General features: G+C 42.6%; 1 protein-coding gene and 2 long non-coding RNA genes across 7 annotated transcripts; 2 read left to right on the forward strand and 1 right to left on the reverse strand.

The window, feature by feature from the left end:
• Positions 1-2,851: 2,851 nt before the first annotated feature.
• Positions 2,852-136,015, reverse strand: LOC129713381 (electrogenic aspartate/glutamate antiporter SLC25A13, mitochondrial). Of its 5 annotated transcripts, none has more exons than XM_055662401.1 (18): positions 135,861-136,013; positions 133,548-133,601; positions 127,695-127,837; positions 109,267-109,382; positions 102,047-102,186; positions 72,741-72,887; positions 70,651-70,789; positions 70,068-70,161; positions 62,342-62,420; positions 55,720-55,798; positions 49,491-49,649; positions 39,908-39,960; positions 39,012-39,092; positions 21,362-21,502; positions 13,604-13,742; positions 9,531-9,689; positions 9,368-9,455; positions 2,855-3,865 (listed from the first exon to the last, which is right to left on the reverse strand). In XM_055662401.1, exons 1-18 carry the CDS (start codon positions 135,870-135,872, stop codon positions 3,712-3,714), a joined length of 1,977 nt encoding a protein of 658 aa, XP_055518376.1. In that variant the 5' UTR covers positions 135,873-136,013; the 3' UTR covers positions 2,855-3,711. The 5 variants fall into 5 exon arrangements, with proteins under 5 accessions (XP_055518392.1, XP_055518376.1, XP_055518396.1 ...); XM_055662410.1 differs by having other exon boundaries at positions 2,904-3,865; positions 72,774-72,887; positions 135,861-136,010; XM_055662417.1 differs by lacking the exon at positions 133,548-133,601 and having other exon boundaries at positions 2,852-3,865; positions 135,861-136,015.
• LOC129713404 (uncharacterized) lies at positions 76,655-78,527 on the forward strand. Its single transcript, XR_008726234.1, has 2 exons — positions 76,655-76,974; positions 78,272-78,527. It is a non-coding gene; the product is annotated as an uncharacterized LOC129713404 (long non-coding RNA).
• An 82,529-nt stretch (positions 136,016-218,544) lies between the features above and the next one.
• Positions 218,545-243,233, forward strand: LOC129713407 (uncharacterized). The gene is made up of 3 exons (XR_008726236.1): positions 218,545-218,736; positions 226,713-226,792; positions 242,731-243,233. It is a non-coding gene; the product is annotated as an uncharacterized LOC129713407 (long non-coding RNA).
• Positions 243,234-288,358: the final 45,125 nt, after the last annotated feature.

Raw genomic sequence — 288,358 nt, forward strand, 5'->3', positions numbered from 1 at the left:
AGATCCAGCTCGAGGCTTTCCAGACGAGTGCCCTTGAGCTTGAAGGTCAAAAACACTCGTCTTAACTCGTGGATTAGGTCGCCCAAGTGGGACAGCCCCTTAAATCCCACCATCCCCGGAATTAACCTGGTGAACCTATGCTCCACTCCCTCAATAGCAATAATGTCCTCCCTCAAATTAGGTGACCAAAATTGCATGCAATACTCCAGGTGCAGTCTCAACAGGGTCCTGTACAACTGCAGTAGCCCCTTGCTCATAAACTCAAATCCTCGCAATGAAGGCCAACAAGAAACAAAAATGGAAGAAACAAAACACCCCCTAAACTAAAGAAAAAAAACAGAATCTGAGCTGAGAATTTCAACAATTTAAGTCTGTTTGTCGTCAAGTCCGTTCCACCATTTAGAGGTAAAATAATTTTTATAACGGTTGGAGAGGGAGCAATTTATGTTGTGTGAAAATGTTGAATAAATTTCCCCAATTTGTTTTTGTTTTTTTCCTTTTATCTTTGTTTTTTTCTACATATATAAGTTTTCTTTTAAACATTTAATTATATTTACATAGAGGTCTATATTCAATGTGTATTTTGACACTGGACTCATATTTAGGTTATACCTGTTATTAATTTAATCCTGATCCCTATGTATCAATATCATTGTTATGTTTATCATTATTCTTTTTGTTTTGTTTTTGGAAAAAAACTAATAAAAAGATTTAAAAAGAAAGAAGGCTCTCGTAATGATGGCCAATATGCCATTTGATGGACAAGGACACAAGTTGCACCTCACCTTCTCCTAATCTGACACCATTCAGATAATAATCTGCCTTCCTGTTCTTGCCACCAAAGTGGATAACCTCACATTTATCCACAATACACTGCATCTGTCATGCTTCTGCCTACTCACCCAACCTATCCAAGTCACCCTGCAACATCATAGCATCCTCCTCACAGCTCACACTGCCACCCATCTTAGTGTCATCTGCAAACAGAGACGTTACATTTAATTCCCTTGTCTAAATTGTTAATATATATTGTGAACAACTGTGGTCCCAGCACCGTGCCGTGCAGCACCCTACTGCCTGCCATTCTGAAAAGGACCAGTGAATTCCTACGTTGTTTAAGAAGGAACTGCAGATGCTGGAGAATCGAGTTCTGGACCCCGTCTCTGAATTAACCGTGTCACTCACCATCCCAATGCAGAATTCCACCATATTATGGTCATTGTTGCCCAAGGGAATTTGCATAACAAGATCGCTAACTAATCCTTCCTCATTACCCAATAGCCAGTCTAGGATGACCTGCCCTCTAGTCGGCTCCTCTACATATTGGTTTAAAAACCCATCCGTATACATTCCAGGAAATCCTCGTCCTCAACACTGTTACCAATTTGGTTGGCGTAATCTATATGTAGATTAAAGTCACCCATGATAATCGCTGTACCTTTGCTACATGCATCCCTAATTTCCTGCTTGATCCCCAACCCTACTGCTGTTTGGTGGTCTGTATACAACTCCAACAAGTGTTTTCTGCCCTTGGCTATTTCATAATTCTACCCATGCCGAACCTACAGCATCCAAGCTAATGTGTCCTTGCGATTGCATTAAACTTCTCTTTAACCAGCAATGCCACCCCACCTTTCTGTCATTCGCTCTGGAATATCAAATACCCCTGCATGTTTAGCTCCCAGCCTTGGTAACCCTGGAGCCATGTCTCTGTAATTAAACCTATATCATATCCCTTAACTACTAATTGCACACAGATTTGCATAGTTAAAAAGAAAAAGCTCAAAGATCTGGTTGTGTATTTCACTACTTTACAAAAGGAGCAGTGCCTAAAGGAACCAGACCCATCCAATTTTTGGTCAAAACAGTGAAGAGGTTTTATTAGTTATGTATTATGAGGCCCAAATTTGATTTTGTAGTTCTTCTGATGGCCACCCAATTTATGTTACACTCAGAATGTATCAGAGAATATTCAGACTGTGTGCTGTCTCAGAGTTCTAAATTCAGACTGATTCCTCAGCTGGTGCATCTACGATGTGAGGAGAAATTAAGTTAGATAAGTTTGTACTTGTAAAGCTAAGAAAGACAGGGGATCCAATCAAAACATACAAAATTATGACACAGACTAGCAATATGGAGGATGTCACCTCTAACTAGGTGACCATAGAGTAATACATCGTCTTCGACAAATAAAACTTCCCCATGCTGACCAACATGTCCCATGTACACTAGTCCCACCTGCCCACGCCTGGCCCATATCCCTCTAAACCTATCCTACTATCCATGTACCTGACCAAATGTCTCTTAAATGTTATGATAGTACCTGCCTCAACTCCTCCGGTAGCTCGTACCATACACCCACCACCCTTGGTGAAAAAAAGTTACCCCCCCCCCCCCCCACCTTAAGCTATGTCCCCTGGTTCTCGATTCCCCTACTCTGGGGAAATGAGTGTGCATTTATCTGATTTATTTCTCTCATGATCTTCCACACCTCATTCTCCTGCACTCTAAATTGCCAATTTGTATCTAAGATAAATGGGCACAGGTTACAGGGACAGAGGTTTAGAGCTAGAGTTGAGGAGAAACTTACCTTTAGAAGTGGATCTGTGGAATCAGCAAATGGTTGCAGAGGCCATTGTTTACTATTTTGAAGTAGCAGATACATTTTGATGCAAAAGGAAAGGGACGTGAAAAATGTGGAAATATGTTTTAAAATGCTAGAAAAACTCATCTGGTCTGAATATTAGTGGAAAGAGAAATAGTTAATGTTTCAGGTCTGGGACCCTTCATCAGAACTGAAAGAAATATGTTAATCTAGGTAGCAGCGAAAGTGGATGGTGGCAGTGGGTGGAACAAAGAGAATTTCTCTGAGAGGGCGAAATAATGGTGTCGCCCATCATCTGCAGGTATGCTCATACACAGCTGAATAATTCTGAGAAAAAGTACTCTAACAAGCTAGGGAGGTGGTCAGTAGTAATACTTGTGCAATTAAAGCATATTGAAGTTTGCACATTCCTTTCAAATCTCATTCATCAAGCACTTCATCCACAACTAGCCATAAGAAGAAGATACCATGTAGAGGAGAAGTATGCTGCAATCAGACATACTAATCAATATCAGCAATCTCTGCAATGTTTATCTGGTTGCAGTCCATCACAATTCTCACAAATGGCTTCAACAACATTATTGTCAATTCAACATGAACATAAAATATGTAAACAATTACAGTAACTGCTGTATTTGGTGTTACAGCTATTCAAACTCAAGTAATCACCTTGCAAGTTGCACAACTCATCAATGTTTAACAACTCACCAATATGGTTCAATTTTGGAACAACTTGTTTCAATAGATATCAAATCATTTTGACATGCAAAATTCCAGTTTCCACTAATTAAATGGATCATTAACTGGATCACCATAATTTCCTTTAATCAAATATTACATCAAGTAATGCAAATCTCACCAGTATGTTGAATCAGCATATTTTTTGAAATATTTACAATCTGCATAACATCACAGTATATAACTAGTTTCAATAAATGAAAAACAATTAATGTAAAGAATGCATTCTATGCTAATAACATATTTTCATTTTTAATTGTGTAAATAAGAAGCAAATTGATAGATTTTTTTTAAAATGGCAAATGTTTCCTCATTCTCTTATGAATCATTCCACAAAGTCCTTTTTGTTCTGCCCTTGGATTCCATGATCATGCATCAGTTGAAAAACGTGGAAGATAAAGCCCAAATTTGCGTTCGATTCCAGCAAATGTGGCAACGACTAATTTATAGCCACCAATGTAATCTGGATTAGGAGCAGGTAAACTAAATCTTGAATGTGGGAATGAAGTTGGTCCAGATTTCCTGTTATTCCAATCCAGAAGAAAATAAAATGTAATAATTAGTTAATAAAATATAACTGTCATAGCAAAGGAGCTTCACATGCTCTACAAGTGTTTTACTTCAAGTACAATAAATAAATGGAAAGAAAGCAAAGAATCATCCTTAATTCCTAACTGTACTTTCTATTCTCAGTGAAGTAACTACATTGAATTTGGTTCATTTGAAAAGAGAAACTGTTTACAAAGAACAATGGCTTCATCCAAAAGTTGAAGTGTACAAGAATTCCCACATTAGAATGCGTTCACCACCATATGGCAGCTAGGTGATCCATTTATAAACAAAATAACTTGCATTCCTCTTACCCACACTGCCTTTAAATCACAAAATCTTGACTACTTCTTACGCGGTTTTCATTCAGGGTTTTCATCTCCAATATCTTAGCTGCACCACCATGCAATCGCTGACCACAATTGTACAAATGTTTTCCATGGGATCTCTCTCCTTCACTTCCATTTATCAGTTTACGGACATTAATTTATTTTGATTAAGTCAACATAAAAAGACCTTGCATATTTTGTCTTACATGGACTAATCTATAAAATTGTAACCTGAAAGGTCAGGGCAGTAGACATTGTGCGCATGCAGCAGCAGCAGACCATCTGATGAAGGAACTTATTATGCACTGTGCATTGAGCAGCATCTGTGGATGGAAAGGAATGGTTGGCGTTTGGGTTGAAACCCTGCAATAGGGTATGGGTTGTCCACTTATCTACGTGGACATTAGCAATATATTTGACAAGAGCCCATGTAGCAGGGTGGGCTGAAGGATTGATCACGTGGGATCCAGGTTGAGCTAGTCATTTCATACTGCATTGGTTTGGTGGTAGAAGTCATAGGTTAGTAGTGGAGGCTGTTTTTCAGATTGGAGGCCTGTGACCAATGGTGTGCAAAAGGGGTTAGTGCTGGGTCCACTCTTGTTAGTGATTTATATTAACTATTTGGATAAGAGTGTAATTGTCATTGTGAATAAGCTTGCACATAACACCAAAAGTGGTGGCATTGTGGATAGTGAAGATGGGTAACTTAGATTATATCAAAATTTAGATGAATTGGGAAAACGAGTTATGGAGCGGCATATAGAATTTTACTTGGGCGAGTGCGAATGCTGCTACTTCCAGTTAAACCAGGATAGGACAGTAAATGGCAGGGCCCTTGAGAATGTTGTACTGTGGAGAGGCCAAGGGATACGTACATAGTTCCCAAGTACATAATCCTGGAGTATTGTGTGCAGTTGCCTTGCTAGAGGAAGGATGATATTTAGCTGGAAAGAGTGCAGAAAAGATTCACAAAGATGTTACTTGGATTGGAGGTCTATGAGTTATAAGCTTAGGCTTTAGACAAAAAAAGACACAAGGTAACAAGGTCAGGCAGAATCTCTGGAGAACATAGGTGACCTTTTGGGTTGTGAAGTTTCTTCAGACTGATTTGTGTGTGCGACGACCTGGAAGAGAACGGGGCCCAAAGTCTAACAAGTGGTAAGAGGATATGTGAAGGAGGTTTGATTGACCAATCAAGTGTTTCTCCTATTTGGATATGACCTCTCATTGACAAATGGAGGAGGCATAATGATCACCGTGAATTTTTCAACATGTTGAAAAATTAGCGCCGACCAGAATGAAGCCGCCATGGAGTTGCGAGAATTCTCGTACCGTAAGTGGGTTGCCAGGAGGTCCTAGTGGGTTGCCAGGAGGTCGAAGATTCGTGTAAGTTGTACCGGTGAATTTCATTGGCTGATTGGGGAAATAAAACTTAAGCAATAGTTTTCAGAACCAAGGATAACCGACCGACAATGTTAATGTCTGCCGAGCTTCACAGCCGTGTATCTCTGGCTTCTTAAAAGTTGTCTCCACTCCTTCTCCCCTCTCTTTAAAAGGACTTACGTGACCCTTCCTGTACACTGTGCTTTCACAGTCTTAATTACAGCGCAAACCTTCCTGTTCAATGCGGCGTGTGTCTGTATTACATTGACTTTGTGCCATGTGAATTTCACTCAGACAGCCCCCCCCCCCCCCCCCGCTTGTCCTGTCCGCTGCCTGCATAATGGGCTGGTGAAAGAAGCGATGCGTGTGCGTGTGTCCGCTCTGACAGTCGCCGGTTTTGCAGGCGCCTGAAAAATCGCCTAAGTGGGACAGGCCTACAAGGAAGACACAAACAATCTCACGGATGTACTAGTGGCCAGACGACCTAGGGTGCCGGAGAAACTGAAGGAAATTCACATTAGGCAGGAAATGGTGTTGGGTAGACTGATGGGACTGAAAGCTGATAAATCCCCAGGGCCTGATGGTCTTAAAGAGGGGGCTCTAGAAATCGTGGACACATTTGTGATGTTCTATAGATTCAGGATCAGTTCCTGTGGATTAGAGGGTAGCTAATGTTATCCCACTTATTTAGAAAGGAGGGAGAGCGAAAACGGGGAATTATAGACCAGTTAGCCTGACATCGGTGGTGGGGAAGATGCTAGAGTCAATTATAAAATATGAAATAGCGGTACATTTGGATAGTGGTAACAGGATCGGTCCGAGTCAGCATGGATTTATGAAGGGGAAATGATGCTTGACACACCTTCTGGAATTTTTTGAGGATGTAATTAGGAAAATGGACAAGGGAGAGCCAGTTGATGTAGTGTACCTGGGCTTTCAGAAAGCCTTTTGGTAAGATCCCACATAGGAAATTAGTGAGCAAAATTAGGGCACATGGTATTAGGGGTACTGACATGGATAGAAAATTGGTTGGCCAAAAGGAAACAAAGATTACGGATTAACGGGCCCCTTTCAGAATGACAGGCAGTGACTAGTGGGGTACCGCAAGGCTTGGTGCTGGGAATGCAGATATTTACAATATACTTTAATGATTTAGATGAAGGGATTAAAAGTAACATTAGAACATTTGCAGATGACACAAAGCTGGGTGGCAGTGGGAACTGTGAGGAGGATGCTATGAGGATGCAGGGTGACTTGGACAGGTTGGGTGAATGGGCAGGTGCATGGCAGATGCAGTTTAATGTGAATAAATGAGAGGTTATCCACTTTGGTGCAAGAACAGGAAGGCAGATTATTATCTGAATGTCGTCAAATTTGGAAAAGGGGAAGTACAATGAGATCTTGTACATCAGTCACTGAAAATAAGCATGCAGGTGTAGTAGCTAATGGCATGTTGTCCTTCATAACAAGAGCTGTTGAGTATAGAAGCAAAGAGGTTCTTCTGCAGTTGTACATGGCCCTGGTGAGAAAAAACGTTTTCACCCAGAGAGTTATGAATCTGTGGAATTCTCTGCCTCAGAAGGCAGTGGAGGCCGATTCTCTGGATGCTTTCAAGAGAGAGTTAGATAGAGCTCTTAAATATAGTGGAGTCAAGGGACATGGGGAGAAGGCAGGAACTGATTGTGGATGATCAGCCATGATCACAGTGAATGGCGGTGCTGGCTCGAAGGGCCAAATGGCCTACTCATGCACTTATTGGCTCTATTGGCTCCAGTCTGAGAATCAAACTTCTACCATCACCCTCAGCTTTCTTCCATGAAGCCAATTTTCTATCCATTCAGTTATCTCTTTGGTTCCCATGCGATCTAACCTTTCAAAAATAATTTGGTTCTAATGGGTTTAATGTATATGGGCAAAAAGATTGGACATGGTGGATTGAAGCGCTCACTTCTGTGCTGTAAGACTCTTATACCAGATCTACATTAGCAGTTGAAGCACAAACAAGAAGGCTAGTTCATCCAACCCTATTGCCTTTGTAAGCCCAGCAAATTGGGACTGGTAAAATAATGCTAACATCATGTATGATATTTACATAATACACAACCAAAGCTCTTGTTTCCACTGAGGTTTGCTCTTTGATGGAACTCAAAACAAACTATAGGTAATATGCCAAGTATATGTAATAAAGCACTTAATATCAACAATAATTTCTAACTTTGAACCCAAGCCTACTAGGTAAGAACACAAGGTGACATTTTGCACTTTCTAAAAATCATTAGAATATGAAGTGCATTAATTAGGAAAACTTACAGAATGTTGTGATATATTGCAAGGGGGATTGAATATAAAAATAGGGCACATTTGGAGTACGTTCTATAAGACTGGTAATAGGCAGGTTGTCTCATGCACAGAGTTTGCTCGCACTAGGCTTGCATTCACTGTAGTTTAGAAGGGTGAAAGACATTTGACTGTTAAGATCCTGAGAGGTCTTGAAAATGTGGATGTGGAGCAGATGCTTCCTCCAGTGAGAAAATCTTGAACTAGGGGCATGTCTTAAAAATTGGGTGCCATCCGTCTAAGATGGATGAGGTAAAAAAAAAATGAGGGTAGTGAGTCTTTGGAACTCTCACAAAGAATGGTAGAAGATTCAATATTTTTAAGGGAGCAGTACATAGATTCCTGGTAAACATATAGGTGGAAAATGATTGGGAATGGTGGGAATGTAGAGTTGAGAGTAATCATGATTTCATTCTATTGTGGAGCAATCTTCAGGGGGCAAGTTGCCTTTTCCTGATCCTGATTCATGTGACTTTGTGCATTGTGTCCCCATAGAATATATTACATATGGAATATGTATTACTCATGGAACAAGTAGCTGATATACTACTTTGATTCAAAAAGGAAATGATCAGGTTTAAAACTAAACTTCCACTATTTTTCTATGCTCTCTTCAAATAATTCAACTTCAGATGTTAATAACAATGAAATGAAGTCTATGGGTGGTATATAATGAGAACAAGGATTGCATACATTGCTGAATAATATACATTGTGTAATAGTGTAAATACAAACTGTAATGACAACATTGCTTCCCATGTAGCTTGTCATGTTCCTGTTGTAATGCAGTTATCACCATGAACTATGTTTGCATTATCCACAGGCATAACCCTCATTTACATAGAAACATAGAAAATAGGTGCAGGAGTAGGCCATTCGGCCCTTCGAGTCTGCGCCGCCATTCAATATGATCATGGCTGATCATCCAAATCAATATCTCATATCTGCCTTCTCTCCATACCCCCTGATCCCTTTAGTCACAAGGGCCACATCTAACTCCCCCTTAAATCTAGCCAATGAACTGGCCTCAACTACCTTCTGTGGCAGAGAATTCCAGAGATTCACCACTCACTGTGTCAAAAATGACTTTCTCATCTCGGTCCTAAAATACTTCCCTCTTATCCTTAAACTGTGTCCCCTTGTTCTGGACTTCCCCAACATCAGGAATAATCTTCCTGCATCTAGCCTGTCCAACCCCTTAAGAATTTTGTACGTTTCTATAAGATCCCCCCTCAATCTTCTAAATTCTAGCGTGTACAAGTCGAATTTTTATTCTAGTACTCAAAACTAAAATAATATAAGTGGATATAGCACAAAATAACTTCAACTTTCCCTGTTTAACAATCCCATTCAGATTAGTCAAAGATCTAGAAAATTAAATCCTCTCCAGGAGAGTTTGGGGGAACAAAATATTAATAATACTTACTTGCCAAAATCAATATGGCACCAATTCTGCAAAAGCTCATAAGTCAACAAAGTAACTCCAAACTGTGGTGAAGATCGGAACACACGTGCTTTGAAGGTAAAAAGAAAATGTTACTAAGATAAAACTATGCCAGGTAAATAAAAGTAAAAATTTATCTGCAAACCTGCTGTTCCTTTCCAGAAAGCATTTTGACCCTCCTGTTGTAGAATCTTCCGAAAACAATCCATCATTCCAGTGTATGTAACTTGACCTTCACGTGCAGAAACCTGTAGCCTTGTTTTGATAACGTCAAAGGGTGTCACCAAAGAAGCTGCAGGCATCGCTAATATGGAAAATTGAAAACACTTAAGAATGAAAGCACATAACAGAAACCATGACAGTTTTAAATTTGGAACAAATAAGAATAACCTACTGAAAACTTAATGATCACTTGGAAAGGCATGCACTAATCAGAGATGGCCATCGTAGCTTTCTCAAGCGCAGATCCTGTCTGACTAATTTGACTGAATTATTTGAAGAGGTAAGAAAGTGTATTAATAAGGTCAATATATACTATTTACTTGGACTTTAGAAAAGTAATTGACAAAGTCCCACATGAGAGACTGGTTCAAAAGGTTAGGGTGCATGAGATCCAGGTAAACTGGATCCAAATATGACTTGGTAATAGGAGACAAATCAAATCCAATTTATTGTTACATGCACAAGAATAGTGAAATACAGGTGTAATGAAAATCTTGCTTGTGGCAGCATGACAGGCACGTGGACACAGCCAATGCACAAAAAGCATAAATTATACAAGATGGTGAAAAAAGACTGCACAAAAAATAAGACATTACTGCAAAACACAATTAAAAAACATTCCATGATAATGCAGAAACAATGTTACTAAAGTAAGATTAGACTTGTCAGGTTGCTTCAAGAACCTGATAGTTTTAGGAAGCGGGGCGGGGCATTCCCTTGCCGGGGGTTGCCAGAGAAGCTCACCGATCACTGACCTGCGGCCTACAACATCTTGAAGCCTCAGTCTGTGGAGCTTCTGGCGGCAGGCATGGAGCGGACCTTCCATCATGGAGCGAGAGATCCCTCGCCAGGGGTCGCTGGAGAAGAGCTCCGACTGCCGGCCTGCGGCCTACAAAATCTTGAAGCAGCGATCTTGAAGGATCTTCAACATCTTGCAGGAGGTGGCCGATTTGGAAGCTCCAGGACGCAGGTTGTCCCGACATCGGCGTCCCGACTATCCCGACCAGAGGGCTTGAACATCGGGCTATCCGTAGCGGCGACTATGGAGGGCCAGGGCCCGGACCATGGGTGAACAAGGAAGGGGGAGGAGGAGGACTGTCTGAACTGTATTGCCTTCCACCACAGTGAAGAATGCTGTGGTGGATGTTGGTGTTGAATTATGTTGTGTATTATGTCCTTTTTTAATTGTAACGCTGCATGGTAAATTCATTTCACTGCCCCTTATGGTGCATGTGACAAATAAATTTGAACCTTTGAACCTCTTCATGATTACATATATGTGCTCGGCCCAGGACAGCACATCCGAGATGTAGCGTCCAGGGAATTGAAGCTGTTAACTATCTTCACCACTGACCCACCAATATAAACTGGCAAGTGGTTTCCCAATTTTCCGTTTTGATGATTAGCTCCTTGGATTCGTTGACGTTGAGCGAGATGTTCATGTTACAGCAGCACTCATCCGGGCGCTCTCTCTCTACTGAACTCTGACTCATCACTGCCCATGATTCGGCCAACAACAGCAAAGTGATCAGCAAATTTATACATGGCTTTGGAGTTGTACCTAGTCACACGATCATGGTTGTAAAGAAGTACAGCAGCAGGCCAAGCATTCATGCAGCCAGTGGTCAGTGAGATGTAGATGCTGTTATATATTTGCAATGATTAAGGTCTTCTGAAGAGAAAGTGAAGAATCCAAAGCGAGATATAGAGGACCAGGATCTCGGAGCTTGATGATGAGTTGGGAGGAGATGATTTTATTGAGCCTCAAGTTGCCATCAATGAACAGCAACGTGACGTATGTGTGGTCGACCTGCTGTGGCAATAGACCAACTGAAGTCTATCAGGTTATTTCTGAGGCAGGAGTTGATTCACACCATTACCAACCTCTTGAGGCATTTCATTAGAGTGGATGCAAATGCTCCCGGACAGTCGACATTGAGGCTGGTTACCTTGCTCTTCATGGGTACCCGTACAATGGATTTCCCCCCCCGATTGGATGCCTGTAACTAATGTGTTCCACATTGTTCAGTGCTGGAACCATTGTTGATTGCAATGTACGTGAATGACTTGAATGTGACACAGGAAGCACGATCAGTTAGTTCACGAATGACATGAACATTTACAAAGTTGGTAAGTAATCTTGAGCGGATATTGATGTTTTGGTGAAATGGACTGAAAAATGACATGAATTTTAATCTAGACAAAGTGAGATGATGCACTTTCAGAGCACTAATGAGACTAGAACATACACCATGTGATAGGATTTTGGGGAGTATTGAGGAAGAGAGCGGCCTTGGAACACAAGCCATAGAGCCTTGATGGTGGTATTGCAAGTGGACAATATGGTTAGGAAGGCATACTGGATACCGGACTTCATTGGTTGGGGTATTTCAATCAGAAGTAGAATGGTAATGCTCCAATTTTATAAAACCTAGGTCAGACTTCAGCTGGAGCACTGCATTGCCGTTCCGGTCACCAAGGTATATGAAGGATGTGATAGCACAGGAGAGGGTGCAGTGCAGATTCACCAAATGTTGCCAATTTCAGAGCAATTCAGTTATGAGGATAAACTGCAAAAACGCAGGGATGGATTCAAAGGGCTGAAACTGGATATCTTAAAGCATTTAAGAGGCGACTTGAATAATATTTTAATCACTTCAGTATAGAGGGCTATGGACCAGCTGCTGATCGATGGGGTTAATACAGAAATATGCCACTAGACTTGGGGAACAGGTTGGGCCTAATGGTTTGTTTCCATGTTACTGATTGTGGATGATCAGCAATGAATGGCGGTGCATGCTCGAAGGGCCAGATGGCCTCCTCCTGCACCTATTTTCTATGTTTCTATGTTGTAAATAAACTGCAGCCATTTAAAATCATCAACGCAAATCTGTTTTAGTTGGGGTAAATGATACAACTATGAGATATAAGTGCAGTAAACTGCCCTCTGCAGCTAAACAGAAACATTTCACAGACATAATATTTCTAATATTTTCAATCATTGAATACTAAAATTTGAACAAACATCTTGTTCCAGAAACTGGATGCCATTTCTGGAATGAACCAAATGAGTCTGCAAAGGTCCTTAACCATTGTGAACTTGTACAACCGTTTCCCAATATTCAAGTAAATCCCAGTCAGGTCTGCAAAATTACAAAATGTATTACAAACTTACGTTATTTGCAGACAGTTGTTTTTAGTCTCAGGCACGGTACAGCTACATTAACAAAGCTAATTGTTCATTTCTGAGAACCTCTACAAGCATAATAATCAGATTAGGCGGCAAAATAATGCAAATACATTACTATTTCCAATGGATACAATTATAATAAAAGTGCATCTAGCTTAATCCAAGAACTCTCACACAGGAAGGAAAGAAAAGCGATTGGGGAATATTCATGCTACTTCACACTGCACTATGGCTAGTGTTACATTTGCAAGAGGTTAATTGGCCCACAAGCTCCACAGATTCATAATATTATCATGTGTGGTAAAATTAGAGGTTAAGGAAATTAAAATAAACAAATTATAAAAAGTAAATGCCAAGGAAGTCATGCACATAGGAGGCATAACACATAAAAATCAGATTTCTTATAATTCAACAAAACTCAAGTAGTTGACCTCTTTGCTGGCGTGATTGGTGTTATCCTTCTGGAAAATTGGTGTTATACTTCTGGAAGATGCTCACTTAATAATTTAATTGTCATGAAATATAATTAAAACTTAAAGCATATTAAATGTGACAAAAACTAGCATTAAAATAACTCACTTGTCTGTTTTTGCCGAAAGGTGCACAGCCTGACTAAAGACATAAATCTCTTGTCACAGTGCTTTAGAGCTTTAATTAATTTTCAGCAGTTTTCCCACAAAGGTGGCCATTTAAAATTATTACTGCGAACACAGATTTTGCCATCGACCAGTGTTACACAGAATTGAGTCAGAGCAACAATTCAATTAAGCAGCCACAATATGTAAAGGCAAAATACAGGTGCTCACCAGCCAAAGATCCAGCAAGCAGCACATTTTTCGAGTTAACCTGCCCAAACTCATCTGCAAAGGCGAGTTTTAAGTTAGAATAACATGGGAAGTAGATAGCAGAGAATGAGATGTCACGTAAAAAACAAGCCTTTGCACCCTGTGGGAAGGAAAATGAAAATTAGTAATTACTATACCTGAGGAAATTAATTAAAACTTGGCTACCACAAAAACGTATACAAATTATAAGGGTTATTACACTGTTATTGGTCTTTGTAACATATCCCAAATTATTCTTGGTAATTATAGTCCAAACAAAACCTTCAGAAAGTTAAACCCTGCTCAGTCTAACACATCCACTTTGTCTACAAACTAAATATTTAGCAGTGCACGTGAGGCACTGGGCTACATCTACAACTTCCTGTAATTTCTTTGGCAGAACTGTTGCCAAACAAAGTTGTAATGCATTCCAATAGGATACTTTGTACAATGCATCCAAGGAAGTTGGACAATAGGTGCATGAGTCGGCCATTCGGCCCCTCGAGCCAGCACCGCCATTCAATGTGATCATGACTGATCATCCACAATCAGTACCCCGTTCCTGCCTTCTCCCCATATCCCTTGACTCAGCTATCTTTAAGAGCTCTGTCTAGCTCTCTCTTGAAAACATCCAGAGAACCAGCCCTCCGAGGCAGAGAATTCCACATACCCACATGGATTTTCCTAATCTCTGTTCTAAATGGCTTACCCCTTAGTCTTAAACTGTGGCCCCTGGTTCTGGACTCCACCAACATCGGGAACATGTTTCCTACCTCTAGCGTGTCCAAACTCTTAATAATCTTATGTTTCAATAAGATTCCCTCTCATCCTTCTAAATTCCAGAGTTCCAGCTGGCCATTCTATCAACATATGACAGTCCCACCATCCCTGGAATTAATCTCGTGAACCTACGCTGCACTCCCTCAATTGAAAGAATGCCCCTCCTCAAAAATGGCACACAATACTCCTGGTGTGGTCTCGCTAGGGCCCTGTACAACTGCCGAAGGACCTCTTTGCTCCTATACTCAACTCCTCTTGTTATGAAGGCCCACATGCCATTTTCTTTCTTCACTGCCTGCTGTACCTGCGTGCTTACTTACTTTTGATGAACAAGGACCCCTCAGATCCCGTTGTACTTCCCCTTTTGTCAACTTGACTCCATTTAGATAATAATCTGCCTTCCTGTTTTTGCCACAAAAGTGGATAACCTCACATTTATCCACATTACACTGCATCTGCCATGCATCCGCCCACTCACCAAACCAGTCCAAGTCACTCTGCATCCTCATAGCATCCTCTTCACAGTTCACACAACCACCCAGCTTTGTGTCATTTGCAAATTTGCTAATGTTACTTCTAATCTAAATCATTAATGTATCCTGGGTGGGCGGCGCGACTCACGTCGCAGCGGCCTCTGCAGTCCATCTGTCTTTTTTTTATTTTTTGTCTCGTTTGAGTGTAGTTTATAATGTTTTTTTAACTGGGTATGTGTGTGGGGGGTGGGGAAACTTTAAAAATATTTTCCCTGTACGGAGGACCCGACCTTTTCCTTGTCGGGTCTCTGTTGTCGTTGGGGCCTAGCACCGTGGAGCCTATGGATTCTTACCATAGCGGAGCTAGCCGAGTTCGGAGTGGGAGGAGCTGTGGTGGCTCGCAGCTGCAGCCCCACCCCGCAGATTTGGAGGCTCCAGCCGCAGGTCTGGTGGACGATAACACCGGGAGCCCGCGGGTCCCTGGTGGGAGACCGCTTTTCGAGGCTTCCGCAATGGCGACTTCTCCCGCCCGAGTTGCGGGGATGAGGATGTCCTGGAGCGGGGCTACATCACCCGGAGCGGCTTTAAATGGCCGCGGGACTTGCTAGCGCCTGCCGGGGGCTCCAACATCAAGTCCCAGAGCGTGGCCTTGCATCGCCCGGCGCGGCTTTAATGGCCGCGGGACTTACTTACCATCGCCCGCCGGGGGCTTTGACTCTGACATCGGGAGGAGAATGGGGATTGCAGGGGAGATATAAGTCTTTGCCTTCCATCACAGCGAGGTGGAGATGTTTGTGTAAATTGTGTTGTGTCTTGGTTCTTCTACTTGTTTGTTTGACTGCAGAAACCAAGTTTCGTTTGAACCTCAATGAGTATTAAATAAATTGTATCATTGTATTGTATCATTGTATATTGTAACTAGCTGCAGTCCCAGCACTGAGCCTTGCGGCACCCCACTAATCACTGCCTGGCATTCTGAAAGGGACCCGTTAATATCGCTACTTTGTTTCCTGTTTGCCAACCAATTTTCTATCCATGTCAGCACCCTACCCCCAATACCATGTGCTCTAATTGTGCCCACTAATCTCCTATGTGGGTGGGAGCTTATCAAATGCTTTCTGAAAGTCCAGGTACACTACATCCACTCGCTCTCCCTTGTCCATTTTCTAGTTACATCCTCAATAAATTCCAGAAGATTAGTCAAGCATGATTTCCCCTTCGTAAATCCATGCTGACTCGGACTGATCCTGTTACTGCTATCCAAATGTGCCTCTATTTCATCTTTTATAATTGACTCCAGCATCGTTCCCACCACCGATATCAGGCTAACTGGTCTATAATTCCCTGTTTTCTCTCTCCCGCCTTTCTTAAAAAGTGGGATAACATTAGCTACCCTCCAATCCACAGGAACTGATCCTGAATCTATAGAACATTGGAAAATGATCACCAATGCGCAAGTCGTTAGAGACATGCTAAACTTCTATCATCTTCTGAGGCATTGGAGAGCTCTTGGCCATAGCTTCAATTTGCTTGGTCCATGACAAATGGTTTGTGATATTTATGCCCAGGAACTCTCAACCATCTGACGTTGGCACTGTTGATACTGACAGGAGTGTACACACCATCTTGTTTTCTGAAATCAATAACTGGCTCCTTCGTATTGTTGACATTGAGGGAGAGGTTATTTTGTTGATACCATGTCACTAAACTTGGATCTCCTACATGTACATTTTCTCATTGTGACAGACTCGATCCACTATGTTAATGTCAGCTGCAAACCTATAGTTAGTGCAGAATTTGGCTGTAGTCATGAGTGTATAGTAAGGTGTTGAGATCACATCCTTCCAGGCACTGGTATTGAGAACTATCATGGAGGATGTTTTGTATACTATCCTATTGTTGTCTATGGATCAGGCAGTCTAAGATCTAGTTGTAGAGGACTACTTACTCCTAGGTCCACTAATAATGTATTGTCTATCTATTTGCTGTGTAGTTGCATTCAAATGCGCCTATAAAGCTGCAACAAGAATGTAATTGTTTAAGAAGGAACTGCAGATGCTGGAAAATCGAAGGTAGACAAAAGTGCTGGAGAAACTCAGCGGGTGCAGCAGCATCTATGGAGCGAAGGAAATAGTAAACGTTTTGGGCTGAAACCCTTCCTCAGACTGATGTAGGGTGGGGGGGTGAGAAGAAAGGAAGAGGAGGAGCCCGAGGGCTGAGGGAGAGCTGAGAAGAGGAGGAGCCCGAGTGCTGAGGGAGAGCTGAGAAGGGGAGGAGACAGCAATGGCTACCGGAAATTGGAGAAATAAATGTTTATGCCGTTAGGGTGCAAACTGCCCAAGCGGAATATGAGGCCCGGTGGGCACAGTGCATGAACAATTAAATGCACTTGATTTTTGATCAAAACGCACCTTGATATGTAGTGGGACAGACTGGAGATTTTGTGGCCATGAGTGGGATTCTAAGGTGGTTGATTGCCTCCTGGGTACCAGGGTCAAGGATTCTCTGAGATGTTGCTAAACACATTTAACTGTGAGACCGCATCGTCTGTGGATCAGTTCGGACGGTATGCAAATTGTAGCGGATCCATGTTGCGAGGGAGGAAGGCGCAGATGTGTTTCTAAACCAGCCTCTCAAAGCATTTCATGACTACTGAGGTGAGGGCCACCGGACGGTAGTCATTCAGACAAGCTGGGGAGGCATTTTTTAGTACAGGTACAATGATGGATTTTATAACAGTCTCAGAATCTGAACAGGAACTTCCATTTTAAGAACTAGAAATCCCTACAATCCTGAACATTCAGAGACAGAATTAGCAGTTTTTCCTCAAAATAATTTTCTGTTAATGCAAGTAAATTTATATGTTGAAAATAGGCTCTTTAATATGGAACACACAGAATTATTCATTATATATTACAATTTGCTTACAAAAATTAATGAAATTCTATTTACAAAGCAACTCAGCTTTAATCGGATAAGACTGCTTTTCAAATATGAACCAATTACTATCCTTTAACCATTTCAACATAACTCTCATCCTAACTTCCAATGAAAATCCCAGTCGTCGCATTCTTTCATCATGTCAGTCCCGCCATCCAGAGAATTAAGCTGGTGACACTGCACTCCCACAATAGCAATAATGTCCTTCCACAAATTAGACCAAAATTGCACACAGGGCCCTGTACAACTGCAGTAGGACCTCATTGTGAGAGGATTTGAGTTTATGAGCAATGAAAGCTAACATGCCATTAGCTTTCTTCACTGCCTGCTGTACCTGCATGGTTACTTTCAGTGACTGATGTACAAGCACACGCAGGTCTCGTTTGACCTCCCCTTTTCCTAATCTGACACCATTCAGAAAATAATCTGCTTTCCTGTGATTGCCACCAAAGTGGATAATCTCACATTTATCCACATTATACTGCATCTGCCCACTCACCCAACTTATTCAAGTCACCCTGCAGCCTCATAGCATCCTTATTGAAACCAACACTGCGACCCAGCTTTGTGTCATCCATAAACTTAGAGATGTCACATTTAATTCCCTCGTCTAATTTGTTAATATATATTGTAAATAACCGGGGTCCTAGCACTGACCCCACTGGCACCCCACTAGACAATGAACAATATGATGGTTGTTCAGTAACTGTTGTCAAGACATCTAAATCTACTATTTCTGAATTTATAAAATTATAAAATTACAGGCTCTCTGTATTGACTGCAATAATAATGAATGTATTATTGTCAAGCGTAATAAGTTCTTTGTGAAACTGAAGTATTGTGATAGGAGAGGTTTTTGATGATTGATCCATCAGCAGGTATGGCTCAGAATCATTGTGCGATAACTGGGCAGAGTTTTGACAGTACTTTTAATTGGTATCATCTCAGATTTTCTCTTATTTTCTCCATTATCAGCTTGCAGCAGATAGAGGGATCTCTTCAGTCAATCATTATATCTTGTGTCCCAGTCAATCATTATATCTTGTGTCCTAGTTTCAACCTGACTGACTTATTGTAAGAAACTGAGATGTCAAATTTTACTCCAGCTCTGTGCTACCTTTTACACACGTAATTTTCCATGATTTTCCATTCTAGAAGTCTGTCTGTCTGTCTGTCAGTCTCATCTTGACCACTGACGTAATTTTGCGCAAAAACGATCCCCCAGAGCGCTACAATTTTTCGCCACCTTACTCACCATTCTCCTCTGCTGCAAGTTAAATAAGTTTTGTTCTGATCGGTGAAATAGTACAAAAGTTATGAAGGTTTAAAAATCGTAAAAACCGTCCCTTCCGGAACCTGCTGTCAGTAACGCAGTGAGGAGAATAAAAAGCTGAAGGGGCTGAGTCTGTTGAGGAGCCCGCGGACCGCTTCTGCGGCGACCAGCATGACCAGCGGAAGCTGCTGAGTTGAACAGGAAGCCTCTGAGTGAATCCGGAGTGGGACCAGGATCTGCGGCGTGAGGCCGAAAGCTGAAGATGCGGGGTGAGCAGAGAGCTGCGTATGCTGCGACCACCCCCCCTTCCCCCACACCCCTTTCTCCCACTCCCCCTTACCCCACACCCTTCCCCCACACCCTCTACCCCAACACACCTTTCCCCACGCCCCCTTTCACCTCCCCCCCCCTTTCACCCTCCCCCCCTTTCACCTCCCCCCTTCCCCCCCCCCCCCCTTCCCCACCGCCCCTTCCCCACCCAGGTTGCGTTGGGGGAACAGGCCTCCCGTGTCACTGGGACCCAACGGGTCCCACTTAGTCTAGTATACTTATAAAACTCTGATCTTTGATGTGTATTTATTCGTGTGTGTGTGTTTGTGTATAATCACATCTTCACTCAAAAACGACGTGCTAATGGTAAAATTTTTTACATATTCCAGTAGAGATTTTTCCATCGCCTTATCTGAAAATGTCGTGCTTTATTTCTCGAGTTATTACTGAAAATGTTAAATACTGAAAAAAAGACTCTTTTGCTGATGACGTCACAATGGGTCTGCACTGTCTTGCTCGCGCTGTGAGTGACGTCACCCCCCGCCTCCCTACTCCTTGGCTGCCCGCCCCGTTCCCCCCTTCTCTCCCTCCTCCCTCCCCCTCCCCTCCTCTCCTCTCCTTCTCACCCCCACCTCCTCTCCCAAGCTCCCCATCCCCTCTCTCAAAACCCCCACCCCTCTCTCTACCCTCCTCACTTCCCCTCCCCCTCCCCCCCTTTTGTCTCTGCCCTCTCTCTACCCCTCTCCCTCTCTAGATGCGCCTGCGAGTTGGGGGCTATGAGTGAGTGGATAGGGTGGAGATGGGATAGTAGTGTGTGTGTGTGTGTGTGTGTGTGTGTGTGTGTGTGTGTGTGTGTGTGTGTGTGTGTGTGTGTGTGTGTGTGTGTGTGTGTGTGTGTGTGTGTGTGTGTGTGTGTGTGTGTGTGTAATCACATCTTCGCAAAAAATCTACGCAGTAACGATAACATTTTTACAAATTCCGGTAGACATTTTTCCCGTGGAGTCTAAAACCACATTATCTGAAAAATTTGTGCTTTATTTCTGAATATATTTTGAGTTATTACTGAAAATATTCAAAAATCTGACAACATTTTGAAATAAAAACAACTGTCTTTTGCTGATGACGTCACAATGGGTCTGCGCGTCTTGCTCGCCCTGTGAGTGACGTCCTTCTCCTCTCCCAAGCCCCCCATCTGCTCTCCCAAGCCCTCCTCCCCTCTCTCTCCCCCTCCTCACTTCCCCTCCCTCTCTCTCTCCCCCTCTCTATCGCCCCTCTCTCCCCCCCTCTGTCTCTGCCCCTCTCTCTGCTCCTCTCTCTGTGTCTCAACCCCTCTCTCTCTCTGTGTGCCCTCTCTCTCACTACCCCTCTCCCTCTCTAGATGCACCTGCGAGTTGGGGGCTATGTGTAAGTGGATAGGGCGGGCATGGGGTAAAAGGAGCGAATGAATAATATTAATATAAAAATAAAGAGGGTGGATAGTGTGTGTGGGGTGGTTAGTGTGTAAGTGACATTGCAGGCCCCTGCAACTGCTCGTTGAAAGGACGGGACCCAATGGGTCCCACTTGGTCTAGTAACTATTAAAAGTCTGATCTTGTATGTGGATTTGTGTGTGTGTGTGTATATAAAATCACATCTTCGCAAAAAATCTACGCGGTAACGATAAAATGTTCACATATTCAGTAGACATTTTTCCCCCGAGTCCAAATTTGCCTATCTGTTATATTCTGAATATTGGTGAATCTAAATTGGTGTTGGCTGTAATCTGATAGTTACAGTTGTATCAACTGTGGGGAAGTATATAGGTGGATATTAGAAAAGTTTAGCAGGAGCATATGCATGGATAGAATGGAGAAATAATCCGTGACAGGGAAAAACCTATTACCTTCACCCAAATTATGGAAATGTTTATGCCTGCTCCTTTATTGCACGTAAAATTATTGAACATATACAACCATGCTAAACACCTGCTTACTTCAAAGACCTAACTAAGAATTCTCACAGTACCTTATATAATCCAGTGAACCCCAAATGCTTGATGACGTTCCATGCGTTGACACGGGAACCCACGGTGATTTCACCTGCCACCTGCAACCGGATCTTGACAATCTCTAGAGGATTAGTGAAGATAACTTGTGAAGCACCAGCCTACAAAAAGAATTAACATATTATCCAGCCACAATTTGATAACTGCACATGAGTACCTACACAAAACATAAGTGTTTTCAAATTGTGTTTGATATACAACCTTGTTTTCAGCATTATGTAACTTTTCATTGCACCTGTGCAAACCATATTTCCAATTCAATAAGATATTTTAACATTCATAAAGTCAGTCCCTAAATCAATACACACCAAAATTGATAGCCATAAATCATTATTCTTTTGAGCAAATTATGCTACTAATAAATATTTCCTTTCTCACCTTAAACCTATGCTGTCTGGTTCTCAATTCCTCTACCCTGTTTAAAAAAAAACCCCAGTGCATTCACCCTATCTATTCTCATGATTTTATACACCTCTACAAGATCACCTTTCAACCTCTGGTATAAGGAATAAAGTCCGGCCTGCAAAACCTATCTCTGTCATACAAGCCCTCGGGTTCTGCTAACATTGTCTGCACCCTTTCCAGCTTAATGGCAACTTTCCTATTGTGGGGTGACGAAGCAGGAACACAATACTCCAAGGGCGGCCTCACCAAAGTCTTGTACAACTGCAAAAATAATATACCAACTTCTATACCCAATTCCTTGAGCGATGAAGGCCAATGCGCCAAACGCCTTGTTCGCCACTCTATTTACATGATGACATTTAGAGTGAACTATGTATCTGCACGTTTAGATCCTTTTGCTCTACAGCACGCCCCAGGGCCCTTTTGTTCACTATTAAGGACATGCCAAGGTTTGACTTCCCAAAATGCAACATTTTACACATCTCTGAATAAAATTCCATTTTTTTCACCGAATTAAAATCTGAATTTTACTACTTTAATTTAAATTCCCTTCTACCAGGATTGGAGAAGAACTTGTACCTCTCAATTAATAGTTCTAGCCTCTGCATATCAAAGGTCAAAGGTATCAGAGGTATTTTATTAGTCACATTCACATACACCAAGGTGTAGTGAAGTGAAATGCTTTTTGCCATTTTGCAGCACACAAAAAAAGAATACAGACATAACACCAATGAGAGTCTTAAACACATAGAACATCCCCCCACAATGGCTCCCACCATGAGGGAAGGCACAAAGTCCAGTCCCCAACCCCAGTTCACCCATAGTCGGACCCATTGAGGCCTCCACAGTTGCCTCTATGGAGGCCCGATGTTCCTGGCCGTTCTCGCCGGGTGATGATGCTCCGACGTCGGGAGAGTCCTCCCAGTGGCCTGGGAACCCTGGAACGGCCGCTTCCGCACTGGAGGCCTCGGCTTCCGAAGCCAACAAGGCTGCGCCGGTTGGAGCTCCACAACTGGCGATCTCATCTAGAGATCCCAGGCTCTCGATGTTAAGTTCAGTGCTGCCGCCCACAGCTGGTTGCTCCACAGTCCCGCAGCTCTGCGATGTTTTACCCGGCGGTCTCAGCTCACCGGAGCTCCAGCGCGGCGACCCAGGCAAGGCATCGCCCGCTCCACGATAGCGCTCCAGCGTTGTGCCGCCGCCGAAGCCGAGGTTCTAGGCGGTTCCCTACAGGAAATGCCGCTCCAGGTAGGCCGCGAGGACAGATCGAAGCTGCAGCCCGGACAAAAGCCACCTCTCCGACCAGGTAGGGACCCTGAAATGTAGTTTCCCCCTCCCCCCCCCACCCCCTACATAAAAAAAGTCTAAGCCTCCAAACAAAACACTTAACTAACTAAAATAAAAAATGATGAGACAGACAGCAGCTGGCTGGGCAGCCGTGCACAGGACAGCGCCCCCCGACGGATACCATATCTGCATTCCTGCACTGGAGTTTCATGTTCCATCTTACAAATTTTTTTTTTCATCAACGCTGTACACTCTTCTGTGAACCAAATTTCTGGATTTGGTTCCCTAGCTTGAATTTGAAACACCCAATCTTTAAGAGTCTCCAAGTTTTACTTTACAGTTTTGGGTTCTATTGATCCGGTCTAGCTGAGTTGTCGTGCCCCCCCTCCCTGATACTTAGCTTTCCACCAATTTATAAATTCCCTTTGGACTCTCTTTGCCCCTCACTATTATTGATCTAAACCTTTATGATCCACTGATCAATATGAAGCATGAGGATCAGACAGGCATGCTCTGGGCCACTTAAACGTTTAAATTCCACTTGGGTAATGCAGTGGGAATGGACACAGGCTTGGTAAAGCATTTCCTCTAATTTCCGAAGAAAGGCAACCAAGTATAGTTATAATCTCCGAGGACATTGCGGGAAACTAGAGTGGAAATTGAGGAAGCCCTGGTTGAAATTTATGAGTCGTCCTTAAATACAGGAAAGATGCCGGAAGACTGGAGGGTGGCAAATGTTGTGCCTCTTTTCAAGAAGGGCTGCAGGGAAAATGCTGGGAACTATAGGCCGGGAGCTTAACATCTGTAGTTGGTAAATTACTGGAGATTATTCTGAGGGATAGGTTATACAGGCATTTGGATGGGCAAAGGCTGATTAGGGATAGTCAGCATGGTTTTGTACGTGGAAGGTCGTATCTCACAAATCAATCAGATTTTTTTGAAGACAGGACCAAAAAAGTTGATGAGGGCAGAGCTGTAGATGTTGTGTACATGGACTTCAGTAAGGCATTCAACAAGGTTCCACATGGTAGGCTGCTCTGGAAGGTTAGATTGCATGGGATCTAAGGAGAGATAGTTGAATGGATAGGAAATTGACTGCGTGGAAGGAAGCAGAGGGTGATGGTGGAGGGTTGCTTCTCGGACTGGAGGCCTGTGACTAATGGTGTGCCTCGGGGTTTGGTGTTGGGCCTGTTACTGTTTGTCATCTACATCAATGAATTGGATGAGAACATATAGAGCAAGATTAGCTGATGATACAAAAGTTAGTGGTTTTGCATATAGTGAAGATGGTTGTGAAAGATTGCAGCAGGATCTGGATAGATTGGCCAGGTGGGCGGAGGAATGGTTGATGGAATTTAATACAGAAAAGTGTGAGGTGCTGCATTTTGGGACGTAGAACAAGGTCAGGACCTACACAGTAAATGGTAGGCCTCTGGGTAGTGTTGTAGAGCAGAGGGATCTAGGAGTACAGTTGCATGGTTCCAAGGTAGTCAAAAAGGCTTTTGGTACTTTGGCCTTCATCAGTCAGAGTAATGAGTATAGAAGTTGGGAGGTCATGTTGCAGTTGTATAAGACGTTGGTGAGACCGCATTTAGAATATTGTGTTCAGTTCTGGGCACCATGGTATAGGAAAGATATTGTCAAGCATGAAAGGGTTCAGAAAAGATTTACAAGGATGTTGCCAGAACTAGAGGGAGTGAGCTATAGGGAGAGGTTGAGTAGACTGGGTCTCTATACCATGGGGCGTAGAAGGATGAGGGGAGATCTTATAGAGGTATACAAAATCATAAGAGGAATAGATTGGGTAAAGGCACAGAGTCTTTTGCCCAGAGTAGGGAAATCGTGGACGAGAAGACATAGGTTCAAGGTGAAGGGGAAAAGATTTAATAGGAATCCAAGGGGTAAATTTTTCACATAAAGTTTGTGTGGAACAAAACTGCCAGAGGAGGTAGTTGAGGCTGGGACTATCCCATTGTTTAAGAAACAGTTAGACGGGTACATGGATAGGACAGGTTTGAAGGGATATGGACCAAGCGCAGGCAAGTGGGACTAGTGTAGCTGGGACATTTTGGTGGTGTGTGTGGGTTGGGTCAAGGGCCTGTTTCCACACTGTATCACTCTACACTAATATCATTTTGTGAAAATTTACTAAAGAGCCCTGCTTGCTGTAAAGACTCTTTCCCCATCTCCCAATTCCTCCGTCTACGCCGCATCTGCCACCACAGGATGAAGCATTCCGTACCAGTGCATCAGAGATGTCCTCAATCTTTAGGGAACAGGGGTTCCCCTCCTCTATTATAGATGAGTTTCTCACCAGGGTCTCTTCTATATCCCGCAGCTCCACTCTTACTCCCCATCACCCTACTCGTGACAAGGATAGAGTCCCCCTTGTCCTCACTTTCCACCCCATCAGCCGATGCATACAACATATAACCCTCCGACATTTTCATCACCTCCAACGAAATCCTACCACTGGCCACATCTTCCCATCTCCTCCACTTTCTGCTTTCCACAGAGACCGTTCCCTCCCTAACCCCCTGGTCAATTTGTTCCTTCCTACCCAAACCACCCCTTCCCCGGGTCCTTTCCCCTGCAACCGCAGGAAATGCTACACTTGCCGCTTTACCTCCGACCGCGAATCCATCCAAGGACCCAATCAGTCTTTCCAGGTGAGGCAGAGATTCACCTGCACCTGCTCCAACCTCATCTACTGCATCCGCTGTTCCAGGTGCCAACTTCTCTACATCGGCGAAACCAAGCGCAGGCTCGGCGATCGCTTTACCCAACACCTCCGCTCAGTTCGTATTAACCAACCTGATCTCCCGGTTGCTCAGCACTTCAACTTCCCCTCCCATTCCAATCTGACCTTTCTGTCCTGGGCCTCCTCCATTGCCAGAGTGAGGCCCAGCGCAAATTGGAGGAACAGCACCTCATATTTCGCTTAGGTAGTTTACACCCGTGGTATGAACATTGACATCTAATTTTAGATAGCCCTTGCTTTCTCCCCTCCCTCCCTTCCACCCCCATGCCTTTCCCCCACTCCCCCCTTCTCTCTCTCTCCCCCCTTCCTCTCTCCCGCCCCCCTCTCTCTCCCTCCTCTCTCTCTCCCCCTCCTCTCTCTCCCCCTCCACTCTCTCCCTCTCCTCACCCCCTTCCTCCTCTTCGCCCACCTCCCCTCTCCCCTTCCCCCACCCCTCTCTACCCCCCTCACCCACCCTTTCCCCCTCTACCACCCCCTCATCGCTCTCCTCCCCCCCCCCCCATCCTCCTCCCCCTCTCTCCCTTCCCCCTCCCCTTCCCCTCTCTCTCCCACTCCCCACTCTCTCCATCGCCCTCTCCCCCCTCCATCTCCTGCCCTTCTGTCTCTCCCCATTCTCTCTCTGCCCTCACTCTCCACCCCCCTGCTAGTTGGGGGCTATGCGTTAGTGGATAGGGCGGTTATGGGGTAAAAGGAGCAAATTAATAATATTAATACAATATCAAGGGGGGTAGTTAGCGTGTTAGCGGGGGGGGGTAGTAGTTAATGTATGTGTGGGGATGGTTAATGTTTGTGACGCCGCATGCCGCCCCCCCTCCCCCCCCCCCCCCCTTCAACCGCACGTTGGGGGAACAGACCCAACAGGTCTGCACTTGGTCTAGTAACAAATAAAAGTATCTTTCCAGAGATCCTATGAATGTTTCATCGACATAGGTATTCTTAGGTATTCTTAGCTGAACTATTCCTTTGAAAGATATGAGAAAAAAGTTAATTGATTCCATATATTATGCGATTCCAAAATATTTCAACATATAAGACATTTCAGTGTCTGCACACAGATACAATTCATCGCTATGGTTTACGCAGCTGAGTAAAAAACAGATATGTTTCTCAAAGGTGCACACATTCTATTTTGCACCTTAGAATAAGCACAATGCGTTTGAAGACATCAAAAGGAGGCTATAAGCAGGACAAAATAGAATCTACACAATAACTGCATAATTAAGCAATGTGATTACCAAATATAAACATATTTCTGTTTCAATTGAATCCTGAAGACATGGCGGTTGAGAACTACAACCTTAAGACTCTTAAAAACATTCACCGAGAGTGGTGAATCTCTGGAATACTCTGTCACAGAATGTAGTTGAGGCCAATTCATTGGCTATATTTAAGAGGGAGTTAGATGTGGCCCTTGTGGCTAAAGGGATCAGGGGGTATGGAGAGAAGGCAGGTACAGGATACTGAGTTGGATGATCAGCCATGATCATATTGAATGGCGGTGCAGGCTCGAAGGGCTGAATGGCCTACTATGCGCCTATTTTCTATGTTTCTTAAAGAGGGAAAAGCATTATGACTTATCTTTTAAATAGCAGCAGCAGTCCAAATGTGTATCAAAATAATTTTAATTGACACGGCAAAACCTCAAGGCATGAATGGGTTTTCAGCTACCATCTTCAGAGTCTGGGATCATATTATTAGGTGGACTTGTGGCAAAAAAAATGTATTTAAAAAAGGCATGAACTATACTAAATAAACTGGGAAGAAATCATCCTAATGACAAGCTGGCAAAGAATCTAACACACATAATCTTTAATAGTTGACGAACAAGCCTAATTCACAGGCATTGGTTTCAAAAGTATAATTAAAAAGTGAATAAGAGAAAAGATAAGAACTGAACTGATAAATGCATTCACCAATATTCTCATATATCATTAAAATAATGTTTTTCCACATTCAATCTCTCCTAGTCAATTCCACTGCTTTCTTTCATAGCCTCTTTCACAAATTTCATTTTGCTTTTCTCTACCCAGGAATTACACTTTTCATGTTCCCCATCCATAGTTCCTCTCTCCCTTTCTCGATGCTCTCTCATTGCCTTCTATTCTTTTCACCCCGCACTGTTCTGTTGATGATCTTTCCAAAACTCTTTCAACCAGAATTAATTGCAACATCTACCACTTAACCCATGGAAATACTTAAGCCTTACTCTTTTGCCCATATATCCCCAACAAATTATTTTTCTGAACCATCCACAACTGGAAAATTCAGACTGTCTGCGACCTCCTGTCAACTCTTATGAAGTTTTGTGCCAAAGACAAATACAGATCAGCAATTACTTTCAGGGGATCAGCAAAGGGCATCCAACAGTGCCATCTGACTTTTTGGAGATGAGATGTGTGGGAAACACTGGATCTGTTATAAAGGAAAAGGTAACAACGCAATTGGGAAGTAATGGGTGACACCAAGGCGAATGGAATTTAATTTGGAAAAACGTGTTCATTCACTTTGATGAAAACAGAGAGATATAAAGTCGTCTTTTTAAAAAAGGATAAGAGATTGAATTTGCTTCAGTATACAGAGGGGCCCGCACAGGTTAAAAATAATTTAGTGAGATTGCAACTGTGTACGGGTCAGATCTTCCTACTCAGGCAATAATTTACTTGTGCTATAAAGAGTGCTGCAAAGGTTGAGCAGGTTAATTCCTTGGAAGGTGTTATACTTGGGAGATTAAGAACACCATGGTTATATTTTGTGTTGAGAAGTATAAAAGGTGATCCTATTAAAACATGCAAAATTAAGATGCTTAGTTTAGATGTGAAGTTTATAATTCTACAATGTTTGGGGTCAAAGTCTCAAAATAAAGGGTCAGCTATTCAGGGATGGAGATGCGAAGACTCTTTCTCACCCTAAAGCAAATAATCTTTAAAATTACCCATGATAGATATTAGTAGGTTTTTTAGATATTAAGGGAACCAAAGGGTAAGTTCATACATCACAGGAGCAGAAGTAAGCCATTCGGTCCATCTAGTCAACTCCGCCGTTCAATTATGGCTATTCTATCTTTCCCTCTCAACTACATTCTCCTGCCTTCTCCCCATAACCATCGACAAGCTTACTAATCAAGAATATGTCAATCTCTGCCTTAAAAATAGCCATAAAAATACCTCTAACAATCTGGGATTAGTGCAGGGATGTGACACTAAGACAAAAGACCAAGCTTCAATTTATTCATTGGCGGATCATGCAAGAGGAGCCAAATGCCCCACTTCCTACTCTGGGTGCTCTGACACAAACCTCATGAATGTTAGGGTGACAGCAAGAACTAGCCAAAAACTCAAAACTGCTAAAGAATCCTGTAATGGAGAAGACAGGTTGTAACTTTCTCCTTGAAATGTAATGGATTTGAACAGTTGTTATATTATAATTTTCAAAATAAATTTTTTAGATACTCAGCATTTTAGTATTTTTAATCTACAAACTTTATACCTTTTAATGTTTTTTGAATGTGTGTCTCAGGGATTTTGTTGAAGGTTTGATTATTCTTGATATGTCAGAAATGTTCGCAATATTTCTGCAAACAAAAATTAAAGTTACAATACTTTTAACCTGAAAATTTGCAAGACGTATGTTCATTGAGAGCACAATTTGGCAACATATTCAGCACAGACATTGTGGGCCAAAGGACCTGATCTCAACCATACTTTTCTATGTTTTATGATAGGGTGATTATATGAAGAAAGGTTGAAAAAGCCTATTCTCAATGGAAATTAAGTGAATTAGTTAAACTTAATAAATTATCTAAGATTCAGTGATAGCTTGACATGGTAGCTGCTGAGAGGATGTTTCCTTTCATTGGAAACTAGGAATTCAGAATAAGATGTTGTTTGCTTAAGACATGGAAGAACTTCTCCTCTCGGTTCTTTAGAATCTTTCAGTCATGATTCTTTAGAATTCTCCTTCCCAGGCAGCTGTGGAGGTTATATCACTGATTTTGTTCAACATTGAGACAGACTGATATAGAAACATAGAAATTAGATGCAGGAGTAGGCCATTCGGCCCTTCGAGCCTGCACCGCCATTCAATATGATCATGACTGATCATCCAACTCAGTGTCCCGTACCTGCCTTCTCTCCATACCCTCTGATCCCCTTAGCCACAAGGGCCACATCTAACTCCCTCTTAAATATAGCCAATGAACTGGCCTCAACTACCCTCTGTGGCAGAGAGTTCCAGAGATTCACCACTCTCTGTGTGAAAAAAGTTTTTCTCATCTCGGTTTTAAAGGATTTCCCCCTTATCCTTAAGCTGTGACCCCTTGTCCTGGACTTCCCCAACATCGGGATCAATCTTCCTGCATCTAGCCTGTCCAACCCCTTAAGAATTTTGTAAGTTTCTATAAGATCCTCTCTCAATCTCCTAAATTCTAGAGAGTATAAACCAAGTCTATCTAGTCTTTCTTCATAAGACAGTCCTGACATCCAAGGAATCAGTCTGGTGAACCTTCTCTGCACTCCCTCTATGGCAATAATGTTCTTCCTCAGATTTGAAGACCAAAACTGTACGCAATACTCCAGGTGTGGTCTCACCAAGACCCTGTACAACTGCAGTAGAACATCCCTGCTCTTATAGTCAAATCCTTTTGCTATGAAAGCTAACATACTATTCGCATTCTTCACTGCCTGCTGCACCTGCATGCCTACTTTCAATGACTGGTGTACCATGACACCCAGGTCTCGCTGCATCTCCCCTTTTCCTCATCGGCCACCATTTAGATAATAGTCTGCTTTCCTGTTTTTGCCACTAAAATGGATAACCTCACATTTATCCACATTATACTGCATCTGCCAAACATTTTCCCACTCACCCAGCCTATCCAAGTCACCTTGCAGTCTCCTAGCATCCTCCTCAGTTAACACTGCCCCCCCAGCTTAGTGTCATCCGCAAACTTGGAGATATTGCCGTCAATTCCCTCATCCAGATCATTAATATATATTGTAAATAGCTGGGGTCCCAGCACTGATCCTTGCGGTACCCCACTAGTCACTGCCCGCCATTGTGAAAAGGACCTGTTTACTCTTTGCTTCCTGTTTGCCAGCCAGTTCTCTATCCACATCAATACTGAACCCCCAATGCCGTGTGCTTTAAGTTTGTATACTAATCTCTTATGTGGGACCTTGTCGAAAGCCTTCTGGAAGTCTAGATACACCACATCCACTGGTTCTCCCCTATCCACGCTACTAGTTACATCCTCGAAAAATTCTATAAGATTCGTCAGACATGATTTACCTTTCGTAAATCCATGCTGACTTTGTCCAATGATTTCACCACTTTCCAAATGTGCTGCTATCCCATCTTTAATAACTGACTCTAGCAGTTTCCCCACTACCGATGTTCGACTAACTGGTCTGTAATTCCCCGTTTTCTCTCTCCCTCCCTTCTTAAAAAGTGGGGTTACGTTTGCTACCCGCCAATCCTCAGGAACTACTCCAGAATCTAAAGAGTTTTGAAAGATTATTACTAATGCATCCACTATTTCTGGAGCTACTTCCTTAAATACTCTGGGATGCAGCCTATCTGGCCCTGGGGATTTATCGGCCTTTAATCCATTCAATTTACCCAACACCACTTCCCGGCTAACCTGGATTTCACTCAATTCCTCCAACTCCTTTGACCCCTGCTATTTCCGGCAGATTATTTATGTCTTTCTTAGTGAAGACGGAACCAAAGTAGTTATTCAATTGGTCCGCCATATCCGTGTTCCCCATGATCAACTCACCTGTTTCTGACTGCAAGGGACCTACATTTGTTTTAACTAATCTCTTTCTTTTCACATATCTATAAAAACCTTTGCAGTCAGTTTATATGTTCCCTGCCAGTTTTCTTTCATAATCTATTTTTCCTTTCCTAATTAAGCCCTATGTCCTCCTCTGCTGGTCTCTGTATTTCTCCCAGTCCTCTGGTATGCTGCTTTTTCTGGCTAATTTGTACGCATCATCCTTCGCTTCGATACTATCCCTGATTTCCCTTGTTATCCACGGATGCACCACCTTCCCTGATTTATTCTTTTGCCAAACTGGGATGAACAATTTTTGTAGTTCATCCATGCAGTCTTTAAATGTCTTCCATTGCATATCCACCGTCAACCCTTTTAGAATTAATTGCCAGTGGGGGCACGTACAAGAAGACTGCTAACTAACCCTTCCTCATTACTCAATACCCAGTCTAAAATAGCCTGCTCTCTTGTTGGTTCCTCTACATGTTGATTTAGATAACTATCCCGCATACATTCCAAGAAATCCTCTTCCTCAGCACCCCTGCCAATTTGATTCACCCAATCTATATGTAGATTGAAGTCACCCATTATAACTGTTTTGCCTTTGTCGCACGCATTTCTAATTTCCCGTTTGATACCATCTCCAACTTCACTACTACTGTTAGGTGGCCTGTACACAACACCCACCAGCGTTTTCTGCCCCTTAGTGTTTCGCAGCTCTACCCATACCGATTCCACATCCTCCAAACTAATGTCCTTCCTTTCCATTGCGTTAATCTCCTCTCTAACCAGCAACGCTACCCCACCTCCTTTTCCTTTCTCTCTATCCCTCCTGAATATTGAATATCCCTGGATGTTCAGCTCCCAGCCTTGGTCACCCTGGAGCCATGTCTCCGTGATCCCAACTATATCATAATCATTAATGGCTATCTGCACGTTCAACTCATCCACCTTATTACGAATACTCTTTGCATTGAGACACAAAGCCTTCAGGCTTGTTTTTACAACGCTCTTACCCCTTATAGAATTATGTTGAAAAGTGGCCCTTTTTGATTTTTGCCCTGGTTTTGTCTGCCTGCCACTTTTACTTTTCACCTGGCTACCTATTGCTTCTACCCCCATTTTACACCCCCTTCCTCTCTGCTCTTGTACCCATCCCCCTGCCACATTAGTTTAAATCCTCCCCGACAGCACTAGCAAACACTCCCCCAAGGACATTGGTTCCATTCCAGCCCAGGTGCAGACCATCCTGTTTGTACTGGTCCCACCTCCCCCAGAACTGGTTCCAATGCCATAAAAATTTGAATCCCTCCCCCTTGCACCATTTTTCAAGCCACGTATTCATCTGCAATATCCTCCTATTTCTACTCTGACTGGCCCGTGGTACTGGTAGTAATCCAGAGATTATTACCTTTGAGGTCCTACTTTTAAGTTTATCTACTAGCTCCCTAAATTCATCTTGTAGGACCTCATCCCTTTTTTTACCTATATCGTTGGTGCCAATATGCACCACGACAACTGGCTGTTCACCCTCCCCCTCCAGAATGTTCTGCAGCTGTTCAGTGACATCCCTGACCCTTGCACCAGGGAGGCAACATACCATCCTGGAGTCTCGTTTGTGGCCGCAGAAACGCCTATCTATTCCCCTGACAATTGAATCCCCTATTACTATTGCCCTTCCACTCTTTTTCCCCCCCTCATGTGCCGCAGAGCCACCCATGGTGCCATGAACTTGGCTGCTGCTGCATTCCCCTGATGAGCCATCTCCCTCAACAGTATCCAAAATGGTATACCTGTTTAGGAGGGAGATGACCGCAGGGGACTCCTGCACTACCTGCCTACTGCTTTGCTGGCTATTGGCCACCCGTTCCCTTTCTGTCCTCTTACCTTTTACCTGCGGTGTGACCAACTCGCTGTACGTGCTATCCACGACTTTCTCAGCATCGTGGATGCTCCAGTATGAATCCAGCCGCAGTTCCAATCGTTCAATGCGGTCTGCCAGGAGCTGCAGCTGTACACACTTCCTGCAAACATAGCCACCAGGGACACGGACCATATCCCTGATCTCCCACATGTTGCAGGCTGAGCAAACCACGGGGCCAATCTCCACTGACATAACTTACTCCCAAATTAACTCCATATTAAATATTAAAAAACACAAAACTTTATCCGTTAAACTTTACTAATAAATACTGTACACTCAACTCCCAGAATCCTTAACTCCCAGAATCCTTAACCTGAAGGCAGAAATGTAAAAATGTAAACTCGGTCCTCTTCCACCAATCAGAGGCTTCTACCAGAATCCATCTCTGGAACGTTGTTGATTTTGGTGTACTTACAGCGCAGGTACTCCTCCCCTCGCACCAACGGCTCCCAGGGCCTCTGTGAAAGCAAGCCCCGCGATGTATTTTATACTTACAGCGCAGGTACTCCTCCCCTCGCACCAACGGCTCCCTGGGCCTCAGGGTTTATACAACAAAAGTATATACATTTTTCTTTAACTGGGGCCATGTCTTATTGAACACCTGAGCAGGCCTGAAGGGCCAAGGGGCTGATACTAACACCTATTTATTCCGAACTTTTGAATCAGTCTGAAGAAGGGCCCCGGCTTGAAATGCCATCTTCCATTCCTTTCCCAGATACTGTCTGACAATGTGTCCTCACTTGGAATAATAATATAAAAACAACTATACCTATAGATAGTATTAAAACATCCATTGTCCATTGTCGTTGGGCTCTGTTGTAGGAATAACTTAACTCGCGTACAGTGATTAAGATCCAAAGACTTTTATTGGCATTACAACATAGATAACTTCATCTTAACACATAACTCTAGACTGGGGAGGAAAGGGAAGAGAGGCTTTCTATCAAACTAGTGGGTGGAGCTACAGTATGACTCATAACATGAGTGACACTGATCTGCATCCTCCCTCTTAAAGAATTAAAAGTCAGTACAAAACCATAAGGCATGCATAGCAATTGATAATAAGTTGGAGGAAAGTCAAATATAGCCCGGGTACTTCACAGTGGGCTTGCAAACACGACCAGCATGTGTGCGATATAAACCATCTCCGTTTTTCACCACCAGGGACAGAGTCGGTGGCATGACTGGTGGCGGAGATTGAAACGGCATTCCCGGTGATGAAACAAGGGACTTTGGCACAGGTGGAGGAGGCGTCGCCATTGGCAGAGCAGCTGTTTCAGAAGTGCGTTGTTGTGTTCGTACAGGTGGAACGATGCCTCTGGACGTGGACGGAAGTATACATGTATGGTCTGTATAATACGGAGGTGGAGCCGGCTCATTCACAGGCAGGATAAGTTGTCTGTTATGTCCTTCGGCACTGACCAAATATGAGCGTGGCTCAGAGGCAGTTCCAGAAATTACACCGATACGGTCACGACCTTTGTCAGTATGCAAACGAACCACCTGCCCCTTTGTGGCAGCAGCCTGCTTGTTTTGTCATACCACTGTTTTTGAATGTTACGCTTTTGCTGCAGCCTGGACTGGACTTCCGATGGTGGGACCACCTGCGGGATCAATGCCTGATCAGCCACAGGCACCGTGGCTCGGGTCTGCCTTGGTAATAATCGTTGAGCAGGTGAACCCAAGATGGGGTTGGGGAGATGTTGCGTAGGTTGAGCAAGTCCAAGTACACATCGGAATTAGCTTTGTGGGGTCGTTCCATGAGGTTTGGAACTTTTGACAGCCCGTTCAGCTAGTCCATTCGACTGTGGATATTCAGGGCTGCTGATGACGTGGCGAAAACCCCAGCATGCAGCAAACTCCTTGAAGTGTTGGCTGGTAAATTGACTGCCATTATAAGATAGCAGATTGCAAGGAGTCCGTGGTCTGCAAAATTGGCTAGTGAGTTTTAAAACTACCCCGCGAGAAGTGGGGCTGCTAAGAAAATCGATGTCAAACCAGACGGAATACTAGTTGACAAGTACCAGGTACTGCTTGCCATGCCACTCAAATAGGTCATTTGCCACTGTAGACCACGGGAAGGCAGGAGCCGGATGTGAGAGAAGTGGTTGCTTTTGTTGATGAGATGCCAAGCTATTACACACTTCACAGGATGCCACATTCTCGAGGATGTATTCAGCCATACCAGGCCAATAAAACATGTTTCTTGCCCGTAGGTCGGTGGATTCGGCGCCTGGTGAGCCGCGTCTATGTAAACGGTGAAATCTTCTTCAAATATGCGCCACCGTTCTGCGAGGTCTTCATCAAACACCAGGACCTCTGGTTTTCTGAGAGCAGAAGCCATGGTATAATACATACCAGAGTGGGGGGAGAAAATCACAAAACTCAACAGTCTCAAGAGTAAAGTCGCAAATTCGTTCCAATATAATTATAGACCAGAGGAGTGAGTCCCCAAAAAGTTTTCTGACACCGTACGTGTCGTTGGGTCTCTGGCTTCGTTGCCTCTCCATGATTATAATTGGTTTAACTCACATAACTGTTGGAATTTGCAGCAAGCAGTCGTGGTCCTGGTAGATTAAGATCAGCCAGGTTAAACTTAGCTGGTTCATAATGAAATCTTGTGGCACACCAACCAGCTTCTGTGCCTGCTAGATTAAGGAGGATTGAGACACGAGCAGCAGCAGGGTGAGCCGCGTCTATGTAAACGGTGAAATCTTCTTCAAATATGCGCCACCGTTCTGCGAGGTCTTCATCAAACACCAGGACCTCTGGTTTTCTGAGAGCAGAAGCCATGGTATAATAGATACCGGAGAAAATCACAAACTAAAGTAAAGCAATATAATTAGGCAAGGAGTGAGTCCAAGTTTTCTGACACCATGTCGTTGGGCTCTGTTGTAGGAATAATTTAACTCACACACGGTGATTAAGATCCAACGGCTTTTATTAGCATTACAGCATAGGTAACTTCATCTTAACACATAACTCTAGACTGGGGAAGAAAGGGAAGAGAGGCTTTCTATTAAACTAGTGGGCAGAGCTACAGTATGCCTCATAACATGAGTGGCACTGATCTACATCCATGAACGACACGATGGGATATTTGTGCCATGTTATAAAGCAGGGGGGGTTGGCAACCTACGGCCCATAGACCATATGCGGCCCGTAACTTGAAATCATCCAGCCCACAGCCGTTTTTTTTTTTTCTGCAATGCATTAGTAATAATCTTTCAAAACTCTTTAGATTCTGGAGTAGTTCCTGAAGATTGGCGGGTAGCAAACGTAACCCCACTTTTTAAGAAGGGAGGGAGAGAGAAAATGGGGAATTACAGACCAGTTAGTCTAACATCGGTAGTGGGGAAACTGCTAGAGTCAGTTATTAAAGATGGGATAGCAGCACATTTGGAAAGTGGTGAAATCATTGGACAAAGTCAGCATGGATTTACGAAAGGTAAATCTTGTCTGACGAATCTTATAGAATTTTTCGAGGATGTAACTAGTAGCATGGATAGGGGAGAACCAGTGGATGTGGTGTATCTGGACTTCCAGAAGGCTTTCGACAAGGTCCCACATAAGAGATTAGTATACAAACTTAAAGCACAAGACATTGGGGGTTCAGTATTGATGTGGATAGAGAACTGGCTGGCAAACAAGAAGCAAAGAGTAGGAGTAAACGGGTCCTTTTCACAATGGCAGGCAGTGACTAGTGGGGTACCGCAAGGCTCAGTGCTGGGACCCCAGCTATTTACAATATATATTAATGATCTGGATGAGGGAATTGAAGACAATATCTCCAAGTTTGCGGATGACACTAAGCTGGGGGACAGTGTTAGCTGTGAGGAGGAAGCTAGGAGACTGCAAGGTGACTTGGATAGGCTGCGTGAGTGGGCAAATGTTTGGCAGATGCAGTATAATGTGGATAAATGTGAGGTTATCCATTTTGGTGGCAAAAACGGGAAAGCAGACTATTATCTAAATGGTGGCCGATTGGGAAAGGGGGAGATGCAGCGAGACCTAGGTGTCATGGTACACCAGTCATTGAAGGTAGGCATGCAGGTGCAGCAGGCAGTAAAGAAAGCGAATGGTATGTTAGCTTTCATTGCAAAAGGATTTGAGTATAGGAGCAGGGAGGTACTACTGCAGTTGGACAGGGTCTTGGTGAGACCACACCTGGAGTATTGCGTACAGTTTTGGTCTCCAAATCTGAGGAAGGACATTATTGCCATAGAGGGAATGCAGAGACGGTTCACCAGACTGATTCCTGGGATGGCAGGACTGTCTTATGAAGAAAGACTGGATAGACTTGGTTTATACTCTCTAGAATTTAGAAGATTGAGAGGGGATCTTATAGAAACTTACAAAATTCTTAAGGGGTTGGACAGGCTAGATGCAGGAAGATTGTTCCCGATGTTAGGGAAGTCCAGGACAAGGGGTCACAGCTTAAGGATAAGGGGGAAATCCTTTAAAACCGAGATGAGATGAACTTTTTTTCACACAGAGTGGTGAATCTCTGGAACTCTCTGCCACAGAGGGTAGTTGAGGCCAGTTCATTGGCTATATAGATGTGGCCCTTGTGGCTAAGGGGATCAGAGGGTATGGAGAGAAGGCAGGTACGGGATACTAAGTTGGATGATCAGCCATGATCATATTGAATGGCGATGCAGGCTCGAAGGGCCGAATGGCCTACTCCTGCACCTAATTTCTATGTTTCTATGTTTCTATCCCACCCACAGTCGTTTTTTTTTCTCTCAGTGCGTCCCGGAACCATTCCGGCCAGCAGGTGTTTTTTTTTCCCATTCCTATCAATCCTGTTTGCTGATACAAAGAAAATGGAACTGATGTAATCCCACGAACAGGGAAAAAGGTGCACCTAGAAGAGTGAGCGCGGCAAAACACATTGGCCGCTATGAGACCAACAAACAGACAGACAGACAGAGATGGGCAAGTCCATAATGGCCGTCTCGCAAGCAGCCTGTCGTGGCCCTTCTCTGTTTTTGTTGTTTTGAGTGTGTGTTAAGGGTATGTTTTGGTGTTTCTTCGTATGTTTTATGTAGGGGAGGGGAGGGGGCGGGGAAGAGGGGAAAACTTCTCTTGTTTTGTTGTAATCCGTCCCGACGCTGGAGTTTCGATCATCCTGATGAGAGGGTCTGAACATTAGGCCGTCATCACAGTGAGGAATGTTGATTCCACTGTAGTGGATGTTAATATTAAACTGTGTTGGTTGTTGTTAAATTGTTGTTTTTGCAATGTTGATTCCACTGTAGTCGATGCTTATGTTAAATTGAGTTAAATGGTTGTGTTAAATTAAATTGTTGTTTTTGCAAAAAAAACGCAAAGTTGATCTTAAGATTCTTGAACTAACTACTATGTTCAGTAGACGTAATATTTTGTTAAATATATAAATGTCAAAGTTTATTAACTAGAACCGGGTTGCCAACTCCTGTTATAAAGACTAATACTTACACATCCACCAGCAAGTATTTCTGCTGCAATTGGGATGGAATCATCTCCCCGAATAAACAGGTCTCTCACAAAATCATTCATCTATAATAAAGTCAAATACTTTGAAATAAGTTTTATAGAATTTATCTTCAAGATACATTTAAGTTAAAATGTCAACAGCATCTTAAAAATGTATATATTCTCAATAGTGATAATCACGTAAAAAGCATGTTGATATTAAACACGCACAGAAAATCTCTCTTGCGTAGGAATTTAGAGTATTATTTTCTAAGAAATTATACTTACAACGAGTTTTATTTCAAGAAATAACATTAAAACCAACTCCAGATGATATGGGGTGATTTCAGTTCAATAGATCTGGGCCGATGGCTTACAAGTATCACATAATACCAGCCTTATACCTGCAGACCTTGTGGATCTCTCGCAGGGCAGAGCACAGATGGTATGGAAGAGAAAAACACGGATATTCTTTACAGGATGTGGATTCAGCATTATATTGGGGTTATGGATTAACATTCTATGAGCTTTAAAGATCAAGCATTCTATTTCGCAATACCATAACAACTTAAGATCTGATACTCTGGGTTCATGAAAAGTCCTATTTGCCAGCACCAACACCACTTGAACAAAGACTCACTAATGACAAAATTAGAAGTGAAATTTGCAAAAAAAAAAGTTATATGGTTTTTATGGTATGTATATAAATTTACTATGTATGGTAATTATATGTATAATTAATATATGGTAATTATATATTGAATTTAAGGGAAAAACCGTTCAATATTTCAGCATTCAGCTGCCAAAATTTCAGATTTTGACCTTGAGCACTGTAAAACATTGTGTATAATCATTTTTTATCCAATATACATCTTTAAATATAAATTTACAACACTCACACTAAGTTTTATGGCTTTCTCAGGTGCCACACCCATCACTTGTGGTAACAGACCTAGATTAATGTCAGACACAAGGATTAGAATTAATGTTTCAGTTAATGCAAATATACTTCCTCTTTTGGGGAAAAGAAAGCTATTTAATTATTATTACTAGCATATCAAGGAGCAGCAGCAGTTTTTATCACTTACAATTAATTGTATTTCTACAAAAATAAATTGCCACGTTAAAGAGAAAACTAACATTTGTGCATGGTTAAATATAAAATAAAAAACTGAAATAGCTGGAAATACAACTGCACAACATTAAAAAGAAAAACATGGGGGCGGCAGATGAGCGCATCTGCAAAATAATACATTTGCATAATGATCGACATTTTTTTTGTAGCTACCGAATCGAAGAGTGCCATAATAGATAATGGGCTGTTTATCCATTAAGTATGCACCAGCATTTCTCGTACACTTGAATTGTCTGGTTTAATATAGCTATCCCATTTATTCCACTACATTTTCAATGTTATTTTCCAATAGCACCACAGATCACCCAACACCAATATCGCTTAACGCTGCTAATTCTCTGAGATTAACATAGAAACATAGAAAATAGGTGCAGGAGTAGGCCATTCGGCCCTTCAAGCCTGCATTGCCATTCAATATGATCATGGCTGATCATCCAACTCAGTATCCTGTACCTGCCTTCTCTCCATACTCCCTGATACCTTTAGCCACAAGGGCCATATCTAACTCCCTCTTAAATGTAGCCAATGAACTGGCCTCAACTACCTTCTGTGGCAGAGAATTCCAGAGATTCACCACTCTCTGTGTGAAAAATGTTTTTCTCATCTCGGTCCTAAAAGATTTCCCCCTTATCCTTAAACTGTGACCCCTTGTTCTGGACTTCCCCAACATCGGGAACAATCTTCATGCATCTAGCCTGTCCAACCCCTTAAGAATTTTGTAAGTTTCTATAAGATCCCCCCCTCAATCTTCTAAATTCTAGCGAATACAAGTCGAGTCTATCCAGTCTTTCTTCATATGAACGTCCTGACATCCCAGGAATCAGTCTGGTGAACCTTCTCTGTGCTCCCTCTATGGCAAGAATGTCTTTCCTCAGATTAGGAGACTAAAACTGTACGCAATACTCCAGGTGTGGTCTCACCAAGACCCTGTACAACTGCAGTAGAACCTCCCTGCCCCTATACTCAAATCCTTTTGCTATGAATGCTAACATACCATTCGCTTTCTTCACTGCCTGCTGCACCTGCATGCCTACTTACAATGACTGGTGTACCATGACACCCAGGTCTCGTTGCATCTCCACTTTTCCAAATTGGCCACCATTCAGATAATAGTCTACTTTCCTGTTTTGCCACCAAAGTGATTAACCTCACATTTATCCACATTATACTGCATCTGCCATGCATTTGCCCACTTACCCAGCCTATCCAAGTCACCTTGCAGCCTCCTAGCATCCTCCTCACAGCTAACACTGCCCCCCAACTTTGTGTCATCCGCAAACGTAGAGATGTTGCATTCAATTCCCTCGTCCAAATCATTGATATATATTGTAAATAGCTGGGGTCCCAGCACTGAGCCTTGCGGTACCCCACTAGTCACTGCCTGCCATTCTGAAAAGGACCCGTTTACTCCTACTCTGTGCTTCCTGTCTGCTAGCCAGTTCTCTATCCACATCAATACTGAACCCCCAATACTGTGTGCTTTAAGTTTGTATACTAATCTCTTATGTGGGACCTTGTGGAAAGCCTTCTGAAAGTCCAGATATAACCATATAACTCTATAACCATATAACAATTTACAGCACGGAAACAGGCCATCTCGACCCTTCTAGTCAGTGCCGAACACGTATTCTTCCCCTAGTCCCATATACCTGCACTCAGACCATAACCCTCCATTCCTTTCCCGTCCATATAACTATCCAATTTATTTTTAAATGATAAAAACAAACCTGCTCCACCACCTTCACTGGAAGCTCATTCCACACAGCCACCACTCTCTGAGTAAAGAAGTTCCCCCTCAATACAATACACAATACAACGGTTTATTTGTCACATTGCACAAAAAGTGCAAGTGAAATGATACGTCAGCAGCGATACAATGATAAAGGGCACACACAAAAACACAATACATTTTTAACATAAACATCCACCACAGCATTCATCACTGTGGTGGAAGGCACACAATTTGGCCAGTCCTCCTCCATTTCCCCCCGTGGTCGGGACCTCAACCCTCCGCAGCCGTTGCTGCGGGCGTCCAGATGGTAAAAGGACAAGGTACAAGTCCAGGTAAGTCCAGAGTCGGCTCCTCCCCACCGGAGACCGCGGCTTTTAGTTGGTGTACGCCGCAGGCCGGCGGCCGAAGATTTAAAGTTCCCTCCACGTCGCAGCCGTAAGCACCGCAGTCTGCAGGGCCAGCGGTCGAAGCTCCCCTCCAGGGGTGATGTTAAGTCCATACCGGACCCGCGGTAGAAGTTGGCCGCGGGCCGGCGGTGGAAGCTTCTTCTTCCCCCCGGGTCCCCCACGAGGGATCCCGGGCTGTAGACGCCACGCCAGCTGGAGCTGTGCAGACCGCGGCTTCAGGCTGCCGTCTGCTGCAGGCCAGCGGAACGGAGCGCTCCCCTCCAGCGAGCCCCAGCTCCGTGCTGACAGTCCACGCTGCACCCGCCGCCGGAGCCCCGAGCCCCGGGCGCGTCTCCGGGAAAGGCCGAGCCGATCCTCGCTGTTAGGCCACGGGGGAGGCGACCTGGAAAAAGTCGCCTCTCCATGGAGGAGGCGGCCGAAACGGTTTCCCCCTTACCCCCACACACCACCCCCCACACAAAACACACTAAGAAACACTAAAAACAGACTTTAAGACATACTAAAAAAATAAAAAAAGTTGAAAAGACTAACACGTTGCTGACAGGGCTGCTGCCAGTGTTACCCCTAAACGTCTGCCCTTAATTCTCAAGTCATATCCCCTTGTTTGAATCTTCCCTACTCTCAGTGGGAAAAGCTTATCCACGTCAACTCTGTCTATCCCTCTCATCATTTTAAAGACCTCTATCAAGTCCCCCCTTAACCATCTGCGCTCCAAAGAATAAAGCCCTAACTTGTTTAACCTTTCTCTGTAACTTAGTTGCTGAAACCCAGGCAACATTCTAGTAAATCTCCTCTGTACTCTCTCTATTTTGTTGACATCCTTCCTATAATTAGGCGACCAAAATTGTACACCATACTCCAGAATTGGCCTCACCAATGCCTTGTACAATTTTAACATTACATCCCAACTTCTATACTCAATGCTCTGATTTATAAAGGCCAGCACACCAAAAGCTTTATTTACCACCCTATCTACATGAGATTCCACTTTCAGGGAACTGCGCACAGTTATTCCCAGATCCCTCTGTTCACCTGCATTCTTCAATTCCCTACCATTTACCATGTACGTCCTATTTTGATTTGTCCTGCCAAGATGTAGCACCTCACACTTATCAGCATTAAACTCCATCTGCCATCTTTCAGCCCACTCTTCCAACTGGCATAAATCTCTCTGTAGACTTTGAAAATCTACTTCATTATCCACAACCCCACCTATCTTAGTATCATCTGCATACTTACTAATCCAATTGACCACACCATCATCCAGATCATTGATGTACATGACAAACAACAGTGGACCCAACACAGATCCCTGTGGCACCCCACTAGTCACTGGCCTCCAACCTGACAAACAACCATCCACCATTACTCTCTGGCATCTCCCATTCAGCCACTGTTGAATCCATCTTGCTACTCCACCATTAATACCCAACCATTGAACCTTCTTAACCAACCTTCCATGAGGAACCTTGTCAGAGGCCTTACTGAGGTCTATATATACAACATCCACTGCTTTACCCTCATCAATTTCCCGGGTAACCTCTTCAAAAAATTCAAGAAGATTAGTCAAACATGACCTTCCAGGCACAAATCCATGTTGACTGTTCCTAATCAGACCCTGTTTATCTAGATGCTTATATATATATTATCTCTAAGTATCCTTTCCATTAATTTGCCCACCACTGACGTCAAACTAACAGGTCTATAATTGCTAGGTTTACTCTTAGTCCCCTTTTTAAACAATGGAACAACATGCGCAGTACGCCAATCCTCCGGTACTATTCCCGTTTCTAATGACATTTGAAATATTTCTGTCATAGCTCCTGCTATTTCTACACTAACTTCCCTCAATCTCCTAGGGAATATCCTGTCCGGACCTGGAGACTTATCCACTTTTATATTTCTCAAAAGTGTCAGTACTTCCTCTTCTTTGAATCTCATAGTTTCCATAGCTACTCTACTTGTTTCCCTTACCTCACATAATTCAATATCCTTCTCCTTGGGGAATACCAAAGAAAAGAAATTGTTCAATATCTCCCCCATTTCTTTTGGCTCTGCAGATAGCTGTTCACTCTGACTCTCTAATGGACCAATTTTATCCCTTGTTATCCTTTTGCTATTAATATAGCTGTAGAAACCCTTTGGATTTACTTTCACCTTACTTGCCAAAGCAACCTTATATCTTCTTTTAGCTTTTCTAATTTATTTCTTAAGATTCTTTTTTCATTCTTTATACTCCTCAAGCACCTCATTTACTCCATGCTACCTATAATTATTGTGGATCTCTCTCTTTTTCCGAACCAAGTGTCCAATTTCCCTTGAAAATCATGGCTCTTTCCAATTTTTACTATTTCCTTTCAACCGAACAGGGACATAAAGATTCTGTACTCTTAAAATTTCACCTTTAAATGTGCTCCATTTCTCTTCCACATCTTTCCCATAAAACAAACTGTCCCAATTTACTCCTTTTAAATCCTTTCGCATCTCCTCAAAGTTAGCCTTTCTCCAATCAAAAATCTCAACCCTAGGTCCAGTTCTGACCCTCTCCATAGTTATATTGAAACTAATGGTATTGTGATCACTGGTCCCGAACTGTTCCCCAACGCATACCTCTGCCACCTGACCGCATAACACATCCACTAGTTCTCCCGTATCCACTCTACTAGTTACATCCACGAAAAATTCTATAAGATTCGTCAGACATGATTTACCTTTCATAAATCCATGCTGACTTTGTCCAATGATTTCACCACTTTCCAAATGTGCTGCTATCCCATCTTTAATATCTGACTCTAGCAGTTTCCCCACTACCGATGTTAGACTAACTGGTCTGTAATTCCCTGTTTTCTCTCTCCCTCCCTTTTTATAAAGTTTCATATTTTAATAATCCAAATAAAAATTTCACCCAACCTACCAAATTCTCAAAAAGTTAAATTAATTTACACTACAACTTTGCACTGGAAATTCAACCCACTTTCAGCACCTTGTATTCACATATTTGTTTCAACTAGGCACGTTAAAGCTTCCCTTAATGTCACACGGTTTAAGTTTCTTGCCTGATGGGCAATACTGGGCAAGAAATGAAAATTGCACAATCACCAAAAAATCTGCCTAACACTAACACATTAATGAGACAACTACCCTCCAACAAGTATGACCAGTGGAGGGTTTTCCCTTCACTTGTCAATGACTGTAAATTTACTAGAGTTCCAAGATGTCACACTCATCAAATACTATCTTCTTGGATATCCACATGGACTCAAGGCTATAATACCTGGATCAAAGGCACTCTAGCAAAACCAAACCACCCAGGTTATTGGTGAGTAAGTGCAGCACCTTCCTCCATGTTGCTGATTAAGAATAGCTTGATGGGGCAATAATAAACTGGATTGGGTTTTTTTGAGGATTTGACACAGTTGGGCAATTTTCCACAATGTTATTTAGGTGCACATTTTGCAAATGCTAGTTTGGCCAGAACTGAAGAGCAGCTCTACAGTCAGGGGGTTATCTGACCTCAGATATTTGTGGTTTCTAATGTTCTCACTGGAATTCTGTTCTTCAAATCACATGTCGCGAATCAAATTAGTTTAAGAATGGCTTCTATGATTGCAAGAACTCCAGTTGGAAGCTGGGTTGGATGAACTTGAACGTCTAGCCTTACCAGAAACATACTTACACTGAAATAAAGGCAATTTTGGGAAGATAATTTGGAGCAGAGGGAAATTGAACCCTAATCATGTATTTGAAATAATCACAGACTTTACAAAAGGGTAGACACAACCTCAAATGAATGAAGATGAACATCTTCGAGAAGGTACATCCAAATTTACACTGGTGCAAAACATAAAAGATTAACTGCCAGCTCTGTAAATATCAATACATTCAAGTGGAAGTTTAATAGGATTTTTGACAAAGAAAGTGACAATGCCACTTGACATTTTGCAGAGTAATTCAATTCCAGAGCATGTTTTTTGAAAAATGCCTCATAACTGATTGAGCATGCAGTTGTTCAAGAATAATAAACAATAATTTGCCAATTCACAAAGATCAATACATTTGGCTCGTTTTTATGGAGGCCAGCAATCTGTCTCTTCCTGCAGACACAGTTCAAGCCACACCAATGATGGGACTGCTCTGCCCGTTGTTGTAAAGGTCACAATGAGGCTCTTGGTTGCTGTGGCAGTTGAAACAATGACACCTTGCTTGGTTGGAGGATCTATTCATAGGATTGAGAGTGTTAGTGGAATCAGTTCTAAAAACAAGTCATAATATCATTATATATGGGCCATCACCGTTAACCTTGTTATTAGAGAGGAATCTCCAGGCTGTCCACACAAAATAGAGTGGGATAGCAGCCCCTATAACATCCAATGTAAGTGACGAAGGAGACCATAGGATCCAGGTTTTCTGTCAAAGCATTGAGCAGCCACGCTCACGATTATGCCAAAGCTGTCAAAGCTATAGCCCAAGCCATGCATTGCAACAGTGATTGGCCATGTGCTCACAGACGCCCTCAATAAATTGTGTAGGAAAGAACTGCAGATGTTGGTTTAAAGCGCAGATGGATACAAAATGCAGGAGTAACCCAACGGGACATGCAGCATCTCTGGAGCGAAGGAACGGATGACGTTTGTGCGAGACCCTTCTTCACACTAGTCAGGGGAGAAGGAAACGAGAGATATAGGCAGTGATGTAGAGAGATATAAAACAAATGAAATATATGCCAAAAAAATTACCAATGACAAAGGAAGCAGGCCGTTGTTAGCCGTTTGCTAGGTGGGAATGGGAACCTGGTGCGACTTGGGTGGAGGAGGGATGGAGAGAGAGGGAGAGCTAATCGCAAATTGGAGGAACAGCATCTCATATTTTGCTTGGGTAGCTTACAACCCAGTGGTATGAATATTGATTTATCTAACTTCAAGTAACACTGACACTCGCCCTTTTGACAAATTCCACCCTGTCTAAGACCTTGGCACTATGCCAGTCCATATTGGGAAAGTCAAAATCACCAACCAGGACAATATTATTAGTCTTGCAGCTGCCTGCAATCTCCCAGCATATTTGTTCTTCTAATTCCTGTTGACTATTTGGGAGTTTACGGTACATTCTCAACAAGGCGATCATCGCCTTTTTTCCCCCCAGGTCCACCCATAGAGCCTCACTGGATGAATCATCAGTAATATCATCTTGGATTGCTGCTGTGACATTCTCCTTAATCAATAAAGCAACATCCCCATCTCTTTTATCCCAACCTCTATCTCGCCTGCAGCACCATTACCCTGGAACAATAAGCTGTCTGTTACAGACCTAACTGTTACTGCTGCTCATCCCTGATGGAGCTCATCCAGCTGCAGCTCTAGTTCCCTAACATAATCGGTAAGAAGCTGCGCCTGGGCACAATTCCCACAGATGTAGTCATCAGGGGTACCAGCAATTTCCCTGAGTTTCCGCATCCTGCAGGAGAAATATTGCACATTTCCACTGCAGTAAAACAAAGAGGAAAAAACAGCACAACAATCACACACAAGAAATGGCGAACTGTACCTTTATCTCCTATCGCTCTCTGCCCAACCTCTCTGCTGAAGCCTCTTGAGCCAAACCCTTACATCTAAGTCTTTTAAACCTCCACACGGCATTTAAGTTTCTTGAGCCAGTCTCACATTTACCCTGCACACAGTAGTTGACCTCAATACAGCGTCTCTCCCAACACAGCCACCGCTAACTGGCAACTTAATTACACCTTGCCTTCATTTTAATGGCCGCTCAATTAGCCCATTTTGATCACTCAACCAATCCAATGGTTGCCTTTTGACATCTCCTGCTGGTGCTCCAATACTGAAATAGATTGACACGGGTGGGGTGCAGGTCCAACCTGCACCCCACCATAACATACCATAACATAAGATACCATAACATCTCATATTATGATCAGCAAAGTCACATTAAAATTGAGTATTTTCACCAGAGATTGTACATCTAATACAAAAAAATCAATAGAGATTAACTGTAAACGAATAACAAAGGAAATACATTTCTGAAATGGAATACAGTAAGCTGTTGTTATAACGGACCATAGGGGGTAGTTAATGGTATCCGTTATTGTCGATTGTCCATTATAACCAAGTAAGGTATTATCATTATGTGTAGTTGAAACAAAGAACTGCTGATTATAGCAGGTTTGGCAGCATTGTGGAGAACGTGGATAGGTGATATTGGGACCTTCGTCAGACTGATTCAGTCGCCTGAATTACGTTAGCACTTTGTGCCATTTCACTTTAAAACAATATAGGCCCTTGGACAGTGCTTTTTTTGGGCTGCTGCCAATGATGAGATACGCTCGGTGACCATGGGACTCCATCCCCTCACCTGCTGTCGCTTCCAAGGTGGAATATGTCCATGACTCTGGGGTAGGAGGAGGAGGTGTAGGCAGTTTGGGGGGGGGGGGGGGGGGGGGGGGGGGAAATAGGAGTGAACAGAGTGTCTGTAGGCACGGTAGTCGAGCGAGTAGCAGAAAAAGCCACCGCCAACATTAAGCAACAGCAGTTGAGAGGGGAGGAAGCTCTACATTGACCGAATGCCTCCTGGTGGCTGTAAGAAAGCGCTGTCCCCAGGGGTTACTACTTGAGCTGCAACCACAACTGCTTTACCAGACCGTGCGGTGGATGAAGCAATGTTCGCAGGTGCACTTTGCGAGTCAGGGTTGGGATCGGAAGCCGAGGCTCTAAACGGCAGGGGAAACGGTGCGAGCTGGGGGATAAGTTGGCAGGTCCTTCTGCTATATCCAAAATCAGTTATAAAAGGGACCGTTATAACGAGGATTTACTGTATAACAAAAACACATTTTTCATATCACACTTAACAAATGCACCCAAGAGCAAGTTCCAACACATTTTTAAATGTTTTCTCACATGAAAATCAGAGGGTTTAACTTTTGGAATATCTTCCCGGTAATTTCCCAAGTCAACATTAATGGAAACTTCAGAAATGTAAATTAAAATGTCATGGAAAATGAAAGGAAAAAGATATTTGTTCTTAATTTCAAATGACTATTCCATGAGGGGATCATAAGAATGATAACACCATGCACAAAATATTAAAACATAATATATCTATTAAGTTGCAGTATCTGCTGCCTCCTTTTGCAACAAGAAGAGGATCACATCACCTGCCAATTGTGAGATTTGATTGCAGAATAATGCACAACCAACCTCTGTAAAGTCCAATGATGCCTTCATATCTCAGTACTTTCCTGAAGCAATCAAGGCTATTACGGTATAAAATCTCTTCAACAAAGGCCCCAGTTGAGCGTTGGTTCTGCATACGAGTTTTAACTAAGTCAATGGGATAGACAGAAGTTGCACCCATGGCTGTAGGAGAAGACAATAATATTTATTTTAAAGTCTGCAGCAAAAACACAAGGCAAGAAACCTTAACATATTCCTTCAATAGAATGCATATCCATCAATTAGGTTCTATCTATCTGCCAGCTACATTCAATTACAAAAGAAGATGCCAATACGGAGTTTTAATAATAATGTACCAGAAGTTACTCTAACTCACTATTAACCTGTCATCAGAAAGTAGTGTGGGAGCCGGTTGAGAGAAAATACCGAACCAAATCAGTAGTAAAAGCACTTATGTAAAGGTTGTGTAAAGCTTATTGATATGGTTGTGCAGGAGGGAGCTGCAGATGCTGGTTTAAACCAAAGATAGACAGAAAAAGCTGAAGAAACTTTGCGGCACAGGCTGAGATCTAGAAAGGGGAGGGAGGTGTCGGAGATGACAAATCCCTGTTCCAGGCGTACACTGGCCCTATCCCTGAACTATCTCCGTTACATTGACGACTGCATCGGTGTTACCTTCTGCACCCATGAAGAATTCCTGGACTTCACCACTAATTTCCATCCTGCACTCAAATTCATCTCCGACACCTCCCTCCCCTTTTTCGATCTCAATCTCCATCATAGGAGATAGACTATCGACTGACGTCTATTACAAACGCACTGACTCACATAACTATCTCAACTACATTTCTTCCCACCCTGCTTCCTGCAAAGACTTTATTCCCTACTCCCAATTCCTCCGTATACACCACATCCACGCCCAAGATGAGCTGTTCCATTAATGGAACGGGGGTTCCCCTCTCCCATCATAGATGAGGCCCTCACTCGTGTCAGCTCGGTACCCCGCAGCTCCACCCTCGCTCCCCCGTCCTTACCTTTCACCCCATCAACCGTCGCATGCAACAAATAATCCTCCGACATTTTCGTCACCTCCAACGGGATCCCACCACTAGTCATATCTTCCCATCTCCACCCCTTTCCGCCTTCCGCAGTGACCTTTCCCTCCGCAACTCGCTAGTTAACACATCCCTTCCCACCCAAAACACCCCCTCCCCAGGTACCAACAGCAAATGCTACACCTCCTCCCTCGACTCTGTTCAGGGACCCAGACAGTCCTTTCAGGTTAGGCAGAGGTTTACTTGCACCTCCTCCAACCTTATCTACTGTATCCGTTGTTCAACATGTGGACTTTTATATATCGGCGAGTCCAAATGTAGACTGAGCGATCGATTCGCTGAACATCTTCGCTCAATCCGCCTGGACTGATCTGATCTCCCGGTTGCTAAACACTTTAATTCTCCTTCCCATTCCCACACTGACCTTTCCGTCCTAGTTCCCCTCCATAGAAACATAGAAAATAGGTGCAGGAGTAGGCCATTCGGACCTTCGAGCCTGCACCGCCATTCAATATGATCATGGCTGATCATCCAACTCAGTATCCTCTACCTGTCTTCTCTCCATACCCCCTGATCCCTTTAGCCACAAGGGCCACATCTATCTCCCTCTTAAATATAGCCAATGAACTGGCCTCAACTACTTTCTGTGGCAGAGAATTCCACAGATTCACCACTCTCTGTGTGAAAAATGTTTTTCTCATCTCGGTCCTAAAAGATTTCCCCCTTATCCTTAAACTGTGACCTCTTGTTCTGGACTTCCCCAACATCGGAAACATTCTTCCTGCATCTAGCCTGTCCAACCCCTTAAGAATTTTGTAAGTTTCTATAAGATCCCACCTCAATCTTCTAAATTCCAGCGAGTACATAGAAACATAGAAAATAGGTGCAGGAGTAGGCCATTCGGCCCTTCGAGCCTGCACCGCCATTCAATATGATCATGGCTGATCATCCAACTCAGTATCCTGTTCCTGCCTTCTCTCCATACCCCCTGATCCCTTTAGCCACAAGGGCCACATCTAACTCCCTCTTAAATATAGCCAATGAACTGGCCTCAAATACCTTCTGCGGCAGAGAATTCCAGAGATTCACCACTCTCTGTGTGAAACAAATTTTCCTCATCTCGGTCCTAAAAGATTTCCCCCTTATCCTTAAACTATGACCCCTTGTTCTGGACTTCCCCAACATCGGGAACAATCTTTCTCCATCTAGCCTATCCAACCCCTTAAGAATTTTGTAAGTTTCTATAAGAACCCCCCTCAATCTTCTAAATACAAGCCGAGTCTATCCAGTCTTTCTTAATATGAAAGTCCTGCCCTCCCAGGAATCAGTCTGGTGAACCTTCTCTGTACTCCCTCTATGGCAAGAATGTCTTTCCTCAGATTAGGAGACCAAAACTATATGCAATACTCCAGGTGTGGTCTCACCAAGGTCCTGTACATCTGCAGTAGAACCTCCCTGCTCTTATACTCAAATCCTTTTGCTATGAATGCTAACATACCATTTGCTTTCTTCACTGCCTGCTGCACCTGCATGCCTACTTTCAATGACTGGTGTACCATGACACCCAGGTCTCGCTGCATCTCCCTTTTTCCTAATCGGCCGCCATTCAGATAATAGTCTACTTTCCTGTTCTTGCCACCAAAGTGGCTAAACTTACATGTATCCACCTTATACTGCATCTGCCATGCATTTGCCCACTCATCCAACCTATCCAAGTCACCTCACAGCCTCGTAGCATCCTCCTCACAGCTAACACTGCCCCCCAGCTTCGTGTCATCCGCAAACTTGGAGATGTTGCATTCAATTCCCTTGTCCAAATCATTAATATATATTGTAAATAGCTGGGGTCCCAGCACTGAGCCTTGCGGTACCCCACTAGTCACTGCCTACCTTCCCTGATTTATTCTTTTGTCAAACTGGGATGAACAATTGTTGTAGTTCATCCATGCGATCTTTAAATGCCTTACATTGCATATAGTCAACCATCGTCAACCCTTTAAGAATCAATTGCCAGTCTATCTTGGCCAATTTACGTCTCATACCCTCAAAGTTACCTTTCTTTAAGTTCAGAACTCTTGTTTCTGAATGAAGAACTCAACCATATTATGGTCACTCTTGCCCAAGGGGCCACACTCAACAAGACTGCTAGCTAACCCTTCCTCATTACTCAATATCGTCTAGAATAGCCTGCTCTCTCGTTGGTTCCTTTACATGTTGGTTTAGAAAACTATCCCGCATACATTCCAAGAAATCCTCTTCCTCAGCACCCCAGCCAATTTGATTCACCCAATCTATATGTAGATTGAAGTCACCCATTATAACTGTTTTACCTTTGTTGCACGCATTTCTAATTTTCTGTTTGATGCCATCCCCAACTCCACTATTACTGTTAGGTGGCCTGTACACAACTCCCAACTCCCACTAGCGTTTTCTGCCCCTTAGTGTTTCGCAGCTCTACCCATATCAATTCCACATCCTCCAAGCTAATGTCCTTACTTTTTATTGCGTTAATCACCTCTTTGACCAGCAACGCTACTCCATCTCCTTTTCCTTTCTGTCTATCCCTCCTGAATATTGAATATCCCTGGATGTTCAGCTCCCAGCCTTGGTCACCCTGGAGCCATGTCTCCGTGATCCCAACTATATCATATTCATTAATAACTATCTGCACATTCAACCTATCCACCTTATTATGAATGCTCCTTGCACTGAGACACAAAGCCTTCAGGCTTGTTTTTACAACACTCTTACCCCTTATACAATTATGTTGAAAAGTGTCCCTTTTTGATTTTTGCCCTGGATTTGTCTGCCTGCCACTTTTACTTTTCACTTTGCTACCTATTGCTTCTACTCTCATTTTACACCCCTCTGTCTCTCTGCTCATGCTCCCATCCCCCTGCCACATTAGTTTAAATCCTCCCCAGCAGCACAAGCAAACACTCCCCCAAGGACATTGGTTCCATTCCAGCCCAGGTGCAGACCGTCCTGTTTGTACTGGTCCCACCTCCCCCAGAACTGGTTCCAATGCCCTAGAAATTTGAATCCCTCCCCCTTGCACCATTTTTCATTCCACGTATTAATCTGAAATATCTTCCTATTTCTACTCTGACTAGCACGTGGCACTGGTAGTAATCCAGAGATCATTACCTTGGAGGTCCTACTTTTAAGTTGATCTCCTAGCTCCCTAAATTCATCTTGTAGGACCTCATCCTGTTTTTTACCTATATCGTTGGTGCCAATGCAACACGACAACTGGCTGTTCGCCCTCCCCCTCCAGAATGTTCTGCAGCCGCTCAGAGACATCCCTGACCCTTGCACCAGGGAGGCAACATACCATCCTGGAGTCTCGTTTGCCCCTTACAATTGAATCCCCCATTACTATAGCCCTTCCACTCTTTTTCCTCCCCTCCTGTGCCGCAGAGCCACCCACGGTGCCATGAACTTGGCTGCTGCTGCCTTCCCCTGATGAGCCATCTCCCCCAACAGTATCCAAAATGGTATACCTGTTTAGGAGGGAGATGACCGCGGGAGACTCCTGCACTACCTGCCTACTGCTTTGCTGGCTATTGGTCACTCGTTCCCTTTCTGTCCGCTTACCTTTTACCTGCGGTGTGACCAACTCGCTGTACGTGCTATTCACGACTTTCTCAGCATCGTGGATGCTCCAGTATGAATCCAACCGCAGCTGCAACCGTTCAATGCGGTCTGCCAGGAGCTGCAGCTGGACACACTTCCTGTACACGTAGTCACCAGGGACACCGACAATATCCCTGATCTCCCACATGTTGCAGGATGAGCAATCCACGTGGCCGATCTCAACTGACATGGCTTACCCCCAAATTAAATCAACTCACTCCCACTATAAAAATCTTAATCCTTTAAACTGTACCTTTACTAAAAAGCACTGTACCCCTAACTCACTGTACCCTTAACTAAAAAGTATGAACAGAAAGCAGAAATACAAACCCGGGGTTACTCCCAATCAGCTGCTTCCTTTAGTCCGCTTTCACCAATCAGCGGCTTCCTCCAGACCACTTCTTTTGAAGTGTGATGGAATGTTGCAGAGTGGGCGCTCCAATCGCTCCTGGGCCTCTGAAGAACAAAGCCCCGCGCTCCGTTTTAAACTTACCGCCCGGACGCTGCACCAGCCGCTCCAACCGCTCCTGGGCCTCTGAAGAACAAAGCCCCGCGCTCCGAACAAAGCCCCGCGCTCCGTTTTTAAACTTACCGCCCGGACACTGCACCAGCCGTTCCTGGGCCTCTCCATAGTCAGAGTGAGGCTAAACACAAATTGGAGGATCAACATCTCATATTTTGCTTGGGCAGCCTGTAGTCCAGTGGTATGAATATTGATTTCTCTAACTTCAAATAATCCCAGCATTCCCTCTCTCTCTCCATCCCTTCCCCCACATAAGTCTCACCAGCTTCTCGTTTTCACCCAACAAACAGCTAACAATGTCCTGTTTCCTTTATCATCATGACTTTTTTTCATATCCTTCATTCATTGTTCTTCATTTCTCTACATCATCATCTATATCTCTCGTTTCCCTTATCCCTAACTAGTCGGAAGATGGGCCTCGACCCGAAACGTCACCCATTCCTTCTCTCCAGAGATGCTGCCTGTCCCGCTGAGTTACTAAAGCTTTTTCTATCTTGACTATTTGATAGTTTGTTTAAAGTGAGCATGTTGAGGTTGTAGATTATATGAATTTATCAAGAGTACTGTCGTCCAGTTGAGGAAAATCAGTGGTCCCACACTGAGAACAAGTTTGTAGGATTAAAAAAAAAATCTCACCATTAGCGTTTGTTAATTGTGGATGCAAAGGGAAGGTTGGTGTTTTGTGTTGAAACCCTCCATCACAACAAATAGACCTGTCACACTGTTGAGCCAAATATGCAGGAAAGTTTTTGGAGAAGAGTTTGTGTGAGGTTGACTTCAGAATAGTGTAGCAGATTGTTCTTTATCTTTCTACATCATCGTCTGTATCTCTCGTTTTCTTCTGACTAGTCTGAAGAAGGGTTTTGACCGGAAACGTCACCCATTCCTTCTCTCCAGAGATGCTGACTGTCCCGCTGAGTTACTCCAGATTTTTGTGTCTAACATTGACAGTGTTTCTCATCCCAACTATTAAGAATCAGCTCTATAGGAAGGGAAAAATTGCTCATGCAGGGGGAGAAAAATGTACAAACCAACTAACCTCCTGCGACAGAACCAAGACTAAATCTGTATGCAGATTCTGCTATGTGGTTTAAAATAGGGTGAGGGTGATCACTGGCCTAGGGGAGAGAAATCAGAAATGTGAGAATACTTAGGGGAACATAGCAAATAGGTGCAGGAGGCCATTTGGCCCTTCAAAGTTAGATTTCATAATATCTACCTAGCCCTCAATAAACAACATATCAAATCATTTAAGAAAACAGTTTAAATATATTTTTCAATATCCTGCAGGCATTTGGTAGAAATGGTATCAAAAATTTAATGTAAAACAAATTTAACTAGAAACATAGAAAGTAACGCCATTCATTGTGATCATGGCTGATCATCCTCAATCAATAACCCATGTCTGCCTTCTCCCCATATCCCTTGATTCCACTAGCCCCTAGAGCTCTAACTAACTCTCTCTTAAATCCATCCAGTGATTTGGCCTCCACTGCCCTTTGTGACAGGGAATTCCACAAATTCACAACTCTTTAGGTGAAAACATTTTTTCTCACCTCAGTCTTAAATGGCCTCCCCTTTATTCTAAGACTGTGACTCCTAGCTCTGGACTCGCCCAACTGTATTAGTTTAATGCGTGAAGACTAAGCAGTAATAGGCTCGACTTCGTATTGCTCAACATTATTTAAAAAGCTCATACATTGAGACATTTTGTTTCTAAAAGTATAACATGATTTTTCTCTATCTGTCGTTTGCATCCAACCTTCAAGTGTAATTGACAGGAAAAAAAAGTATTTGGCCTGGATTTTTAAGTGGAAGCAATTGACCTGGTTTTACCCGGAAAAGAGGTCTGTGCTGGGAGGCTGGTAAGGCCATTGTGGCATTGGGAACCCTGGATGAACAGGTTCCTGAAAGGCCGAACCACAGGATTCATGCCTGCAAAATGTTTCAGGTGACAAAAGTCTATAAGAGCAGATAGGTGAGAGCAATAAAGGAAGTTCATTTCTGATGGGACATACTCTTAAACTATTGAACAGGACATCCATAATTAAGTGGGAATATGGGTATCCTGCACAAGGATAGTAACAAACACCATTTTTTCCTTAAGATTTCCCAACTACGGCATCCAACCTAGATATAAGATTTTGATCCAGGAGACAAATGCTAAGATTTTGTATTCAGGGGCAAATTGGGTCTGTGCGCTGAGGACTGGGTGCTATCCAGACTGGTTGACCAATGTTGAGTCATTTAGATGATAGCATTAATTATGATTTCTTACATAAGGGGACTGCATGATGGCAGCCATCATCCATATATCATGGATGACAATGCCAATTGCCTGTCCATCTGAGGCACAAAATTAGCTTGCCTGGTTGCTAAACAATGGACTAGATCAGGAATTTAAAGATGGCGAAGAAATTAGAGATTCTTCGCAAATCCCAAGAAAACAATATATTTTTTCAACTTGATTATTGAAGTGGCAACAGAATCCTTAATGTGACCTTTTCTGGCAACAATGTGAACCATGTCCCAACCCCAATTTATCTCGCAGTGATGCTCGACTGACTGCTGATTTTGGCCTTCTTTAAGTAGCCAGCATGATAGGGGTAAGAGTTAAATCGCAGATGTTAAAAATCTGAAATAACAGTAGAAAATGCCAGAGACACCAAGAACATCAATCAGCATCTGTTAAGTGACAGTTAACACTTCCAGTCAAAGTACTGAGAAAGAGAGAAATCAAGTTAGTTTTAAATTGTGACGGGTAGGTGGCTGGAGGGGAATATTTTGGACATAGTGAATATCTGTGATAGGTGAGGCCAGGGTCAATATGGTGAAGTGATGAGGCCATGTGATTGACAGGTTAATAAGGATACTGGAAAAGAAATTGAACACAAAAAAAAGTATCTGTAAATGCTGTGAACTTCAGAGTTAGAAGAAATGCCTAGCAGGTTAGGTTTTGTTCATGAAAGGAAACAATCAAGCCAATATTACAGACTGATGGCCTGTCTGAAGAAGGGTCTCAACCCAAAATGTCACCCATTCCTTTTCTCCAGAGATGCTGCTTGTCCGCTGAGTTACTCCAGTTCTTTGTGTCGACCTACAACACAACTTGGCAGTTCTGATACAAACAGAAAAAATTGATTATCTGAAGTTGTTGAACTCATTATCGAACACAATGTCCGGGTCCGTTGCTTTCCATGGGTTCAGCCGCAGGAAGGAAATCTAACTTCCACTGCAGTGACCCTGCGAAGAAGCACACTTGAGTCTAATGGGACAGATGTCATTCTGCTCGAAGCTAGCATAGAATGCATTAAGTATGGGTCGGCATGGGTTAGTTAAAGTTAATCACCCATAAATAATTTATACTTCTTTAGATAAGGAGACAGAATCTGTCAGTGACCAAGTGCTGCAAAATAGACTGAGAAACCGGTGCAAACGGGAGGGTGTAATGATGCTGGAGAGGAGGGAAGGGTGAGGTAGAGAAGGGCTGGGTGCAAGCACAGGGGGAAAAGATGAGGAAGAAAGGAATGGAGGGAAGAGTAGGAGCATGGGGTGAAATGAGAGGCAGGGAAGGGAAGGTTACGATGGGAAGTGGTTGTGTGGAGTGGAGTGGAAAACAAGAGCAGGGTGGGTGGGTAGAGAATGGTGGGGAAAGCATGAAGGATGTAAAGTGACAAAGTGAGAGAATAAAGGGGAAAGGCAGAAATAATCTTAATGAGCCGAGAAATAATGGATGAGACCATGAATAGGCTAGTTATCCATCCGTCTGAATATTGTCTAGGTCTTACTGTCTGCAGTGATGGACTGTTTTATTTGTGAGGAACTGCAAATGGAATTGAATACTATGTAAACATGCGTCAGTAAACATCTCCACTTTTGACTTTATAATGGAAGGAAAGGAATTGATAAATCTGCTAAAGATTGTTGTGCTTAGGGCAGGGATCGAAGGAACTCTGGCAGTGATATCAGGGATAGTGATTTGGTGAGGTATGTCTCTCATCGTGACATTTTCCCCTTGATTCCCACTGGCTTCAGCTCTATCAGGAATCCATGATACAAATGAAAGTCACTCTTGCCTCACTTTTGACTGTTTGATCCATATTTGGACTAAGGAGAAGAAGAGGTTGGAAACAGTGTGATTCAGGCATTACGCATCAGTAATCAGGATACTAGTGATTTAGTGTCATCTGATACCACTGTTCACCAGCACTTTCCAGCACTTTGCTGATGATTGAGAGTGTAGAATAAACTGAATTAGTTAACTACATTGGATACATTTTCTTCATTATCAGTTTTGTGTCTATATAATTGTTCTAGAGCACATGTCTTCAGTATTGTCCTAGTTGCAGTCTGCTACAAAGCCTTTACTACATCCAGCATTTTTTGATACTATATACAGAGAACTAAAGTATCTGATCTACTTCAATGATGGTCGAGCCCTCAGGAAGAAGAGAGGATGGATCATCCATCCATTGGCAAATGCTTTAGCCTTGTCTCTTAGCACGGAGGATGGTTCTCCTCCTCCAATTAGTTGTCACATTATCCATCACTATTTACAACTTTATGATGAATCTGATCTGTTGGTTGCAAGACAGGTTTCCTTTGTGCAAATTCACGCTCTTTCTCTATAACTGAGCAATAAGTAATCTTATGTTGCAAGGTAAACTTTAATAGTTAAAGGATGAGCAATACAAAAAAAACACAAAATAGTGGAAATGCCCAGCAGGTCAAGTCACATTTTATTTTGAAAAGGTAATAGATAGAATTAATGAGGACAATACAGTCAATGTGGCACAAGTTGTTGTTGGTGGAGAGAGGCAGCAGCTTCAAATTCCTGGGCTTTAACATCTTGGATGACTTGTCCTGCATCCAACATATAGATGTAATCATAAAGAAGGTCTGCCTGCAATTTCATTCAACAAGATTCAGCACATCACCGAATACTCCAACAAACTTCTACAGGTGCATTATGGTTGCATTAGGGCCTGGTATAGCAATTCCAACGCACAGGAATACAAGAGGCTGCAGAGAGTAATTCGCTAGCATAGTCCGCCATGCCATAGCTGCCACCATCACAAATATCTACATGAGGCAATGCCTCAAGAACGCAGCATCTATCATCACAGATACCAACCTCTGGGCCATATCTTGTTCTCTTTGCTACCATCCAGCAGAAGATGCAGAAGCTTGATGTCTCACACCACTTGGTTCAGAAATGGCTACTTTCCAATAACTATGAGGGTTTTTTAAAAACTTGCAGAACCCTAATCATAACTCAGCCTGAAGAAAACTGTCCTAACCTCGGGAATCTGCTCATATAACTGTAAATCTTCATTCTGGGAACCATTCTCATAATGTTTTTCCTTGTTTAAACTCCTAAAAACAGGCACGAGGTCTGCCGACTTCCCCTTTCTGAAGTCAACCATTAGTTCTTTGGTCTTGTTGGCGGTGAGCGAAAGATTGATGCTGCAGCAACACTCAACCAGGTATTATATCTTTTTCCTGAACTATGACATCATCACCCGTGATTTAGTGATCAAAAGTAGTGTAATTTGCAAACTTGCAGATGGCATTAGGCCTGTGCTTAGCCACTCAATCATAGCTTCAAAGAAAGTGGAGCAGGGCCTAAACATGCAGTGCACCTGCATTGATACTCAATGAGAAGGAGCTATTATTACCGATCCACTAGCAATGAGGAAGGTAAGAATCCACTTTTAAAGGGGGTACATATATCCAGGTCTTGGAGCTTGGTGATGAGTTCGGAGGGGATGATTGTGTTGATAATCAATAATGCAGCCTGACGTGAGTGTCCCTGAATTTCCGATTGTTCAAAACAGAGTGGAGACCCAACAAACCCATACAAGGTTAATTCCCGGGATTGCGGCTGTCATATACTGAGAGAATGGAGCAGCTGGGCTTGTACACTCTGGAGTTTAGAAGGATGAGAGGGTATCTCATTGAAACATATAAGATTGTTAAGGGCCTGGACACACTAGAGGCAGGAAACATGTTCCCGATGTTGGGGGAGTCCAGAACCAGGGGCCACAGTTTAAGAATAAAGAGTAAGCCATTTAGAACAGAGATGAGGAAACACTTTTTCTCACAGAGGGTGGTGAGTCTGTGGAATTCTCTGCCTCAGAGGGCGGTGGAGGCAGGTTTTCTGGATGCTTTCAAGAGAGAGCTAGATAGGGCTCTTAAAAATAGCAGAGTCAGGGGATATGGGGAGAAGGCAGGAACGGCGTACTGATTGGGGATGATCTGCCATGATCATATTGAATGGTGGTGCTGGCTCGAAGGGCCAAATGGCCTACTCCTGCACCTATTGTCTATTGAGGCAGCATCTGCTGTTGTCCTCTTGTAGTAATAGGCAAATTGACGCAGTTCTAGATCATTTCAGAGACAAGAGTTGATTTGTGTCATAACCAACTTCTCATAGCATGGATGTAAGTGTTATCAGATGGTAGTCAAAGAAGCATATCGACATACCCTTCTTTGGCACCAATACAATAGATGCCCATTTGAACTAGATGGGAAGAGATATCACAGAAGGGAGAGGTTGAGGAGGTCCTTCAATACTCCAGCTATTTCGGCTTCACAGGTCTTTAGAACTCAGCCAGGTACGCCATTTAGGTAGGACGCTTAAAAAACAGAAAGTTGAAGAGAGATCTAACTGAAAAATTTTAAATAACGAGGTGTTTGGACAGAATGGGTAGTGGAAAGCCATTCCCATTCATAGAAAATAGGTGCAGGAGTAGGCCATTTGGCCCTTCAAGCCTGCACCGCTTGTGGTCCATTGTGGTCCATTGTGGTGGAGTCAAGACTAGAGGTCACACATAAAACAAAAGGAAATTAGGAGAGGCATGAGAAAAATATACTTTTTAAATGCAGAATGTTGCTGGAATCTGGAAACACTGCCTGCCGACATGGTGCAGGCAGGTTCCATTGTAACCTTAAGAGGGAATTGGAAAAATGCAATGTGAGAAAAGAATTGTGGAAAGAGAAGGGGCCAAGAAATAGAACCAGTGAGTTGATCTGGTACATGACCAGGCTGGGTTGAATGGCCTTTGTCATTGTTATAATCATAGTCATATGCCATAGAAAAGATATATATTTTGGTCCATCTATGGCAATTGTGATGCCCGTCTAAATTAATCCCATTTACCTACATTTAACCTTTATCCCTCTGCACCTTCCAATTCCAGGTACCCAAACAAGCACATTTTAAGCATTGTAACTGTATCTGCCTCCACCATCTACTATTGCAGCACATTTCAGATATTCACCATCGTGTGAAAACATACCCCTCAGATCTTCTTTAAAATTTCTCCACTCACCTTAAACCTATGCTCTTTAGTTGTAGACTCACCTGCCCTGCGAATAAAATTCTGACTTTCTATCCTATGTCCCTCATAATTTTCTAAGGCCACCCTTCTACCTCTTACATTACAATGAGAATAAACCCAACTATCCAATCTGTTCCAACTCTTTTCTTCAATGACTTAGCCTATGAAGGCAAACATACCACACACCTTTCATTCTATGATTATATATCTGTTGAACATACAGGCGGCTATATTAAATATTACGTTATCACTTAAATTATATCGTTATAAATTTCAATGTATTGAAATAACAAACTTCAAGCTTTACATATCTCTCACCCATGAATCTCTCAGATAATATGGCAAGACTCCTTCCTCCCGAGGTGATATTCGTTTAATGTCCGCTAATGTGAGATATCTATGGAGAGAAATGCAAGGAAAATGACACTATACCCAAAATTCAGGATCCACACACTCGGCTCCATTCCAAGAGTATAAATTTGTAATAGTTTTTTCAACTATATTAACTACTTTTTTTCTTTATATGTATTACATACCCTGGAATAGAGCTGAGAGTGCAGATCCTGAATTTTGGGTACAGATGTCACAATTACTCCGTCGATCAACAGAGAAGCAAGAACATAACAAGAGCTGTACGGCACAATTAGGACTTACAGTGCATTTAGAAAGTATTCAGACCCCTTCACTTTTTCCACATTGTTACGCCACAGCCTTATTTTAAAATGGATTAAACTCATTTTTTTTATCATCAATCTACACACAACACCCCAGAATGAAGAAGCAAAAACAGGTGTTTAGAAATGTTTGCAAAGTAATTCAAAATAACTGAAATATCACATTTACAAATATTCAGACCCTTTGCTAAGACACTCAGAATTGAGCTTAGGTTCATCCTGTTTCCATTGATTATCCTTGAAATATTTCTACAACTTGATTGGAGTCCACCAGTGGTAAATTAAATTGATTGAATATGATTTGGAAAGGCGCACACCTGTCTATATAAGGTCCCACAGTTGACAGTGCATGTCAGAGCAAAAACCAAGCCATGAAGACAAAGGAATTGGCCTTGGACCTCCAAGACAGGATTGTGTCGACACACAGATCTGGGGAAGGGTATAAAACTGCATTTCTGCTGCATTCCACCAATCAAGCCTTTATGGTAGAGTGGCCAGACAGAAGCCATTCCTCAGTAAAAGGGCCATGACTGCCCACTTGGAGTTTGCCAAAAGGCATGAGAAACAAGATTCTCTGGTCTGATGAAACCAAGATTAAACTCTTTGGCCTGAATGCCAAGCGTCACGTCTGGAGGAAACCAGGCACCACTCATCACCTGGCCAATACCATACCTAAGGTGAAGCATGGTGTGGCAACATCATGCTGTGGGGATGTTTTTCAGCGACAGGAAATGGGAGACTAGTCAGGATCGAGGGAGAGATGAACAGAGAGATCCTTGACGAAAACCTGTTCCAGAGCCTTCTGGACCTCAGACGGGGCAGAAGTTCACCTTCCAACAGGACAATGACCCTAAGCACACAGCCAAGACATCGCAGGAGTGGCTTTGTGACAAGTCTATGAATGTCCTTGAGTGGCCCAGTCAGAGCCCGGACTTAAACCCGATAGAACATCTCTGAAGGGACCTGAAAATAACTGTGCATCGACGCTCCCCATCCAACCTGACAGAGCTTGAGAGGATCTGCAGAGAAGAATGGGAGAAATGACCCAAATACAGGTGTGCAATGCTTGTAGCATCATACCCAAGAAGACTTGAGGCTGTAATCGCTGCCAAAGGTGCCTCAACAGTACTGAGTAAAGGGTCTGAATACTTATGTAAATGTGATATTTCAGTTATTTCTTAATTACTTTGCAGAAATTTTTAAACACCTGTTTTCACTTTTTCATTATGGGGTATTGTGTGTAAATTGGTGATATTAAAAATAATAATTTAATCCATTTTAGACTAAGGCTGTAACATAACAAAATATGGAAAAAGTGAAGGGGCCTGAATACTTTCTGAATGCACTGTACGTGTAAAAAAGGCCACAAATTCTGAAGGAAAACAACAATACATACAAATGCTAAAAGACAGTTTTAGGAAGGTGACAAAAGGAAAAAACAATTAAAGGTCTTTGCTGACACATAGAAATTATGTACTTACAGGATAAATGAGGATAAAGAGATGTGAAAGGAGACAAGAATGGAGGAATGATAGATACATAAAGTGAGTATTTTCCCTTAGTTTCCACAGAAGGTAGAGACAATGTGAATAAAGGTTTCCTGGGTTTCTGCTGACCAAAGTTCCCGATGATCATCAGATTTTAACTAAAATCAACTGCAAAATAGCGTAGAAGTGATTAGGATATATTAGCCTTGAAATTTGAGTTTAAATATAGCCTATTACTCAAATATTCCCATTTCGCATATTGTTCCTTCAGAGAGGATGAAATATGTGATCTACTACATGCCAGAATACAGTAATACCTCGTTAGACCCTATATCACATATTGCTGCTTCCCTATAGTCATCTTCATTTTGGAGCCTTATTTTGGCTTCATCAACAATTAGAACCATTATTAAAAATGCAGATAAAATTAAAGCATCTGTCATGAAGACCTCATGGTTATCAACAAATAAGCTAGACTGGATTGTGTGGGAAGGAACTGCAATTGCTGGTTTAAACCGAAGATAGACACAAAATGCTAGAGTAACAGTGGGACAGGCAGCATCTTTGGAGAGAAGGAATGGGTGATCTTTCGGGTTGAGGCCCTTCTTCGGGCTGAGAGTCAGGGGAGAGGGACATACAGAGATAAGGAAATGTAAGGTGTGAGAACAAGACATCAAAGGAGGTGGAGGTCAAGGAAAATGTAGAATAGATCATTGTTAGTTAGAAGGTAACAACAAAGCAAACAGATAAAATGAAATCAGCGACAGTCAGACTGGTCGGAGAACTGTTGAAGGGGGGATGATGGAGAGAGAGGGAAAGCAAGGGTTACTTTAAGTTAGAGAAGTCAATATTCATACCATTGGGGTGTAAGATGCCCAAGCGAAATATGAGGTGCTGTTCCTCCAATTTGCGCTGGGCCTCACTCTGACAATGGAGAAGGCCCAGGAAAGAAAGGTCAGTGTGGGAATGGGAGGGGGAGAAGGTGTTACTGGGAGATCAGGTAGGTTTAGGCGGACTGAGCGGGTGTTCAGCGAAACAATCGCAGAGCCTGCGCTTGGTCTTGCCGATATACAGGAGTCCACACCTGGAACAGCGGATACAGTAGATGAGGTTGGAGGAGGTACAAGTGAACCTCTGCCTCATCTGATAAGACTGTCGGGGTTCTTGGTCCAGGGAGGAGGTACAGGTGTTGCATCTCCTGCAGTTGCAGGGGAAAGTACCTGGGGAAGGTTGTTTGAGTGGGAAGGGATGAATCAATAGACAATAGCTGCAGGAGTAGGCATTTCGGCCCTTCGAGCCAGCACTGCCATTCAATGTGATCATGGCTGATCATCCACAATCAGTACCCCGTTCCTGCCTTCTCTCCATATCCCTTAACTCCGTAATCCCCAAGAGCTCCTAATCAAGGAGTTGTGGAGAGAACGGTTTCTGCGGAAAGCGGAAAGGGGTGGAGATGGGAAGATGTGGCTAGTGGTGTGATCCCGTTGGAGTTGGCGAAAATGTTGGAGAATTATGTGCTGTATGCGACAACTGATGAGGTGAAAGGTGAGGATTAGGGGGACTCTGTCCCTGCTGCGACTGGGGGGGACGGTGAGCAAAAGTGGAGTTGTGGGATATTGAGGGGACCCTAGTGAGGGCCCCAGGTAGACTGGATTGGCAGGGGGGTGGGATCCTACACAGACTAAGGCGGGTGAAAGGTGGGAAGTTAGTACGGCAGGTAATAAGAGAAAGTTTAGTAGACAGAATAGGCAGGAAGCGAGGATGGACTATTGGTTTAAATTACACTTATTTTAATGCAAAGGCAGAGGTGATGGCAGAAGTGACAGGCAAGGCAAGGCAAAGGTGATATTACGGACGGTGCATCTAGTGAGGCTTTATGGATGGCGCTGAGGAACAAGAAAGGGATGATCACCTTGTTGGAAGTGTACAAGCGGCTCCCAAATAATTAATGGGAATTAGAATAGCAAATATGACAGGAGATTGCAGGCAGCTACAGGCCTAATAAAGTTGTCGTAGTAGGGGATTTTAACTTTCCCAATAATGACTGGCAATATCATAGTGCGAAAGGTTTAGAAGGTGGAATTTGTCAAATGTGTTCAGGAAAGTTTCCACTCACAAAATGTGGAGGGCCCCACATGGAAGAGGGCAACGCTTGATCTAGTCTTGGGAAATTTGGAGACGCAAGTGAATGATGTGTATGTGAATGAGTATTTAGGAACCAGTGACCACTGTTCTATTAAGTTTAAGATAATTATGGATACTCGCAATGGCGGTCACCGGTAAGTTAAAACTCTAAATTGGGGTAAGGCCACCTTCGAAAGTATTGACAGGAACTCGCTCAAGTTGATTGGAGGACAGTGTTTGAAGGAAAGTGGGATGTTTGTAAAAGTGTGCTGACCAGAGTCCAGGACGTGCCTGTTCTTGTTAAGAGTCAAGGGCAAGGCAGGTGAGTTTAAGGAACTTGGATGACGAGGGAAATTGAGGCTCTGGTCAAGTGTGAGAAGAAAGCGTGGGGTATGTGTAAGCGGCTGGGATCAAGTGTATCTCTGGATGAGTTTTGGGAGCCGAGGAGTAAGCTGAATAGGAAACCAGGATGGCCAAATGGGGTATAGGAGATAGCTATGGCAAATAACATTAAGGATAATTCCAAGAGATTTTATTGACATAAAGGGGAAAAGGGTAACGAGAGAGAGAATGGGACCCCTCAGGAATGAAAGCAGTCAACTTTGTGTGGAGGGTGGCAAAGGTTGTGCCTCATTGCAAGAAGAGCTACAGGGACAAGCCTGGGAACCAACGTCTCCTCTAATCTTAAGTAATTCGTGTGTGCAGAAAACTTACAATTTTACAATTTCGGTAGGGATTTAACTTACGATTTCATAAATGCACACCTCTCTAGATTTGGTCAATTATTTCCCCAGATTTTGAATACAATTGTTCACAAAACATTAAAAAAAATTAACATCAAACTGCTGCATGAGTCACAGTGCCATCTCACAGATGTACAATCACATCACAATGGGACAAGGATGGGAGATCTCTCCCTCCCTGACATTTAAAAAAATATTAAGGTTGACAAGCTGCTGATCTCACAATGCCTTTGCACCTGGCCCAACTGCCTCATAGAAACATAGAAATTAGGTGCAGGAGTAGGCCCTTTCAGACCTTCGAGCCTGCACCGCCATTCAATATGATCATGGCTGATCATCCAACTCAGTATCCCGTATCTGCCTTCTCTCCATACTCTGGGATTCTCTGATCCCTTTAGCCACAAGGGCCACATTTAACTCCCTCTTAAATATAGCCAATGAACTGGCCTCAGCTACCTTCTGTGGCAGAGAATTCCAGAGATTCACCAATCTCTGTGTGAAAAATGTTTTTCTCATCTCAGTCCTAAAACATCGGGAGGGAAATGGGGAGTGCAGAGGAGAGATAAGTCTTTGCCTTCCATCACAGCGAGGAGGAGATGCGCTGTGATGGATGTTTGTATAAATTGTGTTGTGTCTTGGTTCTTTCTTGTGTGTATGACTGCAGAAACAACATTTTGTTTGAACCTCAATGGGGTTCAAATGACAAATAAATTGTATTGTATTGTATAAAAGGTTTCCCCTTTATCCTTAAACTGTGACCCCTTGTTCTGGACTTCCCCAACATCGGGAACAATCTTCCTGCAACTAGCCTGTCCAACCCCTTAAGAATTTTGTAAGTTTCTATAAGATCCCACCTCAATCTTCTAAATTCTAACGAGTACAAGCCGAGTCTATCCAGTCTTTCTTCATATGAAAGTCCTGACATGCCAGGAATCAGTCTGGTGAACCTTCTCTGTGCTCCCTCTATGGCAAGAATATCTTTCCTCAGATTAGGAGATCAAAACTGTACGCAATACTCCAGGTGTGGTCTCACCAAGACCCTGTACAACTGCAGTAGAACCTCCCTGCTCCTATACTCAAATCCTTTTGCTATGAATGCTAACATACCATTCACTTTCTTCACTGCCTGCTGCACCTGCATGCCTACTTTCAATGACTGGTGTACCATGACACCCAGGTCTCGTTGCATCTCCCCTTTTCCTAATCGGCCACCATTCAGATAATAGTCTACTTTCTTGTTTTTGCCACCAAAGTGGATAACCTCACATTTATCCACATTATACTGCATCTGCCATGCATTTTCCCACTCACCCAGCCTATCCAAGTCACCTTGCAGCCTCCTAGCATCCTCCTCACAGCTAACACTGCCCCCCAGCTTCGTGTCATCCGCAAACTTGGAGATGTTGCATTCCATTACCTCGTCCAAATCATTAATATATATTGTAAATAGCTGGGGTCCCAGCACTGAGCCTTGCGGTACCCCACTAGTCACTGCCTGCCATTCTGAAAAGGATCCGTTTACTCCTACTCTTTGCTTCCTGTCTGCCAGCCAGTTCTCTATCCACATCAATACTGAACCCCCAACACCATGTGCTTTAAGTTTGCATACTAATCTCTTATGTGGGACCTTGTGAAAAGCTTTCTGAAACTCCAGATATAACACATCCACTGGTTCTCCCTTATCCACTCTACTAGTTACATCCTCTATGTGCTGCCCAGCAGCTGACTTGACAATAACAGTGACATTTTACATCTTCTGCTAGAAAATTTCCTTATGATTTCAAAAATCCAATCCGCTATCAATTTGGTCAATTATTTCCAGAGATATCTACTGAAACTTATCAGCAAACAGACATTTAAAAAAAATATTAAGGTTGCCCAGCTGCTGACCTCACAATGCTTTTGCACCTGGCCCAACTGCTTCCTGGCCTCACCCAGCCCGGCCATGCCCCCCCCCCCCCCCCAGCCTGCCAGGCTGTTGATTCCATTGTTTTTCATTGAATTGAATTGAATTATTTCTCACTTAACATCACTAATTCTTAACATTAACTTTTAATTTCAGACAGTTTAACATTTGCTGTCTTCATTGACAGTTTAGATCGGACCTGCTGTGTGTGTGTGTGAGGACGGGGTTTCCAGAACATTCTGAGCGCGTGATGCACGGTTGCATTTCGCTCCCTCTGTCTCTCACCCTCTCTCTCTCTCCCCCCTCTCTCTCTCTCTCTCTCTCTCTCTCTCTCTCCCCCCCTCTCTCTCTCCCCCCCTCTCTCCCCCTTTCTCTCCCCACCCCCCCCCTGCCCTCCCCACCCTCCCTTCCATAAACCCCCTTCCCACCTCCACTCCACCCCTCCCCTACCCCCTTCCCTCCACCCCATCCCCTCCCCACCCCCCCCTCTCTCCTCCCATCTCTCTCACCCCTCCTCCCCCACCCTTCCCCCCTCACCCACCCTCCCTCTCCTCCTCCTCCCCTCTCCCTCTGCCCCTTTCTCTCTGTCTCTACACATTCTCTCTCTGCCCTCATTCTCTACCCCCCCCCCCCTCTCTAGTCGCGCCTGCGACTTGGAGGCTATGCGTCAGTGGATAGGGCAGTTATGGGGTAAAAGGAGCAAATTAATATATCAAGGAGGGTAGTTAGCGTGTGGCGGGGGTTAGTTAGTGTGTGTGACGCAGCATGCCACCTCCCCGCAACCACACATTACGGGTACAGACCCAACGGGTCTGCACTTGGTCTAGTCAGCATTAAACTTGTAAAATTAGATATTAACAGATGATGCGACAATATATTGTACAGAAATAATCCATTAATTGAAAGACAATAAATAAAGCAATCAAAGTGCATCCAAATCTTTCTGCTTCTTAGATATATATTGCCACATGCCAACTCTCCTTGTGTGTAATGAAATACACACAATTCATTAAATCTTTTCCAAAATCAATTAACATATTTTGAATTAATACATTTAATTGACAAATAATAATTTAAAATAGGTATCATCAGTCAATACATTCAGCTCACCCACGCAATTGGTAGAGGTTGGATAATTGGAACAAAATATCAATTTCCATAGGTGTCACCTGACCAAGTTTCTGGGCTGCAAGCATAAATTCATCTGCGCAAGAAAGAAAATGAACATTGTTTATTTTTTACATTCATTTTTTGTTTATCCAGAAAGAGTTCTGCTCCTCCAGTTGGACATATCTTTTAGTATAAGACTCAAGATTCTAATTACAGGTGGATGTTATATAAGCTCCATAGAATGCTAAGAACAAGTAGTCACATAAGGCTGATGAGACCTCAGGACAAACATGCAGGACAGCCTACCGTACTACTAGTATGAATTAATAACTAATTAATTTGTTCTGTAAAGATGTTTTTATGGAGTGCCAACATGGCCATTGGTATGTTGCAGCTTTTAAAATCCTGCTGTATTTGACACTGACTTGATTAAACCTTGGGTCCGGTGAAATTAAAACAATGATTGGAGAGCTACAGGATAGTAAAAGTCATGTCACAGACTGGGGTGGAAAATGTCACTATTGTATAAAAGAAAAATTGAGTTTCTTCAAACTCAGAAAGCATAATCAGAATTTCATCTAACCTTTAGCAACTTTCACATTTTTACTGGTGTCAGCAATAGTATGGTAGACTCCTGTAATGAGCTCCATGTGGTTAAGGAGGGAGTTAAAACTATTAAAGTAGGAGAAGCTGACTTGATGGGTTTGAGTACTTCCTGCTGCCTGCAAATAACAAGGAAAACAAAAATAATAAATTTTATTCATGAAAAATGCCATTTGAAAGAAAAATATTTCAGTATAAACGTAATTACAATTAAAAAGCTGTTACTTGCGGGTAAGAAAATAAATTGATATCGCTGTTATAGTTACTCTTATCCTCAATTAAGTATATTACAAATGTTTATACAACTTATACGAGTAGAACATAAAGCAACTCATGGAAATCTAAATAAACATATATGTAGAAATGTAGTAACTTGTATTACCATCTTAAATGATTGCATTTCAAACAGTTTAAGATTCACATGACCCTAAGAAGCTTGACAGCAGTAAATGATCACAGGCACCTATATTTTTGCAACTCTCGTGACTCTAGCACAAGGATGAGAGGCTGATCATGGCGCAAATCAACTCATACCTCGACAAAAACCTAGACCCACTGCAGTTCGCTTACCGCCACAACAGATCAACGGTGGATGCGATCTCACTGGCTCTCCACTCTGCTCTGGACCACTTGGACAACAAAAACTCATATGTCAGGCTGTTATTCATTGACTACAGCTCAGCATTTAATACTATCATCCCCTCCAAGCTGGTTACCAAGATCTGGGTCTCTGCGCATATCTCCGCAATTGGATCCTCGACTTCCTCATTCATAGACCAGTCTGTCCGTATTGGTGGAAATGTGTCATTCTTGAAAACAATCAGCACGGGACCACCTCAAGGCTGCAAGCTCAGCCCCCTGCTGTACTCACTCTATACTCATGACTGCGTAGATGGACATAGTGCGAACTCCATCATCAAGTTCGCCAATGACACCACTGTTGTGGGACGTATCACTGATGGGGACAAGTCAGAGTATAGAAGTGAGATTGACCAAATGGTGCCAGCACAATAACCTGGCTCTCAACACCAGCAAAACCAAGGAACTGATTGTGGATTGTCGAAGGGGTAGGATGGAGACCCACAGTCCCGTTTATATCAATGGACGATGGTGGAAAGGGTCAAGGACTTCAAATTCCTGGGCGTGCATATTTCCGAAGATATTCTGTGGTATATGGCCACACTGATCTGATCTGTATTTCTGACTACAATATCCTGTTGTGCTGCAGCAATGCAAGAATTTCATCTGAGACACCTGACAATAAACTCTTTTGACTTGACTTGAGGCTGGTTACGAGGAGAGAAATAGTTTCAAATACGACCACTGGTATTTGAAGATAGGTGTGGGGCAGATTTAAATTCAACCGCTAAGGTGACACTGAAAATCCACTTGATGTCATATTCCCATGCGCAAATATATGTATGGGCAACCCCATTCTTTGCTTTACTATACAGATGGGAACATTTGCCTCAATGTTAGATTGGCGTACAAATAGGAAGAGTATACTTGTACCAAGCCTGAGGTGCCAACCAGTATTCCTGGTGATCAAAAGGAGCCTTAAAACTATTTCAAAGGGCTTATGGAACTAGTTGAAGCAAGTGTGCACCTTCTAATTGTATAAAATTACTGTCCTCAGACTTGACTCCCTCAGCTTTGGTTCGGCTCCCCCCCCCCCCCCCCCCCCCCCCCCTCCCCCTCCCCTATTTGCATGATTGTTCAGCTAGCATTAATCAGTCTATGATCAGACAATTACAGTGGGATTCACGTTTTGCACTTGCAAAACCAGTGGTTGCTGGTTCCAATGAAACCATGGCTAACACCCAATTTAGATTTGGCCTCAAATCATCATTCTGAGCAATTGCCCTGCTAAATTATTTGATAACTTTATTGGAACCTTGTGTACCAATCTGAATGCAACGTAAATTTATCTCCCTTGGCTTTGTGCAGGGCATTTTTTGTAATGTTTTGTTTTTGTTTAAAATTACGAATAAAAAAAGATGTTACTTTTTAAAACAACAGAATTACATTACTGTACAGAACTAAAGCGTTAAATGCAACTATACAGATTACCGGTACTAATGATTGCTCCACGAATTGGGTTACCATGTGTGGACGAACGGTAATCATAATATCCTTGAAATCCAAGACTGAAATATTGCCACTCTTATCTTTATCTTTCAGAATGAAAGCCTGTCTCGCATGCTCCTTTTGCAGCTCCTGGAAATTCAGAAATAATGAATGAAAGGTTTAGAACTGTTCTTTTCATTTAGTGAGGCAACAGCAATGTGAAACAAGAGTCAACTATAACAAAGGCAGATATTTTACGGAACAAGCCAGAACCCAACTTTATTTTTGAACAATCAAACTGGAGTATGAACAGGCAAATTCCCCAAACCATGTATTTGATAGGAGGCAAAAGGGACAACAGATGCAGATATCTGGAGCACAAAATGAGTGCAGCAGGAGAACTCAGTTCAGTTCAGTTTATTGTCATGTGTACAGTGAAAAGCTTTTGATTGGCAAATAGGGTGTGGTCACAGAGGCTGGGAAATGATAAGTGGAGAACAAAAGGCTATGGATTCTGGAATCTGAAGGAAAGGGAAGGTGAAGAATGGAACTGCATGAATGATGAGGCTAATGGGTGAAACAAAGATAGGGGTGAGATAAAGGGAATCTAGTGGGAGCAGTGTGTGAGGAAAAAAAGAGTAAAAGAAACAGGGTGATGGAAGGCTTGGGGGGCGGGGTCAGGTGGGAAGTAGGAGATCTGAGAGAAGACCAGCGTAGATAGGAGAAGAGAAAAAGGGACAGAGGGACAGAGCAGGTTACCTGAAATTGGATTATTCAATGTTCATGCTGTTAGGTTGTAGATTACCCAGGCAAAATATGACGTGCTGTTCCTCTAGTTTGCTTTTGGCCTCGGCCTGGCAGTGGTAGACTGGCAACAGGCAAATCAGCGTGGGAATGAGAAGGGGAAGTGGGAGATACAGATAATCACAGCAGACAGAGCTCAGATGCTCAGCACCTTCTCCTTCCCTACTGCTTACCCTCGCCTCCCTCTGTTGTCCCCATCTGCCACCACCCCTCAATCAGTACAATTCTTCACCTTTCTTTCCTACTAGATTCCAGAATCTGCAGGCTTTTATTACCCCACTTATTAACCTTCCAGCCTCTTGCTATCTCCATCCATTAGACCCCCCCCCCCCCCCCCCCCCCCCCCCCCTCACCTGACTATTCTCTGCCAATCAACCCCTCCTCACTTGTATCCACCGGTTGCTTGCTAGCTAATGTCTCACCTCTTCCTTCACCTCTCCATTCTGGCTACTACCCATTTACTCACTCAGAATAGATAAAGAGTCAGCCTGAAACATTGACTGTCCATTTCCCTCTACAGATGCTGCCTGACATGCTGAGTTCCTCCTGCTGTTCATGATTGTTTGCTGTGTTTTTCCACTGTTAGTTTGATTCACAAGATGATTTTTTTAAACTTCATCACTATTACACTAAACAATGAAGCAAGAATTAAGCAGAGAGTGCAGATTAACCACCATCAACTCATCTGATGCAATTCAACTTGCAACCTCAATGAATTGACCACATTTTCCCAATAATTCTGCCAGCATATTACAAATATTTTTCATTGGATTTCATGGTCTGACTGGCTTTTCACGCAGTATACTGGATTAGATTGTTCCGGATCTGACCCATTGCTTAAGGCCACCCGCTCCTATCCACTCCTACCTACATTCACCGAAGGACTAATGCAGAGGACTGCACTTACGGTACCCTGGATTTGGGCAGGAAAAAGGCCCAGTGGTGAAAAGCAGAGTTGTAAGTTATAACTGATTTCAGCAATTTTCTTAAAATCTGACATCAAAGTCGGCGATTCCTGGAGCCAACGAATGAACTCTACATTTGTGTCGGCGTTGGCGCTCCCTTGAGCCAATCAATCCTTCCTAAGGGGGGGGCACTGGGTGCTTCCCAGAGTGAATGGGGTCGGCGCTCCCTGGAGCCAATGAATGAATCCTTCCCACGTGGGGGTGGGGGGGGGGGAAGCATGGGAGGAATGTTCTGTAAAACGCCAATCAATCGTTGAGTCAATGAATAGATTTGACTTTTGACTCGACGGTGTGGGGAGGGAAGGGGGGCGGATAAAAGCAGTATTAATAAAAATCGTTAAGTCTTTAAAAAAAAATACAATTGAAACGGAATGATTCGAATAAAACCATTGCCCCAACCACGGGTGGTCCAGTCGGACTGAAGATGGCGGCGCGCAGCATTCTCCTTGCAGTTGCGCCTGCCGTTACCGTTGGCAACATGTGTGAATAACTGCGGTGATGTAATTGTGGGCTTGATGACTCTTTACGGGCAGGTCCCATTGTGATGTCAATGTCGGACTCGCAGTTTATGTAAATGCAATCCCATTGTGATTGGAGGACTGTGAGATGGCATTATGACATCATCACTGGAAGCTGCTGAAAGAGTCTTTCTCTTTTATTATTTTCAAAGTTGGCTTTTTTCAAAAACATTAAATATCAATAACATTTGAAATATCACATCAAATGTGAAGGAAACTTGACAAGACCGACGACGGAAAAAAGCCAAGCAAGGTTCTGCAAAATTTTCAGCGCTATCGTGTACCGTTTTGACGAAGATACACACACTTACCACCTTCACACACACAGTAACCACCCCCATTGATATTATATTAATATTATTCATTCACTCCTTTTACCCCATCCCCCGCCCCATCCACTCATGCATACCCCCCTACTCGCAGGCACAGCTAGAGAGGGAGGTGGTTAGAGAGAGAGGGACACAGAGGCACAGAGAGGAACACAGGCATAGAGAGGGACGCAGAGGCACAGAGAGGGGCGCAGAGGCACAGAGAGGGGCGCAGAGGCACAGAGGGGCGCAGAGGCACAGAGAGGGACGCAGAGGCACACAGAGAGGGGCGCAGAGGCACAGAGAGGGACGCAGAGGCACAGAGAGGGACGCAGAGGCACAGAGAGGGACCCAGAGGCACACGCAGAGGGACGCAGAGGGACGCAGAGGGACACAGAGGCACACAGAGGGACGCAGAGGCACAGAGAGGGACGCAGAGGCACAGAGAGGGACGCAGAGGCACAGAGAGGGACGCAGAGGCACAGAGAGGGACGCAGAGGCACAGAGAGGGACGCAGAGGCACAGAGAGGGACGCAGAGGCACAGAGAGGGACGCAGAGGCACAGAGAGGGACGCAGAGGCACAGAGAGGGACGCAGAGGCACAGAGAGGGACGCAGAGGCACAGAGAGGGACGCAGAGAGAGGGACGCAGAGGCACAGAGAGGGACGCAGAGGCACAGAGAGGGACGCAGAGGCACAGAGAGGGACGCAGAGGCACAGAGAGGGACGCAGAGGCACAGAGAGGCACCTGCGGAGTCACACAGACAATAAACAACCCCCCACACACAAAACAGATTAAAAAAAATTACTTATCTAATGTAAATTACAGAAAAGCAATGAAAATCGGCAGATGAAATAAAATTATCACGTCTAAATCAGCGGATCAAATAACCGCAAAGTTTTAAAACAGAAAAGCAATTACAATGGTGTAAATCGAAATAAAAAAAGAAATCCAAAATAACAAAATTTCAAAACTCACTTGTCTAATGTACATTAAACAAAAGCAGAAAACCAGCAGTGCAATCACACTATATAGTAAGAGCTGTGGGAATCTGCACTTCATTGTTGAGAAACAAAGTGAGAATGACGTCATCACTCGGGAGATGTTTGGTCAATGCAGTGGGCGGGGGTGGGGGCTTCTGGGTTGTGGGCGGGGCGGGAACGGAGCGCTAGGGACAGACGCACTCGGCTTCTCGGGTGAGCGACGTCATCACGGGTGATATTCGGTTCAATCCAGTGGGCGGGGGGGCAGAGGGAGAGAGAGGAGAGGGAGAGAGGGGAGGGAAGGGGAGAGAGAGTTGCCCTCTCCATCCCCCCACCCTTCTCCTCCCCCTCTCCATCCCCCTCTGACATGAGAACTGGTGGATGCTTGCTGCATCGCCAACGTAACGTGGGAGTTGAAGCAGCCGGTGCCCGACGAAGTGACAGCGGGCGGTGCAGACACCGACAGCAGCCGAGGCTGTGCTTCCAGCTGTGAGGCGGCGGCAGCGGCCGCCTCTGGCTCAGGAATTGGCCTGGGCTCAGACCAAGACCACAGCCTCGCGCCGCCCACAGCCTTTACACAAGGCGGTGCACACGGGGAAGCTCAGCGGTTTGAAAAGAGAAGGCTCGAGACTCACCTGGGAACAAATGTAGGGCCCGAGGTAGGCTGCCGGCGTCGTTGACCAGAGCGAGGCCCGCAGCGCTCTGAGGACTGTTAAAATAGCAGCGGAGGGCCTTGCTCTGGTTTAATACCTGTAAAGTCATGTTTAATACCTGGGTTGTGGGGTGTGTTGTGGGGCGGGTTGTAGGCAGAGCGGGGCACAACGGCTGCCATTTTGTTGAAGCGCTGGACGACTTGATCATGTGCTTCAACACAGAGGGGGGGGGGGGGGGGGGGGGGGCTTGGACACGAACGAAGGCATTGTGACGTCAGCAGCGGTTTGATTTGAAAACATTGTCAGATTTGGTGATGAATTTTAATTAAAAATGGGAGAAATAATTAACCAAATTTTCAAATGAGGAGATTTTTGAATTCACGAGGAAAATCTCTACCGGAATATATATAGATAGATTAGGCAATCATAGCCTAACATGTCTTGAAACATACAAAATTCAAGTTGGGCTTGACAAGGATATGTTTATAATGGTGGATGCTATCTAGAACCAGGATAACATAAAATGAAGGGTCAGCCATTCAGGATTGAAATGAAAACAGATTTCTTCACCAAAAATATAATGAACCTTTAGAATTTCTCAAGCTGGCTCAGGCTCAGTACATTCACACCAGAGATGGATATTTTTTTAGATATTGAAGGATTCAAGAGTTACGATGGTTATATAGAAATGAGGCAATGAGGCAAACTACACTAATGTTCTTGCTGAATAGCAGATCAGGTGAAAAGGTTGAATGGCGTTCTGCTGCTTTTATTTCTTACGTTCTTACGGTAGCCACTTAGCACCAAAAAAAACCCTGTTTAAAACAACCCAAAGCTTATTTTCATTAGAGGATATAAATCAATCTGCTTTAAACATTTAAAAAAAAATCCTTGTATAGAAATCTGTTGGATGGGTGAAAGTATGTAAAATTTAATGCAACTACTGTGTAACTGTATTTTACCTGGTTTCACTTTATCATAGATAGTCCCCTTGCCTTATCTACCTCTCCCCTCACCTCCGCAATTAAAAAAAATCCTCTTTCCCAGATCTGATGAAGGGTCTTCATTCTGAAATGTCAACTTTATTTCTCTTTCATAGATGTTGCCTGACTTGCTGTGTGTTTCCAGCATTTTCTGTTTCCAGCCCAATTAACATATATGGGAGAAACTGGCTGCTGGGTGGAAGGAGCACAGTTTTTTAAATTTGATTTAATTTGTTTAAATATTATATTGATTTTGTATAATTTGTCTTCCATTTTTTTCATAACTTAAATATGAACATTTTTGTGTTTTGTTTAAACAGACTCCTAACGACTCTGAATGCTTGTCAATAGATGTTCAATAATAGCAACAGTTTTGATACTTCAGTGAGCCTTGGGACAGGGTCTGGCCAAACATCAAACCCATTCTCTTTGTGCAGCTGACCAGTGATGCTGGAAGATGACATGTGCTGCTAGCATCCAGAATTTCCCACATGGTACATGATTTTACTTAAAAGAACTGAAGCACTGCTATTCCTCTATTTAGGAATAATTAAATAATTGTTACTTTGTTCTTAAGTTACCTACTTTATTTATATTTATTGTTAATATTTTGTGGCATCTTTCCTCACCCTCAACAAATTACCACTTGGGAATTTCCTATATTAAGATATTCTTTTAGTTTCACTATGTACAACCGCTACATACTTCCTCCACATACTTCCTAAGTGGTCAACTATGTGTGGAGCCATGGACCTCAATGCATATTTCTCGTACCGGGAGAAAGACATGATGAGTATGAATTTTGGGAAAGTTAATGGCAATATCTTGAGGGCAGTCTATATTACAGTCAAGGAGGTGCTTGGTTGCCTAAAATGTATGAAGGTAGAACATACATTCTTGGGGCCTGATCAGAAATATCCAGCGAAGCTAGAAAAGATATTGCAGGAGCGATGGCTGAGACATATGAAGACTGGAGGGTGGTTAATGTTGTGCTTCTATTTAAAAGGAGTATAACCAAAAACTAAAAAGTACTAAAATAGGTGGTCTTGTGGACAGTGAAGATGGATATTAAGAATCACAGTGGGATGTTGATCAGTTGGACAAGTGGACTGAGAAATGGCAAATGGAGTTTGACTCGAATAGGTATGACGTGTTGCATTTCGGGAGAGCAAATAGGGGCAGGACTTTCACAGTGAACGGTAGTGTAGTGAAGAAGGCTTTTGACATGCTGCCCTCATCAGACTGGAAACTATGGAAGTTAACATGTTATATTAAAGTGGCACAAGATGTGGGTGAGTGTGCATGTGCAATATTGTGTTCAGCTTTGGTTTTTCTGCTATGGGAAAGATGTAATTAAGCTGGAAAAAGTACAGTGGTGGGTGACTCTATTGTCCGAGGTGCATTCTGTGGCGACAGGCGAAAATTGAGGAAGGTGTGTTGCCTCCCTGGCGCCAGGGTCCAAGACGTCTCAGACCGACTTTAGAAGGGGAGCAACTGGAAGTAGTTGTGCATGTAGGCACAAAAGGCATGGGTAAGAAGAGAAAGGTGGTCCTGCAATGTGTATGGAGAACTAGGTAGGAGGCTGAAAAGCAGGACTTCTAGGGTGGTTATCTCTGGGTTGCTTCTAGTACCTCGTGCTAGTGAGGCTAGGAACAGGGAGATAGGGGATCTGAATGTGTGGCTGAGAAATTGGTGCAGGGGGCAGGGATTTAGATTTCTAGATCACTGGAATCTCTTCTGGGCCAGGGGTGACCTGGACAAAAGGGACGGGTTGCACCTTAATTGGAAGGGGACCGACATTCTGGTAGGCAGGTTTGCTAGTGCTACACGGGTGAGTTTAAACTAAAAAGTGGGAGGATGGAGTCAACAACGTGAACACGTATCCGTGCAGTTCACAGGAGAGTGTAGGAAAGGTCACGTTCAAACTAACAGGACAGGGGGATGGGACCCAATGCAAGGAGACAGAGGGCCATAAAAGGAGGTAATAACAGATGCAAAAGGTAGAAGGGAGATATGAAAAACAAGCCTGAAAGCTTTGTGCCTTAATGCGAGGAGCATTCGATATAAGGTGGATGAATTGAATGCGCATTTAGTCGTTAAGGGATATGATATCGTTGGAATTATGGAGACATGGCTTCAGGATGACCAAGACTGCGAGCTAAACATGCAGGGGTATTAGATATTCAGGAAGGATAGACAGAAAGGAAGAAGAGGTGTGGTGGCATTACTGGTTAAAGAGGAGATTAATGCAATAGCAAAGAGAGACATTAGCTTAGATGCTGTAGAATCGGTATGGGTAGAACTACGAAATAGCCAAGGGCAGAACACGCTTGTTGGAGTGGAATACGGACCACCAGACAGCAGTAGGGAGGTTGGGGATAGCATCAAGCAGGAAATTAGGGATGCGTGTAGCAAAGGAACAGCAGTTATCATGGGTGACTTTAATCTACATATAGATTGGGCCAACCAAATTGCTAAGAGTGCTGAGGAGAAGGATTACCTGTAATATATCGGGGATGGGTTTTTAAACCAATATGTAGAGGAACCAACTAGAGGGCAGGTCATCTTTGACTGGGTATTGTGTAATGAGGAAGGAACAGTTAGTGATCTGGTTTTGCAAGGCTCCTTGGGCAACAATGACCATAATATGATGGAATTCTGCATTAGGTTGGAGAGTGATGCTAAATTCAGAGACTGGGGTCCTAAACGTGAATAAAGGAGGTATGAGATGGGAATTGGCTAGGATAGACGGACAAATTATACTTAAAGGGTTGACTGTGGAGATGCAATAGGGAAGATTTAACAACTCCAGAAATTGTTCATCCCTGTCTGGCGAAAAAATAAAACTGGGAAGGTGGCACAACCGTGGTTGACGAGGGAATTCAAGGATATTGTTAAAGCCATGAAATGGCATTTAAATTGGCCAGAAGAAGCAGCAACCAGAGGACTGGGAGAAATTTAGAAATCAACAAAGGGGGTTTATTAAGAGGGTGGGTGGGGGGGGGGAATGAGCATGAAAGAACTTTTTTGGGTTTTTTTAAATATTTTATTTTATTAGAAATAAGTACGATCATATGGCACCAAAGTGCCTAATATATATTTTCATAATACATTTTATGTACAGCTTCTTTTTTGTTGTTGTTATAGTTAAGAAAGATTAGAATAAGAAAAATAAATTAGGTAGGAAAGGATAGAAAGACGTAAGATATATAGTGTGTGAAGAAAAAGAAAAAAGACGAATGAGTGAAGAACGTTGAGAAAAAGAAAATAGAAAAAAGAGAATAAAACATTAAAAAAAAAAAAAAATTTAAAGTAAGGAGATCATTGTTTATAATCTTGACCAACCCTCGTCCAGTCCTGAAAGAGTTAATTTTTACAATTATGTTGCACCATATGATTCCAAAAAGACAACTAGCATGAAAGAAAGTTTGCGGGGAATATAAAAACTGACTGTAAAAGTTTCTTTAGGTATGTAAAAAGGAACAGATTAGTGAAGACAAATGTAGGTCCCTTACAGTCAGAGACAGGTGAATTTATATTGGGGAAAAGGAAATGGCAGATAAGTTAAACAAGTACTTTTGTTCTGTCTTCACTAATGAAGACCCAAACAATCTCCCAGAAATACTAGGGGACCGAGGATCTAGTGGGAGGAACTGAAGGGAATCCAATTTGGTCAAGAAATGGTGTTAGGTAAACTGTTGGGACTGAAGGCAGATAAATCCACAGGGCCTAATGGTATGCATCCCAGAGTACTCAAGCAGGTAGCCCTAGAAACCGTGGATGCATTGGTGATAATTTCCAATGTTCTCTCGACTCTGGATCAGTTCCTGTGGACTGGAGGGTAGTCAATGTAACACCACTTTTTAAGAAAGGAGGGTGAGAGAAAACAGGGAATTATAGACCAGTTAGTATTACATCGGTTGTGGGGAAGATGCTGATCGATTATTAAAGATGTTATAGCAGCGCATTTGGAAAGCAGTGCCGGGATCAGTCAAAGTCAGCATGGATTTATGAAGGGGAAATCATGCTTGACTAATCTTTTGGAATTTTTTGAGGATGTAACAAGTAAAATGGATAAGGGAGAGCCAGTGAATGTGGTGTATCTGGACTTTCAAAAAGCCTTTGACAAGATCCCACACAAGAGATTAGTGTGCAAAATTAGAGCACATGGTATTGACAGATAGAGAAATGGTTGGCAGTTAGGAAACAAACAGTAGGAATTAACAGGTCCTTTTCAGAATGGCAGGCAGTGACTAGTGGGGTGCTGCAAGGCTCGGTGCTGGGACCCCAATTGTTTACAATACATATTAATGATTTAGACGAGGGTATTAAATGTAACATCTCTGAGTGAACAAAAAGCTGGGTGGCAGTGTGAGCTGCGAGGAGGATGCCATGAGGCTGCAGGGTGACTTGGATAGGTTGGGTAAATGGGCAGAAGCATGACAGATACAGTATAATGTGGATTAATGTGAGGTTATCCACTTTGGTGGGAAGAACAGGAATGCAGATTATATCTGAATGGTGTCAGTTTAGGAGAAGGGGAGGTGCAAGGAGACCTGGGCGTGTTTTTACATCAGTCACTGAAAGTAAGCATGCATGTACAGCAGGTAGTGAAGAAAGCTGGCCTTCATTGCGAGGATTTGAATTTAGGAACAAGGAAGTCCAACTGCAATTGTTCAGGGACCTGGTGAGACTGCACCTGGAGTATTGTGTGCAATTTGTGTGTCCTAATTTGAGGAAGGACATTATTGCTATTGGACAGGGTAGATACAGGAAAAAATGTTCCCGATGTTGGGGGAGTCCAGAACCAGAGGTCATAGTTTAAGAATAAGGGGTAGGTCATTTAAGACTGAGATGAGGAGAAACTTTTTCAGCCAATTTCTGTAATTCAATTATTCCAGTCGTTGGTACTCTGACCCGCAATATATCTTGTTGAATTCTCTGCCACAGAAGGCAGTGGAGGCCAATTCACTGGATATTTTCAAGAGAGAGTTAGATTTAGCTCTCAGGGCTTTAATCAAGGGATATGGGGAAAAAGCCAGAATGGGGTGATCATTTTGGATGATCAGCCATGACCATATTGAATGGCTGTGCTGGCTCGAGGGGCTGCACCTATTTTATATGTAAAAACATTTTGAGGATGTTGCCAGTGCTCGAGGGCCTGAGCTATAGGGAGATGTTCGGCAGGCTAGGACTTAAGTCCTTGGAGCAAAGAAGGCTTAGGGGGCTGGTCTTATAGAGATGTATAAAATCATGAGGAAGATGGATAGAGTAAAAATTCACAGTGTTTTTCTCAGGATAGGAGAAATCAAGAACTAGAGGGCGAGAGGGGTGATTTTTAGGGTGAGGGGTAATATTTAATAGAAATCTGAGGTGCAACTTTTTTCGCCGAGGAGGCATTGGATATAAGGAACAAACGGCCAGAGGAGTAGATGATGTAGGCATAATAACAACATTTAAAAGACATCTGGGAGGTACATAGATAGGAAAGTTTGAGAGGGATTTGGGTCAAAAATGGGCAATGGGACTTTCTTCGATAGGGCATTTTGTACTACAGGTATATTGTGTTTCTATGCAATAAATAACTCCATCCATGAGAATGTACACTGATTCATTCAAATATACACAAGAAACAACTTTAATTTATAGTGGTCGATACTAAAAACAATACATTTGTTTATTTATGGTATTGGTTGTGTGCTCATTATCAAAATCAATAGCAACATAGCAATACTGATTTTAATACAACATTTATTCTATCTTGTGCAATAATATCAGCTTTGAGGGTTTAGTTACCACAGGGTAGTTATGAAACATTTTATAACTAGGACTTAAAGCAAGACAAAAATCTTTGAAACAAAATGCTGTGCTTTTGCTTAAAAGTACATGAAAAGCATTAAAACAAACCATCTGGTCCAGGTTAAATGTAATGTAAAGACTATTCACATTTCTTGAATACAACAAAAAAAATTGGCATCCACAGGGATCTCCAGCTGCCTTAGGTCTCAGGTCTAGACATTATATTAACAATATGACTCATAAGGCTGAAAACTGATGACCACAGGTACAAAATAATTTAAACTGCCCATCGATTAAAAAACAGAAAACAACCTTAAAATACTTCTTAAAATCAGTATTTTTCAATGTCAGAAAACATTCACAGGATCCATGCAAAATAGCATTAATTTATCTACAAAATAAAATCTGCAGTCCCCTAAAGTTGTATTTGCTATATCATAGCAACAATTATTTTTTACAAAAAGCTCAAGTAATTTTCAATCGAATGCTTTTGAACTGAAACATAATTTTAAAGAGAATCAATGCAGCATCATGCAATACAAGTTCCTAGAAACAGCAAAACACTTGTATTCCGTGTCACTCTCCACAACCACCTCAGCACAAAAATGTTCAAGAAACTAACCTCATTGGCAAACATCTCTGGGTATGCATTGAGAGGTTAAACACTTTAAACTAAATATTAGTCACAAGCTCAAAATTAATCACAGAACATTATCCACGAGCACCAGCCTAAGCAATTGATATCCGTACATTACTATGTAGAGATGACCAGCTCTTATTAATTGTAACACAGGTAGCAGGTTACCATAACTTACTTTGGGTTATAAATTTAGTTTGTGTCCATGGGAATTGTCATCAATGTGAAATCTATTCTCAGCGCTCATACACACTGCTCAAAGCACATTTGTTGATGTTATACTAGAAACTTGATAGCTTACTATGTTACCAATCTTTACAAAAGCAAAAGCAGCATAAAAGTCCCATTAAATATGGTCATTTCTCCCGGAAATGAACAAAACAAAGCTATTGTCACAAATAACCTGAAAATGAGCAAATTGCTTAACTGCACTTTGCTTCTGGGTTCTTCACTTTTTAAAAAGAGGTCAAAATCCTTTTTGAATCATATCGTTGATTAGCAATTTTATTTTCAACTAGACCAAGTGGAACCCGTTGGGTCTCTGTCACACGGGTGGCCCGGTCCCCCAACACAATATTCCACCACTCACCCATAGCCCCCACAGGAGGCTTGGTCCCCCAATGCAACCTGTACCCCAAGGCAATATTCCACCATTCACCTGTTTTCCCAACGCAATCTGTTCCCCCACCACAATATTCCACCACTCACCCATAGCCCCCAACTGCGCTGGAAATGCTCATTTCACCCTCCCTCATTTTTAAACTGCAATTGCACTTGCTAGCTAGCAGTGTACTGTGATTTAAAAAAAATGCAATTGCACTTGCTAGGGCTAGCAGGACAGTGTACAGTGTACTTGGATAGCAACAATCTTGCGAGCAGGGCTACAATCCCATTGTGACATCATAGCTGTAAGCACTGGGAAGACATTTTTCTCAAATTTGGGTTTTGAAAATCTAAAAATGTCAATAACTTGTAAAATATAACATCAATCTGAATGAATCTTGACACAAACCACCACAGGACAATTGTAAGGTGGTGCAAAAATGTTAGCGCTCCCGTGTACCGTTTTGGCATATTTCCGTGATCACAATTACAGACAGACACACACGCATGCACAGAAACAAACATGATAAGAGTTTTAGAAACAAATACTACGCTAAATGCAGACCCGTTCTGCTCCAACGCAATATTCCATCACTCAACCGTTCTCCTAACGCAACCCGTTCCCCCAACGCAATATTCCACCACTCACGCATAGCCCCCAACAGCGCAGGAGCGGCTCATTTCCCCTCTCTCCCCCTCCTCTTCACCCTCCCTCTTCTTTCTCCTCTCCTCCTCCCCTCCCTCAATTCCACACTCACCTCTCCCTCCCTTTCCCTTACCCTCAGTCACTCTCTCCCTCCATAACTCCTTTCCCCTCCCTACCCCCCTCCTATCCCTCTATCCACCACTCCTCACCTCCACCCCCACCACCAGACATGAGACAGGAAAAAACTGATCAAATAGGAAGAAATAGATTTCTCCGCGGATTTTGAAATTTGGCAAGGCCCCACCGCCGCCGCGAGGTCCCACCACAGCTACATCAACGCGAGCCCCCGCCGCCACGGCCAGCCAGCGGAGCGGTAGTGATGCTCATACCGCTACTTCAGCTTTATATTCTCCTCGAGGCGAGAGCATTAATGATGCTCACTCCGTTCCTTAAGCTTTACATTCTCCTCACCGAGCGCCATCCGTGACTGACAGCGGACCCGGACAATCAGTGCAGCGATGGTGCAAGAAGGGGAGTCGCCATCCGGCTACTGACAGGAGAGAACAATCTGCATGGCGGTGACTGACAGGAGAGATCAATCTGTGCATGCGCAGTTTTTAAGATATTTAAACCTTAATAACTTTTAAAATACACCATCGATCGGAACAAAACTTGTTGCCATGGTAGCACAAGAGAATGGTAAGGTGGCAAAAAATCGTAACGCTATCGCGTACGTTTTTTATGCAAATAGAAAAAAATGCAAAACTGGAAGAGCACATGATCAGAATTTTAGTTATGTACTAGACTAAGTGGTACCCGTTGGGTCCCACCATCACACAGGAGGGCTGGTCATCCAACGCAATATTCCACCTCTCCACCAATTCTAATATTGGTGGCCAGTTGGGGGGGGGGGGGGGGCTTTCTGGAGCGCTAGTATGGGTGTTGTGGGCTGAAGGGACTGGTTTCCAGAGGGCTAGTATGCAAATTGTGCGCCAAATGGATTCTTGGGCTGGCGTCTCAGTCAATCAAGCCTGTTTTGCTGGCAAATCACTCACGGCTGGTGGGCTTGTAGTTGACTGACGTCTAATCCTTGAAATTCTATTTCAAGCAGGGTATAAGGCCACCAAATTCAAGTGCAGTTTCTTACCACTTCTAGCAGGGTGCAAGGCCACCAAATTCAAGTGCAGTTTCATACCATTTGAAGTAGGGTGCAAAGCCACTAAAGACAGCGAGTCGGGACCTCTCCCTCCTCCATCTTGCAGAGACTGAGCCACACGCACATTTCCGGGTATTAAAACCCCACCCCCCCCCCCACCACCGGAAAAGGTGTGGCTTTCATGGAGTGATTGACAGGAGAGAGATCCTCAACATTTTTTTAAAACTAATAACACTTCATTGATGGGAAGAATTCTCTGCACTTGCTCAGCGGAGGGGGACTGAGTAAGATGGCCAAAAATCACAGCCGTAAGTGGTAGCATTTTATCTAAAATCAATATACAGTGCAAACAGGAAGTAAGTGCATTTGCAGTAGTGCCTTTTAACTTCAAGCCAAAGCACCCAAGCCGCCATTTGCAGTAAGTAGTGCATTTCAACTTCACGCCACCATTTGCAGTAAGTAGTGGCTTTCAACTTCAAACCACACCCAAGCCACCATTTGCAGTTAGTGCCTTTCAACTTCAAGACAAATCAACCAAGCCACCATTTGCAGTAATAGTAACTTTCAACTTCAAACCAAAGCTCCCAAGCAACCACTTGCAGTAAGTAGTGCCTTTCAACTTCATGCCACCATTTGCAGTGCCTTTCAACTTAATGCCAAAGCACCCAAGCCACCATTTGCAGTAAGTAGTGCCTTTCAACTTAAAGCCAAAGCACTCAAGCCACCATTTGCAGTAAGTAGTGCCTTTCAACTTCAAGCCACCATTTGCAGTAAGTAGTGCCTTTCAACTTCAAGCCAATGCACCCACGCCCCCATTTGCAGTAAGTAATGCATTTAACTTCAAGCCATTGCACCCAAGCCACCATCTGCAGTAAGTAGTGCCTTTCAACTCAAGCCACAACCAAGCCACCATTTGCAGTAAGTAGTGCCTTTCAACTTCAAGTCAAAGCTCCAAAGCCACCATTTCCAGTAAGTAGTGCCTTTCAACTTCAAGCCAAAGCAACCAAGCCACCATTCGCAGTAATAGTGCCTTTCAACTTCAAGCCAAAGCTCCTATGCCTGCATTTGCAGTAAGTAGTGCCTTTCAACTTCATGCCACCTTGCAGTAAGTGGTGTCGTTCAACTTCAAGCCACACCCAAGCCATCAGTTGCAGGAAGTAGTGCCTTTCAACTTCAAAGCTCCCAAGCCACCATTTGCAGTAAGTAGTGCCTTTCAACTGCATGCCACCATTTGCAGTAAGTAATGCCTTTCAACTTCAAGCCATTGCACCCAAGCCTCCATTTGCAGTAAGTAATGCCTTTCAACTGCAAGACAAAGCACCCAAGCCACCATTTGCAGTAAGTAGTGCCTTTCAACTTCATGCCACCATTTGCAGTAAGTAGTGCCTTTCAACTTCAAGCCACCATTTGCAGTAAGTAGTGCCTTTCAATTTCAAGACACACCCAAGCCAAGCCAACCAGGGAAGGGGAGGGGGGCACTTTCTGGAGCGCTAATATGAACCATTTTAGAAGCAATAGTCATTTTTTTGTAAGCTTGAGAACCAATAGACTTTTGTTTTGCAAGCTTTAGAACCAATAAGCATTTTTCTTTTTTTGCAAGCTTTAGAACCAAATAGAGACACTTTTTGCAAGATTTAGAACCAATAGACATTTTTTTTGCAAGCGTTAGAACCAATAGACATATTTTTGCAAGCTTTAGAACCAATAGACATTTTTTTTGCAAGCTTTAGAACCAATAGACATTGTTTTGCAAGCTTTAGAACCAATAGACATTTTTTTGCAAGCTTTAGAACCAATAGACATTCTTTTGCAAGCTTTAGAACCAATGGACATTTTTTGCAAGCTTTAGAACCAATAGACATTTTTTGCAAGCTTTAGAACCAATAGACACATTTTTGCAAGCTTTAGAACCAATAGACTTTTTTTTTGCAAGCTTTAGAACCAATAGACATTTTTTGCAAGCTTTAGAACCAATAGAGACACTTTTTGCAAGCTTTAGAACCAATAGAGACACTTTTTGCAAGCTTTAGAACCTATAGACATTTTTTGCAAGCTTTAGAACCAATAGACATTTTTTTTGCAAGCTTTAGAACCAATAGACATTTTTTTGCAAGCTTTAGAACCAATAGACACATTCTGCAAGCATTTTAGAACCATTAAGTGCACTTACATTTGAGTAGACATGTGTTCAGTGTTATTCACAGCTCAGAGAAATGTGACCCTCTGCCTTCCTCCATCTTTAAGAGACTGTGTGGCACACCACTTCCTGGTTTTATAGTCCCTCCCCCCTGCCGCCAGCGGGGGCAGCAGAGAGAATGGGTAATTTTGTAAAAAACATTAATATCTCTGTCATTTTTAATCAACAGGAAAAATCCTCGGCACACATGCGGAGGAGAGGGGCTCTGTGCAAGGTGGCCAAAAATGACGGCCGTAGGTGGCGGCGTTCTCTCGGAAATCGCAGCACAGATAGCCAAAACCGACCAAGAACAGACTTTTAGTAATATAGAAGAGAAGATAGATAGATACTAGACTAAGTGGGACCCGTTGGGTTCCTGTCACACAGGAGGCCTGGTCTCCGAAAGCAACCCGTTCCCCCAACACAATATTCCACCACTCACCCATAACCCCCAAGGGAGGCCTGGTCCCCCAATGCAACCCGTTCCCCAAAGCAAAATTCCACCACTAACCTGTTTCCCCAACACAACCTGTTTCCCCAACACAACCCGTTTCCTCCTTCATTTTTAAACTAAAAAAAATGCACTTGCTAGCAGGACTCAGTGTACTTGGATAGCAACAACGTTTCAAGCAGGGCTACAATCCCATTGTGACATCAGAGCTGTAAGCACAGGGAAGACATTTTTCTCAACTTGGGGATTTGTAAACCTAAAAATGTTAATAACGTGAAATATAACATCAATCTGAACTAAACTTGACACAAACCACAACAGTGCAAAAATATTAGCGCTGGGATTCAGCTTCCAAATCAGGAAGAAGATTGATTTCCATTCTGCTTAATAATAGTAAGATTAAACGAGCTGACCAGTTTGAAGTTTGATCTTTATTTTATGAGGAGTTACGATGAGGGATTACGTGAAGAAGCCCGTTCAGCCGCACGTGCGTCAATCTTCAAAGCAGCGGTGTGAAATCACAGATAATAATAGTGACTGAAGTATGATAGTAAGATGAAAGAAGACTAGAACTACCAGATGATCTTAATGAGGGCTGGGAGCGGAGGGCACGTAATCCCTCATCGTAACTCCTCATAAAATAAAGATCAAACTTCAAACTGGTAAGTTCTCGTTTAATCTTACTATTTTACTTCGGAGTCACGTGACTACGTGACGATTTCAAAGCTCTGATTTCATGCCGTGAGAAAACAAGTCTACAAAACCACAACTGCCTCATTGACAAATGAGGGAAAACATTCATAATGCATAGTGTCAAGACATAGATTTAAACATGCTGATGCTGTTAAATAAGCAATAACAAAAGTCACATCTCTCATCCGGATGGAACCTATAACAGAACGTAAAATAAATTGAAAATACCTCTGGTCTGGCAACGGGTTGTTATAACATGTATGAAATATTGTTCGTTTGACCACACTCCAAATTAGTATGTGGTCCGGTGGAACGTAATTAACTCTTGCTGCTGCTGTTATAGCAGCCCTGGTAGAGCGAGATCCAGATCAGTATCTACTCCTGCATACCTCAACTCTGCTTTAACACCTGACAAGATCTGAGCAGATATGTTCTTACAACGTCTTTTGTAACTAACAATCATAGTTAGCTCAGAGTCTCAAAGGCTCTTGGTGACCTTGACGCATTGTTGTATATGTGTGTCCCCACATAACGAGAAATCCCTGGGTATGTCTTGAGCTATTTAGAGACCCGACACCCCTACTGCTCTGCTTAAATTAATTATAGCATAAAATACTATGCATATACTTGCAGATGTAATCATCCTCTCCTGTCACAATAATGTAGCAAGTGACCTGTTGCTCCAACCAGCGCCAGGAGGATAACTACCTAATGAGGTCCGATCAAAGCGAAGAATGGAACTGGAACCACCTGGTTAAAATAGTGTTACAGAATGTCAATCTCCCATATTGCATTGTACTTGTCCTGGGAAATTTGTGTAACAGATATCCTTTACTAACTCGATATCCGAGATGAACCCAACAACTTGGACCTCGTTAGCTGCAGTAAGTCTGATGGAAAGCACCTTGGCACAGTTAATGATCCTATAATTCAATATTGTCAAAGACCATTTAAATGAACTGCAATAACTCAGAATCTGTACCATTTTAAATATAAGATGAGCATTAAACAAACGCTTCCCATCTCCTGAAGCAGCAAAGTACCGCTTTTTGGTACCATTCCAACACTGTGAATACACACCAAATAGGCATGACAAACCCAAGCCGTAAGCAGTCTATTGAGAATCTGTAGAACATATATTGATTTTATCATGCAACGGCTGATCTCTCAAGCCGCAGGCTGGACCAGCAAGGTACGTTTAAATAACCATATAATGTTGCATTATTATTATTCCCGACAAATCGGGAATCAAACTGCATAGGCCAATTCCATGGCTGGAACCTAATGCGACTTGATGACTCTATTTCAAGACCCGACTCATAAAGCAAATTGGAGGAAGACATAAAAGACCACCTCATGCTTGTAGCGAGAATGTATCTTTCGCCACTGTTATGCCACACAATTTACAACCTTTTAATTAGCATGAAAACAACATATCTATATTCGGAGTTGCATTGAATCAGAATTTCATAAATACTGCGTGGTCCAACACCCATTCTGTGTTGTCATTGATCTGTACTTAATGATACTCCAGTGGCAAATGAGATTATGTACTTTTTACAGGATCTTTCCCTGATTGCACCCTCGTGCTTATCATATGCCACATCTTAGTGTATCAACATGAAGTTGAGCATGCACCTATGCATATTCACTCAATCACTCTTTAACCCATAAATGCACTTCGGGTCTATAGATAGTTGATACCAATACTGAAGAGTTAATAACTCATGCAAATCTACTGCACCTACAACTAGAGATGACATTCGCATGTTCTCACCTTAAGCCACAGCATCTTTTTTTGCAATATAATGACATATTTATTGATCAACCACTGGAGCAATGCTGAATACTGTTTGTCCATCATAGTGGCTTTATTAGCTTCAATTGGTAATAGCAAGTTGTATTATCAATGACCTTCATGACCCTTATTGTTTGCCATTAAGCATGCTGTCAGTTCTCAATCTTGCACAGCTGCATCACATCTATTACATTGCCAGTTAGTCTAATGAATAGAAACTGCTTTATAACCACAAGGCTGTTCTAGGTTTCTATTGATTCCAATCTGTTGCCCAGGGTGGAATCACAGGCCAACTATCCATTTGATAACAACCTAATTTACTGGATAGGAGAGAATTATTTCTCAAGTAGCTTGAGACTGAGTGGATTTTAGCCAAATACAGCATCAAAATATAATCCAGACAATACATCACAAGTGATTTTGAACTCTGAGTAGTCCTTTGAATGATTTATTGTTATCATACTGTTGAATTGCCTCATCATAGCAATGCCTTCAAATATCTCTGATGATCATTGTACATGGAAAAACTCTATGAAATTAGTTTGATTACCCTTCTTTCATAATGAACAGGCCACACCTGACATCATTTTGCGTCTCCACTGAACGGCAACTCTGACCCGGTTCCGATAATTCTCACAGGTCCCAAGACAACTCTCGCCATAATTCTGACCTTGCCTTGAAAAACAATTCCCCATATCTCCGAGCCTGTCTCGAAGGCAACCTGGCTAAAATACTGGACCTGGCTCAACACTCTTCTGGCCAAATTCCAACCTTCTTGGAATACTAGTATTGTCCAGTTTACCTGATTAAAATGCCTCTGAGTAGATGACAATGTCTCAATCATTTGTGTATTGCACAACCAATTGTAAATCTCACCAACTTGTTCGTGGTCACTTAGTTGTAGAGTAACGCTGGTCAGCTTTAATGCTGCTACCAGCTTCAGTGAACCGCTTCCTGCCGATGAAGCCATGGGGTGCATTTTCCCCTAAACTATGAATCCTTACTCGTCGTTGGCCTAATTGGTCCAACAGTTTATGCTTCGCCCTTCAGGTTTTGCCTGTGGAATAGGTCTTACCTGAATAGAATATTTGGCGGGTGGCTCTAACTCCCCTGATAGCGGTGTTCACTGCATTGTGTTGGGATGGCAACCTTGCTGCCAGGAATTGTACCTCTGACATTTGCCCTTCATCCCTTGAGGTATACTCCACGCTATACCCTCAGCCTCGGCATCAGATTACACTGAACCGGCATGTTCTCCTCTTCCATAAGGGAGACATTAAGCAGCCCTACTACAAGGCGCTGCTGGCATACCCTCTCCAACAGGCCCACCTTTCAGGGTCAGTAAATGCCCCGGTAAGATCACCTCCTCCATGAGGGAGACATCATTGCAGCCCTTCTACAGGTGCTGCTGCCATACATTTAAGCAGCCCTATACAAGGCGCTGCTGACACGGCCTAGAGTAATAGGCCGGCACTGCCATAGATTCGGCATCCCCATTATGCAGCCCTGTTACAAGGCGCTGCTGGCAAGGGCTCTCCCATCTGCCCAACACTGCCAAATCTCCTGATGTTAGGGTGTATCTATCTTGAGCCTCCTTCCACATTATTTATTTTTACCGGAAGGGAACCCTCCCGGCACCATGACTGACCACTTGGGTTGATTTACCCCATATCTTGGGGACCTCTGCGGTCTGGGCACCGCATAGCTGGTAGATTTCCCCTCCCCCAGGAATCCCAGCACGCTTATATATTACCGGAGGGAAAACCCCTACTGGCCCCAGGGCTGACCGTTCCGGTCCGTTTAACCCCTTACCTGGGGACCCCTGCGGTCTGCAAGCCGCATAATTACTGGAGTCACCTACCCGGGAAATCCAGCCTCTATATGTATATCGGGGAAAACCTCCCGACACCCGGCATATATATTTATATCGTGGAAAAAACCCCTCCCGACTCCCGGTCTCCTGGAGGTCCCCTCCACGGGAACCCCAGCATAAATATTTATCTTGGAGGGAAAACCCCTCCAGACTCCCGGTCTACTGGAGGTCCACTCCACGGGAACCACAGCATTAACATTCATATCGTAGGAGGGAAAACCACTCCCGGCACCCGGCCTGCTGGCGGTCCCCTCCACGGGAACCCCAGCATAAATATTCATATCAGAGTGAAATGCCCTCTCGCACCCGGCTTGCTGAAGGTCCCCTCCCTGGGAACCCCAGCGTCTCTGTGTCTATCGGAGGAAACCCCTCCCGGCACCCGGAGCGCCTGGAAGCCACTGACCACCCGTCAGCGGCCGACTTCGCGAACCTGACATTCTCCAGCTACCCGCTCTTGGCGGCAAGAACCGGGGTTTCCCCACAGCCCATAGCCAGTTCCCTCGTCGGGCCTTGCGAATCCTCCGGCAGGAAGCCTCTGGAACAAGAGGTTCCTGCAGGGAATAAAACAGGTAAGAAAACCAGCTTACCTGAAGTTTAAACTTACCGGGCTGGGGAGCTGCTGCCCCAACCGGCCGCCTGCACCAATGCGTCTGACGTAATGATGCACGTGCGGCTGAACGGGCTTCTTCACGTAGTCACTCACGTGACTCCGAAGTAAAACAGCCAATCACAGGCAATTGAATACACCATTACGATGAGCTTCTTCTGGACTCAGTCCTGTAACGATCTTCATGTTATTTTCAGCACCCACAATATTAAGAAATTATTCTCAGCAGATTGTAAATCATATCTATATACTTTTAAAACTGTGCTTGTGTGTGTGTGTGTGGGTGTGTAGGTGTGTGTCATTTTCCCTTTGAAACGTATCTCCTCAAAAACCAGACACAAAAACGCGGAGAATTTACATATTTCGGTAGAGATTAAACTTATGGTTTCAGAAATCCACTCCTCTCTAAATTTGGTCAATTATTTGCCCAGATTTTGAATAAAATTGTTCACAAAACGCAATTTAAAACAAATAATCACCACTTGCCAGCTGCTGACGTCACGATGCCCACATGCCCACCAATCGAGGTCCATCTGCCTCCCGCCCCCCCCCCCCCCCCTCCCACCGCTGTGGATTAATGCAGCTGCTGTCAACGCGCATGCGCAGTTTTCCACGAGGTACGTTACTCCACGCACCCCCCCGTTCTTCAAAAGGCACAGAAAGAACGAGAATGTTCTGCAGCAAAGATCCTATAGCTGCGCTCCGCTGTAGGATCTTTGTTCTGCAAATCCGGAGGTGAGCGTCGCTCATACGATGAAGGAGGTTCTCCACACTGTCGGCGCAGCATGTGAAGTCACGCCCCTCCCCTCCCCCGCCCGCTCACTCAGCCGCAGGTTTCCAGCTTTTCGCAGTCCACTCCCTCTCCCGGCTCTCCTCCACTCCCCCCCCCCCCCCCCCCCCCCCCTCTCTCCTCTCTATCCGTCACAGGGGACCACCTCCTCTCTGTGCCCAAATGCCTGTAACGCTGGCGGAAGCCACGATCGGCTGGTCGTCCACTGCTTTTGGCAGCTCAGCAAAGAGCCTATAGCGCTATAGGATCTTTGATCATCGGATTGCTCCGTGCCTCGCTCGGGCCCCCGCAACCAGCCGCTCCGCTGCACCTCTCTCTATCTCTCTCCCCCCTTTTTCTCTCTCTCTCTCCCCTCTCCCTCTCTCTCTCCCCCCCTCTCTCTCTCCCTCCCCTCTCTCTCTCTCTCTCACCCTCTCTCTCCCTCCCTCTCTCCCCCTCTCTCTCCCTCTCTCTCTCTCTCTCTCTCTCTCTCTCTCTCTCCTCTGTCTCTCTCTCTCTCTCTCTTTCTCTCTCTCTCTCTCTCTCTCTCTCTCTCTCTCTCTCACTCTCTCTCTCTCTCCTCTCTCTCTCTGTCCCTCTCTCTCTGTCTCTCCCCATTCTCTCTATGCCCTCACTCACTAACCCCCCCCCCCCCCCCCTCTCTAGACGCGCCTCCAAGTTAGGGGCTATGCGTCAGTAGATAGGGCGGTTATGGGGTAAAAGGAGCAAATTAATAATATTAATATAATATCAGGGGGGTAGTTAGCGTGTGTGCGGGGGGGTAGTTATTGTGTGTGGGGGTGGTTAGTTTGTGTGATGCCATGCCCCCCCCCCCCCCCCCGGGTCTCCACTTGGTCTAGTACTTATTAAAAGTCTCATCTTGTATGTGTGTGTGCATGTGCGCGTGTGTGTGTGTCTTTCTACCTTTGTCAAAACGGCACGCACTAGCGCAGAAATTTTCAGATTATGTATCACATTAACCACGTAGACAAAATAAAGTACTTCACTTCACATTTCATGCTATATTTCGCAAGTTATAGCGTTTTAAAAATAGCTAAAACTAATTTTTTAAACGGCAAACATCCTTCAACCCGCTTCGAGTGACATCACGAGGTGGGGGGATTGGCCACCAAGGGGGAGTGGGCGGGCACCAGCTTCCAGTGACGTCAGGAGGAGGGCCGCATTTAAATTAACGTTCTGCTTTCTCCGACCCAGGCTTCTACCCACGATGCCCCGGCTGGGGTTTTACGTGGCCATCAAGGAGGCATCGAGACCGCGGCGGTGAGGTCTCGCGACGATGGGGCCACTGGGGAGGTGAGGACGGAGAGTGGGGGGAGGATTGAGATAGAGGAGGGGATAGGGTGGGTAGTTGCCATGTCTACACTCCCTCTCGCCCCCCCCCTCTCTACCCTCCCTCTTCCTCTCCTCCCTCCCCCTCTCTACCCCTCCCTCCCCTATTTCTCTACCCCCTCCCTCTCTGCCCCTCTCCCTCTCTACTCCCCTCCCTCTTCCTCTCTGCCCCCTCCCCATCCCTCTCTACCCCCTTCCCTTTCTACCACCCCTCTCTCTCTCTCTCTCTACCACCCCTCCCTCTCTAGGGATTGAAGAGGGAGGGTGAAGAAGAGGAGGAGGGAGTGCTGGGGGATGAGGAGAAATGAGCCGCACTTGCGCAGTTGGGGGCTATGCGTGAGTGGTGGAATATTGCGTTAGGAGAACGGGTTGCATTGGGGGAACGGGTGAGTGATGTAATGTTGTGTTGGGGGAGCAGACCCAACGGGTCTGTACTTGGTCTAATACCTATTAAAACTCTGATCTTGAATGTGTGTGTGTTTGTTCGTGTGTGTGTGTGTTTGTGTATAATCACATCTTCTCGAAAAAACAACGCGCCAACGGTAACATTTTTACACATTCCACTAGAGACTTTCCCCCTGGAGTCCGAAATCGCCTTATCTGCAAAATGCATCCTTTATTTCTCCAGTTATTAATGAAAATGTTCAAGAATCTGGAAAGACTGACAAAAAACCCACTGTCTTCTTGCTCGCAATGCAAGTGACGTCACCGCCCACCACCACCCCCCCCCCGTACTCGTGCCCTGCTTGGAGCCGGCCTCCCGTGGGGGTTACGGGTAGGGAACGGGTGCGTTGGGGGGAGCCTGCAGCTGGAAGCCGCCAGCGAGGGAGTATTGTGTTCGGGAATCAGCCCTCCCCTGTGACAACTGCCCCCCCCCCACCTCCTCAAACTCTACCTCCCTCCCTCTCTGCCCCACACGCCTCCCATAGGGGCTACAAGTAGGGGACGGCTGCGTTGGGGGATCAGACCTAACGGGTCTGCACATGATAATATTCTAGTTAATATATAAACTTATCTTAGCCAGAACAATCCCACCCTATATCACAACTTTTAGGATCATTTAAAATATAGGAAAAAAATGAAATTGGAATCATTGGCTTCACACATTCTTATTTCTTTCAGGTTTTCATTCTGTTGATTATTTTGATCATGAGCTTTACCGGAACATTTAATTAACGTTGAAAAAAACTCACAAAATTACCCCTTTCCAAAGGTTTCAATCTATAATTTTAAATTGTTTAGTATGAGTCAAGGGTATTGAATTCCCATATGTATCGCACAACAAAATTATAAATTTCTTATTTACGGCAACATAACAGGTCCATAAACACAATAATGTGCAGATAATACACAATAATCAAAAATATAATAGACTAATAACTAATATTAGGTAACTATAAGAGTGCAAATACATGTCCAGAGTGCAACCAAAGACAATAGACAATAGGTGAAGGAGTAGGCCATTTGGCCCTTCCAGCCAGCACCGCCATTCAATGTGATCATGCCTGATCATCCCCAATCAGTACCGCGTTCCTGCCTTCTCCCCATATCCCATGACTCCACTATTTTTAAGAGCCCTATCTAGCTCTCTCTTGAAAGCATCCAGAGAACCTGCCTCCACCGCCCTCGGAGGCAGAGAATTCCACAGACATAATCCAGAGAAGATATTTGTTACTAAGGTAAGTGTTGTGTTGGAGAGCCTGATGAATGCTGGGAAGCTGTTCTTGAACATGGTTGTCATGGTTTTCAGGCTCCTCTACCATATTCCTGATAGTAGTAATACAATGAGAGTGTGACCAGTTTGGTGTGACTCTTTGATTATAGCGGCTGCCTTTTTTAAGCAACACCTCATCTAGATCCCTTCGATAATGGGGAAGTCAGTACCTGTGATGGACCAGGCAGTGTCTACCACTCTCTGGAGTCTTCTTCTTTCCTGGTCATTTGAGTTGCTGAACAGGCTGTGATACAGTCAGCATGCTCTATAGGGTATGCTTTAGAGGTGCGATATGTTATTTGTCGACATTATGAATCTCCTCAATCTTTTAAGCAAATAGAGGCGTTAATGAGCTTTCTTTGTGATTGAATCGGTGTGCTGGTCCCAGGACAGATCTTTAGAGATATTCATGCTCGGAAATGTAAAGATGTTCACGCTTTCCACCACCATCCCATCAGTGAAAACGTTTGTGGATCCGTGGTTTTCCTCTCCTGAAGCCAACAATCAGCTCCTTGGTCTTGCTAACATTGAGAGCAAGATTGTTGTTTTGGTACCATTCAATCAGATTTCCAACCCCCCCCCCCCCCCACTCCCCCCAGCAGGGTCAGTCATACCAAATTTGCTTGGTTGGCCTTGCAAGATCTTCAGCATAAGCATACATGGGCTAACATCTAAATTCAGATTGTTGTTCTACAGTGAGGCGTCCAACAACTCAATATTGCCATACATATCTTATAGACAAAATTTCAAACCCTATCATGAGAGCTGGATTTGTCAAGATACAGTGGCAAGATGGTATTTGACCATGCTTCTTTGAGTCTTTTTTGTTGGTAACAAAATGCAAATTCACTGTTCATTATGTAAGTAAATTTGACACACATCAATAAATTATAATAGAGAACAGTACACCACAAGAAGGGGCCATCTGGCCCACAATCTGTACCAAACACAATGCCAATACCAGCTCTTACCTACCTGCACATGGTCCATATCCCTCCATTCCCTGCATACACATATGCCTATCCAAATGTCTCTTAAATTCCAATAACAATTTAGATAGCCGGTGTACTCTCAATCTGAAGTCTATGTCAAATTACGCTCACTTGAATTGAAATTGTGTAAAAGTTGTGCTTGCGGTCTTATTAATATAATTTGATTCAAACCAAAATTGATAATTAATTTTAAAAGATAATCATCATCATGCTGACCATACATTGCCATGTTGGTAAATATAAAATGCTATATACTTTAACAGTAAAAAATAAAGTTACTTCTGATCCTTATAACATTCTTGAAATTTTAAGGAATACTTTGTAAAATGTGATGCAAGGTAGCAGAACAACTGTTCTGGCGTTCAGGTTATACAGCAGAGTAGAAGCAATTATATGGTTAATATTACCATATATCAATAGAAATTTAAATTATAATCTGTAGGGATTATGTTTGATGAGACATTTTCTTAAATCTGTATGGCAACTCATTCCCATTTAATGTGCTTTTTAATCAATGAAACATTAATACCATATGTGGTTAATGATTAAAAACACATTGAAGTATTAAAATAAAATTCCCAGTCTTCTTTATAAATCATTTGAATTTTTCAAATCTCAGAATATCTGACATAGTTAAGAATCATGACATGTGATAGCAGCAAGTTCAACTTTGTGGAAGAATCAGTGAGCACAGACCTCCTGGAGAATGGTTCCTGTAGATGCCGCTACTGGTAAGTATGAAATGGACAATAAATAATTTTGAACACAATTCAAATGTCTATTTATTTTAGATATCATAACTAATAAAACGTTACACTCCAAATTTGATTAAAAAGGAAGCTGATGGCTGATCCAGTAATTAAAAAAAAAAGTACACATTATAAACATATAGGACTAGAGCTCCCAAGTAAATTAGGGTTGTTTTGAATGGAATGTCTGACATTTAGCCATTTAATTGGCAATTTCTGGGACTTCACACATATATCCTTGAATGTGATAAATCACGTATATGTCATCAAATCTAGAATGTTCTAAATATATTCCATCAGCTAATATGGTAAATTAATGGACAGAGAGAAAGCATTTAAAGCAGGAAATCATGGTTTGGTTTTTGCGTCAGTTTAGAACTATAACAGACTCCACTGTTTTCAATTGGGATTTAGGGCTGTGGTTATGAGACAGAGAAGGCAGGTTGAGTTATTTTTTTGTTCAGTTTAATAGTTTAAACTATGTACAGGTATTAGATTAATTATTTTAATTGTCTGTAAATATTTAATTCGATCTACTTTCAATGGCAAGTTAATATTTATTAAATAACGACCACTTTTAGTAACTTTTCAATCTTTCTGAACACCAAAGAAATATAGAAACTCAGTAAAGCTTCGACTGTTGGCAGAACCAGGTGTGGGGTTTTACCAGCTGACAAAAGCTTTCAAAGGAATTTCAGTCATGGGACTTCCACACTGCAACATAGGAAGCCCAACCACTAACCACTGCCCAGGCCACACAACTGGAGTCCAGGAGGTTTCAAGCCAGTAAGCTGGACCCACATTATCCAAAACATTACCAGCAGGTCTTAGCCAGCAAGATTCATCCTATAAATAAGCTGGCACTTCCTAGGCATTATATGTGTTTTACTGGGCATAGCCATTGTATATATTATTCCAGATGATAAAATTTATATAGGTTATTGAGGGAAACAATGCTGACTCGGCTCAGTGGTGCCACCTGTGCCTCAGCCACATGGTCATGGGTTCAAACATTATACAAATTGTTAGCACATAAACTAACCAAACAAACCTGGCCATTGCACTTGAACACCTACGCTCAGTTTGCCTTGGCCTATGCGATCTCCTGGTTGCTAAACATTTGAACAGCCCTTCCCATTCTGACCTGGGCCACCTCCATTGTTAGAACGAGAGCACACGCAAATTGGAGGAACAGCATCGCATATTTTGCTTGGGCATCTTACAATCCAGCGGGTTGCTTACCCCCCCCACCCCCCCCCCCCCCCCCCCCCCCCCCCACCACCACCACCAGAGATACAGAGATGCTGCCTGACCTGCAGAGTAACTCCAGCATTTTGTGTCTATCTTATAGAATAGAATCTTTATTTGCCACGCAACCAGGGTTGGTGGTATTTGGGTTCGGTACATGATGGTACACTGCTTTAGTCACATTAACACATGTAACAACACAGATCATAGTAATAAAGTGAAACCATACCACATCACAAATCACAAATCTCACCAATGTTAATCTCACCTAGTTTATGTCTTCAGTATAAACCAGCATCTGCAGTTCCTACCTACATAAATCTGGCTATTATCAGGTACTGCATTTTTGAAGCTGCTGCCTGTCAACTAAGGCATTAGCCAAAGGACCTCATATTTCTCCTTGGATACATAAAATATTCCATGACACCATTCAAAGAGAAACAATGGTACCTTCCTATTTCCTAGTTACTACTTATCCCCCAAACTGCATTACAAACGGCAGCTACATTTCCCTACCATGCAATACTAACTAAATTTCAAATGTTATACATTAGTTGTAAAGTGTGTTGAGATGCCCCAAGGCCACACAAGAGGCTGAAAAAACAAAACGTTTATTTTCTCTATTAACTTCATTTGATTTTAAAGGCCTTCAAAACACCTGCTACATTGAAAAGAATGTGTTTAAAACATGACAAATATAACAGTGATCAAAAAGTTTTTTTTAAAGTTTAGCAATCTTGGTCATGTTAGAAATCAACTCTACTGCAGAATACAATCCATAAGTATTGTAAATTCCAATTATTTTGAGTATAAGCATTAACTGAAGAAACTTACCAATAGAAAGTGTGTAAACTCTGGATAATTTAGCTGCATTTTCCTATCCTTTCCAAAGTGGAGATCCACAAATTCAGAATTCCAGTCAAATGGTATACGCTGATGGATTGCAGATTGGCTAAATATTTCCTTGATGTCATCTATACATTATAATAAAATAAATGGATTCATGTAAATTTCGTGGAGAGAGAAATCATGCTACCTGTAATTGAAGAGACAAATAACTTCACCATTATTCTCCAAATGATGAAAGGTCAATCACCTGTCAAACTAAACATATCTGTGATATTCATACGCCATGACTTGCATTAAATACATTTGCAATTTACCTATCAAATTCATGGTGGAACAATATGCAGCCTTACTCCAGAAAAATGATACCTGACAATTTTCATCAAAACATCAAAAGAATTTGGAAGCTGCTGGAAACAATGTACTCCAGCAAAACTATACTTAGAAAAATATCTATTTTAGATATATCAATGACAGAATACATTAATTCATCAACCATAGAAAAACATGACTGCTTTTCATTATTTTGAATTGAAGGTGCTATGAATATGTGTCAACTTTTTTAGTGATCATATAGTTTTGATTCTGCACCCTAGAAATGTAGCTGGAGAATTTATGTAGCAAGTTCCCCTGATCTATTTACATTTTGACGATATAGATGTACATATATATGAAGCATAAAACCTTCATTACATGTGGCTACTCTTTTTATTTTGATATTCCAATAGATTACCTGCCCACAAATCTGATAGCATTATACCGTTTTCAGCCACTAAATTAGTGGGTAAGCTTCAAATGCCATGGAGAGGAAACACCTACTTATTACTCACCCGGAACTGGTGACATGCAACCATTGGTTTGCTGGCAACTGGGCTCAGGCATGAAAGTGGAGCTATGCCCACAATATATGGAAATAAGATGACCTGCATGTATGCCTCCCAGTACAAAAACTGGGTTCCACTATGTTAAAGAAGATTATGTTTACACAAAGGGCCAAATGAAAGGACTGCTGCTAATCATTGTCTAGACACAGGCTCAATTCCCATCTGCTCGACCCCATCATTGCAATCAACTTCCATTATAACTACCCCACTTTAATTAAATATCCCCTTGCTGTCTTCCCCACTCTGATGTAACTTTCAAACCTAAACCTGAATCTCCCTAAACCTCTCCCCAAATCCACCAGCCAATTTGTTATTTGAAACCCGAATCCTTCGCAGAATCATTTAAACCAGATGTAGATAGGTAGCAAGGAGTGAAAAGTTGCTGTATATGATGAGAATATAAAGTTAAGGCTACATTCAAATTGACCATGATCTTATTAATGGCTGATCAGGCTTAAGGTGCCAGATAATTTACTGCAGCTCCTTGTATATTTCTTCCCTACTGCATAACCTTTCAATCTTAACTGCAAGCCAGTCAATTTCTAGAGCCATGTTGTTTACTGTATTCAGAAGGAGAAGACGTTACATTAATTAAAACACATTCATCTTAAAATTGCTTGCAAGTCGTCAGTTCGTTTCACAGCAAGTAATGCATTTTTTTCTGTTTAAATGCAGAATGTGTATCTTAGTGCAGAAGATACACAGCCAGATTTCGCACAACGAATACAGGGAAAGCCGTAACATTAATAGTCTTTAAATAGAAAACCTAGAACACTTAATCTTTTAAACCCCATGGATTTTCATTATCAACTTTTAAGTAGTCATCAATACTTAACAGCATGTACTAACATCTTACAACATTTTTGTCACACAGGTGCAGCAAGAGCTAGTGAAATCTTCTTTCAGAACTGACTTTTACAAACTCTTTAATTTGTTTCACATTAACCTTTTGAATACTTTTCGCAATAAAACTGCTCTAGGACAGAACTAACAAAATGAAGTTAAACAGATGTATATTTGTAAAGATACAAATAAAGTTACGGTTCAAAAAAAGACATGGACTGAATATGAAATAATTGAAACATAAATTTACAAGTAAAGCTAACAAGCAAAGTAAACGCTAGCCAAATAAACCGATTGGACACTCTTAAGTATTAGCATATGAAGCCAGAAATGTATCACAATTAAAAATTAAAGAACATTTTGTAAATTGTTTAATATCCCAGATATAGATGCAGAGCGAGAAAAACATTCTCGTTTATTGATAAACAGAAATATCTAGAAACAATCCATATGAATACGGTTTATGCCAACTTTTCATTAAAACATTAAATGCAGTTTTATATTCTAAGCATGGAAGTAGTTATAAATATCTAACTGTGCAGATGTAGGTTTTCACATTAAAGAACTGCAAATCAATGTGATGTAACAATAATTTGCAGCTACCGTGTAACCCTTAATTAGTGTTGCAAGGTTTATGCCATGATTGTGTATTACATTTCAGACATTAAATCTTATATTCTGTTCACTAATATTGCCTGCATTTAATTAAAACATGCCTGTCACTGTGTTTCTTCCTGCACTGCGGACATTTCTTCATTCCGGTTGACACCACATTACAAGATACAATTGCACTGTACATTGTAAAGAGATTCAGAGAGAAATTGCCAAGACTGGAGTATTTTTTACAACATGATTGGCTGGGCTTGAGATGCTTTCTTTGGAATACTGGAGGCTGAGGTGAGATCTAATTGAATTGTGTAGAATTTTGAAAGACCTAAATAGAATTGATAAGAATTACCTATTTCTGTTAGCAAAGGTTAATAATGACCATATGCGTAGCTGAGCAGTAGAATTGGGGTGGGGGTAGTATCCAATGAGATGGAGGTGATGGGGATAGGAAGAGTATAAATATATGTTTAATGTTTGGTTCAGACTCAGTGGGCCAAAGGGCTTGTTTCAGCACTGTATGATTACTTACTAAGGAAGGGTAACTATGAACTATGCAGTACCAAAAGATTTTACCTGCTGTTTATATCATTATGGGAATGATACTACGAACTATCCCTACAGTACAAGCGAATGTATTAGAGATAATGGAAGGAGGTACTATAGAACATAGAACAGTAGAGCAAAAGTAAAAGTCCCTTTAGCCCCTTTAACCTCCCGAAGTGCAACTCACACTTGCTTGGATCCATCTGCCGTTTCCCCACCCATTTCTGTAGCTGATTTATATTCTGCTGTATACTTTGACAACCTTCCTCACAGTCCACGACCTCAGCAATCTTGCTGTCACCTGCAAACATACTAACCAGCCTGTCTACATTTATGTCCAAGTCACATATATATCACAAACAGCAGAGGTCACAGCAAACATTTCTGCGGAATTCCACTGGTTATAGACCTTCAGCTTGAATATTGTCCATCCATCACAATCCACTGCCGCCTATCAGAATCCAAATGACCAAGTCACTGTTAATTCCATGTATGGTAATCTTCTGGATCAACCTACCATGGGAGACTTTATCAAATGCTTTACTAAAATTGACTCTCATTGATCACCTTTGTCATCTCTTCAAAAGATTCAATCATTAGTAAGACATGTACCATATACAAAGCCATGCTGATTGCCCCTAATTAACCCATTCTCTTTCAAATGGGAGTAAATTCTACCCCGAAGAATCCTTTCCGATAGCTTCCCTATTACTGATGTGAGGCTCACCGGCCTTTAATTCCCTGGATTCTTTCTACTAAGTAGATTTGAGTATAGGAGCAGGGAGGTTCTACTGCAGTTGTACAGGGTACTGGTGAGACCACACCTGGAGTATTGCGTACAGTTTTGGTCTCCTAATCTTAGGAAAGACATTCTTGCCATAGAGGGAGTACAGAGAAGGTTCACCAGACTGATTCCTGGGATGTCAGGACTTTCATATGAAGAAAGACTGGATAGACTCGGTTTGTACTCACTAGAATTTAGAAGATTGAGGGGGGATCTTATAGAAACTTACAAAATTCTTAAGGGGTTGGACAGGCTAGATGCAGGAAGATTGTTCCTGAGGTTGGGGAAGTCCAGAACAAGGGGTCACAGTGTAAGGATAAGGGGGAAATCTTTTAGGACCGAGATGAGGGAAAACATTTTTCACACAGAGAGTGGTGAATCTCTGGAATTCTCTGCCACAGAAGGTAGTTGAGGCCACTTCGTTGGCTATATTTAAGAGGGAGTTAGATGTGGCTCTTGTGGCTAAAGGGATCAGGGGGTATGGAGAGAAGGCAGGTACAGGATACTGAGTTGGATGATCAGCCATGATCATATTGAATGGCGGTGCAGGCTCGAAGGGCCGAATGGCCTACTCCTGCACCTATTTTCTATGTTTCTATATTACTACCCTACTTAAGTAAAGGAACACATTTAACTACTCCACAGTTCTCCAGGACCTCACCTGAGGCTAGAGACACATATCAGATGTGAATTTTATCCAATAACAGTTGCTCCCAGTGTACCCTCCTCAGCTCCTGCCTAATTGTTTGCCGTACTCTGATTTAGTAGCTTCCCGCAAGGACCAGGCTTCCCCCTATTCAAAATAATTAAAACAATTATGGAGTTTTGATCACTATCGTCAAAATGCCTTCCACTGAAATTCCACTCACCTGGCCAGACTTATTTCCCAACACAAGGTCCTATATTTCCCTTCTCAGGTTAGGCTATCCACATTCTGTTTCAAGAATCATTCTGAGATACACCTCCCAAATTCTGCTCCGTCTAAGACTTTGAGTCTTAGTGATAATTGGTAAAGTTAGTCATCTACAAAGACAACCTTGTTGTTTTAGCATCTTTGAGTAATGTCTACATATCTGTTCTTCTATCCTTGTTATTGGAGTGAAATCCCATTGGAGTGTTTGCAGCTTCCTTCTTTCTTAGCTCTACCCATATCACCTCAGTGGACAAACCCTCCAGTGCCACAATGACAGTTTCCCTGATGAGTAGCATAACTCCTCCACCTATTCTGCCAACCTCTCGATCATGTCTGAAACATCTAAACCCTGCAACATTCAGCTGCCAGTCGTATCCCTCATGCAACCATTTTTCCGCAATGGCCACACCATCAGTCGCAAACACTGATCCAAGCTCTACATTCATGTCCCTTCTCTACACTACGTGCATTGAAATAAACACTCTTCAGCGCATCAGTGTCACAGTGTTCCTTCACCTCTCCATGCATGTCCTTCCTAGAACTTACTGGTGCGAACCTCTATGTTCCCATTGTTCTAATTTCAGAATTACTACTCTGGTTCCCGCCTCCCTGCGTCTCTAGTTTAAACCCTCCCGAGTAGCACTCACAAACCTCCCTGTAAGGATTTCGGTCCCCTCCAGTTTAGATGCAATTCGTCCCTCGATGAAAGTAAGCATGCAGGTACAGCAGGCAGTGAAGAAAGCGAATGGCATGTTGGCCTTTATAACAAGAGGAAACGAATATAGGAGCAAAGAGGTCCTTCTGCAGTTGTCAGAGCCCAAGTGAGACCACACCTGGAGTATTGTGTGCAGTCCTGGTCCCCTAATTTGAGGAAGGATATTCTTGCTATTGAGGGAGTGTAGCGTAGGTTTACAAGGTTAATTCCCGGGATGGCGGGACTGTCATATGCTGAGAGAATGGAGCAGCTGGGCTTGTACACTCTGGAGTTTAGAAGGATGAGAGGGCATCTCATTGAAACATATAAGATTGTTAAGGGCTTGGACATGCTAGAGGCAGGAAACATGTTCCCGATGTTGGGGGAGACCAGAACCAGGGGCCACAGTTTAAGAATAAGGAGTAAGCCATTTAGAACGGAGACGAGGAAACACTTTTTCTCACAGAACGTTGTCTGTGGAATTCTCTGCCTCAGAGGGAGGTGGTGGCAGGTTCTCTGGATGCTTTCAAGAGAGAGCTAGATAGGCCTCTTAAAATAGCAGAGTCAGGGGATATGGGGAGAAGGCAGGAGTAGGGTACTGATTGGGGATGATCAGCCATGATCACATTGAATGACGGTGCTGGCTCGAAGGGCCTAATGGCCTACTCCTGCACCTATTGTCTATTGTCTCCTATACAGGTCACCACTACCCCAGAAGAGATGCCAGTGATCTAAAAATTGGAATCCATACACCCTTCATTTGTCCTATCTTCCTATTCCTACCCTCACTAGCACTAGGCACCGAGAATAATCTGGAGATTATTACACTCGGGGTCCAATTTTTTAATATTCTGCCTAACTCCCTGTATTTACTTCGAAGGATCTCATCTCTTTTCCTACCTATGCCATTTGTGCCAATGTGCACAAAAACTTAAAGTTGCTTGCTTTCCCCCTTGAGAATGTTCAGCAACCACTCAAAGAGATATCCTGGACTCTGACACATGGGACGCAAAACAGTCTTGGGGTCTCATTTTATGTCCCCCCAAACTAACAAGTCTCCTATCACAATGGCTGTCTGACTTTTCCCTACCCGGCTAAGCCACAGAGCCAGGCCTGACTCCGCAGACTGGACCACTGCTGCTGCTGCTCTTCCCTGGCTGGTCCACTCCTATAACAGTATCCAAAGGAGCATACCTCGTGAGCGAAAGCCTCAGTACTGCTATTACCCTCAACATATCCTTTCCCCAAACACGAATGCTCCAATTGACCATTCCGCAAAAACCTCCCTTTCTTTAATTGGTTGCTTTCTCTTCCTAACCCAGGTTCAAGTCATTCATTAATTTGTAATAAATTGTAAATGATAATAGTCACTAAATGTAGGAAAATGATTGTTCACTAAATGTAGGGAAAAAATCCTTTAAAGTAAAGAGAGAATATCACTATTTATTAAATTCAATAAAATTTGAATGGAAATCAACAGGGATCTGTTAACATTGGTAATTATTTCAAATGTAACCGATTGTTAAAAAGATTACACTGAAACTTTGTCCTTCACCCTTCATCATTGACATTCTGTCTAAATTCTTGTATGACATTACAAGAACAATTATAAAGTTCAGGAACAGTTTCTTTCCCTCAACAATGCACAACTCTTATTACAAACGTATCTCAGCAACGATGTATTTAGGATTTTCTTTAGATTACATACATTCGTTTACACTATTATGGTCTAGTTATCTAGTTTTGCTGATACTTTATTGTATTATTGATTATTGGATATTTAATCATTGTGTAATTTGTTGATGTGCCTATAAAGCTGCAGAGAGAATATCACTGTTCTGTTCTGGTGCATATGGCAATTAAACATGTGATTTACAAAAGTTTTCAGTCTTGCCTTCATCTCTATTATGTTCCCAAAACCATTCTATCAATACGCACCAAAACTGATTGCTTCTTTGCCTTTCTTGTCAAATAGCTGGAAAATAACTCTGTATAAGGCATCTGGTGTACGCAAAACTGACTCAAATGAAAAAAATTCTTGAAAGGTGATCAACCTATAAGTAAAATGCAAACTGTTACTGAAGTGCTAGTAAGAGCCTTTCATTAAAGTTGGGGGTGGTTAGCAAACTCTCAAATAGAATATTACAACACTTCTGTAACACTTCAAGCCGCAGGAAACTTTTGACAACCCGGTGGAGATACATTATTTTGCAATAATTTCAGACATCTCCTGCTAGTAGACCTTTTACTTTATTGAAGTAAAATCTATTTAGGACTAATTTATATAAAACAAATCAAATTTATATTGAAACTACTTGGGATGTGTGCGAAAAAGATACAAGTTAGAGTGGAGGGCAAGGCAGGCAAACATAAGTAAGCTTGGATGACAAGGAAAATTGAGGCATTGGTCAAGAACAATAAGGACGTATGGGACAGGTAAAGGCAGCTGGGATCAAGTGTATCACTGGAAGAGTTTCGGTAACTAAAGAACAAACTCAATAGACAATAGGTGCAGGAGTAGGCCATACGGCCCTTCAAGCCAGCACCGCCATTCAATGTGATCATGGCTGATCATCCACAATCAGTACTCCATTCCTGCCTTCTCCCCATATTCCCTTACTCCGCTATATTTAAGAGCCCTTTCTAGCTCTCTCTTGAAAGTATCCAGAGAACCAACCCGCACTACCCTCCAAGGTAGAGAATTCCAGACTCAAACTCTGTGTGAAATAGTGTTTCCTCATCTCCGTTCTAAATGGCTTACCCTTTATTCTTAAACTGTGGCCCCTGGTTCTGGACTCCCCCAACATCAGGAACATGTTTCCTGCCTCTAACTTATCCAAACCCTTAATAATCTTCTATGTTTCAATAACATCTCCTCTCATCCTTCTAAATTCCAGAGTATACAAGCCCAGCCGCTCCATTCTCTCAGCATGACAGTCCCGCCATCCCAGGAATTAACCTTGTGAACCAACGCTGCACTCACTCATAAAGGAAATCAGAAGGGAAAAACGGGGCCAGGGGATAGCTCTGGCAGATAGCATTAAGGACAAGCCCAAGAGATTTTATAAATACATAAAAGGAAAAATGGTAACGAGAGAGAGTGGGACCCCTCAGGAATCAAAGCGGTAAACTTGGTAAGGTCCTCAATGAGTATTTCTCCTGTTTTTATCGAGAAAGACAGGAGGACGGAGGAATTGGGGCAGTCAATGAAAGTGTCAGGAGCAGTCAGTAATATGATTGAAGAAGTGCCTAAGGTACTATCGTGTCTGAAGATAGACAAATCTCCCATGCCTGATCAGATATATCCTAGGAAATTGTGGGAAACTAGAGAGAAAATTGCAGGAGCCCTGGTTGAAATTTACAAGTTGCCATTAAATACATGGGAGGTGCCGTAAGACTGGAGGGTGGCAAATATTGTGCCTCTATTCAAGAAAGGCTGCCGGGAAACTGCTGGGATTTATAGGCCAGTGAGCTTAACATCTGTAGTTGGAAAGTTACTGGAGAGTATTCCGAGGGAAAGGATATACATGCATTTAGATTGACAAGGACTGATTAGGGATAGTCAGCATGGCTTTGTACATGGGAGTTCGTTTCTCACAAATCTGATTGAGTTTTCTAATGATGTGGCCAAAAAGGTTGATGAGGGCAGAACTGTAGAAGTTGTATCTATAAACTTCAACAAAGCATTCCACAGAGTTCCACATGGCAGACTGCTCTGGAAGGCTAGATCGCATGGGATCCAATTAGAGATAGCTGAATGGATAGAAAATTGACTTCAGGAACCAGAGGATAATGGTGGAAGGTTGCTTCTTGCACTGGAGGCCTGTGACTAGTGGTGTGCCTCAGGGTTCGATGCTGGGCCCGTTACTGTTCGTCATCTATATCAATGATTTGGTTTGGATCATAGATGGCAAGATTAGCAAGTTTACATATGACACAAAAATGGGTGGTGTTGCAGATACTGAAGATGGTTGTGAAACATTTCAGCAGGATCTTGATCGGTTGGTCAGGTGGGCTGAGGAATGGTTGATGGAATTTAATGCAAAGAAATGTGAGGAGTTGCATTTTGGGAAGTCAAATATGGGCAGGACCTACACAGTGAACGGTAGGGTTCTGGGAGTGTTATAGAACAGAGGGATCTAGGAGTATAGGTACACAGTTCCTTGAAGGTGCAGATAGATAGGGTGGTCAAAAAGGCTTTTTGGCACATTGGTCTTCTTCAATCAGAGTACTGAGTATAGAATTTGGGAGATAAGACACAAAAAGCTGGAGCAACTCAGCGGGACAGGCAGCATCTCTGGAGAGAAGGAATGGGTGATGTTTCGGGTCGAGACCCTTCCTCTGACGTCAGGGGAGAGGGAGATACACAGATGAAGAAATGTAAGTAGGATAAAGGGAATGGAGATCAAGGAAAATGTAGAATAAAACATTGTTGGCTTGGAGAAGGTAACAACAAAGCAAACAGATAAAATGTAGTCGGAGACATTAAGACTGGTCGGAGAACTGGGAAGTAGTAGGGATGGAGAGGGAAAGCCAGGGTTACTTAAAGTTAGAGAAGTCAATGTTCATACCGCTGGGGTGTAAGCTGCCCAAGTGAAATATGAGGTGTTGCTCCACCAATTTGCACTCGGCCTCACTCTGATAATGGAAGAGGCCCAGGACAGAAAGGGCATGCTGTTTGACTGAATGTAATTTTCATGAATGACTGGGATGTGCCTGTGCTGATGTAGGAGTTCCCCCAAAAGTTTAAGATTTAAGATTCCCTAAATTGGAATACAGAGTATATTGGAAATCTTAAATAAAACCAGAACATTTTATTCCCTCAGTTTTAATCTGGTTAAAGGTCAATGTGCCAAAAGATTAGCGCTCCCTCTCTCACCCACCCCGCTGTCCACCTGCAAGAGTATCCTGAGCATTTCTAGCAATTTTCTTCCCTGGAGAGTTCTTGTATTACCAATTCACTTTTAAAAACTAAAACATAGTACTTTCTCCATCAAGAGCATTCTTTTCATGTGGGCTGCCTTTCAGAAGATTAAGATATTCTTTGGCGCAATTGCATGTATTATTAAACGGTGGAATTTCCATGGTAAATGAAAAACAGGATGCATTTACAACATAATATGTAACTATTCTGAAGTGTTTCTGCAATTTACACATTTGAGAAATGTGCTTTTATCCATGGAAAGCAACTGTCCACCATGCAGAATAATGATATAGGCTTAGAGATTTATCAAGATAACCTAATCATGTTTCTCTGAAACAGGCATGTTGCTGAGTATTCTCAAGAGTGTTTCACAACTGCAGATTCATAAGACCACTTCAGGGATGAGAACTTCCTCCCTACCTCCTCACACCCTCTTAACCAAAACCTATCACTTCCATTTATCGCACTCCTAACTCTATTGATTGCTCAATATCTCTGTCTCTTGATTCTCACATCTCCACCCAACTCTGACCACAATTCTCCATTCAATACTCTGAACCTATTTGTCTCAATTTCCATCTGAGGTCCCAAATTCCCTGAGACCCACCCAATTAGGTCTGTTCGGAGTTAAAGATTTACTTAATGCTTTCTTTGTCTTTGAGGCAAATGCTGCTGAATTTTGTTGCTGTAGGCACACCTCTTATACAATTTCTATGGCATGTTTCCTTTTGTTCTAATGGATACCTAGATCATTGTAACTATTGATCTTATTGGTATAGGAATATTCCTAGTCGCCAAAATGTTATGTGGAATTTATGTTTACCAATTATTTAATACAGAGAACATTAGTTACAATAGTTTTGCAATGAGTGTATCTTTAAATGGAGTGAAAAGATAGTTTGTCCCAAATTTTGATGAAGGGGCTTAACCTGGCATATTAATTAAGTTCCTTTCCCCACATATGTGGCTGACCAACAGCGTGTATGCAACATTTTCTGCTTATATCTTATTTTGGGTTTATTTGACCACTGCCCCTGACCACTGCCCTCCCCCCCCCCCCCCCCCCCCCCCCCCCCCCCCCCCCCCCCCCCCCCCCCCCCCCCCCCCCCTGGCCCGTCAACTTTCAACCCTCCTTGATCCACCAATCACTCATTAGCCTGTCTCACAACTACACCTCACCTGTTTATACTATCTTTCTCCTCCTGACGCAGGGTGCCGATCTGAAAAACATTAACAATCCCTCCACCTCCCCCATACGCCTCCAGCAGATTGTTTGTGATCAGAAACTTGATACTGGGAATGCTGGCCTGAAAGATGCTGACATTGGCTCAGTTATCTTCCCCTTGATTTGTATAAATTAACAGCGTCATAGATATTTCTCTAGTGGTTTGAGGAGTCTACCGTTGGTTATGCACGTGTAGACAATTTTAAGAAGGGTCTCGAGCCAAAACATCACCTATTCCTTTTCTCCAGAGATGTTGTCTGACCCGCCAAGTTACTCCAGCTTTTTGTGTCTATCATTGGTTATGCATGTCTCCAGAGCATACACAAGTGCAGGGTCCATGCGACTCATCAGACCATGAATTTAGTTTTTAAGAAGGAACTGCAGATGTTGGAAAATCGAAGGTACACAAAAAAGCTGGAGAAACTCAGCAGGTACAGCAGCATCTATGGAGCGAAGGAAATAGGCAACGTTTCGGGCCAAAACCCTTCTTCAGACATGAATTTAGTTTGATGACTTAATATGCAATGCCATCTCCTCACTCAGCCAACCCTCTGTGCTGTTGCATTAGAGGCGGTCTTCTTCTTTGTTACTGTTGTCTGAACTCGCTGCAAGGTAACTCACATTTATATAATACGATTTGCATTTTCCGCCATTGATGTTAATTATCCCGAGCAAAGTTGTGCAGTGGGAGCAGTTTTATGGAAAATCATTCTCTTGTGAATATTTATAGAAAGGTCTGTATTCTAATTTACTTTGTTAATTAAGTCAGAGATGACTTGGAACTTAGCTTCCAAATATGCCCAGTCACTAACATCATCCAAGTATTGTAAATTGATGACTGAAGCTGACAGCTGAAGTGATTTTGAATTTGGTGTGGAGATAAAGCAAAATCCACCTCCTTTTGTAAATTCATTCCTCACCAGCAGCAATCTCGTTGGGAGTGAAGTACCACTTCTGGATAAATGTGGTGACAAAATTCTTCAAGCTAGGCTTTAATTACAAAATTCTGGAATGCTGTCATCATTGAAAACGGGAATGCCGTTGAACCTTCTTCCCCCCCCCCCATCATTAACTGTCCATCACCATTCATGACTAAATGCAACGAGCTTGGGTTTATAGTGCCTGTTAATCACACGCTTCTCCCAGAAACACATTAAGGAAATTAGCAACAAAGTTAATGAAATGTTCCAATCTATGATGAGAAAAGGGAGTAGCATCAATATACCAGAAAAACTGGTGAGTGAAGATTTCTTGATGCATCTGGACCAAAGAATGTTTCATATTGCCCAGAGAGAAGTACCCATATAGCTTCTCAAAGTAACAGTCTTTATTGGGAGAAAGTAGTTATATTTCCATCTAGACAAAGGAAGCTGGGGTGGATGCACATTGTAGAAATAAAGGACTGCTGATGCTGGTTTACAAAAAAAAGAAATAAAGTACTGGAGTAACTCAACAGGTCAGGCAGCATCATTCAAGAACATAGATAGATGACGTTGGGACACTTCTTCAGACTTCTGCATTCAATGAATCCAGGTTCATTCCCGGGATGGCAGGGCTGTCATATGTTGATAGAATGGAGCGGCTGAGCTTGTATACGCTGGAATTTAGAAGAATGAGAGATCTTATTGAAACATATAAGATTATTAAGAGTTTGGACACGCTAGAGACAGGAAACATGTTCCTGATGTTGGGGGAGTCCAGAACCAGGGGCCACAGTTTAAGAATAAGGGGTAAGCCATTTAGAACGGAGATGAGGAAAACACATAGAGTTGTGAGTCTGTGGAATTCTCTGCTTCAGAGGGCAGTGGTTCTCTGGATGCTTTCAAGAGAGAGCTAAGAGCTCTTAAAGATAGCGGAATCAAGGGATATGGGGAGAAGGCAGGAAAGGGATTGTGGATGATCAGCCATGATCACATTGAATGGCGGTGCAGGCTCGAGGGGCCGAATGGCCTACTGCACCTATTGTCTAAAATGAAGACCTTCAAAGCATCCCATCCTGCTCGGCTAAAGAATTTAGTTATGTGTATCGGAACTATTTTCTATACCCTTGGCCTTGATTCTATCCACATGAAATTACCAGTTCCTTCAGCCATTTTAATATTTTCCTGTGTACTGGTCTGAACCAACTCATGTTCACCACAGTGGGCCAATTCCTCTTGATGACCAAAAAATCTGTTGTTTCCAGTATTTTTAAAAACATTTTTAAAGAGCAATCCAACCAAGACCTCAACGGTGGAACAGGCAGAGGACGATGGCTGACCTTAGTGAAGTGTCACAACGGCTGGAAAGGCAGATGACGGCTGCAGCAGAAAAGGGTCTCCGGTTGTCTTGGACTCCATGCCACTGGATCCTGACCCAGATCTGTCAAAGACCATGGGGTGGCTGTCTGTACACCAGTCTTCCCACGTTAAACAAAGTCACGAACAGGCATCTTCCAAATAGGGAATAGCCCCCTGGACAGCCATGACTGAAGGGGGCCTAAGAATAAATTATCTACATCTAGCCACGGCCTCCATCTGCAGGAGCCCAAAGAGTCTGTCTCTCTCTGGAAGATCCTGGTTCATTCTCAGATATTACCAATGCCTCCATCCCCTCACTGGTGACCACTTGATGCCTCCTTCTGTCGCTCCACCCAGGATCCCAAACAGACCTTCTCTGTGAAACAGCAATTTCCTTCTACTTATAACCACCGTTCAAAATGTGGTCTACCTGCGTTAGGAGGAGAAAACGAAGATTCGAGGAAATATTTTGTTCAATTTGCAAGTGTGATCCCAGAACTTCGGGTCACCTAGAAATTAAGTTCTTTGTCCGAATTATTCTTCATTATAATCTCTCAAGACTCTCAATTTTAAGCTTGATTCAACAATCTCACCCGCAAGCCAGAAAACTGTGGGTTCAAACACCACAAGAGAAACGAGCACATAGTGGGATGTCAGTGGGGACTAAATTGTTTGAAGAGCAGGGAAATTCCAAAGCAATTGTTGCTCGAAGGATATAGTAGGAGGGCAACAATGACTGTTATGTTTATTCGCACCAGTTTGAAAACTACCAGGTGTGTGGAGTCTCACTTCACAATTTGACAACAAAGACCTGTTGTCTAGTGCTCTATTTGGTTACAAGATTCAGTATGGACAACAACTATAGACCCGATCCAACAAAAGTTGTGGCCTAGGAGGAGGGAACTTTGGTACCCATAGTTTAGATCTAATGGAGATATCAACCATCATGTTAATGGCGAATTGGGGAGGTGGAACTCGGCAAACCAGGATACACCTGTGGAGAGGCAAACAGAATTAAGCTTTTCTGTCAATTAATAACCACAAACAATAAACCCATTTTCAGTCCATAAATGTTACAAGACCTGCTGAGTATTTTAACTTTTTTAGCTGTTTTATATCAGATTTACAGCATCTGCAGTATTGGCTTTTGGATTATCTCATCAATTATCTGACTAATATGTCTGGGGCTCTGCTCTATAAAAAAAAACTGTTGCTGCGTTTCCTTATTTATCTGTAATAACACTCCAAAGTACTCCACTGGCTGTTTAGCACTTTGAATAAACTTTATAGTGCACCTCATAATGGGAAACTGATAAACAGAAGGTTGGGAAATTTCTATTACTTTCTGGGAGAGGGAATGTACATATTAAAAAAAACTCCTCTCATGGACATTGTAATAGCTACTTTGAGAGAAAACCTATAGAAAATTACCTTAACTTAAATGGAGACATTTAAAAAGAGCTCTATCGGAGCAAGATTTCTCCCCATTTAATAAATAAAAGTTGTATTCTATTCAAAATTAGTTTGAAAGTATCTCCAAACCATAATATTAAAAATTATTTGCAATATGTGCCATGAAATTGGACATATTGTTGGAAGCAAAAATCAAGGAAACTACTTTTAAATGTCTGGAGTGTGGATTTAGAAACTTTTGAAAGTATGAGTCACACTACCAGCATGCAAGCTCCTCCATCGACATTCAAGTCATTTGGTTTCAATTCACATTTAGAAAATGAAGTCAGTATGTTAGAAACTCTTACAGTTTAAAGTAGCAGCAATATAATAGCTCCTAATCAAATTAGATTGAGGTTACTGTTTATTACACAAGACCCCATTATTTACCACTTCACAGTGATCTTAAACTAACACGTATTACTTCCCTGTTGGCATGTACATTTAAAAAGCTAGTGTTTCAACTTAATTTTCTTCAAACAAATCCTAAAATTTCAACTTTTAATCATACTCCATATGCCTCATTAGCCCATTATAAATTAATCATTTAATTCAACACGACATGCTACAGCTGAACTATGGCTTCAAATAGGATCATACAGAAACACCACCCTAACAACCTGCATATGCATGCAGTTATCAAATTATAATTTGTGCAGCCATGATTCACCAAAATGAAACAACGAATTGTTATATTAATCCAGTTCATCCCTCAATCAAGTAAAGTTCCACCTCCAATGTCCCCGGTTTTATTATAGCCTTGAAGCAACTACAATTTTTTAGTTAGACCCCAAGATATTTAATTATCATCTACTAATCAATAAAACCCCATATCATTTCACTAAGCTAAAAACAAAATTAAAGGCATAAACCTTAATGTTGAAACTATTATATCAATAGCTGATTATATTTTGCACAAATTAATATTTTTTAAGAATGAAGGGTCCTGGATTTCTGGAATAAGCTACCATACGGGGTTATTGAAGCAGTTACTGTAACAACATTTAGAAGACATTAGGACAGATACGTGAATCAGATAGACTGAGGGATATGCACCAAACATAGGCAGGTGGGACTAGTGTAGATGGGGCATGTTGGTCGATATGGGCAAGTTGGGCCTGTTTCCGTGCTGTATGACTCTAATAGATCGATGAAAATAGACAACAGGTGCAGGAGTAGGCTATTCGGCCCTATGAGCCAGCATCGCCATTCAATGTCATCATGGCTGATCATCCATAATCAGTACCCCGTTCCTGCCTTCTCCCCGTATCTCTTGACTGCGCTTTCTTTAAGAGCTCTATCTAACTCTCTCTTGAAAGCATCCAGAGAACCGGCCTCCACCTTTGTGTGAAAAAGTATTTCCTCATCTACGTTCTAAATGGTTTACCCCTTATTCTTAACGTGAGGCTCCTGGTTCTGAACTCCCACAACATCGGGAACACGTTTCCTGCCGTTAGTGTGTCCAAATCCTTAATAATCCTTCGACATTCCAGAGTATACAACTCCAGCCGCTCCATTCTGTCAACATATGACAGTCGCACCATCCCGGGAATTAACACCTACTCTGCACTCTCTCAATAGCAAGAATGGTGTTTCTTAAATTTGGAGACAAAAACTGGACACAATACCCCAGGTGTGGTCTCACTAGGGCCCTGTACAACTGCAGAAGGACCTCTTTGCTCCTATACTCAACTACTCTTGTTATGAAGGCCAACATGCCATTCCCTTTCTTCACTGCCTTCTGTACCTGCATGCTTACTTTCAAGGACCCTCAGATCCCGTTGTGCTTCCTCTTTTTCCAACTTGACATCATTTAGATAATAATCTGCCTTCCTTTTTGTCACCAAAGTGCATAACCTCACATTTATCCACATTAAACTACATCTGCCATGCATCTGCCCACTCACCCAACCAGTCCAAGTTACCCTGCATCCTCATATCATCCTCCTCACAGTTCACACTGCCACCCAGCTTTGTGTCGTCTGCAAATTTGCTAATGTTACTTTCAATCCCTTCATCTAAATCATTAATATATATTGTAAATAGCTGCGGTAGCAGCACCGAGCCTTGCGGTACCCCACTAGTCACTGCCTGCCATTCTGAAAGGGTCCCATTAATCCCTACTCTTAGTTCCCTATTGTTCCGTATTGTCTTTTTAGTTATCTTCTGTTGCTCTTTAAAAGTTACCCAATCCTCTGGCTTCCCGCTCATCTTTGCTATGTTATACTTCTCTTTTATTTTTATACTGTTCCTGACTTCCCTTGTCAGCCACGGTCGACCAATACTCCCCTTGGAATCTTTCTTCCTCGTTGGAATGAACTGATCCTGCACCTTCTGTATTATTCCCAGAAATACCTGCCATTGTTTTTCCATTGTCATCCGTGTTAGGGTATCAGTCTGAAGAAGGGTTTTGGCCCGAAACGTTGCCTATTTCCTTTGCTCCATAGATGCTGCTGCACCCGCTGAGTTTCTCCAGCTTTTTCGTGTACCTTCGATTTTCCAACATCTGCAGTTCCTTCTTGAACACAGGGTATCTTTCCAGTCAACTTTGGCCTGCGCCTTCCTCATGGCTCCATATTACCCTTTGTTCAACTGTAATACTGACACCTCCGTTTTAACCTTCTCTAAAATTGTGGATTAAAACGTATCTTATTATGGTCACTACCTCCTAATGGCTCCTTTACCTTGAGTTCCCTTATCAAATCCAGTTAATTACACAACACTAAATCCAGAATTGTCCTCCCTGGTAGGCTCCAGTACAAGCTGCTTTAAGAATCCATCATGGAGGTACTCCACAAACTCGCCTTCTTGGGGTCCAGTATCAACCTGATTTTCCCAGTCTACCTGCATGTTGAAATCTCTCATAACAACCGTAGCATTACCTTTACGACATGCCAATTTAAACTCTTGATTCAACTTGCACCCTGTATCGAGGCTACTGTTTGTGGGCTTGTAGATGTCCCATTAGGGTCTTTTTAGCCTTACAATTCCTCAGTTCTATCCATACTGACTCTACATCTCCTGATATCACTAAAATTCAAGTCAAGCACAGCTATGCTGTACATGTTTTGGAAATTTGTACAGAAGTATTACAGGTGCATTGCTAGTATGTAAGCAATCACTTAGCTGACACCAAATCTGGGAAAATATGCTTTTGATGGTCGAAGGTTAGGAATCAGATATGAGAGCATCCTGAAAGATAATCATGTGGCAATTTAGGTATTCTGGAAAAGTTGTTTAGGAAATAGAAAACATAGAAAAATAGGAGCAGGAGTGGACCATTCGGCCCTTCGAGCCAGCACTGCCATTCAATATGATCATCAGAATCAAAATCAGAATCAGAATCACACATTATTCGCCAAGTATGTATTGCAAAATACGAGGAATTTTATTGGCCAGGTCAGTCACACAATTAAAAGCAACAAATCATTCAAAAACACATTTTAACATGAACATCCACCACAGTGACTCCTACACATTCCTCACTGTGATGAAAGGCGAAATAAAGTTCAAGTCCTTCGTTTTGTTCTTCCTCGGTCGGGGGCCTCGAGCCCTCCGTTGACGGGACGATCTTGACTCCCGTAGCCGGCGGCATGCGGGCCCTCCACATCGAGGCGTTCAGCTCCTGCATCAGGGGAATGTCAGCTCCCCCACGCTGGGCGATCGAACCTCGCGTCCCGAGGCTGGTCGAGCCTTCCACGGCGTTTGAGCTCCCGACTAGCCTCTCCCGAGACTGCGAGCCCTTGATGGTAAGTCCACGGTGATCGCGGTGGGAGCGATCCCAGGCAAGGGATCTGCTCCGATGTTCGGCAATGGGGCTCACGACAGTCCGAGGAGGCCTCCAGCTCCAGCGATGGTAGGCCGCAGAGCCAAGAGAATGTGATCCAAAACTTTATCACCTCTCTGGGAAGGAAAGAGCCAGAAAACAAGTCCCCCCCCTCCACATAAAACAAACAGAAGAACATTAAAACAAACTTTAAACAAACGTTAAAATAACAAAAAGGATGAAATAATGAACAGGCTGCTGGCAGGGCTGCCATCTCCCTGGCACCCCTGGTTGATTTCCTTTAGCCCTAAGAGCTAAATCTAACTCTCTCTTGAAAACATCCAGTGAATTGGCCTCCACTGCCTTCTGTGGTAGAGAATTCCACAAATTCACAACTCTCTGGGTCAAGAAGTTTTTCCTCATCTCAGTCCGAAATGGTCCACCCCTTACTTTTAAATTGTAACCCCTGGTTCTGGACTCCCTCAACACCGGGAGCAATGTTCCTGCATCTTGTCTGTCCAATCCTTTCAGAATTTTATGTTTCTATATGATACCCTCTCATCCTTCTAAATTCCAGTGAATACAACCCAGTCGACCCATTCTTTCATCATGTCAGTCCCGCCATCCTGGGAATTAACCTGGTGAACCTACGCCGCACTCCCTCAATGGCAATAATGTCCCTCCTCAAATTAGACCAGAATTGCTCACAATACTCCAGGTATGGTCTCACCAGGGCCCTGTACAACTGCAGTATGACCTCATTGCTCCTAGAATTAAATCGTCTCGCAATGAAGGCCAACATGCCATTAGCTTTCTTCATTGCCTCCTGTACCTGCATGCTTACTTTCAGTGACCGATGTACAAGCACACCCAGGTCTCGTTGCATCTCCCCTTTTTCTAATCTGACATCATTCAGATAATAGTCTGCCTTCCTGTTCTTGCCACCAAAGTGGATAACCTCACATTTATCCACATTATACTGTATCTGCCATGCATCTGCCTACTCACCCAACCTTTCCAAGTCACCCTGTAGCATCATAGCATCTTCCTCACAGCTCACACAGCCACCCAGCTTTGCGTCATTGGCAAACTTGGAGTTGCACATTTAATTCCCTCGTCTAAATCATTAATATTTATTGTAAATAACTGGGGTCCCAGCACCGGGCCTTGCGGCACCCCACTAGTCACTGCCTGCCATTCTGAAAAGGACCTGTTAATTCCTACTTTTTGCTTCCTGTCTGCAAACCAGTTCTCTATCCATGTCCTAATTTTGCACTCTAATCTCCTGCGTGGGACCTTGTCAAAGACCTTTTGTAAGTCCAGATACACCACATCCACTGGCTCTCCCTTATCCATTCTCTTGTTACATCCTCAAAAAATTCCAGATTAGTCAAGCATGATTCCCCCTTCATAAATCCATGCGGACTTTGACCGATCCTGTCACTGCTTTCCAAATGCGCTGCTATAACATCTTTAATGTTATTTAGTGTGCGGCGGCTTCGACCACCCCGGGCCGCAGTGTTTGAACCGGCCCGTTCGCGGGGTTCGGTGAGCTGCGGGACTGTTTGTACCATCGCCCGGTGGGGAATCGCCTCAGCGCAGAGGGAGCAGAGGGAGAGACTGCAACCCTAAGATTTTTGCCTCCACCACAGTGAGGAGGTGTTTGGAGGACTCACTGTGGTGGAAGTTAATTTGTGTTTATTGTTGTTATTATTGTATCATTGTATGTATGACTGCAGGCACGAAATTTCGTTCAGACTGTAAGGTCTGAATGACAATAAAGGAAATTCAATTCAATTCAATTCAATTCAATTCAATTCAACAATCGACTCAAGCATGTTCTCTACTGATGTAAGGCTAACTGGCCTATCATTCCCTGTTTTCTCTCTCCCTCCTTTCTTAAAATGTGGGGTTACATTGGCTACCCTCCAGTAGGAGGTTGATGAGTGGAAATAAGCTAATCTTGAAAAAAGATATTGCATCTTTAAGGGGGAAGTGAAACAGGGATTCAAAGGAGGTGACAGTAATAAGACAATAATAATGCAGAAAGATGATGATCTTGGATGCCACACTACACAAATTCAAGGTCACCAACTATCAGGAGCAATAGCTGTGAAGGAAATGCTAATAACATATACAAAAATTTGGATATGGGTGGTGGTCAGATGATAGAAACTGGAACTGACAAATCAGATGTATGGTAATGCGCCCTATTTACAGCAGTGAAGAACCTCAACAACTGCCAGAGAGGCCAAAGCCAGCGAACGCCTACTTTGTCGATTCCAAGCCAGGGAGTGGGGACGGCACTGGCATCACTTGAAGCTGGAGTCCAATGTTCCTGAAGAACAGACGATCCTAGATTCTGGGTGTCTGGCAAAGATACGCGCGACTGTTCCCAAGCGTGACGGACAATATTTAGGACTCGGGCACATAATTAATGCCCAAAGGGTCTGTCCCACCAGCATGCGATTGCATGCGTCTAGCGCGACCAAACGTGGTGGCTTGAGGCGTACGGCCTCGCGGGGCCGGTCCCACTTCCAACCGCGGAGCCGTCTGGAGTTGTGCGGGGCTGGTCCCGACATCATACTCACCAATCAGCTGGGCAGGAGGCGGGCCGACTTAATTTGGACGTCGCACGGCGTCGGGACGGTTACGTCATCACGCAACGGCACGCCTGGCGGTGATGTCATCGCGCAACGCCACACGCTAGGTGTATGCCGTCAAAACGCTATGTACGGCGTCGAGTTGCTGCGTACGCTCGTCGAGGCGCTGCGTATGGCCTCAATGCGGTTGCGGGCCGACAGGCCGTTGTCGCGCGGAACTTTTGGACAGTGTCAGTTTTTCGGAGCCCCGCGTGATGTCGGGACCAGCCCCGCACAACTCCACACAACTCCCACTTGAATTTGGCGGCCTTGCACCCTGCTTGAACTGGCATGAAACTGCACTTGAATTTGGTGGCCTTACACCCTACTTGAACTGGCATGAAACTGCACTTGAATTTGGTGGCCTTGCACCCTGCTTGAACTGGCATGAAACGGCACTTGAATTTGGTGGCCTTTTACCTTGATTGAAATGGAATTTCAATTTTAAAGCCGTGAGTCAGCTGCCAGCCCACCGGCCTTGAGTGAGTGAGCTACCAGTACGCCAGGCTTGAGTGACTGAGAATCCATTTGGCCCACAATGTCCATACTAGCCCTGGAAACCAGTCCTTTCAGCCCATAACACCCATACTAGCGGTCCAGAAAGGAATTGGTGGAGAGGTGGAATATTGCGTTGGGGGGAACCAGCCCTCCCGTGTGAAGCTGGGACCCAACGGGTCCCACTTAGTCTAGTAGTTTCTAAATGTCTCTATCCATGAGAAATATGTAAAACAGTTAATATAGATTTGAATTATTGCAATAAATAAATTATTTTTTAAAACTCTTATTAACTTAACAAGACAAAACATGATATCAATCACAAGTGCTCACACTACATATGTGTGCCCAGCAAAGTAGTAAATTGGGTTAGTCACTATGGATTCCCCATTCCCCCCCGCCCTCCTTTAGAATACGGTGCTAAGTCCAGCAAAAGGGTAGGGGAACAGATTTGTCAGTATCTGACCTCAAGCACATTCCCAATTTGTTTATTGCAATGCACAGGTGTATAGGTCAAGACCATGCTGGCCCTTGATGTGGACGTTGCTGGTGGCACTCTATCAAACCAGTGGGAAAAATACATACACTTTGTCCCAACATGAAGGAGTGGATTCATTTGTGGAGGTAGATTGTAAGTTGAAACTTCGATAATCAATTCCAGCTGTTTGTGTGCCCCAGAAGCTGCATTCTATGATTGGAATCTGCTTTTTTTACATTTATTCTCAGCAGCCTTGTTGCCAAGTTCTGTGACTGAAACTAGATTTGGATTTGTACTAAAGCCCAGCTACTCTGCTGATGAAGGTTATTAGCACATTGTTCATTAAAGCAATTTACTACCAAAATCATGTCTAAGCTGTCATTTCACAGTAGCTCCTTATAACTCAATACAAAATATTATTCAAAATTAGGATATTCTACTCATCTCCATTCTAAGTGGTATCCTGTAAATGGAGCAAATGCAGAATTTGGTTGCAGTCATAAGTGTATAGGGAGTATAATACAGAGCTGAGAACACACCTTTGCGGGGCACTGGTGTCGGGAATTGTTGGGGAGGATATTTTGTCACCTCTTCAAAGATTGTGGTCTGAGCGTCAGGGAGTTGAGGATTCAGTTGCAGTTTAGGCTCCAAGATCTTGAGTTTGGAAATTACTTTAGTTGGGATTATGGTGTTGGAAGTGGAGCTATAGCCCATAAATAGGCCGATCCCTGTTATCAAGATGTGCCAGTGATGTATAGTACCAGGGAAAAGGACATAAAAACAATATCTTTGAGCTTCCTAATATTTAGCTGTCCGGCATCTTGTCCGGCAACATCACAATCTGGTTTGGGAACTGCTCTGCCTAGGACAAGAAGGCTTTGCAGAGAGTAGTGTGTTCGGCCAAACGCACTATGGGAAATAAACTGCAGGACCTATACATCAGTAGGTGCAGATCCAGAGCCAGCAACATTATGAGAGACCCCTACCACCCCAGCAATGGTCTGTTTCAACTGCTACGGTCAGGCAAACACCTCTGCTGTCATGTTGTGAAAACAGAGAGGATGAGATGGAGCTTCTTCCCACAGGCCATTAGGACTGTAAACTCTTATCTCACCAGGGACTATTACATATTTTTCTAATATGTAATTACAGATTCTGTTCTATTCTGTTCTGTAGTTTTTTTGCACAATCCGCAGGCATTGCCATTTTTATTTCACTACACATCTTGTATGTGTATGTGACAAATAAACCTGACTTGACTTGACTTGACTTGTAAAAGTATTCCTGCTCATCCTGGGTTGTATATCAGACAACCATAACACCAATTCAGACAGTGGAGGAGCAGAATATAGGTGAAAGCTAGCAGAACGTTTAAGCTGTAGAGAGAAATAAAGTGCCCTCCATAATGTTTGGGACAAAGACCAGTCATTTATTTATTTGCCTCTGTACTCCACAATTTGAGATTTGTAATTATACAAAAAAAAAATCACCTGTGCTCAATCACATGCCAGATTTTATTAAACGGTATTTTAATACATTTTGGTTTCACCATGTAGATATTACAACTGTGTTTATACATCGTCCCCCCATTTCAGGGCACCATAATGTTTGGGAAACATGGCTTCACAGGCATTTGCAATTGTTCAGGTGTGTTAATTGCCTCCTCAATGCAGGTATAAGAGAGCTCTCAGCACCTCGTCTTTCCTCCAGTCTTTCCATCACCTTTGGAAACTTTTATTGCTGTTTATCACCATGAGGACCAATGTTGTGCAAATGAAAGTCAAAGAAGACATTATGAGACAAAGAAACAAGAATAAAACTGTTAGAGACATCAGCCAATCCTTAGGCTTACCAAAGTCAACTGTTTGGAACATCATTAAGAAAGAGAGCACTGGTGAGCTTACTAAACACAAAGGGACTGGCAGGCCAAGGAAGACCTCCACAGCTGATGACTAATAAAGAAACGCCCCCAAACACCTGTCCGACAGATCAGAAACACCCTTCAGGAGTCAGGTGCCGATTTGTCAATGACCACCATCAGCAGAAGATTTCATGAACAGAAATACAGAGGCTACACTGCAAGATACAAACCACTGGTTAGCTGCAAAAATAGGATGGCCAGGATACAATTTGCCAAGAAGTACTTAAAAGAATATGCAGCAAAATACTAAACATGACTACTTTCATTTACATTACATTGTTGTGTCCCAAACATTATGGTGCCCTGAAATGGGGGGCCTATGTAGAAACACTGCTGTAATTTCTACATGGTGAAACCAAAATGTATAAAAATACCCTTTGATAAGATCTGACAATGTGTACTTTAACCACATGTGATTTATTTTCTATTACAAATCTCAAATTGTGGAGTACAGGCACATAAATAAATGATGGGTCTTTGTCCCAAACATTATGGAAGACACTGTATATAAAAGAAAGTGAAGGCACTGTTAGGATTTTTTTTAGGTGATCATCCCCTTTTTATTTCTCAACTCCACCTATATAACCTCACACTACAATCCCTCAATAACATTATTTAAGACTCCATCTCTCACCCTCACTTAGGGAAATCTGACCAGCTGGCTATGCTCCTCCTTCTGACTTAAAGACAGTGACTAAAGAGCACATCCCCAGGATTGAGGACGGCACAGAGCTGGTCAGAAGAGGCAGAGGAATGAAAAATGGGCTTTTAAATGTTGTTACTATACCCGTTTCAACTACTTCCTCTGGCAACTCGTTCCGTTTAGCCCCCACCTTCTGTGTGAAAAAGTTGCCCCTCAGATTGCAATTGAATCATTCCCCTCTCACGTTAAAGCTATGTACTTGACTTACCTATCTGGCAAAAAAAAACTCAGTGCATTCATCCTATCTATCTATATACCTCATGAGTTTATACACTTCTATAAGATCACCCACCAGCTTCCTGCACTGCAAGGAATAAAGTTCTAGCCTGTCAACCTCTGCCTATAGCCAAGGCCTTCAACTCCTAGCAACACCGTTGTAAATCTTCTCTGCATGCTTTCCAGTTTAATGGCATCTTTCCTATAGCAGGGTGATCAAAACAAAACAATTTAGATGAATATTATCTGGGTATGAAAAACTTACCCAGTTTTTGATTGATTAACAGCACCTGCTAGCAACTTCACTGTCTCGGGATTGTCTTCCATTCCATTTCGCAAGTTCAAGAATCTTTTCACAAAGTCTTCAGAAGACATAAGGCGCTCCCCATTCTTCTCAACTGTTGCATACTGAAAGGAGCAAAAAAATATTGGATCAGTCTGTTTTGGTTATTTATTTGTTGGTGCAGGGATATATTGTAAATATTGGTGGAATGGCAGCATTTATTGACCTTAAATAAATATTATTTAAATAAATATCTCTGGACTAAGCAAGTGTTAAGAATATACCATCTTGATAAGTCTGGAGTTACATGCAAGCCATACTAGGTAAACACAACAGATTTTCAATTTATGACGTAGTTTTTTATTAAAATTTGTTGTTTTTAAATTGCAGGTTATTTAATTACTTGGATTTAAATTCAATTTGAAATTATATTTAGTCTACTGTGCTACTGTACACAGTCTTCACAGCATAAGCTAGGGTACTCTCCGAATCTCCTCACCCATTTGCAGACATTGGGCATTGTGTATAAAACTGATGCTCTACAAAGTGCGGCATAGTGGTGCAGCTGATAGAGCTGCTGGCTCACAGAATTTGCATATTCTCCCTATGATCGCGTGGGTTTCCTCCAGGTGTTTGGTTTTCCTCACAAATTCAAAAGATGTGTGAGTTTGCAGGGCAATTGACCTCCATAAATTAGCCCCAGTGGAAGTGAAAGTGGGATAATATTGAACTAGTATGAATGGGTGATCTGAAAACTAAACCTAAATGCTGAGATCTATATTCTGCACTCCTTTAGAAACATAGAAACATAGAAATTACGTGCAGGGGTAGGCCATTCGGCCCTTCGAGCCTGTACCGCCATTCAATATGATCATGGCTGATCATCCAACTCAGTATCCCGTACCTGCCTTCTCTCCATACCCCCTAATCCCCTTAGCCACAAGGGCCACATCTAACTTCCTCTTAAATATAGCCAATGAACTGGCCTCAACTACCCTCTGTGGCAGAGAGTTCCAGAGATTCACCACTCTCTGTGTGAAAAAAGTTCTTCTCATCTCGGTTTTAAAGGATTTCCCCCTTATCCTTAAGCTGTGACCCCTTGTCCTGGATTTCCCCAACATCGGGAACAATCTTCCTGCATCTAGCCTGTCCAACCCCTTAAGAATTTTGTAAGTTTCTATAAGATCCCCTCTCAATCTCCTAAATTCTAGAGAGTATAAACCAAGTCTATCCAGTCTTTCTTCATAAGACAGTCCTGACATCCCAGGAATCTTCCCCTTTGCTCTATTGTATTCTAGCATGAAAATCTAGCATGTGAAAATATCTAAAATTCACATCAGTCATTTCTACATATTTTTCCTTCATCAAACAATTTTTGCCATTCATTTATCAATAATGTTAATTAGCATTCTTTCTTTTACTTCCTTTTGTAAGTTTAAATGCTCAGAATTTAGTTCGTACTGTGAGGACAAGATTTCTATTAAAACTAAATGCCTGCAATTTCATTGTTGTCCTTGGTGTGATATATGCTTAGCAGATTTGATTAATGCTCTGTGGCTTTCTGGTTTGTACAACAGTTCAACAAATGTCCTGTTACAATTAAAGACTTAGTAGTGCTTAGACTACCATCTTCAATGTGACAGCAGGAAAAGCCGATTTGAAATTCAAAGGGCCTGTCCCACGAGCATGCAACTCCATGCAGCAAGCGCGACCTAACGTGGTCGCTTGAGCCATACGGCCTCGCGGGGCCGGTCCCACTTCGATCGCCGGAGCCGTATGGAGTTGTGCGGAGCTGGTCCCGAGAGTTGGGCTCCGAAAAACTGACCATGTTCAAAAATTCCACGGGGCAACGGCCTGCCAGACCGCAGTAGCCTCGACGCCGTACGCACCGCCTCGACGTGCATGCGCAGCATCTTGACACAATATGCACGTCTTGACGTCGTACGTCACGCGCGAACTCGCGCGAACGCTCAAACTTCACGTCACTCACTCGACCTCCGCGCGGCCCCCGCTTCAGGTTTGATCGCGCTCGCCGCATGCAGGCACAAGCTGGTGGGACCAGCCCTTAAAGCCTCGGATTTAATTACAAAACTCATGGCTTACCAGGCAGCAGTGATCCCTGCTTCTTATATCTTTCTGAGACCTTCAATAGCTCCAGAGATTTGAGGACAGCACAAAAATACAGTTATCTCAATTCACCGAAAAGTCAACCAAGACAGTGTCCTCCTCCACACTAAAATCCCTAACATTACTTAAAGACAAGAAGTCACACAAGGCAGATAAACTGAGCATAGATCAACAGATGAGATTGTGATTCTATAGTTATTACAGGAACATGGTCAAGGGATGGCCAGGAAGCAGCTCAATGTTCCAAGTATCAATGTTTCCAATGTGACAGAGGTGGAACTAAAAAGGGAGGGAGAGAATATCATGGCAGTACTTAGAGAGGATATGGTGGAGAAATAACCCAGCAAGGGCACATAGGTAGAATTCAGACATAAGAAAAGGATAATAATTTTGATGAGATAGCACCGACCCAAACAGTCAATGGAAATGAGAGGAGCAATTATGTAGAGGAATCACAGCTGTGTCAGAATAATAGGGTTGAAATTGCAGATGATTTTAACTTTCCTAATGTGGACTGGGACTACCTTAGTGCTCAAAGATTTGATGGGCAGATTCTTTTAAATGTGGCCAGGAACGTTTTCTGAAGCTATTTGTAGATGATTCTACTAGAGAAGAGGCAACACTTGATCTCCTGCCAGGAATTTATGCTGGGAAGTAGTTGATGTATCAGTGCGGGAGCACTTTGGGACCAATGACCATAATTATATCAGGTTCACGTTAGTTACGGGAAAAGATATGACTGATTTGCAGGTCAAAGACCTGAATTGGGAAAGATTTATTTGAATGGCATCAGGCAAATTATATTTAACTCAGACATGTGCAAAGTGATGTATTTTTGGAATTTAAACCAGGGCATGGTATGCACAGTGAACAGCTGTGCCCTGGGCAGTGTTACTGAACAGAAAGATGTTGGGGTACAAGTTGCATAGTTCCCTGAAACACAGCATGGTTGGCACTGACATGGTGGACTGAAGGACCTGCTTGTGTATTGTACAACTCTATGACTTTATAACACCGATGCCCAGTAGGCTCCTATGAGGTCACATCAATTGCGGTCAGTAAGGTCATTACCCATTTTCCTGTACAACCCAGTATTCCTGAATTCTACTTGTGTTTGGAAATCTATTGATCCCTGCAATTAACCTACTTACTGACAGCCTCTGCAGTCCTCTTGGGTATAGAAATCCCATGAATCACATCTTCAGGGTATAGAACATTTTTTTAGATATCTAGCTAACTCACTTGCATGAGATCATTACAGTCACAGAGATATATAAAGCAATAAATTGATCTTTCAGCCCACCTTGCCCATGGTGAACAAGTTTGCAAACTGGGCTAGTCCCATTTGCCTATATTTGGCCTATAGCCCTCAAAACGCTTCTTATCCAGATATCTGTCCAAATGTCTTGTAAAAGTTGTAAATTAATCGGCTTCAATATCTTATCATTACCCACGATTCCAGATTACCACTGCCAAGGGTTTCAATATCAAATGTATCAGAACCAGGTCAATTAAATTATTATTTGCTGCAACTTTTACAGACCCATTAATGCAACAAACATCCAATAAACAATAAATTATCAGTCATACTAGATAACCAGATCATAATACCTGTAGTACAAACCTAGTACACAGAGCAACCTTTATATAACATCCATTGTAGTTCATGGTCGGAGAGTGTCGTTCAAGAGCCTGATGGTTGATGGGAATAAGTTCTTAAACTTAGAGATAATAGTTCTCAGGTTTCAGTGTATTCATTACACATGATATCTAATGCCTTCTTGAGATTACTCTTGCTATGGGTTTCTCCAATGGTGGGGTAGTCAATATGTCCGTCGCTTTCAGCAGCTTCCTTCATTCTTGGGCATTCAAGTTACCAAACCAGTCCAGGGTGCAGCCAGTCAGTATTCTGTAAAAGTTTGTTAGAGAATTCGGCAACATGCCGAATCTCCTCAAATTCCATAATACCAATCTTCTCATTTCCCCAGCGAAATCTCAATCCCTCTTCAGAAATGTCAGTAACTTGCCAACAGCAAAAGGCATGTACTATAAAGATTGTTGGTGGCTCACTGCTGCATCGAATGACTCACCCATTTAAGTGCGATTTAAGGGCAGCACTGTGGTTGAGTTGCTGCCTTACAGTGCCAGAGACCCAGGTTCGAGCCTGACTATGGTGCAGTCTGCACACGTGGCCTTTCTCCTGGGGCTCTGTTTTCCTCCCACATTCCAAAGATGTTCAGATTTGTAGGATAATTGGCTGCTGTAAATTGACCCTAGTATGTAGGATAGAACTAGTGTACGGGTGATCGTTGTTCACTGCAGACTCGGTAAACCAAATGGTCAGATTCCACGCTGTATCTACAAAATAAACTAAAATTTCCAAGCTTCTCTCTGTAGGAGAGAAGGCGAGTGAGAGACTCATAAAACATTGAAAAAAGGTACAGGAGTAGGCCATTCTGCCCTTCGAGTCAGCACCACCATTCAATATGATCACGGCTGATCATCCAAAATCACTACCCCGCTCCTGCTTTTTCCCCCGTATCCCTTGATTCTGGTAGCCCCAAGAGCTAAATCTAATTCTCTCATTAAAAAATCAGTGAATTGGCCTCCACTGCCTTCTGTGGCAGAGAATTCCACAGATTCACAACTCTCTGGAGATGTTACATTTAATTCCCTTGTCTAATTCGTTAATATATATTGTAAATAACTGAGCCTTGCAGCATCCCACTAGTAACTGCCTGCCATTATGAAAAGGATCCGTTAATTCCTACTCTTTGCTTCCTGTCTGCCAACCAGTTCTCTATCCATGTCCATACCCTTCCTCCAATACCATGTGCTCTAATTTTGCACACTAATCTCTTGCGTGGGACCATGTCAAAAGCTTTTTGAAAGTCTAGATACACCACTTTCCCTTATCCATTCTACTTGTTTCATCCTCAAAAAATTCCGGAAGATTAGTCAAGCATGAATATAAATCCATGCTGACTCTGACCGATCCTGTCACTGCTTTCCAAATGTGCAGCTATGACATCTTTAATAATTGATTCAAGAACTGGTCTATAATTCCGTTTGCCCTCTCCTTCCTTTCTTAAAAAGCGGGGTTACATTAGATACCTTCCACTCCACAGGAACTGATCCAGAGTCTAGAGAACATTGGAAAATGATTACCAATGCATCCACGATTTCTAGGGCCACATCCTTGAGTACTCTGGGATGAAGACTATTAGGCCGGGGGATTTATCTGCCTTCACAAAACAAAAAGAATGTGTGATAAACTGAGTCGAAATTAGTTTAATGGGGATAGGTTTCGGCATATTAAGCTATTTGGCCTGTGTAGTGAGTTGTTAATATTGGGACTTGTTTGTCAGGCTAGTCTTAAACGAGCAGAATAAGCAGAAAACAAATAAGCAGAAAACAATCCACAGAAAATGTTAAATGCTGTAAAAACTAAGCAGGTCAGGCAGCATTCATGGGAAGACAAACTGATAATATTTCAGAGAAGGGACCTCATCTGAAACATTAACTGTTTTTTCTTCACATTCTTTCTCTTACTAAAAACCAAATTTCATCTATGTGTTTCCCAATTCTGACAAAGGGTTGCAGACTCAAAATGTTGACTGCTTTTCTTTCCTCAGATGCTGTCTGATTTGCTGTTTTATATATATATATATATATATACATAAAGTAACTCGTTGTAAAGTCACGTACCTTTATAAAAATTGTTTTAAGTTCATCTGGATTTGCTTCCTTGGTCAAACTCAACTGGAAAATAAAGGTTTAACTTACATTGCAAAGCAACAGTGCATGGTTGATGTCTGAGTTACATACAAAATTACACAGCAACTCTTCACTGAGAGCCTCTCAGAAGGCTAGCTCCTTCTGCCACACTGCAATCCATTAAAAAAAAACACTATACAATGGAAAATTTGAGAATGTTATCACACAGCATCAAAATAATCGTCTAAATGAAGATGCAGTAAATATTAACTATAAGAGATGATAATTGTTTAAGGCAGGACGCTGTATAAATCAGGTACCTTGAGGTGCAATTAACAAGGATACTCAGAAACAAAAGACATGAATCTACTTTCCAACTGATGCAAACCTTGATCATTAATAATTTAGAGGATTAATTCATGGAATGCAGAAGAAATTATTGTCTAGATCAGTATGTTGAGGAACCAACAGGCATGCAGACTATATTAGATGAGATATCACATAATGAAAAATAATTAATTGATGATTTTATGGTTAACAGTTAACGTGTCTCATATGATACAGCAATTGAAATACTGGCAATCTGAAACAAACAAAAATCATTGTAAACATGCAACATGATTAAAGTTTCAGATCAGCTATTTCAACTGATGAAATAAGATGCAAAATGTTTCAAACTACCTGATTTAGAGATTTTTATTAAAAAAATACCTTATTTACTGTCTCCCTTTCTGGGGTGTATTGATATAAAGGGGAATACCACAGGTCATATTGACTACTAATAAACTGATGAAGGCATCGACTCAATTTCACTTCACACAAATGCAGCCTATCCTGCTGAGATTTCCAGCATTTTGATTTAGATTTCAACTCCTAATTGTTTTTCTCTCTGCTGATTCTGCCCAAACTGACCATTTCTAACATTTTCTGTTTTTAATTTCAGATTTCCAGAATTTTAATTCTGCTTATAAATATTGTAGGCACACTATCAAATCAATCATTAGCACAATTTTGAACAAGCTAGTTTTCTTTCCATCCCAACCTCTGAGAAAATCTCACCATAGTGCTCTGGTATAAAACTGTTAACCAGATGAATATTTCAAAAATGAAACTCACAGATCTACTTTAAATGGGAACCAGTTACATAATCAGACCACTATTGTGCAATTATTGTGTTAAGAATGAAAGATGCAAATACCTCCATTTCACAACTAACTAATGGTTGTTTGTTTTTATATATTGAACTTTTTGATGTTTATTATGATCTCCTGAATAATATGTTTACAGCGCTGCTACAGGTAAGAATGTAATTTCAATGTCGTTGTTCTGTTTTTGGGACATGTGACAACAAAACTCTATTGACTGTGCAACTTAACACATTCTACAATTTAATCAATAGGGAATTACAACAACCATTTCACGTTGCAAAAAAGCCCATAAATATATATTTTGATTACTGCAAGAATGAGAATTAAACGGGCACCATCAAGTATTTGCCCAACCCTGCCACGTGGTAAGCGATGTCTCCACTCCTCATACTTGTTTAATGCATTTGACGCAACAAATGCTCATATTATCAATAATCATGCTTGAAGACTTCTATAACTGGGGTTATATATGAAGATTAGGGAGGGGGGGGGGAGACGGATATTATTTTATGTCTCCTTTCCTGTTAGAAAGGACATTATCCTGTTGCTTGATTTAAATTTGCGTCCCCATGTGAATTAATTAACCACTGCAAGCGTATATAATAATTAAAAGAAAAAAACACATTTTTTTCCAGGCATTTGTGGACTGTTTCAGCGAACCAAAAGCCCTGAAATGTGCGCATATCAGCAGAGGCGATGCTTGCTTTCGATTGCATTTAACCCAGCTGTTCATCAATTAATATTTTGTAAAACCACGTAGTGGGCCCCCTTTATGAACAGCTGACATGTTCAACAAAACCGTCGGCAAAAACACTTCCAAGCTTGACCAAGTCGGCAAAAACACTTCCAAGCTTGACCAAGTCGGCAAAGACACAGTGGAGGATTCTGGTTTCTTGCATAACAACAAAAATCACAAAAAGCGGGTATCTGGAAAATCACTGAATTGTATTTTGAAGCTCATTCTCAAAGGATGGATGTCACCCTCAATCCCTTCCACTGTTGGAGACGAGGACAAAGGCCAGGGAATGGGAAGGACACAACATGAACAAATACAGCAGAGAGCCAGGGAGAGGATGGGAAGGAAGCTCGGCATCTCCCTCCTTGTTAGCGCGCCTGCCTTCCCGCTTCCCGCTTCCCGCGGCCGTTCCCTCCTCACCTTGGCGGCCATGCTCGGCTCGAGGCGACCTCCCTCCTCGCTTCAAAACCACCCGACACCAGCGCGCGGGAGGGACATCGACCAGAGGTGGCGCGTTCCGTCACAATCACACAATCGTGGCTCGGGCTTGAAGAGGAAAGCGGGATATTTGAATACAAAGGGTAACACAATGGCAGCGCGAAAGGAAGGCAACCTCTACAACAAAAGTAGCAGTAAGGATATAAATATATATATATAAAACAAAGTTCTACTGGATCAACCCTTGCGGGTCGAGTAGCATCTGTGGTAGGAAGAGGACAGTCAAATATATATATATCTATTAGCAATGTTACAAAATGTTGAGATTTTAAAAATCAAGTCTGCAATTTGTCCCATCAGATAAAGCATAAAAATAAGTTTAATTTGACACCTAATTCACTTCCATATCTCAAGTATTTAAAAAGTTATGGCCATTTTCATACTCGGAAATTAGCATCATTGATTTTCTATGGACATAACAAAAAAGCTGTGATCGTGGACAGTCAAAAGCCCATAACTCTTAAAAATTAAGAGAACTGAATGAAATTTCCAGTTATCATAGATTGAAGCATTCTGAAACAAATATAAAATAATCTTACTTGGATGACCTGAAATTAAAGCATATAATTAGTTAGTTACCCAATTGTAGCTAATTTCAGACTTCAATTACTAGATCTAAACATCTATCCATTTCTTAATAAATGATTAACATTTTTAAATAACCTAAGTGTCCAAATAATATTCACAAATAATTCACAATAAAACATGATTTTTAAGTCTCATTTACATTAATTTATAGGCCAAATGGAAGGAATTTAGTGTTCAATTGCTGTAAATTAAAGTCAATTTAAATCAGCTTTCTAGTGGGTTCCTGTGAACGCGCTGGTTTAGAACGTTCACATTGCGGTAGATTTGTGCCCTCAAATGCCCAGAAAAATACTGCGGGATATAATGGGCCCAAAATTAGCTACTCGCAACTTTAAACTTTGTATAAAGGGATCTTAAGAAACCTTTTTTAACGTAAAAATAAACAGCCTATCTTCCGTTGTCCGCTGTATGAGATCCGGCCGGTTGCCGGCGGTCGGGGGTTTAGAGGTTAATTTTTAACCTACTATAACGTATAGAAAGCCCTTAAAACTAATAATAGCTCCAGCTACGGAATCTTCCAGCGATTTTCCGTTAATAATTAACTAGGCTGAACATCCTCGATTTGAACAGCCTAGTGAAAAATCGCGTTTTAAACCCGTCCCCCCCTCTAAACGGCGCCAAAATCGCGCACACGTGCTGGGACAGATTTTCATCGACGCTTCAGGTAAGCTTTGCAACATACCTATATCTAGATCGGATATATGTATATCGGACATATGTATCTATATATATAATATATATATATCTATATCGGATATATGTATATCGGATATATGTATATCGGATATTTCTATATCGGATATATGTATATCGGGTATATAATATATATGTAATGTGTGTGTATGCGTGCGTGTTTTATATGTGTGTAGCAATGTCACAACATTTTGAGATTTTAAAAATCAAGCCTATAATTTGTCCCATCAGATAAAGCATAAAAATAACTTCAATTTGACACCCAATTCACTTCCATACCTTCAGTATTAAAAAAGTTACGGCCATTTTCATAGTCGGAAATTAGCATCTTGTTCCCTATTGCTTTTCCATTGACTTGGTACAAAAGCTGTGATCGAGAACAGTCAAAAGCCCATAACCTTCTCGTAAAAATTAAGAGAACTGAATGACATTTTCAGTTATTATAGATTGAAGCATTCTGAAACAAATATAAAACTTCTTACTTGGATGACCTGAAATTAAAGCATATAATTAGTTAAGGCCCTGTCCCACGTACGTGTCCTTGGCACGTAAATTACGCGACCCCATCGTCGCATTGAGGCGCACGGGTATCGTGTGGCCGCGCGTGGCCGGTCCCACTGAGAAGCGCGGAGGGGTATGGAGTTGTGCGCGGTATCGCGCAGCGCTCCGGGAAACAAAATCTTCACGTGCCACCGGCCTGTCGCGTAACTGACGGCAAAAGTGGGACAGGCCCAAGTCCCTGGCACGACGCACGTCTCACCTCCAACAGCAGCAGAAGCAGGCAAACGATCGTCGAACTCGGCCTGGGGCTCACGGCCGTTGCGGATCCGGATCCGCCCCTACTTCTACTCCCAGAGGCGGTGCTAAGAAAATTGAAGATAGACACAATTTGCTGGAGTTACTGAGCGGGACCAGCAGCTTCTCTGGAGAGAAGGAATGGATGACATTTTGGGTCAAGACCCTTCTTTCACACTGAGGACACGTAAACGGGACAGGGGCTTTACTTACCTAATTGTAGCTATTTACAAAATTGACCATTACAGAGCTGCTAACATTGGGTGAGAGTTGAGAGTGAGAAATTGCGAGGGAGTGTAGAGAACGAGGGGGAGAGGGTACGGAGTTTTTGCATTTTCAGCTTGAAATTGTGCAATCTGGTGCATACTGTAGCAAGTCTTTTAACTTACACTTGAATGCAACATTTATGCTTCAAATTGGATTAGGTATGAATAAGGTTAGGCTAAATTACATTCCTAATTACATTCCACAGTAGAGCCAGGCTCTGATCAAGAGGTGCAGCACGTGAATGACCTTAGTATATTCATGCATGGAAATCAGATTATAATTCATGCTGTTATGCATATATATAGAGAAACAAAAACATAGAAACAAGGCAAGAGGAGTCAGACTTCCATCACTGTTCTGCACAAATAAATTAATCAACCTTACCCTTTGACTATAGAAACAAGACAAAAATAATGCCACATATTCAACCGTATATGGTTCAATGAAATTAATATATATATGTAAAACATATATATGGAAACAGGCCCTTCGGCCCACCAAGTCCACACCGACCAGCAATCTACCATACACCAGTTGTATCCTACAAGCCAGGGACAATTTACAGAAGCCAATTATCCTACAAACCTGCACTTCTTTCGGATGTGGGAGAAACCGGAATATCCAGAGAAAACCCATGTGGTCATAGGGAGAATGTACAAATACTGTACAGACAACACCCGTAGTCAGGATCAAATCTAGGTCTGTGGTGCTGTAAGGCAGCAATTCTACCGCTGCGCCACTGTGCCACCCTATTAAATTATTTTTTCTGGTATATATTTATTACTAGACTAAGTTGGGTCCCATGTTCACATGGGAGAGCTGGTCCCCAGATGCAATATTCCACCTCACCACCAATTCCAATATTGGTGGCCAGTGGGGGGGGGACTTTCTGGAATGCTGGTATGGGTGTTGTTGGCCGCAGGGACGACTGGTCTCCAGAGGGCTAGTATGGACATTGTGGACCAAATGGATTCTTGGGGTGGGAGCTCAGTCCCTCACTCCTGATATGCTGGCAGCTCATTCACGGCTGGTGGGTCATTCACGGCTGGTGGGCTGGCAGTTGACTCCTTGAAATTCCGTTTCAAGCAGAGTGCAAAGCTACCAAATTCAAATCCATTTTCCTACCATTTCAAGCAGGGTGCAAGGCCACCAAATTCAAGTGCAGTTTCATACCATTTCAAGGAGGGTGCAAGGCCACCAAATTCAAATGCAGTTTCATACCATTTCATGCAGGGTGCAAGACCACCACATTCAAATACAGTTTCATACTATTTCATCAGGGTGAAACCACCATAAAACCACATAAAATACCACACTCACAGTTCAGTAGACATTCAGTGTGTTCAGTTGTTCAGTCGTGACCTCTCCCTACCCCATCATGCAGAGACTGAGCCACACCCACACTTCCGGGTTTTATAATCCCTCCCCCTCCCACTGGAAAAGGTATGGCCTTCGTGGCGTGATTGACAGGAGAGAGATTCTCAACACTTTTTAAACACTAATAACACTTTTGTTTTTAATTGATGGGAAGAATCCTTTGCACCTGATGAGCGGAGGGGAACTGAGTAAGATGACCAAAAATCACAGCCGTAAGTGGTAGCGTTTTATCTAAAATCAATATAGTGCAAACAGGAAGTTATCAAGTTTAGCCAAACAACCATTTGCAGGCAGTGCCTTCTCACTTCAACCCAAACCCCCCAAACAACCATTTGCAGGCAGTGCCTTTTTACTTCAACCCAAACCCCCCAAACAACCATTTGCAGGCAGTGCCTTTTTACTTCAACCCAAACCCCCCAAACAACCATTTGCAGGCAGTGCCTTTTCACTTCAAACCAACCATATTTTCATTTTCAAACCACATTAAGGGCACTCACAGTTGAATAGACATGTGTTCAGTGTTATTCAAAGCTCAGAGAGATGTGACCCTCTGGCTTCCTCCATCTTGCACCACTTCCTGATTTTATTGTCTCTCCCTCCAGCAGGGGCAGCAGAGAGAATGGCAATTTAAAAAAAACCCATTAATATCTCTCTGATTTTCATCGATGGGAAAAATTCTCTGGTCCAGGAAGGCGGAAGGGGGCTCTGAGTGAGGTGGCCAAAAATGACGGCCGTAGGTGGCGGCTTTCTCTCGGAAATCACAGCACAGTGAGCCAAAAGCGGTCAAGTTCAGACTTTTAGTAATATCGATAGATGGTGTCATGTCAATAAAGATGAAGACATGATTCTGATTTCTGCCCCTAGATGGATAACACTCATCTCCAGTCATTGTGTTTTATGGCTGGTTTTCAACCTCTTTAGTCTGAAGGTCTCGACCCGAAACATCACCTTTTCTTTCTCTCCAGAGATGCTGCCTGTCCTACTGAGTTATTCCAGCTTTTTGTGTCTATCTTCAGTTTAAGCCACCATCTACAGTTCATTCCTATACTCTTTGTTCAGCGAAACAGGTCCTATTCTCATAATATTATTCACCTCAACTAAAGGCCCTGTCCCACTTACGTGCCCTTGGCATGCAAATTACGCGACCTCGTCATCGCGTTGAGGTGCACGGGCATCGTGTGGCTGTGCGGGGCTGGTCCCACTGAGAAGCGCGGAGGGGTATGGAGTTGTGCGCGGTATCGTGCGGTGCTCCAAAATTTTGTCGCGAACAAAATCTTTGCGCACCACCGGCCTGTCGCATAACTGACAGCCAAAGTGGGACAGGCCCAAGACCCTGGTGTGACTCAATGTCTCACCTCCAACAGCAGCAGAAGCAGGCAAACGATCGCAGAGCTCGGCCTGGGGCTCACGGGCATTGCAGATCCGCCCCTACTTCTACTCCCAGCCAAGAAAATTGAAGATAGACACAAAATGCTGGAGTAACTCAGCGGAACCGGCAGCATCTACGGAGAGGAGGAATGGATGATGTTTCGGGTCCAGATCCTTCTTCAGTCTTTCTTCAAAGTGAAAAATAAATTCCAGCCCTGCCAACATGTTCACAAATCGCCCCCTGGATTCTCTCCAGAGCAATTGCACCCTTTCTACAATGTGTCATAGTTTTACAGCATGGAAACATGCCCTTCATCCCAACTTGTTAATGCAGATCTTGATGCCCCATCTAAACTAGTCCCATTTATCCGTATTTGACCCACACCCCTTTAAACCGTGTGTGTGTCAGTGTGTGTTAGAAGTGTCAGTGAAGTGGCGACAACTTTCCGGGGAGCACGCCAACTTTCAGTGACCGGTGTACAAGGACACCCAGGTCTCGCTGTACGCCCCCCCCCCCCCCCAACCTAACCCCATTGAGATAATAATCTGCCCCTTTGTTTTTGCCACCAAAGTGGATAACGTCACATTTATCGATATTATACTGCATCTACCACGCATCTGCCCACTCACTCAACCTGTCCAGGTCACCCTGCAACCTCCTAACATCCTCTTCACAGTTCACAGTGCCACCCAGCTTTGAGTCATCTGCAAACTTGCTAGTGTTGCTCCTAATTCCCTCTTCCAAATCATTAATATATATGGTAAACAGTTGCGGCCCCAACTGAGCCTTGCAGCACTCCACTCGCCACTGCCTGCCCATTCTGAAAAGGAGCCGTTCACTCCTCTTTGTTTCCTGTCTGCCAACCAATTTTCTATCCACGTCAATACCCTACCGCCAATACCCTGTGCTCTAATTTTAGTCACCAGTCTCCCGTGCGGGACCCTATCAAAGGCTTTCCGAAAGTCTAGCTAGACAGGACTCTAAATTAGTGGTTGCCTGGGTGCCAATGACCACCCAAAGTACCACCGGGCAACCTAAATGCCAAGTCATTTTGCCCGGCTTGGCACTTCAGATACTGGTTTCTACCGAAGATAGACACGAAAAACTGGAGTAACTCAGTGGGTCAGGCAGCATCTCTGGAGAAAAGGAATGTGACGTTTTGTGTCGGCGGCGACAACGTAGTGCGGAGCAAAGATACGGGGTGTGGGGTGATGGAGGGTTGGAGCGAATGGCCCGCACAGCAGCGGCGGGATCTTTGGCATGGCAGCGACAGCGATAGCTGCTCCTCCTCCTCCAGCACCCTGCCCGCCCTGATAGCGGCCACTGCTTGCCAATTCGCTAACGGCGATACCGCTTTAAAAACAAACCCTCCCACACGCCAAGGCCGGGAAGAGGGAGGGACGGGGAGGTCCTCTTCCGCAGTCTGAAGCAGCTGCACCGCTCGGCCCCGCAACTTCTGTTGGCTGGTGGAGAAGGGGAGGTGGTGGCGTGGAGATACGCAGTGAGCGTGAGAGTCACGCATTTCATGAAATTCTCATGCTGATGACAGAAGTTCTCACGCTCAAAAATCGTTTTTTTATAAAATATAAATAAATAAATAAAGTCACACTCCTCCACACTCACCAATGAGAATAGTTTTCTGTCGGCGTGTTTTCCCATAAAGAAAGAACAATTTGATTGGCTTAAGCCCATCACACACTATTTAAATGGCAATGTAGACAAAAATGCTGGAGAAATGCTTGAGTCTGAAGAAGGGTCAAACTCGGATATAGATGCTGCCTCATTCGCTGAGTTTCTCCAGCATTTTTGTCTACATTGCCATTTAAATAGTGTGCGATATACCCCTCCCCCTCCAAGGTTAGTACAGGTGCACAACCTTTTATCCGAAAGCCTTGGGACCAGACACTTGTCGGATTTCGGACATTTTCGGATTTCAGAATGGAAGATTTTTAGCGTAGATTAGGTAGGTAGCGCGGGCGACTTGAAAAGTCTGGAGCTGCTGCCTCCTCCCGGGTGACCGGGAGACTCATTGCATAAATGTTGGTCAGTTAGTTTGGAGGGATTTTATGTGGTGGTGGTGGAGTCGGGGTGAAGGGGGAAACTTTAATTCTTAGTCCCATACCTGGTCGGCGACTCCCAACCTCGCGGAGCTGGGGGCTCCGTCCGGCCGCGGGCGGCGCCGGTTGGAGCTCCGACCCCGGCAACTCTACCCCTGGCTGCGAGGCGCTCCAAATCCAGCGCCGCCCGCGGTCGGACGTGCCAGCTCCGGGAATGTCGGGAGTCGGCCGCGTCGCAGCGCTGGGATACCAGCGGGGAGCGGGCAATGCCTTACCGGGTCGCCGTGCGGCAAGCTCCGGAACGCTGTGGCCGCCGACACACAACATCGCGGAGCGTCGCTGGATTTGGAGCCGCGGAGTTGGGGGCTCCGTCCGGCCGCGGGCGGCGCCGGTTGGAGCTCCAACCCCGGCAACTCTACCCCTGGCTGCGCGGCTCCAAATCCAGCGACGCTCCGCGATGTTGTGTGTCGGCGGCCACAGCGCTCCGGAGCTTGCCGCACGGCGACCCGGTAAGGCATTGCCCGCTCCCCGCTGGTTTCCCAGCGCTGCGACGCTGCCGACTCCCGACATTTGCGGAGCTGGGGCGTCCGGCCGTGGGCCGCGCTGGATTTGGAGCGCCTCGCAGCCAGGGGTACAGTTGCCGGGGTCGGAGCTACAACTGGCGCCGCCCGCAGCCCCAACGGCCACAGCGCTGCGGAGCTTACTGCACGGCAACCCGGTAAGGCATTGACCGCTCCCCGCCTCTCCGACCAGGTAGGGGACTAAGAATTAAAGTTTACCCCTTCACCCCCCTTCACATAAAAGCCCTCCAAACTAACTGACTAACATTTAAGCAATGATTTACAGATGTTTAAGCGTCTCCCGGTCTCCAGGGAGGAGGCAGCCGCTACAGTAGTACAGACCTGGGTTGACCGTGGGTCGTTTTGGGTCAAGTTTGGCGCCAAACGCGAGCTTTGGTGCGCAGACGACATCTGGAAAAAATGGCCGGTTTTCGGAGCTTTTCGGTTTCTGGAACACCGGATAAAAGGTTGTGCACCTGTACTTCTGTTTGCCTTTATTTACTTCAGTTTTGAACAAGCAGTTTGATTTCATTTTTTTGTTTGCAATGTCAATAAACTTGAGAAAAACGTGTTATTTTTGCATAAACCAGTTATCAGAAAGATATTTAAGAAGGAACTGCAGATGCTGGAAAATCGAAGGTAGACAAAAATGCTGGAGAAACTCAGCGGGTGAGGCAGCATTTATGGAGCAAAGGAAATAGTCAACGTTTCGGGCCGAAACCTTTCTTCAGTCTGAAGAAGGGTTTCGGCCCGAAACGTTGACTATTTCCTTCGCTCCATAGATGCTGCCTCACCCGCTGAGTTTATCCAGTATTTTTGTCTACATCAGAAAAATATATTATGGTTGCCTTATGAACTTTATGTATATGAAGGAGAAAGAAAGAGATTAATAAAGATATATAATTTTTATGTATGGGTTCCCTGAGACATGAAAATTTCTTCTAGGGTTCCGCAAGTGTAAAAAGGTTGAGAAACGCTGCTCTATAATCTTAATTCTCATGACTGCTATAGAGAGGAAAAGTGGCTAAATAGGTTTTCTTATGCAAGATTTATGATTTGTTTCAACCAAATAAATGAACCCCCGAAAAGCACCTGGTCCTGATGGTATACCCGGTCGTGTTCTAAAAACCTGTGCGGACCAACTGGCAGGAGTTTTTACGGACATTTTCAACCTCTCACTTCTGAGGTCTGAGGTCCCCACCTGCTTTAAAAGGGTATCAATTATACCGGTGCCCAAGAAGAGTAAGGTGACGTGCCTCAATGACTATCGACCAGTGGCACTAACGTCGGTGGTGAAGTGCTTTGAGAGGCTGATCATGGAGCAAATCAACTCCTACCTCGACAAAAACCTGGACCCACTGCAGTTCGCTTATCGCCACAACAGATCAATGGTGGATACAATCATCCCCTCCAAACTGGTTACCAAACTCGCAGAACTGGGTCTCTGCGCATCCCTCTGCAACTGGATCCTCGACTTCCTCATCCACAGACCACAGTCTGTTCATATTGGTGGAAATGTGTCGGCCTCGATAACAATCAGCACGGGAGCACCTCAAGGCTGCGTGCTCAGCCCCCTGCTGTACTCACTCTATACCCATGACTGCATAGCCAACCACAGTGCGAACTCCATCATCAAGTTCGCTGACGACACCACTGCTGTGGGGCGTATCACTGATGGGGATGAGTCAGAATATAGAAGGGAGATCGAGCAACTGTCCATATGGTGCCAGCGCAATAACCTGGCCCTCAACACCAGCAAAACCAAGGAACTGATTGTGGACTTTGGAAGGAGTAGGAGGGGGACCCACAGCCCCATTTATATCAATGGATCGATGGTTGAAAGGGTCAAGAACTTCAAATTCCTGGGCGTGCACATCTCTGAAGATCTTTCCTGCTCCAAGAACACTAACGCAATTATCAAAAAAGCTCATCAGCGCCTCTACTTCCTGAGAAGATTACGGAGAGCCGGTTTGTCAAGGAAGACTCTCTAACTTCTACAGGTGCACAGTAGAGAGCATGCTGACCGTTGCATCATGGCTTGGTTCGGCAATTTGAGCGCCCTGGAGAGGAAAAGATTACAAAAAGTAGTAAACACTGCCCAGTCCATCATCGGCTCTGACCTTCCTTCCATCGAGGGGATTTATCGCAGTCGCTGCCTCAAAAAGGCTGGCAGTATCATCAAAGACCCACACCATCCTGGCCACAAACTCATCTCCCTGCTACCTTCAGGTAGAAGGTACAGGAGCCTGAAGACTGCAACAACCAGGTTCAAGAATAGCTACTTCCCCACAGCCATCAGGCTATTAAACCTGGCTCGGACAAAACTCTGATTATTGATAACCACTTTCTGCTATTTGCACTTTACCAGTTTATTTATTCATGTGTGTATATATTTATATCAGTGTATATGGACACATTGATCTGTTTTGTAGTAAATGCCTACTATTTTCTGTGTGCTTAAGCAAAGCAGGGATTTCATTGTCCTATACAGGGACACATGACAATAAACTCACTCGAATTTGAACTTGAACTTAAAATAAGAAAAGGAACAAAAAAAAAGACTACTGGAAGAAATCAGTGGGTCATGCAGCAAAAAGTGTACGTTGACATTTGAGGACCTTTCCTCAGGGATTGTCTGGAGATAGAAGTGAACAGCGCAAGATAGGAGCACTACAGGTTTGGTGGCCTTGGAGGGGAGATCTCATGACATGATAAGATCTGAAGGGTGTCATTTTGGAGGAATTTGCTGCATGATGTGCAGGATATAAAAGTACTTCTTATTGCTGCAGAAAATTAACACAACTAGATGTTTTCTTTCTTTCTTGTATCTTTCCAAGATCTTGTATCTTGATTGAAATTTGTGTAATGCACATATTGAAATATAGATGTTGAGATCTTGTATTAATCCTAAAAAGTCTTCTAAAATAAGTCATTTTCATCTTTACAGCGACCTTTGTTTTCTGCAGCAACACAAATTTCCGATGCTAAGTATACAGTACATGACGTGTGCAGTGCAATTAAATGTTTAACTGTTGGTCCACTCTCATTAATTTTCCGTGTTTGCTATTAAGTTGAAAGAAAATGTTAAACTGAGAAATTGAAGTAACAGTATTGAAAATAGAAGCAAAATAGAAACTAGTATACTGCCCTCAGGTTCCTCCTATAATGATGAAGCACATCAATTAAATGTTTTCTAGCCTGCTGTGTGTAATGCATGTCTTACATGTGCCTCTCCAAAAATATTCCGATTTGACTTTGGCACATGTGCCTGGATGGGGCCCCATCCTATTTGTGCCAACCATTTCTTTAGTGCAAAACATGAGTTTTTGTTCGTCTCAAATCATTGTGTCTTTCTGGTTTAAATTGTTGTCTAGCTTTCTGCATTAGGGTGACATTTCCATCAGATTAGTGGGGTACCGCAAGGCTCAGTTCTGGGACCCCAGCTATTTACAATATATATTAATGATTTGGATGAGGGAATTGAATGCAACATCTCCAAGTTTGCGGATGACACGAAGCTGGGGGGCAGTGTTAGCTGTGAGGAGGATGCTAGGAGACTGCAAGGTGACTTGGATAGGCTGGGTGAGTGGGCAAATGCATGGCAGATGCAGTATAATGTGGATAAATGTGAGGTTATCCACTTTGGTGGCAAAAACAGGAAAGTAGATTATTATCTGAATGGTGGCCGATTAGGAAAGGTGGAGATGCAACGAGACCTGGGTGTCATGGTTCACCAGTCATTAAAAGTAGGCATGCAGGTGCAGCAGGCAGTGAAGAAGGCGAATGGTATGTTAGCATTCATAGCAAAAGGATTTGAGTATAGAAGCAGGGAGGTTCTACTGCAGTTGTACAGGGTCTTGGTGAGACCACACCTGGAGTATTGCGTACAGTTTTGGTCTCCTAATCTGAGGAAAGACATTCTTGCCATAGAGGGAGTACAGAGAAGGTTCACCAGACTGATTCCTGGGATGTCAGGACTTTCATATGAAGAAAGACTGGATAGACTAGGTTTGTACTCGCTAGAATTTAGAAGATTGAGGGCGGATCTTATAGAAACTTACACAATTCTTAAGGGGTTGGACAGGCTAGATGCAGGAAGATTGTTCCCGATGTTGGGGAAGTCCAGAACAAGGGGTCACAGTTTAAGGATAAAGGGGAAATCTTTTAGGACCGAGATGAGGAAAACGTTTTTCACACAGAGAGTGGTGAATCTCTGGAATTCTCTCCCGCAGAAGGTAGTTGAGGCCAGTTCATTGGCTATATTTAAGAGGGAGTTAGATGTGGCCCTTGTGGCTAAAGGGATCAGGGGGTATGGAGAGAAGGCAGGTACAGGATACTGAGTTGGATGATCAGCCATGATCATATTGAATGGCGGTGCAGGCTCGAAGGGCCGAATGGCCTACTTCTGCACCTAATTTCTATGTTTCTATGTTTCTATCTCTGTTTGTAACAGTTTTCCACATTCTGTAATTACATGTGCAATATTGCATGGTCTCATTTCGCGTTAATTTTAAATATGTGATTTTTTGACATAGCCTCCCAACTTTATGAAAATACTAGACCGTCGGTCTAATGCAATATTCCACCACTCACCCGTTCCCCAACACAACCTGTTCCGCCAACGTAATGTTCCACCACTCACGCATAGTCACTAACTGCACAGGCGCGGGTCATTTCTCCTCCTCATCCCCCAGCACTCCCTCCTCCTCCACTTCACCCTCCCTCTTCAATCCCTAGAGAGGGAGGGGGGGTGTAGAGAGGGAGGGAGGGGGATGGAGAGGGAAGGAGCGGGGTAGAGAGTGAGGGGGAGGGGGTAGAGAGAGGGTAGGGGAGTAGAGAGGGAGGGTACAGGGAGGGGGATGTGCATAGAGAGGGAGAGGGGCAGAGGGAGGGGGGGGGTAGAGAGAGAGGGGGAGGGGGGGGTAGAGCTGGGGGAAGGAGGGTAGAGAGGGCGAGGGAGGGGGGGAGGGTAAAGATGGTGGGAGTGAGGGTAGACAGGGAGGGGGTAGAGAGAAAGAGGGTAGAGAGGGAAGGGGCAAGAGAGGGAGTGTAGACGTGGCAACTACCCTCCCCACCCTCTTCCTCAATCCCCCCCCACTCTCCCTCCACACCTACCCATGATCTTTTCCCTCTCCCTCCTCCAATCCCCCCCTGAAAAGAAAGAGATTAGTTGAAAACAAAGAGATGTAAAACAAATGTAGGTCCCTTGCAGTCAGAAACAGGGGAGTTGATCATGGGGAATAACTACTTTGGTTCCGTCTTCACTAAGGAAGACATAAATAATTTGCCGGAAATAGCAGGGGACCGCGGGTCAAAGGAGTTGGAGGAATTGAGTGAAATCCAGGTTAGCCGGGAAGTGGTGTTGGGTAAATTGAATGGATTAAAGGCCGATAAATCCCCAGGGCCAGATAGGCTGCATCTCAGAGTACTTAAGGAAGTAGCTCCAGAAATAGTGGATGCATTAGTAATAATCTTTCAAAACTCTTTAGATTCTGGAGTAGTTCCTGAAGATTGGCGGGTAGCAAACGTAACCCCACTTTTTAAGAAGGGAGGGAGAGAGAAAATGGGGAATTACAGACCAGTTAGTCTAACATCGGTAGTGGGGAAACTGCTAGAGTCAGTTATTAAAGATGGGATAGCAGCACATTTGGAAAGTGGTGAAATCATTGGACAAAGTCAGCATGGATTTACGAAAGGTAAATCATGTCTGACGAATCTTATAGAATTTTTCGAGGATGTAACTAGTAGCGTGGATAGGGGAGAACCAGTGGATGTGGTGTATCTGGACTTCCAGAAGGCTTTCGACAAGGTCCCACATAAGAAATTAGTATACAAACTTAAAGCACAAGGCATTGGGGGTTCAGTATTGATGTGGATAGAGAACTGGCTGGCAAACAGGAAGCAAAGAGTAGGAGTAAACGGGTCCTTTTTCACAATGGCAGGCAGTGACTAGTGGGGTACCCCAAGGCTCAGTACTGGGACCCCCAGCTATTTACAATATATATTAATGATCTGGATGAGGGAATTGAAGGCAATATCTCCAAGTTTGCGGATGACACTAAGCTGGGGGGCAGTGTTAGCTGTGAGGAGGATGCTAGGAGACTGCAGGGTGACTTGGATAGGCTGGGTGAGTGGGCAAATGTTTGGCAGATGCAGTATAATGTGGATAAATGTGAGGTTATCCATTTTGGTGGCAAAAACAGGAAAGCAGACTATTATCTAAATGGTGGCCGATTGGGAAAGGGGGAGATGCAGCGAGACCTGGGTGTCGTGGTACACCAGTCATTGAAGGTAGGCATGCAGGTGCAGCAGGCAGTAAAGAAAGCGAATGGTATGTTAGCTTTCATTGCAAAAGGATTTGAGTATAGGAGCAGAGAGGTTCTACTGCAGTTGTACAGGGTCTTGGTGAGACCACACCTGGAGTATTGCGTACAGTTTTGGTCTCCAAATCTGAGGAAGGACATTATTGCCATAGAGGGAGTGCAGAGACGGTTCACCAGACTGATTCCTGGGATGTCAGGACTGTCTTATGAAGAAAGACTGGATAGACTTGGTTTATACTCTCTAGAATTTAGAAGATTGAGAGGGGATCTTATAGAAACTTACAAAATTCTTAAGGGGTTGGACAGGCTAGATGCAGGAAGATTGTTCCCGATGTTAGGGAAGTCCAGGACAAGGGGTCACAGCTTAAGGATAAAGGGGAAATCCTTTAAAACCGAGATGAGAAGAACTTTTTTCACGCAGAGAGTGGTGAATCTCTGGAACTCTCTGCCACAGGGGGTATTTGAGGCCAGTTCATTGGCTATATTTAAGAGGGAGTTAGATGTGGCCCTTGTGGCTAAGGGGATCAGGGGGTATGGAGAGAAGGCAGGTACGGGATACTGAGTTGGATGATCAGCCATGATCATATTGAATGGCGGTGCAGGCTCGAAGGGCCGAATGGCCTACTCCTGCACCTAATTTCTATGTTTCTATGTTTCACCGCGACGAACCACTGCCGCCACGAGGCGCCACCATCGCAATGCTCCTCATCATAGCCTCCCAACTTTATGAAAATACTTCCAAATGTTTTAATGTAAATTTCTGTTAACTTTTCTGTTCCAATCATAATATTATTTGGTCTCCATATAGATTACCAATCCTGGGGATCCATTCTGCTTAAAGTCGTCATTGCTTAGCAATTGATTTTCCTTTGTAAAACCCGCACTAAATAAGTGCTGTGCTTTTTGCTCAAAATCATTTGGGGGAAGCCAGAAAATCTGAGAATTCTGAATATTTTTATTTTAAAACATATCAGAGTAGTTTACACCCGGATCGCTGCAATAAAGCAAAATCTGTACAGTTTCCAATTACTGCAATTGCATTTTTGCAATTAATGGTCACAGCTTAAAGAAGTCTTGGCATTGAAGTCAAATTTTCGCAATGTAAAAGGTTACCATGGAAATGAGGGGAATTGTAGGTCTGTCGTGTGACAACATTCCCCTCGTCCTGCGATCAGCTTCACAAATTACATCCACTGTTGTGTGTTGTCCCATGTCACTATAGGAAGGATATGAAGGCGCTGGAGAGAGATTCACCAGGATGTCGCTTGGAATGGAACGTTTCAGTAATAGATAGAATTTATTTGCCACACAACCAGGGTCGGTGGAATTTGGGTTGTCTGCAGCAGTACAATAATAAAGAACACACAACCACAATAAAAATGTAACACAAACATCCACCACAGCATTCATCACTGTGGTGGAAGGCACAAAAATTTGGCCAGTCCTCCTCCATTTCTCCCCCCGTGGACAGCACCAGAGTCCAGAGTCAGTCCAAAATCGGCTCTTCCTCACCGGAGACCGCGGCTTTAAGTTGGTGTAGGCTGCAGGCCGGCGTTCGAGATTTAAAGTCTCCACCGCAGCCAGAAGCATCGTATGAGGACAGACTGGACAGACTAGGTCTATTTTTCGGTGCAGATGAGTTAAGAGGGTACATGATTGAAATAAAATGGGGATTAGATAGGGAAAACTGCTGGAAACCATTCCCCTGATAAAGGTAAATAAAACTAGGGGACACAGATTTAAAGTAAGGGGTAAGAGATTTAGACAATAAGTGCAGGAGTAGGCCATTCGGCCATTCAAGCCAGCACCGCCATTCACTGTGATCGCAGCTGATCATCCACACTCAAGACCCCGTTCTTGCCATTTCCCCATATCCCCTGACTCCGCTATCTTTAAGAGCTCTATCCAACTCTCTCTGAAGCACACATAAAATTGGCCTCCACTGTCTTCCTGTTTTGCCACCAATGTGGATAACCTCACATTTATCCACATTAAACTGCATCTGCCCACTCACCCAACCTGTCCAAGTCATCCTGCATCCTCATAGCATCCTCCTCATAGTTCATACTGCCACCCAGCTTTGTGTCCTCTGCAAATTAGCTAATGTTACTTATAATCCCATCATCCAAATCATTAATATATATTGTAAATAGCTGCGGTCCCAGCACCGAGCCTTGTGGTACCCCACTAGTCACTGCCTGCCATTCTGAAAGGGACCCGTTAATTCCTATCCTTTCTTTCCTTTCGGCCAACCAATTTTGTAACCATGTCAGCACCCTTCCCCCAATACCATGTGCTCTAATTTTGCCCACTAATCCCCTATGTGGGATCTTATCAAATGCTTTCTGAAAGTCCAGGTAAACTACATCCACTGGCTCTCCCTTGTCCATTATCCTGGTTACATCCTCAAAAAATTCCAGAAGTCAATTCCAAAATTCATTAGTCAAGTATGTTTTTTCCCTTCGTAAATCCATGCTGACTCAGACCGATCCTGCTACTGCTATCCAAATGTGCCGCTATTTCATCCATTATTGACCAGCATCTTCCCCACCACCGATGTCAGGCCAACTGGGTCTATAATTCCCTGTTTACTCTCTGCCGCCCTTCTTAAAGAGTGGGACAACATCAACTACCCTCCAATCCAAAGGAACAGATCCTGAATCTATAGAACATTGGAAAATGATCACCAATGCGTCCACAATTTCTAGAGCCACTTCCTTAAGTACCCTGGGATGCAGACCATCAGGCCCTGGGGATTTATCAGCTATCTGACCCATCAGTCTACCCAACACCATTTCCTGCCTACTGTGAATCTCCTTCAGTTCCTCCGCCACCCTAGATCCTCGGGGCACTAGTACATCAGGAAGATTGTTTGTGTCCTCCATAGTGAAGACGGATCCAAAGTACCTGTTCAACTCATCTACCTTGTTCCCCATAATAAATTCACCCTTTTCAGTCTTCAATGCTCCAACTTTGGCCTTAACTAAACTTTTCCTCTTCACATACCTAAAGAAGCTTTTACTATCCTCCTTTATATTCTTGGCTAGCTTACCTTCGTACCTCATCTTTTCTCCCTGTATTGCCTTTTTAGTTGTCTTTTGTTGCTCTTTAAAAGTTACTCAATTCTCTGGCTTCCCGCTCATCTTTGCTATGTTATATTAATTCACTTTCATTTTTACACTCTTCCTGACTTCCCTTGTCAGCCACGGTCACCCCTTACTCCCCTTGGAATCTTTCTTCCTCTTTGGAATGAACCGATCCTGCGCCTTCTGTATTATTCCCATTAAAAAAAGCCATTGTTGTTGCACTGTCATCCCTGCTAGGGACTAGAAGGGATCAGAGGGGACCTTTTTCATCAAGGAAGTGGTGAGAACCTGGAATGTGCTACCTGAAAAAATAGTGGAAGCAGAATTGCTAACAGCATTTAAGAAGTGTCAAGATATGTACTTAAATAGCGATGGATGATGACAGGTTAATATAGTTGGCGTGGTCAAAGTGAATCAAATGGCCTACTTCCATGCTGTATGTCTGAATCTTTACCGTGTGTTCTCTGCGTAAAGATTGAATTCATCTGTGTTGTGAGGTCTTAATCCAGTGGCAAAGAAATCCATTGTGATTGGTGGCCAGAAAAATCATTAGAAAACTACATATGCTGGAAATTCTGAAATAAATAGAAAATGCTTTCAACATTCAGGAGATCAGGCAGCATCTGAACGTAGAACAGTGCAAGACCAGGCCCTTTGGCCCACAATGTCTGTGCCGAACATGATGCCAAGTTAAACTATTCTCCTCTGCCTGCACATCATCCATATCCTCTATTCTCTGCGTATATACTCTTCTCATCTTAAAACTATGCCCTCTTTGACATTTCCACCCAAGGAAGAAGATTCTGACTATCTACCCTCTCTATGCCTCTCATCATTTTATATTTCTATTATGTCCCACCTCAACGTCTGACACTCCAGAGTAAACAATTCAAGTTTATCCAACCTCTCCTTATAGCTAATACTCCATTCCATGAAAAAGGAATATAATGTTCCAGATTGGACTTGCATCAATGCATACATATACCCACCATCAATCTTCTCCTCTCACTCTGCAGCTCACCCCTCCACCCCCATGTGCCTTAATCATTTCTCTTTCAGTGTCATCCTAAGCTACCTACTGTATGGAACATCTATTTCCTGTACCTTTCTCCACTTGGACAGAGCAGAAACCTAATTATTATTACCAAAAGCACAAATACAATAAAGCAACCAAGCATGTTTGTGGTTCAAAGCTTAGTTAGTGTTTGTGTTGTTCAAGAACCTGATGTTTGTTGGGAAGGAGCAGTTCTTGAACCTGGCGGTCTCGGTTTTCGGACGCCTATACCTTCTTCCCGATGGCAGGTGTGACATGAGAATGTGGCCAGATTGGTGTGGGTCCTTGGTGATAATGATTGTCTTTTTGAGGCAATGCCTCCTATAGCCATATAACAATTACAGCAAGGAAACAGGCCATCTCGGCCCTTCTAGTCCATGCCAAACACTTATTCTCCCCTAGTCCCATCTACCTGCACTCAGACCATAACCCTCCATTCCTTTCCCATCCATATACTTATCAAATTTATTTTTAAATGATAAAATCGAACCTGCTTCCACCACTTCCACTGGAAGCTCATTCCACACAGCTACCACTCTCTGAGTAAAGAAGTTCCCCCTCATGTTACCTCTAAACTTTTGTCCCTTAATTCCCAAATCATGCCCTCTTGTTTGAATCTTCTCTACTGTCAGTGAGAAAAGCTTATCCACGTCAACTCTGTCTATCCCTCTCATCATTTTAAAGACCTCTATCAAGTCTCCCCTTAATCTTCTGCGCTCCAAAGAATAAAGACCTAACTTGTTTAACATTTTTCTGGAACTTATTTGCTGATCCCTTCTGGTAGGGTACCAGACTTGAAATGTGAACAGTTTCTCTTTCTTTTTCTTATTTCAGATTTACATCATCTCCAGATTTTTTTTTAGATTTTCATTTATGTAGGAATTAGTTCCAGGTCTATCGGTTAGATTCCAACCTATCAGTACACTAATTCATTGTTTTCTGTCTGTCAAATGTAGTTCCTTCTAGATCTATTCACAAGTATCTTTTGAACCCTCATCAAGGACTAATTAAAAGTTCACTTAGTTGGCTTGATTGCACTGCCTTTATCTATGAAGTCAAACATTTATTAATAATAATAATAATATATTTTATTGTCATTGCACAGAGGTACAACGAGATTTGGTATGCAGCTTCCATCCGATGTAATAACTTAATTAACAAAAAATTTAGACACCCAGAGAAACAAGATTAAAAAAATAAATAACACAGTAAAGCAGTATAAAGTGCAAATAGGTCTGTGCCGGGTCGATGTGCGACGTGACCATCCGAGGGAGACAGTGCATGGGGGGGGGGGGGGGGGGGGGGGGGGGGGGGGGGGGGGGGGAGGAGAGCTCTCCTCTCTGCTTCCGTGCAGCTGAGATATCACACAGAGATGCCATATGTTAGTATGCTCTCTGTGGTGCAGCAGTAGAAGGTTGTCAGCAGCTGTTGGGGCAGACCAGTCTTTTTCAATGTTCTCAGGAAGAACAGTTGTTGCTGTGCCTTCTTGACCAGCGCAGCGGTGTTGGTGGACCATGCGAGGTCCTCTGAAATGTGTGTGCCCAGAAACCTAAAGCCGGACCCTCTCTCCACACTGTCTCCGTTGATAGAGATTGGGGCATATTCCCCATTATGTGTCCATCTGAAGTTGATAATCAGTTCCTTGGCCTTAGAGGTGTTTAGGGACAGGTTGTTATCTGAATCATCGTCTGCTGAATCATGACTGCTTTCTGCTTTCTAAGGTACATAAATTTTGTTTTGCATTATTAATATTATATATATTTAGTTATAGTCTATAGTTATCTGATTTATATTGGTCTCCTGTTTAAACCAGTAAACTTTTCAGTCTATTGGGAATATTTTCCCATTAGTATACTGATGTATTATAGGCTCCACAGACTTATTGAAACATTAAAAATGTTTTTCAACAGTCCATTCTATCAGTACATGGCGAGATAACTATAATGAGTTTCATATGTTTAAATATTTATGGTGATTCAGTTAAGCCACAAATCATTGGACCTAGATTTATAGAGATAATCACAAATAGTATTAAAATGTGCTGGCTTTCCTGTTTCTGATGAAGTATCATGCAACTTGAACTTTTTTGTTTACTGCAGACAGTAATGTGCTCGAGTAGGAGATGGTGTCAAAAATTTGAAGTGAAGCATTGTACTGTAAAACACTAAAATATATGGTGGAAATGCATCATGGGAAGTGATAGATGCTTACTTTCTGATGCCAAAACCAAGTGAGCATGTTTTCCCTCCTGAGGGCATGGCATATCTCCAGAATATAATGAGTGAAATCTAGTTCTGTAAGAATTCAAGGAGCAGCTGTCTCTGTCTTTCATTATTCAACAAATGCTGACACAAAAAGGAAACATCACTATATATGAAGGGAATTGAAAGCTCAAATCTCTCTTCTGTCAGAATGTTAAACTTAATTTTACTCAATTTCAATTCCAAACAGTCCCCCCAAAATGCATTAGTCTTAGCTGGAAGAAACAACCTATAGTAGCTTAAATATTTGTTTGATTTGGCTTAAGTATGGAAACAATCTTGTTCCACATTTTCCCCGAAGTAATGTCTAAGATCTTTGAGAGATTACTACCCCCTTTCTTTCTTCTCACAGATTCAACATCAACATCATATTGCTTGTGGAATTATGGTATAGAAGCTTAAGAGAGCTTTCCAAATGTGTATCTCTTCTAGGGCAAATACTGTGGACCATCTTATATGAAAACAAGGAATAACAAAGGTTCATGGAATTCATCCAAAATTATTACCAACTGGCAAGGAAAGGACATTCTGATAAGTTAAGATAAAAATAATATTGAGAAAGCAAAATGTAAACGATTATCTTATTTTTAATCCTCAACAGTTCACGTGTTCAGGAAGGCTGTCAACATGGATTGAAATTGGTACCCTATGAGTGTCCATGCAATTTTTCATCTTTATTGGTTACTTTGATAAATCAAAGACCATGTGCAAAATTCAAAAGTATGGAACATAGAGAAGTGCAGCACAGGAACAGGCCCTTCAGCCCACCACAACTGCACTCAACATGATGCCAAATTGAAAGCCCATTTGCCTACACATGGATCTTATTCCTTTGTTTTCTGTCTGTTCTGTCTAAATGCCTCTTAAATGTTGCTGTCATATCTGCTACAACCACCTCCTCTGGTGGCACATACCAGCCAGCTACCACTGTAATGCCTTGTTAATTTCCTTTAAACTTTCCACCCCTCAACTTAAAGCTATGCCCTCTAATATTGGACATTTCTACCCTGAGGAAAATCTTCTAACTATCTAGTCTACCAGAGAAAACAACCAAAGTTTGTTCAGCCTCTCAGACTTTATTCCTTGGAGCATAGGAGACAGAAGGGTGGATCTTATAGAGATGTATAACATCATTATGCAGATAGATAGGCTGAATACACAAAGCGTTTACCCAGAGTAGGGGAACCAAGAACTGAGGTCATTGTTTTAAGGTGAGAGGGGAAAGATTCAATAGGAACCGGAGGGCCAACATTTTCACTCAGAGAGTGGTGGGTATGTGGAACGAGAAGGTAGTTGAGGTGGGTATTATAACAGGATTTAAAAATACACATTGAAAGGAAAAGTTTAGAAGGATATGGGCTAAACACGGGCACATGGAACTAACTGAGATGGGACATCTTGGTGGACATGGACGAGGTGGGCCAAAGGGCATATTTCATTGATGTATGGCTCTTAGGACTCTCTTTAAACCAAAAACATCCCAAATCTCAACAATGTCCTGGTAAACCTCTTTTGCAATCCTCTCCAAAGCCTCCATGTCTTTTCTATGGCATGGCAAACAGAAATGCACACAATTTTCCAAAGTTTTATACAACTGCAGCACGTCTTCCCAACTTTGACACTCACTGGTCCAAATGAAGAAAGTAAGCATACCATACACTTTCTTTGATGTCCTGTTTTGTGTTGTTTTCAGGGTGCTATGGACTTGCACCCAAAATCCTTCTGCACATCAATATTCCAAAGGATCATGCCATTTAGTATATTCTTTCCTCTTGCATTTTACTTACCAAAATGTCACACCTCACACTTGTAAACTTAATTTGGCATTTCTTCAACAAACTTTCCAACTGAGCTTTAATCTAATGTATCCTTTGACATCTTTATTATAATCCACAACTCAACATTTTTTTCCCTGTCATCAACAAACTTGCAAATCATAGATGAGCTGATACAAATCATGTATGTATTGCAAATAATAAAGGTCCCAGCATTTAACCTTGCAAATCACCAATGGTCACAGGCCTCCAGTCAGGAAAAACACCATGTTACCACTATCCTCTGTCATTTATGACTAAGCCAATTTAGATCCAATTTACCAACCTTCCATGGATCCTATGTGACGAAATCTTCTGGACCAACCTACCATGAGAGACTTTGTTAACTACATTGTTAAAGTCCATTTAGACACTGCCCTGACCTTTATCAGTCATCTTTATCACTTCCTCAAAATATTCAAATACATTTGTAAAACATTATATTCCCCGCTAAGAAGTCCATGCATTTCCAAATGCAAATAAATCCTGTCCCCAAGAATTTGCTCCAATAATTTCCCCATCTAATGTAAGACTCATTGGCCTTTAATTTCTTAGGATGTCCTTGCTGGTCTCCTTCAGAAAGGAACAGCATTAGCTATTCAGACTCCCAACATCTCTTCCTTCTTCACCTTAACATGCCCTAGCATATCAAATACCCCACGTTATCTTGCTATCATCCATGTCCTTCCCCTCGGTGAATATCTTGAGATTCTCCTCAATCATATTTGCCAGAGATGTCTCTTGGCCCCTTTTAGCCCAACTAATTCTCTAAGTTATTTCCAATTACTTTATATCTGTCCAGGGCCATATCTGATTTTAGCTTTCTAAACTTTTCATATCCACACTTTTTTTGACTAACCTTGCAAGATCTCATACCATCAAAGGTTCCCTAACCTTGCCATCTTTATGTTTAATTGTCACACATACAGGCTGGTCTTGAACTTGAATCAATTAGCCTTTAAAATTCTCTCATGTCATAAGTGGGTTTGCCTCCAAACATCTACTCCCAATCGACTTTCTTCATTTCCTGCCTAACACTGTTGTAGTTAGCCTTCCCCTCGCTTAGCACTTTCACCTGAGCACCAGTTTTGTTCTTATAGTTATCCATAAGGATCTTAAATCTTAGGGAATTATGGTCACTGTTCCTAAATACTCTTGCACTGAAACTTTGATCAGCTGGCCTTGCTCATTCCTCAAAATAGGGTCTAGTTGGACAATCTTGAAACGCTCCTGGATGCACCTAACAAGTCCTGCCCCATCTTAGCCCTGGCCTTCCGAGAAACAGACTCAATAATGGTAAAGTTAAAATAGCCCACAAAAATTCTCTGTGTTTCTATGTTGGGAGAAACAAAACTATCTGCTCGCATTTACTATAAATCCTCTGACTCCCGTGGCTACCTTGAGTACATTACCTTCCACTAGACTTTTGTAAGGATACCATCACTTTCTTTCAGTTTGCCTCCATAGATTCTCGTCCCATTGAGTTCCTCCAGCAGTTTGGGTTTTGCTCCAAACCACAGCAAGTGCAACGTTTTAGGGCTGCAACAACAATATGTTTTCACATATTTCTATAATCTGCCTGCATATTTGTTCCTCTAGCTCTTTTCAGCTAATATAAACCTGTCATAGTGCCTGCACATTTCTTATTCTCCTTAATTTTCATTGATTTCAAGCAACAAATGCTAACAGAACTAAATATTTACGTCCTAATAAAGAAAAACTACTATCAATGAAAATCAACATCCGCAGTTCCTTCCTACACTATCAAATAAATCTCCGGACAGCATGCAAACAAAATCATTTTACTGTTGCACAGTGCACATGACCATAATATACCATTAATCTCAGTTCTGGTAACATTTCAAAACATTTTTGCACCACTCAAGGAGATCTATATCCTCTATATAAAACAGTTGTTATCGACTTTGAAAGAAATATGTTAATTATATGTCCTTCAAGTTTATTAAGATGTTTCTGTAGTTTATAGCAGTCCTCTTCAATCTGAACTATCTCTTCCAAATTAGTGCCATCAGCAAATTTAGATAATCTGTTTTTAGTTCAAATTCAGATCATTGAAATAAATTGTGAGCAATAATAAACCCATTACCGAACCCTACGTTAATGGCTATAGACCACGTGCTGGCAAAGGGGATTAGAATACATAGGCACTTGATGATCATCATGATGGGGGGAAATGTCATGATTTTGTGCTGTATGACTCTGACCTGATTTCTCAACTTCTGAAAAGCTGAATTCTGAAAGCTGTTTTTAGCCCCAGCTCCTCTAATAGCTTTAATTTGGAAGAGGGAGTTCAGATTGAAGGAGAACAAAGATAGACACAAAGTGCTGGAGTAATTCAGCAGGTCAGGCACATCTCTGGAGAAAAAGAATGGGTGATCTTTCGGGTCGGGACCATTCTTCAGACTCTGTTGTTAATTTTATTACTTCTCGGCATTTGTGTCATTATCTTTATCTATCTAGTCCATCACAAATAATTCAGGAGCTATAATCCTTAAATAATTCGGTGAAAATAACTAACAAAATCCTTCCATTTTATATCCACATTAACTACTACTCATTATCTTTTTCTTTGTTCTTTAAATGTTTCTATTTTCTGCTTTATAAAACAATGCTCTTATATTTCCTACTTTGTGACTGGCCAAAAGTTCCTTTGATATTATTATATCTCCCTTTAAATATAACTATAACACCAGCTCTCTGCCAATAATACTTTGTCCAGTAATATATTAAATGGTGGTCTTGCTATGTCTTTCCTAGCTTGTTTTAAAATATACAGAGGCAACTTGTCTATTCGGGAAGTTTAACCCTCTGAGTATGATTACTGTAATCCCCAGGCCAGTAGGAAGTGTGGACATGAATTTGTGCAAAATCCATGCAATAATGAATCCTTTGTCAATAAACAATCTCCAAGTTCAGAGACTTGTTTCACATCATGAGTGAGACACTATGATTTTGGCATACAGACTAGCACTCCTAATTTGATAGTTCTCTTTCATCTACATTCAGATCCCTTCAAAACGCATATTCCAACATTATCACCAACTGATATGTCTTGAAAATAGCAGGGCAAAATTATTATTTTTGTTTCTGCTGCTTTGCTATTGCTGCATTTAGTTTTATTCTGACTGATTTAGTAATACAATTATAGTTTAACTTTCCTTTGTTCACCAAATTTTACATATATTCCGAAATGTTACATTTTTAGACCAAAGGGATATTTGTTGTGGGGATCAGGCTGAAAAAACGAGTAAGACCAGAAACCAGAAGTGTGATCTCTCAGAATGACAGAACTGGCTCAAGGGCCACCTGGTCTACTCCCTATGATCTTGGCATACAAACCTGCTCACCAAATTAGCTGCTCAACCATTGAGTAAATATTAGCTCATAAAGGACTACTGGTTGCCCAACAGTTAACATAATATATAGGGTCATAAATGAAGTCCAGGTACGCTCTCAATATGGCCATCAGAAATGCGATCACATACTATCAGTCTAAACTGTAGGATGAGATGGATGTTTGGCAGAGCTTGCACATCATCACTTCCTACAAAGCAAAATCAAGTAGTATCTCAAGTGGCAGCTATGCATTGCTCGCATATGATATCAATGCTTTCCAAGCTCGCTGCGAACGGGAGAACATCAATGTGCCTTTTCGGGCACCCACAGCCCCGAAGACATTGTAATCTCAATCATAGGGGTGAAAACTTGGAAAGCATCTGGACCCACTAGCGTACCTGGCTGCATTCTTAAAACCTGCGAGGACCAACTGGCTGGAGGTTTTGTGGACATCTTCAACCTCTTATTACTAAGGTCTGATTTCCCCACCTGCTTTAAAAGGGCATCAATATTACCAGTGGCGAAGAAGAGTAAGGTGAAATGCCTCAACGACTACAGACCGGTGGTATTAATGTCCACAGCAATTAAGTGCTTTGAAAGATTAGTTATGTTGCGTATCAACTCCTACCTTAGTAAGGACCTGGACCCACTAGAATTTGTCTATCACCCAAATAGATCAACCGAGGGTGCAATATCACTGGCTCTGAACTCTACACTGGACTACTTTGACAATAAGAACATATGTCAGGCTGTTGTTCATTGACTACAGTTCGACATTCAACACCATCATCCCCTCCAAACTTATCATTAAACGTTCTCCCTGTTACTGTGTGAGTTTCCTCCAGGTGCTTTGGTGTCGTCCCACATTACAAAGATGTGCAGGTTTGCAGATTAATAGGCCTCTGCAAATTGTGCCTAGTGTGTAGGAAGTTGATGAGAAAGTGGAACAACCTAGTATGTGTGTGAACGGGTGATCAATGAACGTAGTGGGCATATGGGCCTGGTTCCACACTATCCTTCAATCAAGTAAAAGGCTTCAACAATATGATAGATATTATTTTGGCTCTTACCTTGCCACAAATCCTTCAATCCCCTCGTCCAAATCATTAATATACAACATCAAGTGTAGCGGCCCCAGCACCAACCCCTGTGGAGCTCCGCTAGTCACTGGCAGCCAACCAGAAAAAACCCTCTTTATTGCCACTCTTTGTCTTCTGCTGGCTTGTTGGCTTTTATCCCAAAGGATACAGAATATAAAATTACTGAACCTTTTGATGTAACTGTGTAGTGCATCTGAGCTAATACATAGTGATTTGGTCTTCTTATTTAACAAAATATATAATTGTAATGGAGGCAATGCCAAGAAGGCTCACTAGGTCTGAGATGGAGAATTTGACTTTTGATTATTGAACCTATACTCATGGGCGTTTAGAAGAACCAAAGGTGATTGATGGAAATATATAATATGTGGAGGAGGATTGGCACAGTGGATGCTGAGAGAATGACTTACCCAGAGGTAATACCTACAATAATGTTGCATAGTTTCAGTATAAGGCATTGTCTATTAAAGGTCAGGCTGAGGATTTATTTTCCAGTGTTGCTAATCTTTGGAATTATCTACCTTGGAGAGCTCTGGCTGCAAAAACAGATAAGCATTTAAAGTACTGGAGACTAGAGAAAGCGAGCAGCAGAAAAGTGGTCTCAAGGCCAAATATGGTACAGGCATGATTGGCTGCATAGTAGTCTGCTTAGAGCAATTGCTCTACTCCTGCTCCTGCTTGAATTTTTGTAATAGCATTTGCAACTTTCAGATATCTGTACGCAGAGCATGAAGTTGTCATGAAGCAGATGAGACACTACCTACAACCTGGATTAGATCAAATATTGAAAACCATACAGTAATTTGGAGATTTTTATTAATTTATATATTGGAATGGTGTCATTGCTGATTTTGCAGAGTTTACACATACTGGAGTGACCTGTCACCATAATTTGTAATTTGTGTGACCTGTCACCATAGACACTTAACAGCCTCCAAAGGGTCTTTCAGATTATCTCTTATGAAAAGCTATAAAAAAACATATTTTTCCATCTTATTTATCAACTACACATTTACCAGGAATTTACTCTGTTGATTTCAAAATTGCACAACCTGCAGCGATGACTTGTGATTTCCTGGATGCAATGTATCAGTGAGGTTTTCCAGACTTGTCAGGACTGATGACCTGTTGCAATAGCTCTATTACAGCAGAGCTCACCAGGTGGCAAGAGACTGAAAGTGTCATTTTCTGTGATTGCTGTAAAGGAAACTATTATCACCAAGCTGACAGGCAGTCAATAGTTACTCCTTCCAATAACATTAAATCGGACAAAAAAAATGTCATCAAGAGATGCTATATTTCTGATAGAGGAGCATCAGGTTACTACTGCATAACATAGCTGAAGAACACCCAGAACTGTGCCTTCATGAAGGAGGCTCTGGAGATTCGATCTGGGAGCGATGTTCCTGAGGAAATGCGGAGACTGTCTCATCGTAAGGAGCAGATGATGAAAATGTTCTCGGCACAAGTAAGAATAACAAAATGGAAAAGAAAAATAGCAGCTCATGTTAACGAACAGTTAATATTCATAAATATTTGCCTTTTAGCAAACAGAACTGCCTAGAAGCACGGCTTCATTGCACAGAACACTTTTCTAAATGTTGAATTACTTCACATGACCCTCGTCGACAGTATCTTATTCTGCAGTCTTCTCAGAATATTAGTACTTTTTTCTGAATTTCTATAATCATGTAGGTCTCACATCTCTAGTCAGCTGAAAACAAAACAGTAATTGAATAGCTATGTAAAACTGTAGCCAAAATAAACTCTCAAAATCCATGAAACCTTAAAAATAAAATACAGATTTTGGTAGATTCTCTGATCATCCATTTACCAGTAAAGCATTAGCAACATAATGTCAGGAAATATATATTGCTGAGTTTCACATTGGCTTTACAGACCTGGGGCCAATACTAGTTAAAGCACTGCTGCTCCTGGTGGTCCTGGGTTTTAGATAACAAATTTTGGTGTTTCAAATAACCAATTTAACAAATGCCCACGTGTCATGCAAAATCAACATTATTGCCGTATGTGCAAGTACAGTGAGGTATGAATATAATGGAAAACCTTGCTTGTAGCAGCATTAATGTACATAGATTATACATACAAATTATACAGAAATCCATAACATTCTGAAAGACAGTAAAAATAAAGTAGAATGTGCAAAGTACAGAAAGCAAAACCAAAATATGTTTAAAATGTTGAAACTAGGAATTGCTGATCTTGATTTACGTAAAAGGGGACAAAGTGTTGGAATGACTTAACTGATCAGGCAGCATCTCTGGAGAATATGGATAGGTGATGTTTTGGGTCAAGATCCTTCTTCAGACTGAATGGAATGGAAGATGGGGTAAAGAAATCTGGAAGATGTTTTTTCCAAAGTTCTTCCCTTACAGCCACTGCTTACTGGAATTTGTCTATTCAGTGACATTGAATATTTGTTCATTCTCTCTATGCTAAGGCCAGTGCATCTTTTCTAATGCAACTTATCTGGATGTGAATTTATGTCTACAAAAGAAATGCATCCTGGAGAACATAGTATTCCAAAGTAGGAGTAGAAATTCTGTAATTTCATTCATGCTGATTACCACTAATTTGCACGAGCAATCAAAGTTATAGTAATACAGCATTGGAAACAGCCCTTTCGCCCCATGCAGAAATATTTGTCACCTTGTACCCATCTTCTTGCATATGGCGTGCACAGCCTCATGCCCCTGTCCCACTTAGGAAACCTGAACGGAAACCTCTGGAGACTTTGTGCCCCACCCAAGGTTTCCGTGCGGTTCCCGGAGGTTTTTGTCAGTCTCCCTACCTGCTTCCACTACCTGCAACCTCCGGCAACCACCTGCAACCTCCGGGAACTGCATGGAAACCTTGGGTGGGGCGCAAAGTCTCCAGAGGTTTCCGTTCAGGTTTCCTAAGTGGGACAGGGGCATTAAGTTATGACAACTTGTTCTGTTTGATCTTCTATTTCTGCACGCCAGGTTGATTGCATTCATCGAAACAGGGTGGACCATGTGAAGGTTGCAATCTCCCACCCCCTTGTACCTATTTATACCCATGGACACCTCCTTGTACCATTTTTCCCAAACTTGGCTGGAGCATTTTTTATTCTGAGGCATTTCAAGTGCTTATTCAAACAGTTTGCAACTGTTGTATAAGTACCTGGTTCCACCATCTCCTTGAGAGTGCATCCCAGATTCCAACCATCCTCTGATGGGAAAAACTGCTTGCTTAACATTTCTAAATGCCCTACCGCCTAAACCTACGCCCTCTGTTTAGTTTAGAGATACAGGATGGACCCCCCTCGTCCCACCAAATTCAATGTTTTATGAAATTATTGTATAACCGCCTTGCTCTTGAATTCTATGCCACTTCTTAAATTGCGATCTTGTAACACAGCTTGTGACAGAAATCAACTTAGCTTGTACAAATTAGCTGCTATGCTTATGCCATCATGAAAACCCTTGAGAATATTTTCTGCATGGGTACAGAGATATTTGGATGATGTTTGTGAAGTGATTCTATGGGTGTTCAGGACTTTGAGGAAAATATTAATTTTGATTCATCTGATTGCATATTGTATGTGCATGTGAATGGGAATGAAATTAAAGGAAAAGAAAGAAGTGAAAGTGAAATTGAGTTATCTTTCCTGCTGAGTATCGTGAAATAATGAGTTATATATCTAATTAGTGTCCTAAATATTTGGAATTTCTTTTTTTTCAAAGACAAGTAGTTATAACCATATAACAATTACAGCACGGAAACAGGCCATCTCGGCCCTACAAGTCCGTGCCGAACTACTTTTTTCCCTTAGTCCCACCTGCCTGCACTCATACCATAACCATCCATTCCCTTCTCATCCATATGCCTATCCAATTTATTTTAAATGATACCAACGAACCTGCCGCCACCACTTCCACTGGAAGCTCATTCCACACCACTACCACTCTCTGAGTAAAGAAGTTCCCCCTCATGTTACCCCTAAACTTCTGTCCCTTAATTCTGAAGTCATGTCCTCTTGTTTGAATCTTCCCTATTCTCAAAGGGAAAAGATTGTCCACATCAACTCTGTCTATCCCTCTCATCATTTTAAAGACCTCTATCAAGTCCCCCTTAACCTTCTGCGCTCCAGAGAATAAAGACCTAACTTATTCAACCTATCTCTGTAACTTAGTTGTTGAAACCCAGGCAACATTCTAGTAAATCTCCTCTGTACTCTCTCTATTTTGTTGACATCCTTCCTATAATTGGGCGACCAAAATTGTACACCATACTCCAGATTTGGTCTCACCAATGCCTTGTACAATTTTAACATTACATCCCAGCTTCTATACTCAATGCTCTGATTTATAAAGGCTAGCATACCAAAAGCTTTCTTTACAACCCTATCTATATGAGATTCCACCTTCAAGGAACTATGCACGGTTATTCCCAAATCCCTCTGTTCAACTGTATTCTTCAATTCCCTACCATTTACCATGTGCGTCCTATTTTGATTTGTCCTGCCAAGGTGTAACACCTCACATTTATCAGCATTAAACTCCATCTGCCATCTTTCAGCCCATTTTTCCAAATGGCCTAAATCACTCTGTAGACGTTGGAAATCCTCTTCATTATCCACAACACCCCCTATCTTGGTATCATCTGCATACTTACTAATCCAATTTACCACCCCTTCATCCAGATCATTGATGTACATGACAAACAACAAAGGACCCAACACAGATCCCTGAGGCACCCCACTAGTCACCTGCCTCCAACCCGACAAACAGCCATCCGCCATTACCCTCTGGCTTCTCCCATTCAGCCACTGTTGAATCCATCTTGCTATTCCTGCATTTATACCCAACAGTTTAACCTTCTTAACCAACCTTCCATGAGGAACCTTGTCAAAGGCCTTACTAAAGTCCATATAGACAACATCCACTGCTTTACCCTCGTCAATTTCCCTAGTAACCTCTTCAAAAAATTCAAGAAGATTAGTCAAACATGACCTTCCAGGCACAAATCCATGTTGACTGTTCCTAATCAGACCCTGTTTATCCAGATGCTTATATATATTATCTCTAAGTATCTTTTCCATTAATTTTCCCACCACTGAAGTCAAACTAACAGGTCTATAATTGTTAGGTTTACTCTTAGAACCCTTTTTAAACAATGGAACAACATGCGCAGTACGCCAATCCTCGGGGATTATTCCCGTTTCTAATGATATTTGAAATATTTCTGTCATAGCCCGGCTATTTCTACACTAACTTCCCTCAATGTCCTAGGGAATATCCTGTCAGGACCTGGAGACTTATCCACTTTTATATTTTTCAAAAGTGTCAGTACTTCTTTTACTTTGAAACTCATAGTATCCATAGCTACTCTACTCGTTTCCCTTACCTCACATAATTCAATACCCTTCTCCTTGGTGAATACCGAAGAAAAGAAATTGTTCAATATCTCCCCCATCTCTTTTGGCTCTGCAGATAGCTGCCCACTCTGTCTCTCCAATGGACCAATTTTATCCCTCGTTATCCTTTTGCTATTAATATAGCTGTCGAATCCTTTGGATTTACTTTCACCTTACTTGCCAAAGCAACCTCATATCTTATTTTAGCTTTTCTAATTTATTTCTCAAGTCTTTTTACATTCATTATACTCCACAAGCACCTCATTTACTTCATGCTGCCTATAATTATTGTAGATCTCCCTCTTTTTCCGAACAAGGTGTCTAATTTCCCTTGAAAACCAGGGCTCTTTCCAATTTTTACTGTTTCCTTTCAACCGAACAGGAATATAAAGATTCTGTACTCTTAAAATTTCCCCTTTAAATGTCCTCCATTTCTCTTCTACATCTTTCCCATAAAACAAAATGTCCCAGTTCACTCCTTTTAAATCATCTCGCATCTCATCAAAGTTAGCCTTTCTCCAATCAAAAATCTCAACCCTAGGTCCAGTTCTGACCATCTCCATAATTATATTGAAACTAATGGTATTGTGATCACTGGACCCGAAGTGCTCCCCAACGCATACCTCCGCCACCTGTCCCATCTCATTTCCTAACAGGAGGTCCAGCACTGCCCCTCCTCTAGTAGGTACCTCTATGTATTGCTGCAAAAAACTATCCTGCACATATTTTACAAACTCCAAACCATCCAGCCCATTTACAGAATGTGTTTCCCAGTCTATGTGTGGAAAGTTGAAATCTCCCACAATCACTACCTTGTGCTTACTACTAATATCTGCTATCTCCCTACATATTTGCTCTTCCAATTCTCGTTCCCCATTTTGCGGTCTATAATACACCCCTATAAGTGTTGCTACACCTTTCCCACTTCTCACTTCCACCCAAATAGCCTCCCTAGATGAGCCCTCCAATCTATCCTGCCAAAGCACTGCTGTAATATCTTCCCTGACTAGCAATGCAACACCTCCATCTCTTGCCCCTCCAATTCTATCATACCTGAAGCAATGAAATCCTGGAATATTTAGTTTCCAATCACAGCCCTCCTGCAACCATGTTTCACTGATCGCCACAACATCATACTTCCAGGTGTCTATCCAGACTCTAAGCTCATCCACCTTTCTTACAATGCTCCTAGCATTAAAATATGCACATTTAAGAAACTTTAAGTCTCTTCTTCTCTGTTTATTTCCTTTTTTTTCTTTCTCCTCTTGTGTCCGAGTGCTTCCCTTTTCTGCTTCCTGCCTCACATTCTGTCTATTGGCTTTCTCTATTTGAGTCCCTCGCCCCAACCATTCTAGTTTAAAGTCTCCCCAGTGGCCTTTGCAAATTTTCCCCGCCAGGATATTGGTCCCCCTCGGGTTCAAGTGCAACCCATCCTTTCTGTACAGGTCCCACCTTCCCCAAAAGAAGTCCCAATGATCCAGAAACTTGAATCCCTGCCCTCTGCACCAGTCTTTCAGCCACGCATTTATCCTCCACCTCGCTCCATTCCTACTCTCACTGTCGCGTGGCACAGGCAGTAATCCTGAGATTGTTACCTTTTTGGTCCTTTTCCTTAACTCTCCTCCCAACTCCCTAAATCCTCCCTTCAGGACCTCTTCCTTTTTTTTACCTATGTCATTTGTACCTATATGTACCACGACCTCAGGCTCCTCTCCCTCTGATTTCAGGATATCTTGGATGCGTTGAGACACGTCCGAGACCTTGGCACCAGGGAGGCAGACCACCATCCTGGTCTCCCAACTGCGTCCACAGATTCGCCTATCCGACCCCCTAACAATAGAGTCCCCAATTACTATTGCCCTCTTTTTTTTCCCTTACCTTTCAGAGCAACCGGGCCGGTCTCTGTGCTGGAGGCCCGTCCGCTGTCGCTACCCCCGGGTAGGCTGTCACCCCCATCCGTACTCAAACAGGAGTACTTATTTGCGAGGTGTACCGACAATGGAGTACTCACTCGTTCCTGCCTCTGCCCCTTGCCCTTCCTTAGCGTGACCCACATGTCTCTCTCCCGTGGTTTTGGAGTGACCACCTCCCTATAACTCCCCACTATGACCTCCTCACTCTCCCTGACCAGACAGAGGTCATCGAGCTGCTTCTCCAGGATCCTAATACGATCCCTTAGGAGCCCCATCTCTCTGCACCTGGTGCAGATGTGGACGTCTGGAGGGCCATCCGACACCATGACCTCCCACATCTGACATCCAGAACAGTACACTGCTCTGACTGTCATTCTCTCGCCTTACCCTGGATCCGATACCAGTATAATACAATAGAAACTGCTGGGAGAAATCATGTTTCAGAATTCACTGCCTGAGGGTAATGAGATTATATCAGAGGAAGAAAACAATGCAGCCTACAGTGCACAAACTGGGACTGACTCAATTTCTTTTGCAGAGACATTGCATAGACTCGATGGGCTGAATTACTCCTTTCTGTGCTGTTTAAAAGATAGTATGCAGCAGAGAGTGACAGCCAATGATACTATGTGCTGTAATTTGTGAGGTTTGACTTTGAGTACGATATGGCAATTCACAGACTCAAGAACATAAATGAAAAAAAAAGTTTGATTCAATTAAAGTTTAGAGGGAATCTGATGATGTGGATTTGATTATATGTGGTAGCGGTTTGTTGCCAAAAGCAAAAATCAAACTGCTGGAGGAATCTGGTAGCATCAGTAGTAGATAGCATCTGTGGAGGGAACTGGTTAGTCACTGTTTTGGATGGAAACCCTTCCCATGGGACTGTTTAGTTTGTGCTATTTGGCCTGCTAAGATTTGAGAGCAAAACTGAACAAACATTAAGAAATTCATTTATATAGATCTTCTGAACACCCCCCCCCCCCCCCTTTCTGAACAACCCCTTTCTGAACACCCCCCCAACACTCCCTTATAACGGCCCTAACCAGCGATAAAGTACTTTTTTGAAGTGTGGTCATTTTTATATTGTAAGAAATATTCTATCAGTTTTGTTTTCCTCTTGCTACTGGCATGTTTCTTTCTTATTTGAAGCCAAAGTTGAAGAGTCCAAATTGACTTCAGTCGATTGTTAAAATGTGTGTTGGATGGAGATATTTGCAAATGAGAGAGTTGTGGTGTAGGTTTGCGAAGCTCGCTCCACATTTGTCAAGGTGACTGCAAGGTTAGGATTTAAGCCGTCAGCCTTTCCTTGTATGCCATTCATGTTTTTTGCCCCAGTCACGTTCTTTGGAGCTGTATATTGTCCTTCAAAGAAGACATGGAGGTGGGTCACTTTTCATTGATTATTTTCCCCAATTTACATGCTGGATTATCCTGGAGAAATAAGGGATAAAGGTTAAATGTCACACATAGATTTGACATACATTGAGACAATGGGACGCAACAGGAAATGAGTCCAGATCAACAATGTGTGACAGGTTAAATTGACATTCTCAACAGCGCTACCCTTACGGGTGTCTGGGGTTATGGAAAGATCGCAGAAGAATAGGGTTAGGAGGGAGAGATAGATCAGCCATGATTGAATGATGGCCGAATGGCCTAATTCTGCTCCTATCAATTATGACCTTATTACATAATATAGTTCCATCTAATGGGAGGGAAAATACAGCACAGTTGCCTTATGTTGTTGTCATGTAACTCCCAACAGCTGAACAAGTATTATCAGCATAACCATAAGAGAGAGGTACTTCAGCAGAAAGGATATTATGCCTGCTCCTTTACTTACCCATTGCACAAAGGTTACTGAGCCTCACAAGCCGAATACATTTCATTTTGAATAACAATATTCATTGAGAGGAATTTTTGACAATTGAGACTATAATTGAAATGTTTTACAGTGTATTAAACAATTAAATTAGTTGGCATTACAAATATAAGGGAATTAACCTTTGATCCAGAAGGATTACTCTTTTCATATTGAGCACTCAGTACTTATGTTCTCTTTTCTGAACATCTGGGATATTGACATAACATATCCACTTAATTAAGTCTTAGCATCTTGTATTTTCCCATTCCAAATTTGTGGGTACCTATTATTTGAGAATATTATGTAAATGCATAAAATTAAATAATGTAATATCAAACAAAAAATATTGTAAAATCATTATTTTGCTGGAAAAATGGCAACGATTCTGGATAATATGAATGGAACATTCAGTGGACCTCTCCATCATTTTTGCTCCATATTCTATGCAATTAAGCCTGTACAAGAATGAAAATTATATGTGAATTTAGCATTACTATTCACAAAGCTCACTATTTTTGTATTTTTTATTTTATATGGACTGCAGGCTGGTAGAATGTAATTGTTCATCAATAATTGCCCTTGAGAATGAAGCAGTGAGCTACCTTCTTGAACCACAGTCCTTCAGGAGTAATAATACCCGTAATGCCATTAATAAGGGAGTTCCAGATTTACCCACAATGGTGAAGGTACAGAGATATATTTCCAAGTCAGGATGGTGTGTGGCTTGGAGGCAACGTCCAGGTGGTGGTCTTCCCATGCTTTTGTTGCCCTTGTAGCGGCTGCCTTGTCCTTCTTGCTGGTAGAGGTTGTGGGTTTGGAAGGTCCTATCTAAAGAGTTTTGGTGACTTGCTTTTGTACATCTTACAATTGGTAGAAACTGCTGCTGTTGTGTCGGTGGTGGAGTGACCGAATGATTGTGGATGGGGTGCCTATCAAACAGGCTAATATGTCCTTTATCGCAATGAGTTCATTGTAGAGTCCAAGATGACTATCTATGCTAGTCCCATTTTCCTGTGTTTAAGCCATTTCTCCCTCAACCTTTTCTCCATGTGCATTCATCCAGGCAAGTGAAGAATATATCATCCTACTGACCTGAGTCCTGGTTGACTGGTTGACCCATTGTGTACATGGCACTCCAGTTCAGTTTCTGTTCAATGATAACCCTAGGATATTGATAGTGGAGGAGTCAGTGATTTTAATGCCATTGAATAAAATGGGGGTGTTAGCTAGAATTAGTAGTGTTCAAAACATTTGATTTGTAATTTTAAGGGGCTCAATTTTAGTTCTGATTTATAGTAGTTGCACAGCAAATACATATTTAAGCTGGAAAGAATGCAAAGAAGATTTATGAGGACGTTGCGAGGACTTGTGAGCCTTCTTCTTCTTTCGTGTGGCGTGCACAGCCTAAAGTTGTTGGACAACTTGTTCTATTTGATCTTCCGTTTGTGTACGTTGAGTTGATTGCATTAGTTGAAACAGGGATCTTGAAATTTTCCACCCCCACGTGAGCCTGAGTTATAGGGAGAGGTTGGGCAGGCTAGGACTTTATATGTTGGAGCATAGAAGACTGAGGGGTGATCAAATGGAAGTGTATAAAATCATCAGGGGCACAGATAAAGTGAAGGCACAATCTTTTTCTCAAGGAAGGGAAATCGTAAACTAGAGGCCATAGGTTTAAGGTGAGAGGGTAAAAATTCAAAAGGGACCTGAGGGGGAACATAGAAACATAGAAAATAAGTGCAGTAGTAGGCCATTCGGCCTTTTGAGCTAGCACCGCCATTCAATATGATCATGGCTGATCATCCAAAATCAGTACCCCATTCTGGCTTTTTCCCCATATCCCCTGATTCCCTTAGCCCTAAGAGCTAAATCTAAATATCTATCTAAACATCTTCACTGAGGATGGTGCATATATGGAATGAGTTGACAGAGAAATTGCGTATCAGGAGCCCATTGCACCATTGAACAATCCAGTGTTACTGCTGCTACCTCCTTCTTGGTTTAAAGCATTTTAAGTTATGGCTCTTGAAAGGCTCATCCAGGTACCTTTTTAAAACGTGACAACGTTTTCTGCCTCCGTCAACCTTACAGACAGGAAACCCTGAAATTCATGTTAGAGTACATTAGTGTGTCAGGATGTTTTTAATATTGCATTGGCTTGAAGCAAAAAGTAAGTGCATTGTCAGAATATTACAGATATATTTAACATGTCTACAAATCTTACTGATTCACAGAAAATACCTGGTAAGTGTCCAACTAAGACTGTTTAACCCTTTTGGTCATTCTATGAGGAAGCTAGATCAAGTAAATATGAGCAATTACATTTTTTTTAAATAACATGACAATATGATAACATCTTAATACTGAAGAGTAGTTTGGAAATTACTGAAATCCAGCTCAAAATACATTTTCTATTTTAGGAGGTCAAGCCTCCAAATACGTGTTGCCAATGGTACTTTTACATGCTCTGCATTGCACTGAACTCCACTGCTGATTTTAATAATTAAATAGTTTCTCATAACTATTTGCATTAGAAACTAAAGTAACTGTTTTCCTTCCTGTGATCTATAAAACCTTGTTAAATTGCTAAAGGCTGAAAATAGCAGCTCCGATTGATTGAACTAACATCTCTCTCAGAGAATACCTCAAGGTAACAATCTAACTTTACAGTTTCCTACAAAAATGACTACACTTCAGAAACACTTCATTAACTTTGGGACATCCTGAGGTAATGAATGGCCTATATAAGCGTCTGTATTTATTGTTTCTTTCAACTTGTCCATGGGGAATTTAAAGCTTCCACCAGGAATTCAAACCTTCATGGATAAATTTGTATTTGCTTCTTTTAAAATATACAATAGGTAAAAGTGGAATACTCTTTTGGTTTTCTATTCGTTTCATTTCAAAATGCACTGTTCCAGTTTAGAAGATGTAAATCCTCCCTGTAAATAACGCTGGTGAGATTCAGGCAGAGCTAGCATGCCTTGAAAGAAGGATATCCAATTATTAAATACACAGAAACTACATGCAATACGAGCCTCTTTCTCGTGTTCAGGAAGTGTAATGGTAAATGCCATGCAAATATAATCAAAGTCATGGATTGGCTTAACACTGGAAAGAGAAACATTCAATGCAATTGAATAATTTCTGGACAAAAGACGATTAGGATAAATTCTGAGTTTTATGTAGATTTTTAAAAGCCCAAAAATTATCCTAAGCGTTTTTGTCCAGAAAGATTTCTGTAAGAAACAGGGGGATTTTACTGGCAGGGTCACAGCAGATAGGCTTGATTGTTTATGCAAGAAAAAAAGTTGCATTTCTGAAACTAATGCACTTTCAAAGGCAGGTAGAAGAAATATGTTTTTTTTCCACGACGTCGGGTTCCTCCAAAGACAGTAAAGGGCAATGAAGTCGTTTGATGTGCGATCGCCGTTAAAATGTAAAACTTAAATGTAAAAGATAAACTTGAGTCGACTCCTGGTCGGATTTGGAATAGCTGCCTCAGCGCACATTTTTAAACGGGTTTTTCATATATCTTGACAAATGTTTCCCCTGTAGGATTACCCTACAGCTTGTACGTCGATTCGCCATTAATTAAGTCATTAAGAACTTTAAAGTCCAATGTATTCAAAGGGCGTTTCTTTTAGAACATGCAAAACTAGTTTTGGCTTCATTGTGCCTGACGCTATCGTGTAAGATTGTCGGCGGCATTTGAGGAAAAGTATGAGTTCTATAAAAAAAAAACACTGTGATCTTTGTGTAGAATATTGAGCCATGAATATATCACTTTTCTCTTGAGTTCATATGTAGTTGATTTCATTTTTATTAAGTAATTCCATGTCATGATTAATCTTGTTCATGTCCACGATCATTTATCAAAATCGGCATTATTGTCCATATGCCTGCCTAGTCTTGTTAATAAACCGTTCATGGAGTTTATGATAAACAATTCTAAAAATGGCTAACTTGGTATGAAATCACAAATAACATCAAGCTGTTTGTCAGCAGCAGCGACTGCTCACCTGTTAAGAAATGGATCATTTACATCCACACACTTATAAATTCTGGCCTCGGTATCAGCTGTCGTCCGGAACAATATAGTATGCGTCCGCTTAAAGTAATTAAGTACATTTTTCATTCTGTTTGAAGAGTACTTGCTTTTTGCGAATTATTAGGAGACTCGGGTCACCACCGACATCTAATTTTCAACACAAGATAAATGATTATATAATGGGTATTTCCTCAAAGATGCCCGTTCCCGGGACGTTACAGTCGACGATTGCATTTCTCCTCTGTATTGAGCTACACACAAACATGCTACCACGTTACCAAGTACGATATTTGGACTTCTCTGCGCACGGACGTTGATTAAGAAAGAAGTTAGTGCTGGAATTTACATATATAACGATGACCAGAAATATAAATGTTCATGCTATGGATGCGAGTAAAGAGATAGAATGTACGTGATATGTATTAGAGAATTGTCGCTATTTATCTAAAACGTTCAAGCGCCGACATAAATGGACAAACTATGTCTTCAAAACAATCTGATCTGCTTTGCGCGAGAATGAATGTTATTTTGAGACCTTACATGACAAACGTTCTTAATTTTGCCCGTTCATGCTCATAATAAGGATCTTTTTTTAACGTTATCCGAGAGTTCAACCCTCCTTTACCCTGGATAGTTGGAAAGTGTTGTCCAGATCGCCCAGGGTAATTCCTGTGCGGATGCCTCGGTGTCAATAGAGCCATGGAAGAATCTCCCACGATACAAACAACTATTTTCGTCCCAGTTCTGATGTCTGGATACACTGACCGTGACAGCGCAGCGCCCAGACAGCGAGCCCAGCTGAATGAATGACATACTGAAGATAGACACAAAAAGCTGGAGTCAAAGTGACTGTCCCACTCTCCCGAGTTACTCACGAATTCTCCCGAGTTTCCCCTAGATTCAAACTCGGAGAATGTCCGTAGCGAGTCCGTAGGAGGCCGTAGATATATCGTAACGGCTCGTTATGCCAACCGTAGGTACTCGGGGCATCAGGTAAAGTCGGGACGTTTTTGTCCAGCATGACAAAAAAGTCCACGAGTAAAAAGATAGTCGGGAGGAGGAGTTCGTAGATCACAAAAATCTTGATTTTCTTTTTATATAAGGTCCTTTCAACTCGGCAGAGGACTCGGGAAAATGGGACAGGCTTAATGATGTGGAGAGGTAAAGAATAATGAATGAAAGATATGCAAAAAAGTCACGATGATAAAGGAAACATGGGCACCAGGGCGATTCACTGGGATCATCGTTTGTTTTCTTAGTGATTAAAAACAGTTGACTGATCATCCAGCTCTTATCAGTCGGTAATTAAAAAGGGTTTAAATTCAATATGTCTTAGTTATGCATGTAAAAGAAGCGACCAGACTGACTGCATTTCTATTTTTGGCACGGATGGACCGAGGTGACCTCTAGGAGATGCTGGTAATAATCTCCAATGTGGGTGTGGGTTGGCAGCGCGATCTGTTTGGCTGTTGGAGCTACCACTGGCCTCAATTCAGCCAAGTTTACCAAAAGAACGGCACAATAGTGCCATCTCAGTTTACAGCGCATCTACTAAACTTTTCCGACTTGCAGAGCATATTTGTGTGCTTGGTCATCATTGCAGTCCACTGGCCTTTTCCAGGTACATTCACGCAGGAGGCTGGTTTCACCGTTTCATTGTTTCCATCGGCAGGAGAGAGTACTGTTACTACTGCCACTAACTACAACTCCAAACTAACACTGGCTACACAATTACAGTGATGCTTTCAAATTAATATTGGTTTCATGTACACATTGGAGTATAGAAGAAGAAGAATATTATTTAGAATTAAATATATTTGTTGTATACGTTGAGAGATTCGCAACTATAAGACAATAAAATGTATGACGCCATCATAAAATATATGACTCGTCCTCCACCACATCTTATCCCTTATAGATTAACTAACTACACTCTACTTGCTGCAATGTATTAAATCAACATTGAGAATGGTTGCTTTTAAAGGAAAATAAATACAAACAATTTTAAATGGTGATCCTATTAATCGTGATCTACCGAGATCTTTCTAGTGTGAAGAAATAAACTTTAGAAGTTCAGTAAAATTATTAATGTCATTTTGCTGTTTTATTATAGTTGGCAAGTCGAGGCGTTGGAAATATTACCCCACTTAAGGGTTACATTAGAAGTATGTTTGTTTCCAGAAAATAGAAAGGTGGATTTATAATTAAAGTCGATTATCTGGAAGCTGCAGGCTTAAAAGTGTTCTAATAATACAGTACGGTCGTCTGTTAGCCCTCAGAAGGGATGAAATAAGCAGTAAAATCAATGTCACTTTGATTTTACCGATCTAACTAAGGAAGAGGGATCATTATTATACTGAAGGTTGAACACTAAATTGCAGTTCGCTGGGCTGTCACTCAGACTGACAACGCAGACAAGGGGGCTTTGATCTTCATACGGGTAAGATTGCAGGCAGGAGTCTCTGAGAGCGTCTGAAAATAGACTGATTTCTACTCGCAGTCAATTGCAGAGGGAAGCTCTTTTATTATAAACACGTACATCACTGCATAAATAACCCTTCCACTATCAAGGTTGTTCTTTTGAAATTACTATCTTGGATACAACGATTCTATGCTAAAACACCGATACCTCCAATAATATTTGTAACTAATGCAATAAAATCTACAAGGGACTGAGATCCAAATGTGAGGTTTTAGATCGCGTTGGCCTGTAGAGCTGCATTTCAAATATTAGATGCAATGTGCAAAAGATAACATTAAATATCAACTTTCCATATACAAGCATTGCATAATTACTGTTTTAACGTTTTCATTAAGTTTAGCACAATTCAAAGGGTGGATTTAAGCAGGTAAAAAATATCAAATTGGACTGGATAATGTGCAAAAAACTGATTTCTTCAAATCTATCGCAGTAAATCTTACCATTTGTTTGAAGAAACTCTGAAACTGTCTGTTTACATCTTAAAAACCCTATAGTGTAATCTTAAATGCTTCAGAATTACATCATTAATGGTGTGGTAATATGTAAAACGAATAAAATATTCTTTAGTATTTGAAAATATTAACTGCATTCAATTTATATTTTGAAATGGAATAGCACGATAAATTAATTCTTACTATTTACTTTAAATGTTTTCTTTTGAATTTAATACGATTAATATTCTCGTTGACTTTCCACTTCTGTCACTGAATATTTAGACAATTACAGAAACTGAAATTAAAATATTAATTGTGGACTAAAGACAAGCTATAATATTAATCCAAACATAAATCGTACTTTTACATTAAACATTAATCTCAATTTGCATTTTACTCGCAAAATTCCATCAAAACAACACTCATTATCTTTTCTGTTTTTTGTATTACAAATCACTAAAAACAGTTAATAACCATTTGAGGGCCACATGTCAAAGATCCAGTGTATTTTCTTTATTTTCATGTTTTTCTTTTCTTGTGGCATTATTTGAATAGCTACTCCAAAAATATTTTGCTTCAGCACACTTCATAGTCTAAAAACAGTTTCCCACTTGCTAGTGGAAGGTTTATTCATGTGATGGACAGAAAGCTGGAGTAACTCAGCGGTTCACAGTTCCTGTGATGTGTTTACAAACTTATCCTTGTTTCAAGCAGATTCTTATGCAGTTACCCTATTTTTAACATCCTAAAATTAGTGCTAAAAATAACAAGATGATAAACAAGCTCCAGACTACTTCATTACCAAAGTTATTGCTGTGTTGGCCTGTGTCTCTATCTGTTAAATAGCAATGACAGGAGATTATTAATACTGCTGGGTCACTTTTTACGAGTAAGAATTCATAATAAACTACAATCTCATCTTCAAATTAGGGTATGTTTTCCTTGATGTACAAAATTGGCCTCCAACGAACTTTGTTTTTAACTTACGCTCAGCTGTATTCCCCTTGAAGAAATGAATGGAATTCTATATGTTTAATGCATTTAATTGAGATCCCCAGATTATTATTTTTCACCAGATGAACAGCATGTTTAACACTGATTTGACTCCTATTTCTACTGGGTCAATTAAATATATTCCATACAAAAGATTGTTTTTATTTTAAACATTCATGTGTATTTGTTATGTGAATGGATATATGATTGTCCTCCACTCGTGCATAATTCTAAGCTCTAGTAAACATCTACTGAGAGGAGTTAACACAAAATTTGTGCAATGTTTTTACAGTCAAACATTTATATTATTTCAATTTTATTTTGACTTGCAATGATATTCTAGTTCAACGCAAATCAGGCTGGAGCAGGCAGAAAGATTTCAGTGTAAACGATACCAGCATTTGTAGACTGAATATCAAGTCACATAAAAATCCACATTTAACAGTATTGCCATTTTAAATCAAGGAAACATGCTTAGTTGTTTGTCCTGAACCATATCCTCATTAAAATGATTGGAAGCAAAATCATGACCAGTAGAATTCTTGGCTGCATCATCTAACTTTTAAGGTGCTTTTGGATTTATTTAATGCTCAGTCATTTTCTCTTCTGAAATGTCCTGCAAAAATGCAGCATACCAAGTACACATATTTCAGTTAAATTAGATCATTTCAGGGCTCTTGATGAAATTATTTAAAATCAATTAATGTTTTGTCTTAATTATGATTAGTGCATCTTTCTCACATTTTGCATTGAAGACAAATGAATGCAGATCAGATTTAGTTGTTTTTACTATTGTATTTTGTCTTTCCAAACACAAAATTCCACATCATAATTAAAGTAAATGATTGTGTACAATGTGCAAAATTGCCAGCATCACAAATGATTTCAACGTACTTCATGGATAGTTTCCAGCTTTCATTTTCTACCCTGATTTTCCCACTAACTTTTTAAATTCCATCCCAAGCTTCTGAATATTTCTGCTCTATCTTTCACACTGAAAGAAAAGAAACACTAAACATGCATCCTTGCAGCTGGTGCAATTACTCTAGGGGGGAATCACCAGATGCACTTGGGTTTGAGAAGGTCCTGGCAGAAAATTTGGGTCCAGTACAGAGCCCACACTCAACACTGCAATCTGAGAAGATGAGGTTCTTTTTTTTTTTTTAAATGAATACAGATGGCTGGCACACGGAGTGGGCAAGTTGGAAAAGTGCCCCAGGGTACTCGCTTCCTTGTTGTGTTATTTAACAAAATCAGTTGCCTGCAAGTTGTCTGTGTTCCTTCTTATGCCTTTATCACTCCCTTTTGGGTTTTTATTCTCTTCATTTTAGAAAATGTCACTAAGCATTAAATATTTGCACTTAGATTGAATTGGTGGAAGAATGATTTTCCCCGAGAAGCATACAGCCTGATTTGCTCTGTAATAAGCAACACCTTGACATTTGTAAATGTATTGGTGAATACAATGTTCAAATTCATACCCTTGAATTGCATATCATCTTTGCAAGTTTCTACGTTGTGCATGATTGTAAAAAAAATATTGTGATGAACCAGTTGTGTAACATTGAGTGAGATTAATGCCTGCAAGGCTGTAAGAAGTTTGTGAAAAGCATAGACAAAAATTAAGCAGGAGTTGAGAATTTACAAAGTCATACAGCGCAGCGAAAAGCCCTTTTGGCCCATTGAATTTGCACTAACCATTAAGTGCCCATTTATATTAACCCCATTTTATTCACCCCCACACCCCTCAAACCCCACCAGATTCAACCATCCGCCTACTCACAAGGGGCAATTTACAATGGCCTATTAACCTACCAACATACGTCTTTGGATTGTGGAAGAGAATTGAAGCACCAGAAGAAACCTAGGTGAGTAGCTCACTCACCTCTGTGAGTGTGCAAACATAAAACACAGCACTGGAAGTCAAGACCGAACCTAGATCATTGGAACTATAAGACAGCAGCTCTACCAGTTACTCCACTGTACTGTTGACATAGCTATGTGATTTAAATTTTATGCTATTGTTTGTATCACATAAAAATGGGGAATTTCAATGGGTTTTTGGGTCAGATTTTAGGAGTGTATATATCTCTTATAATTTAGTAAAAGAGGTCAGCATGAATACAAATTTAAAATTAACTTACCCTGGGGAACACTGATAGAATTAGATTAGGCAACCATTTTACACCCTCATTGGTTTCAATTAAACATAAGCACAGGAGAGTGTTTGGTGAATGTTTGATTCAATTCCCATAGTTCCCCATGGGGTACGTTAGGCAAAATAATATTCAAATCTAATTTTATGCTGACTTTATTATAAAATATGAAATTATCAACAGGATTATATTAACTGTGCTGCAGAAGAAAACTGTTGTCTAGTCTTGTGCTAACCCTTGTACTCCAGCTACATCTGTTTTACAATCTTAAATTATGCTTTTAAAATTAAAAAATATATAGTGCAAAGGCAGAAATTTTGGACAGTCATTTTAATTAATAATTAACAAAATCCCTTCTTAAATGGCATCATACTTCTATTTGCCATGATCACATTGAATGGCGCTGCAGGCTCGAAGGGCCGAATGGCCTACTCCTGTACCTATTTTCTATGTTTCTATATCTGTTTCTATTTACACTGTTTTGAATGATTAATGGGATCTGAATGCTGTGTTAATTTCTTGGTTATTTCTGATTATCAGGCCATTGTGAGCCATTGAAAAAGGTGTGCATACATGTCTCACTTGGTAAGTGGATTGCGTCCACATATTGTGTGCTGCAAGTGAACCAGTAATAGTATTCCTGAATGCTTCAATATAGGCATCCAGGGCCTGTGTCTGACAAAGCTGTTGGATTCTTTGCATATGGAAATAGGAAATGCAAACCTCTGAAGGCCCTATCTGAAATAAAACTACTTTGAGAATAGCCAGAAACAGATCAGTTTCATTTATAAAATCAAAGCTTACATGTAATCTGATCTTTGGTTCTTAAGGGAACATAGAAGGTTTCCTCCAAAACATGATTTTTAAAAATAGGTTTATAAATTCTGATGCATGATGCTTCCTTTTCAGTGTTCTGTATTTACAAAACAATTATTCCTGTCTGAACCTCTCACCTACTGATTGTCCTGGTTCTTGACCAAGCTGTTCCATTGATCACGCAATCCATCATTCTATACCCCTCTTCCAATCACCCATCACAAGATCCTCATTCACTGATCACTTAACCCATCCTCTGCTCCTAAGTCGCATAGTGACATTCTGCTGTAGCTCCACCGTCCACTGTACATAAACCCCCATTATCATCAGCCCACCATGTGCTTTAGTGCTTTCAGGATCCATCATACCAGAAGCAGTTTGCAGCTGACACTTACATTCCCAACTGCAAACACCCCACTCCAGCCACATACCTATAACTTAATCCTGAATCTCTGGCTTCACTTCCCATGTAACTCCTTGACCCAAGTTCTGGCCTTGAAAATGCTTGATAATCTTTGGGCCTAAAGATTCTATACCTAGCACCATCATTATCTCCCTTATTTTTCTCAATGATCATTGGATCCTTCACTTCAGATCCTGACACTATCCTTGTTCACTTTATTTTGTGAGTTTGAGTCGAGGGCAAACTCGTCTAAACTCGCAGATTAGGTCGCCGCAGTGGGACAGCCCCTTAACAACAGCAGACACAGTGGAATGAGTGGACTAAGATCCAAGCCTCACCTTTGACCATCGGTGACTTCAGTTTTCCAGTGGTGAAGATGTGTTGAGATTTTGTCAAACAAATGGAATATTCTGAAATGAGTTGTGCTTTATAACATTATTATTCCCCTCTGGTGCTCAATACTGGAAATAGAATGATCTTGATCGGCAATATAGAACAGTGTTTTGAGGCTGTTAAGCTTTGTTAAGCACTCTTGGATTTATACCCCAAATTGTTCTTAGGAAGGTCTTCCATCTTATTACTGGATAGATTAAGCGCTTCTACTGTCCTTGTAAGGAAAGCGTTCAATAGTGTGGGACAAGAGGACTCCGAAGGTTCTCTGACAAATACCCTTGCATAACTCTCAGAATCATACTAAATAGGCCCTGTAACAGCTTGTTAGCCCAGTTTCTTGACAGGGAAAGCGATGTGTGGTGCAGAGTGAGAGAAAATTAAAGTAATTGAGTATGTCAGAGAAAGCATGATAACACGTTAGAGGTAAATGTCAATGTCAATACCCAAGTGAAAGTGCAATGCCCCATAGAATACTAAATGCATGCTGGAATGCAAATATTTGCTGTTGGTGCTATACTACTACAGATGTTCTCGTGGCAGTATAATCAGAATTAGAAGCATCCAATAACAAGGTCATGATATTAGGTTATATTTCCTATTATTTAATAATGGACATTGAATCATGACATGCATAATCCTGAAAATGATAGATATTCATCAAAGATGATTGATCTGTGACGTATATACTGTAAGTATGACATGCTGATTCTTTCCGATTGTTACTGATAATTCAGTGCACATATAGATGACACATTACAAATCAAGAGTATTTTATTGTCATTCTAGACCAAGTGGGACCCGTTGGGTCCCGTCACCTCAACACACACGGTTGCGGGGGGTGGGGGGGAGAGGCCTGTGGCGTTACACGCACTCTAACCACCCCTCACACACAAACACACTAACCACCCCGCTTGATATTATATTAATATTACTCATTCGCTCCTTTTACCCCATCCCCGCCCTATCCACTCATGCATAGCCCCCAACTCACAGGCGCGCCTAGAGAGGGAGAGGGACGGTGGGTAGAGAGAGATGGGCAGAGACACAGAGAGAGGGGCCGAGACACACAGAGAGGAGCAGAGACACGGGGGGGGGGGGGGCAGAGAGAAAGAGAGAGGGGAGCAGAAAGGGGGGGGGGGGGGGGGGGGAGGGGGGGGAGGGGAAAAAATGAAAAGAGAGAGGGGGGGGGGGGGGGGGGTTTGGGGGAGGGGGAGAGGGGGGGGGGGAGGGAAAGGGGGGGGGGGGGGGGGGGGGGGGAAAGAGGGTGGGGGAAAAGAGGGGGGGGGAAAGGGGAGGGTAAGAGGGAGGGAAGGGGGGGAAGAGGAGGGAGGAAAGAGGTGGGGGGGGGGGGAGATGGGGTAAAGGTGAGACGGGGAAGGGAAGAGGGAGGGAATGAGGGGGAGAGAGGAGAATGGGGGGAGAGGGGGGAGGGAAAGAGGGAGAGTTATCTGAGTCTTTCCAAATCAATGGCAATTTTTTAAAAAGCGGTCAAAAATCTCAAAATTCGAGGAGTAAATAACTGCAGACTTTAAAATTGTACAGTAATTAGTACTAGAAAAAAAACGGGAAGTAACAAATGGGGAAAATCAACGTTACAAATCATCTATCTATCTATCTATCTATCTATCTATCTATCTATCTATCTATCTATCTATCTATCTATCTATCTATCTATCTATCTATCTATCTATCTTACTAAAAGTAAGATCTTGACCACTTTTGACTCACTGCGATGTGATTTCCGAGAGAACGCCGCTACTTATGGTCGTCGTTTTTGGCCACCTCGCTCAGAGCCCCCCTCCGCCAGATTGGACTGGAGGATTTTTCCCTTCGATGAAAAATCAGAGAAATATTAATGTTTTAAAAAATGAGTCATTCTCTCTGCTGCCCCCGCTGGCGGCAGGGGGGAGGGACTATAAAACCCGGAAGTCTGGTGGCTCACTCAGAGGGTGACATCAAGATGGTGCCGAGTGCAGGCGTCGTTGAATAATTCAGGAGAGCTGCTCTGTCTATGATAAGTGTGTTTGTTATAAACATAGAAAATAGGTGCAGGAGTAGGCCATTTGGCCCTTCGAGCCTGCACTGCCATTCAATATGATCATGGCTGATCATCCAACTCAGTATCCTGTACCTGCTTTCTCTCCAAACCCCCTGATCTCTTTAGCCACAAGGGCCACATCTAACTCCCTAACTCCCTCTTAAATATAGCCAATGAACTGGCCTCAACTACATTCTGTGGCAGTGAATTCCAGAGATTCACCACTCTCTGTGTAAAAAATGGTTTTCTCATCTCAGTCCTAAATCTTCTAAATTCTAGCGAGTACAAGCCGAGTCTATCCAGTCTTTCTTCATATTAAAGTCCTGACATTCCCAGGAATCAGTCTGGTGAACCTTCTCTGTACTCTATGGCAAGAATGTCCTTCCTCAGATTAGGAGACCAAAACTGTACGTAATACTCCAGGTGTGGTTGTTGGATGTTATTTAAAGCACGTTTTTGCTTCAGCACCAGCAGCCTCTACAGGACGCTTTAATCATTTGTTTTACACACTGTATATTCAACACGTTCTGAAGTTACTTGGCATTTTAGTATTGGGTGTGTGTGTGTGTGTGTGTGTGTGTGTGTGTGTGTGTGAATGAGTGTGTGTGTGTGAATGAGTGTGTGTGTGAATGAGTCTGTGTGTGTGTGAATGAGTCTGTGTGTGAATGAGTCTGCGTGTGAGAGTGAGTCTGTGTGTCTGTTTGAGTGAATGAGTCTGAATGTGTGTGTGTGAATGACAAGGAGCAGAGTGAGGGTGGGGTGAAGGGAGGAGGGGGTGACTGAGTGAACTGCCAGCGTACCAGGCGTGAGTGACTGCGCTGCCAGCCCACGAGCCGTGAGTAAGTAAACTGCCAGCCCATCAGCTGTAAGTGACTGAACTGCCAGCCCAATAATCCATTCAGTTCATCCTCTCCCCCTTCTCTCTCACAGTCTGTCACCTGTTTTGGGCAGAATTTCTGGCAGTTTCTCAGCTGCCAGCTTGCCAGGTCTGAGTGACTGTACTGCCAGCCCAAGAATCCATTCGGCCCACAATGTCTATAGTAGCCCTCTGTAAACCAGTACCTTCAGCCCACAACACCCATACTAGCGCAGAAAGCCCCCCACACTGGAGAGCAATATTACGGGTCCCACTTAGTCTAGTATACTTTTAAAACTGTGTGTGTGTGTGTGTGTGTGTGTGTGTGTGTGTGTGTGTGTGTGTGTGTGTGTGTGTGTGTGTGTGTGTGTGTGTGTGTGTGTGTGTGTGTGTGTGTGTGTGTGTGTGTGTGTGTGTGTGTGTGTGTGTGTGTGTGTGTGTGTGTGTGTGTGTGTGTGTGTGTGTGTGTGTGTGTGTGTCATTTAGCATGTGAAACGTATCTCCTCGAAAACCAGATGCCGAAACGGGGACATTTTTACATATTTCAGTAGAGATTTTCCTTGTGAGTTTAGAAATCCACTCCTTTGTACCTTTGGTACATTATTTTCCTGACCTTTTTATTACAATTGTTGACCAATCTGACCTTTTTTTTTAAATCTGACCGCTGTCCAGCTGCTAACGTTACAATAACAGTGACATTTTTACATCTTCTTGTGGAAATTTTCCTTATTTCAAAAATCCAATCCTCTATAAATTTGATCCATTATTTCCTGAGATATTTACTAAAATTTATCACCAAACTGACATTTAAAAAAAATATTAAAAATAGCTGAGGTGACCAGCTGCTGACCTCACAATGCCTTTGCACCTGGCCCAACTGCCTCCTGGCCTCACTACTTCCTCGCCCCATCCCTCCCACCAGCCTGCCTGCTGGCCCCACCCTGCTGACCTCACAATGCCTGCACCTGGCCCAACTCCCGCCTGGCCCCTCCCGGCCCTGCTCCCCCTCCTGGCCCCGCCCGGCCCCGCCCCCACCATCCTGCCAGGTTATTGATTCCATTTGTTTTTCATTGAATTTAATTTAATTATTTCTCACTTAACATCACTAATTCTTAACATTAACTTTTAATTTCAAAGACAGTTTTTAAAAAATAAATTTGCTGACTTCATTGACATCTTAGATCGGACCCGCTGTGTGTGTGTGTGTGTGTGTGGTTCAGGCTCCTCCCCTGAATTCCATACAGCTACCGACAGCTTTCGTGCATGAGACGCGCACGCTTGATTTCCAGAACATTCTGAACGCGTGACGCACAGTTGCATTGTGCTGTGTTTGTATGTGTGTGTGTATCTTCCCCTCTCTCTCTCCCCATCTCTCTCTCTCCCTCTCTCCCCTCTCTCTCTCTCTCTCTCTCCTCTCTCTCTCTCTCTTACCCCCTCTCACTCTCTCCTCCCTCACTCTCTCTCCCTCTCTCCCTCCCTCTCTCTCTCTCTCCCCCCTCTCTCTCTCTCTCCCCCCTCCCTCTCTCTCTCCCCCCCCCTCCCCCTCTCCCTCCCTCCCCCCCCTCCCCCTCCCCCTCCCCCCCACCTCTTCCCACCTTCCCCTCTCCTCCTCCCCCTCCACCCCCTCTCCCTCTGTCTCTTGCCCCTCGCTCTGTCTCCCCTCTAGAAGCACCTGTGGGTTGGGGGCTATGCGTCAGTAGATAGGGCCGCTATGGGGTAAAAGGAGCAAATTAATAATAAAATATAATATCATGGGGGTAGTTAGGGTGTGTGCTGGGGGGGGGGGGGGGGTAGTTAGTGTGTGTGATGCCTTATGCTACCCCCCCTCCCTGCAACCGCACGTCTGCACTTGGTCTAGTCTATATTACTAAAAGTCTGTTCTTGACCGGTTTTGGCCATCTGTGCTGCGATTTCTGAGAGAACGCCGCCACCTATGGCCGTCATTTTTGGCCACCTTGCTCAGAGCCCCCCTCCGCCGCATGTGTGCTGAGGATTTTTCCCGTCGATTAAAAATGACAGAGATATTACTGTTTTTACAAAATTCCCCGTTCTCTCTGCTGCCCCCGCTGGTGGCAGGGGGGAGGGACTATAAAACCAGGAAGTGGCATGCCTCACTCACTCTTCAAGATGGAGGAAGGCAGAGGGTCACGTATCTCTGAGCTGTGAATAACACTGAACACATGTCTACTCAAATGTAAGTGCCCTTAGTGGTTCTAAAATGCTTGCAGAAATGTGTCTATTGGTTCTTAAGCTTCCAAAAAAAAGTGTCTATTGGTTCTAAAGCTTGCTAAAAAAATGTCTATTGGTTCTAAAGCTTGCAAAAAAAATGTCTATTGGTTCTAAAGCTTGCAAAAAATATCTATTGGTTCTAAAGCTTTCAAAAAATGTCTATTGGTTCTAAAGCTTGCAAAAAATGTCTATTGGTTCTAAAGCTTGCAAAAAATGTCTATTGGTTCTAAAGCTTGCACAAAGTGTCTATATTGGTTCTAAAGCTTGCAAAAAGTGGCTCTATTGGTTCTAAAGCTTGCAAAAAATGTGTCTATTGGTTCTAAAGCTTGCCAAAAAATGTCTCAATTGGTTCTAAAGCTTGCAAAAAATGTCTCTATTGGTTCTAAAGCTTGCAAAAATATGTCTATTCGTTCTAAAGCTTGCAGAAATGTGTCTATTCGTTCTAAAGCTGGCAAAATATACCTCCATACTAGTGCTCCAGAAAGCTCCTCCCCCCTCCCCTCCTCTCCCTCTCCTCCCCTTCCCTCCCCCCCTTGAAGTTGAAAGGCACTACTTACTGCAAATGGTGGCTTGGGTGTGGCTTGAAGTTGAAAGACACCACTTACTACAAATTATGGCTTGGGTGTGGCTTGAAGTTGAAAGACACCACTTACTGCAAATGGTGGCATGAAGTTGAAAGGCACTACTTACTGCAAATGGTGGCTTGGGAGCTTTGACTTGAAGTTGAAAGGCACTACTTACTGCAAATGGAGGCTTGGGAGCTTTGGCTTGAAGTTGAAAGGCACTATTACTGCAAATGGTGGATTGGTTGCTTTGACTTGTAGTTGAAAGGCAGTATTACTGTAAATGGTGGCTTGTGTGGCTTGAAGTTGAAAGGTACTACTTACTGCAAATGGTGGCTTGGGTGCTTTGGTTTGAAGTTGAAAGGCACTACTTACTGCAAATGGTGGCTTGGGTGCATTGGCTTGCAGTTAAAAGACACTACTGTAAATGCACTTACTTCCTGTTTGCACTGTATATTGATTTTAGATAAAACGCTACCACTTACGGCTGTGATTTTTGGCCATCTTACTCAGTCCCCCTCTGCTGAGCAGGTGTAGAGAATTCTTCCCATCAATGAAAGATAAAAGTGTTATTAGTTTAAAAAAAAAATGTTGAGAATCTCTCTCCTGTCAATCACTCCATGAAAGCCACACCTTTTCCGGGGGGGGGGGGAGGGGGGGGGGAAGGGGTTATAAAACCCGGAAATGTGGGTGTGGCTCAGTCTCTGCAAGATGGAGGAGGGAGAGGTCACGACTCGCTGTCTTTAGTGGCTTTGCACCCTACTTCAAATGGTATGAAACTGCACATGAATTTGATGGCCTTGCACCCTGCTAGAAGTGGTAAGAAACTGCACTTGAATTTGGTGGCCTTATACCCTGCTTGAAATAGAATTTCAAGGATTAGCCGTGAGTCAACTACCAGCCCACCAGCCATGAGTGAGTGAGTTGCCAGCACAACAGGCTTGATTGACTGAGACGCCAATCCAAGAATCCATTTGGCGCACAATTTGCATACTAGCCCTCTGGAAACCAGTCCCTTCAGCCCATAACACCCATACTAGCGCTCCAGAAAGCCCCCCCCCCCCCCCCCCCCCCCCCAACTGGCCACCAATATCAGAATTGGTGGAGAGGTGGAATATTGCGTTGGATGACCAGCCCTCCTGTGTGATGCTGGGACCCAACGGGTTCCACGTAGTCTAGTAACTTATAAAACTCTGGATATTCGCTTGTACGGATGCTTGCTTTCATGCTTGAACTTTGTCTTTGATTCACATCTCCTCGAAAACCCGACACAGTAACGGTGAAATTTCTACATATTCTGGTAGAGATTTACCTCATGATTTCAAAAATTCCCTCATCTGTAAATTTGATTAATTATTTCCCGAGTATTTTACTAACATTGTTCACCAATCTGACATATTTTTAAAATCTAACGTGCTGAAGCCAGCTGGATGACGTCACAATGCCTTTGCTCTTCGTGACAAGCTGCGCAGTTTTCAATGCGCTGCCTGCTGGGCACTGTTTTCCAGGAGTGACGTCACCCGTCCCCACACCCCCCCCCCCCCCCCCCCCCCCCCCCCCCCTGGTTGTTCTAAAGAGGCAAAAAGAACCAGCAAGTGGGCTCTGTTATGCAGACCCTGACGATGCCTCCGAGAGCTTCAGAGCACTTCCGAGGTCATCCTAGTTCACGGGCGCTCACGAGCACTCACAACCTTCCCGGCTTGCTTTTGAAGAACTTTCTCCTGGCGGCCTGCTACGTGATGTTACAAGCGCAGCCGCGAGTGGGTTAACCTCCCTCCCTCCTGCTGCTAACTGCCCTGCCCCCCCTCCCTCCCCCCCCTCCCCCCCTCCAACCCCCCCTCCCCACCCCCCTTCACCCTCCCTCAAATGATTGATTGTTATTCCTTGCTGGGTCACATTGTACATTATTTTGTAAATCTTTCAACATAGTATTTGTAACCAATTAAATTATTTTAAAAATTGTAGGGAATTATCAATAGGTGCCTTTGTAAACAAACATATACATTCTCCAGCAGTTGGATGAAACTTCAGTTTTTGAAAATATGCCAAAGTATAATTATAGTTTAGTAAACTCTCTGGCACTAAAAAACCTATGTATATTGTAATTGTTTATATAAACAGCACCATATATGATTGGTTTAAAAAAAAAATTCTCAAGGTTCATGTTTTTCCACTTCCTTCGTTACATCACATATATATTGCAATCTATATTGCACCCTAATTTTGGTTTGGGAGTCTTTACCTGAAATGTTGACTGTCCATTTCCCTCCACAGATGCTCCCTGGCCCATTGAGTTCCTCTAGCAATTTCTGTTTTCCTCCAGATTTTAGCATCTGCTGTCTCCTTCCCCTGAGGGAAGGTCTAAGATCAAATGGATATAGATTAATTAGCATCCAAACATAGATGCAATCGATGTTTGGATGCTACATAGCATTGTACAATCCAAAATAAAAGATCTGCTGTAATTTTGATTTGGTGCGGCCAATTCATTTGTACATATATACAGCTATCCCAATTTTATTTTCTGTAACGGAAAGGAAATCATCTGTCCTTGAAATCATTGCCTGTTTTTCACCTGAATCAAAATAATCCCAAATTCAATTCCTAAAGACCTTTTCAAATAAACCCACGACTAGAATGTTGGAGTTAGCCTCAGTTATTTTATTCAAGTCCATATGATAAAAAGAACAGGGAGGCATTGGGAGAAAGATTGTAAAAGCCCTGTCCCACAGTACGAGTTCATTCCAAGATCTCTCCCGAGTTAAAAAATAATCAAACTCGTGATAAGCACGGAGAATGAACGTAGCGGGTACGTCGGAGCTCGAGGACGTCTCTTAGCGCTAATGGCAGGTACTCGGGAAGACTCGCTAACGGCAGATAAGCACGGGAAGACTCGTGAAGAATTTTTAACATGATGAAAAATGTCCACGAGAGCCACGAGTACCGACGAGTGGCCATTACCGTAAATCTCCGAGTTCGAATCAGTGCAAACTCGGGAGAACTCTTGGAATGAACTCGTATCGTGGGACAGGGCTTTTAGTTATTTTTGTCAATACTCTTCAATCTTGACCTCTATGCCAATGTAAACTGTTTCTCTCAATCCACTCTCCTTACAACAATAGACAATAAGTGCAGGAGTAGGCCATTTGGCCCTTCGCGCCCTGACCGCCATTCACTTTGATCATGGCTGATCATTCACAATCAGTACCCCGTTCCTGCCTTCTCCCCATATCCCTTGACTCCGCTATTTTCAAGAGCTCAATCTAACTCTCTCTTGGAAAGCATCCTTCTGAGGCAGAGAATTCCACAGATTCACAACACTCTGGATGAAAAAAAAATCCTAATTTCAGTTCTAAATGGTTTACCCCTTATTCCTAAACAGTGGGCCCTGGTTCTGGACTCGCCCAACATCGGGAACATGTTTCTTGCCTCTAGCGTGTCCAATCCCTTGATAATCTTATATGTTTCAATAAGAATCCCTCTCATCCTTCTAAATTCCAGTTGTGGTCTCACTAGGGCCCTTTACAACTGCAGAAGGACCTCTTTGTTCCTTTACTCAACTCCTCTTGTTATGAAGGCCAACATTCAATTAGCTTTCTTCACTGCCTGCTGTACCTGCATGCTTGCTTTCAGTGACTGGTGAACAAGGACACCCAGATCTCATAATACTTCCAAGTTTCCTTACGTGACACCATTCAGATAATAATATGCCTTCCTGTTATTACCACCAAAGTGGATAACCTCACATTTATCCACATTAAACTGTACCTGCCATGCATCTGCCCACACCCCCAACCTGTCCAAGTCACTCTGCATCCTCATAGCATCCTCCTTACAGTTCACACTGCCACCCAGCTTTGTGTTATCTGCAAATTTGCTAATGTTACTTCTGTAGTGGGGATGATGCTTGAACCTTCTTCATTTCATGCCCTCACAATCGTCACAATTCCAAGGAGAACAATCTAATTTTTCCGGATTCTAAACATATTTTACCACCAAATTAATATCAATGACTCTCTTCTCTACCGTCAGCAGAATCTTCATATCTTTCCTTATGTGCTTAACAGCTTCCCAAAAACTCTTCTGTAAATTAATTCCTGTACGAGACAAACTTTCATAACAACTCTGGTACTTAACAAATTTATTTCTATGGTGATATAACTCCATTTCATTCCATGATCATAAATCTTGATTAAAAAGCCAATTGATGTAGGATCTTATTTTCCAATGTTCTATAGACACTGAATCAGCCAATGTAACCCCACTTGCTAAGAAAGTAGGGAGAGAGAAATCGGGGAAATATAGACCAGTTAACCTTACATCGGTAGTGGGGAAGATGCTTCAGTCGATTATTAAAGATGTAATAGCAGCGCATTTGGAAAGCATTGACAGGATCGGTCAAAGTCAGGATGGATTTATGAAGGGGAAATCATGCTTGATTAATCTTCTGGAATTTTTTTGAGGATGTAACAAGTAGAATGGATGAGGTGGCGTATCTGGACTTTCAAAAGGCCTTGGATGTGATCTCCCCTCATCCTCCTGCATTCCATGGAATAATCCTAGCCTGCTCAACCTCTCCATATAGCTCAGGCCCTCAAGTCCTCGTAAATTTTCTCTGCACCCTTTCCAACTAATCAATCTACACTTGTAGTTACTGTTAAATCCCCATCATTATTTCTATACCTTACACTGTCATTGAGTTGAAACTGAATGCCTAGGGGTTACTGAATTTGTCACTGTATCTGCAGGGCACCATGGATGTGATGAACATAAAACCACTTGAGATAAATGTGAAGTGTTGGGGAGCTCATGAAGGAGCTGGGATGTGAGAAGAGTTTATATTTTCATGTGAGATTGAAGAGTAGAGGTGTGCGTATTTTGTTTAAAAAGCTGCTGATGATGTTGCTGATGTTGATGGTCAGGCTGGCTTGTAAGATGGATGAGGGTGCTTGCAAAGGGAAGGAGTCATATTTGAATGTGTGTAGGTAGGAATTGCACATGCTGGTTTACACTGAAGATAGACACAAAATGCTGGAGTAACTCAGTCGGACAGGCAGCATCTCTGGAGAGCAGATAGACCCAAAATGCTGGAATAACTCAGTGGGACAGGCAATATCTCTGAATGAGAATTTTTGGTAAGATAGATACTGAGAAACGTACAGGAGGATGAAAAGCAGTTTGTCAGATACCATTACATGGAAAGGTGATGAGTTATATTCATGTTTGGTGCTTTAGTGAAGCTACTGAACATCCTGAGCAAATCCCAGGTTCTGGGAGTGTGATTGCTCTCACTGATCCTCAGTTCTGGAGTTAATCTGCTTGAGATGTGTTACTGTGATTGCTGCAGCAGCAGCAGCAGCAGAGAATATTGGATTGTAAACTAGGGTGCTGGTGGGGAGGTTGAGGATTGTGACTGCTGAGGCAACAAATGGCAGGAATTCTGAAAGATGGCTGAATAATAAATAATTTAAAGGGGTCCTACTGGTGGTATTGTACTGGTTGAGACGCTTTAAATAGTTTACGTTCAAGCCACACCAACTCAGGCTCTCGGGTACTGTTAAGGCCTTCATCCGTGTCGGCATCCAGCCCCATATTCATGCCAAGCATGTATATTCCAGATGAAAAATCCCGAAAGATATGTCCATGTACGTTACTCATTGCTAACACTGCAGCGCATCTCAGGCTTCTCCACGTAACCTGTGATAAGTTCCTGATTTTTCTTCATTTTGTGTTACGATTAAATTGTGTTGCACAGAAAGAAAAAAACATGGTCTATTTCTAGGCAATCGTCTGGCAGCTTGTCAATCATAGTAAAATAGTCAGAAAGTTAAACATTTTTGAGTCTCATTGTGACATTCTTTGTTAAAACTCTATTACTGAGATAGAGATTAAAACCAGTGAACTAGTGCTCGAAGTAGAATCTCTTTAGAAAGTGTATAAATATCAAGTGAGGACAGACTTACCTTTCCAGTCAAGTAATGTGCATGCACTTAGTGTGTAGAATGATATGTGATGATCAGATAATTTAGCCGGGTAATGAGAGGTGGATGAAATCTGTGGGACATATGGGTTCGCCCCCTTGGAAATATGTGGCAAGTATAAAGGAAGAGTAAAGTAAATGTATTTTGTTGACCAACTATGATTCTAAACTGAAAAAAAGTGTTTATTTACTGAAAATAAGCAGATCTTAAATACAATTGTCCTTTTTAAAGGGCTATTGATAATTTGTTTTTTTTTTGTATTTTTTATGCTTTTGGGAGCAAAACCACTTATGGGTTAAACAATAATTTGGCTCTAAATTCATTTGTGTTGGCATCTATCACTATTGGAATGCCTGTATTATTAAAAGTGAACATTTTCTATTATCACAATAACTGTCTAAATATCAACCATATGCAAAATAAATCTGTGTTGGCTGACCAATGATACACTGAAATCTGGATTGAAACGTAACCCGTCTGGATCCAATGGACTTTTTTTCGGACAGATTTGTAAGTGTAATTGTATGTTGAGTTACTTTTGTAATCACAGCCTTTGAGTTTTTTTTTCAAATTTCAAATTTCTAATTTATTTTGGTCATTTCAAAGGACAATTTAAAAACAAACAGAACGAGACAGACAAGTTACTCCCATAGTTTTTCTTTCTCTTATTTTCTTTGGAGGCCTTTCATTTCATCACGGCTCTAAAAACTCTCTGAGCATTCCTGCCGGTTCCTTTCCTCACTTACTACGCCGTACCTATTCTCTCTTTCATGACAACTGCACTCTGATTTTGTTGTTACCTTCCTACATGAGCAACAATTTACAGTGGCCATTGACCTACCGACGAGCACACCTTGGGATATTGGTGAAAACTAGAACACCTGGGGGAAATCCATGCAACCAAGGAGAATATGCAAACTACACAGAGACAGCACCCGAGGTCAGGATCAAACCCAGGTCACTGGAGCTGTGTGACAGTAACTGGTTATGTATAAAAGAGCAGATATCACTGCAGATGTTCTCGGTAACTTCAAAGACCTTGCCTCGGGTCAAAAGTAGTGCAGTTTCACTCCCAAAAACTTTGTTTCGGTGCAGAACTAGGTTAAGCTTCAGAGCTATCCTTGTACTTGTTGATATTTAGCCTCAAATGACAAATAAAAGTAATTTGTTGTAGTCACATCTACTTGGTTGCTATAATTGGAAAATGAAGAAAGATAAATTTGCTCAGGTTAATAGGATCCAAGCTGTTTTAAAATAACCATCACTAAAAAACATTTTTTGTATTTATGCTTCACCTGTCAAAATAAGGATTAATTACAATGGAACAGCATGAGCAATGGATATTTATTTCCCACTAAAATCCTAATTATAGTCTATATTGACTTGGCTTTATTGTTGCATGTAATAAATTGGCATTCAAACTTTGAAATGTGAGCATTTGATAAATAATAACTTAAACAGAGGAGTCAACTGCTGGATGGGAAAAAAAGCTTTCATCTGTGGGACCAAATCAAGGAACTTGATGCTGAGTAAGGCACTCCTCTTTGAAAGGTGCAAATACTTGAATGCACCAATGCCATAATTTACTCTGCTTACGCATGGACTGCAAGGTTTCATGGTTCTAAGATAAAGATAGGAAGTGCAATAAAAAGGTAAACCTTTACAAACATGATAATGAATATATGAATATGTGCCAGTCATGTGAAGATGCACTGGTGTATTACTAGAATAGACACTATAATGTTAATAGACCTAAAAGGCAACATTTTGTTGGCTGGGTTAATGTATTCTTAAGAGGCAAATCTTACATGCACCATGAGAAAATAGAAGCAGGACAAGGCCACTTGGCCCCTCCAGTCTGTTCCATCATTCCATTCCAGTTCTGCATCAATTTGAGGAGAGTAGATGAAAGATTATAAATGCAGACCAAAGCCTGCTAAAAATATTGCAATATTAACCACAACATCTAGAAAAGTGCAAACAATGACAGAACACAACAGCCAGGTAGGGTTGTGTAGGAAGAAACTGCAGATGCTGGTTTAAACCAAAGATAGACACAAAAAACTGGAGTAACTCAGCGGGACAGGCAGCATCTCTGGAGAGAAGGAATGGGTGATGTTTCGGGTCAAGTTCTTCAGACTATCATCGTTACTTTTTTGCATATCTTTTATTCATTGTTCTTTATCTCTCCACATCATCGTCTATATCGCTTGTTTCCCTTATCCCCTACCAGTCTGAAGAAGGGTCTCGACCCGAAATGTCACCCATTCCTTCTCTCCAGAGATGCTGTCTGTCCCGCTGACTTACTCCAGCTTTTTGTGTCTATCCACCATTCTATGTGATCATTGCTGATCTCCCCTGGCCTCACCTCTTCTGTGCTCATTCCTCATATCCTTCAATTTCTTAATTTTTCAAATATTTATCTAATTCCTCTTTAAATACCCAAAAGGATCTCACCTCCACAATCCTACAGGTGGAGCTGTATTGGCACTGATACTGTAGTTTGTTTATATATTTATAAATAAGTGGCCAATTCCACAGCTGTGTATTAATTTCATTGTCACTATTCCCTTTTTGCTGGCATTGTTATTTTCTAGTAATTTACTTACTTTCACAGTGCATATAGCTATATTTGATTATTTAGCTACGGTTTTTACTCATTATGCTACATTGGACATAGGCTGCATTTAGTCTTGGTACAGTTACAACCATCGATCTTCTCCTCAGCAAATGTAAAAAGTACATAATTCATTGTCATCAGTCTCAATGTGGATAACAAACATTTTGATTTAAGTTGCTTTGCTAATAGAAACAAAGAATTGGACTGATGTTCCTTGCCCGAAGGAAGAGAGCAAACTCATGCTGAAATGATTCATACTTATCAGGGAATGCAGGATTCAGTCTGGGATTACATCTACAGGAAAGAATGCAGAACTGTTAATGTTGCAAAACACGCAGAGAACAATGCTGGGTAATTTGTGTTTGAACAGTGCAGTCTCAAAATAAGGGGTTGAGATGAGAAGAAATGTCAGAATGCAGTGAACCTTTAGGATTCTGAGGCTAGGGGACTGTGGAAGGTCAATTGCTGAGTCTATTCAAGACAGTGATCGATAAATGTTTGCAATTTAAAGGAATCAAAGATTAAAGGGTCCATGCAGGAAAGTAATGTTGATGTAAAATATCAGCTATGATTTTTCTGAATGATGGATTGAGACCAGGGACTGAATGGACCACTGTTTCTACATATTCCTATTATATTTAAACCAAATTAAAATTTTATGTATTGAAAAATATAGGTCTGTGGCAACCTTTGTGTTTGCAAATCACAATTGAGCTAGAAATGGATCATTTTAGGTCCTGTTTGTACCAATGAGCTTGATTGTGACCAAACAAATCTGATTTTTCTATTAAACCAAACATCAAGGTTTTATCTGAAATTTACTTTCCTTCAGCCCGCATACTTTCCTCCCTTGATCTTCTATCCTCCTTGTATTGTTCATTTTTAAATCTTTCCTCACAACTCTATTTACCACCAAAAGTTTTTTTTGGAGAAAAAATATGTTAAATATTATCAACCCTTGCAATGTGAAAGACTAGAGAGCATGGTGTTAAGGTGAGAGTGGGAAAGTTTAAAGGAGATGTGTGGGGGAAGTTTTTTACACGGTGAGTGCAGGATGTGTGGTACATGCTCCCAGGGATGTTTGTGGAAGCAAATACAATGGTAGTGCTTAAAAAGCTTTTAGATGAGGTGCAGGCAATGGAGAGATGTGGATCACATGCAGGCAGGAGGGATTAGTTTAATTTGGCACCTTCTTTGACACAAACATCATGGGTTGAAGGACAGTTCCTGTGCTGCACTATGTTCATTCTATGTTCACGCCTTGCTCTTGTACCAGAAACCAATTGTAATACCTCATGGAATTAAACATTTAAATGAGGTATTACAATCAGTTTCTGGCACAAGAGTAATTTATTTCTTAGCTGGAAAGTTTTTGGAAGAAATTGTAATACCAAATGAAGATCTTTTTCATTTTATGACATTGTTTCCAGCTAAGATAGAAATGGAAACCAAACTCAAGGCTTTAGATCAATAATAAGAATCAGGTATAAAACAGCCTGATCAAAAGTGAAATGATATCCATTTTCCAACAGATTGCAAATAATATACTACTGTAAATTTGAGGTGACTCAAAACTCTGATGTCAATGTCTTTACTTGCTTGCTCCCATTCATCTATTACCCTGCATTTGCTGGCCTATATTGACTTATGATTAAGTAACTTAAAGCTCTCATTATTGTTTTCAAGTCTACAATGGCATGTCTGTTCTTAACTCTGTATTGTCTTTCAGTCTTATAATCCACTGAGATATGTTCATTTCGCCAATATTGGCCTCTTTATTATCTCCAAATTCAACATCCCCATCATTGACAAACCTGCCTCCAGCCACCTAGGATGCAAGAAAAATCCCTTTCCTGAGCCCAACAGTGTCTCCTGTAAATCCCTGTTAAAATTCATTCCGTTGATGACATTTTTGGTCAACCACCCTTTTATGGCTCAATGGTAATTTTGTTTGATGAAGTTCACTTTGGCATCATATTTCTTATTGTTGCAAACAGACACACAGCCAAGTAATAATTCCTTTCTTACATATAATAAAACTTACTTAAATTAAATTTAGCTTTAAAATGGTGCAGCTGGAGAAAAAAATGTTTTCTTTTTGTTTCAACCTATTTGCTTAACATTCCCATTTGTAGTATTCTACTCCACTAAAATAAATATTCAATGTGTAATGACAAACAATTTTATTTTAAATGGTGCAAATTATGCAATCTATTGTCAATTTAAATAATTGTTGCATGGAATGCTTTAAAAATGATTGATATGGAAACAGACCAAAGGAATGAATCTGACCAATAGAGGGCAATCTTACTCGAGGTTCAGCTGAAACAAGATGTCAATTAAACTCCATTTATTCATTTAAAAATTTCACAATATTTATGTCTTCTTTATTTTTATGGGTCACATTTTTATTATATGTGTCTTAGAATTAACATTTCTCTTTTTTGACATGATTATATTATCTCAGAATATTTGCATAGGAAACCAAAATTGAGTTTAGTACACCTGTCGAAATCTTCGGGTCCGAAGAAGGGTCCCGACCTGATGCATCGTTTGTCCATTCAAGATTCAAGATTCAATTTAATTGTCATTTGGACCCCTTGAGGTCCAAACGAAATGCCGTTTCTGCAGCCATACATTACAAACAAATAGACCCAAGACACAACATAATTTACATAAACATCCATCACATCGCTGTGATGGAAGACCAAAAAAACTTATCTCTCCACTGCACTCTTCCCCCCCCCCCCCCCCCCCCCGATGTCAGAGTCAAAGTCAAAGCCCCCGGCTGGCGATGGCGATTGTCCCGCGGCCATTAAAGCCACGCCGGGTGGTGCGAGGTCGCACACCATTCCTGCCATGGATACTGCTTGACCTGCTGAGTTCCTCCAGCACTTTGTGTTTTGCTTGAGTTCAGTACTCTGTGTTTAGATAAGGATTTCTTCTGCACATATATACCACAATTACTAATACCATCTTAGAAGAAGAAAATAAAAATTCTGGCACACCTTATACATAGAGGACTTGTTCACAGTATCTTTTTCAAGATATAGTAGCATTTATCAATTAAATGAATATTTTGGATTGACATAAATCTTAATATCCTACTTGCTCTGGCAGCTGCAGGTAGTAAAATAAGATACTAAAATCCAATATACAGTTAATTATTGTACCAAATACTAGCATACAGGGAAAAGAAATGCTGTAAACTTTTATTTAAATCTTGTAAAGAATATCTGTTGTGGTTTTGCCCCAAACATGCAGAACCAGAATATTATTTCTTAGTGACACACAAAGCCCTGGATAATATCTAATTAGCTTCACATTCATTCAATCTTCTGTCTTCAAAATGTATTTTAAACTCTCATTTAGCCCATTGGTGATTTACGCGGTTGTTAATCTATTTAACATTCTTTTGAAAGTGACAATAAAGTTTTCTAAGCACACGCTATCAATCTCATTATTCTGTGTAACATTTTAGTAGTAACTAGACTAAGTGAGACCCGTTGAGTCCCAGTCACATGGGAGGCCTGGTCCCCCAACGCAACCCATTCACCAAAGCAATATTCCACCACTTACCCGTTCCCCCAATGCAAACCGTTCCCCCAACACAATATTCCACCACTCACCCATAGCCCCTAACTGCGCAGGCAGGGCTCATTTCCCGTCATCCCCAAGCACTTCCTCCCCCTCCTCTTCGTGTCTGGGAGGGGAGAGGGAGGGGAGGGGGGGAGAGGGAAGTGGGGGTGTGTGGCAGGGGTTGTGGGGTGGGAGGGGAAGAGAAGTGTGTGTGGACAGGGAGGTGTAGGACGGGGGAGAGGGTGGTGTGGGGGGGAGGGGGGTATGGGGGAAGGTGGGTGTGGCAGGGGGAAGGTGTATGTGGGCGGGAGGGTTGTGGTGGGGGGAGAAGGGATGTGGGAGGAGGGATGTGTGGGGGAGGGTGTGTGTGGGGGAGGGGGCAGTGTGTGTGGGCGGGGGGACGGTGTGTGTGGTGGGCGTGTGTGGGTGGCGGGGAGTTGTGGAGGGGTGTGTGGACGGTGGGGTTGTGGGGGGGAGGGGTCTGTGGGGCTGGGGGAGTGATGTGTAGGGGCAGGGGGTGGGGTTGTGTGTGAGGGGGGGGTGTGTAGGGGTTGGGGGGTGGGGGGTGTGTGTGTGGGGGGTTGTGGGGGATGTCGGGGGCGGAGATGTGTGAGGGCGGGGGTGTGTGTGAGAGGGGTGTGGGGGATGGGGGGTTGTTGTCGGGGAAGGGGGGGGTGTGGGCGGGGCAGAGAGAGGGGTGTGTGGACGGGGGGGGTTGTTGTCGGGGTGGGGGGGGGGGGGTTGTGGGGGGGGGGGCGGGGGGGATGTGAGGGGGGTGTGGGAGAGAGGGGTGTGTGTGGGCGGGGGGGTAGTGAGCTCGGAGAAAAGATGGGGAAGAGCCCATGGGAAGAGAGGGAGGGGCCAGCGATGAGGACCGGAGGGGTAGTGGCTGGAATTGGTGGTGCGATGGGGACTCGCAGCGGGTGCTGGTCGCTGGTCGTTCTCCTCCTCCGGGATCAGATTCTCTGCTTTCCATTTGGCGACATCAGATCATTCACAGGCAGGATATGTTGTCAATTACGTCTCTATGTGCCGTCATCAGTACTGACCAAATATGAGCGAGGCTCAGAAGCAGTTCCAGAAATTACACCAATACGGTCATGCCCTTTTCATACGGTCATGTCAGTTTGCAAACAAACCACCTGCCTCTTGGTTAATGGTGGCAGCGGCCTGCTTGTTTTGTCATACCTCAGAAGTGGGATTTGAACCCATGCCTCCACTTGGTCAGTTGTAGTGGATGACATCCTCGTTGCTCGATGATCTATCGAAGAACATGATGCTAATCTGACAAAGGCTGGAATTGCCTCTGAGCCACGCTCATATTTGGTCAATGCTGATGGTGGCACATACAGACGTAACAGACAACATATCCTGCCTGTGAATGAGCCGAATCCACCTCTGTAATATCCAGACCATACAAGTATACTTCCGTCCACGTCCAGCGGCATCAGTCCGCCTGTATCAGTACAATATCCCACTTCTGACACCATGTTGTTGGGCTCTGTTGTTGGAATAACTTAACTCACGTACAGTGATTAAGATCCAAAGGCATTTATTAGCATTACAGCATAGATAACCTTATCTTAACACGTAACTGAAGACTAGGGAAGAGAGGCTTTCTATTAAACAAGTGGGCGGAGCTTCAGTATGACTCATAACATGAGTGACACTGATCTACAGTGAGGAATGATTTTTAACAGTAAAAACCATTTAAAATTCAAAGTATTTTTCAACATTTTCATTAATGTTGAGAAATAAAGCATGGCATTTTCAGATAAGTAGCTTTTGGAATTGACGGGAAAAATGTCTACCGGAATATGTAAAAATTTTATCGTTACCGTGTAGATTTTTTGCGACGATTACACACACACGCACACACACACACACACACACACACACACACACACACACACACACACACACACACACACACACACACACACACACACGCACACACGCACACACACACACACACACATCCAAGATCAGAGTTTTAATAGTTACTAGACCAAGTGGGACCCGTTGGGTCCCTGTCACATGGGAGGCCTGGTTCCCCCAACGCAGCCCGTTCCTCAAGGCAATATTCCACCACTCACCCGTTTCTCCAACACAACACGTTCCCCCAATGCAATATTCCATCACTCACCCATAGCCGAGAATTGCGCAGGGGCTGCTCATTTTGCCCTATTCACCTTCCCTCATTTATATACCTGAAAAAAAAAATGCAATTGCACTTGCTAGCTAGCAGAACTCAGTGTACTGTGACTTTAAAAAAAAAAATGCATTTGCACTTGTTAGGGCTAGCAGGATAGCAGTGAAATTGGATAACAATGTTACAAGCAGGGCTAAGCACAGGGAATAAGCAAAATACCGTGGGTTTTTTCCTGTTTTTTTGAGATTTTTGAACATTTTGATTAATAACGAGAAATAATGCATTAATTTTTCAGATGAGGCGATTTTGGACTCCACGGGGTAAATCTCTATCGGAATATGTACAAATTTTACCATTAGCACGTCGTTTATTCAAGAAGATGTGATCACACATAAACAAATAAATACACAAATGAACATCCAAGAGCAGAGTTTAAATAGTTACTAGACCAAGTGGGACCCGTTGGGTCCCTGTCACACGGGAGGCCTGGTCCCCCCACACAACCCGTTCCCCAACGCATTATTCCACCACTCACCCATAGCGGACAACTGCGCAGGGGCTGCTCATTTCGCCATACAATACAATACCGTTTATTTGTCATTTGAACCTCACATGAAGTTTAAACGAAATTTGGTTTCTGCAGTCATACAACAAGAAAAGAACCAAGACACACACCAACACAATTTACACAAACATCCATCACAGTGAATCTTATCCTTACTGTGATGGAAGGCAAAGTCTTGTCTCTCCCCTGCTTTCCATTCTTCTCCCGATGTCAAAATCAAAGGGGGGTGGAGGACGGGGGGGTGGGGGGGGGGGGAGGGGGGGGGGGGGGACGGGGGGGTGTTGTTACCGAACTTAACTCACTGTGGAATTAATGCATTAACGGAGCCACTCTGCTGCTGGATCCGAAGTTGCCCCTGCCTTCCCTCTGGAAGCCTCGTCCCCATGAGATGGCGAGTTCGCAGAGCCCTGGTTAAACGTGGGACGCGGGGGCCGCTGACTGTAATGTTTGTGAAAGCAGCCCCATCAGAGACTATGAGGCCTCGCATCCTCGCCGCTTCTGACACACTGGCTCTGTCACGCTGGCTGTTCCCCTGCTGCTTTTCGCCCAAGGCCGAAAAGCAGCGGTTGAACATCCAATGTTTGGCTTGAGGCAGCGTGACAGAGCCGGACCGGGCACCAGCCGTTGGGAAAAATTTTGGTGTTTTTCGAGCAGAGCCGGGAGTAAGCAGCCGTTATGGTCGCTGGCCAGCGGGAGGTGACAAAATGAGTGAGTGGGGGGGGAAGGATTTTATTTAAAAATGTGTACATAAAAATGTCCAAATGTTTTGAGGAGTGCATTAGTGAATGTAAAAGTGAATTCGCTAGCGAAATGGAAGAAATCTCTGAGTTTTTGCGTGTGGTTTTGGCGGACCAAGGAATCAAAGGCCAAATCTGACCCCTACAAATAAACACACACACACACACACACAGAGTTTTAATAGTAAACTAGACTAAGTGGGACCCGTTGGGGCCCAGCATCACACAGGAGGGCTGGTCATTCAATGCAATATTCCACCTCTCCACCAATTCTGATATTGGTGGCCAGTGGGGGGGGGGGGGGGGGGGGGTCTTTCTGGAGCGCTAGTATGGGTGTTGTGGGCTGAAGGGACTGGTTTCCAGAGGGCTAGTATGCAAATTGTGCGCCAAATGGATTCTTGGACTGGCGTCTCAGTCAATCAAGCCTGTTGTGCTGGCAACTCACTCACTCACGGCTGGTGGGCTGGTAGTTGACTCACGGCTAATCCTTGAAATTTTAAGCAGGGTATAAGGCCACCAAATTCAAGTGCAGTTTCTTACCACTTCTAGCAGGGTGCAAGGCCACCAAATTCAAATGCAGTTTCATACCATTTGAAGTAGGGTGCAAAGCCACTAAAGACAGCGAGTCGTGACCTCTCCCTCCTCCATCTTGCAGAGACTGAGCCACACCCACATTTCTGGGTTTTATAACCCCTCCCCCCCCCCCCCCACCGGAAAAGGTGTGGCTTTCATGGAGTGATTGACAGGAGAGAGATTCTCAACATTTAAAAAAAAACTAATAACACTTTTATTTTTCATTGATGGGAAGAATTCTCTGCACCTGCTCAGCAGAGGGGGACTGAGTCAGATGGCCAAAAATCACAGCCATAAGTGGTAGCATTTTATCTAAAATCAATATACAGTGCAAACAGGAAGTAAGTGCATTTACATTAGTGCCTTTTAACTGCAAGCCAATGCACCCAAGCCACCATTTGCAGTAAGTAGTGCCTTTCAACTTCATGCCACCATTTGCAGTAAGTGGTGCCTTTCAACTTCAAGCCAATGCACCCAAGCCACCATTTGCAGGAAGTAGTGCCTGTCAACCTCATGCCACCATTTGCAGTTTAGTGCCTTTCAACTTCAAGCCAAAGCACCCAAGCCACCATTTGCAGTAAGTAGTATCTTTCAACTTCAAGCCACAATTTGCAGTAAGTAGTGCCTTTTGTACTTCAAGCCAAAGCTCCCAAGCCACCATTTGCAGTGTAGTGCCTTTCAACTTCAAACCCAAGCACCCAAGCCACCATTTGTAGTAAGTAGTGCCTTTCAACTTCAAGCCAAAGCAACCAAGCCACCATTCGCTAATATAGATAAATGTGAGGTTATCCACTTTGGCAGCAAAAACAAGGGGGCAGATTATTATCTCAAAGGGGTTAGATTAGGTAAGGGGGAGGTGCAGCGAGACCTGGGCGTCCTTGTACACCAGTCACTGAAAGTTGGTGTGCAGGTACAGCAGGCAGTGAAGAAAGCTAATGGAATGTTGGGCTTCATAACAAGAGTATTTCAGTATAGGAGTAAAGAGATTCTTCTGCAGTTGTATCGGGTTCTGGTGAGACCACATCTGAAGTATTGTGTACAGTTTTGGTCTCCTAATTTGAGGAAGAACATCCTTGTCATTGAGGCAGTGCAGCGTAGGTTCACGAGATTGATCCCTGGGATGGAGGGACTGTCATATGAGGAAAGATTGGAAAGATTGTATTCACTGGAGTTTAGAAGGATAGAAACATATAAAATTATAAAAGGACTGGACAAGCTAGATGCAGGGAAAATGTTCCCAATGTTGGGCGTGTCCAGAACCAGGGTCCACAGTCTTAGATTAAAGAAAAAGCCATTTAAGACTGAGGTGAGAAAAAACTTTTTCACCCAGAGAGTTGTGTATTTGTGGAATTCCCTGCCACAGAGGGCAGTGGAGGCCAAGTCACTGGGTGGATTTAAGAGAGAGTTAGATAGAGCTCTAGGGGCTAGTGAAATCAAGGGATATGGGGAGAAGGCAGGCACGGGTTATTGATTGGGGACAATCAGCCATGATCACAATGAATGGCAGTGCTGGCTCGGGGCCGAATGGCCTCCTGCACCAATTTTCTATGTTTCTATATGTTTCTTGTACTCCAAGAAATAAAGTCTTAACCTTGTCCTACCTTTCCCTACCCTTCCCCAAAGTGCACCCTCACCCTCACTGATGTCTTGTAACAACTTCTGTACTTATTACCCTGATTGGTGAAAATCAGCATGCCAAAAGCCTCTTTAACCACTCTATTTACCTGTGATGCCACTTTCAGGGAATTATGTACTTGTACTTCTCAATCCCTCTGTTCTACAACACTCTCCATGGTCCTACTGCTCACTCTGATAGTTCTGCCATAATTTGACTTCCCAAATTACACCTTACACTGATCTGAATTAAACACCATTTGCCATTCCTTGGCCCACTTGCCAAACTGTTAAAGACCCCTTGTACATTCTTGTCCAAATTATTGATATAGATGCTAATCAACAGTGATCCAACACTGATCCCTGAGGCGAGCCACTAGTCTGAAAACCAACCTTTTACCACTTCTGGCTGCTTCCACCATGAAAGCAAATTAGTATCTGGAAAAGCTGAATTACCATGGATTCCATGCAATCGAACCTTCAAGAGCCCACAACATGGAACCTTATCAAAGGCCTTGATGAAATCCATATAGACTATGTACAGTATATGCCCTCATTAACCTCCTTGGTTGTTCAAAAAACGTAATCATATTCAAGAGACATGATCTATCACACACAAAACAATGTGTCTATCCCTAATCAATTGACTAATCAAGTGAACCTCTGTCACGCCTGGAACGACTGCTTGGGTCCTTGAATGGAGTCAAGGGGGGAGGTAAAACGACAAGTGTAGCATTTCTTGCGGTTGCAAGGGAAAGTGCCCAGGTGCGACAGCGGTTCACCTGCACCTCCTCCAACCTCATCTATTGCATCCGCTGCTCTTGATGTCAGCTGATCTACATTGGTGAGACCAAGTGTAGGCTTGGCGATCGCTTTGCCGAACACCTCCGCTCGGTCCGCAATAACCAACCTGATCAGCACTTCAGCTCCCCCTCCCATTTTGAATCCGACTTTTCTGTCCTGGGCCTCCTCCATGGCCAGAGTGAGGACCACCGGAAATAGGAGGAGCAGCACCTCATATTTCGCTTGGGTAGTCTGCACCCCAGCGGCTTGAACATTGACTTCTCCAATTTCAGGTAGCCCTTACTGTCTCCTCCCCTTCACAGCTCTCCCTCAGCCCTCTGGCTCCTCCTCTTCCTTTCTTCTGCCATCATGATATTGATCCCCCTCTAACTGGTCACCTCTGCCCCAGCGGAGATCCCACTGGTTCAAATATCTGGATCCCTGCCTCCTGCACCAACACCTCAGCCAGACATTCACCTGTCTGATGTTCTCATTCCTACCCTCATTGGCATATGCCACCAGGAGTAATCCAGGGATCACTATCCTTAAGACCCTGCTTTTTAACCTTTTGCTAATGCCCTGTATTCACTATGCAGGACCTCATCCATTTTCCTACCTCTGTCATTTGTGCTCATGTGCATGATGATTTCTGGCTACTCACCCTTCCCCTTGAGAATATTCTGCAGCTACCTGCAGCAGTATAACTGGCGAGGTAATACACTATCCTAGAGTCCCAATTGTGGCCACAGAATCTCCTGTATGCCTGGTGCCACTGATCTGTGCTGCTTCTGCTCTCCACTGAATCCCTACCTCCTGCATCAACACCCATGAATAGTATCCAAAAGGGAATAAATTGTTGAGGGGAATGATCACAGGAGATTTCTGCACTCTCTGCCTTCTGCCTTTCCTGGTGGTCATCATCTACTTTCTTCCTGCTGCCTGATTGTGACCACCTCACTGTAACTCCTGTCTGTGATGCTCTCAGTTTCCCACTGAGGTAATCCAGCTACAGGTTCATTTCTTTCAGGAGCTGCAGCTGGAGGTAATTACCACAGGCGTGGTCCTCGGGAACATTGGAAATCTCCCTGACATTCCACCTCCTGCATGAGGAGCATACCAGTGCCACAACTGCCATCCCCACTGCACCAAGGAAGAGTTACAAAAAGACAACCATAAGATCTTATGTTGCCATCGCTCTCCGCTCAGCCTCCTCACAGAAACCACTATGATTGCCCTCTAAACGCAGCACTTCATCCTCAACATACAGCCTCTCCCAACATGGCTGATCCCAATAGATGCACCCGGATTCATGAAGTCAAGCAGCAATGATACCAATGTTCAGCCAACCTAGTCCAATCTTCAAGTGTAGGAAAGAACTGCAGATGCTGGTTTATGCCAAAGATAGACACAAAATGCTGGAGTAACTCAGCGGGGTCAGGCAGCATCTCTGGAGAAAAGGAATAGATTACCCTTCTTCAGACAGAAAGATAGAGAAGGCCAGAACAAAGCAAGGTTGGCAACAGATGACCTCTGGAAGGGTGGAGTGCATAATGGCCTATTGTTGGCTTGTGAAGATCAGCTAACGACAGGTATACAAGGATGCGAACAGTGGAACTAGTAGGATGACTATGGTGGGGTGAGGAGAGCAGGGATGCAGGAGTTATTTGAAGTACTCATTCATCACCATTCGGTCTGCAGCTATCTATCACATGTTGATTCAAATGCTCATCCAGATACTTAGATGTTGAGTGAGTATTTGCTCATATTACCTTCTTAGGCAGTACTTTCCAGATTATAACCACCTTCTAACTCACTAAAACTATAAAGTACGGATTCCTTCTAATTCACTAAAACTATAAAGTACGGCTTTGCCAAATGGTACTAGCATATAACTTAAAGCAAAAGGCTGCAGATGCTAAAAATAGACAATAGACAATAGGTGCAGGAGTAGGCCATTCGGCCCTTCAAGCTGGCATTCTGTGTGAACATGGCTGATCATCCCCAATCAGTACCCCGTTCCTGCCTTCTCCCCATGTGAAATGAGAAGGGAAAATGTGGAAATGATCAGCATGGCCTCTGAATAGAATGATATAGAATTGTAAGATTAAACGAGAACTTACCAGTTCGAAGTTTGATCATTATTCTATGAGGAGTACGTTGAGGAAATACTTGAAGAACCCCACCAGAACGCATACTTGTCATTCTTCAAAGCAGCGGTGTGAAATCACAGATAACTGTAATGACTAAACATAGTAAGATTAGAGAAGAAGATACCAGTGGAGTATATGACCAAGGGTGGGAGCGGAGGGCACGTATTCCCTCAACGTACTCCTCATAAAATAATGATCAAACTTTGAACTGGTAAGTTCTCGTTTAATCTTACTATATTACTTCGGAGTCACGTAAGTGACTACGTGACGATTTCAAAGCTCTGTGATTTCATGCCGTGGAAACGAGTCCATGCATCACATCTGCCTTAATGACTATGGGAGGAATTGTGTTAACATGATTAGACGTGAATCCGACATTGAAATCCATGATAAATTTATTAACACCAAATTATAGCCCCTATTTATGGGGTGAAATTATATTACAGAACTTAAAATTGTTTCTGCAAACGTTCCAGGTATAATTACTGATTTATGATAAAATAGTTGGAATGTTTTCTCCGTTGACCATCCTGCTGTATAGAGGATTTTGGTCCATCGGAACATCCAACTGCATAGCTGCCGATGTAGCTGCAGCCCTGGTGGAATGAGATTTAAAAATGTTAGTATCCACCCCAGCCTTTATTAGAACCTGTTTCAGCCATCTTGAGATGGTCTGGACCGTCACTCTTTTGTGTGGTTGCTTGTGGCTGATTAATAGTGCCATCTCATTGCCTCTGATGATTTTCGTGTTCTCCATATATAACAATAAATGTCTTACTATACAGAGACGATCATCTATCGGGTAAGCCCTGAATTCTATATTGAGGCCTGCTGACCCCTGTCTGTTCTGCTTGACTAATTCATAAATATGAAACGTTATATTCCCAGATGAAGAAGTCATGTTGTCCTGTCTTAATTTTTGTAATGACTGTACCCTTTGTGCCGTGACCAAAGCCATCAGCATGACTGTTTTCAGTGTCAGTCTTTGTAGGGACAGAGCTGTTGCTGGAGACCAATTCCTTAGCATAGTCAGGACAATACTCACATCCCATATTTGGGAATACCTGGTTCATGGGGGATTGATATTAAAAATTCCCCTCATAAGCTTTGTTACCAGGGGGTGAGTCCCAACAGAATGACGCTCTGTTCCTTGCCATAGGTATGTTGACAGAGCACTTCTGGCGCAGTTGATGGCACAATAACTGAGCCCCTCATCGTAATGGAGGCCTGCCAGGAATTCCAGAACAGACGGGATGTTCATAGACCTGTAGGTGATGTTGTTTCTGTGACAATATATCTCCCATTTCCTGATGTATACCAGATACTGTTTTTTGGTGGACTCTCTGTGGGCCGCTGAAATAATGTTCACTGTTCGGTTCGTCAGTCCCAGTTGCAGTAGAGGTACTTTTAGACTCAACAAATTAATAAGTTCATATGGTTATGACATGGGTGGCTTTCCCTTGTTACGGGATGAACCAATAAATCTGGTCTATTCAGGATGGTGATGCATGGTTCTAATACCATGTCGAGTATCACAGGGTACTACCAAAATACCAGACGCAGAGTCTAGCTGTATTTTCTTTAATACCCGACTGATGAGGCAGAAAGGAGGGAATGCATAAATAAACATTTTTCCCAATGCAGCGAAAATGCATCTGTCGCCGCTGCCCCAGGGTCTGGTTCCAATGAAACATAGTTTGATAACTGGTGATTAAGCCTGGATGCGAATAGATCGATATCTGGTGTTCCATACCGTGCTGTAATATCAGCAAATACTTTTTTATCCAACATCCATTCGGTGTTTTCATTAAATTTGCGTGACCTGGTGTCTGCCACTGAATTTAGTTTATCTGGTAGGTAAGTAGCTGATATCCAAATATTTCTCTGGATACACCATTGCCAAATTGTATTAGCCAGATTGTCACATAATGTCGATTTGTTACCACCCATGTGGTTGATATATGCTACCACGGTGGTATTGTCAATTTATAGTCTATCATGCTGGTGATATAACCCAGAACAATATGACTTTAGGGCATGGAATGCACCCAACATTTCCAGGTAGTTTATGCCCAGTGTTTGTAATAATGACGCCTCCTGTGCATTCCATCTCCCTCCACAGCTGGTGATGGAATTGGTAGCACCCCAACCAAGTGCACTGGCATCAGTTTGTAGCACCATAGAAGGGTTGCTGATAATGATTGGATTGGAACAATGCCGAATGTTACCTTTCCACCATTTTAGTTCCATTATAGCTTCGATTGGTAGCTTCATTGGTCTGTCAAAATGACCAGCATTCATTTTGAGTGCTCGTATTTTTGCCCTCTGTAAATTTTGGTACTGTAAAGGTCCGAATTGTGTGGCTGGAAAGGCAGCCACTATTTTGCCAATTATTCTTGCTACCAATCTGATAGACGGTTTACTGATGTCAATGAGGTTATTGCAAGCCTCTATTAAGGCTATAGCCTTTTCCTTTGGCAAAGTCACCGACATGTGAACCCCAAATAATTCATTGTGGTGGAAGGCGTTAATTTAGATTTAACTGGATGGATGATAAATCCCAGTTTTTCAAATAGTTGTTTTGTGGCTGTTACAGTTTGTTTGACCAATTCCAAAGTTTTGCCCACAATAAGTATGTCATCTAGATATGCCATCACCATGTGTTTTTGTTTCCGCAGAAATGCTAGGGCTGGTTTCAAAATTTTAGTGAACAGCCTGGGGGCTGATGTTAGACCATTTGGTAGTGCTTTATACTGCCAGATCTGTCCCATCCAGTTGAATTTTAAATAACATCTGTGGTCACCTCGTATAGGCACTGAATAGTAAGCATCTTTTAAATCGATGCTAGCCATGAAGTAACCTTTGGAAATCAATTGTTTAGCAGTAACAAAGGTTTCCATTTTGAAATGAATATATTGTACAAAAGTATTCAAATTGGCCAAATCTATGATGATGCGACAACCACCATCTTTTTTGTTTTTGGTAAAGATATTAGACACAAATTCCAGCGATTTGTGTTGGGTTTTCTCAATTACCCCTTTTACGTAAAGCCGCTCCAGTTCAGCATGTGCTTCTGATTTTTCTTTACCTGAAAGTACGAACATTCGGTTCGGTACATGCTGAACTGGAGGGCTATGTTTGTGTATAAATTCTATGGTATATCCCTGGATACTGCTTAAGATATAAGTGTCTGTAGTTAACATACTCCATGCATCCAGAAAGAAGTGTAATCTCCCACCAACCTCCATACTCCCTGCAATTCGTAAGGAACCAGACCCACCTACCTCCATGGTTACCAGTGACAGGTTTACTTGTTTTTGTGAATCCTTTGTGGAGGTTGAGGCGCCGGTGTCTGGGTTTGTGGTTGGGTTGGTGTTGGGGGTTTGCACATCTTCCACGAAGGCCGGTCTGGGCCATGGCCTAAAAAAGACCGATGTTCGGTGTACCTGGCCTTTGAGCTTTCACCAGTTTGTCTTGTTCTACTGGTGGGTGCATAAGGGTGCTGGTTATGGGTAGTAGTAGGTTCTTGATGATGTCGCTTCGATGAGCCCCAGGGTTTTTGCCTCCTCATCGAGCTCTTTGACTTGCTTGGATAGGTTACCTCCAAATAGTAAAATTGGTGGTTTCATGTTTCCTGGTTTGCACAGATCTGCAAATTTTGGGTTTAAAGCAGGTCGGATGGCACTCTTCCTGATGCTGTTTATTTCGTATTGTATATTACAGAGCAGTGCCAGTGCATCCTGTTGATCCTGCGACATCTCCTTTTCATCTACTGTGCGGGCGAAAGCTGTTATTCCCGCTGTTAGGAGCTTTAGTACTTTTTGGAGTTTGACATCCATGCCTCTAACTCCTGCTCCGACGTGTTTCCATATGCAATTATTTACAATAGGAACATTCAGGGATATACAGTTATCAATCAATCAATCAACCTTTATTGTCATCTTGCAAGCAACAGTTGTTACAGTGCAAAATTTCCCAGTGAATAGCGGAGTCGTCAATGTGTAAACACTTCACACATAATAACCGTGGTGTCCATGGAACAGCCTAAATAGTTAAAAGCAGGTCAATGTTAAAGTTCTGCTTAAAAAAATCCGGGGCCGCTGATTTGATGGCCATGCCAGTATACTGGCAGCAGAGTCAAGTAGTGACTGTGGTTCCAGGTGACTGTTTGGCCAGCCTGGTCTGGCTGTGGTATGAATTGGGACAGCCTCGTGTCCGGGTAGATGCTACGATCATCTCTTCCTAGGTGGAGGGGCAGGCAGTTTTGCCAGGTCCAGGTGTGCGTGGAGGGGGTACACTTGGCAATTTTGTGTTCTGCAGACAGCGGCCCTCTTGTCGAGGGTAGGGAGACGCCAATGATCCTCTCTGCTCCCCCCAGTACCCTCTGCAGAGCCTCTGACAGTTGCAGGTGGGGATTGATGCACTGTACAGCCCTGCCCCTGTAGAGGTCCTGAGGATGCTGTGGGGGTGAGGAGAGTTATAAAGTGTCTTGCCGTGGTGCCCACTGTTCCTGTAGCTGTGACATATAATCAATACTGGCATCTCCCGGTTCCAGGTTTTGTCACGTCTGGAGAATTGGGACACCATGTCCATTTTCATCTTCCTGCGTACACTTGATTTTTGTTCTGCACCCCTCTTCAGGGTCAGCCCCAGAATTGACCCCTGCACTCCCCTCTGACAAGGGAGATGCACTGTGCAGCCCTACAAGAGGTGCTGCTGTGGGTGTAATAAATTGCCCACAGTGACTAGACTCCATCTCCCAGAGCCTGTCACGTTGGAGCATTTGCTCCACAAGCCGCTCCATCTGGCTCCAGCGCTCACAGTCGCTGACCGCTCGCGGCTGCTTGGTCAGACTCATCCAAGTCAACGACTCTATTAGATTTTGTTTTGCCTTACCGCCCGGCCGTGTAGATCTGGCCGGTGCGGGGGTGAAGTTGGGCACAGCTGTTCCCTTTACGAGTGATTCATGTGCCACTGGCCGCTGCTGGCTGCCCGCAACTCCGCGGTCCTCCCCCGCCACCTTTGTCGCAGCCTTCTTAGTTTTCTTCATTTTGTCCATTGACTACACACCTGTAACACAGTATGGGGATAACAAAAAAGAATGCAGAGTATCTCTTACCTGCAGTTCCCGGCTTTTAAACTTGCCGCTGCGGTGGAACGTCGTTCCACCCCGCCTGACTGTTTCGCAATGCGTGTAGCGATATGACACGCATACGTCCTGGCGGGGTTCTTCACGTAGTCACTCACGTGACTCCGAAGTAAAATTAATATTGCAGGTCCATCACAGGTCATTGACTTGAAATGTTAACGTGTCTTTGAATATAAGGCTTGTGTTGCCAATTTGCATTCGGCTAATTGATGTTTTCCTCTCCGAGTGATTACTCCAGATCAAAAGGGATTGGTAGATTCCTGTTGGTGAATATTTAAAGTATTATTGATAACAGTGGTGACTTTCTTTGTGGTTTCATATTTCTTTGCAGATGACTGTGAAAATCACACTGACTCTATGATACTTGAGTTTCCTAACACTTCAGATGTGACTGTTGTTAACTTCCACTACATTAGTTTCCCAACAAATTACCTTTGTTTTGTTAAAGTACCCTGATGCCATACACAGTTGATTTCTGCCTTAATTTTGAGAGCAGCTGCTCCCATCTCATATTCTTCGATTAATGGTGGCGCAGTGGTAGAGTTGCTGCCTTACAGCACTTGTAGCGCCAGAGACCCGGGTTCGAACCTGACTACGAGTGCTGATTCTATGGATTTTGTACGCTCTCCCCGTGATTGTGTGGTTTTTCTCCAAGATCTTTGCTTTCCTTCCACACTCCAAAGACGTACACGTATGTAGGTTAATTGACTTGCTGCGTGCCAAGTGTGTAGAATAGTGTTAATGTGCAGGGGTTGGTGATCAGCGTGGACTCGGTGGGTCGAAGGGCCTGTTTCCCTGCTGAATCTCTAGACTAAACTAATGCTCAGATAGGACATCATAGGTAGATCTCTACATTGTTGGGTAAATTGACTGGAGCAGCTTGGCAACAAGACCCACTAGTTAGTGTGCAGGACTTTAAAATGACAGCCCACATATCCCTATTCCTGTTGTTTGTAAACTGGGTTAATCTGGCTTGATATTTAGTTGCACAGTGTGGCATGTTTTGTCAAAAATGGGGAATTTGGGACAGAATTAATTGAGGGGGAATCTTTACGCAGAGAGTGGTGGCGGTGTGGAATTTTGTTGGCATTTAAAAATAAATTTGCATGAGAAGCTCTGTTTTATTGCAAGGGGAACAAATTTGTTCGGCTGACTTGTAGGGCATCATTGTTGCTGGTTATATGGTTATATGGTTATAAAATCATAAAATTCCCTCCTGGTTGCTCATCATGGTCATGACTCAAGGTGGTAGGATCACAGAGTTTTACACTGGTTCCACCGTTATGGATCTGCTTGGCTCGATCCATAATATTGATGTTAACTTTTATTTTTCAGGATGACAACCAAAATCACTTCCGAAGGCCTTGCCAACCGACACTGACAAAGTACTTACAGCACTTTCTTAAAGCAAAAGCCCGCAGATGCTGAAATTCCAAAATAAAAAGAGAAAATGCTGCTGATAATCAGTATGTTCAGATGGCTCCTATATAGAGAGAAATAGAGGTAATGCTGCAGGTCCATTGCAGGTCATTGATCTGAAACACTAATTATGTTTCTTATATCAGCCTTTATTTCTTATATCATGCAAATGAGAGAATCCTGAACTTTCAGGCTGCATTTCAAAGCTGGACTCTCCTGGCATCTGATGGCAGAGCAACAGGCTCCTACAGCCCTCCCTTCACCACCTCCAGTTTAAATTCCATTTGGAATATTTTGGAGGACCAAGAAACCAAGAAGAAACCAAGAAGTTTTCTTGCAAGAAATCTGTCTATAGAATTAACCTGTCGGCACCAGGTTAACTCCAACATGATAACGAGTAATGCCACCGGGGTCTTGCGTAAGTTACATTAATTGTTAATTTCACTATATTGCTTTGAGTTACTTGTGGTTTAAGTGTTTCAATTGTTTTAAATTCCTTTTAATTTTGAACAGAATCTTTATGTTATAATATCACAACTATATTATTAATTTTTACTACTATTCTGCATCAGTGAATGTTAGAGAAATTCAAAGCCGTTCCGAAAGGGAATGACCTCGACCGCCAGCCCGACCTCGACCACCAGCCCGACCTCGTTGACCGCGAGTGCTTGACTAACTCGACCGCGAGTTCCCGGCCGCAAGGTCCGCTCCACAGCGCTAACCCTGATAAGGTAAGAGGGGTAACGTTTAAAGGAGATGTTCAGGACGAGTGTTTTACACAGAGGGTAGTGAGTGGTTGGGCTGCACTGGCAGAGGTGGTAGTGAAGGCACATATAATTGTGGTATTTAGGAAGTTTCTCAACAGGCACATTAATAGGCAGGTAATAGAGGGATCTGGATCATGTGCCAGCAGATGAGATGTTTAATTTGGTATCATGTTAGGCATAGACATCGTAGGCAAAAGTGCCTGTTCTAGTGCTGTAATTGTCTATGCTCTGTGAATGTGTACAGAACCTTTTCGCACCTTTAGGGGAGTGGCAGATGTAGGTGTTGACTCTGAACCATTTGTTATGCACCACTTATCATAGCCAGACTTTTGACAGTAAAGCCCCTGTTCCACTTACGTGTCCTTGGCACGCTAATTACGCGACCTCGTGGTCGTGTTGAGGCGCGACGGTCCCGCGAAGGTCGCGCGTAATTTCATGCGCCCGCACAGCCGTCTGGAGCTCGTGACTTCATTTGAAGATGGATGCAAAATGCAGGAGTTAACTCAGCGGGACCGGCAGCAACTCTGGAGAGAAGTAATGGGTGACGTTTCGTGGCGAGACTCTTCTTCAGTCTGAAAGAAGGGTCTCGACCCGAAACGTCACCCATTGCTTCTCTCCAGAGATGCTGCCGGTCCCGCTGAGTTACTCCAGCATTTTGTGTCTATCATCAATCATCTTGGCCCCGCTCTGGGAGTAGAAGTGGGGGCGGGGCCTAGGTCGAGCTCGACGATTGTTTCCCTGCTTCTGTTGCTGTTGGAGGTGAGACGTTGCGTCGCACCAGGGTCTTGGGCCTGTCCCACTTTAGCCGTCAGTTACACGACAGGCCGATGGCGCGCGAAGATTTCGTTCACTACAAAAATTTCGGAGCCCCGCGCGATGTCGCGCACAACTACATACCCCTCCGCGCTTCTCATTGGGACCGGCCCCGCGCTGCCTTACGATGCCCATGTGCCTCAACGCGATGACGAGGTCACGTAATTTTCGTGCCAAGGACACGTAAGTGGGACAGGCCCTTAAGTTTCAGTTGCTAGTTTCATTGAACATATCGAGTTCCTATGGGTTTGACAGAGTCAATGTGGAATTGATGTTTCCTAAGATGCAGTTTCAAAATAAGGTGCTGCACACCTTTAACCTATTTCCTCTAGCTTTAGACTCCTCCACTGTTGGAAAACAATTCTAACTACCTACCTACTCTATGCCCCTCATTATTTTATAGGGATGCAAGCAGAAGCCTCCACGTGGCGCATCCCGGGCAATGCTGACGACAGGAACTGTATCACAGTGACTGACTGATGTAGCCAATTCTGCAACCACCGACAGTCAACCGTCAATGACCGTGATATAGAAGATGGCCGGACACGAGGAAGAAGAAGAAGAATTATTTTATAAACCTCCAGGATGTTACCTGGATTAGTGAGTATTGCTACATGGAGAGCTTGGACAAACTAAGTGTTTTCTCTGGAATGTCCGACTGAGGGGAGATCTGATAGGTTTATAAAATTATAAGAGATATAGATAGGGTAGATAGACTATTTCTCAGGGTAGAAATAACAAAGACCAGAGGTCATAGCTTCAAAGTGAGGGTGTGGGAGTTTTAAGAAGATATGCAAGGCATGTTTATTACATTGATAGTGGTAAGTGCTCAGAATGCATTCTTGGGGTGTGTGGTGGAAGCAGATACGATAGTTTCATTTAAGAGGCACTTGGACAGGCACATGGACATACAGAAAATTAAGGGAATTGGAGAAAGTGCTGGCAGGTTACCTTGGTTTAATTTGGTATCATGGCCAGTACTAAATTCTTGAGCTGAACAGCATGTCCCAATACCATACTGTTCTACATATAGGATTACCCCTCTGCCTCCTGCACTGGTGAGAACATTTCCAGTTTATACAGTCTCTCCTTATGCATGATCTACTAGTATATGCACTTAGTGCCTTGCTTTTGAACTTCCATTGCCTTACTGTCAACAGTATACAATGCATATGAGCTCCAATATTCTGCATCTAAAGCATGCCATTTAGGACTAATTTCCACCCAATAATGTTCTGTCATCCTGTGAGGTAATCCCTTTACCAATTGAGAACAATGTTTTTGGTTTATCTATTTTCCCTTTGACTTTCAACTTGTGATAAGTAATGTTTTACTGGAATTTCAAAATTAATCTTCAGTCAGTGACACTAAATGCTGGATGTAAAGATAGTCTACAGTCTATATAGACTCAATGTGGTTGATTTTTTTATCTCAACCTGCAAAGCTAAATGCGCGCCTCAGAGTAGTCAGCTCATTAGTGTAGGAAAGAGATGCTGAGGTCAACTGAATCAATTCCATAGGGAAACTACAATATGTCAATGCTATTATATAGTGTACTTGGTGTGTTTAGTTTAATTTAGTTTAGTTTAGTTTAGTTTAGTTTAGATACAACATGGAAACAGCTGAGTCCATGTTGACCAGCGATCACCCAAACACTAGTTTTATCCCGTACACTAGGGAACATTTTCAGAAGCCAATTAGCTTACAAACCTTCATATCTTTGGAATGTGGGAGAAAACCGAAGCACCCAGTTTAAACCCACGTAGTGAAAGGGAGAATATACAAACTCCGTACAGAAAGCACCCGTAGATAGGATTGAACCCGGGTCTCTGACGCTGTAAGGCAGCAACATTACCCGCTGCGCCACTGTGCCGCCAGCCCATAGTGTTATGCCAAGGATGAAAGAATAAACTACATTGTGTGGAACTGTAGCAGAGTCTATAATGAATCTATAACATTACTTGTTTGTTTTCTGATGCTGGTCCACAATACTTACTATGGCATTTAATTACAGACCAAGGGTTATAAGTTTAAGTGCTGTCACCATTACACTAGTAGACTCTGCCCTGTGCCTGACAATTGATTTATAGTAAAAAAATAACTTGATTTCACATTGAATGATTAGCTAATTAAATGTTTCTTCTTATTGTTCATGTTTGTTGATCTTTCAATAATTAATTTTATTTTAAATCTGGAAAAGCTTCAGATTTATTTCTGCCAAACATCCATTTGCTTTTGGATGCATATATTCAGAACACTGATATATTTCCCCTATTATGCTCCTTTGACTGTGAGAAAAACATTACTGGATTCCTGCTGGTGCCTTCAAGATGAGAGGTTGCACATGGCTGTGTATTTCTCAATGAAGACCTCTTTGTCCATTATTTTCCTGAGGGCACATGTACTGTGATAGACCATGACAGATTCTGTTATCACACAGACATTTTAATTTCGATGATAATCAATCCCTTCCAAAAAAACATTTTTCCTCATTATGTCAGTGTTTCTGAAAATTCAACTTTTAATGCAAAGGAAATTGAGCATTGTGCATTCTCGTAAAGTAAAGAATCAAACTGAAAATTATGTGTAAGCAAGCCATCAGTGACCAATAGACCAAGTGTTGTATAAAGGTATTAGTTTTAGTAAGACAATAATGTTAAATGAAATACAATTGCATATGAAACAAAAACTGCTCATAAAACAGAATTTATAAAATAAAAAAATTACTTCATGTAGGTGGAATGTGGAGAATTTGTGAGAGAGGGACTTAATTAGAAGTACAGGAAACAAAATAGTGTTCTGATTAAAACCAAGCCAGGAGAAAAAAAAGTGTTAATTCAATACATTGCACTTCCAGTCATACATTCAAAACTGATGTAAATGTCTAGGAGCACAGCCAATGATCTCTGATGTTTGGATGCAGAATTTGGATCCAGGCCGGCCTGGTGGCGCAGTGGTAGTGTTGCTGCCTTACAGCACCAGAGACCTGGGTTCGATCCTGACTACAGGTGCTGTCTGTATGGAGTTTGTACCTTCTCCACTGTGACCTGCGTGGGTTTTCTCTGGGATCTCCGGTTTTCTCCCACACTCCAAAGACGTACGGGTTTGTAGGTTAATTGGCTTGGTATAAATGTGAATTGTCCCTAGTGTGTGTAGGTCAGTGTTAAAGTGCCGGGAATGCAGGTCGGCGTAGACTCAGTGGCCCTTTGGGTTTCCGTTTCCGTGCTGTATCTCTAAACTAAACTAAACTAAAATTCTAAAGGGCAGCTTGTAGTAAGAAGCTCTACTGAACCAGTATCATTCCCATTGTCTAGCAACTTGAAGGTGGTGGAGGCAAGTTCGTTTTTATCATTTAAAAATAAATTGGATAGTTATATGGACGGGAAAGGAATGGAGGGTTATGGTCTGAACGCAGGTATAGGGGACTAGGGGAGAATACGTGTTCGGCACGGACTAGAAGGGTCGAGATGGCCTGTTTCCGTGCTGTAATTGTTATATATGGTTATATGGTTATATTAATTCCAGCCCGGCTCCCAGAGAATCTTTACTCACTGTAATTAGCTTACCTCCACAACAGGGCCACAGCAGATACCATTTCCTGGTCCATGTACTAATTCCTGGAACATCTGTATTAAAAAAGTCACCTATTCATTGACTGTAACTCTGCCTAGAACACCATAATTCCAATCAATGTCATGTGCAAACATCTGGACCTGGGACTCAGCTCCCATGAGTGCAACTGAATCGTTGACTAACTGACCCATGGTCCGCAATCAGCAAGGCACCGACAATATATGCTTTCAATACATGACAATACAGCCTCCGAGCCCCAGGGTGCCCCCCCAGCTGTCGATCTCAGAACATCCAGAAGACCTCCAGCATACTTAACAGCACCGATCTTCTGCTTTAACCATATAACCATATAACCATATAACAATTACAGCACGGAAACAGGCCATCTCGACCCTTCTAGTCCGTGCCGAACACATAATCTCCCCTAGTCCCATATACCTGCGCTCAGACCATAACCCTCCATTCCCTTCCCATCCATATCTGTCCAATTTATTTTTAAATGATACCAATGACCCCGCCTCCACCACTTCCACTGGAAGCTCATTCCACACCGCTACCACTCTCTGAGTAAAGAAGTTCCCCCTCATGTTACCCCTAAACTTCAGTCCCTTAATTCTCATGTCATGTCCCCTTGTTTGAATCTTCCCTACTCTCAGTGGGAAAAGCTTTTCCACGTCAACTCTGTCTATCCCTCTCATCATTTTAAAAACCTCTATCAAGTCCCCCCTTAACCTTCTCCGCTCCAAAAAATAAAGCCCTAACTTGTTCAACCTTTCTCTGTAACTTAGTTGCTGAAACCCAGGCAACATTCTAGTAAATCTCCTCTGTACTCTCTCTATTTTGTTGACATCCTTCCTATAATTAGGCGACCAAAACTGTACACCATACTCCAGAATTGGCCTCACCAATGCCTTGTACAATTTTAACATTACATCCCAACTTCTATACTCAATGCTCTGATTTATAAAGGCCAGCACACCAAAAGCTTTCTTTACCACCCTATCTACATGAGATTCCACTTTCAGGGAACTGTGCACAGTTATTCCCAGATCCCTCTGTTCACCTACATTCTTCAATTCCCTACCATTTACCATGTATTCCCTACCATTTACCATGTAACTCCATTTTACAAGTTTTCAGATGATAGCACCGTAATGAGTCAGATCTTAAACACTGATCAGCTTTACTCCTTTTCCAGCAGTCCCCAGAATCAACCATTGATTCATATTATCCTGAGGCCAATATGGGATGCTCGTCATGTGATGTAAATTGAGACACATGTAGTGCCGATTTCTTTTGAGGTCCACTCATCTAAAGTGAGTGAAAAGCAGTCCCCAGAATACAGAATTTCCTTCAGTTGCTGCTTCATTTCTTCCAGAGATTTTTGGATTTTTGATCCAAACTATATGACCATATCGTGTATTTCTTGCTTGGGTATGCAAGAAAGGAATTTCACTGTAACTTGTCACATATGACAATAAAGTTTTCATTCATTCATCCCTATCTTGTACTTGGGACTTTCAGACTTTGTGCTTTACAGCCATTTTTGATGTTGACACTTTTGGAAAAGTTGCAAATTGAATTCTGTGTAATGCTGTCAAACGTACTCAGGTGTTTCTGTTGATTTCATCTTGAAATATTAAATAATTCCTGATTTTTCCAGGATGGATGCCAACTGACGTTTGAAGACACTGGATCAAATCTGAAGGCATGTTTGTGTTCCAGATGATATCTAAAATGATGATGGGATGGCTGATATTTGAGAAATGTTTCACTATGCTTGCAAATTCCTATTATTGTTGTTCACAAGAAAGTTGTGCCAAATGTCCGATTTCCTGCCTTGAAAATCAGTCCAGTTATTCGAAACACATTTTACGGATTGATTAAGTTCACGTTTTTGCTTAGGTTTACTGGATAAACTGACTGAAAAGCTACCAAACATTTATTTACAAAACAAGGAATCCTCATACCCATCCTATTCTAGTATCAGCTTTAGAGAAGAGAGGGTTTAGAAATGTAATCACTTTAATCGAATAATCATGATTAATCAGGGGGTTTAATCATTAATAATTTTTTTTGAAAACTCTGATTAATCAGAGCATGTTAATTTGGACAGGTACATAGATAGGAAAGTAAAGTGATATGGGACCATACGTAGGAAGATAGGACTAGTGTAGATGATTGGCATTCTTGGTTGGCACAGGTAAACATAGAAACATAGAAACATAAAAAATACATGCAGGAGTAGGCCATTCGGCCCTTCGAGCCTGCACCGCCTTTCAATATTATCTCGGCTGATCAACCAACTCAGTATCCTGTACCTGCCTTCTCTCCATACCCCCTGATCCCTTTAGCCACTTCTAACTCCCTCTTAAATATAACCAATGAACTGGCCTCAACTACCCTCTGTGGCAGAGAGTTCCAGAGATTCAGCACTCTCTGTGTGAAAAATGTTTTTCTCATCTCGGTCCTAAAGGATTTCCCCTTTATCCTTGAACTGTGACCCCGTTGTCCTGGACTTCCCCAACATCGGGAACAATCTTCCTGCATCTAGCCTGTTCAACCCCTTAAGAATTTTGTAAGTTTCTATAAGATCCCCCCTCAATCTTCTAAATTCTAGCAAATACAAGCCGAGTCTATCCTGTCTTTCTTCATATGAAAGTCCTGACATCTCAGGAATCAGTCTGGTGAACCTTCTCTGTACTCCCTCTATGGCATGTTGGGTCGGGCCTGTGTCCATGCTGTATGACTGTGCCTCCTCATGTAGATGATTTTGATGGTGCTGAAGGACTGTGCCATGTTGGACCAAGCTGTGTCCCCCACTCTCTGCAGCCTCTTGCAACCTGTGCATTGCAAATGAGATACCAGTCCTTGCTGCAACCAGTCAGGATACTCTCTACAATACATCTGAAGAAGAGTCAAGAGTGTTTTATTGTCATGTGTCTCAGATAGAACAATGAAATTCTTACTTGCTGCAGCACAACAGAATATGTAATAGTACACTGTAAACAATATGATAAACAAGAGAGAACAAAAGTGTGCAGTGTGTATATATACATATATTCTCAAGTACACACACACACATACGTATATATATGCACATATACACTCAATAAACAAACAATTGTAGTGCAATAATAATAATAATAATAATAATAATAATAATGATAGTCTATTGTATTTCATAGCTTATGAGGTTGTAGTGTTTAATAGCTGATAGCTGTAGGAAAGAAGCTGTTCCTGAACCTGGACATCACAATTTTCAAGCTCCTGCACCCTTTTCCCCATGGCAGGGGTGAGATGAGTGTGTGGCCCGGATGGTGTGGGTCTCTGATGATGTTGGTTGCCTTTTTGAGGCAGCGACTCTGATAGATCCCTTTGATGGTGAGGAGGTCAGAGTCGGCGATGGACTGTGCAGTGTTCACAACTATTTTGCAGTCTGTTCCGCTCCTGGGCATTCAAGTTGCTGAACCAGGTCATGATGTAACCAGTCAATATGCTCTCTACGGTACACTTGTAGAAGTTCAAGAGAATCCTCTCTGACATACCAAATCACCGTAAACTTCTCAGGAAGTAGAGGCGTTGATGTGCTTTATTTATAATTGCATCAATGTGCTGGGTCCAGGAAAGATCTTCAGAAATATGCACGCCCAGGTATTTAAAGTTTTTGACTCTCCACCATTGTCCCGTTGATATAAGCAGGATTGTGGGTCCTCATCTCTCCTATTCCAAAGTCCACAATCAGTTCATTGGTTTTACTGACATTGAGAGCCAAGTTGTTGTGCTGGCATCATTTGGTCAATTGGTCGATCTCACTTCTATAATCTGACTCATCACCATCTGTAATTCGTCCAACAACGGTGGTGTTGTCGGCGAACTTGAAGATGGAGTTCACACTGTGTACGGCTACACAGTCATGAGTATAGAGTGAGTAGAGCAGGGGGCTGAGCACACAGTCTTGAGGTGCTCCCGTACTGATTGTTAATGAGGAAGAAATATTTCTGCCAATTCGAACAGACTATGTTGTCTGTGGGTGAGGAAGTCAAGGATCCAATTGTAGAGGGATTCGCAGAGACCCAGTTCCGTGAGCTTGGTAACCAGTTTTTATTTTATTTATTTTTTAATCAAAAGTATTTATTCAAATATCAATATAATATATACAGTGCAGTAAAACAAACCAGAACCCACCACCATAATACACGACAAACAACAAACTATTATACAATATCTTACACTCCCAGCAGTCCCGGAAATCGCCCAAGGTGCCCGTGGACAGCACGTAGTTCCTTTCCAACAGCACCCAGGCATGGACGTAACCCCGGAAAAGGGGCAGGCAGCCGGCTTGGGCAGAGCCCTCTTCCGCCTGGCGCCATGACTCACGGATGGCCAGCTTGGTCACGCCCAGGAGCAACCCAATCAGGGCATCTTCGGCCCTACCCTCTCCCCTATGCACAGGGTGTCTGAAGATGGGGATGGTGGGTGAGAAGTGCAGCCAGAAGGCAAGGAGCAGCCACTTTAGATAGTGGAACAGGGGCAAGGGTGGTAACCAGTTTGGAGGGGATGATGGTATTGAACACCGAGCTGTAGTCTATAAACAACAGACTGATGTAAGTGTTTTTATTGTCCAAATGGTGCAGTGTGGAGTGGAGAGCCAGTGAGATCGCATCCTCTGTCGACCTGTTGTGACAGTAGGCAAACTGTAGTGGGTCGAGGTTTTTGTTGAGTGTTGCAGTATTCAGTGATAGCCGATTTTCTAAGCTTCTAAGGAAATAGAGGTGCTAGTGCACCTTCTTCATGATTAAATCTATGTGCTGGGAGCAGGTCACCTTAGATGTTATCGGCACGGAATTTGAAACTGCTAACTCTTTCCACCACCGACCCACAAATGCAAAATGATTTAATCTCCCGAATTCCTCTCTCTGATGTCAATTATTCCCTTAGCCTTGTTGATTTGAGGGAGAGGCTGTTGTTTTGACACCATGTGTTCTATCTCTCTCCTGCAGTTCTGTTGATGGTCAATGAGGAGAGATGTTGTTACCAATCCGCACTGAATGAGGTATGCTGGTGAGAATGGCAGGTAAAGGTAGGTAAAGAGGCCCAGGTCTTGGAGTTCAGTGATGAGTTTGATTGCGATGTCTGTGTTGTACCCCAATCTGTAGTCGATGAACAGCAACATGATGTATGTGTTCCTGTTTCCAAGATGGTCTGGAGCAGGGTGAAGAGCCAGTGAGATAGCATCTGCTGTTGTGCACCTTTTGTGGCGCTAGGCAATGGTATGCAGTAAGCATCCTAGAGCAGCTAAATGCTAAAGCCCGGATCTGTTTCTCATTACACTTCTTGCTTTTATTAAAATGGATGAAACAAACCTAATGGAAGGAGTAGATTACAAAAATAACCACCTTCAGTAATACTACATGACTGAAGTTTATAGCAGGCAAATAAAACTCAACAGAAATAATGAGAAAAGATAAAGATCGTTACATGATTTTTGAGATGTATAGTAAGTAATATAAAGTGTTTTTATCGTTTTTCCTTTCGTTATTTCCTTCTCTTGAATGGTTTAATGCATGTACCACTCCCTGAAAAAACACCAAGGCAATCTATCTATCTGCGTCTACAAGATAGTTTTAATTGTCACGTGTGCCTAATGGCACAGTGAAATGAATTTCCATACAGCCATACATTAAAAATCAACAGGACACAACACACTATAGAGTTGACATAAAACATCCCCACACAGCAGAATCAAAGTTCCCCACTGTGTGGGAAGGCACCAAAGTCAGTCTCTTCCTCCACTGTTCCCCGCGGTCAGGGTCTCCCCAAGCCCTCCGCAGTTGCCGCTACTGGCGGCCCAATGTCCAGGACCGCTCGCCGGGGTATTAAAAGTCTGACGTCGGGGCTGCGGGACGTCCTCAGCGGCGTGGACACAGAGTCGGCCCCCTCCTACCGGAGTCTGCTGCTTCCAAAGTCCGTAGGCCGCGCCGGGTGGAGACTGCTGCTGTAGACCCTCTACAAGGCGCCCCAGGACTCCACGATGCCGTTCAGCGCCGCCCGCGTTGGAAGCTCTCCGCACCAGAGCTCCACGATGTTGGAGCAGCGGCCCAACGCTCCGGAGCTCCAACGGCGACCCAGGTAGGTATCGCCCGCTCCGCGGTGACTCCAGCGCTGCGCCGCCGCTGTAGCAACCCTGGTCCGGTTTCCGGTCCCCGGCAGGAAAGGCCGCTCCGATCCAGCTGGTAGGCCGCGGTGGGGGGGGCGAGGACGCGACTCGGAGAAATAGTCGTGTCCCCGCCAGGAAGAGACTGGGAGACGGTTTCCCCCTTACCCTGCCCCCCTCCCCCACATAGAAACGTAAAAGTTCCCCCTAACACAACACTTTGGTCTAACTAAAAATAATAAAAAAGACAGAAAAAACAGACAGGCTGTAGGCAGAGGCTGCTGCCAGTGCAGCGCCCCCTACCACATCTCAATAGCGGGTGAATGGGACCCTGGGATGATGTCATCACCCTTTCTGCAAGCAATCAGTGTACATCTGCTTGGCTCCTGATAATAATTAAATAAGTTAAAAAGAGGTGGCAGGAATCAGTCATACAGCTCTTGGAGTCTGCTCTAACTGACTGCATAGTTGGTATAATTTCTATTTTCTTGCATGATTCTTAGCACTTTAGTTCACTTATGGTTTAAGAAGTTATGCATCTCAGTCTCCAGTATACATAAAGACGCAAAAGAGTTGGACGTGAAGAAGACTCCCAACCTGAAACATTGTCTGTCCATTTCTCTCCAAAGTTGTTGCCTGACGCACAGCGTTCCTCCTGCAGTTTGCTTTTTGCTCAAGGTTCCAGTATCTGTGTCTCTATTTAAGTTCTGCATCAATTTGAGGAGAGTAGATGAAAGATTATAAATGCAGATCAAAGCCTGCTAAAAATATTGCAATATTAACCACAACATCTAGAAAAGTGCAAACAATGACGGAACACAACAGCCAGGTAGGGTTGGGTAGGAAGGAACTGCAGATGCTGGTTTCAACTGAAGATAGACACATAAAGCTGGAGTAACTCCGTGGGACAGGCAGCATCTCTGCAGAGAAGGAATGGGTGACATTTCGGGTCGAGACTCTTCTTCAGACTGGTTAGGAATAATGGAAACTAGATATAGAAACATAGAAAATATGTGCAGGAGTAGGCCATTCGACCCTTCGAGCCTGCACCACCATTCAATATGATCATCCAACTCAGTATCCTGTACCTGCCTTCTCTCCATACCCCCTGATCCCTTTAGCCACAAGGGCCACATTTAACTCCCTCTTAAATATAGCCAATGAACTGGCCTCAACTACCTTCTGTGGCAGAGAGTTCCAGAGATTCACCACTCTCTGTGTGAAAAATATATAGATGATGATGTGGAGAAATAAAGAACAACGAATTAAAAGATTTGCAAAGAAGTAACGATAATAAAGGAAACTGTTAGCTGTTTGTAGGGTGAAAACAAGAAGCTAGTGCGACTTGGGTGGGGGAGGGAGAGAAAGAAAGGAAATGCCGGGGCTACCTGCAGTGAGAAAAATCAATATTCACACTACTGGCCTGTGAGCTGCCCAAGCGAAATATGAGATGCTTTTCCTCCAATTTGTGTTTAACCTCACTCAGTCAAGGGAGACCTAGGACAAAAAGGTCTGTGTAGGAATGGGAAGGAGAATTAAAGTGTCCGGCAACCGGGAGATCAGGTAGTTTCAGGTGGGCTGAGTGAAAGTGTTCCGTGAAATGATCGCCCAGTCTAAGTATGGTCTCGCCGATGTATAAGAATAGAATTTGAGTCTGTAGCTCATCTATCACTAAGCAGGTCAGAGGCGGGGTATCTTGAGACAAATGAATCTCATCCTAAACTCCAAGGTCAATCCACCATCTACGAGAAATTTGTTACGAGCATGGTGGAATACTATACTCTACATTTTGCTGGATGTTGAGAGTGTTAGCAACTCTCAAGAAACTTGACACCATTCAAGAGAAAATACCCTCCTTGAATGCCATCTCATTAACCACCCTGAACACCCATTTCTTCCACCAACACCATACAGTGGCTGCATTGTGTACTATTGGGACTGCCTCAGACTACACCTCATAAACCTGTGGCCTCTGTCACCAAGAAGGAGAAGGTGAATGGGATCACCACTACCTGAATTTCAATCCAGGTCACACACCATCCAGAATGGGAAATATATCAACACCCTTCATTGTTGCTGGACTAATCCTGGCACTTCCACGCAACAGCATTGTGGGAGTACTTTACCAGAAGGACTGCTGCAATTCACAGTGCCATCTCACCACCACCTCCTCAAGGGAAATTAGGGATAGGTCGTAAATGCTCGCCTTGTCAATGATGCCCAACTCCCAAAAATCAATAAAAAAGATCATTCTTCTAAAACTGAAAGCAAGGCCGGATTTAGATGAAGAGAGGCCCTAGGCTGTTCCAGTTGTGAGGCCCCTCCCAATCCCCCACCCCAACGACTAGAGGAAGATGGTCCACCAGATTGACACTGATTTGCAGCCGAGTGTAGCCAATGAGATAAGGGGCTTGAAAGCTGCACTTTTTATTTATTTATTGCCAGTTCTACTGTTGAGTTATCGGCTGAAAACACTATTATTCTGAAATGCTGTGCAAGGAAAATTACTGAAAGGTTGTTTAGAGACTACAGTGCGTTGTGACAACATATGTAAGAAAGGCCTATGACAGTGTCAAAAATATTATACACCTTGCAGGGCTCAAACTTAACTTTTTTTCTCTGTTGTCAGCCGGGCAACCTTGGCAGCTTTTTAAGTTGCCAAATGACAGTTTAGGTGGTCAATTTAGACGACTTGCATGGCGCGTGCGATAATGTGCTCGGACGAAGTGCCTAGTTACCAGTCGAAATTATGCTCAATGAAGCATTGAAATATTATTTCTGCTTCGAATAAAGTCACAAATTAAACATATTCACCAATCAAGACATGATATATACCACAATGACATGCAGCAAAATTATAATACAGTATCTCAATTCTTTTTACATCATGCAATGAATGTCATTTCTATTATTTCTTTTCACTTCCAAACAATAATGTGGTTGGATTATTCAGCGTATGATCAATCTCGGTGAGACCAAGCGCAGGCTTGGCGATCGCTTCGCACAACACCTCCACTCAGTTCGCAATAACCAGCCTGATCTCCCAGTGGCCCAACACTTCACTGCCCCTCACAATCCAAATCCAACCTTTCTATCCTGGGCCTCCTCCATGGCCAGAGTGAGGCCCACCGCATATTGGAGGAGCAGCACCTCATATTTGCTTGCGTAGTTTACACCACAGCGGTATGAACAATGGCTTCTCTAATTTCAGGTAGTCCTTGCTTTCTCACTCCTTCCCCTCCCATTCCCAGCTCTCCCAGAGCCTACTGTCGCCGCCTCTTCCATTCATTTTCGTGTCCCCTCCCCTGACATCAATCTGAAGAATGGTCTCGACCCAAAACGTTACCTATTTCCTTCACTGCAAAGATGCTGCCTCACCCGCTGAGTTTCTCCAGCGTTTTTGTCTACCCATTCACAAAAGTTCTGTTATCCCACTTTCCTCACCCACCTCCTACACATTAAGGGCAATTTTACACAGACAAGTTAACCTACAAAGGCAATGCCTTTGGGATGTGGGAGGAAACCCAATTGCTTGCAGGGAGAATGTGCAAATTCAACACAGACAGTGCGCGAGGACAGGATCGAACACAGGATCTGGCGTGTGAGGCAGCAGGTTTACCAGCTGTGCCACTATATTTTGTTTTCCAACACACAAAAACTTATACGTTGATAACTAAAATAATGAAAATATCCATTTTCAGTCTTAAATCTCCAAGTGACGTTATGTCCCCCTTTACGGTTTTAATTCAGTTCAAGAACATGAGGCAGTGCATATAGAATTTATATGGAAGAAACAAGTTACTTCTTACTTTTACCAATATGTTTAAAACATTATTTTTATGTGATCAGACATCAAGGCACAAAAACAAGTTGCTTCTTAGTTTATTTTACTTTAGCTAGAACATTGTGGTAGGCTCAGAGATTAAAGTTAAAGGGCAAGGACAGTGAGAGATTAAAGTTACAGAAGCAAGCATGCCAAGTAGCCGAAGATAAGACTGAAACTGTAATAAAACGCTATCTGAATTTATAAATCGGAGAACAATTGGAGAGTGACCAGGCCGTGGTGCCTCTGAATGTTCCAAGCCAAATTTGTGAGCAAATAAAGGCTTTTCGTCTTCTTGAAGAATTCTCCGTGTCTGTGTCATCATATCCAAACTTTGAGTCTTAAAACCACGACATGCATTGGCCATAAAGTTGCTGCCTAAAAGTGCCAGAGACCCGGAATTGATCCTGAATATGGGTGCTGTCTGTATGGAGTTTGCTCCTTTTCCATTTGATCGCATGCGTTTTCTCCGGGTGCTCTTCTTTCCTTCCACATTCCAAAGGTGTGTAGGAACCTATTTCAGACCCAACCCAAAACATAATATTTTCCTTTTGTCCAGAGATTCAGTCTGACCTGTTACTCCAGCTTTTTGTGTCTATCCTCAGTATAAACCAGCATCTGCAGTTCCTTCCTACACACACAATACTATATGATAGAACTTTATTAATCCCAGTAGGGAAATTGTGTGCGTGGGTATATATATTACACACACACACATCCACATATTTATATACTTATATCTATATTACTAAAACTTTGATCTTGACCACTTCCTGTATATTGATTTTATTAAAAAAAACGCTGACATTTACGACTGTGATTTTTGGCCATCTTAATCGGTCCCCCTCCGCTGCGCAGGACAAGATAATTTTTCCCATCGATGACAAATAAAAGAGCTATTAGTGTTTTAAACATTTTGAGATTCTCGCTCCTGAAGGCCACACCCCTTCCAGAGGGACTATAAAACCCGGAGGTGTTGAGTGCCTCAGTCAGTCTCTGCAAGATGGGGGAGCGAGAGGGTCACGTCTCTCAGTCTGAGCTGTGAATAACACTGAACACATGTCTACTAAACTGTGAGTGGTTTTACTGACCTGTCAGCGCCCTTAATGTGGTTTGAAAATATAGTTTGGAAATGCTAAAGCTGTGTTGCCTTTGGTTTGGAAATGCTAAAGCTGAGTTGCCTAATTAAAGTTGACTTGCCCAATTAAAGTTGCCTTGCCCAATTAAAGTTGCCTTGCGTAATTAAAGTTGCCTTGCCTAATTAATGTTGCCTTGCCTAACAAAAGTTGCCTTGCCGAATTAAAGTTGCCTTGCCTCTATATAATTAAAAGTCTAATCTTGACCACTTCCTGTTTGTGCTTTATATTGATTTTAGAAACAAAACGCTACCATGTATGGCTGTGATTTTTGGCCAACTTACTCAGAGCCCCCCTCCGCTCATCAGGTGCCGAGGATTTTTCCCATCGATGAAAAATAAAAGAGTTATTAGTGTTTAAAAAATGTTGAGATTCGCTCTCCTGTCAATCACACCATAAAGGCCATGCCCCCTCTGGTGGGAGGGGGAGGCACTATAAAACCCAGAAGTGTGGGCGTGGCTCATTCTCTGCAAGATGGAGGAGGGAGAGGTCACAACTCGCTGTCTTTAGTGGCCTTGCACCCTGCTTGAAATGGTATGAAACTGCACTTGAATTTGGTGGCCTAGCACCCTGCTTGAAGTGGTAAGAAATTGCACTTGAATTTGGTGATCTTGCACCCTGCTTGAAATGAAATTTCAAGGAATAGCCGTGAGTCAATTACCAGCCTACCAGCCGTGAGTGAGTGAGCTGCCAGCACAACAGGCTTGAATGACTGAGACGCCAGTCCAAGTATCCATTCGGCCCACAATGTCCATACTAGCCCTCTGGGAACCAGTCCCTTCAGCCCACAATCCCCATACTAGCGCTCCAGAAAGCCCCCCCCCCCCCCAACTGGCCACCAATATTGGAAATGGTGGAGAGGTGGAAAATTGCATGGGGTCCAGCCCTCCCATGTGATGCTGGGACCCAACGGGTCCCACTTAGTCTAGTATTCATGTATAAATATACACCGTTTTGTTTTTTCATTTATAACATTGTTTACAGAGTACTATGTTTACATATTCTGTTGTGCTGCTGTAGGTAAGGATTTCATTGTTCTAACTGGGATGTGAGAGTAAAACACTCTTGATGTGTGAAAGTTGCAAAGTCATTGCTGAGGAAGGCTAAGGCTGCAGGAGCTGACCCTTACCTGAGCCTACTAGCTTTTCGCAATACACCAACACTTGGCATGAGTAGCAGTCCAGTATAAAGATTGGTGAACAGGCGTACCAGGACCAACTACTCAGAGGCTGCTCAAACCTGAAATTCAGAAAAAGGTAGGAGCTGAGTTGAGAGCAGCTAGAGGTAGACAAGCAGAGTACTACAACAGAGGATCCCAAGATCTGATTCCCCTGAAAGCTGGTGATCCAGTTCGAGTGAAGCCGACCGGTGACTGACATCAGCCCTGGAGGAAGGCTGTGGTTGTAGGCCGTGTGGTGCAACCCAGATCTTATGAAGTCAGAACCGAAGACGGAGTCATCTATCGTCGTAATCGGCGCCATCTGAGAAAGACCAAAGACCTATTTCATGGCGCTGGTGTTGACTTGGATGACCTGGTGACGTTGCCTGAACCGGAACGAGACAATCGACCTATGAGCCGACCACCAGGGAGCATCGAACCCTGACAACAAGATCTGGTAAATGCGTTCGAAAACCACGCTATCTGCAGGATTATGTGCCCAAATAAGGATAGAGCATGTACTTGTAGTTGATTATAGATTTAAAAGGCTATTAGGTTATGTTTAAAAAGTTAATATTATATTGTTCTTTTATAGTTTGATATGCATAGTTTATGTAGAAGTAATGGGAATTGGCGATCTTAAAATGAACTAAATAAATAAATAAATACATTGCTAAAGGGAATGAGGAACCAGACATGTGTTGTTCAAAGTTTAGATAATTCCGAGCACTGAACTGATGCAGATCCAAGGAATGAGAATTTGGAAGCTACCATGGAAATGGACTGTCAAATGCATGTTGGAAAATGGACTGTCGGACGCATGTTGGACTCAGTGAAATAAGATGCCATGGAAGAATTTAATTTATTGCTATACATGTAAAGTGCCTGAACATATATGTTTTGTAAACAAAGGGGGATGTTATGGGAATAGCGCCATCGGTGGTGCAGTACCGATGATGCAATACCCATGAGCAAAGATTATAGAGGAGCAAGATAGACCACTCCTCGAAAAACGCGTAGTATGACGTGTGTGATCGTCGACGCCATTTTTCGAGGCATTTATTGGGCTTCCCCCACACTGTCATGGCGCCCTTATCTAAATTTCATCTCACTGCTCTGCTATCAATTATTCTAATCGTAAATCTAAACGACCCAACCTGTCATTCTTTAGGTTCCCCAATAAAAAAGAAAGGTGAGAAAATATTTTTATTATTTTCAGTCGATATTCTGTCATGAAAATGTTATTTTCTGTTCTCCCATCAACGGCCATTGGGAAACTGGGTTTGTCGGTACATTAGAAAGTTATTAGACTTATTTTTAATAGTTCTTTACTCACCACAATAATAAAGACAATTTTAACACTTCTGTACATTTTTGGTTTTGTTTTGTAAGGGATTAGTCTCCACAATATGGCCCGCGGACACATTAGGTCCAGTGACCAGGAGATTTTTCGAGCTCAGATTCAAGTCCGAGAATGGGCGGCTGTTACCCATTATATTCCTCGAACATAGGGACATAGCAAACAACACTCACATACATACAAGACATCACAAGCAAAGATCACAAGCCCGCCGTGAAGACGGGTGCAATCAAATATTATATAACTCTGCTCTATCATCTTTGGGTGCAATGGTGGGTCGGGGGGTTCGGTGGCGCGGCCGCAATCAAAGATGCTAGTGGAGCTCTGCTCTATAATCTTTGGTCGGAATGGGGCGGCTGCGCGTTATAATGTGCTATCGTTCCACGCTCCCTCTCCCCCTTGTCCCTCTCCCCCCTCTCCCTCCCCCCTTCTCCCCCCCCCCCCCCCCCTTTCCCCTTCTCCCTCCCCCCCTTCTCCCTGTCCCCCCCTTTCCCCCCCTTCTCCCTCCCCCTTCCCCCCTCTCCCCCCTTCTCCCTCTCGATCTCTCTCTCTCCCCTCCTCTCGATCTCTCGCTCCCCTCTCTTCTCTCAATCTCTCCCTCTCTCTCTCTCTCTCTCTCTCTCCCTCTCCCTCTCTCCCTCCCTTCCCTCTCTCCCTCCCTTCCCTCTCTCCCTCCCTTCCATCTCTCCCTCCCTTACCTCTTCGTGAGAGTTGGCAGCTCTGCTATGCCTTGGGTCCAAAAGAGGATAGATAGAAAATACTTAATGGTCTTTGTAAGAAGATTTTAATAAGCTCGTCTACATTTAAGGTAAATTGACATATTAGAGACAAAACGCATTTTCAATATACAGGTCTCTCCACACAACTGAAAACAATTGCATTTAAGTGATATATCATCCATTGTTCAGGCAAGTAGCACTAGGTTACAATAAACTTCCTACATATTCCAGGAATTCATCTCATAAAAATGGGAGAGGCTTAAATGCATTGTAAAATCATAAATCCATGTTGACTTGGACTAATCCTTTTACTGCTATCCAAATGCCCCATTATTACATCTTTAATAAGTGACTCCAGCATCTTTCACACCACCAAAGTCAGGCTAACTGGTCTGTAATTCCCCGTTTTCTCTCTCGCTCCTTTCTTGAAAAGTTCTGTTCCTCCAATCCACAGGAACTGATCGTAAATCTATTGATCGTTGGAAAATAATAGAAACATAGAAACATAGAAATTAGGTGCAGGAGTAGGCCATTTGGCCCTTCGAGCCTGCACCGCCATTCAATATGATCATGGCTGATCATCCAACTCAGTATCCCGTACCTGCCTTCTCTCCATACCCTCTGATCCCCTTAGCCACAAGGGCAACATCTAACTCCCTCTTAAATATAGCCAATGAACTGCCTCGACTACCCTCTGCGGCAGAGAGTTCCAGAGATTCACCACTCTCTGTGTGAAAAAGGTTCTTCTCATCTCAGTTTTAAAGGATTTCCCCCTTATCCTTAAGCTGTGACCCCTTGTCCTGGACTTCCCCAACATCGGGCCCAATCTTCCTGCATCTAGTCTGTCCAACCCCTTAAGAATTTTGTAAGTTTCTATAAGATCCCCTCTCAATCTCCTAAATTCTAGCGAGTATAAACCAAGTGTATCCAGTCTTTCTTCATAAGACAGTCCTGACATCCCAGGAATCAGTCTGGTGAACCTTCTCTGCACTCCCTCTATGGCAATAATGTCCTTCCTCAGATTTGGAGACCAAAACTGTACGCAATACTCCAGGTGTGGTCTCACCAAGACCCTGTACAACTGCAGTAGAACCTCCCTGCTCCTATACTCAAATCCTTTCGCTATGAAAGCTAACATACCATTCGCTTTCTTCACTGCCTGCTGCACCTGCATGCCTACTTTCAATGACTGGTGTACCATGACACCCAGGTCTCGCTGCATCTCCCCTTTTCCTAGTCGGCCTCCATTTAGATAATAGTCTGCTTTCCTGTTTTTGCCACCAAAATGGATAACCTCACATTTATCCACATTATACTGCATCTGCCAAACATTTGCCCACTCACCCAGCCTATCCAAGTCACCTTGCAGTCTCCTAGCATCCTCCTCACAGCTAACACTGCCCCCCCCCAGCTTAGTGTCATCCGCAAACTTGGAGATATTGCCTTCAATTCCCTCATCCAGATCATTAATATATATTGTAAATAGCTGGGGTCCCAGCACTGAGCCTTGCGGTACCCCACTAGTCACTGCCTGCCTAATGAAGAACTCAACCATATTATGGTCACTCTTGCCCAAGGGGGCACGTGCAACAAGATTGCTAACTAACCCTTCCTCATTACTCAATACCCAGTCTAAAATAGCCTGCTCTCTCGTTGGTTCCTCTACATGTTAATCATATGTATAAATATATATGTATGTGTATATATATGCATGTATGTGTATATATGCATGTATATGTATATGTGTGTATATATGTATGTATATATATGTTTATATGTGTGTATGTATGCATATAAATGTATCCATATGTATGTGTGTATTTGTATGTGTGCATATGTATGTGTATACGTATGTATGTATGTGTATATATGTATGTGTGTATATATGTATGTGTATATATGTGTGTATAAATATATATATGCATATATATATTATTACTATATAATTATATATATAATTGCCTTTATGGTTTATGTATATCATCTTACAAGACAAATAAATTAATAGTGATTATTTAAATCAAAGTTGCTTCTGATCCATGAGAATAAACTTAACTATCTCTAACTTGCCTCTCACACACACACATTCATATAAATATATATAATATGTATACGTTAAATTTAATTTTGTGCAGTGTGTGTTAAAGCAATACAATGCAAGGGAAACTACGCAAAGGAGGGGGCTGTTCCCGCTACAAGATACTCGAGGATCTTTGCTTTGGATCAAAGATTATAGCGGAGCTCTATAATCTTTGCTTTGGATCACAGCGGGTGGCATACCGGAAGTCGCATGTCGCATTGAAAAATGGCGGCCGTGACGTTCCGTCACGTACTACACGCCAGTCCATTGGATTTCGAAGGAGTGGTCTATCTTGCTCCTCTAGGATCTTTGCCCATGAGGCAGTAACCAAGATGGATCCTGAATGGCTGAACCCAAGGCTCGAGTGTAAAGCCTCTGTTAATTAGTTGTGTAGCTGTAATGGAGCAGTTTAGAGTAAGGAAACACTATATTAAAACAATAACTGCTTTACACTCAAGCCTTGGGTTCAGCCATTTTAATTGCATCCAGGGTGGGAATACTCAAATTATCTAATATATGGACACTACAGAATTGAGAGTGCAGAATGACTCTTTAGTTGTGACCTTTCCTGTTTCAGGGAACACTCAAACTCCAAAACACAGACCGCATTAAGGATTAGACTTGTTATTTCTTAATGACGTGATTTCAATTGTTATGGTGCCAGAAATGCTCATTGGTGTCATATCCCACTCAAAATTTACTAAATCAAACCATCTGTACAGACTGGGGTGATTATTTTGGCTATAGGGTGAAAACAGGTGCTAAGAATCAGTCATCTGAAAGTGTGAATTTAGTATGCAATTCTCATGATTTTTATGGCTGTAAGCACTGACACAATAACTGTAGGTTTAGCCGTCCATGGCTGATTATGTGCAATATTCCTGGAGCTGATTATCCTTCCCAACTTCGACTAAACCAGTGGAATGCACTGGCTGCGGTAGAAGGAAACAAGCAAGAACGTCCCAGAGACCAACAGGGATCAGGGTGTTCTCCATGATCCACTTTGGTACTCTGAAGTGTGTCACAGCCAAAGGAATATCAGCTACTGAATGGGTAAAAGAGGCTATCGAGGTAGCCTGGAGATCATTCAGCAGGTGGTATCCAGGTGCTCTGATCCAGTGAAAGGGCTCACTGCTGCAACAACATAGCGATTAACCCATCTAACAAACACCCTTTTCAATCATTTTATTACCACCAGCATCACATCCTTACACTTGGGCTATTTTCATGTGGACTTGCCAGATCAAATTGGAAAACATTATTTGGAATGTTGTACAAGCGTAAAGCTATTTCTTGGAGCAATCGGCCATGTAACTTGTGGATTACCGGCTATTTTATGCCTTGCCATGAGGACAGATAAAATTGATGAGTAATAATGTAGAAAGTGATCCTCTAAATAAATAAATAAATAAATACAATATTATAGAGCTTTATATTCAGTTTGAGAGAAACATAATTCAAACAAACAAAATCTTGAACTTAAATTCAACTGCTATGTCATCAAGCAGAAGTTGACTAAAATAGATTGGGAAGTCGGATTCAAAGCATAATCAACATGCATTAAAATATTTCTTAATTGATACTTAAAAACAACATGGGAAGAATGATGCATCCATGCTAACTGAACACATTGAACTAAAAGAAGGGGGTTATGATATTGGCATGATGCGTAAAAGGTTTAGGAATTGAAAATGTTTTATGAAATCTGTCTTTTTACGTAAGAAGGGAGTAGTAAAATAAGTGTTGCCCCTTAGAGGCAGCGGCTAGGGAAACTAGAGGACTATAAAGATATAACTGAGCATTAAATAGATACTTTGACCTGTCTTACTGTAGAAGGCACCAAAAACAGTCCAAAAACAAACGTTCAAACGAGACAGTGGAATTTAAAGTAGTTAATGTTAGCAGAGGAAGCAGAGGGCCTAAAATAGCAGATATACCCCCATGGGCCTGATAGACTGTATGTTTTTTTTTAATGTAGCTCAGAGATAGTGGATGCATTAGTGGTGATTTTCCAAAATTGTACAAATTCTGGAACAGTTCCAGCAGAATGAAGGAAATGTAACGTTGCCACTTAATAAAAGTGGGAAACTGAAAATAAATGCTCTGTTATCCCACCTGTAATGAAGAATGTGTTAACAGAAATTTACAAAGTCATGGCAAAGTATCATAAAAGGGAAATTGTATTTCACAAGACTAATATTGTTTTTGAGGATCTAACCAGAGGGTATTTAAAAGAGGATCAAAGTGTTTATTATATCTGGATTATCAAACATATTTGAGAAAATACAATGTAAATATTGGTTATATAAAATAACGCTGTGGGGATTATATATACATTTGGATGGAGGATTAAATAAATGGAAGGGGATGGAGAGTGGGAAGAAATGAGTCATTTTCAGGTTAGCAGACTGCATTCAGTATTAAGCCCTCAGCTATTTTCCATTTATATTAAACACCTAGATGAAAGGGCTGTGTGTATCAAGTACACATTTTGTAACTTGGATAAAGTGAGGTGTGAAGAAGAAATAAAGAGTTAATGCACTTTAGAAAAACAAAAGATTACTTTAACTTGGTAAATGTTGCTGTGCTAAGGAACCTTCATGATAAGTTCAGAAGTGCATGCACAGCAAAGAATTAGGAGACAAACTGCATGTCGGCTGGACCAGTTCGACTGTAAAGGAAAAGACGACTTGCAGCAACTGTAGAGGACTTTGCTAAGACCATTCTGTAATGCTTAGTTTAGTTTAGAGATACAGCGCGGAAACAAGCCCTTCAGCCCACCGAGTCCAAGCCAATCAGAGATCCCGCACATTAACACTATCCGACACACGCTAGGGACAATTTACAATTATACCAAGCTGATTAACCTACAAACCTGTACTTGTTTGGAGTGTGGGAGGAAACCGGAGATCCCGAGAGAAAACCCAGGCAGGCCACGAGGAGAAAGTACGGACTCCGTACAGACAGCACCCGTGGTCAGGATTGTACCTGAATCTATGATGTTGTAAAGGGCCTGTCCCACGAGCATGTGACTGCATGCGGCAAGCGCGACCAAACCGGAAGCAGGGCCGCGCGGGGGTCGAGTGAGTGATATGAAGTTCGAGCGAAGTCCGCGGGAAGTTCGCTCGTAACGTACGGCATCAAGACGCTGCGTCCGGCGTCGAGACGTGCGTATGCACGTCGAGGTGGTGCGTACGGCATCGAGGCGGCTGCGGGCCGGCAGGCTGTTGCCGCGCGGTATTTTTGAACACTGTCAGTTTTTCGGAGCCTCGTGCGATGTCGGGACCAGCTCTGCACAACTCCATACGGCTCCGGCGATCGAAGTGGGACCGGCCCCGCGAGACCGTACGGCTCAAGCGACCACGTTAGGTCACGCTTGCCGCATGCAGTCGCATGCTTGTGGGACAGGCCCTTAAGGCAGCAACTCTACCGCTGCGCCACCATGCTGCCCAGGTTGTACTGTGCACAGGTTTGGTGTCTCTACCATAGGACAATACCAATTGGAAACATGTAGTATAGATTGACTAGACTGATTCATGTGACGAGGTGGCTACACTTTGAGGCTAGAATTGGGTTATAGTTAGTGAAATTTAAAATAATGAGTTCTCATTTATACATGCTAGCTTTTGAGAGGGATAAATAAGGTGGATGCTGAGAGAAATAAAAACAACATACTCAAAATGCTCAGTAGGTCTGGCAATGTGGTTGGAGAGATAAACAATGAATATTTTGGGTTATAGTGTCTGGAACTGGAAGCCATAGACTTGGAATAAAGGAGTCCCCATTTTTGACGAGGATGATACGAAGTTACACGAAATATTGTGAGTCTTTGGAATTCCCTACTCCAGAAGCCTCTGGTGGTTCAAACATTAAATATATTCAAGGCTGAGACTGATGGATTTTTGAACATTAAACTGATCACATTGAACTAAGTGAAGGACCAACCATGTGTTGCCTGTGATGATAGAGCAGACTTAAAGTGCTTTATTGTCTACATATGCTTCTGTTTCCTATGTTCCTATCTAATTTCCTCATTGTTCTAGGTAGAATCTTGCATTTACCAATGTTGCATCAGTGGTTCCTGCAATATGTCACACACTGCAATTCAATAATTGGCTGTAAAACACTTGGAGTTTACTGGTGGTCTGAATGTTGCAGCTTTTTTTGTGGAGTAGGCATTTCACTGCACTCCCAAGCTTCCAAAGTAAAGTATTTGTAATTGTAATGGATAATGCAAAAATATCTAACTTATTGCAAGCTGTTTGTTGATGGATGATAGGCAACAGTTACTATTCTATGTTATCCTACGCAAATTGTCTATTGCATTGCCACAAGTTAATAGAAATGATTTGATTTCTGATATTTTTCTCACCAATAACAAAATTACAAGAGTAAGCAAAAATCAAAGTTATTAAACAATCATTATTTAATAATTATTAAAGTATCATAATTTGTGTTAATAATTGTAATTATTACCCATTATTATTATTATTGCTCATAATTGTTATTAATTAACACTAAAACTTTTGGATTCATCCATTGATTTGTTGGTTAATACATTCATTGAATCTTTTAATTAAATCGCAGCCTATTCCACAAACGTGAGGATGCACCTGGTGACCTGGATTACCAAAGCCCATTGATTCGAAAGGTCTCGTGTGGATTAGAGGAGACAATTACTTTATTTATGTCCCCTAGTTCATAAATTGGAGGATTTCATGGACCACATCTTCAGCATAATTCAACAACCTGTCAAGCAATTAAGTCAGTTGAAGTGATTTCAATGGCATAAGGAGGAGATTCTAAAGACAGGAGTAACCTTGAGTGGCAGCTACAATTGCTTCCATAAATTCCGTTAATTCTACTCCATTTTAGAACTTCATAAAGTGATCAGATTATTTCAATCTCTTCTCATGTAGATTATTTCTCAACGTTTTAAAAGATGAGTACCATCTTGAGAACTCTATTACTCCATAAAGTTGGAACATTATGCTGAACTTTGTTCCTATTTTGGACCAGGGACAGGTGTGGTGGAATGGGAGGTCTTTGTTGAACAACCCTCTGAATTAAAAGTTGACTGATAAAATAAATAGTGCATCTCTTACATACAGTTTGAAACTCATGGTCATAGTTGCCTTTCCTGGAACTTCCTGCCCAGGAAGTTGGCAAGCTACATTGGCAACCGCAGGAGATGCAACACCTGTCCCTTTACCTCCCCCCTCGATTCCATCCAAGGAATTCTTTCCAGGTGCAGCAGAGGTTCACTTGCACCTCCTCCAACCTCATCCACTGTATTTTCCGTTCCAGGTGTCAACTTCTCTACATCGGCGAGACCAAGCGCAGGCATGGCGATCGTTTCGCTGAACACCTCTGCTCAGTCTGTCATCACCTACCTGATCTCCTGGTGGACCAGCACTTCAACTCCCCCTCCCATTCCCAATCTGACCTTTCTGTCCTGGGCCTCCTCCATGGCAGAGTGAGGCCCAGCGCAAATTGGAGGAACAGCACCTCATATTTCGCTTGGGTAGCTTACTCCCCAGCAGTATGAACATTGACTTCTCTAACTTCAAATAGCCCTTGCTTTCCCTCTCTATCCATCCCCTCCCCAGTTCTCCCACCCGTCTTACTGTCTCCGACTACATTCTATCTTTGTCCCGCCCACTCCCCTGACATCAGTCTGAAGAAGGGTCTCAACCCGAAATGTCACCCATTCCTTCTCTCCAGAGATGCTGCGTGTCCCACTGGGTTACTCCAGCAGTTTGTGTCTACATCTGCAGTTCTTACCTACACGTTACATTTAATGTTGACATGCTGCAATACAAACAGAAGGCCAATGTTCTAAATGTGATACAAGAAAAAAAGAGACCTGCAATTTATGTGCATAGTTCATTGAAACTGGCAGAGTGGGTTGAGGAAGTAATAAAAAAATGTAAATGGAATCCTAGACTATATAACGTAGTCAAGCCCTATACGATGTGAATCATGGATAGCTCTTTAGCAAACTGTAGGAGCTTGCACTGGATAGTGATTTATTCATTCATGCCTGAGTATAATTTCCCAAGTTTATCTTCGCTCCAATCAAGTAATTTTTTCAAATTCTTATTAACATCAGAAACAGTAGCTTTTCACTGTACCTTGGTACACGTAACAATAAACTAATGACAAATGAAGCAGGTATTGGCCAATTTGTTCCACCCACCTGCTCTTCCATTCAATAAGATCGTGGCTGACGCAGTCATGGCCTCAGAACCATTTTCCTACTCTCTTCCAAATACCTCTTGATTCTCTTGCATCCTTTCAATCCCCATCTTGAATATATTTAATATGTTCCATGATTCTACCATCACAACTCTTTGGGACTTCCAAAGCCAAGCACCTCTTGGAGAAGAAATTTCTCCTCGGGTTCATATTATATGGTGATCTCTTTTTCTGAAACTATGTTCATCCAAACACAATCATTCAAGGAAACATCTTTCAGTAACCAAACTGTCCATTCCTCAGAATCTTATGTTTGAATGAGAACAGCTCTCATTCTCCAAGAAGGAGAGACCCAACCTGCTCAACCTTTTTTCATATGTTAATCTGTTTGTCCCAGGAATCAACATAGTGAACCTTCTTTACACTGCCTCAAGCTCAAGCACATCCTTCTTAAGTCCGGAGACCTAAAATGGTCTATGGCATTATAAAATTAATCAAAGGAGAAAAGGAGAAGAAAACCACAATCAGGATCAAACTCTAAGAAAGACGAACGTTACCAAGTGATGAGGGCCTTTAGGTTTCAACCTTATGAGTCACTGGATGAACAAAAAGTAAACTGATAAAATATGATGCTACTTATAATAACCAGTTTTTATTATAACTTCCTATGCCCTAAAATGTTATCCATAAGGCTTGGTCTAACTTCAATAAATAAATCTCAAGTTGTGCAGAATTTTTTTTTAAGAACTGTATCTTTTTTGTATTGTATTTGATCTTTTCTGCTTTATTTTGGTTTTTAAGCAAAGTGATCCTCAACCCTTTTGCCAGTACTTCTTGCCCAATCATGAGAAGTAGAATAGAGTTTTCAGGGCAATCCTATTGCTCCCAGTCAATGAAAGAGCCTAGGAAAACTGCACAACAGCCTAAACATTCTGACTGAAAAATATAAAGTAAGCCTAAGAACTTTTTTCACACAGAGAGTGGTGAATCTCTGGAACTCTCTGCCGCAGAGGGTAGTCGAGGCCAGTTCATTGGCTATATTTAAGAGGGAGTTAGATGTGGCCCTTGTGGCTAAGGGGATCAGAGGGTATGGAGAGTTGGATGATCAGCCATGATCATATTGAATGGCGGTGCAGACTCGAAGGGCCGAATCGCCTACTCCTGCACCTAATTTCTATGTTTCTATGTGATCAGGAAATTGGATGGGCGACCATGATGTCAGATTTCAGCCTGCATTTCTTATCTTTAATTAAACTTGTGAAGGTTTTAATTCACCTGCCAGATTGTAAGTGTGTTTATCTAATGATGCAAATGTGTTGGGCATCTAATTTACACCATGTTACTCTGTCTCCTTTAATCGGTAGATAAGACGATGAGATGCAAATGAAGATTCTGTAACTATAATTAAACTTTAGATAGACACAAAATGCTGGAGTAGCTCAGCTGGACAGGCAGCATCTCTGGAGAGAAGGAATGGGTGACGTTTCGGGTCGAGACGCTTCTTCAGATAAAATTTGCTGTCTACTGCTGAAATTACCTCCTTGTTTCTGATTTCTTTATTCGTGTGTTTGAAGAGCTTTATTGCTTTGACTCTGGTCCATTCATTTTGCTCCTGCTTTCTGATGGTAATGCCATTCAAGACAATTTGTTTTTGAGTTTTTTGGCATCCAAAACCAGGCTTGGCAGACAGAACAACACTTTCCTCCACATTCAACATGTGCAGATACAGCTCCTGCAGGCCACAGATCTGCTGATACATTTCAAACCCGGCACATCACCTCCAATTGTGGTCAAAGTCACACAACTATTTTACAGTATCATTTCAAACTGTCACTAAATGAGTAGCAGCGAAGATCAATACTTATCTAAATGAACCAAATGTTTTCTACAAATTCGCAGATAACATACAGGTATGTTGTAATTAAATGTAACATCTCCAAGTTCTCCCACCAGTCTTACTGTCTCCGACTACATTCTATCTCTGTCCCGCCCACTCCCCTGACATCAGTCTGAAGAAGGGTCTCGACCCGAAACGTCACTCATTCCTTCTCTCCACAGATGCTGCCTGTCCCGCTGAGTTACTCCAGCATTTTGTGTCTACCGATTTAAACCAGCAACTGCAGTAGTTTCCTGTACATTTTAATGAATTATTTTCTCTTTCTTTCGATTGTGGGGGAATTCTATGTAAATCTAACAATTATATCCTGAGCAAAATATAGCTGCTGGAGGAACATCTGTGAAAGTAAATATTTTGGGTTGGGACCTGACATCAGGTCCTTGAATTATATCCTGAATTCCATAATAATTTTGCAATAGCATATTACATTGTGCAGAATTGGATAAAGTTATATTAAACTGGAAAATTAAACATTCTGCGCATATAATTTAAAATTAAAAACAAGTTGGGCATGTTAAAAAGACAGAGATGTTAGTGTTAAGAGGTGTACTTTTTAACCACAGTGATCCCTGCCAACGACAACCAGAATCAGGTCAAAATAAATTAAGTTGCATCAATTCCCACTAAACAGCTGGGAAAATAAAGAAAATCTAACATTGATTTAAAAGCGGGCAATTCATTTCAGCTGTACAATGTAAATGAATTATTGACGTAAATATTTTGCTTAAAACGTGGCGGCTCTGCTCAAGTCAGGGTTTTAAGCACTTGCCTGGGCAAAAGCCCAGGACAGCTGAGCAGGGGCTGAAGTGCCACTCTCCTCTTCAGTTAACCATTGGTGCTGGAACACCTCCTCTGCTCTGGTGAATTCCTGGAGCCAGCTCGTAACGATGTGTCCGTGCTCCAGGTTAAATATGGCATAAAGATGGTGGTTGCATTGAAATGAGTGGAATGAAATAGCTGCTCAAAGATGTTGACCTATTTATTGATTTAATTAAAATGTTAACGTACGTAACTGTTTATAGCGCGTACAAGTATTTTAGCTTTTTAAATTTTTGAACTAATTTTAATGCTAATTTGTAAATACTTTTGAAAGACCCCATGACTTTATGAACCTCTGTGAATGTCAGCAGTATTTGCAGACATTCCATCCCAGTGACAGGTTTGGCAGTCAATAAGCCTGGCAGCCAAAGCCTTTCCAGATTGAAGCAGCTCTCTTGTGCTCGGGAAGCCCTACACGACACTTGGAGCCAGGCTCGCACTGGGAGACTGTCCTTGGGATCACAGTGAAAGAAAGTTTGGACTAAGACCAGGGGACTAGTGACCTCAACCAGCTCACCGACCAGCACATGTATATGGCTGGATGCCTCAGAGTTTGGCAAGCCCGCATTGATAGTTTTAAAGAAATTATTAAATGATGCCAGTGAGCTGACTGCTGGTCTGTTTTTAAAATTCATCAGGTGCCTGCCTCAACTTGGAAATCCCCCACTAAATGAGCAAGATGAAGACATTGCTCCTACATGCTAATTTTATTCCCCGATTTATCATCCAAGGAGGGCATGGAGGAGAAATACCTCTGGGTGTTGCAAAAGGACCAAATAAATATCAAGAGGTTGTCTTGATACTGAAATGAGTGGAATGAAATAGTTGCTCAAAGATGTTGATCTATTATTTTAATAACATTTGAACGTATTTAACTGTTTATAGTGTGTACAAGTGTTTTAGTTTTTTAATATTATGAAATAATTTTAATGCAAATTTTTAAATACTTTTGAAGAGGATCCTTGGCGAACAGCCAGGAAAGTCTGTAGTCTGCCACAGACAGGTAGGTCAGAGTGGGAATGCCATGGAGAATTAAAGTGAAATTAAACAATTTGGGCAACAGGTTGCTCCCTTTCTCTATCAGAACTATCCAGTTCCATTCCAAAATTGTAATATTAACTTACTTATTTCTTTCTCCACTGACACGGCCTAATTTGCTAGACATTCCACTGTGTTTTCAAGTTCCTTTGTTTTTTCCTCTCTATGACCGCCCACATTAATCTATCAGCCAGATGACTTCAGCCATGGCAAGCTACCCGCACCCTAGCAGAGTTAATCCCTTTGCGCAGTCCATTCTTCCCCCACCACCTGAGAGGTTATTGTGAGTAGATGGGAATGTGGCCAGCCATGATCCCATTGAATTGTGAAGTAAGCTGGAGGGGTCAAGTGGCCAACTGCAGCTATTAATTGGTATGTTGCATGTTCGTATACAGGGCCTGAATCTTTCTAGTTCTCTTGTTTAGTTTAGGGGTTTTTTCTTAGCGATTATCATTAATTAGCCAAATCAAGTACTTTTGGTCACTAAAATAAATATCGGCAAGTATATCAAATGCCATAAAACTTTAAAACAAAATTGTTATTTATTTATAATCAGGCAGTGTTTTGTTGAGAATGATTTGCTTTCACTCTATTTTGAAGAATAAAAATGGTTGAATATTTTCTCTTTGGATTTCTGCACACGCCACCTACCACTTGCATTTGACAGAGCTCGGCGTTGGCCCAGTGGCAAGGTGGTCATTATATTCTCTCTGTCATACACACACTCATTCACACATACACATAATAACCATATAACCATATAACAATTACAGCACGGAAACAGGCCATCTCGGCCCTACAAGTCCGTGCCGAACAACTTTTTTTTCCCTTAGTCCCACCTGCCTGCACTCGTACCATAACCCTCCATTCCCTTCTCATCCATATGCCTATCCAATTTATTTTTAAATGATACCAACGAACCTGCCTCCATCACTTCCACTGGAAGCTCATTCCACACCACTACCACTCTCTGAGTAAAGAAGTTCCCCCTCATGTTACCCCTAAACTTCTGTCCCTTAATTCTGAAGTCCTGTCCTCTTGTTTGAATCTTCCCTATTCTCAAAGGGAAAAGCTTGTCCACATCAACTCTGTCTATCCCTCTCATCATTTTAAAGACCTCTATCAAGTCCCCCCTTAACCTTCTGCGCTCCAGAGAATAAAGACCTAACTTATTCAACCTTTCTCTGTAACTTAGTTGTTGAAACCCAGGCAACATTCTAGTAAATCTCCTCTATAAACAAACATATAAATAAATACATAAATACATAAATAAATACATACATATAAATATAAATAAACATACACATACAAATTCATGTTATAAGAGCAGAATTAGGCCATTGGGCCCATCAAGTCTACTCCACTATTCAATCATCCCTGATCTATCTTTCCCTCTCCATTTTCTGCCTTCTCCTAATAATCTTTGACACCCTTACTAATCAAGATGTTCCCGATAAACATGTTCCCGATGTCCAGGACAAGGAGTCACAGCTTAAGGATAGAGGGGAAATCCTTTAGAACTGAGATGAGAAAAACATTCTTCATGCAGAGAGTGGTGAATCTCTGGAATTCTCTGCCACAGAAGGTAGTTGAGGCCAGTTCATTAGCTATATTTAAGAGGGAGTTAGATGTGGCCCTTGTGGCTAAAGGGATCAGGGGGTATGGAGAGAAGGCAGGTACGGGGTACTGAGTTGGATGATCAGCCGTGATCATATTGAATGGCGGTGCAGGTTCGAAGGGCTGAATGGCCTACTCCTGCACCTAATTTTCTATGTTTCTAAGAACCTGTCAATCTCAGCTTTAAACATATTCACAGACTTGGCCTCCACAGTCGTTTGTGGCAATGAATTCCACAGATTCACCACCCTCTGGCTACAGATATCCCTCCTCATCTTTCTAAAAGTACGTCCCTTTATTCTCACATATATATGATTTAGCCCACACTCTCTTCCTCGGCCCTTCTCCTTGATTCTCCCCTATCCAAATTTGCTTCTAATTAAGTATCGCTAGCTCTGTTCCTTATCCATTTTTCCCTCAGCCTCCCCCTTTCTTTCTTCTCATGGTCATCCTACCCTCCCCATCACACTTCCCTCTCTCTTCACTTACAACTTTCCCACTTAGCCCCTTCTTGTTTTCTTTCCCATTTCCTCCCACAGCTGCACCCTGGCCATGGCTCTCACTCTGACACCCAGTTAGTTACATAGAAACATAGAGGTGCAGAAGTAGGCCATTCTGCCCTTCGAGCCAGCACCGTCATGGCTGATCATCCAAAATCTGTTCCCCCGGATCAGTACATCCTGGGAGTTGCTCTCTCCCAGAATGAAGTTGAACCTGACTGCTGCTCTCACTCCCTTCAAGGCCACTACCTAATTGCTGATCACTTTCTATCCCAATGCCAGCAGCTGTACACACCTGGGTTGTTCTCCCCAGTCATTTTACTGCATCAATAGTCTGTGCATAGAATTTTTATTTTGTAGCTGCATTCTTAAACCAAACTGCACAGTTTGAGAAAATAGGTTGCAACACAAAGTTGTGCCGATGTGAAAATACACAATTTTTTAAAGCAAGTCTGAAACAGTATAGTCAGATGCAGTATAATGTGGATAAATGTGAGGTTATCCACTTTGGTGGCAAAAACAGGAAAGTACACTATTATCTGAATGGTGGCCGATTAGGAAAAGGGGAGATGCAACGAGACCTGGGTGTCACGGTACACCAGTCATTGAAATTAGGCATGCAGGTGCAGCAGGCAGTGAAGAAAGCGAATGGTATGTTAGCATTCATAGTAAAAGGATTTGAGTATAGGAGCAGGGAGGTTCTACTGCAGTTGTACAGGATCTTGGTGAGACTACACCTGGAGTATTGCGTACAGTTTTGGTCTCCTAATCTGAGGAAAGACATTCTTGTCATAGAGGGCGTACAGAGAAAGTTCACCAGACTGATTCCTGGGATGTCAGGACTTTCATATGAAGAAAGACTGGATAGACTTGACTTGTACTCGCTAGAATTTAGAAGATTGAGGGGGGATCCTATCGAAACTTACAAAATTCTTAAGGGGTTAGACAAGCTAGATGCAGGAAGATTGTTCCCGATGTTGGGGAAGTCCAGAACAAGGGGGTCACATTTTAAAGATAAGGGGGAAATCTTTTAGGACCAAGATGAGAAAAACATTTTTCACACAGAGAGTGATGAATCTCTGGAATTCTCTGCCACAGAAGGTAGTTGAGGCCAGTTAATTGGCTATATTTAAGAGGGTTAGATGTGGCCCTTGTGGCTAAAGGGATCAGGGGGTATGGAGAAAAAGGCAGGTACAGGATACTGAGTTGGATGATCAGCCATGATCATATTGAATGGCGGTGCAGGCTCGAAGGGCCGAATGGCCTACTCCTGCACCTATTTTCTATGTTTCTATGAAAAGATTTTTTTTATTTTCAGATTATTATTGACTAAAACCTAAAAATTCCACCCATTTTTATACGTAACTTAGCTCATTTATGCGGCTGATTCTCAGCTAACCTGTGATGTTTTTAGTAATCCATTCAGTTGTCAGGCAACAATTTGAAGAATAACAGCCAACCGTGGTATTAACAACTAATCCAAGAATTTTTTTTTTTAACTCACACCCAAACGTCTCCAAAATCTGTTTATCCTCACAGTTTATCCAGGCTCATGCAACTATTTAGTTTATTTCTTGGCTAAACATCAGGCCTGGATTTAGCCATTTGAATTTTGTTCTCTTAAAAATCAAATTGCAGTCATACATTCAGAGGGCATAATTGAATTTGGTTTCTGCTTGATAGAATGGCTCATCATTGAATCACTTAGGGATGCATGCAATCAAATGAGTGAATCCACAACACGACCTTAAACAAGCCAATTTTGGGGGCAGTTCGGGGCGGGGGCAGTTGCACTATTGTACAAATGCATGCAGCTGCTCCTCAAATCCTGCTAATTGCAAACAGTTTCAAACTAACTGACAGCTAAATGTGACTCACAGAGGAAAGTGCTGCCAGAGAGGTCAAATCTCAGCGACCATTGTTCCATGGTCTACACCTGCACTCTTTGAATGATAAATATATAATAAGACATAATTGCAGGAAAAAATATGCAGCACTCTAAATGTTTCTTATGCTTCTGAATGGCAGATAGTAAGGCTGGTTTCAAGTGTAACATTCTGTCAAAAGGACAAGTGGGTAGTCACTACTAAATAAATAATTGCAGGCGCATATATATTTTCTCAGAGAAAAATTACGTTCCACCTCCAAAAGAAAATGAACAAAATATACGGCATGAATATTATGCACTAAGCAGTTCTACAATGTTCCCTTTATCAAAAAGTGATTCTTATCTCCATTTAAATTGAATGATAGATTTTTTTTTCTAAAGGTGTGTGTAAGTTTTAATTTCAGTCAAAGATATAGAAATGGATCATAGGCATGTATAGATTGGAAGGATATTGTGGCGAATGAGATCCCACTATTGTCCACATCTTCCCATCTCCACCTCTTTCCGCTTTCCGCTAACTCCGTTCCCTCCGCAACTCCCTGGTCAACTCGTCCCTTCCCACCCAAACCACCCCCTCCCCGGGTACTTTCCTCTGCAACTGCAGGAGATGCAACACCGGTCCCTTTACCTTCCCCCACGAGAAAGAACCCGACAGTCTTTTCAGGTGAGGCAGAGGTTCACTTGCACCTCCTCCAACCTGTATCTGCTGTTCCAGGTGTCAACTTCTGTACATCGGCGAGACCAAGCGCAGGCTCAGCGATCATTTCGCTGAACACCTCCGCGCAGTCCGCCTTAACCTTCCTGATCTCTCGGTTGCTCAGCCATTTAACTCCTTCTCCCATTCCCAATCGGAACCTTCTGTTCAGGGTCTCCTCCATTGCCAGAGTGAGGCCCAACACAAATTGGAGGAACAGCACATATTTCGCTTGGGTAGTTTACACCCCAGCTGTATGAACATTGACTTCTCTAACTTCAAATAGCCCTTGCTTTCCCTATTTCTCCATCCCCTCCCCTTCCCAGTTCTCCCACCAGTCTCACTGTCTCTGACTACATTCTATCTCTGTCCTGCCCACTCCCCTGATATCAGTCTGAAGAAGTGTCTCGACCCGAAACGTCACTCATTCCTTCTCTCCAGAGATGCTGCCTGTCCCGCTGAATTACTCCAGCATTTTGTGTCTACGTTGTGGAGATAGTGGGGTGGTTACCTCTTAAGTTCCTTGAGTTATCTTCTGTAGGAAGTCCATGTCCCAGGACTGCACAGGAGGAAAAGGATCACTGCTGCCCATCAACCATAAGCTTGACCTTCAAATACTCTTTACAGGAGTTGGCCAAGTGTGTGCTGGAATATTGAAGGTGATGGTAAATATATCACTGATCTACCTCATGAAATTGAGAGATGAGAAGTGTGTACGGTATGCTTGGCTTCATTGGTCAGGGCATTGAGTACAAGAGTCAGAAAGTCATGATATAGTTTTATAGGACTTTGGTGAGGCCACATTTGCGTATTGCATGCCGTTCTGATCGTCCCATTGCAGGAAGGATGTTGAGGTTTTAGAAAAGGTGCAGAAGAGGTTTACCAGAATGCTGCCTGATCTTGGTGGGTTTTAGTTACTGTTGGACATACTTTGATTGTTTTCACTGGAACGTCGGAGGTTGAGGAGAGATCTGATAGGATATATAATTTATAATGCAGCACAACATTTTGAGGCATAGATTGGGTAGACATTCAAACATTTTTCCCAGGGTGAAAGTATTAGATACTGGAGGGCATAGTTTTAAGGTGAGAGGGACAAAGTTTAAAGGCAATATGTGGGGCACGTTGTTTTATACGGGGCGCGGTGATTGTCTTGAATGCGCTGCCAAGATTGGTGCTGGAGGCATATATAGTAGTGGCTTTTTTTATTTTTTTTATTTTTTTTTTTTTATTTTATTTTTATTAGAAGTACGGTAAATTACAATCCTACACAACACATATATCTTAATACATTTTTTGTACCGCTTCATTTTTTTTTGAGCTTTAAGAAAAAGGTAGAAGTAAGGAAAGTAAAGAAAGTGCAAGAGAGTCGTGAAGTGCAAGAGTGTTGGGAAAAGAAAGCCCCTTAGGAAAGAAGTTAGAGAAGGAAGTAAAGTGAGAAAATAGACCCTAGAAAAGAAAGAAAGAGAAAATAGAAACAATTGCTCTATTATAACATTAAACTCCGCAGAAAGGGGACTACCAACCAAGTCTGTTTTTGTTGTTTTACCTCCCGTTACCAGGTCCTGATACCACTTATTTATATATTTGTTTATTTTTAATTACTATTGCACCTCATATTTGTAATAGGTCCAGAAACATAGACCACGTCTTTTGGAATTGGTCTGCTTTACCTGCTAGGAGGAATCTCATCTCTTCCAGATGTAATGTTTCAAACATATTTGATATCCACATTTTTATTGTTGGTGTCGGCCTGTGTCAAGAAGCTACCATAGCGCACTCTTTTGTTTTTTGTACAAAAATCCAAAAATTCTGGTATGAAATATTTGATATTTTTTCAAAATTGATCAAAATAAAACTGGTACCAAAAAAAATAGTAGTGGCTTTTAAGAGTCTTTTGGATAGGCATATAGATATGAAGGAATGTAGGAATACGGATATATATATAGATAAGGGTTGGTCTTAGCATCATGTTCAGCACAGACATCGTGGCTCAAAGTGCCTGTTTTATGTTTAAGTGTTTCACTTTTTCCAAAGTCTTCTTCTTTGCCAAGAGCCAGTATTGTGCACAGGGGCCAATTGGTTTTCTGTTTCCTGTTTTTATTTTAGATTTCCAACATCTGCAGTTTTTTTGATGTTTAGAGCCAAGAATCATCATCTTCTTGGCACTGTGAACTGGAAACGTTAGGACTGGTGCACTCATTTTAATAATTTACCATACCTGAGGATGAGGGAGTTCACTGAGTCTGATTTTGCTTATTGTCCAGCCAATGCAATGACCTAGTGGCAGTAGTGGGGGTTGTTTTGGCAGCAATGTTGCATATGTTTCCTTTCCCTCTCTAATTCACATAACCAACCCATCCAAATTGAACATATCTTATTCTTAAGCTCTCAATAATGTCATGTTTACCAGGGAAGCAATTTAAAATAAATTAATTGCACAGCCTCTAGTGAAATGCAGAAGAAAAGGAATGTCTGCAGAAAAAATAATATGTCTATATCCTGATACATAGCAGTTTTGGTCCCATTTCGTATATTTGCCTATTTATTGGAAAGGTCACTGGTCCTCTCAAGCGGAGGCTACTTCTGGGTAATACTGCATGAGGACAAGGTGAAGGCTACTATTTCAATACTCACAGTGATATTCTGGGCAGGTTAAAGGAAAATATATGACTCGATTTTTTTTTAAAGAAATTGAACATCTGGTTGGAACTGAAAATAGCAGCTTGTGCAGTCAAAGGTTAATTAAGGTCGAATGATGTATATTTTCTGTTGATGAACATGGTTTCTTTGGAAATAAAACATTGCTTCCCTTCCTAGCCACACAAGTGGTGCAAAACCTGTTCTGCCCAAACCCTTGTTCAGTTTGAACATATTGCTTAATAATTTGTAATCTGTTCCAGTGCATTCCTAATATTTTATGAGATGTATTGCATAGTTCTGCTTCCACCTCTAACACATATTTTGAAACAGCTTACTGGAATCCCCATAAAATTCACAAATGGGTCTCACAAATATTTGATAAAAAGCCAAAATGTATCTACTGAAGGCAATTTCAAAAACCTGTTCACCTGATTAACACTTGGAAGTAAAGTGGAATCCAACATTGCATTTTGGTAAGGATTACTATTGTGGAGCAGTTCACAAAAGCTATAATACCTTTTTTTTGCAGAGAGCTGCAGGAGGAAGTGAAACGGAAGAGAGAGTGTTTGTGAAGGACAGAGCCAACTGAGGTCTTTTTTGAGAGACCTGTCTAATCTGTTAATAAATGCAAATAACACTAAATTTTTAATCATGAGTCAATTGTGTGCAGTTTTCATCTCCAAATTTGAGGAAGGACATTTGTGCTATTGAGGGAGTGCAGCATAGATTCACGAGGTTAATTGCCGGGATGGCTGGACTGTCATACGTTGAAAGAATGGAGTGACAGGGTTTGTATACACTGGAATTTAGAAGGACGAGGGGAAGAAGGAATGAGGAAACACTTTTTCACACAGAGAGTTGTGAGTCTGTGGAATTCTCTGCCTCAGAGGGCGGTGGAGGCCGGTTCTCTGGATATTTTCAAGAGAGCTAGGTAGCGCTCTTAAAGATAGCGGAGTCAGGGGATATGGGGAGAAGGCAGGAACGGGGTACTAGAAACATAGAAACATAGAAATTAGGTGCAGGAGTAGGCCATTCGGCCCTTAGAGCCTGCACCGCCATTCAATATGATCATGGCTGATCATCCAACTCAGTATCCCGTACCTGCCTTCTCTCCATACCACCTGATCCCCTTAGCCACAAGGACCACATCTAACTCCCTCTTAAATATAGCCAATGAACTGGCCTCAACTACCCTCTGTGGCAGAGAGGTCCAGAGATTCACCACTCTTTGCGTGAAAAAAGTTCTTCTCTGTACTGATTGTGGATGATCAGCCATGATCACATTGAATGGCGGTGCTGGCTCGAAGGGCCTAATGGCCTTCTCCTGCACCTATTGTCTATTGTCTACTGTCTATCTTATTGAAACATATAAGATTATTAAGGGATTGGACACGCTAGAGGCCGGAAATATGTTCCCGATGTTGGGGGAGTCCAGAACCAGGGGCCACAGTTTAAGAATAAGGGGTTGGCCATTTAGAACGGAGATGAGGAAAAATAATTTCACCCAGAGAGTTGTGAATCTGTGGAATTCTCTGCTTCAGTAAGCAGCGGAGGCCAATTATCTGGATGCTTTCAAGAGAGAGTTAGATAGAACTCTTAAAGATAGCGGAGTCAAGGGATATGGGGAGAAGGCAGGAACCGGGTACTGATTGTGGATAAGCAGCTATGATCATAGTGAATGGCGGTGTTGGCTCGAAGGGCTGAACGGCCTACTCCTGCATCTATTGTCTATTGTCTAATTAATAGAGGAATACAATGAATCTATTAAGATATATTGGTGAAAATTGAGTATAAAACTAAAATTTTATGTTAATTTCATAAAAATATTGGTGAAGCCTAAGTTGAATTATAGCTTGTAGTTATGGTACCAATAATAAAAATGATATTAAACCATGGGAAAGACTATCGTGAAAATTCTTCAGGTTGAATGCAGGAATTAAATGTTGTTGTTGTGAAGAGAAGTTAAAGAAATTGGAGGATGCTCAAGGTTTTCTTCATGGAATAGTGAAATATGCAGATCTGACAGAATTGTTCAAATTGTGATGGGTTTTGAGATGACAGTGAAAATCCTTTTTCCACTTGTAGAGGCAGCCAATTCCCTAGACTCTCCTTTGAAAGAATGAGAGAAAAATTATTAGAATAGAAATATTTTACTGTGAATAGTTATTGTTCAGCCTCATTTGAAAGTGAATAGATAGCTACTTGAAGATGAAGGTTATAAAATGCAATTGAAAGCATGGATACTGACCTGATGAGTCAAGTAATCTCCTGCACCATTGTAACTTCAATGATATTGTAATAATAATTTAAAAATAAAACATGCTTCCAGTAGCAGAATCAGTCCGAGTCAGCATAGATTTACGAAGGGGAAATCATGTTTGACTAATCTTCTGAATTTTTTTGAGGATATAACGGAAAATGGACAAGGGAGAGCCAGTGTACCTGGACTTTCAGAAAGCATTTGATAAGGTCCCAAATAGGAGATTAGTGGGTAAAATTAGAGCACATGGTATTGGGGGTAGGGTACTGACATGTTCATAAAATGGTTGGCAGACAGGAAACAAAGAGTAGGGATTAACGGGTCCTTTTCAGAATGGCAGGCAGTGACTAGTGGGGTACCCCAAGACTCGGTGCTGCGACTGCAGCTATTTACGATATATAGAAACATAGAAAATAGGTACAGGAGGAGGCCATTCGGCCCTTTGAGCCAGCACCATATTAATGATGCAGATGAAGGGATTGAAAGTAACATTGGGAAATTTGCAGATGACACAAAGTTGGATGGCAGTGTGAACTGTGAGGAAGATGCTATGAGGATGCAGGGTGACTTGGACAGGTTGGGTGAATGGGCAGATGCATGGCAGGTGCAGTTTAATGTGGATAAATGTTAGGTTATCCAATTTGGTGGCAAAAACAAGAAGGCAGATTATTATCTAAATGGTGTCAAGTTGGGAAAAGGGGAAACACAACGGGATCTGGGGGTCCTTGTTCATCAGCCACTGAAAGTAAGCATGCAGATACAGCAGACAGTGAAGAAAGCAAATTGCATGTTGGCCTTCATAACAAGAGGAGTTGAGTACAGGAGCAAAGAGGTCCTTCTGCAGTTGTACGGTGACCTAGTGAGGCCACACCAGGAGTATTGTGTGCAGTTTTGGTCTCCAAATTTGAGGAAGGACATTCTTGCTATTGAGCGAGTGCAGCGTAGGTTCACAAGGTTAATTCCCAAGATGGCGGGACTGTCATATGTTGATAGAATGGAGTGGCTGGGCTTGTATACTCTGGAATTTAGAAGGATGAGAGGATCTTATTGAAACATATAAGATTATTAAGGGTTTGGACACACTAGGGGCAGGAAACATGTTCCCGATGTTGGTGGAGTCCAGAACCAGGGCCACAGTTTAAGAATAAGGGGTATGCCATTTAGGACGGAGATGAGGAAATACTTTTTCACACAGAGAGTTAAGAGTCTGTGGCTCAGAGGGCAGTGGAGGCCGGTTCTCTGGATGCTTTCAAGAGAGAGTTAGATAAAACTCTTAAAGATAGGGATATGGGATATGGGGAGAAGGGATATGGGGAGAAAGCAGGAACGGGGTGCTGATTATGAATAATCAGCCATGATTACATTGAATGGTGGCGCTGGCTCGAAGGGCCGAATGGCCTACTCCTGCACCTATTGTCTATTGACTATTGTGTATCCCAAAAGTGAGGTCGGGTAAGAATGATTTCAAAATTACATAATTTCTTCAAACATGAAAAAAAAACAATTTGACCCATCAAATCAGGCAGAGCAACCCCATTCCCCATTAATTTTCTATGTAACTTATTTTCATCATGTTCCCAAACTGTTTTCTTTGGAAAATGCTGAAATTCGCAACTTTGTCAAAAGAATCGAAAGGCATAATCGAATTGAAGAAAAACCTCTTCATACTGCAAGCAGCTATACTTCCTGAGCAGGTAATGGGGATCAATGCAACTGTTGTCTTTCAAAATAAATATGTAGGTGCTCATACATATAGTATACATACATATACAAATACATTTACAAATAAACTGACGTTCTTTTCAAGAAGCTTACATGGGCCAGATGACCTATCTTCTGTGCTGTAACTTTTTTAACGTAAGACTGAGAAAAAAAAAACAGTAATTAGATTTTTCATTAACGGGGATAACCTGTTTAATTCTTCGAACGTAATATTGGTGTTTAAAAATGACCACTTGAAATTGTGTGGGAAAATCAAATACTGCAGGATCAACCAGGATTACGTTCAACTGCGAGGTAATCTCAAGGGTTATATGGAAAATCTCTGCCACTATTTAATTCATTCTTATGTTCTTATGAATGATTGGTGCTCCGTAGCAGATAATCGATATTACAGAGGCACTTTGAGAACCTGGAATCGTGGTGATAGTAGGGAAATATGCCTCTGGTGCTTGCGGCATCTAAATTATATAGTGCCTTGTTTGTCAGGTCAATCCAAAGTGCAGGCAGAAACAAAACAAATATTTAACTTGCACTTGGTGACTTTTAACAAAAATAAATGCAGAAACAAAGGCTTTTCACTGTACCTCAGAACACAACAATAAACTAAACTCAAAGTGGGACGTGAGAATATCCACCCAAAGATGGATGTCCACACATTTGTATTCGATTAATTTACATAGACTGTAATCCATTGCCGTCAGGATGATCTATCAAAATGTTGGAAGGATTAATCAGAAAGCCTGCAAATTTGATCACATTGGTTCTTGGCCTTGCATCACTGTTCATTTACACCTCAGGGTGGTCCTTCTCTCTCAAGATCGTCAGTGAAAGGGACAAGTAATTTCCATGCTGCTGCTTTAATGTGTGAGTGGATAGCTGGGGGAGCAGCACCTAACTGAAGGGAGGCTCCTCAGAAGGAGCACACTCAGGTTGGACATTGTCAAGTCAAGTCAAGTTTATTTGTCACATACACATACGAGATGTGCAGTGAAATGAAAGTGGCAATGCTCGCGGACTTTTGTGCAAAAGACAAACAACCAAACAAATTATAAACACAATCATAACACACATATTCTTTTAAATAATAAATAATGGAAGGAAAAACGTTCAGTAGAGTTAGTCCCTGGTGAGATAGGCGTTTACAGTCCGATTGGCCTCTGGGAAGAAACTCCTTCTCAATCTTTCTATTCTCACCGCATGGCAACGGAGGCGTTTGCCTGACCGTAGCAGCTGGAACAGTCCGTTGCAGGGGTGGAAGGGGTCTCCCATGATTTTATTTGCTCTGGAGTTGCACCTCCTGTTGTATAGTTCCTGCAGGGGGGGCGAGTGAAGTTCCCATAGTGCGTTCAGCTGAACGCACTACTCTCTGCAGAGCCTTCTTGTCCTTGGCAGAGCAATTCCCAAACCAGATGGTAATATTTCCGGACAAGATGCTTTCCACCGCCGCTACGTAGAAGCACTGGATGATCCTCGGAGACACTCTGATGATAAAAGATCACATTGATTGTTTTTAACATTGAACGTAATCTGCTGATGTGGAATAAATCTTTTTGTCTCTTAGAAAGGGATCCAATGTCATCGCCATGGGCAAGCACCAGCCATCATCTCAGGCCTCTTCAGTGGAGAGGAGAATACAGATACACACAACCAGAAGTTAAATCAGCCCCATCCCTAACAGTGCAATTCTTGTGCCTAATTAGGTCGCTTTACTTTGGTTCAAGGATTCATCCACATGCATAGAATGTGTGAAATGCGGAATGGAAATAGCATAGAAAACCTTTGGAAGGGCACCCTTAATGGTGGAAGTTTTGATATGAAGTTGTTTTTCCACATTTTATTTCGCAATTTAATGAAACTTGGTAATTTATCAATTTAATGTCATTGGTAAAAATCTTCTACCTTCAAAAGCACAACCAATGTCTTGTCCAATTCAATATGTGTTGTTTATTTAATCTTAGTAGATGGAAAGGCCAGCGAAGTTACCAAGTCCGATTCTGATTCTGAACCTGATTTAATTTAATTTAATTTAATCATCACCTATTTCCAATTTTCTAGAAATTGGGGACTTTTCCACTCCTCCTTCTTGGTCACCATTTCCCACACCCATCTTCATTGATTTCTTACAATGAGGGAGACAGGAAAGCTCAGCCTGAAGAAAGGTCTCGACCAAAAACGTCACGTATTCCTTTACTCCAGAGATGCTGCCCGACCCGCTGAGTTACTCTGTTTTTAGTGTCTAACTTCGGTAGAAAGCTTATAGTTCCTTAATGGAGGTGTTTGATCATGGACTGTAACAGGCAAAAAAATAAAAAGCACGCCTTTAAACAAATATTGTTTTATTCCCATATCAAGCGAGCCAACGGTGATAAATACATCTGAACTCCAGGACAACAATGTTCATATTGCTGGAATACGAAGTTAAAAATATTGAAAGTAACAGCATGAGTTGTCAATGTGTGCATGAACCTAATACAGACTTTCATGTAATGTTTAAAAATAAAATATAAATTAAATTAATAGTGTCCCAGTTAACATTCTGAAAATAATAAAGTGACCATTTAAAATATCTCAAATAACTTAAGTCACTTAGATTGCTTAATACCTTTATTCTTTTTTTTTTTACTAATTCATAAATGTTCAATTAATGCATATGTTGCCATATGTAGTTAATGATATATAAACCATATAACAATTACAGCACGGAAACAGGCCATCTCGACCCTTCTAGTCCGTGCCGAACACGTATTCTCCCCTAGTCCCATATACCTGCGTTCAGACCATAACCCTCCATACCTTTCCCATCCATATAACTATACAATTTTTTTTTAAATGATAAAAACGAAAATGCCTCCACCACCTTCACTGGAAGTTCATTCCACACAGCTACCACTCTCTGAGTAAAGAAGTTCCTCCTCATGTTACCCCTAAACTTCTGTCCCTTAATTCTCAAGTCATGTCCCCTTGTTTGAATCTTCCCTACTCTCAGTGGGAAAAGCTTATCCACGTCAACTCTGTCTATCCCTCTCATCATTTTAAAAACCTCTATCAAGTCCCCCCTTAACCTTCTGCGCTCCAAAGAATAAAGACCTAACTTATTCAACCTTTCTCTGTAACTTAGTTGCTGAAACCCAGGCAACATTCTAGTAAATCTCCTCTGTACTCTCTCTATTTTGTTGACATCCTTCCTATAATTAGGTGACCAAAATTGTACACCATACTCCAAAATTGGCCTCACCAATGCCTTGTACAATTTTAACATTACATCCCAACTTCTATACTCAATGCTCTGATTTATAAAGGCCAGCACACCAAAAGCTTTCTTTACCACCCTATCTACATGAGATTCCACTTTCAGGGAACTGTGCATAGTTATTCCCAGATCCCTCTGTTCACCTGCATTCTTCAATTCCCTACCATTTACCATGTACATCCTATTTTGATTTGTCCTGCCAAGATGTTGCACCTCACACTTATCAGCATTAAACTCCATCTGCCATCTTTCAGCCCACTCTTCCAACTGGCATAAATCTCTCTGTAGACTTTGAAAATATACTTCATTATCCACAACCCCACCTATCTTAGTATCATCTGCAAATTTACTAATCCAATTTACCACACCATCATCCAGATCATTGATGTACATGACAAACAACAGTGGACCCAACACAGATCCCTGAGGCACCCCACTAGTCACTGGCCTCCAACATGACAAACAACCATCCACGTCATATATCATGCCAGTTGCCTACAAGAATTACATTATATCCAAATTACATAAATTATTCTTTGACAGACATTCCATAATCAATGTCCAAACAATTTTTACATAGGTTCAAAGGAAGGAAGGTATTAATCTGTGACATTTCTCCTTAAGGCCTTTGCAATGGCAATTCACGTTCCCCTTGCCACGACCCTTAGATTACAGCATATTTCACTCATCCAAATCTGGGCCTGTGCTGCCCTGTAATTAAATACAGCTCGAAGAATTGCAGGTTGAGAGAGTAGGCATGAGAATCTTCATTCTGATTCTTTGATTTTATCTTCATCTCTGCAAAGAAATACTGAGATCTGAAACATACATTGCTGGACTCACAGCACATCTTTTCCATTCACGCTTCATTATAATGCTTGCTTCAATAACGTCTTCACTTCATGTCTAACGTGATTATCATTTGCACTGAACCAGCACTATAATTAGGAGCGAGTTGTTGAAAGCTTATTGGCAGCAAATCCCAAGAATTCTTTCCTGTCCGCTCTGTGCCTTTCATTTTATACTTATTCAAATTAATACACAGATGAAGCACACAAATCCAAGCACACTGATGACAATGTTTAATAAGAAGTCAGATTTGGCCTGAATGTGAACTCCCAATAGGAACTGAATTACTCACAGGTAACAAATACATTTGAATAAATCCCAGAGTGCTTTGTTTAACCAGTGTTTATCTTTAGACCAGTGGTGAAAGAACAGCAACGATGTTAAATGTTTCCTGTTCAAACAGATTATTTGTCATTTGGTGGCGCGACTCACCCGTTGCAGCGGCCCCTACAGCCTGTCTGTCTTTTTTTTATTTTTTGTCTAGTTAAATGTAGTGTTTGGTGTTTTTAATAGTGTGTTTTAAATGTATATATGGGGGGTGGGGGGGAAGGGGGAAACTATTTAAAATCTCTTCCCTGTCTGGGAGACCCGACCTTTTCCCTGTCGGGTCTCCGTTGTCGTTGGGGCCTAGCACCGTGGAGCGGCCTCCAACCTGAACGACCCGGGGGCTCGGGAGACTGCAGAGCTGCGGACTACTCACCATCATGGGGCTGGCCGGCCTCGGAGCGTGGGGAGCGGTGGTGACTCGCTGCTGCGACTCGACTCCTGGGGCTCGGAGGCTCCAGCAACGCAGCCGCAGTCCGGTGAACTGGGACATCGGGAGCTCGCGGGTCCGTGGGGAGAGAGACCGCTTCCCGGAGCTCCCGCAACACGACTTCTCCAGCCCGTGTCGCGGGGTTGGAACGACCCGGACCGGGACCGTACATCACCTGGCGCGGCTTCATGGCCGTGGGACTCAACATCGCCCGTGGGGGTTCCAACCTTGTACTTTCAGACCGGGAGCGGGGCCATAAATCGCCCTGCGCGGCCTAAAATGGCCGTGGGACTTATCATCACACGCCTGGGTTTTGGACATCAGGAGAGAAATTGAGAGCAGGGGAGAGAAAAGACTTTGCCTTCCATCACAGTGAACCCACTGTGGTGGAAGGCAAAGTCTTTTCTCTCCCCTGAGTCTGTTTGTGTGAATTTAATTGTGTGTATGTCTGTAGGACATTGTCTTTGTTTGTATGGCTGTGTAAACAAAATTTCGTTTGAGTCTCACTGGGGCTCAAATGACAATAAATTTGTATTGTATTGTATTGTATTTTTGATGAGTAATGCCGGACGACAAAAATCAACAGGTCAATTCTAGAAATGTTGGAAATTGAAAAAAAAAAGACGACATCTATAAATGTTTGTTGCACTCAGAAAAATATTTATTTGCACTGAGTAACATATCAGATACAATGCCCTCCATAATGTTTGGGCCAAAGACCCATCATTTATTTATTTGCCTTTGTACTCTAGAATTTGAGATTTGTTATAGAAAAAATCCCACGTGGTTAAAGTGCACATTGTCAGATTTTATTAAAGGGTATTTTTATACATTTTGGTTTTACCATGTAGAAATTACAGCTGTGTTTATACATAGTCCCCCCATTTCAAGGCACCATAATGTTTGGGACACATGGCTTCACAGGTGTTTGTAATGTCTCAGGTGTGTTTAAATGCCTCCTTAATACAGTTATAATAGAGCTCTCAGCACATAGTCTTTCCTCCAGTATTTTCATCACCTTTGGAAACTTTTATTGCTGTTTATCAACATGAGGACCAAAGTTGTGCCAATGAAAGTCAAAGAAGCCATTATGAGACTGAAATACAAATTAAACTGTTAGAGACATCAGTCAAACATGAGGCTTACCAAAATCAACTGTTTGGGACATCATTAAGAGGAAAGAGAGCACTGGTGTGCTTACTAATCGGAAAAGGACTGGCAGACCAAGGAAGACCGCCACAGCTGATGACAGAAGAATCATCTCTTTAATAAAGAACAATCCCCAAACACCCGTCTGACAGATCAGAAACACTCTTCATGAGTCAGGTGTGAATTTGTCAATGACCACTGTCTGCAGAAGAGTTCATGAACAGAAATACAAAGGCTACACTGCAAGTTGCAAACCACTGGTTAGCTGCAAAAATAGGATGGCCAGGATACAATTTGCCAAGAGGTACTTAAAAGAGCAACCACAGTTCTAGAAAAAGGTCTCGTGGACAGATGAGACAAAGATTAACTTATATTAGAGTGATGGCAAGAGCAAAGTATGGAGGAGAGAAGGAATTGCCCAAGATCCAAAGCATACCACTTCATCTGTGAAACACGGTGGTGGGGGTGTTATGGCCTTGGCATATATGGCTGCTGAAGGTACTGGTTCATTTATCTTTATTGATGATACAACTGCTAATGATAGTAGCATAATAAATTATGCAATGTATAGCCACATCCTATCTGCTCAAGTTCAAACAAATGCTTCAAAACTCATTGGCTGGCAGTTCATTCTACAGCAAGACAATGATCCCAAACATACTGCTGAAGCAACAAATGAGTTTTTGAAAGTTAGAAAATGGTCAATTCTTGAGAGGCCAAGTCAATCACCCGATCTGAACCCAATTGAACATGCCTTTTATATGCTGAAGAGAAAACAGGAGACTAGCCCCCAAAACAAGCATAAGCTAAAATTGGCTGCAATACAGGCCTGGCAGAGCATCACCAGAGAAGACACCCAGCAACTGGTGATGTCCATGAATCGCAGACTTCAAGCAGTCATTGAATGCAAAAGATTTGCAACAAAATACTAAATATGACTACTTTTATTTACATTACATTGCTGTGTACCAAACATTATGGTGCCCTGAAATGGGGAGACTATGTATAAACACTGCTGTCATTTCTACATGGTGAAACCAAAATGTATGAAAATGGCCTTTATTAAAATCTGACAATGTGCACCTTAACCACATGTGATTTTTTCTATAACAAATCTCAAATTGTGGACTACAGAGGCAAATAAATAAATCACAATCACAATCACAATAATACTTTATTAGCCAAGTATGTTTTGCAACATATGAGGAATTTCATTTGCCAAGTCAGTCATAAAAATAAAAAGCAACGGAACACACAAAACACATTTTAACATAAATATCCGCCGCAGTGACTCCTCCACATTCCTCACTGTGATGGAAGGCGGAAAAAAGTTCAAATCTCTTCCCTTCATTGTTCTCCTGCAATCGGGTGCCTCGAGCCCTCCGTTGATGGGACGATCTTGACTCCCATAGCCGGCGGCGTCGGGCCCTCAGCATCGGGGCGATCAGCTCCTGCATCCGGGGGATGCAAGCTCTCCGCGCCGCCATTCGGACCCCGGATCAGGGCTAGTCGAACCTCTGCGTCGTTGGAGCTCCCGACATTCACGGTCTCTCCCGTTACTGCGAGCTCACGATGGTAAAGTCCGCAGGCTGCGGATGGAGTGATCCCAGGCAAAGTATCAGCTCTGATGTTAAGTCCACGGCCCGCGGTGGGGCTCAAGGTCAGTCCAAGGAGGCCACCAGATCCATCGATGGTAGGCCCCAGAGCGACCGGAGATGTGATCCGGAAAATAATCGCATCTCCGGCAAGGTAAGAAACTGAAAAAAAGTTTCCCCCTCCCCCACCCCCTTCCCCCTCATGAAACAACCCAGAGAACATTTACACAAACTTTAACACACACTAAAAATAACAGACAGACTGTTGGCGGGGCTGCCAATCATGTGGCGCCCCTGATATGGAGGGCACTGTAGAGTGTATGTCATTGTTTTGGAAATGCATATGGTCAATTCTCCATTAAATGACTCAAATTAAAGCTGCAACATTTCCCTTGTGAATCTCTTATAGACAATAGAACAAAAAGTAAAGGCATTATTGAATTTCTGTTTCGTATTTCATTCATATTACATCTGGTTTGTGTGGGTTTTTTTCCGTAAAAGGTACATTGACTAGTTGAATGTTTGCAATTTTCTAATTTTGGCAACCAGTGATTTCAGGCATCGCATAACAACCACTACTGTGCTATTTCCAAAACAAATGTCATCTTTAACCCAGACGATATTCCTACTATAACACAGGTATATATTTAGATTTTATCTCCAATCTCTTCAAATGGTTGTCAAATAGCGCTACAGTGGTGCAGAATATCTAATTTCCAAAAATGAAATAAAATACATTAGCCCGATGTAACCTAAGCAATAGCTTTCTATTTCCAATTGTTAACTGTCCACCAGAACGTTTTAGGGATTTTATTCTGCAAGACTTTTCCATTGCCAGCACATATTATAAACTCAGGTATATAATAGGCACAATTTGCCATTATTAATTGAAAATCATTGAGCAAATGACTTTTTTTAGGAGCATAATGTCATAAAATAAACAAGTGTACTAAATTAAATACTACTTTGCATACAACCTGATGATTTTTATTACTTTAATGTTCAAATTCTCTTTTCACATTCATTAACATCCTAGCATATTCCAATCATCAAAAAGCTTTAAGATGTGCAGAGGTTTTGTTCCCTGTAGAGTAGTAGAGTAACATTTCATCAGCCTCACTGGAGCACAGCCATAGTTCTGGTCTGACGGCAGCAGCTTCACATTTTCCCATGAAAGTAGGAATGTTTTCCCCTCTTTCATACTAATGCATCTTAATAACATATGGAATACTACAACATTTCCTCTGCAGGCTTTTTAGCTAAATCTCTGTTGCATCAGCAGAGTAAATTATTCATGCTATCTGTTCGTGATCCTCCTGTAGTTTGTTGTTATAGTAGTGGTATACTGATCATAAACATATGTGGAGACTGCTTTACCATACTGAAATTGTATTCCCTTTATCTAGATTGCCCTCACTGATGCTCCACTGTCTGTCATGCTGGAATCATATCATATGCCCTTGGGACAACTGCTCAGCAAACACACATGGATAAACTGCCTGTCTTAGCTGTGATTTAACGCTGTGGTTGATTCTCTATATGTCTTATTTAGTTATATTCCAGTGTCGAAACAGAATGTCCTATTACACTGTCAATTTAAGTGAACGTGTAATGTGAAACATAACACACCATATATTTGAATTTTAATTAATTGGGAAAAATATAGATAATAACACAGATTTTCTTCAGCCCTTCTCCATCATATTTCATTTGCATTATCACCCCCTTCTGTGCTGCCGCTATATCCCCCCTCCCCTCCACATTTCTGCCCTTTCTTGCTGTTTCAGCAATTTCCCTCTTTTTTTCCCTTCACTGCAAGCTGAATGTTCCTTTTAATACCAGATGTTCCCCCCTCTAGTTGTGCCTATCTGTTGCATTTTCCTTAGCAAGAGTAAAACACAGCATCGAAGGAATCTCAGTATTTTGCCCAGTTGTCTGCCTCCATCCATGACTATAATGGTTAACAGGTGCAGTCTCACATCTTACAAACTCCTGTCACTCAGGAGCTGCAACGTAGAAGAGGTTAGGAACATGAGTTAGTAAGAGTTTAGCCACAAGGGAGTTTAATCTAGTAGACATTATTCTTTGAAATCACTGTTTTAACTGTCTAGATAACATTAAACCGGGTACCAGTAGTAAAACTTGTTGGACTACTGCAAATATAGAATTCATTACTTTAGGTGTTTGCAGCTGAGTAAATGAAACACAAGTATGTTTTTTTAATGCTGAGGTAAGATGTGGACGCCCTCAAGGAATGTGGATCTGAATGAGATGTCCAGCCTTAAGAGAAGGGTATTTTCCTCCACAAATCACTAGTAATTTACAATAGAAATAACTGCAGATGCTTGAAATATGAAGCAAACAACAAGGAATACTAGAAATACTCAGCAGATCAGGCAACATCTTTGAAAAGAGAAACAGTTAACATTTGCTGTAGGCAACCTTCATCAGTACAATAAGGAGACATGAGACTGCAAATGCTGGAACCTACATTTGCGGATGAAAGCAAAATGTAAACTGCTGGAGAAACCCAGCAGGTCAGGCAGCATCTGCAGAGGCAGAAGATGAACCTAGCACGTCAGGCAGCATCTGTAGAGGTAGAAGGATGCTTGTTGTTTTGGGTTGAGATCTTCTGTCAGGACTGAGAATGCTGAAGGGAGATAGACAGTAGAGCGAATGAAAAGGAATGGTGAAGCAGGGAATGGCAGACAATCAAGTTTTGAACAGTAGAAACCAAAGGGGGAGCAGTGAGTGGGATTCACAGAACTCCCATTGAAGAGAGGAAGCCAACTACTTCAAAATGCTTGCATCTTGAAGGGACTTTGCAGTGGAGTATTAAAATTGCATGCAAGCCCATGTCTCATTCATCCCTCTCACGTCTCAGTACTGGCTATATCCAGTCTACTCACTCAGTCGTGATGCAGGGTGTTGACCTGAAATGCCAATTATCCGTCTTCCTCCACAAATCCCACCATTCCCTGATCTGTAATGTTGATCTCCCTGTCCTTAGCATGCACTTTCCACTTCCTGCAATGAAGATACGAGTATTTCCCTGTTTTCATGGTCATTTTCTTCATTTTATTGAGCTGATAAACTTTACATATAACAATATCATGCAGCATGCATCAAGTAAACCTTAAAGGGCCTGTCCCACTGCGGCAAACTCTTCTAAACTCACGAAGTTGAGTTTAGAAGAGTTTGCCCTCGACTCATACTCGCAGCATGGTCGACGCGAGGTCCTAGGAGGTCTTTGTAACTCTCCTTCATGCTCGAGAGTAATCCCCGTGTACTCGAGGCCTCAGCTAGGTTGCGGCATTTTTTTCAACATGCTGAAAAATGCCTGCGAGTAAAAAAAGGTTGTCATGGGAAAAAATCTATATTTTTTTACTCGTAGGTTTAGTCGAGGTAGGTCATAGTAGGTCGTAATGCTATCGTAGGTAATCAAAGGCAATCAAAGCTAATCAAAGGTAGTCGAAGGTAAAGCTCGTTGAGAAAAAAGGGTAAGTAAACCGACCAGTAATGTTAAATGCCCGCTAAACTTTATTAACATTGTCTGGCGTCTTAAAAGTGTCTCCACTCCTTCTCTTTCCCTTCCCTCCCTCCCCTTCTCTTCCCCTCTCTCCCCTTCTTTCCCACCCCCTCCTCTTCGCACTCTCTAAAGGACTTACCGTTATTGTGCCAGCCGTCTTTTACCTTTCTGTTCATCGCGGGTGTGAATTTCAGGCAGCGCTCCCCCGCTTTCCCTGGACCCCACCTTTGCGATGTGTGTGTGTGTGTGTGTGTGTGTGTGTGTGTGTGTGTGTGTGTGTGTGTGTGTGTGTGTGTGTGTGTGTGTGTGTGTGTGTGTGTGTGTGTGTGTGTGTGTGTGTGTGTGTGTGTGTGTGTGTGTGTGTGTGTGTGTGTGTGTGTGTGTGTGTGTGTGCAGACGGTCGATCTGGTTCGCGGTTTCATCGCTGACGGTCGATCCAGCTCAAGGTTTTTCAGGCGAGTGCCCTCAAGCTTGAAGGTCGAAGACAGTCGCTGAAAAGTCGCGTTAGTGGGACAGGCCCTTAATTCTGCAGGCACTTGCTGGGATCAAAAGGACTTGTCCAGACTTTAGAATACCAATGCCTCGCTTCTTCCAAGGACTCTGTGAAGTATTTAATTTTGGTGCGTTATTCTGTGCGTTCACCCGATCTATTCCTATCATGTTTTTGTGCACGTCTATAAGATCACCCCTCATCCTCCTGCACTCCAGGGAATAAAGCCCTAGCCTGCTTAATCTCTCCCTATAGCTCAGACCCTCAGGTCCTGGCAATATCCTCGTAAATCTTCTCTGCACCCTTTCCAGCTTGTTAACATAATCCCTATAACATGGTGACCAAAACTGAACAATACACTAAATGTGGCCTCACCAACATCTTATATAACTATAACATGACCTCTCAACCTCTATACTCAATACTCTGACTAATGAAAGCAGAACCACAGCAGTATTCTCTTTCATTGCTGCAGTTTAGCCTACAGTTCTTGATAAAGATACCAAAAGGCTTCACCTATCCAATAGCCTCCTGAAAAAGTAGTTATTCTAGGAAGCAGGCACTACATAATTTTAAGTAAGACTAGACCAAGTGTGACCCGTTGGGCCCCATCCCCAATGTGGGAGGGGGGGGTGTGGCGTAACACTGGAGGGCTGATAACCGAACGCAATATTCCACCACTCACCCATAGCCCCAACTGAGCAGGCGCGGTTGACTGGTTCCCGTTGAGACATCAGTCCCCCACACACCAACGCCCCTCCCACACACCACACACACACTAACCCCCCCCACACACTAACCCCCCCCCCCCCCCACACGCTAACGTCCCCGCCCACACAGACTAACCCCCCATGTCTCTCTGTCTCTTTCTCTCTCTCTGTCAGTCTCTCTTGGTGGTGGCGCGCAGCATTCTCCTTCAAGCTGCACCTGCCGTTACCGTTGGCGACGCGTGTGAATAACCACGATGATGTAATTGTGGGCTTGAAGATTCTTCATGGGCAGGTCCCATTGTGACGACATTGTCAAATTCGCAGCTTACGTAAATGAGATCCCATTGTGATTGGAGGACTGTGAGATGGCATTGTGACATCATCACTGGAAACTGCTGGAAGAGTCTTCCTCTCAAAGGCAGTTATTAATCTCAAAGTTGTCTTTTTTTAAACTTTAAATATCAATAACGTAAAATATAACATCAAATCTGAAAGAAACATTACATCGATGACGGGGAAAAGCTCAGTAAGGTTCTGCAAACATTTTTGCACTATTGTGCCCCATTTTGGCAAAAATACAATCACACACACTTATAGAACAAGACAAGACTTTTATAAGTATACTAGACCAAGTGCAGACCCGTTGGGTCTGTTTCCCCAACTCGCGTTTGCGGGGGGGGGGGGGGGGGGGGGGAGGAGCTGCGGCATCACACTCACACTAACCACCCCCCAAACACACAGGTGGGCGGAGGGGGGAGGGGGAGACGGGATGGGGAGAGGGGAGGAGAAGTGGAAGAGTGGGCAGGGAGGGGTAGGGGAAGTGGTGGAAGAGGGACAGGGGGTAGGGGGAAGGGGGAAAGGGGGAGAGAGAGGGAAGGGGGTGGGGTAGAGAGGGATGGGGTGGGAGGAGGAGGCGGATAAGGGAGGGGAGAGGGAGATGGAGAGGGGGAGGAGAGAGGGTAAGGGAAGAGAGAGGTCTGGGGGAGGGGGGAGGGAGCCGAGGAGGGAGATGGGGTAAGGGGTAGAGAGGGAAGAGTGTGGATGGAGGGGGAAGAATGGGGAGAGGGAAGGGGGTGGGGGAGGGAAAAGGGGTGGGGGAGAGGGAATGAGGAGAGGGAAATGGAGAGGGGAGGAGATGGGAGGAGAGAGGGATGGGGGAGGCGGAGAGATGTGTGGGGGAGGGAGGAGGGACTGCTGCAAAGACATATGTAAATGGATCCATTCCAATTCGACATCTGTGAGCATTGGGCATTGTGACATCACACGATGGACCATTCACCAGGGGCTGGGGCTGGGGCTGCTTCTATGGGTGAGAAGCAGTTTTCTTTTGACATTGGGGGGCAGGGGGGCGGAGAAGGATTTGATTAAAAATGTGTACATTAACACGACAAAATTTAATCAGGAGTGGATACTTAGAACGAAAAGTGAAATCTCTACCGAAATGGAAAAAATCTCGGCGATTCTGCGTCTGGTGTCGGCGTAGCAACGAATCAAAAGCAGAAAGGCGGCCGCCAGGCAGCCGGACAGACGGCGGATGGCAGGCGGCAGCCACAGTGTTATATAATAACTAGACCAAGTGCTGACCAGTTGGGTCTGTTTCCCCAACGGCGTTTTCGGGGAGGGGGGCTGCGGCATCACACTCACATTAACCACCCCCTAAACACACAAGTGGGGGGAGGTGGGGTGAAAAGAGGGGAGGGAGGGATGAGGAGGAGGAGGAAACGGGACAGAGATTTGGGAGGGAAAGGAGAGCGGGGTAGGGTGGGAGAGGGGGATGGGGAGAGAGATGTAGGGGAGGGGGGATGGGGATCGGGGGAGGGGAGGAGGGAGGGAGGGGGAGAGGGGGTGGGGGGAAGAGAGGGGAAAGAGGGGGGGGAGGGAGAGTGGAGGGGGAAGCAAAGCCACTAAAGACAGCGAGTCGTAACCTCTCCCTCCTCCATCTTGCAGAGACTGAGCCACACCCATATTTCCAGGTTTTATAACCCCTTCCCCCCCCCATCAGAAAAGGTGTGGCTTTCATGGAGTGATTGACAGGAGAGAGATTCTCAACATTTAAAAAAAAACTAATAACACTTTTATTTTTCATTGATGGGAAGAATTCTCTGCACCTGCTCAGCGGAGGGGGACTGAGTAAGATGGCCAAAAATCACAGCCGTAAGTGGTAGCGTTTTATCTAAAATCAATATACAGTGCAAACAGGAAGTAAGTGCATTTACAGTAGTGCCTTTTAACTTCAAGCCAAAGCACCCAAGCCACCATTTGCAGTAAGTAGTGCCTGTCAACCTCATGCCACCATTTGCAGTAAGTAGTGCCTTTCAACTTCAAGCCAATGCACCCACGCCCCCATTTGCAGTAAGTAATGCATTTTAACTTCAAGCCATTGCACCCAAGCCACCATCTGCAGTAAGTAGTGCTTTTCAACTTCAAGCCACACCCAAACCATCATTTGCAGTTAGTGCCTTTCAACTTCAAAGCTCCCAAGCCTCCATTTGCAATAAGTAGTGCCTTTCAACTTCATGCCACCATTTGCAGTAAGTGGTGTCTTTCAACTTCAAGCCACACCCAAGCCATCATTTGCAATAAGTTGTGCCTTTCAACTTCAAAGCTCCCAAGCCACCATTTGCAGTAAGTAGCGCTTTCAACTTGAAGCCAATGCACCCAAGCCATCATTTGCAGTAAGTAATGCCTTTCAACTGCAAGCCAAAGCACCCAAGCCATCATTTGCAGTAAGTAGTGCCTTTCAACTTCAAGCCACAATTTGCAGTAAGTAGTGCCTTTCAATTTCAAGACACACCCAAGCCAACCCAACCAGGAGAGGGGGGGAGGGGGGCAGGGGCCGCTTTCTGGAGCGTTAGTATGAACCATTTTAGAACCAATAGACATTTTTTGCAAGCTTTAGAACCAATGGAGACACTTTTTGCAAGCTTTAGAACCAATAGACACATTTTTTTGCAAGCTTTAGAATCAATAGAGACATTTTTTGCAAGCTTTATAACCAATAGAGATTTTTTGCAAGCTTTAGAACCAATAGAGACATTTTTTGCAAGCTTTAGATCCAATAGACATTTTTTGCAAGCTTTAGAACCAATAGACATTTTTTTTTGCAAGCTTTAGAACCAATAGACATTTTTTTGCAAGCTTTAGAACCAATAGACATTTTTTTGCAAGCCTTAGAACCAATAGACACTTTTTTTGCAAGCTTTAGAACCAATAGACATTTTTTTGCAAGCTTTAGAACCAATAGAGACATTTTTTGCAAGCTTTAGAACCAATAGACATTTTTTTGAAAGCTTTAGAACCAATAGACATTTCTTTGCAAGCTTTAGAACCAATAGACATTTTTTGCAAGCTTTAGAACTAATAGACACATTCTGCAAGCATTTTAGAACCACTAAGGGCACTTACATTTGAGTAAACATGTGTTCAGTGTTATTCACAGCTCAGAGAAACGTGACCCTCTGCCTTCCTCCATCTTGAAGAGACTGTGTGGCACACCCCTTCCTGGTTTTATAGTCCCTCCCCCCTGAGGGAGGGGGGGAGGGGGGGGGGGGGGAGAGGGGAAAGAGTGAGGAGGGAGAGTGGGGAAAGAGTGGGGAGGGAAGGGGGAGAGAAGTGGAAGAGTGGGGAGGTAGTGGGAGTGGTGGAAGAGGGACAGAGGGGTAGGGGGAAGGGGGCGGGGGAGAGAGGGAAGGGGTGGGGTAGAGAGTGAAGGGGGGTGGGGGAGAGAGGGATGGGTGGGAGAGCGAGAGGGGTGAGGAGAGGGAAACATAGAAACATAAGATTCTATAAGATCCCCCTCAATCTTCTAAATTCTAGTGAGTACAAACCGAGTCTATCCAGTCTTTGTTCATATGAAAGTCCTGACATCCCAGTAATCAGTCTGGTTAACCTTCTCTGCACTCCCTCTATGGCAAGAATGTCTTTGGGCATTGGGCATTGTGACATCACACGATGGAACGTTCACCAGGGGCTGGGGCTGGTGCAAAGGCATATGTAAATGGATACATTCCGATTGTGACATCACACGATGGAACGAATCAAAAGGCAGAAAGGCAGCCAGACGGACAGCGGCAGCCACAGACTTTTATGGGTGTTGTGGGCTGAAGGGACTGGTTTCCAGAGGGCTAGTATGCAAATTGTGCACAAATTGGATTCTTGGGCTGGCGTCTCAGTCAATCAAGCCTGTTGTGCTGGCAACTCACGCACTCACGGCTGGTGGGCTGGTAGTTGACTAACGGCTAATCCTTGAAATTCTATTTCAAGCAGGGTATAAGGCCACCAAATGTAAGTGTAGTTTCTTACCACTTCTAGCAGGGTGCAAGGCCACCAAATTCAAGTGCAGTTTCATACCATTTGAAGTAGGGTGCAAAGCCACTAAAGACAACGATTCGTAACCTCTCCCTCCTCCATCTTGCAGAGACTGAGCCACACCCATATTTCCGGGTTTTATAACCCCTCCCCCCCAGTAAAGGTGTGGCTTTCATGGAGTGATTGACAGGAGAGAGATTCTGAACATTTTTTAAAAAACTAAAACACTTTTATTTTTCATTGATGGGAAGAATTCTCTGCACCTGCTCAGCAGAGGGGGACCGAGTAAGATGGCCAAAAATCACAGCGGGAAGTGGTAGCGTTTTATCTAAATTCAATATACAGTGCAAACAGGAAGTAAGTGCATTTACAGTAGTGCCTTTTAACTTCAAGCCAAAGCACCCAAGCCACCATTTGCAGTAAGTAGTGCCTGTCAACCTCATGCCACCATTTGCAGTAAGTACTGCCTTTCAACTTCAAACCAAAGCTCCCAAGCGACCACTTGCAGTAAGTAGTGCCTTTCAACTTCATGCCACCATTTGCAGTGCCTTTCAACTTAATGCCAAAGCACCCAAACCACCATTCGCAGTAAGTAGTACATGTCAACCTTGTCACCATTTGCAGTAAGTAATGCCTTTCAACTTCAAGCCACACCCAAGCCATCATTTGCAGTAAATAGTGCCTTTCAACTTCAAGTCAAAGCTCCCAAGCCTCCATTTGCAGTAAGTAGTGCCTTTCAACTTCAAGCCAAAGCAACCAAGCCACCATTTGCAGTAAATAGTGCCTTTCAACTTCAAACCAAAGCTCCCAAGCCACCATTTGCAGTAAGTAGTCCTTTCAACTTCAAGCCAAAGCAACCAAGCCACCATTTGCAGTAAGTAGCCTTTCAACTTCATGCCACAATTTGCAGTAAGTAGTGCCTTTCAACTTCATGCCACCATTTGCAGTAAGTGGTGTCTTTCAACTTCAAGCCACACCCAAGCCACCATTTGCAGTAAGTAGTGCCTTTCAACTTCATGCCACCATTTACAGTAAGTAGTGCCTTTCAATTTCAAGGCACACCCAAGCCAACCCAACCAGGGGAGGGGAGGAGGGGGGAGGGGAGGAGGGGGGGAGGGGGGAGGGGAGAGGGGGGAGGGGGAGAGGGGGGAGGGGAGAGGGGAGGGGGGAGACCCTCTGCCTTCCTCTGCCTTCCTCTGCCTTCCTCCGCCTTCCTCCGCCTTGAAGAGACTGTGTGGCACACCACTTCCTGGTTTTATAGTCCCTCCCCCCTGCCGCCAGTGGGGGCAGCAGAGAGAATGGGGAATTTTGTAAAAACATTAATATCTCTGTCATTTTTAATCGACGGGAAAAATCCTCGGCACACATGCGGCGGAGCGGGGCTCTGAGCAAGGTGGCCAAAAATGACGGCCGTACGTGGCGGCGTTCTCTCGGAAATCCCAGCACAGATGGCCAAAACCGGTCAAGAACAGACAGATAGATAGATAGATAGATAGATAGATAGATAGATAGATAGATAGATAGATAGATAGATAGATAGATAGATAGATAGATAGATAGATAGATAGATAGATAGATAGATAGATGTACCTAATCTCTAACTATTGAAAAATTGTATTGTTTAGTGGAAACAATTAGCTTTGGAGGTGCCTCACCCTAAATTCCGGCAACATCACTTTTCCTAGGTCCTCTTTTTAAAATGCAACTGGGAAATCCTTGTTCCATGCAAATTCAACCTTCTCCAGTTTTCTCAGGGTGGTGGGGGGCAGCTCGTAACCCAAGGGTCAAACAAGATTATAGCCTATCACTACATCCCAGTGTATAACTAGTACAATAAAAGATAAAATACTTAATTTAATAATATGACAAAATATTGCATGGTTGCACTCACTAATTATCATGAAATATAATTATCAAGCAAGTAAAGAAAAATATGGTAATCATGTATTTTACCAACTTAAAAGTAATTACCTATTTACCAGATGCCACCAATGAGACATTTCAGAATAATTTCCACAAAGGGTCAGGCGTAATATGTGTTCGGGGGTCTGAAGCAACTCTTGTCCTGGTAACTTCTGCTGATCTGTGCTACCTCAGTCATAATGTGACGTACGGCTCAGAATTCCACTGAGCCAGAGGATGTCCGTGTAGTTTAAGAAACATAAGTGCTAATACATGATTTATGAGAATTCTTGAGCGTGTTGGTGTTATTTTCAAGTTTAGGTGACTGAATCCCCTCTCACAGTCAGCAGTACTAATAGAAATAACTTGTGACAGCTCAGTAATGGGCATATATCTTGGGGGATGCGGCATCCACAATCCTCCATATAATCTCTGAAGGCATTTATTATAGAGGAAGAAAAAAGTTTAAACCTCTTACAGGGAGATGATATTGCAGCTTCTCCATAATTAGGTGGTATTTCAGCAGGCCAACAGGATTTATCAAGGACACACTATTCACTTAGCAGGGATTTATACATACTATGAGGTTCAGAAGAATGAGAACCTTTCAAGGATGTTGTCGTGAATATACGGTGCTGCAAATTGTTTATAAGACTAGTAAGAAACTGTTGATAATTAATGGAGACAATTTTGTTGTAGCTTGTTAAGGTAATTTCTCCAAATTGCCCCTTTTCAACTGCCTCTTGAGCTTCTAGAGATTTTGTACCAGGTTGCTCTTTCAGTCCATGCAGTGTTCTTATGCTCCATTGGATCAGTTTGTCTGCATAAACAGTCGTAGTAGTGCGTTTCTGTAAACACTTTGACAGTAAACCAAGTTCATGCAACGTGTCATACATTAGAGCTAAATCCAATAGAAACTGTTCTGTAGAGAGTCTTGTCAAAATACCTTCATAGGTTTTTCTGTCACTCCCAGATCTTGTTTCATCCTTCATTCCTTTTTCAAAATGAAGACGCAGTGCTTCATAATTTTGCCACACTGCTGAAACTGTTTGCAATGAGCTAGCTACCCACTGGTGCCCAGAACAAGGCCTATTTTGCAAATTTGGTGTTCTAGTTGAGAAGCACATTCAGACAGTTCCTTTTGATTTAGAGGTGATGTACTGTGAACAGTGTACAATTTGTCCATAAATGATTGAAAATTATTAATTCCATGAACTTTTCTCACCGAATCACGTGCCAAATTATCACATCAGGGTAATGTTCCTTGAGAATTTTAGCAACACCAGATTTGACACCAAGATTTACGCTCACCCCATCACTAGCAAATGCTACAAGGTTCTGCTTCAAGTAAGAGTCATCAAACCCATGGTAACTGAGACAGTTCAATAGATGCTTAGCTATAGTTGCAGCTTTCTGATCAGGCAGTTCAATTATATCTAGACACATAAAGTGGGGGTCACCTTCCTCATCACCTTCACATTTCAAATAAACTATTAGGGCGGTCTTGATGCTCAGGCTTGTTTCATCAATGAGAACAGACATTTTGCCATTAATCTGCTTGATATGCTGGCAAATTTTCTTTTTCATATTAATGACTATGTGGTCAAAGATCTCTGTAGCACTAGTGTGGGAATGCAGACCAATTCCAATGTCAATACCATTTTTGTTTTGAAGTTCCAGTAAGCCAAAGTGATCAGAGTATGGTCTGTCATTCTGAGCTAAATAATATGCAGAATGAAAAATGTGACATTGCCTTTAGATGTGAAGCATTCATGGTGTCACGTAATTTTCCAAGAGCATCTTCGCTTGCTTTATTTTCAACGCGTAGAGCAGCAGTGTGAGATTTTGAGAGTTTGTGATCAACAATTTTTTTCTGATAGACTTCAAGCGTATACTTCGATCGGCTCCATAATAGGATATTTGATACATTTGCCATTCATTTGAAAGCCTCAAACCCTCATAAGTGAAAAGTGTCAAATTGCTTATGTTTACACATGCTTTACACCCACGTTTATGAATCTTGAAGTCTAACCAGGGATAAGTTTCTTTCTTTGTCTTCCACATTTCTTCAGTCCAAACACCTGAACAGGGATACAAGCCTGACTTTCACATTATTACTTTCAGAACTACATAAAAAATTTAACTACGGTTAAAAAATTTGAACTAGAAGCAGGCGAAACACAACTTTTGTCACTTTGACTATTATCAGACTCTATTCTTGTAACACTCCTCAGCTTGTTTACGAAATAAATAAGTTAACGTTGTTTGCATAGAAGCCATAGGGTTGTTAGTGATTAAAATTAACTTTAGTATTAGAGAGTAATCTACGGAGTAGCGTGGACTGCCACAGATGTAGCCTTACTAATGCGACTGAGTCAGAGCAGACAGCAGGGCCCGCAACGCTTAGCAGTGTTGCTGTTGCTGTTATAAAAGTAACAGAATTTACCGAAATAAAGCAAATAAGAGCAAAATAATGAAGCAAAAGAATGTCTAATGAACTATTGTTAAAGCCATGAATACCGCAGAATATTAGCATCAAAAGCGGTAGGTTGGCAACTTTGCCTTTTACTGTTTCTTGCGCAGAAATGTTTGGACAGGAAGTGGACATGTCGATACTCACAATATCCTCACACGTGGGGTATTACATGGTTAGTAGACCAATACAAATCCTGTTTAGTTTTTAGATATTTAAGAAGGTAAAGAAGGTTGAACCTTTACATATCTACCCCAGCCTTCTCTTCCGTAAAATCCCCTTTATTTAATATGCAGCCGCTGTTAAATTCCCCGCGTTAAAATTCGCCGCTGTTTATATTGGCTTTTTTACAGGAACTCACGCCTGCCAAATTAATAATTTTAACCAAAATCAAAACAGAGGCTTCCGGCGACTGTGGTAACTAAATCAAAACGGAAGCCAACTGGATCGGACTTTTTAACATTTTTTCTATATTTATAACTGCGTGTTGGACAAGAAGTGTCTAATCCTCAAAATCTGGACGAGGCTTCGGTTGCATTGAGAACCGGTTATAACAGTGGCGGAGAGAATCATTCAAAACAAAACTGACAAGACGATTACTATCAAGACGATTTCAGGCAGGTAGCAGAAGCGAGAATTTCAAGGGGAAAGAGTATTTTCTTGACATATGTCCCGAAAGGGGACAATGAGATTCTTACTTGCAGCATTCAATTTCCTTGCGAGAGTTGAGATTTGATTCAAATTCTCTCTTTAAAATATTCCTCCTTATAACAGCGGTGGGTCAGCGGGTGAACATTCTAAACTAAAGCATCAGTATAAAGTACTCACCTCCAAAGTGGCCTTGGAACGTCTGAGAATCTCCTCCAACTAAACCGTTGTCTCTTTCCCCCTCTTACGCAGTTACAGCAGCTTCACGCTAAATTCATCAACCAAGTATCCGAGCACACAGTTTCTCTATTCCAAAGTTCTACCCTGCCCGTTGCTCCCAAGGCAGAGGTGCCGGAACGGCGCTCAGGTGAGCTCTGGCAGCACTGTACCTCTAGTTACACTCATTAAGACAGTCTGCCCCGATTAATTCAACGCCATAAATTCATGTCATACGAACAGAATTAGGCCATTCGGCCCATCGCGTCTACTCTGCCATTCATTCATGACTGATCTTTCCCTCTCAAACCCATTCTTTTGCCTTCTAAACGTGGCCTTTGACACCTATTCTAATCAAGAACCTGACAATCTCCTCTTGTAAAATACCCAACAATGGACTCTACAGACATCTGTGGTAATGAGTTCCACAGATTCACCACCCTCTGGCTGAAGAAATTCCTCTTCATCTCCTTTTGCACTTGAAACTGAAACTACGTCACCTACATAATCCTGGACTGCATTTTATCACAAAAGTTCCCTTTGTTCTTTTCACTTATTTCCCCCTACAATTAAAAGCACATATTTTATCACTTTTTCCTGCCGAGTAAATGTCTTTGGCCTGAATGTTATCTTTGTTTCTGTCGCTGTCTCTCTCGATACAGACGCTACCTGACCCACTGAGAATCCACGACCTGTTCTCTTTTTATTTCATAATCCAGCGCTTGCACATAAAAACGTTTTGTAAATTGGTTAAAATAGCCTGTAATGCTTTAGACTCACAATTGCCCCGACGTTGCTCAAAACCATGCCTAGATAATGTCAGTGTTAGATTAGGATCACTAATGATGGAAAATTGTGTTGAAAAGTTTACCACATCCTCATTTAAGTGCAGCAGGAAAAATTCAGGGGAAGTAATAATGGTAAATGATGAGTGTTCCCGAGAATTGTAATGAACATTTTTGGAGAGAGTTTGTGACAGGAAGCTGCATCAACTTATTTAAGTCTTTTTTTAACACCGCAAAACTGTCCAAGATCTTCAGTCCATTAAGAAGCAGACACTCAGCAGAAAATGGAATCTGACATCAAAAGGAAGCGTATATCCAGGTCTATGATGTGATGTATCCTCCTGCCTTCAGGGATAAAATGTGGGATTCATGTCTATTCTATTCCTGTTACACGATGCCTCCATCTTTCTGCTGGGAGTGCAATAGAGAGCCAAATAATAAAACAAATAATATTAACCTCATATTTATAAATCCTTCATTCCCCCAAAAATCCTAACGGGCAGAATGTTTCACCTGCTTTTCAGCATAAAACAGGTCCTTAACTTGTCAACATTTATCAATCAATGTGTAATATTCAGTCAACTGAAACACACATTGATTTTGTTTAGTTTGAGCTTAGTTTATTGTCACATACACTGGGGTACAGTGAAAAGCTTTTTTGTTGCGTGGTACCCAGTCAGTGGAAAGACTATACATGATGACAATCGAGCCGTCCATCTATGAAGACAAGAGGATAGTCAATGTTTGGGTGGAGACCCTGCACCGGGTCCTAATTCAGAGTCTTGCCTTGAAAGGTCAACCATTTCTCTACCAGACTCACCAAGCTCCCCCAGTGTTTTTTGTTTTGCTCCAGATTCCAACATCTGCAGTCTCTTAGTTCTCCTTATTACAGATTAATGCTGATGAAGGTCGCAGACAACAATGAATTTGATGAATTCGAGACTGTTTCACTTTCCAAGGACATTGCAAGACCTGCTGAGTATTTCCAGCATTTCCCGTTTTTGAACAACTGGCACTGCAGCCTCCTATGCTTTGATATCTCCCTAAAGCACGTATCCTTTACCCTAAATCTCTACCCTCTGATCTTGGATACCTCTGCAACATGGAAAATGCCTTAATATCCACTCTGTAATTGAGGTGTAACTGGTTCAACAGCCAAAATAAACGATTGAGAAGTGTGGTTTATTGGTAAAGGACAGGACAGCAGTTGTTAGAAGGCATCACATTTAGGAGGATGGAATATGGGAGGATGGCCGGAATTGGATTTGTTAAAGACTAGGACAGAAGGTGGATAATTCTCCCAGGCCTGATCAGATATATCCGTGGACACTGCGGGAAGCTAAAGGAGAAGTTGCAGGAGCTTTGGCTGAGATATACGAATCGTCATTAGGTACAGGCGAGATGCCAGAGACTAGAGAATGGTTAAAGATATTCCATTATTTAAGGGCTGCATGGAAAAGCCTGCGAACTGTAGACCCATGAGTTAATGGAGAGGATTCAGGGAGATATATATGCATTTGAACAGATAGGGGCTGATTTGGAATAGTTAACATGTTTTTGTATGACAATAGTGTTTTTATTGTCACATGTGCAAAGTGCAAATGCACAGTGAAATTATTTTCTTACAAATAGTCCAGACGAGTATTGCCCTAAGCACTTCTCCGATTGACAAATTGCACAGAAATAGTTTCCTGATTTCACGTGAAAGAGGCGCCATGTTTTGGTGCCATTTTCAAAGTCCAGTCCACGCTCTTGGTGTTATGAGCATTGCCCGTTCCAGGCAAGCACCAGGCATTTTGTGGTTTACATCTACGATTTGGATGAGAATATAGATGGCATGATTAGTCAGTTTGTAGATGACACCAAAGTGGGTGGTATAGACAGTGAAGATGGTTATCACAAATTACAATGGGATCTTGATCAGCTGGAAAGTGGGCTGAGGATTGGTTAATGGAATTTAATGCACATGGGAGCGAGGTGTTGCATTTTGGGAAGTCAAAGTAAGGCTGGATCTTCACAATGAATGGCAGGGTCCTGGGGAGTGTTGTAGAGAAGAGGGACTTAGGAGTGCAGGTATATAGTTCTTTAAGAATAGTGACACAGGTAGATAGGGTGGTCAAGAAGGCTTTTGGTACATTGGCCTTCATCGGTCAGAGTACAGAGTAAAGAAATTGGAATGTTATATTTACAGATTTACAAGGCTTTAGTGAAGCCATTAAATATGGTTGTGTTCAGTTTTGGTCACCCCCCTCTAGGAAGGATGGTGTGCAGCTGGACAAAGTGCAGAGAAGATTTACAAGGATGTTGCCAGGACTTGAAGGCCTGAACTATAAGGAGGAATTGGGCAGGCTTAAAGTTTATTCCTTGGACACAGGATGCTGAGGGGTGATCTTATCCTTGTGTGTGTGCGCGTGTGTGCATGCCTGCCTGCCTGTCTGTCCTGCCTGTCTGTCTGTCTGTCTGTCTGTCTGTCTGTCTGTCTATCTGTCTGTCTGTCTATCCATAACAAAAATTCTGATTTTGTGCACTTCCGGTTTGTGCAACTTTTCTATTTGCGCAAAAACAGTACGCGATAGTGCTACGATTTTTAGTCAGCTCACTCAGCGTTCTCCTGTGCTGCGAGTGCAACAAGTTTCATTCCGATCGGTGGTATATTGTAAAAGTTAGCGAGGTTTAAATATCTTAAAAACAGCGCTGGCGCAGAACGATCTCCTCTTCTGCCAGTCAGCGCCGCGCGGAGGAGGAGGAGAGGTGAAAGAAGCGGGAGGGTGAAGAGGAGGGGGAGAGAGTGCTAGGGATGAGGGGAAATGAGCAGCGCTTGGGCAGTTGGGGGTTATGTGTGAGTGGTGGATAATTGCGTTGGGGGACCAAGCCTCCTATGTGACAGGGACCCAACGGGTCTCACTTAGTCTAGTAAAATCATATAAATGCCTTTTATTCAGAATCTTTTCTTCAGAATAGGGAATTTCTTTATTCAGAATAGGGGAATCAATAACCAAAGGACATAAGTTTAAGGTGAGAGAGAAAAGGTTTAGTAGGTCATTCGGCCCTTCAAGCCAGCTGATCATCTAAAATCAGTACCCCGTTCCTGCTTTTTCCCCATATCCCATTGGTTCCTTTAGCCCCAAGAGCTAAATCTAACTCTCTCTTGAAAACATCCGGTGAATTGGCCTCCACTGCCTTCTGTGGCAGAGAATTCCACAGATTCACAGCTCTCTGGGTGAAAAAGTTTTTCCTCATCACAGTCCTAAATGGCCTACACCTTATTCTTAAACTGTGATCCCTGATTCTGGAAAACTGTGTTCTGGAAAACTCTGATCCCTGGTTCTGAGGAGGTTGTTAAGGAAGTTACCATAACAACATTTAAAAGACATATAAACAGATACATGGATGGGAAAGGTTTGGAAGGATATGGGCTAAATGCAGGCAGATGGGACCAGCAGATATGGAGCATCTCGGTCGGCATTGGCAAGTTGGGTTGAAGGGTCTGTTCCCATGTTGCATGATTTTACAAGACCTGGCTAAGGGATGCAGCAGCACATAAGCTGAGGCAGGGCTAAAACAGGATAATATGTTGATGTGGATGTCTAATTTGAGGATCATTTTGGGATCAAATATGATACTGATGTGAACAATACAGTTCAACTCTGATGTAGGAAGGAACTGCGGATGCTGGATTAAACTAAAGACAGACACAAAATACTGGAGTAACTCAGCAAGTCAGGCAGCATCTCTGGAGAAAAGAGAATAGGTGATGTTTTGGGTCGGAAAAAGGGTCTCTGCCTTGTTATAATTTATTTTTCCCTTTTTATAGAGCAAGGTTAATTGGATATGGAAAGGATGATTCCACTGGTGGGAGAATCTAGGACTAGAGGTCATAGCCTCAGAAATAAAGGGCGCTCTTTTGAGGAGGAACGTCTTTAGTCAGAGGGTAGTCAATCTGTGGAAGTCATTGCCACAGAGGGCTGTGGAGCCCAAGTCAGTTGATATTTTTAATGCAGAGAGACAAGTTCTTTCTTAGAACGGGTGTCAAGGGTTATGGGGAGAAGGCAGGCAAATGGGATTAGGTGGCAGAGATCAGTCATGATTGAATGGCGGAGTAGACTCGATGGGCTGAATGGCCTAATTCTGCTCCTATAACCTGTGATCTTGTGATTTTAATTATTTTAAGCCTTAATAGCAAGAGCATAACACAAATAAGTATCATTCTGTATTCTCAGTCGTAATAGTATTGAAAACTGTGAATTTTCAAAATGTGGGTTCCAGAATAAATGTGAACAGGTGTGGGACACAGAAACATTCTGTAAGTCAGCTTTAAACAACTGTACATACGGTGACATGTGTACGACCTCACTGACTTCACTGAGTGGACCTCTGCACTAATACTTATATTTTGTTAACAAAGGTATTGATTGCTCCAAAAACCTTTGGAAAAGAGGTGTTGACAGGATGATAAACAACCAGGGTTTAAAACATTCCTTGGCTCTCACGTTTGCCGAGATGTGAAAAATGAGTCATCCTAAATTATAGGCGGGGAGAAAAAATCCCAGAAATGTGAGGTGTTGTCCGTTCTGTTTCATGGGCAATGGAGGAGGGAGAACAGAGGATGGGAACTTTGTGTTCCCCACAGACACTTCCCCTGAAGCCTCAGGCGATGCTAATTGACAGGAATTTCATGCTTGTGATTTGACCCGTCCAAAGCTTGTTTGTGGTATTAACCCCCAACTGAGTCCCAGGTTCCGTCTGAAAGGATTAGAATAATCATCTAACTCAATAGTATGTGCTAAACAGGTATTTACATCTAAGAACAGGCAAAAACTGCCCTTCCTTAGCTTTAAGGGCAGGCAGTGGACCTGCTCACCAGGGAGAAAATAACAAAAGTAATAACTTCTAAATCACCAGCAGCTGCTATTGTACCCACAAGCAATGTCTTTTAATGTTTTAAACTGCTTCTACTCTGTGCTCAGCTACAGCTTGTGGCAACGGGAGGCAATGTCCAAGCCATATGCAGCACCATGAGCCAACAAAAAATGAACTGAGATTACCTGTCAAAGTATACCAATTGATCTACATGCTATACTTTTACTGAAGGATTTAATGCTGAATCAATGCTCAGTGATTTAATTGGTATTGTTTTTTTTAGTATCACGTGCATCAAGATGCAGTGAAAAGCTTTGTTTTGCATGCAATCCAGGCAAATCACACGATACACACACGTACAACAGGTTGTGCAAAAGGGAAAGGGAACAGGGTGCAGAATATAATGTTACAGCTACAGAGAAAGTACGGATTAAAAAAAGGGCAAGGTGCACAACAAGGAGATTGTGAATTCATCCTTTGTATTTGAGAGGGCCATTCAAGAATCTGATATAAGTCGGGAAGAAGCTGTTCTTGAATCCGATGGTATGTGCTTTCAAGCTTAGGTATCATCTGCCGGGCAGGAGGGGAGAGAAAAGAGAATGATGGAGGTGTCTTGGATGATGTTGGCTGCTTTCCCATGTGAGCATGAAGTGCAGATGTTCAATGGTAGAGAGGTTGGTTTTAAGGCTTAAAATAGTTACAAGTTGTGACCACTGCCCAGTCCATCACCGGCTCTGACCTCTCCACCATCAAAGGGATCTATCGGAGTCGCTGCCTCAAAAAGGCAACATCATCAAAGACCCACACCATCCTGGACACACACTCATTTCACCATTGCCATTGGGAAGAAGGTAGAGGAGCCTGAAAACTGTAACGTCCAAGTTCAGGAACAGCTTCTTCCCTACAGCCATTAGCTATTAAACACAACAACAAATAAGCTCTGAACTGCAGACTTTTATTATTATTATTATTACTACACTATATTGGTTATTTGTTGAGTTTGTGTGCATGTGAATACACACAATGAACTTATTATTTCCTTGTTTTTTCTTCTTCTCCCGTTATGCACTATATTTACATATTCTGTTGTGCTGCAGCAAGTAAGAATTTAATTGTCCAATCTGGGATATATGACAATAAAACACTCTTGACTGTTGACTTGACTGTTGATGATTTGTTTGTGTCTGCAGCTATCTGCACTTTCTTGCTGTTTGGGGCAGAGTAGTTGCCATACCAAGCTGTTGTCATACCGCCTACCACTTCCGGTAGGCGGCGCGGCTCTGGCCAGCAGCGGCCTCTGCAGCCTGTCCGCGTTTTTATTATTTTTTGTCTGTGTTTTTATGTAGTGTTTGTTATTTTATGTTGTGTGTGTGTGGGGGGGGGGGGGGGGTGGGGTGGGTGGGGGGGGGGGGGAAACTTTT

The sequence above is a fragment of the Leucoraja erinacea genome, chromosome 2 (genome assembly GCF_028641065.1).
Source record: "Leucoraja erinacea ecotype New England chromosome 2, Leri_hhj_1, whole genome shotgun sequence".
NCBI lineage: Eukaryota > Metazoa > Chordata > Chondrichthyes > Rajiformes > Rajidae > Leucoraja > Leucoraja erinaceus.

Coding starts and splice junctions, on each gene's coding strand:
- LOC129713381 (XM_055662401.1), bottom strand. Junction 72,888..102,046: donor AGTTTACACACTTTCTATTG/GTAAGTTTCTTC, acceptor CTGAATTTCCAG/GAGCTGCAAAAGGAGCATGC. Junction 39,093..39,907: donor AGAAAGCCATAAAACTTAGT/GTGAGTGTTGTA, acceptor ACTTTATTATAG/ATGAATGATTTTGTGAGAGA.